The sequence below is a fragment of the Thalassophryne amazonica genome, chromosome 3, assembly GCF_902500255.1.
Source record: "Thalassophryne amazonica chromosome 3, fThaAma1.1, whole genome shotgun sequence".
Lineage (NCBI taxonomy): Eukaryota > Metazoa > Chordata > Actinopteri > Batrachoidiformes > Batrachoididae > Thalassophryne > Thalassophryne amazonica.
Genome location: NC_047105.1, coordinates 34,526,456 through 34,814,813, shown reverse-complemented (window position 1 = coordinate 34,814,813; position 288,358 = coordinate 34,526,456). Strand labels below are relative to the sequence as shown.

General features: G+C 42.6%; 4 protein-coding genes across 5 annotated transcripts; all 4 read right to left on the bottom strand.

The window, feature by feature from the left end:
• Positions 1–53,636: 53,636 nt before the first annotated feature.
• LOC117506526 (proto-oncogene tyrosine-protein kinase Src-like) lies at positions 53,637–102,024 on the bottom strand. 2 transcript variants are annotated; one of them, XM_034166023.1, is made up of 13 exons: positions 101,693–102,024; positions 76,476–76,757; positions 75,501–75,600; positions 73,405–73,422; positions 67,226–67,324; positions 64,904–65,007; positions 61,106–61,255; positions 60,859–61,014; positions 59,511–59,690; positions 59,135–59,211; positions 58,844–58,997; positions 57,534–57,665; positions 53,637–56,433 (listed from the first exon to the last, which is right to left on the bottom strand). In XM_034166023.1, the coding sequence occupies exons 2-13, from the start codon at positions 76,747–76,749 to the stop codon at positions 56,225–56,227; spliced, it is 1,653 nt and encodes a 550-aa protein (XP_034021914.1). In that variant the 5' UTR covers positions 76,750–76,757; positions 101,693–102,024; the 3' UTR covers positions 53,637–56,224. The 2 variants fall into 2 exon arrangements, with proteins under 2 accessions (XP_034021914.1, XP_034021915.1); XM_034166024.1 differs by lacking the exon at positions 73,405–73,422.
• A 2,703-nt stretch (positions 102,025–104,727) lies between these two features.
• manbal (mannosidase beta like) lies at positions 104,728–118,733 on the bottom strand. Its single transcript, XM_034166025.1, has 3 exons — positions 118,684–118,733; positions 116,082–116,261; positions 104,728–105,235 (listed from the first exon to the last, which is right to left on the bottom strand). Exons 2-3 carry the CDS (start codon positions 116,229–116,231, stop codon positions 105,125–105,127), a joined length of 261 nt encoding a protein of 86 aa, XP_034021916.1. The 5' UTR covers positions 116,232–116,261; positions 118,684–118,733; the 3' UTR covers positions 104,728–105,124.
• A 4,686-nt stretch (positions 118,734–123,419) lies between these two features.
• LOC117506525 (nuclear factor of activated T-cells, cytoplasmic 2-like) lies at positions 123,420–155,024 on the bottom strand. Its single transcript, XM_034166022.1, is given in 11 exon segments — positions 123,420–123,941; positions 129,341–129,430; positions 129,433–129,978; positions 130,650–130,782; positions 136,854–136,909; positions 137,548–137,688; positions 140,502–140,674; positions 143,687–143,889; positions 149,293–149,464; positions 150,340–151,321; positions 154,760–155,024. Coding segments are annotated over 11 exon segments (2,655 nt in total). The 5' UTR covers positions 154,872–155,024; the 3' UTR covers positions 123,420–123,894.
• Positions 155,025–161,394: 6,370 nt separating this feature from the next.
• On the bottom strand, positions 161,395–257,067 carry LOC117507739 (1,25-dihydroxyvitamin D(3) 24-hydroxylase, mitochondrial). Its single transcript, XM_034167552.1, has 13 exons — positions 256,477–257,067; positions 185,460–185,777; positions 185,144–185,330; positions 184,969–185,063; positions 184,796–184,889; positions 183,760–183,851; positions 183,268–183,379; positions 180,997–181,142; positions 180,512–180,678; positions 179,945–180,023; positions 169,410–169,607; positions 161,968–162,084; positions 161,395–161,831 (listed from the first exon to the last, which is right to left on the bottom strand). Exons 1-12 carry the CDS (start codon positions 257,065–257,067, stop codon positions 161,974–161,976), a joined length of 2,190 nt encoding a protein of 729 aa, XP_034023443.1. The 3' UTR covers positions 161,395–161,831; positions 161,968–161,973.
• Between the last annotated feature and the right edge of the window lie 31,291 nt (positions 257,068–288,358).

Below are 288,358 nucleotides of genomic sequence, written 5' to 3'. Positions count from 1 at the left end.
TCCAACACGAGAGATGTCAACTGAAACAAAGGAGAGGATTATCAAACTCTTAAAAGAGAGTAAATCATCATGCAATGTTGCAAAAGATGTTGGTTGTTCACAGTCAGCTGTGTCTAAACTCTGGACCAAATACAAACAACATGGGAAGGTTGTTAAAGGCAAACATACTGGTAGACCAAGGAAGACATCAAAGCATCAAGACAGAAAACTTAAAGCAATATGTCTGAAAAATAGAAAAATGTACAACAAAACAAATGAGGAACGAATGGGAGGAAACTGGAGTCAACGTCTGTGACCGAACTGTAAGAAACCGCCTAAAGGAAATGGGATTTACATACAGAACAGCTAAACGAAAGGCATCATTAACACCTAAACAGAAAAAAACAAGGTTACAATGGGCTAAGGAAAAGCAATTGTGGACTGTGGATGACTGGATGAAAGTCATATTCAGTGATGAATCTCGAATCTGCATTGGGCAAGGTGATGATGCTGGAACTTTTGTTTGGTGCCGTTCCAATGAGATTTATAAAGATGACTGCCTGAAGAGAACATGTAAATTTCCACAGTCATTGATGATATGGGGCTGCATGTCAGGTAAAGGCACTGGGGAGATGGCTGTCATTACATCATCAATAAATGCACAAGTTTATGTTGATATTTTGGACAATTGAAAGGATGTTTGGGGATGATGAAATCATTTTTCAAGATGATAATGCATCTTGCCATAGAGCAAAAACTGCAAAAACATTCCTTGCAAAAAGACACATAGTGACCCTATGTGTCTTTTTGCCAATGAGCAGATCTGATTTGATGCAGGTGTTAATTTGGGGGATGAAAATTTACAGGGTGATTCCATAATTTTTTCCTCAGAATTGAGTGATTCCATATTTTTTTCCTCCGCTTGGTCTAAAAAAGTAACCGTTACTGACTGCCACAATCTTTTTTTCTTGATTTCTTATAGTGTTTCTTAAAGCCAGAAAGTTGCCATTTGAAATGACTTTAGTTTTGTGTCATGTCTGTGATCTGCTTTTTTTCTACAAAATTAAACAACTGAATGAACATCCTCTGAGGCCGGTGATTCCATAATTTTTGCCAGGGGTTGTAGCATCGACAGAAGATGTTGGGTGACCAGCAAGATTAACCTTTCTGCAGTCCATCCAAATATCTTGCAGCATGGTGGCGCTGTGGGTAGCATGCTGGCCTCACAGCAACATGGTCCTGGATCCAATTCAACCAATGCCTATTTTGTCTGTGTGAGCAGACAACTGCAAATATCTCAAGCAATGACCATCCCCAGGTTAGTTCAACATCTTGAATTTAACTTGTAATTTGTGGGATATAAAAATAATTGCAAATGTGAAAATATATCTCTTTGTATATATACAGGGATGACAGCAGCCTTGATTAGACTATCAAGCAAAGCCAGTTTAAGAACTTGGGGGAGCTTCACAAGGAGTGAGGCTGGAGTCAGGGCATCAGGAGCCACAAAGCACAGACGTGTCCACAGTATGGGCTACAAGTATCGTATCGTGAGCGTCAAGTCACTCCTGCAGTGATAATATCAGAAGCGTCTTATCTGGACTAAGAAGAAAAAGAACTGGACTGTTGCCTAGTGGTTCAAAGTCCTCGTTTCAGATGACAGTAAATTTTGCATTTATTTGGACATCGAGGTCCAGAGTTTGCAGGAAGAGTGGAGAGGTACAGAATCCAAAATGCTTGAAGTCCAGTGTGAAGTTTCAACAATCTGTGGTGATTTGGGGTGCCACGTCATCTGCTGGTGGTGGTGCACTGGGTTTTCTCCAGTCCAAAGTCAACATAACCAGCTACCAGGAGATTTTTAGAGCACTTCATATTTCCATCTGTTTACAAGTGTTATGGTGGTACTGATTTCCATTTTCACCAGGACCTGGCACCTGCCCACAGTGCCAAAAACTACTAGGAACTGGTTTACTGTCCTTGATTTTGTTGCACTTGATTGGCCCCACTGACAATACCCCATAGGTTCTCTGTGGGTTACTGTCAGGAGGAAGATCAGAGACACCAGGTCCAACAGTACAGATGAGCTGAAGGCTGCTATTAAAACAGCCTGAGCTTCCACAACACCTCAGCAGTACAACAGGCTGATGGCCTCCATGCCACATCACATCACTGCAGTAACTCATGCAAAATGAGTTCCAACCAGTAGAGGTGGGCGGATCGATCCTAATATCGACAATATCGATACCAACGCTGGTATCGATATTGAATGATCCTCGTGTAAAAAGATCGATACTCAAGCTTTTTTCTCTCCCACATGCACTGACTGCTGCGCACGCAGATTCATAAAAGTCTACTCTCTGTCTGTAAGAGCAGTGCTGCACTGTATCACACAACACGGAGCAGTGTACCCCCCCCCCCCCGGTCTTTTGTTGTTGCGCCGTCATGCGGCTCAGCGGCGTCAGCCAACAGCCATGCAGGTAGGTTCAGCCTGGCCCACCCAGTCAGCGCTCTCCTCAAGTCAGCCCTCTACCTCAGGAGATTTTGTTTTAAGTTGTGTTGAGTGATATTTTTTTAAACAAAATGTTGATTGTAAGAATAAAATATTTTGTTGTCACGTACAATGTTTGGCGAAATTCTGTCCTAGGTCTTTTGGATCCTTTGGATCTATGAAGCATAAATATGAAAAAGTATCGGTATCGGCGAAACAGGGCCTGTATTTACTTGGTATCGGATCAATACCAAAATTCCCGGTATCGCCCACCTCTACCAACCAGGCTCTGAATGCATAACATACTCTTCAGAAGTTTGATGTTTCTGTATTGAAAATACTTTATCTTTTTTTATTGATCTGATGAAGTATTCTAACATTTTTGGATACTTTTTCTTTTTTTCTTTTTAGAGCTGTAGGCCATAATTATTTTTGAAAAATATAATTGAAACATTTTAGTTAGGCAGAGGTGATGGTCTAGTGGTTAAGCATTGGGCCTGAGACCAAAAGATCTTCAGTTCGAACCCTAGCCTGACTGAAAAATCATTAAGGGCCCTTGGGCAAGAGCCATAGTCCCCAAATTGCTCCCGGTGTGCAGTAAGCGTCTTGCATGGCAGCACCCCGACATCAGTGTGTGAATGTGAGGTACCATTGTAAAGCGCTTTGAGCTTCTGATTCAGAAGGAAAAAACTGCTATATAAAGGCAGTCCATTTATATGAGTCTAGAATACATATTTTTCACTTTTTGAAATACCCAACAAAAATGCTGACGTTTTCCCACAACATTCAAATTTTTTGGAGATGCACCTGTAGATGTTTTTTTTATATATATATACCTCTTCATGATGCATTTTTTGACATTCGTGACTAATACTCTGGTGCAACATATAGCTCAGAAAATACAGTACTAAAAACCCATTGTGAGCACGAATAATTGTGTCTAAATACTATAATAATAGTGGTTTAAATGCAGTGGACTAAATTTGTTATATATATTACACTATGGACAATACGGGCTTTTCTCTCTTCTTAGAGAAGAGGGGGAGAGTGAGGCAGGAGAAAGCTGGGTGTAAATCACATTAAGATCTCTTTGTTTCACACCCCAGTGAATTTGAAACCCAAACGTCCACAGCCGAACATCTGTTGTGTTTGGCCGTGGCGTCCTTCCCTCCTGCTCCCGCCATCTTTGGACAACCTCTCCAGCAAACTGCTCCACTCTCCCACCCACAAAAGGTTTCATCCTTTGCTTGTATTGAGATCCGTGACCTGGGAGGATGATGAAGAGGAAGAAGTGTGGGGGAGCTTGAAAGTGAAAATATATATGAGCTCGTCTGGTTTTCTGAAACAACAGCAACGGATCGCCACATATTTCTCCAAACACAACCGACTGTGTGGCTGAACTATGCAGTTATTGTGGACTGCTTCTTTGCTGATTAAGAGATGACCTCATCATCTTTTCACAATATGTTATCTTCCAGAACACTAAAGCATCTCAGAATTTTATTTTTCTGGAGTTTATCTGGGGTCAACTACATGTAAGTGCAATGACGGTATTTTTAAAACAGCAAAAAATATTCTCTTTGTGCTTACGGCTTATTTGCTAAAAGACTAATTGTGCACAAGCAATTGGTGGTGGTGGTGGTGGTGGGGGGCATGTAAATTCAATCACACCTGCTCCTGTTTTCCATTATGCATGTGATAATAAGCTTATTCCTGACAACAAGCACAAACAAGTTCAGCCCCAACCAGTCCCAGCAGAAGACTGCCCCTCCCTGAGCCTGGTTCTGCTGGAGGTTTCTTCCTGTTAAAAGGGAGTTTTTCCTTCCCACTGTTGCCAAGTGCTTGCTCACAGGGGGTCGTTTTGACCGTTGGGCATTTTCTGTAATTATTGTATGGCCTTGCCTTACAATATAAGGCGCCTTGGGGCAACTGTTTGTTGTGATTTGGCGCTATATAAATAAAATTGATTTTTTTTTATTTTTATTTTTTTTATTCACTCATTACACATGCCTGGGCTTTTCCAAAGAGTATTCTAAAAGATATTTATGTGCTTCAGGAACAAAAAGAAGACAAAGTTCTGGGCCACACAAAGAAAACATCAAAGACATCATTCTTCGTTTTAATATTAACTTCATTATCTCATAATGTGATGAAAGCCATTTAATTATCTCCATCAATCAGGTAATGATTCTTTTATGTGTTTGGTTTATTGAATCCTTGTCATAATACTTGGTAAAAAGGTTGAACCCGGCCTGGGAATCCATTAAAACTGGGGGCGGATCTTCTCTAAAGATGCAGATGTGCAGTTTAATAATAAGTGGAGGTCAGAGTCACGTACATGAAAAGATGAAGACACAAAGCAGCTTTTGAGTTTTGGCAAACAGTGCTTTTCCTCCCTGTTTTTGATTCCCTTTCGCTTGTCCTGTCAGAGACCTGCCAGTCCTGTCCGTCTTTGGCACCTTGCTAATCAGCCCCACAGTTGCTCTTTGTCTCCTCCCAGTCCTGTCAGGCATGCCGTCCAATAATAGCTCAGCCAGGTAGCTCAGCCATGTGGAATTTGACATTGTGTCTGGGGTCATTCACTGGACGATCTCAGGCACCTGATGGAAGACTGTGACTGGAAGGGACACAGCAAGTGTCAGGGAGGTTCCAAATTTCAGCTGCAGAAAGTTTAAAGAACAATACTGACATTATTTTCTTGTTAATATTATCGGTTATCTACGGAACCCGGGAGAGGTCACTTAAAGTGATAGTTTTTTCTGACCATGATAATTTGTGTGCACGTTTTCCTTTAATTGAGCCCACAAATGACTAAAATGTGCTCTCAAATTAATAAAACACGCGCACGTTTTAATGGCCGTGATAATTCGTGCGCACGTTTTCCTTTAATCGAGCCCTCGAATTAATAAAACGTGCGCACGTTTTCCTTTAATCGAGCCCTCGAATTAATAAAACATGCGCACGTTTTCTTTTAATTGAGACCTCAAATTAATAAAACGTGCGCACGTTTTCCTTTCGTTCAAAATGAAATTCATAATATGACCTAAATTGTCATCCTCACGACGGGGAGATGCTTCACCCTCAGCATCCTTTTTAATGTGCTTAAACTCCAGATGATGCCATGCTGGGCAGCTGGAGTTCTCTGTATGTCCTTGTGCGCCCAAACCATGATGATACACTCTGACCAGATCCATTTCTAAAGGGGAAATGTATCACACTGTCTGCTGGCCAACATTTATGTGTCACGACAATATTGAATGCACGTTTGTGCACACAGTGTAATAAAACGAGCGCACAATATAACAAAACATGCGCACAATATAACAAAACATGCGCACAGTATAACAAAACGTGCGCATGTTCTCTCCACATGCAAAACATTTTGCAATGACACTTCCAGTGCTCCGTAGTTATCACATCAAAAGATGAAAACAAGACTTTCTTTATCACCAGGTGCCGTGATTTAAAATAACAACTTGAATGCTTTCAGCTTTTGTTGAAGCGTTTTACTTTTTGGCGCAGCAACTGTTTCACTGCTTCCGGTTGATTGTGGCAAACTCTCACAGTCAAAAGAGGGGGCAAACAGCAGTTTTGAACCTGATTATTGGATTTTAAAAATGCACCATCTCTGTATGAACTCAGATGAAGTCACTCATTCATCTGTCAAAATGTCACACTGCATTTTTAGAGGGCAGATGCGTCTAAAAATGCAGTGTTACAATTCGCACCATTGTGGGCATTTCAGAAAAAAAAAATAGTGGTGATGTTTTTCTGGATCCCTCCTTTGATGGCCCAAAGAAAGTTTTTGATTGGGGTCAATCCGTTTCGAGTCTATACGCCCACATGAAAATTGTACAAGTTCTAGAATGTGACATGGCTTACTTGTCAGCCCTTATTTGGATCCAGATATTATTATTATTATTATTTTTTTTAACTTTTTTTTAAAGATGAGTCATCTTTGACATTTTGGCTTCTGTCTTTGATAATTTGTCTGATTCTGAAATTAAATCACCAATGATGACCAAACTGCATGAGATAATCCGGAGTGAATGATTTCATCTGGTAGACATAAATACATGTTTCCATTGGCCTCCAACTGTCCAACTTAATGTGATGTTCCATTAGAGAGAAACACAAGCATTTTACGGAAGAAGCAGAGAACTGATCTGTGTCTGTAAACTGTTAACTGCTCTTATTTAGTTTATTTACTTTAAATTGAAGCCGAAATATTCAAATAAAATAAGTACTAGCAGAGGTAGAATAAAGAATAAAATAATTAAAAGTGGATGTAAAATATTCCACTGGCTAAGTTTCCAGAACCTCAAGGAAATCCAAGTTCTTAGTTTTTCCATCAATGCAGTTTACATGTACCTTTCTTGGATTGCTTACTTGCGTGCAGCCAATGTATAACTGGCCATAGCCGAACGCAGACTCCAAGTTCAGCCCCAACCATAATCTTAAGGCTCTGTTTATTTATAGCCCAAATTGATCGTGTTGATGCACTGATTCCTGTGGTGTGCTTAAAATTTGTTCTACATTATGTAGATTCCAGAGTTATGAGTTTTTCCTTTGTTGGGGGTATACAATCTGTGAGTGCTGTAGTTTATCAATGCCTAAAAAGGCCACATTGATGCACAGATTCCAATGGTTTGCTCTAATTTTTTGTATGTGTTCCACCAATCAACAAAAATTTGTCTCTTTTATATAAATATATATGTGTGTGTGTGTGTGTGGAGAGAGAGAGAATACTAAGTTAGTTTATCGATTGTTCAAAATAAAAACAGTGAGTCTCATACATGCTTTGAGTTTTGTCCCTCAAAGAATGTTACAGCAATGGGGAAGAACATGAGGAATATTGTTGCAAGGCTGTTTATCTTGTTTAAACAACATCATAAGGAGAAAGAGGTTGGCAAAATAGTCAGAGAGATGAAAAAGTAGACAGGAGCACAAAGTGATGTGGCGTAAAGTGAAAAGAGATGTGGCCAAAGCTAAGGAAAAGGCATATAGTGAGCTTTACAAGAAGGTGAATAGTAAGGAAGGAGAAAAGGACTTGTACCGATTGGCTAGACAAAGAGACAGAGCTGGAAAGGATGCGCAGCAGGTTAGGTTGGTAAAGGATGCAGATGGTAATGTGCTGGCAAGCAAAGAGAGTGTGTTGAGAAAGTGGAGGGAATATTTTGAGGAGCTGATGAATGAAAAAAATGAGAAAGAAGGCTAGATGTGGGGAGAGTAAATCAGGAAGTGTAAGAGATTAGTAAGGATGAAGTGAGAGCAGCTATGAAGAGGATGAAGAGTGGAAAGGCTGTCAGTTCAGATGACATTGTGGCATGGAAATGTCTAGGAGAGATGGCAGGGGAGTTTCTAACCAGATGATTTTAATAAAATCTTGGAAAGTGAGAGGATGCCTGAGGAGTGGAGACGAAGTGTGCTGGTTCCTGTTTTTAAGAACAAGGGTGATGTGCAGAACTGCAGTAATTACAGAGGCATAAATTTGATCAGCCACAGCATGAATTTATGGGAAAGAGTACTAGAAGCTAGGCTTAGAAAATAGGTGAAGATCTGTGAGCAGCAATATGGTTTCATGCCGAGAAAGGTTTGCTTTGATAATACTGATTGAGAAGTATAGAGAAGACCAGAAGGAGTTACATTGTGTGTTTGTGAATTTAGAGAAAGCTTATGAGAGGATGCCAAGAGATGAGTTGTGGTATTGTTTGATGAAGTCTGGAGTGGCAGAGAAGTATGTAAAGGTAATGCAGGACATGTACAAGGACAGTATGACAGCAGTGAGATGTGCAGTAGGAATAACAGATTCATTCAAGATGGAGGTGAGATTACACAAAGAATCAACTTTGAATCCTTTCTTGTTTGCAATGGTGATGACAGGTTGAGAGATGACACACTTATTTTCCCTTTCGTATGGCTAGCATACTGGCATTGTATAGTTCTACGCCTTTTACTCTGTTAATTCTGTTATGATTCGGACGCGGTCGGAGCACCGACCCAGCATTTGAAGGACCAAGCATAAAATAAGCAGAGCACGGTTCAAAGGATAACAGAATTTAATAAACATAACAGTGAGTGATATTAAACAACTAAACAGTCCGCGGTCTGGTGAGGTGAAAACACGGCGCGCTCTCAGCAGCGCAAACGGTCCGGAGCCACAGCAGTTCGGACCCAGGGACCCCGCCGACACCCCCCAGGTGGCCGCGACAAACCGAGTCTGTGAAGAAAGAAAACATGAGGTGAGTCCAACTCCACACAGAGAGACACAACTCAAAGGTGCACGCAATCAGCAAACACTTCCTGGCTTAAATCTATACATCAGCTTCTTACCCTGCAGGCACGGAACAACACAGTTCAAATCTCCACTGCAGCAGAAGCTGATTAGACAATTAGCATAACGTGACAGCTCACTAACACAAGGTGTGAGGGACACTTAATCCACTGTCATTACTTCATAAAAGTCACCAAAACCAAATTACCTCAGGAAGTGTGCTGAAGAGCATGAGACCTCACCCAATCCTCCTTCACAGACTGTGGCGTCAAACCTGGAGCGGTCTCTGCGTCCGTGATGGTGAGATTGTTCTCCTGACGTCGATCTCACACGTCTGCTCACAAGGTCGAGTCTCTGGCAATCACACACTGTGCATTCAAGGTTTAAATGCAGCAATCTCTGATTAAGACAAAATACAACACAGCTGTGAGTCCTGATGACCTGCACGTGGGTGGAGAAAGGTGGCAGGAGTGATTTGTGACCGAAGAATATCTGCAAGAGTGAAGTGGAAAGTCTACAAGACAGTAGTGAGACCAGCTATGTTGTACAGCTTAGAGACAGTGGCACAAAAAGACAGGAGGCAGAGCTGGAGGTGGCAGAGCTAAAGATGTTGCAGTTCTCTTTAGTAGTGACGAGAATGGAGAAGATTAGGAATTAATACATCAGAGGAACAGCTCAGGTGGGACGGTTTAGAGACAAAGTCAGAGAGGCGAGACTGAGATGGTTTGGACATGTGCAGGAGGAACCCAGGGTATATAGGGAGAAGGATGCTGAGGATGGAGCCAGCAGGCAGGATGAGAAGAGGGAGGCCAAAGAGGAGGCTTATGGATGTGCTGAGGGAGGACATGCAGGTGGTTGGTGAGACAGAGGAAGTTACAGAAGACAGAGTGAGATGGAAACGATTGATCTGCTGTGGTGACCCCTAACGGGAACAGCCTACAGAAGAACAAGAAGATAAGTGATGTGTGGAAACCAACTTATGTTTCTAATTTTATCCAACATTCATCCCCCTTTGGTTACCCCAACAATAAAACTGTTAAGGCTCCCTGTAGGTTTTTCCTTTCTCTCTCTTTGCCTTCATGTTTTCGGCCTCAGTGAAACCATGGCCATCCCTCTGTGTTATCCATCATCCTTTATTGGTCCATTCATCACATAACTGAGACTCTGTTGGTTCATTCATCAAGCAGGCTGCAACTTTTCAGCTGCATACAGTCTATAGCACACAGGCTGAGGAATTATATCATATGGTGCGTGAAACTGTGCAGAGAACATATTTTCCTGAGGTAAGTCTTCTCAGTGTTCAAAATTTAAGTTTTCAAATTCAAATTTAAGTGTTCAAATTCAAGTGTTCAAAATTTAGATGTAGTCTGATAAAACAAAAATAAAAGTGAGAAACTCTCCTATATTCTTTGGAATTTTACATGACTTTTGTGGCTGATTATTTTTTTGTTCTTGCACTCCGATTACCTGGAAGGTTCCCAAAGGTCAATGAAAAGCCTTAAAGGCCTTTAAATGAAACAGCAATGTCATATTTGCATTATGAGACATGAAGAGAAAGAACGCACGTGTCATTGGAGTGCTGTACAAACATCACATCAGTGGGTGTTGTGAGAAAATAGGTGAGGTGAGACCAGCTATGTTGTACAGCTTAGAGACGGTGGCACTTAACAAAAAGACACAGAGCTGGAGGTGGCAGAGCTGAAGATTCTCTTTGGGAGGGACAAGGATGGACAGGATTAGGAATGAACAAATCAGAGGGACAGCTCAGGTGGGACGGTTTGGAGACAAAGTCAGAGAGGTGAGATTGAAATGGTTTGGGCATGTGCAGAGGAGGGACCCAGGATATATAGGGAGAAGGATGCTGAGGATGGAGCTACCGGGCAGGAGTAGAAGAGGGAGGCCAAAGAGGAGGTTTATGGATGTGCTGAGGGAGGACATGCAGGTGGTTGGTGAGACAGAGGAAGATACAGAGGACAGGATGAAATTCAAACAATTGATTTGCTGTGGCGACCCCTAAGAAGAAAATAAGATATATGATATTGTATTGTGACAAAACACCATCATTAAAATGTGTAGAAGAGTTTGGATGTCAAAGCCCCTTAAAAACAACAAAAATATGTTTTAATTTTCTACATCAAAATTTGAGATACTGTAAGTCACAATTTAAAAAATAAAGACACAATCAATTTCTAAAAAGGGTCAACATTTCTTTCTTAGCAATAATTATGAGGTAAAAGTTTAACATTTTCTACTTTCTAAGTCATAGGTGTGAATGAAAGTCTCATAACTATTATTTAGAATGCGATTTTTTTTTTTTATCTCTCCGGGAACCATCACCTTATCGTGGTTTAGAGGTTTGTGTGCTGCTATGAACCTGAAAGCTGTGTTGTCTGGAGCCTTTGTGCTCCTGGTAGGGTCTCCCATGGCAAATTGGTCTCAGGCAAGAGGCCAGACTAAGAATGGTTCACAAGACACCATGACAGAACGAGGCAGAGGAAATGTGACCCGGCCCGGAGGAAGCCCGGGGCCCTGTCTGGATCCAGGCCTGGAAGGAAGGCCCGTAAGCGAGCGCCTGTTGGCTGGGCTTGCCATGGAGCCCCATCGGGCACAGCCTGAAAGGCAACGTGGACCTTCCATCTCCACCTTGTGGGCTCACCACCCGCAGGGGGAACCGCAGGTGTCGGGTGTGCTGTCCCATGCGTGGAAGTGAAAGTCAAAGGCCTGGGCGGACCAGACCTGGGCGACAGGGACTAGCTCTGGGGGTGTGGAACATCACCTCGTTGTGGGGGAAGGAGTCGGAGCTTGTGCAGGAGGTGGAGCGATACCAATGTCATCTGGTGGGCCTTGCCTCCATGCACAGCCTCAGTTCTGGAACCATTCTCCTTGATAGGGGTTGGGCCTTATATGTCTCTGGAGTTGCCCAGGGTGTGAGGCACCAGGTGTGTGTGGGGATACTCATGAGTCCCCGGCTGAGCGCCGGTATGTTGGAATTTACTCCCTGTGCCTTCAGGTGGCCAGGGGGAAAACTCTGACTGTTGTTTGCATGTATGCACTGAACAGCAGTTACAAGTATTTGGCTTTCTTGGAATCCCTGAATGGAGTCCTGTATGGGGCTGCGGTAGGGGACTCCGTTGTTCTGCTGGGGGACTTCAACACACATGTGGACAATGACAGAGACACCTGGAGAGGTGTGCTTGGGAGGACCGGCCTCTCCGATCTAAACCTGAATGGTTGTTTGTTATTGGACTTCTGTGCTAGTCATGGATTGTCCATAACGAACACCATGTTTCAACATAAGGATGCTCATAAGTGTACATGGTACTGGAGCACCCAAGGCCGAAGATTGACGATTGATTTTTGTGATCGTATCATCTGATCTGAGGCCACATGTTGTGGACACTCTGATGAAGGGAGGGACAGAGCTGTCAACTGATCACCACTGATCGTGGTGAGTTGGATCAGAGGGTAGGGGAGGACTTTGGACAGACCTGGTGAGCCCAAACGGATAGTGCGAGTGAACTGGGAATTTCTGGAGGAGCCTACTGTCCAACAGATCTTCAACTCACACCTCTGGTGGATATTTTCTAGCATCCATGTGGATGTTGGGGGCATTGAACGAAAAGGGGCAATGTTCAAAGCTTCCATTGCTGAAGCTGCAGTGGGGATGTGTGGCCTGAAAGTTTTAGGTACCTCAAGGGCCTTGAGGTCCTTCTGGGATATGTTATCTCGGAGGACTCCAGAGACAGTTGCAAGGTACTGACAGCCCTGAAGGGCAGCAGCCTCTGCTGTAGGGGAGGAAAAGCAGCTGGTATGGGAGGAGTTCAGAGCAACCACGGAGAAGGACTTTTGTTAGCACCAAGGTGCTTCTGGCAGACCGTGAGGCACCTCAGAAGGGGAAAACGGGGAACCATCCAAGCTGTCTACAGTAAGGATGGGACTCTGGCAACCTTAACTGAGGATGTAATCCACCTCTGGAAGGAAAACTTTGAGGAACTCCTGCATCAGACCAGAGAAGCCTCTATAGTATGGGCAGAGCTGGAAGCTGATGAAGGATTTCCATCAATTTCCCTGGTGAAAGTCAATGAGGTAGTCAAACAACTCCGCAGTGGCAAGGCCAGATGAGATCAGGGTTGATGAGAACTGTCCAGAAATACTGAAGGCTCTGGGTGTGGAGTGACTGTCTTGGATGAGACATCTCTTCAACATTGTGTTGAGGTCAGGGAAAGTGCCTAAGGAGTGGCAAACTGGGGTGGTGGTCCACATATTTTAAAAAGGGCCTCTAAATCTGAGGCCATGGTTCTCAGCAGGAAACCAATGGATTGCCTTCTCCGGGTAGGGAATGCGGTCTTGCCCCAAGTGAAGGAGTTCAATTACCTCGGGGTCTTGCTCACAAGTGAGGGGACAATGGACCATGAGATTGGGCAGAGAATCGGCACAGCAGGGGCGGTATTGCATTCGCTCTGCCATACTGTTGTGACAAAAAGGGAGATGAGCCAAAAGGCGAAGCTCTTGATCTACTGGTTATTCTTCGTTCCTACTCTCATCTGTAGTCATGAGGGTTGAGTCATAATCGAAAGAACTAGATTGCTGGTACATGCCATTGAAATGGGCTTCCTCAGGAGGGTGGTTGGTGTCTCCCTTAGAAATAAGGTGAGAAGCTCGGTCATCCATGGGGAGCTCGGAGTAGAGTCACTGCTCCTTTGCATTGAAAGGAGCCAGCTGAGGTGGTTTGGGGATCTGGTATGGATGCCCCCTGGGCACCTCCCTAGGAAGATGTTTCAGGCACGTCCATCTGGGAGAAGACCATAGGGAAGACCCAGGACTAGGTGGAGAAATTATATCTCCACACTGGGCTGGGAACGCCACGGGATCCCCTAGTCAGAAATTGCAAATGTGGCCCGGGAAAGGGAAGCCTGGGGTCCCCTGCTAGAGCTTTTGCCTCTGTGACCCAATCCCAGATAAGCGGTTGAGGATGAGTGAGTGAGTGAGTGAGTGAATGTTTTTACTTTTGTCTCATAATTTCATAATTAAATTTAGAAAAAGGCAAACATTTTGACTTGGCATCTCATAATTATGTATAGTTGCAATTTTGAAATGTCAGTTTATTGTTTTAAATCTTATAATTGTGGCTTTGTCACATAGGTTTTTGTCTGTATTTCACTTTTAGCTCATGATACACTCAAAATTTTAATAACTCAAAATTTTGACTTTCTACTAATAACTATGATTAAGTAAGTCAAAATTCCACAAAATGACAAGATTAGAATGTCACGGCTTCCTAAGTCACACATATGAGATATTAATTGATGCCATAGGAGTTTGGTTTTGTGTCTCATAATTATGACTAGTGAGTCCCTTTGGCCGCTCGCTAGTTTGCACTCAGGGTCACCACAGCAGTTTCAAGGTGGGTCTGCATGTTGAATCGGCACAAGTTTTATGCCGGATGCCCTTCTTGATGCAACTCCACATTACGTAAAGAAATGCAGCAGCGGTGGGATTTGAACCAGGAACCTTACGCACTGAAACCAAGTGCACTAACCACTTGGCCACCACCCCTGCTCTCATAATTACAACTAAAAATATAAAAATTTAAGAAACTAATTTTGGTATTTTTTTAACTCACAATTATGAATTTACTGAGTCAAAATTTCTGAAAAATTAAAATTTTCTGGTCCTAAGTCATATTTATGACACTGATACTACATGAGCTTGACTGAACTTGACTTTGTATCTTGTTGTTATGATTAGAAATTTGAACTATTGAGTTTCTATGTCATAATTATAATTTAGTAAATGGAAATTTTGTCTTTCTGTGCCATAATTACAATTTACAAAGTCATAATCTGACTTTACATCTCACCTTCATGACTTAGAAAGTTGAGTTTCTGACTTTCCATGTTGCAATTATGCCTTACAAAGTTATACTTTTGACTTGGCATCTCATATTTATGATGTGGAACGTTGAAATTATGAATTTAAAAAAAATCTCATAATTCCAATTTTCTGTGTATTTTTTTAACTCTTCTGTATTTTGTTTTTGTGCTTCACCTCCATGGCAGAAATGGGTTTCCATAGATCAACATGAGGAAAAGCACTAAGTTGGGTGGAAGGAATGTGTAGGAGCACCACATGTCCATGTGTCTTTTGGGGTACGTGCACGGTGACAGGTGCAGCACTGCGGGTGCCTATGTGGCACTGAAGGAAGCCCTTGTTAACACTGGCACCAGACTCGACTGTGCCCCTTCGTCCTGCTGCAGGCCTCGTGCTCACACGCTGATATATGGCCTGCTGCTGAGGAAAAGACATGCCATCGCATTCATTCATTACGGAGTACTTGCACAGGCACATGCTCTGTGTTCTGTCCAAGTGTCAACAGCGAGCACTGACCCTGATATTTCACAATATTCAGCCGAATTATTACCCAACGAAAATACAGTAAAGCTAAGAAACTTCTCAGAGAGGTGAAATTGTATAAATATTAATATTTCATTTATGGAGCCGACAGCTGTGGAGACGTATGGAACAGAATTAAACACAGAATTACACACAGAATTAAAAAAAAAATCTCAAAAAGCTTGACAGCCGTATATTTGAAGGTTGACCTAACTGATTTTGAGAAGCTTTTATAAACAAAGCTCGGCAACTTTCAGGCGAGGACATCAAGCACCGACTTCAGCCGAAAGTAAATCATGAAAATTACTGAAATGAGGTTACGAGGAGGTTGTGCTCGTTCTTTCAGCTGACGGCGATGACGTGAGGAGAGGAAAGGCACATTTCTGCTGACAAAATGAAATGTGTATTTTCTAATATATACATGTGTCTTTTTCTCTGTCTGTCTCTCGGCGATGCTCTCTGGACGGCAGGAGGAAGACAGCGGTTGTGTAAATGATGTGGAGATAATTTGTCAGAGGCGCCGACAGCTTCCTCCTTCCAGACTCATGCTGGTAATAGATGTATATAAATGTTTATGCTTTAATTGATATCACGTGGAGATATTTGGGTTGTTTATAATCCATCTGTAAGTGAAACAAGGAGACAATCATCACAGGTTTGACCATGTTAAGATACCATGTAAATACTTTGTGTGTATACCAGAATGTGTGTGTTCTCCCAAAATGGGATATCTGTGGATTATCTGAGGGTACAGTTCAGACCACTGACTGAGTTGTCATTTAACTCCAGAGTTGGTGGTTTGATCCCCGACTGTTGAAGGCACCACCTTAGGACAAAACGCAACAAAGCGATTGTGACATTGCTCATCTCCAATTGGTGCAGTTGTCATCTTTACACTCATGTCTTTCGCAGTCCTCGGGACCCAAAGTGCGGCACATTTTCCATTTGTCCCTGATCAGAGCAGATGAGCTCAATCAGGTGTGTTCAGCCAGTCGACAGCTGGCGACAATAGAACAGACCTTATTTGGCCCATTATGTGGAGTGAGAGCAGAGATAAATCGAAAATACACATTACTTTGGGTCCAGAGGACCAGGATTGGGAAACTTTTCTCTAAATCATGATAAAACTTGCACTAATGTGGCCGTGTTTTTCTAAAACGTTTGTACATTCATATCATACATCACAAGAAAGTGTTAATACCTTCGGGCAGTCTCCCACTGCAGACTTTTAATTAAATGAAAACTCAATACAAAACGCGGGCCTGGGAATGGGTGCAATCTGTGGTGAAAGAAATGATGTAAAACATTTCCAGCAATCTGGAAAGGTTAATCGTGTTTTTTAAAAATTTATGACATCGGGTTAAATCCTCATCTACAAAACATGACTTGTCGGATTTAACTGCAGTGCAGACCGGAGGTGATCTTCTGTAAAAGTGGGTAAAACTGGACGAGCGAGCAGAAGCCTCCTTCTGATCCTCCTCAAGATGAAACCCTTGAAGAGCATGTCACTCTGTTCAATAAAAGACAGTTTAGAGATGTTAAGAGACATGGTTGCTTTTTGGAAAAAGTGTGGAAAAAATGCAGAAGTAGCATTTGCTCAAAAATTGTGCAATGGCAATCGTACATACTCTGGTGTATTTGTCAGCATTCACTTATTTTGTATGTAATCAGATATAAATTACTCAGCAATGTGAATTGTGCCAATTATTATTATTATTTTAAATCAAGCCCGATTTCCTCAATTTTGTAATTAGGAAGGAAATTAGGGCCAAAAATTGTCAATGGGAGATCGCTTTTAGACCACCAAAACTCTGGTCCAATGTCCAGGACTGTGTGCATCTTTATTTAAAGAACACAACACTCATGCGCACCTTACATAAGTGGGTTCAATGCACAGACACTGTTTGATGGGTTGTACATTCACAGATGTTTGTCTACATTCCTTGTTGGTAATAAGTAGTTGTTTGAGTAAAGCCTGGTTCACATGGCAGGATTTTAAAATTGTCTGTAGGTTTCCAAAACGTGAGAGACCACAGATGTAGAGATAAAAAAATCATAGATCTAACCATGTGGGTCATCCAGTGTGTTGTGTGCAGCCACACGGTGAAGTCAACACACCACACACGAACAAATTTCACACACGAACATTCCCATGGTCAGACAGGAAATCTCGCAAAATCTCTCAAGATTAAACGTGACTTCAGAGTAAACAAATGGAGATAATTTAGAGCAGTGGTCTCCAAACTATTCCAGAAAGGGCCGAGAGGGTGCAGGTTTTCTTTGCAACCACTGACTTCAGCAGGTGATTTCACTGATTAACATCGCTTTGAACAGGTGGGATGAGTTCATTAGTGAAATCACCTGCTGGAGTCAGTAGCTGCAAAGAAAACCTGCACCCTCTCGGCCCTTTCTGGAATAGTTTGGAGACCACTGCTTTAGAGGAAAAAAACGATACAAAAAGAAAAAGAAAAGGCGTTCTTTAAAGGAGTGGAGACAGTGCGACCACCGGACTTCTGGTAAGCCATAACAGCTGTCTTGATTTTAGATTTCGCTCCGTGCGTCCGTCACCTCGCTTTCTGATTGGCTGCACATCACATTCAGCAGGCTGCGTGCTCGTTTGTGGTCAGAGGACACAACACACACTGCGATATTGGGCCAAGACAATTCAAGATGTTGAATCAAATCAAATCAAATCAATTTTATTTATATAGCGCCAAATCACAACAAACAGTTGCCCCAAGGCACTTTATATTGTAAGGCAAAGCCATACAATAATTACGGAAAAACCCCAACGGTCAAAACGACCCCGAATATCCCCGATTTGCAATCGGAGCGCTCCTGGCATCCTTCCGAGCAGATCAGAGCTCTCTTAACACACCACACACGGGAGGAATATCTGATAAGATTATCTTTAGTGTCATCACAATTGTTGGGGCATCCTTAAGATTGTCGGAAGGGGAAGATCGGGTCCAATATCGGCCTAATTATCTAACCGGTGTGGTCATTCTTCTCTGACCTCTGCTATCAACAGGGCATTTTCACCCAGAATACCACTGCTCACTAAATGTTTCTTCTGTAGCCCCTTGTTGTACGTGAAATTTTCAGCCAATTAGCAGTTTTGAAAAAAAAAAAAAAAAAAAAAAAAAAAAAAAAATATATATATATATATATATATATATATATATATATATATATATATATATATATGTGTGTGTGTGTGTGTGTGTCCTGGTATATATTGCTCATGCTGATTGGTAGTTTGAACCAGATCCTCTTGAACATATTTGCAGATGTTCAATGCATGTGATTGGTCAATTAGACACAATTCCAAGTCACAAAACATTGGGATGATCTTAACATTTGACTTCTGATTTATTACACACAGTATGAGCCCAAGACATTTAATGTTTTAGGTGGTCAACTTCATTTCCTTTGTTGATACACATCTATTCCTGCATTTAAGGCATGCTGTCTATAAGTGTACCTAATAAAGTGGCTCATCAGTGTGCATGTGAATTAAACAGCCAAACTATTACATGTTGTTTCTCCTTAAAATAGAAACCACTGGACTTTTGATGAACTAGAGAAGTGGACACTTCACCTATGTTCTTGCAACACCCACTGATGTGATGTTTGTACACCACTCCGATGACATGTGCATTCTTTCTTTAGATGTCTAATAATGTAAATATGACATTGCTGTTTAATTTAAAGTTGTTTAAGGCTTGCCATTGACCTTTGGGATCCTTCTAGCTAATTGTAGTGGAAGAACTGAACATAATCAGCTACAAATTCATGCCGCAGCCTCAACTTTATCTAAAGTCTGGATCTTTTAGTGAAGCTTAGGGCTAGTGCCCGGTGATCACCTTAGTATTTCTTCTGTTTTTCTTGTTGCTAAATGCTGACAAATTATACTGTATTTGTTGTTTTTTCTGGGGCAGCACGGTGGCTTAGTGGTTAGCACTGTTGCCTCACAGCGAGAAGGTCGTGGGTTCCATTCCCGTGGCCTTTCTGTGTGGAGTTTGCATGTTCTCCCCGTGTTTGCGTGGGTTTCCTCCGGGTGCTCTGGTTTCCTCCCACATCCAAAGACATGCGGGTTAGGTGGATTGGAATCTTTAAATTGTCCGTAGGTGGGTGTGTTTGTGTTTGTTTGTCTGTTTTTAGCCCTGCGACAGACGGGCGTCCTGTCCTGAGTGTACCCCGCCTCGCATTCTATGGCTGCTGGGGCTCCAGCCCCCCGCGACCCTTAATTGGACTAAGGGGTAGAAGATGAATGAATGAATGAATGTTGTTTTTCTGATGCCTGATTTTATTTTCTCTCTCTGTTTGAGGTGTGGCTTCATCCAGAGATGGGAGTGGTGTCTAGTTCTGCAAGCCTCCCGCCCTGTGCACTGGCATGGACGCCCAAAATTTCCTGTATTTTTGTTTTGTAAATTCCACAAAATTCAATTCAATTCAATTCAATTTTATTTATATAGCGCCAAATCACAACAAACAGTTGCCCCAAGGCGCTTCATATTGTAAGGCAAGGCCATACAATAATTACGTAAAAACCCCAAAGGTCAAAACGAGCCCCTGTGAGCAAGCACTTGGCCACAGTGGGAAGGAAAAACTCCCTTTTAACAGGAAGAAACCTCCAGCAGAACCAGGCTCAGGGAGGGGCAGTCTTCTGCTGGGACTGGATGGGGCTGAGGGAGAGAACCAGGAAAAAGACATGCTGTGGAGGGGAGCAGAGATCAATCACTAATGATTAAATGCAGAGTGGTGCATACAGAGCAAAAAGAGAAAGAAACACTCAGTGCATTATGGGAACCCCCAGCAGTCTAAGTCTATAGCAGCATAACTAAGGGATGGTTCAGGGTCACCTGATCCAGCCCTAACTATAAGCTTTAGCAAAAAGGAAAGTTTTAAGCCTAATCTTAAAAGTAGAGAGGGTGTCTGTCTCCCTGATCTGAATTGGGGAGCTGGTTCCACAGGAGAGGAGCCTGAAAGCTGAAGGCTCTGCCTCCCATTCTACTCTTATAAACCCTAGGAACTACAAGTAAACCTGCAGTCTGAGAGCGAAGCGCTCTATTGGGGTGATATGGTACTATGAGGTCCCTAAGATAAGAAGGGACCTGATTATTCAAAACCTTATAAGTAAGAAGAAGAATTTTAAATTCTATTCTAGAATTAACAGGAAGCCAATGAAGAGAGGCCAATATGGGTGAGATATGCTCTCATCCATCTCATTCATTTGTAAAATTAATTTACAAATGAATGAATGATTGAAAAAATGAAACTAAATTGAAAAAAAAAAAATTTAATGAAATTGTGTCTGTAGCATGGCCCAAGCAGAGGGTCAACCCTTCGAGTCTGGTCTGCTTGAGGTTGTTGTGAAAGTGTAGGTACACGGACCCACAACAGGGAGCGTAATGAACGGACAATGGAGAAAGGTGAATAACAAGTTTACTGTTGTGAAACGAGCACAACGAATACAACAATTAACAATTTGGGGTCGAATCCGCTGGTGTCGTGTGGGCAGGCTCGAAGGTAGGAGACGTCCGTCTCAGTCGAACCGGAACCACCCAGATCTCCTCTGCCACCGAACCCTGGAAATACTGGAACCGCCAAGTCCCGAATTCCCAGGTGGCCACTGCCTCCGCTCGTCGGATCCGGTACTGCTGGCGGGAGAGAGCAACAACACACAGGTGTGGATGCGACAGCACCCAGTAACGGAGAGGGGAGAAGCCGCCTCCACCTCTTGATCAATATATAACAGGAAGGTGAGTACTTATCCAAGCAATTTAGCTATCAGTAGTCAGCAGTCCTGAAAAGGTTTAACAAGTTTTAGCTGGTTATTCAGAATATGAATGCAGAGAACGTTACCTCAGTCTTAAGGCGATATCTCGGCACTGAGGTGGAGACGCCGTCCTGATGATATACCCCCGTGCTGAGTGGAGTCAGCTGTGTCCAGTAATGGGTGACAGCTGTCACCCTGACTGCTCTCGTAAGGCGGCGGCGCCCTCTGGTGCCTGGAGCCCGCACTCCAGGCAGGGCGCCCTCTGGTGGTGGTGGGCCAGCAGTACCTCCTCTTCAGCGGCCCACACAACAGGACCCCCCCCTCAACGGGCGCCTCCTGGCGCACGACCGGGCTTGTCCGGATGGCGACGGTAGAAGTCGGCCAGGAGGACCGGGTCCAGGATGAAGCCCTTCTTCACCCAGGAGCGTTCTTCGGGGCCGTACCCCTCCCAGTCCACCAGGTACTGAAAACCCCGGCCCATTCGACGGACGTCGAGGAGCCGGCGCACGGTCCAAGCCGGTTCCCCGTCGATGATCCGGGCAGGAGGTGGTGCACGGGTGAAGAACCTTATCGGTCTTCCCGCTCTGGGAGAGCACCGCTCCTATCCCTGAGTCTGAGGCATCCACTTCAACCACCAACTGGCGGCTAGGATCGGGCTGCACCAGAACTGGTGCAGACGAAAAGCGCCGTTTCAACTCCTTGAACGCGGCTTCGCACCGATCCGACCAGGTGAAGGGGACTTTTGGTGAGGTCAGGGCTGTCAGGGGGCTAACTACCTGACTGTAGCCCTTAATGAACCTCCTGTAGAAATTAGCAAAGCCGAGGAACTGTTGCAGCTTCCTACGGCTTGTGGGTTGGGGCCAATCTCTCACCGCCGCAACCTTGGCCGGATCTGGGGCGACGGAGTTGGAGGAGATGATAAACCCCAGGAAGGACAAAGAAGTGTGGTGGAATTCACACTTCTCGCCCTTCACAAACAGGCGGTTCTCCAACAACCGCTGCAGAACCTGACGGACATGCCGGACATGAGTCTCAGGATCCGGGGAAAAGATGAGTATATCGTCCAGGTACACGAAGACGAACCGGTGCAGGAAGTCCCGCAAGACATCGTTTACCAGCGCTTGGAAAGTCGCGGGAGCATTAGTGAGACCGAACGGCATGACCAGGTACTCAAAATGGCCCAACGGGGTGTTAAATGCCGTCTTCCATTCGTCTCCCTTCCGGATCCGAACCAAATGATACGCATTCCTAAGATCAAGCTTGGTGAAGATTTTGGCTCCATGCAAGGGGGTGAATACCGAATCCAACAAGGGCAACGGGTATCGATTGCGAACCGTGATTTCGTTCAACCCCCTATAATCAATGCATGGACGAAGCCCGCCATCCTTTTTACCCACAAAAAAGAAACCAGCACCCATCGGAGAGGTGGAATTCCGGATCAACCCGGCAGCTAATGAGTCCCGGATGTAGGTCTCCATTGATTCACGCTCCGGCCGTGAGAGGTTGTACAGCCTACTGGACGGGAACTCACTGCCTGGAACCAAATCAATGGCACAATCATACGGACGGTGGGGAGGAAGCGTGAGAGCCAGATCCTTGCTGAACACGTCAGTGAGGTCATGGTACTCCGCCGGCACCGCCTTCAGATTGGGCGGGACTCGGACCTCCTCCTTAGCTTGGGAGCCGGGAGGAACCGAGGAACCTAGACACTCCCGATGGCAGGTTTCGCTCCACTGAACCACTACCCCGGACGGCTAATCGATCCGGGGATTGTGTTTTAGCATCCAGGGAAAACCCAAAACCACACGGGAGGTGGCCTGAGTCACAAAGAACTCGATCACCTCCCGGTGGTTACCTGACACCACCAGAGTTACTGGAGGTGTCTTATGCGTGATTGGCGGGAGTAGGGAGCCATCTAGCGCCCGAACCTGCACAGGCGAGGTAAGAGCCACCAGAGGGAGCCCTATCTCCCTCGCCCATCTGCTGTCTAGCAGATTCCCCTCAGAGCCCGTGTCCACCAGTGCTGGGGCCTTCAGGGTTGAATCCTCAAACAGGATCGTGACTGGGAGTCGTGTGGCAATGTGGGTGTGTCCCACGTGAATGTTTTGGCCCACCCCTGGCCCAGTCTCTAGGGGCGGGCGTTGGAGTTTAACCGCTCGGGGCAGTCGTTTGCGAGATGCTCACTCGAGCCACAAACAAAACAAGCTCCGTGGGCCCGCCTCCTTTGTGCTCCAGGTGCCCTAAATGTTGCCCTGCTCGTGTCCATAGCTTCGTCAGCAGGGGGAGCCATAGGCGCACGGAGCGCAGGAACAGAGGAGCGTGGGGAGGGCGGAGCTCGATCGGACCCGGAAGGGAGAGGGACGACGCGTGCCTGGCCACGCCCTTCGCCTCGTTCCCGACGGCGTTCTTCTAACCGGTTGTCGAGTCGTATGACTAGATCGATGAGCCCATCTAAGTCCCGCGGTTCATCCTTCGCCACCAGGTGCTCTTTTAGGACCAGTGACAGTCCGTTTACAAAGGCGGCGCGGAGGGCAGTGCTATTCCAGCCGGATCTCGCCGCCGCGATGCGGAAGGCGACTGCATAGGCAGCTGCGCTCCGACGCCCCTGTCTCATTGACAGTAGTGCGGTTGAAGCGGACTCTCCTCTGTTGGGATGGTCGAACACCGTTCTGAGCTCCCGTACAAACCCATCGTATGTATGAAGGAGCCGTGAATTCTGCTCCCAGAGCGCTGTAGCCCAAGCGCGTGCCTCCCCGCGAAGCAGATTTATTACATGAGCTACTTTGCTAGCATCAGTCGCGTACATCACGGGACGCTGTGCGAAGACGAGCGAACACTGCATCAGAAAATCCGCGCACGTCTCCACACAGCCTCCGTACGGTTCTGGAGGGCTTATGTATGCTTCTGGGGACGGAGGAAGGGACCGTTGAACAACCAGTGGAACGTCACTTTCACGCGCAGGGTCCTCGGGAGGGAGAGCCGCAGCGGCGCCCAGAGGGCGCGCCTCCACTTGTGCGGCGAGAGCCTCCACCCTGCGGTTTAGGAGTACGTGCTGCTCGGTCATTAAATCGATCCGAGAGGTGAAAGCGGTGAGGATCCGCTGCAACTCACCGATTACCCCTCCCGAAGCCGCCGATGCGCCTTGGTCTTCCATTGGCCGTTCAACAGCCGGTTGACGCCCCTCGGGGTCCATGACGCTGGCCGAGATATCCTGTTGTGAAAGTGTAGGTACACGGACCCACAACAGGGGGCGTAATGAACGGACAATGGAGAAAGGTGAATAACAAGTTTACTGTTGTGAAACGAGCACAACGAATACAACAATTAACAATTTGGGGTCGAATCCGCTGGTGTCGTGTGGGCAGGCTCGAAGGTAGGAGACGTCCGTCTCAGTCGAACCGGAACCACCCAGATCTCCTCTGCCACCGAACCCTGGAAATACTGGAACCGCCAAGTCCCGAATTCCCCAGGTGGCCACTGCCTCCGCTCGTCGGATCCGGTACTGCTGGCGGGAGAGAGCAACAACACACAGGTGTGGATGCGACAGCACCCAGTAACGGAGAGGGGAGAAGCCGTCCCTCCACCTCTTGATCAATATATAACAGGAAGGTGAGTACTTATCCAAGCAATTTAGCTATCAGTAGTCAGCAGTCCTGAAAAGGTTTAACAGTTTTAGCTGGTTATTCAGAATATGAATGCAGAGAACGTTACCATCAGTCTTAAGGCGATATCTCGGCACTGAGGTGGAGACGCCGTCCTGGTGATATACCCCCGTGCTGAGTGGAGTCAGCTGTGTCCAGTAATGGGTGACAGCTGTCCCCTGACTGCTCTCGTAAGGCGGCGGCGCCCTCTGGTGCCTGGAGCCCGCACTTCAGGCAGGGCGCCCTCTGGTGGTGGTGGGCCCAGCAGTACTCTCTCTTCAGCGGCCCACACAACAGAGGTTTCTTCCTCAAATCATCAGAGGGAGTTTTTCCTTACAAATGTCGCCGTGTTTGTTGCGCTAGGGGTTGTAAGGTTAGCACTTGTGTGAAACGCCTTGAGGCAATTTTGTTGTAATTTGGCGCTATATAAATGAAAATAATTTGAAATTGAAATGTAAAATTCTGAAAAGGAACCGTACAATATAATTCCTCAGCCTGTGTGCTTAGACTCTGTGTGCAGCTGAAAAGCTGCAGCCTGCTTGATGAATGAACCAACAGAGTCTCAGTTATGTGACGAATGGACCAATAAAGGATGATGGATATCACAGAGGGATGGCCATGGTTTCACTGAGACCGAAAACATGAAGGCAAAGAAATACAGGGAGCCATCACAGTTTTATTGTTGGGGTATCCAAAGGGGGGATAACTGTTGGATAAAATTAGAAACATAAGTTGGTTTCCACACATCACTTATCTTCTTTGTCTCCTGTAGGCTGCTCCCGATAGGGGTCGCCACAGCAGATCAATCGTTTCCATCTCACCCTGTCTTCTGTATCTTCCTCTGTCTCACCAACCACCTGCATATCCTCCCTCAGCACATCCATAAACCTTTGGCCTCCCTCTTCTCCTCCTGCCTGCTGGCTCCATCCTCAGCATCCTTCTCCCTATATACCCTGGGTTCCTCCTGCACATGTCCAAACCATCTCAATCTCATCTCTCTGACTTTGTCTCTAAACCGTCCTACCTGAGCTGTCCCTCTGATATATTAATTCCTAAATCCTGTCCATTCTTGTCACTACTAAAGTGAATTGCAACATCTCCAGCTCTGCCTCCTGTCTTTTTGTTAGTGCCACCGTCTTGTAAACTTTCCCCTTCACTCTTGCAGATATTCTTCAGCCAGAAATCACTCCTGCTACCTTTCTCCACCCACTCCACCCTGCCTGCATTCTCTTCTTCACCGCTCTGCCACACTCTCCATTACTTTTGACAGTCGCCCCAAGTATTTAAACTGATCTACTTTCATCACTTCTACTCCTTGTAATCGCACTATTCCACTGGGCTCCCTCTCATTCACACACATGTACTCGGTCTTGCGCCTACTTGTACTAACTTTCATTCCCCTGCTTTTCTGACCATATCTCCACCTGTCCAGGCTAGAATCAACCTGCCTGGAATCTAGTCTAGCCTGCAGATGACATTGTGATCTCAGTACAGATCACAATGTCATCTGCAAAAATCATAGTCCATGAAGACTCCTGTCTGATCAATCAATCAATCAATCAACTTTTTTCTTATATAGCGCCAAATCACAACAAACAGTTGCCCCAAGGCACTCCACATTGCAAGGCAAGGCCATACAATAATTATAAAAAACCCCAACGGTCAAAACGACCACCTATGAGCAAGCACTTGGCAACAGTGGGAAGGAAAAACTCCCCCTTAACAGGAAGAAACCTCCAGCAGAACCAGGCCCAGGGAGGGGCAGTCCTCTGCTGAGACTGGTTGGGGCTGAGGGAAAAAACCAGGAAAAAGACATGCCGTGAAGGGGGGCAGAGATCGATCACTAATGATTAAATGCAGAGTGATGCATACGGAGCAAAAAGAGAAAGAAACAGTGCATCATGGGAACCCCCCCCACAATCTACGTCTAAAGCAGCATAACCAAGGGATGGTCCAGGGTCACCCGATCCAGCCCTAACTATAAGCCTTAGCGAAAAGGAAAGTTTTAAGCCTAATCTTAAAAGTAGAGAGGGTATCTGTCTCCCTGATCTGAATTGGGAGCTGGCTCCACAGGAGAGGAGCCTGAAAGCTGAAGGCTCTGCCTCCCATTCTACTCTTACAAACCCTAGGAACTACAAGTAAGCCTGCAGTCTGAGAGCGAAGCGCTCTAATGGGGTAATATGGTACTATGAGGTCCCTAAGATAAGATGGGACCTGATTATTCAAAACCTTATAAGTAAGAAGAAGAATTTTAAATTCTATTCTAGAATTAACAGGAAGCCAATGAAGAGAGGCCAACACGGGTGAGATATGTTCTCTCCTGCTAGTCCCCGTCAGTACTCTAGCTGCAGCATTCTGAACCAACTGAAGGCTTTTTAGGGAACTTTTAGGACAACCTGATAATAATGAATTACAATAGTCCAGCCTAGAGGAAATAAATGCATGAATTAGTTTTTCAGCATCACTCTGAGACAAGACCTTTCTGATTTTCTGATTTTGCGTAAATGCAAAAAGGCAGTCCTACATATTTGTTTAATATGCGCTTTGAATGACATATCCTGATCAAAAATGACTCCAAGATTTCTCACAGTATTACTAGAGATCAGGGAAATGCCATCCAGAGTAACGATCTGGTTAGACACCATGCTTCTAAGATTTGTGGGGCCAATAACTTCAGTTTTATCTGAGTTTAAAAGCAGGAAATTAGAGGTCATCCATGTCTTTATGTCTGTAAGACAATCCTGCAGTTTAGCTAATTGGTGTGTATCCTCTGGCTTCATGGATAGATAAAGCTGGGTATCATCTGCGTAACAATGAAAATTTAAGCAATACCGTCTAATAATACTGCCTAAGGGAAGCATGTATAAAGTGAATAAAATTGGTCCTAGCACAGAACCTTGTGGAACTCCATAATTAACTTTAGTCCGTGAAGAAGATTCCCCATTTACATGAACAAACTGTAATCTATTAGACAAATATGATTCAAACCACCGCAGCGCAGTGCCTTTAATACCTATGACATGCTCTAATCTCTGTAATAAAATTTTATTGTCAACAGTATCAAAAGCAGCACTGAGGTCCAACAGAACAAGCACAGAGATAAGTCCACTGTCCGAAGCCATAAGAAGATCATTTGTAACCTTCACTAATGCTGTTTCTGTACTATGATGAATTCTAAAACCTGACTGAAACTCTTCAAATAGACCATTCCTCTGCAGGTGATCAGTTAGCTGTTTTACAACTACCCTCTCAAGAATCTTTGAGAGAAAAGGAAGGTTGGAAATTGGCCTATAATTAGCTAAGATAGCTGGGTCAAGTGATGGCTTTTTAAGTAATGGTTTAATTACTGCCACCTTAAAGGCCTGTGGTACATAACCAACTAACAAAGATATACTCAACAAAAATATAAATGCAACACTTTTGGTTTTGCTCCCATTTTGTATGAGATGAACTCAAAGATCTAAAACTTTTTCCACATACACAATATCACCATTTCCCTCAAATATTGTTCACAAACCAGTCTAAATCTGTGATAGTGAGCACTTCTCCTTTGCTGAGATGATCCATCCCACCTCACAGGTGTGCCATATCAAGATGCTGATTAGACACCATGATTAGTGCACAGGTGTGCCTTAGACTGTCCACAATAAAAGGCCACTCTGAAAGGTGCAGTTTTATCACACAGCACAATGCCACAGATGTCGCAAGATTTGAGGGAGCGTGCAGTTGGCATGCTGACAGCAGGAATGTCAACCAGAGCTGTTGCTCGTGTATTGAATGTTCATTTCTCTACCATAAGCCGTCTCCAAAGGCGTTTCAGAGAATTTGGCAGTACATCCAACCAGCCTCACAACCGCAGACCACGTGTAACCACACCAGCCCAGGACCTCCACATCCAGCATGTTCACCTCCAAGATCGTCTGAGACCAGCCACTCGGACAGCTGCTGAAACAATCGGTTTGCATAACCAAAGAATTTCTGCACAAACTGTCAGAAACCGTCTCAGGGAAGCTCATCTGCATGCTCATCGTCCTCATCGGGGTCTCGACCTGACTCCAGTTCGTCGTCGTAACCGACTTGAGTGGGCAAATGCTCACATTCGCTGGCGTTTGGCACGTTGGAGAGGTGTTCTCTTCACGGATGAATCCTGGTTCACACTGTTCAGGGCAGATGGCAGACAGCGTGTGTGGCGCCATGTGGGTGAGCGGTTTTCTGATGTCAATGTTGTGGATCGAGTGGCCCATGGTGTCGGTGGGGTTATGGTATGGGCAGGCGTCTGTTATGCACGAAGAACACAGGTGCATTTTATTGATGGCATTTTGAATGCACAGAGATACCGTGACGAGATCCTGAGGCCCATTGTTGTGCCATACATCCAAGAACATCACCTCATGTTGCAGCAGGATAATGCACGGCCCCATGTTGCAAGGATCTGTACACAATTCTTGGAAGCTGAAAATGTCCCAGTTCTTGCATGGCCGGCATACTCACCGGACATGTCACCCATTGAGCATGTTTGGGATGCTCTGGACCGGCGTATACGACAGCGTGTACCAGTTCTTGCCAATATCCAGCAACTTCGCACAGCCATTGAAGAGGAGTGGACCAACATTCCACAGGCCACAATTGACAACCTGATCAACTCTATGCGAAGGAGATGTGTTGCACTGCATGAGGCAAATGGTGGTCACACCAGATACTGACTGGTATCCCCCCCCCCCCAATAAAACAAAACTGCACCTTTCAGAGTGGCCTTTTATTGTGGGCAGTCTAAGGCACACCTGTGCACTAATCATGGTGTCTAATCAGCATCTTGATATGGCACACCTGTGAGGTGGATGGATTATCTCAGCAAAGGAGAAGTGCTCACTATCACAGATTTAGACTGGTTTGTGAACAATATTTGAGGGAAATGGTGATATTGTGTATGTGGAAAAAGTTTTAGATCTTTGAGTTCATCTCATACAAAATGGGAGCAAAACCAAAAGTGTTGCGTTTATATTTTTGTTGAGTGTAGATTGATCATATTTAAGATTGAAGCATTAAATAATGGTAGGACTTCCTTGAGCAGCCTGGCAGGAATGGGATCCAATAAACATGCCGATGGTTTGGACGAAGCAACCAATGAAAATAACTCAGACAGAACAACCGGAGAGAAAGAGTCTAACCAAATACCGGCATCACTGAAAGCAGCCAAAGATAACGATACATCTTTGGGATTGTTATGAGTAATTTTTTCTCTAATAGTCAAAATTTTGTTAGCAAAGAAAGTCATGAAGTCATTACTAGTTAAAGTTAATGGAATACTCAGCTCAATAGAGCTCTGACTCTTTGTCAGCTTAGCTACAGTGCTGAAAAGAAACCTGAGGTTATTCTTATTTTCTTCAATTAGTGATGAGTAGAAAGATGTCCTAGCTTTACGGAGGGCTTTTTTATAGAGCAACAAACTCTTTTTCCGGCTACGTGAAGATTTCTAAATTAGTGAGTACGCCATTTCCTCTCCAACTTACGGTGTTATCTGCTTTAAGCTACGAGTTTGTGAGTTATACCACGGAGTCAGACACTTCTGATTTAAAGCTCTCTTTTTCAGAGGAGCTACAGCATCCAAAGCTGTCTTCAAAGAGGATGCAAAACTATTGACGAGATACTCTATCTCCCTTACAGAGTTAGGTAGCTCCTCTGCTCTGGTTGGTATAGACATTAGAGAACATAACGAAGGAATCATATCCTTAAACCTAGTTACAGCGCTTTCTGAAAGACTTCTAGTGTAATGAAACTTATTCCCCACTGCAGGGTAGTCCATCAGGGTAAATGTAAATGTTATTAAAAAATGATCAGACAGAAGTGAGTTTTCAGGGAATACTGTTAAGTCTTCTATTTCCATACCATAAGTCAGAACAAGATCTAAGATATGATTAAAGTGGTGGGTGGACTCATTTACTTTTTGAGCAAAGCCGATAGAGTCTAATAATAGATTAAATGCAGTGTTGAGGCTGTCATTCTCAGCATCTGTGTGGATATTAAAATCGCCCACTATAATTATCTTATCTGAGCTAAGCACTAAGTCAGACAAAAGGTCTGAAAATTCACAGAGAAACTCACAGTAACGACCAGGTGGACGATAGATAATAACAAATAAAACTGGTTTTTGGGACTTCCAATTTGGATGGACAAGACTAAGAGACAAGCTTTCAAATGAATTAAAGCTCTGTCTAGGTTTTTGATTAATTAATAAGCTGGAATGGAAGATTGCTGCTAATCCTCCGCCACGGCCCGTGCTACGAGCATTCTGACAGTTAGTGTGACTCGGGGGTGTTGACTCATTTAAACTAACATATTCATCCTGCTGTAACCAGGTTTCTGTTAGGCAGAATAAATCAATAACGTTGATCAATTATTAGATCATTTACCAACAGGGACTTAGAAGAGAGAGACCTAATGTTATAATAGACCACATTTAACTGTTTTAGTCTGTGTGCAGTTGATAGGTGCTATATTATTTTTTCTTTTGAATTTTTATGCTTAAATAGATTTTGCTGGTTATTGGTGGTCTGGGGAGCAGGCACCGTCTCTACTGGGATGGGGCAACGAGGGGATGGCAGGGGGAAGAAGCTGCAGAGAGGTGTATAAGACCACAGCTCTGCCTCCTGGTCCCAACGCAGGACAGTCACAGTTTGGAGGATCCAAAAAATTTGCCATATTTCTAGAAATGAGAGCTGCTCCATCTAAAGTGGGATGGATGCCGTCTCTCCTAACAAGACAGGTTTCCCCAGAAGCTTTGGCCAATTATCAATGAAGCCCCCCTCATTTTTGGACCACCACTCAGACAGCCAGCATTCAAGGAGAACATGCGGCTAAACATGTCACTCCCGGTCCGATTGTGGAGGGGCCCAGAGAAAACAACAGAGTCCGACATTGTTTTTGCAAAGTTACACACCGATTATATGTTAATTTTAGTGACCTCCGATTGGCGTACCGAGTGTCATTACTGCTGACGTGAATTACAATCTTAACAATTTACCGCTTAGCCTTAGCCAGCATTTCAAATGTCCTTCGATGTCGCTGCTCTGGCCCCCGGAAGACATTGACAATGGTTGCTGGTGGTGCGCTAACTTCACATTTCTCAAACAGAGTCGCCAATACCAGAGTTTGATCCTCGGCGAGTGTATCGTCGAGTGGGGAAAAACGGTTAGAGATGTGAACGGGTTGACGGTGTACACGGGGCTTCTGTTTAGGGCTACGCTTCCTCCTCACAGTCACCCAGTCAGCCTGCTTCCCCGACTGCCCGGGATCTGCCAGGGGGGAACTAGCGGCGGCTAAGCTACCTTGGTCCGCACCGACTACAGGAGGCCTGGCTAGCTGTAGAATTTTCCACGGTGCGGAGCCGAGTCTCCAATTCGCCCAGCCTGGCCTCCAAAGCTACGAATAAGCTGCACTTATTACAAGTACCGTTACTGCTAAAGGAGGCCGAGGAATAACTAAACATTTCACACCCAGAGCAGAAAAGTGCGGGTGAGACAGGAGAAGCCGCCATGCTAAATCGGCTAAGAGCTAGTAGCTACGCAACCTAGCGGATTCCTAAAAACACACGAAGTGAATAATGTGTAAATAATTTAAAGGTGATTCAGCAGAAGGAGTGCCCCAATCAAGGCACCAAACAGGCCATGAAGCAGCACAGGCAACGCACAACAACAGCGAATGCACGACAACGGTGCTAAAATAAAATAAAAATCAACTAAACACGCTGTGGAGCAGCACAGATAACGCACGACAACAGTGCTAAAAGAGAAAAAAAATTAAAAAAAAAAAATTAAAAAAAATAAAAACGAAAGCGTTAGCAAGCTAGTCCAAAAGTGCTTCCCCTCTATCCAGTGCCTCACTCATTTGCTCACTGAATTTCATACAACAGTCTTCCATCTTCAGCTTCCACCATCTGATCCTTTGTTGAGCTCTCACTCTCTCCTTCTTCTTCACCTCTAAAGTCATCCTACAAACCACCATCCTATGCTGTCTAACTACACTCTTTCCTGCCACCACCGTACAGTCTCCAATTTCTTTTAGCTTGAATCTCCTATACAGAATGTAGTCCACCTGTGTGAACCTTCCTCCTCTCTTATATGTCACCCTGTGCTCCTTACTTTTCTTAAAGTAGGTATTCACCACAGCCATTTCCATCCTTTTTGCAAAGTCAACTATCATTGGCCCTTCCACATTCCAGTCCTTGATACCATATCTACCCATTACTTACTCATCACCAGCATGCCCATTGAAGTCCACTCCAATCACCACTCTTTCTTGCTTGGCCACACTCTCCACCAGCTCATCTAACTCACTCCAGAAATCTTCTTTCTCCTTTGTCTCACAACCTACCTGTGGGGCATATGCACTGATGATATTCATCATCACCAATTCAATTTCCAACTTCACACTCATTATCCTGTCGGACACTTGCTTAACCTCCAACACGTCTTAACTTTTAACACGTCTTCCTTTAAAATGACCCCAACACCATTTCTCCACCACCTATGCTCCTCCTCTTACTTCTCTTCTCTTGCACACACATTGGGCCTCATGTATCAACGTTGCATACGGCGATATTTGAGCGTATATGGGGTGTATGCCAAAACGGCTGCACTACTTGGCATTTATCAATGTGGTCGTTGGCGTACGCTGCGCTGAAAATATACACCAGGTCGAGAGGTGGCGTAAATTATACACCAAAATGAACCAGTGCTGGAATCCACATAAAAATGAAGATGATCAACATGATAAACAGTGCCATTATACAAATCAATGCATATGTTACATAAATAACACTTTCCTGATTATACTACATAATAATCAATACAAATCCTGCCTTTGCGGGATTGTTGGTCTCGAGCACGATCCGTGGCTACAGCGCTGACTGCAAAGAAAGCGCTGCTCGCCTTTTTCTCCAGACTTCGAGCCTGGAGCCAGAGCAGCGCTGAGCTTAACTTCATGTGGTGTGATCGTTTTAGACTATGAAATTGATAATAACAACTGTAGTTTCGTCATTCCCTTAATTCGCCCGTGCTGCAATCAGGTTTTGTCGTCTCCATTCGGTTGTCACAATAAAATAAATACAGAAATACATTTAAAAAATAAAGAAATCTGACAGATTAGGCGTGTCTTATTAATTGAGCAAGCAAATATCCATATGTCAAGAATTATTGACATGTGAAAAGAGAATACAGTGGTCCCTTGCTATAACACCGTTCACCTGTCGTGGCCTCGGAGTCTCGCGGAGTATTTAGTCCAATTTTGCATGCCTTTTTTTTTTTTTACAGTGTTCTGTGTTCTGCGTATCTGTTTATAAGAATATTGTTGCCCAGAAGAAAAAAGAGCGCCAACAACTACTCATAACTGTGTTTGTCACACGGAAACAAACACCTGCAGCCAGGTGTGAGTGGAAAAAGGAGCGGCGTCAGGACGCAGAGGCCCGAACTGTGAAATACTGATGAGTCACTATTAATAATTTCTTATGTGTCCGACCTCGTTCGTTGATCGTTAAAATTAATTCGTTATTTCTAAATGCCATCATAATTATTTATAGGAAAATGTTCTATTTTTATTTCTCAAACAAATGTTTGGGCCTGAAAACAGTTTGGTATTATTTTCCTACTAAGGTTTGAACTTTGAGAGTGTTTACACACGAGAGAAAAGTGAGAAAATGTTCATGCCTGACTGAGAAAGTGTATAAACTGTGTAGTGAGGGGTTTTACAGCTTTGAAATGTCTATAATAATTGTAAAAAAATAACGCTGACTACGTCGCGGTTTCGCGTATTACGGGCTATTTTTTAGAACGTAACTCCAGCGATTAATGAGGGACCACTGTAACACTTTATTGATTATATATTACAAAACAATTGATATGACAGCCGCTTTTGACGCTCTATTGGCACGCGTCGTGATTGGTGGAGTTCTTTTTCATTGCCGTCTTCCCGGCTTCCATGTCGTAAAATGAGGGTGTGTCTGAAGCGGAGTCTGAATATTTATGGGCGTGTTTATTATAATTATGATCATTTCCACCCGCCGCATTTATCAAGATCACGTCAGGCGTACGCCAGAAATGGGCAGGTGCGCACTGCTTGATACGTCACGGCGACTTTGGTGTATTTCAAGTTTATGCCGTAAATTTATGCCACAAGTGCGCAACATTGATACATGAGGCCCATTATGTCTACCTTTCTCTTCTCCATCATATCAGCCAGCTCTCTTCCTTTACCAGTCATGCTACCAACATTCAAAATTCCGACTCTCACTTCTACCCTTCCAGTTTTCCTCTTCTCCCATTTCTGTGGACATATTCTCCTCCTCTTATTCTTTTCCCAGCAGTAGCCTAATTTCTGCTGGCACCCTGTTGGGCAACAGCACCATTGGCAATTGTTTTTAACCCAGGCCTCGACCGATCCGGTGTGGAAATTCAGTTTGTACTCTGCATGATAATTTTGGCTTGTTTTACGCCATATGCCCTTGCAGACACAACCCTACTCACTTATCCAGCCTTGTGACTGGCACTCAAAGTGTACTGACTGCACACTCCATGAGGCTGAGATTTGACAAACTTTAAGGTTAACACCCTGCCTCCTTCTAACCTACTCATTTATCCGGGGTTGGGACCACCACTCAGGATGTACTGGCTGCACACCCCATTACCCCATCAATAACACAGCATCTCAAGGAAATTACCCTGAGAAGCATAGCTGTGCAAAATATTGCTCCCTTCAGCAAGAAAAAGTCACATTTGATCAAATTAAATATTTTTGGTATTGCAATGAGCACTCATTAAAACCATCACGACAGCTGGAACAAATGTGCTGATCAACACCCCACCGAATGGTTTTCCAGAACATTTGGGGTGACATAACGAGCTGCAAATGAAATTCTGAGTGTTCTGCCGGAAAACGTGGCCATTCTTCTGTTCTTCAGGAGCTGCCTGTTGCAGGAGAAGGGATGACGAAAGATCGGAAAGCACACTGTGACAAAGTAAAAGCAGGTAGAAGATTTATGGCTGGAGAGAAAAATGTATTAAGCAAGAGGGAAAAGGAAGACAGAATGAAGTACAAGAAGGAAGAAGAGAATGAAAGAAAAGTAAATGGAAAATAAAGGCAGGCAAGTTGATAGGATGATGCATTGCGTGCACTGTGGTAAGTGATTATGTGTGTTTGTACAAATCCGTCTTTGTCGCGACTCTATAAGCTGCTGCAAAGAATATGATGACAAAAGCCAACAGAGCAACCTGGCAACTCTAAAAACATGTTGCAAACAGTATTTTTTCTCTTTATTTAAGTATTTTTTCTTTTTATTTAACTAACACCCCTAAGTGTCTAACGGCGATCTCCCATTGTCGATTTTTGATGCCTATTTGTGTACATTTTTAGTGTTGAAAAAATAAAGATCAGAAAATGGGTGTAATCTGTGGTAAAAGTAGCATTGTAGAACATACTGAGCAATCAGGAAATTTTTAAATATGTATGTCAATTTTGTGACATTGGGTTAATTTGCAATCCACAAGATGTGGGCTGCAGATGGACCTACCGAGTAAAAACAATCATGTAACGGGAAGCTTATGCACTCAGGTGAATTTGCCAATATTAAGTTTGTATGTAAACTGATTTCCTCAATTTTAAGCTTGAGCAATGTGTGAATGCCCTATAGTAAGACACCCCCAGGTATTTCAGATGCTCTACCAGAAAATTAGTGGCATTTTACAATCAAAATCCAATGTTTTTAGCCTTGGTTTCTCACATTCTCTGACTGAGTCAGTCTTAATGTTGTGGCCAGCCTTTTATTTCTAGAACTGTGAACATTCCTGTTTTAATCCTTCAGTGAGCTGTCTGTTGTTAAAGGCTTCAGTGTTACGAGTGCAGTCAATCACCTCCTCTCTCCTATGTTCTCCTAGTTCCTGTTCTTGGCTCTGTGCATCCCACCTGGCCCCGGCTCCAGTAACATATACTCCAGGATTTCAGTTCTCTTACAACATTGGCTCGGGAACCTGCAGCTCCCTAATTTCCACCGCTACGAGCGGGTTGACGCTCCACTCTGCAGGCACCCCCAGGGCAGCATTGTTTGTTTATCCAGTTATTGTAAATAAATATCTTTTTGTTCACAACCAGTTCTGTTCCTTGCTCCCAGCATTTGAGTTCATCACTTATAACAGACCTCTATCTGAAACTATTAAAGTGCTTTGCATTTAAACCGCACCCACTGAGATGTTGCTTACTGCAGAGGGATCAACTGAGCAAATTCATGACTCACATATTACAAAATGTACTCATCTCTCTGATTATTCACTTTGCTTTGGTATACTTGTAAGATTTAAAAAAATAAAATTACAATTCATCAGTTCCTTGTCAAAGAATTTTGTCATATCTTGAGGCCTGTATTGAATCATAGTTTTGTTTTTAATTTGTACTGCAAAACCATGAACATCAACTAGTTTTGCATTTGGCTACATTTGTCACTACTGAGGGTATGGTGTGGTACCTGGACTCTACACAGGCTGCGCAGGTAGCCCAACACTTCCAGGATGGAACATCAATACGTGCCATTGACAGGAGGTTCGCTGTATCTCTCAGCACAGTCTCAGTGTGTAGTAGATTCCAGGAGACAGGCAGTTACTGTAGGAGAGCTGGACGGGGCTGTAGAAGGTCGTTAACCCGCCAGCAGGACCAGTATCTGCTCTTTTGTGCGAGGATGAACTGGATGAGCACTACCAGAACCCCACAAAATGACCCCCAGCTGGCAACTGGTGTGAATGTCTCTGACCAAACAATCAGAAACAGACTTCATGAGGGTGGCCTGAGTGTCCGACGTCCTGTAGAGGACCCTGTGCTCACTGGCCAGAACTATGGAGCTCAATTGGCATTTGCCATAGAACACCAGAATTGGCAGGTGGTGCTCACTGCTCTTCACAGATCAGAGCAGGTTCAACCTGAGTACATGTGACAGACATGAAGACATGAGGTCTGGAGATGCCATGGAGAACATTATGCTGTGTTTCAGTCCAGGTGTGGTCGGCCTGTCAAAGCTGAGTTTTAGACATAATTCTCCTGCCAAATCCAGTGATATCAGTAGTTGCTACAGAACACAAACATCTGCCACAAAGACATTTATGAACTGTGGCAAGTTGGCGGGTAACTTGTAAGGAAGTCATGCAGGTTGAGATCCTCAAACGGCTCTGATTGCTTCACGACAAAGAAAGTCTGATTAAAGTCATGCATCGGCACAAATGATCACCATCTCATATCAGATCTCATATTTCTTGTTGCCCCTCCTCATGGATGTGGATTTACTGAGAGCTAAATGGGTGGATTACTCTATCTGTCCCTGCATGTGTGCACACATATTGTTTTGTGTGTGTGTGCAGTTCTCTCTGGTCTGGTTTCAGTGGCAGTCAGCACGTGTGCATCACTGTGTTTACTGTTTCCACAGATGGAGCTCTGACACTGTCTGGATAACAGAGATAAATGAGTCGCTGTCCGGCTCAGCAGATGAGGAAAAACAACAGCAGTCCACAGATATGAGCAGGCTTACTGAAAGTATTCATCACAAACATACAACCCCAATTCCAATGAAGTTGGGACATTGTGTAAAATGTAAATAAAACAGAATACAATGTTTTGCAAATCCTCTTCAACCTATATTCAACTGAATACACCAGAAACACAATATATTTAATGTTCAAACTGATAAACTTTATTGTTTTTGTGCAAATATTTGCTCATTTTGAAATGGATACCTGCAACACATTTCAAAAAAGTTGGGACAGTGGTATGTTTACCACTGTGTTACATCACCTTTCCTTATAACAACACTCAATAAGCGTTTGGGAACTGCGGACACTAATTGTTGAAGCTTTGTAGATGGAATTCTTTCTCATTCTTGCTTGATGTACGACTTCAGTTGTTCAACCGTCCGGGGTCTCCGTTGTCATATGAAGTGTTCCTGAGCCCACGCGGTAAGATCCTTTACATAATGATTTCAGTTTTTAATGTAGTGCCGCCTGAGGGATCGAAGGTCACGGGCATTCAATGTTGGTTTTTGGCCTTGCCGCTTACGTGTAGAAAGTTCTCCAGATTCTCTGAATCTTCTGATTATATTATGGACTGTAGATGATGGAATCCCTAAATTCCTTGAAATTGAACGTTGAGAAACTGTTCTTAAATTGTTGGATGATTTTTTTATGCAGTTGTTCACAAAGTGGTGATCCTCACCACGTCTTTGCTTGTGAATAGCTGAGACTTTTGGGGATGCTCCTTTTTAGTGTCCATGTAGTCCCACAGCTCAACACCTCGAAGACAAAGGAGCTGGTCATTGACTTTGGGAAGTCCAAACCAAGACCCCAACCAGTTCTGATCGAGGGAGCTGAGGTCGAGGCTGTGGATTCCTACAAATACTTCGGGCTGTGTTTGGACAGCAAACTGGACTGCACAACCCACACCAATCACCTGTACAGGAAGGGACAGAGCAGGCTGTACTTTATGAGGAGGTTCCGGTCATTTAACATCTGCAGGACATCCAAGGAGGACACATCCAGGCTGGGCAAACTGATCAGACGGGCTGGCTCTGTGGTTGGCATAAAGACTGACTCTCTGGTGATGGTGACACAGAAGAGAACACTGGACAAACTGCTGGGCATTATGGACGATGCCAGTCACCGTCACTGTAACCAGAGGAGCCTCTTCAGCCACAGACTGCTCCTTCCCAAGGGCAGGACCAACAGACTGAAAAACTCCTTTGTCCCTCAGGCCATCAGACTGTACAACTCCTCACTCAGGGGGAGGAGGAGTAACAGGAAGACAGAGGACAGGAAAGAGAGGAACATTTGTAGCCAGTAAACCAGTAGTGATCAGCATGTCTGGTATTTATATTTGTGTATTTATATTTGCAAATTGTTTTTTTTTTACTTTCACTTTTGATACTGTACTTGTAGACTATTTGAATATTGCGTGAGGACACGCAATACTCAAATAGTCTACAGTAGTACAATAGTTTAACTACAATAGTCTAACTCAAATAGTCAAATAGTCTACGCAGCATCAACATCTCCTCTGGCTGCGGTGCTCTGATCACATCCTCCATCTTTTATTATGAAATAATGCTGAATTTTTTTGGAAATGATTGTTGCACAAAGGCTTCAGATATCTGTCGCTGAAATAGATGATGACTGGAGTGCAGTTTGAAGTAGAAGCGAGGTGATAATCGGTGAACCACAGCTGACGCACAGAAATGAAGTATGCGCAGTGAAGGAAGGGTAGACCGATTTTTAGTGGGGACTGTTCAGTTGGCGACACCGGGCCACATTAATCACCTCTGACAGGGGGATACTGAGGTGTTCCCAGTCCAGTGTGGAGATATAATCGCTCCACCTAGGCCTGGGTCTTCTCTGGATCTCCTCCCAGCTGGACATGCCTGGAACACCTCCCCCCAGCGGGCATCCTTACCAGATGCCTGAACCACCTCAGCTGGCACCTTTCAATGCGAAGGAGTAGTGGTTCTATCGAGATCCTCATGGATGACCGAACGTCTCACCCTATCTCTAAGGGAGACACCAACCACCCTCCTGAGAAAACCCATTTTGGCTGCTTGTATCTGCAGCCTAGTTCTTTCGGTCATGACCCAATGCTCACGACCACAGGTGAGAGTAGGAACGAAGACTGACCAGTAGATCGAGAGCTTCGCCTTTTGGCTCAGCTCCCTTTTTGTCACAACAGTACGGTGGAGCAAATGCAACACCACTCCTGTTCCGCTGATTCTCTGGCCATATTCTCTGGTGTGTATATGTGTGTGTGTGCGTGCGCACACACAGTTGTGTTCAAAATAATAGCAGCGTGTTTACAAAAGTGAGTAAAGCTCTACTCGTAAATCTTTAGAATTGCTTTTATTTCTATATATGCAAAAGCTTTGGGAACACTGCACATTCTATTTAAAATCAAAACATAAAGAAAAAAGTATTAAATTTGTTATTACTGTACAGAAAATGGGGGGGAAAGGAATCCTAGGCTGTTCAAAAAGAAAAAAAACACAAACAACTGCAGCCTCTGCATTTTTCTTTCTGTGAAAAAAAAGGGTCTCAAACAGGTGCAGTTATAAGGACGAAGGTTGTACATGCTGGTTGTTGTGCATTTCTAGCTCTTGCTCTAGTTCTTCATGTTTTGACTTGGAATAGAATGTGCAGTGCTTCCAATGCATTGCATTGAAATAAAACCTATTATAAGGATTTTTTGGACCTTTATTCACTTTTTTAACACATACTGCTATCATTTTGAACACAACTTTGTATATTATATATACAAACCAACTAAATGTAACAGATCATTCAGCAGTTGGTAAACTAACTGCTGAGTTTATAGTCCGGGATAATCTTTGTAAATGCTGCCCCCATGTGGCCAAAATATCACTTGAAGAAAATATTAAAAGTGCAGTAAAATCAAACAAGAAAATCTTGCGTTACGTTTGGATTCCTGCAAATAGTCTTGTTATTCACACTTTAATATGTATTTAATATGAATTCTGTTTGACCCTGTAAGTGCTGCTTCTAATAATTCTCAACACTGATTTATTGTTTCTGCATCAAATTCATGAACCAGTGCTGCTCTGATCGTGACCTACTTGTAAGAGTAATTGCTTTGGGCTTCATCCATTTTGTTGAGGGTCACCACAGCCCAGCAAATTATGATTTGGCACAAGGTTTTGCCAGATTCTCTTTCTGATGCAACTCCAGATTTACATGTAGAATAGAGGTGGGCGATACTGGGAATTTTGGTACTGATCCGATACCAAATAAATACAGGCCCAGTCTCGCCGATATCGATACCGATACCTTTTCATATTTAAGCTTCATAGATCCAAAGGATCCAAAAGACCAAGGATAGAATTTTGCCAAATATTGTACGTGACAACAAAATACTTTATTATCACAATCAACATTTTTGTTTAAAAAACATCACTCAACACAACTTAAAACAAAATCTCCTGAGGTAGAGGGCTGACTCAAGGAGAGTGCTGAGTGGGCAGGTAGGCTGAGCCTACCTGCATGGCTGTTGGCTGGCACCGCTGAGCCATGTGACGGCGCAACAACAAAACACCAGAGGGGGGAGGGCGCGCTGACACAGCGCAACTCTTACAGACAGAGTAGACTTTGATTAATCTGTGTGTGCAGCAGTCAGTGCACGCAGGAGAGAAAAAAGCTTGAGTATCGATCTTTTTACACGAGGATCGTTCAATATCAATACCAGCGTTGGTATCGATATTAGGATCGATCTGCCCACCTCTAATGTAGAACATGACACAGGTGGTGTTGAAGCAGGAACCCTGTGTTTTAGAAGCAAACACATTGTTTTTACCACCATGTTCCATCACGCCTGACTTGTAATTCTCACTAAATAAAATAAAATTTAAAAAATGCATTCTCTAGCATCCTTTTTACTTGTTGATTGCAGCAGATTATCAACAATTATAAGGCTAGAAACTATGTTGATAATTCATCACTGACTTAGCGGTGAATGAACATAGTCTACAAGTGTTGCTTCTGAAGTCAACAAACATTTAAAAGAAGATATACTGTAATTTCCTGAAGGGAAGCAAAATCGACTGCAGGAAATCCCTGATGTGCACTATCACACACAAGCAAGACTGGTGCATGTGTTTACACCACAATATGTATCAGAATTCCTTTCCAAAAAGTGCTGCAAGTCAACAAGCAAGAAACGAATCAGCTTCGATCTCATGGAATAGTGGAAAAAGGACTTTTCCATGTAGCAAATGCTCAAAGCATTTTACAATGATGCTTCACATTTACTTCCCCAGTTGAGGACTGTACCCATTTTTCCAGCTGGGTGGACTGAGACCAGTACAGGTTAATTGTCTTGTCCAAGGGCACAGAGGTAGCATTTGCAGGATTTGATCATGTCTATATACTGGCAGGTCAGGTCCATCCACTGAGTGAATGTCCAAAATAGTGTCAGGTATCATTAGTTGATTGGAACATTTTACATAAATTCTGCAAAAAAATAAATAATAATAATAATAATAAAAAATACATAAGTATAAACTCATCCAGTAACAGAACAATAGTTTGTGGCAAGCTGTAAGACCATACTTAATAATGGAAGTAACTTAAGTACTTGCTGATTTATAATCTGCTAGATGCAGGGGCGTCGGACTGGGGGGGGGGGGGGGGGGGGGGGTAAAGAGTGCTATGTACCCAGGGCCCAGAGCAATTGGGGGGGGGGGGGGGGGGGCACAAAAAACTGGCAAATACATTTTTGTGTTGCATGTTATTAATGTCCATACAATTCATGTTGTAAAAGAATATAATTAGAATGAATGTATAAATGTTGCAAAACATAATTCTGCTGTAACAATAATACTGAAAGATCTCTGAGGGCCCTTCAGCACCCCTGCACAGTTGTACAATGGTTTAGTCCAGGCGCACAGGCGACCCCCCCCCCACATATATCCCAAACGGATTTGACAGAAAGAGGTGTTTAGTAGACCTGTAACAACTAATTGATTTAATCGATTATTAAAACAGCTGTCAACTAATTTAGTTATCAATTAGTTGTTTGAACCTTGAACCAATCGAAGCAGTGATGTGTTTTATTTCGCTTAATCTTAATTTTTCCCCACTAAAACCCCAAAGAGCATATTTCTGTGAGTAACATTTACCTTTTAATGTTAATCTGACCTGTTATGGTCTTCTGAAACAGTTGATAGATGTATTTTATAACTTAAAAACGGGACTGATGCTAAGACGTTAGCATGTCTATGGCGTTTTCAATTTTAAAGTTAGCATTAAGCTGTTGCAGCTGTCAGCACATTTGTTTTCTATAGAGGGTTTTCATGTGACGTATCGGCCACGTCATTTTGTGTCCCGCGGCCATTCTGGATTACGACGCGGTGGCCGCTGTGTTACGTTACGTGCATTTGGCGAACAATTGCAGAAGCTTTAACGTTGGTGTGAAAAAGCCTCACAGCACCGTGGCGCTGAGAGAGATTCGCCACTACCAGAAATCCACTGCTCCCAGAATTTTATTTTTTTCGGCAATAAAATTAGAATACAGAAAAATACTGCCGAGGATAACACAAGAACGCTTCCAATATGGATGCTTATTTACATTGTGGTCCTCCAGCACCGAGCTGCTGATCCGCAAGCTGCCCTTCCAGCGACTGGTGAGAGAAATCGCTCAGGACTTCAAGACCGACCTCCGCTTTCAGAGCTCTGCTGTGATGCTCTGCAGGAGGCCGGCGAGGCTGACCTGGTGGGCAGCTTCCTAGTTCACAATATCGTAGTGACACTGTCAGCCAGTTCGTTACATCACCACTAAATTCACTATCTGGTATAAGATACGGATCCACTGAACCAACTGCTACACATCTATCACGATAAATAGCTTTATCTCGAGGATTTAAAGCATCGTTAATAACCGGACATTCTGTTGAGAAAGTGTCAGTACACGGACCCACAACAGGGGGCGCAAATGAACGGACAATGGAGAAAGTCAAATAACAAGGCTTTACTGTTGTGAACGTGCACAACGAATACAACCAATCATGGAAATGGACAACAGTCAATTCACAAAAGTGTCGTGTGGGCAGGCTCGAAGATAGGAGACGCCTCTCCAAGGTAAGACTGGAACCACACAGCTTCCTCCGCCACAGGACCCCGGGAATACTGGAGCCGCCAAGTCCCGAACTCCCAGGTGGCCACTGCCTCCGCGTGTCGGACCTGGTACTGCTGGCGAGGAACAAAGAACAGTTAGATGGGGGCGCGTTTGCACCCAAGACTCCGAACAGCAGGGAAGTTACCTCCACCTCTCGTTGGAACAGTAATCCACAATCTAAGCACTAATCCAAAAGGATACACTCCGTCAGCTTTGATACGTTACCTTTCAGGTAGAAACGATATCTCGGCAATGAGGTGGAGATGCTGTCCTGCTGATATACCCCACTGATGATTGCTGTCAGCTGTCTCAGGTGATGGGTGACAGCTATCACCTTGGCTGCTCCTGTGAGGCGGCGGTGCCCTCTGGTGCCTGGAGCCCGCACTCCAGGCAGGGCGCCCACTGGTGGTGGTGGGCCAGCAGTACCTCCTCTTCAGCGGCCCACACAACAGGACCCCCCCCTCAACGGGCGCCTCCTGGCGCCCGACCGGGTTTGTCCGGGTGGCGACGGTAAAAGTCAGCCAGGAGGGCCGGATCCAGGATGAAGCTCCTCTTCACCCAGGAGCGTTCTTCGGGACCGTACCCCTCCCAGTCCACCAGATATTGAAAGCCCCGGCCCATCCGTCGGACGTCCAACAGCCGGCGCACTGTCCAAGCCGGCTCGCCATCGATGATCCGGGCAGGAGGTGGTGCCGGACCGGGTGCACAGAGGGGCGAGGTGTGATGGGGCTTGATCTTTGACACATGAAATACCGGATGGCTCCGCAGTGAGGCTGGAAGCCGAAGCCTCACTGCGGCGGGATTGATGACCTTGAGAATCTTAAACGGACCTATGTATCTATCTTGCAGTTTTGGGGAGACCACTTGCAGTGGAATGTCCTTGGTGGACAACCACACTTCCTGCCCGGGGCGATACGTAGGGGCCGGGGTCCGCCGCCGGTCTGCATGGGTCTTCGTCCTCATCCGGGCCTTCAACAAAGCAGAACGGGCGGCACGTCACACCCGACGGCACTTCCGCAGGTGGGCCTGGACCGAGGGCACACCGACCTCTCCCTCAACCACCGGGAATAGTGGGGGCTGATACCCCAAACACACCTCAAAGGGGGAGAGGCCGGTGGCTGATGACACTTGACTGTTGTGGGCGTACTCGATCCAGGCCAGATGAGTACTCCAGGCCGCCGGGTGCGCGGCTGTCACACAACGTAGTGTTTGCTCCATTTCTTGATTAGCCCGCTCTGCTTGCCCGTTGGTCTGGGGGTGATACCCGGATGAGAGACTGACCGTGGCCCCCAGTTCCCGGCAGAAGCTCCTCCAGACGTGTGAGGAGAACTGGGGACCGCGATCGGAGACGATGTCTGATGGTATCCCATGCAGGCGGACGACGTGGTGGACCAGGAGGTCCGCTGTCTCCTGGGCCGTTGGGAGCTTCGGGAGGGCCACGAAGTGGGCCGCCTTGGAGAATCGGTCCACTATTGTGAGGATGACGGTGTTTCCCTGGGACGGCGGGAGGCCCGTGACAAAATCCAGGCCGATGTGGGACCAGGGGCGATGAGGCACGGGCAGCGGCTGTAGCAGTCCCGGAGCCTTGCGATGGTCGGCCTTGCCCCTGGCGCAGGTGGTACAGGCCTGGATATAGTCCCGGACGTTGGCCTCCAGGGACGCCCACCAGAAGCGCTGCCGGACAACTGCCACGGTTCTTCGCACCCCTGGATGACAGGAGAGCTTAGAGCCGTGACAGAAGTCCAGGACTGCAGCCCGTGCCTCTGGTGGGACGTAAAGTCTGTTCTTTGGTCCAGTCCCGGGGTCCGGGCTTCGTGCCAGGGCCTCCCGGACGGTTCTCTCTACGTCCCAGGTGAGGGTGGCCACGATAGTGGACTCCGGGATGATGGGTTCCGGTGGATCCGACAACTCCGTTTTGACCTCGTCTTCGTGTACCCGGGACAAGGCATCCGATTTCTGGTTCTTGGTCCCGGGCCGGTAGGTGATGCGGAAGTCAAAACGGCCGAAGAACAGTGACCAGCGGGCTTGCCTGGGATTCAGCCGCTTGGCGGTCCTGATATATTCCAGGTTCCGGTGGTCAGTGAAAACCGTGAATGGCACGGACGTTCCCTCCAACAGGTGTCTCCACTCTTCAAGAGCCTCTTTCACCGCAAGGAGCTCTCGATTGCCGACGTCATAGTTCCGTTCGGCTGGGGTCAACCTGCGGGAAAAATAGGCACACGGGTGAAGGACCTTATCGGTCTTCCCGCTCTGGGACAGCACGGCTCCTATCCCTGAGTCCGAGGCGTCCACTTCAACCACTAACTGGCGACTAGGATTGGGCTGCACCAGAACAGGTGCAGACGAGAAGCGCCGTTTCAACTCCTTGAATGCGGCATCGCACCGATCCGACCAGGTGAAGGGGACTTTTGGTGAGGTCAGGGCTGTCAGGGGGCTAACTACCTGACTGTAGCCCTTAATGAACCTCCTGTAGAAATTAGCAAAGCCTAGGAACTGTTGCAACTTCCTACGGCTTGTGGGTTGGGGCCAGTCTCTCACCGCCGCAACCTTGGCCGGATCAGGAGCGACGGAGTTGGAGGAGATGATGAACCCCAGGAAGGACAAAGAGGTGCGGTGGAACTCACACTTCTCGCCCTTCACAAACAGCCGGTTCTCCAACAACCGCTGCAGGACCTGACGTACATGCCGGACATGAGTCTCAGGATCCGGAGAAAAGATGAGTATATCGTCTAGATAGACGAAGACGAACCGGTGCAGGAAATCCCGCAAGACATCATTAACTAATGCTTGGAACGTCGCGGGGGCGTTTGTGAGGCCGAACGGCATGACCAGGTACTCAAAGTGACCTAAGGGGGTGTTAAATGCCGTTTTCCACTCGTCTCCCTTCCGGATCCGAACCAGATGATACGCATTTCTAAGATCGAGCTTGGTGAAGATTTGGGCTCCATGCAGGGGTGTGAACACCGAATCCAACAGGGGCAATGGGTATCGGTTGCGAACCGTGATCTCGTTCAGCCCCCTATAATCAATGCATGGACGAAGTCCGCCGTCTTTTTTGCCCACAAAAAAGAAACCTGCGCCCATCGGGGAGGTGGAATTCCGGATCAACCCGGCGGCTAATGAGTCCCGGATGTAGATCTCCATTGATTAACACTCAGGCCGGGAGAGGTTGTACAGCCTGCTGGACGGAAACTCACTGCCCGGAACCAAATCAATGGCACAATCATACGGACGGTGGGGGGGGGGAGTGTGAGCGCCAGATCCTTGCTGAACACGTCGACAAGGTCGTGGTACTCCACCGGCACCGTCCCCAGATTGGGCGGGACTCTGACCTCCTCCTTAGCTTGGGAGCCGGGAGGAACCGAGGAACCTAGACACACCCGATGGCAGGTCTCGCTCCACTGAACCACTACCCCGGACGGCCAATCAATCCGGGGATTGTGCTTCAACATCCAGGGAAATCCTAAAACCACACGGGAGGTGGCCTGAGTCACAAAAAACTCGATCACCTCCCGGTGATTTCCTGACACCACCAGAGTTACAGGTGGTGTCTTATGTGTGATTGGAGGGAGTAGGGAGCCATCTAGTGCTCGAACCTGCACAGGCGAGGTAAGCGCCACCAGAGGGAGCCCTATCTCCCTGGCCCATCTGCTGTCCAGCAGATTCCCCTCAGAGCCCGTGTCCACCAGTGCTGGGGCCTTCAGGGTTGAGTCCTCATACAGGATCGTAACTGGGAGTCGTGTGGCAATGTGGGTGTGTCCCACGTGAATGTCTCAGCCCACCCCTAGCCCAGTTTCTAGGGGCGGGCGTTGGAGTTTAACGGCTCGGGGCAGTCTCTCATATGGTGCTCTATTGCACCACAAACAAAACAAGCTCCGTGGGCCCGTCTCCTCTGTGCATCTGGTGCCCTAAATGTTGCCCTACTCGTGTCCATAGCTTCGTCAGCAGGGGGAGCTGTGGCCCCACGGAGCGCAGGGGCCGTGGAGCGTGGGGAAGGCGGAGCGCGGTCGGAACCGGAAGGGAGAGGGACGGCGCGTGCCCGGCCACGCCCTTCGTCTCGTTCCCGCCGACGTTCTTCTAACCGGTTGTCTAACCGTATGACAAGATCGATGAGCCCATCTAAATCCCGCGGTTCGTCCTTAGCCACCAGGTGCTCCTTAAGAACCAAAGACAGTCCGTTTACAAAGGCGGCGCGGAGGGCAGTGCTATTCCAGCCGGACCTCGCAGCCGCAATGCGGAAGTCGACTGCATAGGCAGCTGCGCTCCGACGCCCCTGTCTCATTGACAGCAGCACGGTTGAAGCGGTTTCGCCTCTATTAGGGTGATCGAACACGGTTCTGAGCTCCCTTACAAACCCATCGTATGTCAGAAGGAGCCGTGAATTCTGCTCCCAGAGCGCTGTAGCCCAAGCGCGTGCCTCACCGCGAAGCAGGTTTATTACATAAGCTACTTTACTAGCATCGGTCGCATACATGACGGGACGCTGTGCGAAGACGAGCGAGCACTGCATGAGAAAATCCGCGCACGTCTCCACACAGCCTCCGTACGGCTCTGGGGGGCTTATGTATGCTTCCGGGGAAGGTGGGAGAGGTCGTTGAACAACCAGTGGAACGTCTATGTTACGCACAGGATCTACGGGAGGGAGAGCCGCAGCGGCGCCCGGAGGGCGCGCTTCCACCTGCGCGGCGAGAGCCTCCACCCTGCGGTTCAGGAGGACGTTCTGCTCGGTCATCAAATCTAACCCAGTCGTGAAAGCGGTGAGGATCCGCTGCAACTCACCGATTACCCCTCCTGCGGACGCCTGTGCGTCCTGTTCTTCCATTGGCCGTTCAACAGCCGGTTGACGCCCCTCGGGATCCGTGACGTTGGCCGAGATATCCTGTTGGGAAAGTGTCAGTACACGGACCCACAACAGGGGGCGCAAATGAACGGACAATGGAGAAAGTCAAATAACAAGGCTTTACTGTTGTGAACGTGCACAACGAATACAACCAATCATGGAAATGGACAACAGTCAATTCACAAAAGTGTCGTGTGGGCAGGCTCGAAGATAGGAGACGCCTCTCCAAGGTACGACCGGAACCACACGGCTTCCTCCGCCACAGGACCCCGGGAATACTGGAGCCGCCAAGTCCCGAACTCCCAGGTGGCCACTGCCTCCGCGTGTCGGACCTGGTACTGCTGGCGAGGAACAAAGAACAGTTAGATGGGGGCGCGTTTGCACCCAAGACTCCGAACAGCAGGGAACTTACCTCCACCTCTCGTTGGAACAGTAATCCACAATCTAAGCACTAATCCAAAAGGATACACTCCGTCAGCTTTGATACGTTACCTTTAAGGTAGAAACGATATCTCGGCAATGAGGTGGAGATGCTGTCCTGCTGATATACCCCACTGATGATTGCTGTCAGCTGTCTCAGGTGATGGGTGACAGCTGTCACCTTGGCTGCTCCTGTGAGGCGGCGGCGCCCTCTGGTGCCTGGAGCCCGCACTCCAGGCAGGGCGCCCACTGGTGGTGGTGGGCCAGCAGTACCTCCTCTTCAGCGGCCCACACAACACATTCTCTCCATTTTTCTATCATGTGCCAGCCTCCTTGTAATCCAGAATGGAGACGGCACCTGTCCTGCAGCAAATCGGTCATTGAAAACCCTCTGCATAATTATTCATGGCTCAGCCTTTGTTGTCGTAAAAGAGTCAAATGTATTACAAATTGTAATATTTTATTTATTTGTATTTATATATCAATAATAATAATAGAAACAACAACAATAATAGTAATAACTAATAATGCCACAATAGTTTTAGAGAAACGGACAAAAATAATCTGATAAAACAAAACAGAAAAGATTAAACCAACTAACAATGAACACAAATAAATATAGAAATAACTGTTTCCTGTGAACACCTAGTGACTCTTAAACCTCCACTTCATCCCTGTTTTATTAAGTTTAATGAAAATTTGTTTCGGTCAAACCACATCTAAGCTGTGTTTTTACACAAGAAAAAATTAAATGCAGTAAACTGCACATTTGTGTCTTTTTTCATGAAAATATCTTATTAAATATAACATATTACACTTTCCTCAGACCTTTAAAATACTTTTGTGGACTCTTGCTGTAATATGTTGTCAGTGGTTGAGATAGTTGCTGTAGGCATCTAAACCTGATGGAAATCTCTTTGTGGTGTGTCGGTGATGTATGTATGTGCAAAATAAAACAAAACACCACTCCAGGTATGTTTTTGACGAGAATATATCTTTTCCGGATGCCCCCTGGACACCTTGCTGGAGAGGTATTCCGGGCACGTCCCATTGGGAGGAGGCCCCAGGGAAGACCCAGGACACGCTGGAAGGATTACATCTCTCGGCTGGCTTGGGAACGCCTTGGGGTTCCCCCGGAGGAGCTGGGGAAGGTGTGTGTGGATCGGGAGGTCTGGGCGGCTTTGCTTGAGCTGCTGCCCCCGCAACCCGACTCCGGATAAAGCGGAAGAAAATGGATGGATATTATTGGATCAATTGAAACCCTTTTTTCAGTTTTAATTATTTCAAATACCTAACCTACAATGTTAACTCTTTAGAGTTGATTCACAAGATTTAGCATTAAAATATGTACACTATCCTAACATAATCATTGCTGTTAAAATGTGAATCTTAGGACCCCGTTTCATAAAAATGTAGTTATAAAACAAAGACCGTAAGTTAAAAAAAAACTATTATAACTGCCTTTTATTAATAGAATTCAGTGAGCAATGTGTCTTGGAATTTCTTCCTCACTTCTCTTAAAAACTTTGGGATGCAGATTAGTCATCCCTCTAAATGTTGAGTCATACCCAAGCAGCTCACACCAGTATCCATCCTTATCAAAACACATTTGAAATATAATTTATTGCACATTTACAGATCAACATAAAATGACATACAATTTCAAATCTGTAACACTGGAACAAAAAACCCTTACAAAATGCTCACATTGTCTATTGTAATTGATGACTTCAGTTTGGAAATAAATGGCCATAAAGTAGCAGGAAATGCTGGACCCAAACTGCATAGATTCATAAAAAAAAAAAAAAAATTGAAGAGATTGAGACACTTCAACATTGCACTGGAAGTCCAGTTCAACCTCAATTTTCCAAGCTTCCACTTCACGTTGCCCATTGCAGGTGGTTCAGTGTGTGTCAGTTCAGCAGGGTAAATACCATCCTAAAAGAGGCAAAATACTTGTATTTCCATGTTCTCAGACATACTGTACTACTCAAGCACAACTTCAAAATTGCCTTTTATAGATAAAAATGACATGTTGGAGCAGGTGTGCATCGTTGTGAAACCCTCGAAATTATAGTTAGTCAATTTGGGGTAAGATAAACTATACAAAAATTACTAGATAGTCAGTCATTTAAGTTGCTATTTACATCTTTGATGACAATTTTCATAACATACGAGGTCTATTAGAAAAGTATCCGACCTTATTTTTTTCAAAAACCATATGGATTTGAATCACGTGTGATTACATCAGACATGCTTGAACGCTCGTGCGCATGCAAGAGTTTTTTCACGCCTGTCGGTTACGTCATTCGCCTGTGGGCAGTCTTTGAGTGAGGAGTCGCCCACCCTCTCGTTGTTTTTTCATTGTTTAGGAATGGCTCAGACTGCTGCTTTGTTTGATAAAAATGTTTTCAAAACTAAGGCACAACTGAGTGGACACCATTCAATAAATTCAGCTGGTTTTCGGTAAAAATTTTAACGGCTGATGAGAGATTTTGGTCCAGTAGTGTCGCCGTAACGATGGCCCACGGTGCCTGACGGCGATCTGCACTTCGAGGCGGCAGCGTCTCGCCGTTTCAAGTTGAAAACTTCCACATTTCAGGCTCTGTTGACCCAGTAAGTCATCAGAGAACAGAGAACTTTCAGAAGAAGTCGGCATGAGTTTATTCGGACATTCCATTGTTAACGGACATTTTGTAATGAAAGAATGTGCGGGCAGAGTCGCATGTCGGGCTGGACCCGACCACGGGGGTCGCGACAGGAAAAACACCTCCGTGTTGGAAACCTTAACGGACAAGTTGGAACATGCCCAAGCTGTTAAACAATTTCTCAGTTACTCACTTGTTGAAAGCCATCAAAAGCCGCCTGAATTTTACAAATGGTTTTCAACACGGAGGTGTTTTTCCTGTCGCGGCACACACAGATTCGCCGAGTCGTCACGGAAACAACTCGGCGAATTTGCGCGCACGTCTTTCATTAAAAAATGTCCTTAAACAGTGGAATGTCCGCATAAAGTCCTCATGCCGGCCTCTTCTGAATCTTCTCTGTTCTCTCACGACGTCCTGGGTGAATTAAGCCTTAAATTAGGATGTTTTCAGCTCGAAACAGTCTGACGACGGCGCCTGGAAGCGCTGCGCGACGTCCTGCTCCGTGGGAAGTCCTTACAGCGACAGAAACACCCCATAATCTCTCATCAGCCGTTAAACGTTTCACCGAAAACCAGCTGAATTTCTCGAATAGTGTCCACTCGGATATTCCTCACAGGTCCAGAAATAATGTTGATAAAGCAACGCGCGCCATCTGGAGCAGCGTGTGAAACAAAGGAATTCAGCCGAGAGGGCTGAACCACATCTTACTCAAGGCCTGCCCACAGGGAAATGACGTCACCGACACGCGTGAAAAAACTCACGCATGCGCACGAGGGTTCAAGCATGATTGGTGTAATTGCACGTCATTCAAATCCATATAGTTAAAAAAAAATAAAAGGGTCGGTTTATTATCTGATAGACCACGTATTACAACTCAAAGTGTAAAAGCATTTTATTTTGTTTGGAATTATACCTTTCTGATTAAAAAAAACACTAATCAAGATAATTGCAGGGTGTAAGTGGGCTCCACCTTGAGACATTGACAACCTGTTAGCTTATTACTGCACTGTTCATACTGTAACTAGTATTTGTTGTCAATTTATCCTGCATTTTCCATGTCAAGCTACAGCACTGTGTGTGTGTGTGTGTGTGTGTGTGTGTGTGGTCGGGGAGGGACTCAAAAGTGGTTTACGTTATATAAAACCAACTTAAGTGAGATACAGAATGATAGTGAAAATTGGCAGTAATAAGCAGACATAATTTCCCACCCACAAAAGGTCAATATCAGTTGACAGCACAAATATTAAACTCCTCTTGTAATCTTCCTTCCGTAAATCTTGATTAAACATATAGATGTACAGTACAGCATAAATACAAACCCAACCAATGATCAAAGATAAGAAGAACACAAAAGCATGCCAACTGGTTTTAAAACAAACAAGCCAAAATAACTGACATGTAAAAACAGTTTTTACAATGTAATTAAGGTTCCCCAATTAACATTTTCCAGTTTCATTAGGACTGCCTGATCGCACATTTTTCATGTAACAGCAGTGGTGCAGACAACCTAACAATTGTGTATTTTATAATGAAAGCATATATTTTGGTAATTCTCTATAGTCAGACAGTCCACAAATAATTGGTCATTGAGCCAATACATCACTCGTAGTTGTTAATGGCGAGGCTTTTCAGATCAATATTATCAGCAATAGATATGACACACAGATTGGTTAATTGCCAGACATAATTTGTGGAAAGCCATTTCGACAATGCATGCAAGTGATGGAAAAGTCAATGGCGGCCATTTTTCAAGATGGAGGCCATGACCAGTATGAAAACTGCAATTGCAATTACGTTCTATAGACTAGTATGATACAGATCATCTTGGTGTTAAATCAAACATTTTTTTTCATGATACAGAGTTTGATTGTGGAGCTTTAATAATGTAGGATTAACCCAAAGACTTGATATACATATAGTGTACAAACCCTCAGTGATGTCACCCATACATTTTCTGAAGAGTAGCTTAGCTCAGACTTGGTGGATCTCCCAGTCAACCCATAACTAGGTAAAGAGGTGGCACATGACGTGGGTAAGACTGACGTGCCCTGCACGGGACAGTTTAAGCCTGCACATGCCTCTGGAGGACACTGCTTGGGTTGGCAATCTCCCCCACTTCCACTACAAGATGACAGCCATGGTATGCTTTAAAAAATATAAAATAAATAAATAAAGCATTTTTGACACCCTAACCATCCATATCAGACCTCTCTCTCAAACACTGCAATTACAATTTTCATAGAAATTATGGCTGCCACCTTGACAATGGTGGCCATCGTGAATACTCACTTGCATTGTTCAAATGACTTCCCAAGAACATTCATTTATTTTCAATACCTCGTCGCGGGGGTGCTGGAGCCTGTCCCAGCAGTCACAGGGCGTAGGTGGGGTAACCCTGGACAGGACGCCAGTCTATCTCAGGGTCTTCCAGAGAACAATGTATAGTAAATAAATTCAACTAATTATGTTCTCAATATCATTATCGCTGATAACAAGATTGATCAGTAAACAGTTATCATTGGCAGCCCTTGGGGGGGGAGGGAGTCTGCCATGGTTGACATTGAAAATTCATGACAGCTCAATATCCAAAAAAACGCCTAATTGTTAAGGAATTTATAGCTTCTCAAATGAACAAAAGCATCATTTTACAAACGTCTCCGTCCCGTTGGCTAAATCATAAATAGTTGTGGGGTTGGTGCAGAGTTTTTAGGCAAAGTTACCCATTGATAAACAAAAATTCTCAATAAGCCCCATAACAACAAAATAATCAATATATTTACATGGACAGCAGTGAACAAATACAAGCTGTTGGCACAGAACACAGTATTCTTTCCCTGTGATAAAATGAATCTGACAAATATTCAGTAACCATGTCAGCTGCTTACCCCTTTTATGCAGGTTGAACCCTGTTCAAACTGCTCCTTGAAGCCACCAGAACAGCACTGATTATTTTCCAATGCAACCTTCTTGCTAAATGAAGGCAAATAATAAAAAGAAGAAGCATTAAACAATACCTGAATCTATTTTTTTTTAAATCATCAAGATTGGATACAGCCGGCCTAAATGTCCATTCACTGTGGGCAAATAAAGATAAATGGAAAACACAGGGGGTATTAAGTACACAGCTAGAGGGGCACTCTGAGTGCATGCCTTCACCAAGGACCAAAACCTTTGTCCCACAGTTTTATGCGGATCAGACTCAGTGACTTTAACAAACCTCCCTGGCAAAGAACAAACAACAAAAGGCCTCATAAATTGGTATTTCTATTAAGACTTCTGTTTTTAATTCAGATTACCTCATTTTCAGGGTTTGCAGAACCTGCCTGTGGAGTACTTTTGCCCTGGCACAACCACAATTATGGCTGTAACAATCATGAAAATTAATAATCACAGAACAACGTACCAAAAAACAAAACAATCAGGACCTTTTGCCTGACACTGAGCAAAGTCCAAATAAAAGGGGATGTAGAGGTTCTAGATCAGAGTTATTGGGAGATACTTTGAAGAAGCATCACTTGAGAAAACTGCAGAGACACCATGAAAAGTCCAAAAGAAAGATCAAAAAGGCTGAAGAGCAAGATAAAGACATACTTCCCAATGCCAGATTGGCAGCACTCTTCTTTGGACGAGTCGGAGAAGGTACCAGATGAGAATGAAGAGACGTGACAGAAGAGGGAAAGAGGGAGGCTCCTGAAACAAATGTCCTCCCGTGACCTTCTCTCTTCAACACGAGGACTATTCTCGTTCTTCTCTTACTCAGTACATTGGATCCTGATTGGTTCCAGCTGCACCTCTTGAAAACATTTACCTGTCAATTGACTGAACCTTTTAACCTAAAGTAAACAGTGAGTGCTTGCAGAAAGGAAGTTCTTCAAGTTCTTCTGTAGCAGATCCTTTGCGGAACAGAGAGGACCTTTGCATGGATCAGTTTGAATTCTACAGAAGAATCTAAAGTGCCTCCAAGATGAGTTTCACAGGATCAGGCTAAGCTTTCCGATGGCGCTCCTGAGGTCAGTAGTGCAGATCGTTCTGTGTTGAGGTTCTCCCCAAGGACGGTTTAGTATATGGTTCTACAGGTTCTCCCCAGGCTGATACTGGGGCTCTGTAGAGGTGAAATAGTCCTCTAGGAAGCCCTGCAGGTACTCAAACGTGGGCCTCTCTTCTGGATCCTTCCTCCAGCAAGCAAGCATGAGCTCGTGCAATGAGCTGGGACATTCTGCCGGACAGGGCATCCTATAGCCACGCTCAACCTGGTCAAGCACCTCACGGTTCACCATACCTACCAAAACAACACACTTAGAATTTATAAAGTTGTAAAAGTATCTCAGGGGGGAATAAATTTGCAAGCAGAAATTATTATGTTATGGACTCCAATGAGCAACTTATGCAACAAATTACCACTTAATTTCACCCCTTCACATGTGTAATTACAAATCAGAGACTGGTCAACAACAGGTCCCACACCCATGTCTTTACTGGAGGATGAAGATCCAAGTCTTCAGAATCCTAGTGCTTCCAGTGTTACTATATGCTTTCATACATCTATGTTAATGAGCGTCCCGTTTGTTAAATTTTATTCATTTCCAAGTGATCAAAACTGAAATTTAATTGCTAATGGATCGTTCATGATTCTTCAGGTCAGGTCTGGCAGTATGTGCTGATGCTGCATCCATCACATTATGGAAATGCCTTGGATCCTGCATGGCAACCACCGAGGCAGACAACTAATGGGTTTCCCAGATATTATCCAATTTTGGGTGAATTGCTAATTAAACTAGACATGATGGCCTGTCTTAAAGAGAATGGTAACATCATTCAAATTGTTCAACCCAAACCTCTAAATCTGGTATTGGTTAACTCTTCACTGTGTATAGAATCCTTGGGTGCTGCTGGTATGACTTTCTTATATAAAGTTAAAAAAAAGAGCATTTACTTAAGGAAACTCAAACGGACCTATTAGATGGATGATGAGGGATTGACAACTGAAACACTTCAACTATGCAATGTATTTTCCCCCCAAAGGATCGTCCATTTCAGACGTCTCAATACTGAGGACCAAAGTAACATCCATCACAAGCCCTCAGTCAACCATAGAATAAATTAACATTTGCTTCCTCAAATTTCCATCATAATGTTCCAAAGGCTTCTGCAGCCTCCACAAGAGGGAAGGCAGCAAATAATTTATATAACAACTAGTTAATGTTTTAACATGAATAAACTATCTGTTCACAAATGATCAACATTACAGTATAGATTCATTTTTGCTCGAAACCACCAGCTGTGATCCATAAAGACCATTTATTTTACAAAGCATGAACTGCTTCAATCTGTCAAACACAACACACTGTGTAGATCTCTGCTGGTTAGTGGAGCATTTACCTGGATAGGGGACTCTGCCTTTCGTTGCAAGTTCTGTGAGCAACACACCAAAAGACCAGACGTCTGATTTGATGGTGAAACGTCCATACAGTGCTGCCTCTGGTGCCGTCCATTTGATAGGAAACTTGGCTCCTACAGAATAACGAAAATGGTGTACAGTAGCAATACAACTTTTCTTGAGCTACACGTTGAAATTTTAACCACAATCTTTGCTCCTTTCGGAAATGTACTTTACACATTACAAATGTCTCATCTATAACACTGTGATGGAGGACAGCAGGAGTCGCTGTCAAGAGGCTTCACTCCCGCAACAGCTATAGGATACTCGGGCCACACACGACAGAACCCAGGTGTTGGTCAATTGGTCAGTGCGTCCACCTCTCATGCCGAAGATCGTGAATATGGTTTTAAAAAGGAATAGTTTGCATCATGTGTTATGCTTAGTTATCATGATACAGGGCAGCATATGTCACATGTCATACAATCCAATGGATGCCGACATTGTTTAACCTTTACTTTGCAAACCAAGCACGCAACACAGTCAGAACTATTCCATTTATTAATCCTATTAGCTCAACCAGTAATTTGCATCACTTTTTACCAAAATTGGAGCAACTTTCAACTTTTGACCCCTGTACAAAATGACACTGACCTTTGTCACAATTCTTACTGTTTTTATCCTGTAACTCCATAGAATTCAGTCACAGATAGTCTAAACTATAACTTTTTGGAATCTTTATGATCAGGCAAATAATGTGGAATATTTTTCAATATGATTGGAACATCTTTCAATTTTGACCTCTGTGTAATTCTTCAACTGACCCCTACCTGACCACCGATTGAAAAGTCAAGTGGCCAATCGTTTTTTTTCAAAAGAGGAGTGTCTCAGGAGTATTTCTGCTGAATTTGATGCTTTTATCACCATTTGCATGATTGTTTCAGTTATCTGCTGCACTATCATGTTTCTCCCTGCAGATGAGAGCTTGTTAGCTTAGTCTTCGGTCGGGGAAGCCCAGTGCTAAGGGATGGCCATTTATCCATTTAAACAGCTTTCATCAGGATTAATAAAGTCTTCTGATTCTGATCCAGAATCCGCTAACCATCCAGCATGTGTCGGACACATCTATGGGATATTACGGATGCAACAAAGCTGCTTTTTCCAACCGTGGTGGACTTGGATGCACCAGATCAAATTAATAACTTCTGTCTACACAAGCTGGTGAGAATGGAGAAATTCACCCACATTCTTACTGTCCAAGTCCAACGCGCTTACCATCACGGGGGGAGAGAAATGGAAGAATAATATTTACCCTGCCTGGCAGTGTACTCGTTGTCTTCAATAAGTCTTGCCAGACCGAAGTCAGCCACCTTACACACCAGGCTGTCTCCCACCAGGATGTTGGCAGCACGTAGGTCTCTGTGGACATAGTTCATCCTTTCCACATAGGCCATGCCGGCTGCAATCTGGATGAAGTGAGGAAACAAGGAGGGGAGAATGTTATAGTAAATTAAAACATTATGTGCAATCAACATCCCAAATCTGGAAAATCAGGAGTAGTTTTATCCACCTGCAGGACTCAAAATAATGAGGCTGAACTTACCTGAGCTGCCATGTCTACCAGCTGAGGCAGGCGTAGCATCTTCCCTGATTCGCCTTTAAGAAAGTCCAGTAAGCTACCTGCAAATGCAAAACCAAGAAACAAAAAGGAACTACAGCAAACTGCAAAATAACAAAGAAACAAAACAGTGGAGTCATTTTCCTTTATTGTCTTGCACCAATGTAATAAACAGTGTTGTCCTGAGTTAACAGCTGATTGGAGCCACCTTTAAATACGTAACCAGAAGCTGTAATCAGACTACGACACAAACGGCTCTGTGATCACCTGCTGTCGGTTAAACTCATTGATGAAAAATATCAGTGCACATTACAGCCGTGCTTTGGTTAACGTGTGTGTTATTGGCTGTGTTCTGTTTTACCTTGGCTCATATACTCGGTCACTATATAGATGGGTTCTTCAGACACCACAGCGTAAAGCTGAACCAGCTTCTCATGTCTTAGCTTCTTCATAACCTGGGCTTCTTGAAGAAAGGCCTCCGGAGACATGGTGCCAGGCTTTAAGGTTTTGATGGCAACTCGTGTTGTACCGTTCCATGTGCCTTTCAAAAGTACAATAAGGTCCTTTTTTTAAGTTTCAGAAAGTAGACCAAGTGGAGAAACAAAAGCATGGTTACAACATCAGGACCACATGTTCTCTGTTTTTGATGATACTGTTCCAACTATGAGGCAGACAAATGAGTGGCACTAAAACTGATTCACAATTGAATTGTGAGATTCAGCCTCTGACCCACTTTATACCGACTCATCCTACAGGGGTATGAATTTAATAAGAAACTAGAGCACTCTGGTAGTGCATTCCTCTACCGTGGCTGATGGTTCTCGCACTGCACACAGGTCTGTCTCTCAATCCACCATATACCTGTGTTCAACTCTTTCTTGGACTGTGTTATGTGTTATTCACACATAAATTAAATATAAAAAGTAAGACCCTTCGGCTGCTCCCTTCTTTTTCCACTCGGGGTCGCCACAGCAAACCCAAGGTGGATCTGCATGTTGAACACCGGATGCACTTCCTGACGCAACTCCACATGACATGGAGAAATGTGGCAGGGGTGGGATTCAAACCGGGAACCTTCCACACTGAAACCAAGTGCATTAACCATTTGGCCACCACCCCTGCTTGATAAATTAAACATAAACCTACCATCCCTGGTTCTCAAGACCAGGCACCTAAGTGGCTCTACTCTACGCTTTTCTACTCTCCTATTTTACTCTTCCCTTTTAGATATACCTTTGTATACTGGCATAGTTCCACCTTAGAACTGGAATATAATATACAAGATATACCTTACTGAATTTTCATAATACTGGTAATAAGAATATGATTCCGCCTGGACAGGACGCCAGGCTGATGCGGGTTACTTCCCCAGGCAAGGCTGGTACTCATGTACAGCTGGGTGGACTGGAATAATACAAATGAAGTGTCCTGTCCAAGGACACAGATGGGTTACTTGACTGGGAATCAAACTCAGGTCTACATACTGGCAGCCCAACTCCTTATCCCACTGATCTACCTGCTCTGTAGTGTTAAAGGAAGAACAAAGAATTCCTGAATCCACCCCGTTATCCAGATATATGCCAAATTTTCACCTTCACCAAAACTTGGCAGAGCTTTTTTTCTTTTTTGACAAGCGGGTCTCAGAAACATTCCCTCTTTGGTGGAGGTAAACAATGAATTAAAGTGTCAGGGGTGGCACTCATTCTTACCCATCCAGACTTCTCCAAAGCAGCCCTGTCCCAGTTTAAGGTCAAGGCGGAGTGACTCCCGTGGAATCTCCCAGGCATCCCTGGCCAGTCCCTGAGTCTGAGGTTTGGCCACTGGACACACATCTGTCAGAGTGTGGCACAGCCCATCAGAGTGCTCTGCAAACGAGAGGAAAGCAGAAGAGAAAACACAGCAGTCAGGTTAAGGATGTCCAAGAAAAGGACCGGAGCTACAGGTGTGAGCGCTCACTGCGGTAGTGGAAGACGAGCTGCTGTAGGCTGGTGAATTGAGTCCGGGAGGTGATGTAGAAACCGCCGCTGTCCAGCTTCCTGATCTTGTAATGTTTAACATTCAGGCCTTTGGTGTTGTCATAATCCAGCACTGACAGGCAATACGCCCCTGAGAACAACAATGAAACGCGTTAGGGGATATTGGCTGGACCCGTGGTGTTTCAAACAGCTGCAATCAGCAAGTTTCCATGAGCCACAATACAGACCTCACAAAGGAGTGCCTCAAAAACACCAAATGAAAAGCATTTTCATCTATTCACTTGACACGTTTTCAGGGAATTACAGTATATGGAGCATACTGCTATATATAGCAGGCATAATTATGTTTACATTAGGCATGTGGAGATTAATCGATACAAATCGGTATCTAGATACAAACATGAGTGATCTGAATGCATCAATTCATTCAGTGTGCATTGATTCATTTGACGGGTTGAATCGTGTTGCATCGCTCGCTGCCTGTTTGCATCGATTTTTTTCCAATGCATATTGAATGCACCACGGACAGAAGCCAGAAAGCTTAACGATTTTCTTATCAGTCTTTCAGTTCAGGACACCTGAGTGGCTTTTGTTTTGAGGGTGTTTTTCGGGAAATGATCATTTCTCTACGTTGATTGCAGACTGTGGTGGGTTTGCTTGAAGCAAGAAAGTTCACTGGTTCTCTGCTTTGCTTCCAGTGGCAGGTCCGCAATGTCTTCATTAACTCCTCTCAAAGCCATTTAAAGACGTCAATCTTGAGTCAGCTTTGTGTGGATTAAAGTCATGAACTGGGAGTATTGGCAAGAAACGAGAATCGTCCTCTGTTCCACACTGGAGTTTTATGCAATGTTCTCTGGTGTGAGAACCAGCCGGTGCATAAATTGAAGTTGTCCATCGGGTAAAGGAAATAATAATAATATCCTCTGTTCTGTGGGACTAAGTGCACAGTTCCAAAGAGCCGTGCAGATTTCTGTCAGAATTAATAACTTCAGAGCGAATCGCCGTTTAAAATCAAATGACACCTCTTTCTAAATGTTACAATACAAACAAACAACAACCGACCAAACCCATTTTTTTCCCCCCAAAATGAGACGTCCTCCGTTCTTTATGAAACACTGATCTTGACGTGCAGCACAGCCGCTGAAGAGCTCAGCTCAGAGTCTATGGAGTTACATTTGTGTCATTAATATCTGAAAGGAAATGCTTTTGGCAAAAACAAACAAGAGGAAAGCAGAAGAGAAAACACAGCGGTCAGGTTAAGGATGCCCGGGAAAAGGACCAGAGCTACAGGTGTGTCCAGAGATCAAGGATCCAGTGACCAATTTCATATTTATTTACTTTAAGACTCAATAAAATTTGTTGACATAGAAAATCTGTAAAGCCTACTTTTAGTACACAGAAAATTCAAGAGAGGTATTGATAAGGGAATCGATAAAGAATCGGACTGATAAGCGGAATCGATAATGGCATTGATAGATAAAATCTTATCAATACCCATCATTAACCGTATCGCACCAAATCGACAGTGAAGAACTGAATCGACATCAAATACACATCGAATCGGGAACGGGGTGAATCGTATCACATTGTATCGTCATGTACTGCTACATGTATCATATCGAATCGTTGTCAGTAATAAGGTTCACATGCCTAGTTTACATGGTGCATTTGACGACCAAAGAAGCATATCAAATAAAACTTCAACCACCGTTAGCAAATGAGCCCATATGTTAGCAGTTAGCATAAGCTGTCACACAACCCATAATTTGTGTTTGTGTGTTATTAGCATAAATTGCTCTTCACACAGCTGTATGTGCACATGCTAACCATCATTAGCATTTGCTTGAAATACAGCTAGCTATCAGTGGAGCGTGCGCTAACGTACCAATGTTCTGGTATATGCAGCGGAACCCTAATCATTTCTGGAAAGCTGTTTCACATCAGTGTCTCAAACAGCACATAGTACACCAGGATCACAAAAGACCACTAAGAAAATCGATTTTCTTTTCTAGTTTGAAAGACGTGAAATGGGTCACACTTGTGTATAGCGTGGAAACATTTGTGCGCAGTATGACATCAATTAAATTTTTGACATCATACAGAGTGAAATTAGCGAAACGACACTGATTCGCTCATCCGACACAGAACGCGCCCTGAGGCCGACACGCCTCCTGCCAGAACTCCTCCCACAGTCTTGGTCTTTCTCTTTTCCTGGCTGTCAAAGTGCATGAAGAATACAGACCTCCTGCCACAAGGAAATCCAGTTCTCTCGCAGACTGACCTAATTCTGGCAGAGTGACTCATCCCTTTCCATTCACAAGCCCCACTCCAGTCCCCCCTTTTCTCCCGCACTTCCTCCGCAACAGCCCACCGACATCACAGCGACTTAAGCCGATGGCGAAATGTCAGAGGGATGTGTGACTGCTACCAGCTCCATCAACACACAATTCTGACTCCAGGTCTGTCTGATAGCTGACAAAGAACATCTAAAGATCTTGAAAGTAAGATCATCTCTGCTACACACATTCAGCTCTCAGGGTACGGGGAAAAAAAAAGAAAAAGCTGCCATTTCCGTATTTGGCACATTTTAAATGTAGAAAAACCTTTTGTAAACTTGATAATCCTGCACTGCCAAGCACACAATGCCTCTTTTTAGATTGCACTCACGTAGGGCTGGAACTCAACTATTTATTCATGTGCACACAAACGTACTGATTAATCAATTGGCGAACAATTGTTCGAAAACAGTGGGGATGGTGGAATCTACAGAAAGCCTTTAAATTGCTTGTTTTGTCCAACAAACTAAAATATATTCAACTTACCATGTTTTTTAAGCAAGCTCTCACATTAACAAAAAGATGATAAAAATGGTTGATTAAAGAAGAAACTATTCATTGATCATTTAAAAGTTGCACAATCGCTGCTAATTTTTATAACATTTAAATTCCTAAATGTCAGTAAGCAATTTGTCTTTCAAAAATATGAAATGCCTTAAAAGATGAATATCTGCAGATCTACCACTGACTGAAGTATATGGAGTTAAATTTGTCTCATTAATACCTGCAAATGCACAGAGGGTGATCTACAAATAGTCCTTGATTTGCACACGTGTTTTGCGATCCACAAACACAAATTCCTGATTTGTGACTTGTGTGTTGGTTTTTACAAATAAATGTGTATTTGTAAATGTATCATTTTTTCTTTGTTAAAAAAAAAAAAAAAAAAAAAAAAAAGCAAAATTGAAAATTCTGTTTGTGAAGTGTGATTCAGCATTTGTGGATCACCGATCACACACATTCATCGTTATCCTCAGTTATGCAATAGTGAGACATTTTGAGCGCAAAACTGCTCAGAGGTTCACAAATATGTAGGTCGCTATTCCACACCCTCATCCAGTAGATGGCAGTGTCATTCTGTGCATTTTGATGGGGGGGGTGTGAGCAGGGGGAAACTCAGAAAATATCATTTCCCGTATGCCTTTTGGAGCGTGTGTCAGTTAATGCGCAAACCTTCAGAATTAGCACGTTACTTTAAAAGACATGCGAGATTTTCACTTTGGAAAAATTACAGAGTTGCTGTTGATGTCGATAAACTGTCCAGAATTAGTTTTGTTTATAAATGAAACCATGAGTGAAACTCCAGGAAAAAAAAAAGAAAAAAAAAAAGAAAAAAAAAAGAAAAAACAGTTTCACTCATGGTGAAAGTCCATAGAATGGAGCAACTACATAGAAGTGCACCAAGGAAAGCCAAATCGAAAGATTTTGATGACGAGTCTCACCTTTAGTGGTCTCGCTCTCTCTCACCAGGAAGGTTCCTCGTCTGTTCTGCAAGTTCAAAAGGAGTCGCTCGGAATCACGCCGAGTGATCTTCCCAAAATACCACCTGTCAAATTGGGCCACAGAGAAAGCAAATTGGTAAGAAAGCATTACTGAGCTGCATCTGACATTTGCAGCAGTCGCGCAGAAACAACCCAACACAAAGAAAAACAGTGCCAAGCTCAAACATGCTCGGTTTAAAGCGGTTGTATGGCCCGAGAATTGAGTTGTACTGGGATCACCTGAAGTTTTCAGTGTTGATTCACCGCAGACTACCAGAAGATGTGACAAACGCTAAACCACTCAAAAGTGTATGTACGAGTGTAAAACCACACAGAGGAAACCCACACCGACGCCATACAGGCTCCACACAGAAAGGCCCAGACAGGAAGTGATCACAGGATCTTGTTGCTGCAACAGTGCTACCCACTAATCCACCACGCCGCAGACACACACTACCTTGTTACAAAAATCCAAACAAACATGCTTTGCTAAATTTGGGTTTTATACCAAAAGATACAATTTCATCTCTGTGCCATCATCACTCAGATTTACCAAACACAAAGTTGAAACAGAGGAATTTAGAAAGGATTCAGCTCCAGTTCAATACCTTGTGTGGATAACTGATGACGTGAACTAATTGTGGACGATTACCTTTTTTTCTAGCCTAAAGGGGTCATATTGCACCCTTATATGGGGCAGTAGGCGTCTTACAATCAGATATGAAGTTTTTGAACGTGGCTACAGGTATGAAACATTTCTGCACAGGGCCGGTGCTAGTAATTTGGGTGCCCTAAGCACAAATGCTTTGTGGCGCCACCCCCCCCCCCCCCCTCCCGAAATGAACAATAATTCAGAATTTGTCAGTGTGGTTCTCTTTATTTCCAACATAACTTCTCAATACTCAATATTAAATTGAGTTATTTTAATAATAATTTATTAATGTTTTGAAAACAGCTGCAAATAATTTTACATTAACAATTGCACCAAACATGACAACAACACACACACACATCTTCAACCACTTAGTCCAATTATGGGTTGCCGGGGACTGGAGCCTATCAAATAAATATCAATCAATCAATCAATCAATTTTTTTATATAGCGCCAAATCACAACAAACAGTTGCCCCAAGGCGCTTTAATAAATAAATACCGCCACCATTATTTAAAAAAATGATTTGTGCAACCACAGTAGACTGAACATTGCACTGAACTTTGTAAACACAGAGCAAAGTATTTAACCTTGTAAACATACATGCAAGTGATAATGTACAAATTTCTTCAGTAAACAGTCTGCACCATGACGCTCTGTGCGGCTACGACAGAACCCATTGGCATCAACTATATATGCACAGTACTACTATTACTAACCAAGTAGTGCCATAAAGTGATTATTTATATCATGTATGTGTTTTTACTTTCTGTGGCAAGGACCTGAGATCTTGGGAAATTTCCACCCAAATAAAAAATGGAGACAAGTTCCACAAAAAAAAAAAAAAAAAAAAAACTCCCCCCCCCAAAACATTTTGTTTTTAAAAAATGAAAAGTCTCATGGAATGGTGGTATTGCAATACTTTTTTTTTGTCACAGCATAGTGCTATTGAGCCTCTTGTAGCCAAAAATACACCATATTTACACCACCACTTCCCAGGTACACGTAGACATCTAAAATGAGCCATTTCAGGATTCAGTTATAGCAGAACTACTTGTGGGACTTCGTTAAACATCCACAAACAACTCCAAGCTTAAAAACTCTGAATAATAAAAAAAAAAAACCAAACATTTTGCACAATATGACCCCTTTAAATAGTGTTCTAATCCATCCAAAGACATTTTAACATCAACTGAAAAATGTAGACTGATGGATGTAAATATAACGAGTGTGCTGTATTTAAAAATGCCACTTCATAAGACTGTATTATACTGTAGTAATAAGAGAATATAACAACAGGGTGCCAGATGATCCCAGCAAAAATCCAAACTAATAATCATCTCGACTTTCATCAAGATAAACACAAAGTGCAACATAACATTATTGTCAAAGTTTTTTTTGATTTTCCTACGCTGCCATCAGCCCGTGAGGCTTCACATTTACACCTCTTGGTTTTACATTAACTGTGTGAGTGCAGCACAGACTACAAATTAGGCAATTTTGTGCATGTTGTGCAAAAAAACTAAAGTCCAACATGCTCAGGCTGCAGTTGGGTTTTTAAACAGAGAACAAAGTTGGAATTCTGTGACAGGAAAACTGTAGGAAAGTGAAAGAAGGAGAGGGAAATGTACTCTTCTGCTTGGATGGAGTCGGACGGGGCCACGTAGTTGCTGGGGATGTAACCGCTCTCTCCTGTTGTCAGGGAGCGAGCCAACCACCAGTCCCCTTCTCTGAGAAAGAAAAACACAGAGACAGGTTCTCCATAAACAACACTGTGATCCGTTCTTTCACCGACAGCGTACATACGGGTCAAACATTAAAATGAGCAGCATATGGTTCTTTATGAGAGCACGTGACAAAGGAGGAAAGTTAAATATTAACACTGAGATACAACAGACTGCTTCAGGTTGTCTTTGCTTGACACATTTCAGTCCAACACCATTTCCCACTTGAGTTAAAACGGCCACAATGTCTGACTGAAAAGAAAAGCGTCTCTTACTAAATTAGCAAAGAAATATAAATACGAGCAAGGTCAACGCCATCATTTTTAAACTGGGCACAGACTCGAGGGAGCACCTCTGCAAATTTGCGTGCGAGACTTGAGCTAAAGGTTGTCACTCAAAAGGTGTCTCTGATGTCTTTACTAATCACCTCAGGTAGCCTTTGAGGACAGCAGTCCTGCAGAGTTTTGCTGCACTCTGACATTAAAGGTCTTTAAAGTGGATAAATATAAATTTTATAGCATTTTGTTTTTAAACGCTCAATGTATATTTGTCCTTCAAACATACCAAAAATATTAACGAGTAACTGTGACTTTACTGGCCAAGAAGACCTTGTGACAATAAGGCTTCGTCACATGCAAACAAAAGACCTACCTGAACAAGCTCAGACATGTCCCACTGCACCAACACTCCAAATTAAACTGATATATTAAAGAATAACTGAAACGTGCAGTGGCTTAGTGATACTACTGCTACAGAAAGAAGGGTCGTGGGATCGCTTCCCACCTGATCTTTTCTGCATGTTCTCCTAGTGTTCCGGGGGGGTGTGGGCAGCTTTCTAAACTCTAAATTGGCCATAGGTGTCCGTGCAACTGTGAATGGGTTTGTCTGCCTGTATATGGCCCTGCGATAGACTGGCGTCCTGTCCAGTGTGTAACTATCCCCCCCCCCTCCTGTCCAGTGTGTAACTATCCCCCCCCCCACCGCCGTATATGACTGATGGGACAAGTGGCAGCCCCCCCAACACAAGCCTCGACTGGAGTAAGCAGGTATAGAAACGGAATGAAACTTGTTTTAAAATATGCAAACATGACCCAATACAAGATGTTCGCTCTGAGAAGCTAAAATTTCATAGCTGAATGTGCAGTACTTTTTAAATACAGTTAGATTATGGTCATTCTGCAGATTGAATGAATTATGTCAACTAGCAGAGGTACCCATCTTCACCAGGTGAACAGCAGTTCCCAAGTTTAAGTGTTTTTTTTGGGGGGGGGGAGATGAGACATACGAGGTCTATCCATAAAGTATAGGTCCTTTTTATTTTTTTCAAAAACTATATGGATTTCATTCATATGTTTGTACGTCAGACATGCTTGAACCCTCGTGCGCATGCGTGAGTTTTTCCACGCCTGTTGGTGACGTCATTCGCCTGTGAGCACTCCTTGTGGGAGGTGTGGTCCAGCCCCCTCGTCGGAATTCCTTTGTCTGAGAAATTGCTGAGAGACTGGCGCTTTGTTTGAGCAAAATTTTTTCAAAACCTGTGAGACACATCGAAGTGGACACGGTTCGAAAAATTCAGCTGGTTTTCGGTGAAAATTTTAACGGCTGATGAGAGATTTTGAAGTGATTCTGTCGCTTTAAGGACTTCCCACGGAGCGGGACGTCGCGCAGCGCTCCGAGGGGCCGTCGTCAGCCTGTTTCAAGCTGAAAACCTCCACATTTAAGCCTCTGTTGACCCGGGACGTCGTGAGAGAACAGAGAAGTTTCAGAAGAAGTCAGTTTCAGCATATTATCCGGATATTCCACTGTTAAAGGAGATTTTTTTTAATGAAAAACGTGCGGGCGGATTCGCACGTCGGCTTGCAGCCGGCGCAGCGTGGCACAACAGGAAAAACACCTCCGTTGGAAGCCTTAAGGACAAGTTGGAACATGCCCAACTGTTAAACAATTTCTCAGATACTCACTCCACTGAAAGCCATCAAAAGCCGCCTGGATTTTACAAATGTTATCAACACGGAGGTGTTTTTCCTGTGGCGGAGCATCGCGGCGGCTGCAAGCCAACGTGCGAATCCGCCGTTCAAGCATGTCTGACGTACAAACTTATGAAAGAAATCCATTTAGTTTTTGAAAAAAATAAAAAGGACCTATACTTTATGAACAGACCTCATACATACGAATTCCCAAGAGATAAAAATTACATGGAGAAATGTGGCGGGGTGGGATTTGAACCCGGAACCTTCTGAACTGAAACCAAGCTCATTAACCACTTGGCCACCACCCCTGCGTATTATAGAAGACATACCTTACTGAATTTTCATATACACACACATACGTGGTCTGTCCATAAATTAACGGTCCTTTTTATTTTTTTTAAAAACTATATGGATTTCATTCATATGTTTTTACGTCAGACATGCTTGAACCCTCGTGCGCATGCGTGAGTTTTTCCACGCCTGTCGGTGACGTCATTCGCCTGTGAGCACGCCTTGTGGAAGGAGTGGTCCCGCCCCCTCGTCGGATTTTCATTGTCTGGAAATGGCGGAATGAAAAGGACTTTATTCCCCATCAGAATTTTTTCAGAAGCTGTTAGAGACTGGCACCTGGAAACCATTCGAAAAATTTATCTGGCTTTCAGTGAAAATTTTACGGGCTTCACAGAGAATAAGGACTTTAACTACAGGTTTAAGGACCCCTTTAAGGACGGTCGGTGCGCCGCGAGCTGCGACGATGCGGCACAAACCACCGGATCATTTCTAAGCTGATGACTCTGTGGATACGAGACCGTCATGTGCTCTTTCTCTGGTTATCACAAGAGCTGGACATCAGCCATTTTCCGGCAGATTTCACTTTTAACAAGAGATTTTGTCATGGAAAGCCGCGCGGAGGCTTCGCGCATCACGACCGATTCGCTGATGAAGCGAGACAAAGGAACACCTCCGTTTCGGAGTGTTAGAGGACAAGTCGGGACATGTCTATCTCGGCTTTCAGTGCTTACCAGTCGAGTGAGTATAAAAGAACATGTGGAGAGCTGGACATGTCCCAACTTGTCCTCTAACACTCCGAAACGGAGGTGTTCCTTTGTCTCGCTTCATCAGCGAATCGGTCGTGATGCGCGAAGCCTCCGCGCGGCTTTCCATGACAAAATCTCTTGTTAAAAGTGAAATCTGCCGGAAAATGGCTGATGTCCAGCTCTTGTGATAACCAGAGAAAGAGCACACGACGGTCTCGTATCCACAGAGCCATCAGCTTAGAAATGATCCGGGGGTTTGTGCCGCATCGTCGCAGCTCGGCGCACCGACCGTCCTTAAATGGTTCCTTAAACCTGTAGTTAAAGTCCTTATTCTCTGTGAAGCCCGTAAAATTTTCACTGAAAGCCAGATAAATTTTTCGAATGATTTCCAGGTGCCAGTCTCTAACAGCTTCTGAAAAAATTCTGATGGAAAAAAAGTCCTTTTCATTCCGCCATTTCCAGACAATGAAAATCCGACGAGGGGGCGGGACCACTCCTTCCACAAGGCGTGCTCAGAGGCGAATGACATCACCGACAGGCGTGGAAAAACTCACGCATGCGCACGAGGGTTCAAGCATGTCTGACGTAAAAACATATGAATGAAATCCATATAGTTTTTGAAAAAAATAAAAAGGTACGATACTTTATGGACAGACCTCGTATATATATATATATATATATATATATATATACATATATATATATACATATATACATATATATACACACACACACACACACATATACGAGGTCTGTTAGAAAAGTATCCGACCTTATTATTTTTTTCAAATTGGATTTGAGTCACGTGTGATTACAGACATGCTTGAACCCTCGTGGGCATGCGAGAGTTTTTTCACGCCTGATGGTTACATCATTCGCCTGTGGGCAGTCTTTGAGTGAGGAGTCGCCCACCCTCTCGTCGATTTTTTCATTGTTTAGGAATGGCTCAGACTGCTGCTTTGTTTGATAAAATTTTTTTAAAAACTGTAAGGCACAACTGAGTGGACACCATTTGATAAATTCAGCTGGTTTTCGGTAAAAATTTTAACGGCTGATGAGAGATTTTTGTCTGGTAGTGTCGCTTTAAGGACGGCCCACAGCGCCCGACGGCGATCTGCGCTTCGAGGCGGCAGCGTCTCGCCGTTTCAAGTTGAAAACTTCCACATTTCAGGCTCTGTTGACCCAGTAAGTCGTCAGAGAACAGAGAACTTTCAGAAGAAGTCGGCATGAGGAGTTTATTCGGACATTCCATTGTTAACGGACATTTTGTAATGAAAGAACGTGCGGGCAGAGTCGCATGTCGGCCGGACCCGACCGCGGGGGGTCGCGACAGGAAAAACACCTCCGTTGGAAACCTTAACTGGCAAGTTGGAACATGTCCAAGCTGTTAAACAATTTCTCAGTTACTCACTTGTTGAAAGCCATCAAAAGCTGCCTGAATTTTACAAATGGTTTTCAACACGGAGGTGTTTTTCCTGTCGCGGCGCACACAGATTCGCCGAGTCATCACGGAAACGACTCGGCGAATTTGCGCGCACGTCTTTCATTAAAAAATGTCAAACAGTGGAATGTCCGCATAAAGTCCTCATGCCGGCCTCTTCTGAATCTTCTCTGTTCTCTCACGACGTCCTGGGTGAATTAAGCCTTAAATTAGGATGTTTTCAGGTCGAAACAGGCTGACGACGGCGCCTGGAAGCGCTGCGCGACGTCCCGCTCAAGGCCTGCCCACAGGGAAATGACGTCACCGACGCGTGAAAAACTCACGCATGCGCACGAGGGTTCAAGCATGATTGGTGTAATCGCATGTCATTCAAATCCATATAGTAAAAAAAATTAATAAAAGTGTCGGTTTCTTATCTAATAGACCTCATATATATATATATATATATATATATATATATATATATATATTATATATATATATATATATATATATATATATATATATTATATATATATATATATATATATATATATATATATATATATATATATATGAGTGGTATGTGCCTCTAAAGCTGGTTTGTGATCCACCAATAAACACAAATAAAAATGTTTTATTTCATATTTTTAGGTGTTAATCTTATTTTCAGACTGTGTCTGATGATGTGACCAAAGTTAGCACACGTGTTTATAGTACAAATTCTGTTCTTCACCTGCTAATCTCAGAGAAATGCACTCTAATCTTGCAATGATAAATTTTATTTGTTTATTCCCTGCAATCAGTCGGGCAAACAGAATAATGGAGTCAGTAAGTAGATCTGTAAAACGTCAGTTAACTCCCTAAAAACTGCATCCTCAGTTCTGAAATCTTGGGTTCTGATAGTGACAAGTGAGGATCAGTTAACCTCCTGTTTTGGGCCATGTTATTATTTTTTTTAAACATAAGAATCTGCATCTAATTCTAATCTATTCTAAATTGGCACTGCTGGATGTGTGTAAAGTAAACCTTTTATTTGCATGTGATTTACGAAACCTTTTTGCTAAACAGTGTCCTGATGGCCACCAAGGCCACTGTTATTTGTGGGTTTATTTACTTCCAGGATTTGCATCTTTATCATCACTGCAAAATCTTTCCGACTATATTTGTCATCAAAAGATCTAACCTCCACTGAATAAGACAATCACTTGTAAAATGTCAGTGAGACGTAATTACTTATTTTGGAGACAGTGTGCCCTCAACAGCAGAGTGATATATTTTAAGAAAAATCTAAAAAAAAAAAAAAAAAAAGGTTGAAAAGAAAATCTAACTAGTTTTGAAATGACTACTTTAAAAAAAAAAAAAAATCACGTTTACAAATTTTTATCTACGATTGGAGAATAAACACATGAAAATGTCAAAATATTCTTAATTTAACTGTAAATTTTCCAACCCGCACTTGTTTCATCTCCCATTAAAAAAAAACAAAAAACATGAACGGAGGAACATTTTATTCCACTTGCTTTCATCCTGTGTCGCTGATATTTACTCAAACAGTTACACAATCACACAAACCCAGGCAGTGCAGGAGTGACCATGAACAAAAAAAAAAAAGAAAAAAGGCTGTGGAATGTTGTCTTTACAGTAAGAATTACTAACCTGAAGCTGTACTTTTTCCTAGGAGAAACCATGAAGCGTGAGAAGGAAAGAAAGAGGGAGAGATAACACACACACACACACACACACACACACACACACAGCAAACATCAAAACACAGCAGGAACACACAGCAAGGCCAAGCAGCACAGACAGAGGAGCTGGGAAAATAAAATATCGAGTGGACACTGCAGCTACAGCACACTTAAAAAAATGGTATTGTTAAAAAAAAAAGAAAAAAGAAAAAAAAAGTCTTTACCGTGTTTTCTAAAAGGGGGGGGGGGGGGGGACTAACAGGGTGAGACAACACAGAGGCTGCGAGCTTGGGATGTGGTGTTGCAGGGTGGAAGAGGAGATGAAATTAGTGGGCAAGACCTGGCATGAACAAGACGGGCCTCGTCTCATTCATGCCAGGCTGTAAACATCTTTAGTTTGAGCACGGAAAAGATTTGTCTGCACCGCACGCTCCACCAGGGATGGAAAAGCACAAACCGAGTGACTCTTTGCAGCAGTGACACATTTTCTTCAGGAAATGCCTCATCTCTTTTCCGTTGTGGCGTGATAGACGGAGTGGATTTTAAACTAACTGTGTACTTTTGGTGGTCAGGTCAGGGAGCGTGCACCGGTGTGGCGGCGGATACTGTCGCATCCACCAACTCATGCAACTGCTTCAGGTTTCACTTCAATAAAGTGTCAACTGTGTGCCATTTAAGACCAATAGCTTATTGTTAAAATGATCATCCTCATTCCACCCATGGAAATACAGACCTGGAATGGACGTGTGCGCCTCAATCTATTAGTGTCACTCAGGACAGGGCGGTGCCATTACTAAGGGTGGAAATGTGCAGATCATCAATAATAAACTGACCGCTTTTTTTTGTGCCTTGCATGGCAGCAACCTAACATCGGGGTGAATGTGAGGCATAATTATAAAGCGCTTTGAGCGTCTGATGCAGATGGAAAAGCGCTATATAAATGCAGTCCATTTACCATTTATTTATTTCACCCTTAGTAATGGCCGCTGTGCAGCATGCTGCTAGTCACGTGACGTCCAATCCAGGTCTCTATTTCCATGATTCCACCACACATCAATGGATCCAGCACTTTGAGAAGGCTAAAGGATTCTCCCGGCTCTGGACAAAGTTGCAGTTCCTTGACTGGATGCCTCCAAAAGCGAGCAGGTTCCCTCAGCCACACACTTTGTCCTGGAATTGGCTGTAGTCACATTTAATTCATAATTACCAGATATTGGAAACTGGTGGATGACCAATTATTGTTGTTAAAAACATGCAAAACAGTAGAAAGAAAGAAAAAAAACTTGTACTGTCCATCACTCCACCTCTTCACAGGTTTTCAGCGAGCAGTAAGTTTTGACGGGCTCAGATGAAGCCCAATCTGGAAGAAGAAAAATTGTAGCTCCCTGACTGGCCACTTGAGGCAGGTTACATACAAGCCCATGTTAAAATGTCCAACTTTAGACCAGAACTGAACATGTTTATAGCCTGGTACAAAAAAATGGTTCTGATCTCTATAGGTACTCTACCCCTTCATGACAACTGTGTGTGTGTGTGTGTGTGTGTGTGAGGGGTGGGGATAAATTATTAGTTTAAGATGTTTGAAACCATAAATTCCTGTAAAATTAGGGGAGTGGTCACTTTGAGTGACACCAGCTCAGCCAAGTGTACTGATTTCAAGTCACAGAGAGAATTGTAGGACTTAGAGGATGTTTAACATAAGACCGGCCACGTTTTAGTGAAAATGGGTGGATTAAAAAAAAAAAAAAAAGACTCTGCAGTGTAAGCCCTCTCAAATCACTTTTCTTAGTCCAACTAGTCTGGGAAAAGCAAAGTAAATATTAATGGACATCATCTGTTTAAAGAGAGCACATGTTTCAGCACTGCAGTGTTCTGCCTTATTTAATTCAGCAGATGGGGAGGCTCAGGACTCTGATTGGGCCAAAGTTACAGACTCTGAATCTCTGTATTCATTCAGATTGATGTCTGGAGTGACCACAGACACACTCACATGCCTACAAATATGCTCAGTTCAATTTTTCTGGAGCTGTGGTCTCTCAGAGGCGGAAACGTGTCATTTCTTACGTGTTGTTGACAATCTGCAGCCTATCGCCCTTCCTAAAGGTCAAATCAGACGCCGTCCGTGACTCATAGTCATACAGCGCCACAAATGTAGTGACACCTCCTGGAAGAAATGACACACATGTACACAATGGTCAGTTAGGGATCAATGGCAATAAAGACAAAGCTACTTCCCCTGAAGGCCTATTCACAAGTACTGCCATAGTCTACCTCAACTTCCTCAATTTCTATCACGCCTGATGACAGAAATGCGTTTCGCTGTCCATCCTTAATAATGAACATGTGAGCTATAGCTGTGAACCCCCCCAACCCAGCCAAATGATTCCTAATCCTGGTCCCTGAAGACCAGGATTGGGAGCCACTGCTCCAGCCAACTGATTGGTTCATTAGAAGTGTGGGAGGAAGACATTACGAGTGGCCCTTTTAGATAAATGAAGTCACCTGGCAGGTCTCCACATGCTCGTTTCACATAATACCTTCATAATGTGAGTTAAGGAGTGTCACGTTTTTGAGTCAAACTGCCAATTTATAATCAAGATCAAACTTCAGATCTCTGTAAGTGATTTTCTGTGAATTATTCTTGTCAAGATGCACTTATATTTTCATTTCAATTTGGAATCTCAAGAGGAGAACAGCTCAGTGAGCCAAATCAGAGATAAATGAAGGTCATCATCAAAGCCTTCAAAATCTGTTTCATTTAATCTCGAGTGTCTCTCCGCAGTGTATCAGCTTTATCCAAATTAAGACGTCGATACTTTTGTTCCCCTTCTACTGACTTCAATATGTGCATTCTCAGGCTAACGTGCATGCAAGGTCACTTTGGGTACTCTTCAATTGTTACATACAAAATACTTTCAACAAGCCTGAACTGAAATCAATATGGGAACTCAAACTTAACAACCAAGTTACCTGGTACTTTTGAAGTCCAACAGATTATTTCATACCAGTCCCTATTTAATCAAGCTTTTTAAAACTAACCTGACAGCGGTCCTCGTTGAGGTGAGGTGACATTGCCTGTGTGGTCCACCCCTCCAAAGAGGGTAAGCTCGGGAGTGTTTGTTGGCGCGTTTTGGTACTGCCCTTGATGGCCCCGCCTTCCCGTCCCGACAGCTGGGCTCCTGTTGGGAGTTTGAGTCTGCTGGACAGGCCCCAGATGATGGAAATGACCGCTGTCTGAGCCTGTGCCAATGGTACCATCCAGGCTCATGGAGCGCTGGCCCGGCTCCTTGGGCTTGCTTTTCCCTGCCCCCATATGCAGACCTGGGACGAGAGCCAAAAGTACATTAGCATGATTTATGCAACATCCCCAAGAATTAAAAATCCCATTTCTGCACTACCATGTATTCACCGGGTAGAGTTTCTATTCCTACATCCTAAATATTACAGTCGAGTGACTGCCTGCCTATACACAAGGCCATAGCAGAATTTAAATGAAATAATCAACATATGCTTGGGGTGTCAACTTTTATCTTTATTTCAAAACCCGTAAGTAACTGGACAAACAACAACAAAAAAATGTATATACAAATCACATTACAGCCAGTTTTCTTTAGATAATTCATGGGACGTTTAACATTTCCAAGTTAATGAATATGCACTGAATTTACATCAGTGGTTCCCAAGCTTATTTTCATACCCCCCAATCCCCTTATTTTACTGGTGTGTTTAACAAAGGCTGACAATTAAGATCAAGTGTTACTTCACCTTTTTATCTTTGTTTTATCCAAAGGGGGAAAATTATCTCAATTCAGGTGTTGTCACATTGCGATGGACTGAGTAAAGGTTTGTAGCATGGGAACGCGTACAGATTCTGGCCACCATAAGGTAGAAAATGAAGTACCTTGAAACATGATATATACCATTTTAAAGGGTACTGTTTGGAGTATTAACCTGTGATGTTTCAGAACTTAATACCTGCTCAGTGTGGAGACACGGCTGAATCAACATTCGGAGCACCTCACCGTGAAAAAAATAAGTATTTTTGAAGACTCTTGGACCATACTACCATAGTTTGACTAGTGTACTTCCTTAAAACTTATACTCTTTCAACATATCCGTATTTCTGGTCAAATACCAGATACACAAAAATGTGATGTACACAAAAACATGAAGTACAGCAACAGAAAGACTTGTTGGAACTGTTAGCTGACTGAAGTGTTCAAACCAAGATGTATTGTGAGTATCAAATGACAGTGCACTCTAACTCATGGCATAGTTCCAAGCTGGTTCTGTAACAACTGGATTGCTATAGAGTGTGACGAACACAAATTGTGACGTACCATGTCTGTGCATCATTAATGGACCTGGTACCAAATACATTCAAAGAAACAGCTCACTAAATAGTAACTACATCTTAAGTCGTGACATTACATGAACAGCTGCCCTGCATCATTGGTATGTCATCTCTGGGGTGCAAGTTTTGTGATGCAAGAAGCAATGCAACAAACCTAAATGGATTAGAAATGAATTCAAATAATGTGTCCGGTGGCTCTGAAGGACACATAATGTCAGATTTACACTGGCAACACAAAGAGCTGCAATCAGCAGAAAGATTTTTCCCGGTTTCAAGATATGTAAGCACTGGGGGAAGTCGGATTTGAGCAGGATTCACGGAGGTCTGAATGCAAATCTGGCTACAATCTAGCTAGCTTGGGGATCATGACATCATAGTTCCTCACTATGTTCAAGCACTGACAGCGTCCTCCCCGCTGTGCTGGCGTTCAATGCGGCTGCAATGCAAATGACATTCTTTCTCTGTGACACATTCTCTTCAAGAGAATCAACCACATGTGTCCTGATGTCTAGAAAAAAAAAAAAAAACCGCAGTCACGCTTTCTTTTTCTTCAGTGAAGCCTGATCTTGGCTAAATGAACAGCCACACTGCATGTTGCTGCATCACAAAGTTCTCCAAAGTTGAGTGAAAGTACAAAAAGGAGAGGAGTGAGGGAAGCCACCAACACAGCCATGACAACTCTGCAAGAGTTGTAAGATTCTGTGGCTGCGATTGGAGAAACTTCACATTTAGACTGCTGCATCACCAATCACAACTTTAGTTTTGTTTTTAGTTTATCGAGTTACTTATGGGTTCACAAAATGAAGAGACTGTGTGTATAAAAATATCCATATTTCCTAAAAGGTTCATGGTATTTGAACAATTCAAGCACATCTCACTTGTTGCATTTCAACTCGGTTGGTATTGGCGCTGCCCTCACATTTGATTTTTGGTGGACTAGAAATGTTTCAGCATTTCCATTTTCAGAATGACTGGAATTTAGGGGATACGTAAAGCTTTTGTGCTGCACAGTATAAACACAACTTTCCTTCCATTGTGAGGGTTAAATCATCTAATTTTAATCAAACCTCCAACTGAGCCATAAATTGTCCCCTTCACTGTCTTTTCCCAAAGTGCTTCAAGCCTCACGTTCATCTTGATCCTCCAAGTTTACATGCAACATCCTGTTCCACATTCAAGTCGAACCGTTTAGCAGAACAATACTCCCAAGAAAGCATTTCGAAACAGATGACAAAACAGAGTCAAAGTCATTCCTCTCCAATTATTCTATCGCTTCTGACAGAAGGGAACAAAAGCTTCAAACTGCCAAAGCATTTGGTTCATTCTCATGTGTGGATGGTTTCATCTTCTACAGGTAATTAACCTGCAGCATCTCTGATGCAACAAGTGTCTCGTGAGAACTAAGACAAACGCACTGAGAAATTCAAGTGTGCCCATGGAAAATTATCACAAAAAGTCCAGTGTGTTCCCTTTGGGGGACGGAAGAGTGACTCAATGTGAGACCGGCTGAAACAGAGACAGTCCCACACACATAAAACGACTTGGTTCCTACACATACTGTGTGTGTGTGTGTGTGTGTGTGAGCGCAGCTGTTCTTCACGCTCGCGCCTGTATCGAACACAAGTGCTCTGCCACAAGTGTGTCGCACATCCTTTTTCCAATCACACTGTTGAGCGTGTCATCTGACAGCCTCGCACACATGTGCTAGAGAAGCGGTTATTAGCAGCAAGGGAAGGAGGAACTGTCGCGGCTGTAAAAAGAACACGTAGGCGGTTCCTGTATGCACTTAAGTGTAATCAAGTGAATCCATACATATGCAAGAGTCTCACTGTGGAGGTGCGTGGGTGTGTTACAGTGCGCACAAGTCACTCCAAGCACATGCACAGTCAGGTTGGCTTTGATTTGTCTCCTGCTAGGATGTAATCCGGCACTCCAGGGATGGGGGGGGTTACCGTATCCCACGGTGCAACACTGAGTCACACACACAGATCCATAGGCCTGATGTGAAAGCCGAACAAAAGCCACGGAGCTCGACTTGGCGAGCTCGACTGGATAACTGTAATGGACTTCCAGACTGGCTGCTGCAGCCTCGGGATTCTACAAGCTCAGCAAAAATCCAATTTAGCCAACAGTATTAAAAAAAAAAAATAAAAAAAAAGAAGAAAAAGTGGGATGACAGTGGCAAGAGTGAGGACATCACGATGGAATAAGGGCTCTGTGTGAGGCCTCAAAATCATCCCACTTATAGCAAAAATAAATAAAACGCTACGGCAAGTTCAAATTCCATGTTGGGCATAACATCAGCTTCAACAATAATGACACAGAAAGTCCTTTTAAATGAATGTTAATACAATTATTGGTTCATCTGTGAATCTGAAGCGATGGCCTGGACTTAGAGTCGTAGAATGCAAAACGTTTAGCCATGATTTATTCTCTTTCCTCATTAAAGCAGGTATGCAGCAAAAATAAGGAAAAGCCACAAAATGTCAAATTTGGATCCGCGTTATTTTTTTCAGATATGAAAACTTATTTTTCCTAATAAACAGTGCATAAAAAACACTGACTGTTGGAAATGGTGTTGTGTTGTTTGTTCATCAGAAGTTGCTCTGACTGGACTGTTAATGCTGTCAAGCGTGGCTGAGATCCCATCACCCCTTGTTCTCATTAGCTATGACAGAGAGACAAAGTGACCAGTTGCCATTCATTTTCCAATCAGAGGGAGCATTTTACATTGATAAAAGTCAAGTGGTCGCTAATAATACCTCTGAAGTGATTTAAAAGACATTCAGGGGAGGTGATGGTCTAGTGGTTAAGTGTTGGGCTTGAGACCAGAGGATCCTCGTTTCAAATTCCAGCCTGACTCGAAAATCACTAAGGGCCCTTGGGCAAGGTTCTTAATCCCCTAGTTGCTTTCGGTGTGTAGTGAGCACCTTACATGGCAGCAGCCTGACATTGGGGTGAATGTGAGGCATTATTGTAAAGCGCTTTGAGGATCTGATGCAGATGGAAAAGCGCTATATAAATGCAGCCGATTTACATTTACAATTTAAGTGTATTTTATGCAATAAGCAGTGAGACCGCGCCGCCTGGCGGTCCACCACCAGAACCACCATCAGGGAAGCAGAAGAAAGGAGAGAGGCCCAGTGGGAGGAGAGGAGGTTCTGCCAACAGCAGAGACCCTAGCCAGCACCCACTACCATAAACACCCAACCGACAGATTACACCTACAGCAGACTGTGCTGGTCCCGCATCGGCCTGTACAGCCACACCAGGCGCTGCAGCTCACCACCTTGATGGACGACCTCTGGCCTAAAAACCATGATCTTACGGGATTGACGGAGCCAACTGAGCAGAGAGACACAGAAACTGCCGATCCACGTGACGGCTACATGACGTACGCTGCTTGGTTGTATTTATTTAGATTAAATTTCATGTTTAAACTGTGTAAGATTGAGCCTCAATTACATTTCTTTGTCACAAGGGTCGGACAATAAAATGTTCAACATCCTTGCTTTTTTTTTTTTTTTAATGTACATAATAACAGATCCATCGGTATCAAATTTTTACCTCCCGCCTTGACTCGCCTCCTGAAGATAATGAGACCAGCAGAGAATATTATTGGCCTTGAATTTTGTGTCTGAAATTACGTGTAGTTGGTAAAGACATCGTGGAAGGGGCAAACGAGACTCAATGAGTCTTTGCAGAGTTTGGCCTTAAAACTGTGAATGCAGCTCACATGCACAGTGTTGTGGGATAAAGTGTTCCAGTCCCTGACCACTCTTACGGAGAAGAAGTGGGGCAGAGAGCCCTTGGTCTCTGTCACTTGGAGTATCAAAGTCAAAATGTCTTTATTTGTCTCCCTAAGGATTGATTGATTGATAACAAATTAACGACACTACCAACACATAAGTGTCATATAAGTGTCAAACACTTGCCAAATATTCACCTGGAACATTAAACACAAGATGCACCACAATATCCATCATCATAGGCTAACAGCAGGTTCTCAGTAGTTTAAGAATGCGACTACTTTACAGGGATAATTCCTTACCCTTTACGACAAATGAAGCAGGTCCGTTAGCGTACAAAAGGTGTGTCTCCCCCTACACGGGCCTGACGGCTGAAAGTCTCCTCCAATAAACTAGGCAACTGGAATAAAATACCTAGCCCAAAGATATAAGAATGGGAATCAAACAGTTTCCAACTTAAAACCTAATAAAAAGATTAATCTCTAAGAAAACTTACAATGCGTGGTCATGAAACAGAGGGGTCTGCTACACAACAACATATCCGATACATACCACCCATACATCAAAAACAACAACATAGTAGACCAAAGTTAAAACATAAATACACAATTAATAAAAAAAACAAAACATTAACATCTTAGTGCAAATTCCGCAATACATAACCTTATACGATCTTCCCTGAGCTATCTGCTGATTTATGAGCTTCACTACTGACAATGGAATAAATGAATGTTTAGAACAATTATATTTACAAAGAGGAACCCTGTACCTCCTTCCAGAGTTAAGTGAAATATATTCAGAGTGCAGTACATGAGACGCATCTGATAAAATATTGTCTGCACATCTGAGAACTGCCTGTTCAAACAACTCTTGGGGAGTTACAGGTACCAACATACCCATGATTTTCCCAGCTATTTTAATCAGATTTAATATCTGAGTTTTTGATTTGACCGTTAAATTACAAAACGAGCTAGTAATACCATACCGTAACACAGACTCAATTGTTGCACTGTAGAAAATCAACATAATATTCCTACATACCCCAAGCAGTCGGAGTCGACGAAGAAAGTGCATGCGCTGGTGGATCCGGGCACAAACGCTTTACACTTGCGTGTGCCAGCTTAAGTTGTTGTTGATGTAAACCCCCAGATATTTATATGAATCCACCTGCTCAATTTTACGTCCATGTATGGTGACCACACTACGGTCCCCAAAAGACCTGAGGTCCACCAACATTTCCACTGTTTTATTAGTATTAATCTGCAGTTGATGGGCATCACACCAGTTCACAAACCTGTCAACTCCAGATTTGTGACAACTTAAATTGGTACTAGTGTTTAGCAGACTGAGTATTACAGTGTCATCTGAAAATTTAACAACATACTGGTTTGGCTAAAAGCTTCTGAATTCAATTGAATTTATTTATTTATCTATCAAGCACACAAGTGAGCAACAACAAAGGCAATAACAAAACATAAAAGAAACAACGTACAAAAACCCGTGTGGCCGAAAGGGTGAAGGCAGAAGCAAAGCTTATAAGCACCCTCCCCTTATACCATTAAAAATAAAGAATGTATATATATACACATACATATATACATACACACCTACACATATGGTCATAACTGTACAAGAAAAGAGAGAAAAGAAAAGGAAAAAAGTGCATAAACAACTTAACTTAATCACAAAATTTCAAAACACAACCAAACAAGCAGTGTTGCCACAGTTACTTTGCTAAAGTAATCCAATTACTGATTACTCCTTGAAAAAGTAACTTAGTTACTTTACTGATTACTCAATTGTAAAAGTAACTAAGTTAGATTACAAGTTACTTTTTTAGTTACTTTCCCCAGCTGCCAACAACCCTCTGCCACCTCAACATGACAATGATACCTGTTTTGCCAAAACTCACTTTATAGTCACCCTTTCTTGACTTCAATGAAAATAAATGCTTGTTTTATAAAAAGTAAAGTTATCTTTCTTGACCTCATATTTAACTGTTGACAGCACTGTAACAGTAAAACGTGCAATTTCTAACCTACATTGTTTATAAATGTAACTATTAAATTCTAACATTTTTCTAACATTTAAATTCTCTATAAACATTTTACTTGTTAAAATTATTATTATTTTAATTAGTATTAGTAGTTGTAGTAAAAAAAACGGCTTCAAAACTGGACCTTTAATCTAGGGGTGTTGTGTGGGGGGCACATCCCTGCTCCACGCCCCCATTCCATCTGGATTTGCCCCTGCTTTGGCATTTGAGCACAAAGAATGGATAACATTTATTTATGCAGAAAACATGACCAGATTTACAGGTAAGAAAGTTTTATTGTGTTTTCAGGTCATGTGGTCCTCAGAAAGAGAGTTTAGGTGCATTTGAGTGGAAAATAGTGTTAGTTGTTGACACGTCGCGGAGGAGCAGCTGTTTTTAACGAGATGATACGGAGCGGCTCAGCTCAGAATTCTAAATAAAGGAGAAAAATAAAGCATAAAAATGACTTTGTAAAGCTCAGTGCAGGTGTGCTGTTTTCACCGCGCTTTAAGAGGTTAGGACCGCGGTTTAAAGTGTGTAGTTCAGTCAAGCCCCGACCTCCTGCCCACGGACCAAGTTTAATGCTGCTTTCGACCCACAATGCAAAAATAATAGTAACGCACAGTGACTTGGAGAAGTAACTTTAATCTGATTACTCATTTGGAAAGATTAACGAGTTAGATTACTCGTTACTAAAAAAGTGGTTAGATTAGAGTAACGCGTTACCGGCATCATTGCAAACAAGTAAGAGTGAACAGTGACAAAATGTAAACCTAATCCTTCAACCTATAACGGGTAAATATATTCTTTTTGTAAAGCCTTTTAAAACCAACCACTGTACCAAGTATTTCAATATTATCAGGACAATTATTGCAAATATTAACACCCCTGACGGAAACACAATGACTTAACAGTAGTACGGATCTTCATTTTCTCAAATAATAATGTTCCTCTTAAACAGTATCTGGAGTCTCTCATTTTAAACAGATTCTGGACATGTAGAGGCAAAAGCTTATTTTTAACTTTATACATAATCTGTATTGTAATATAATCAACCAAGTCCCAGAATTTTAAAATTTGCAGACAAGCAAATAACGAATTTGTTGGCTCTCGATATGGTTTATTACTGATAATTCTTATAGCTTTCTTTTGCAACAGAAAAACTGGTTTAGTATTAGTTCTGTATGTATTTCCCCAAACCTCGACACAATATGTCATATATGGAACAAGTAATGCATGATATAAAGTGGTCAATGCATGTTGGGTGAGGAAGTCCTGGGCTTTGCGCAGAATTGCAATGGCATTTGACATTTTAGTTTTAACATAGTTAATGTGTTTTCCAGCTTAATCCATCATCAATATGAACACCAAGAAATTTTGTATCTGTTACAATTTCAATATCATGTAATAGTTTTTTGCTTAAATTCCTGGTCTTATTCCCAAATATCATACACTTAGTTTTACCAAAATGGAGCGTTAATTTATTTACATCAAACCATTTTTTAAATTTATGTAATTTGTTCTCCATCTTGTCCAGGAGCTGTCCCAAATGATCCCCACTACAAAACACAGTCGTATCGTCCGCAAATAAAATACAACTTACATACTTAGAAACCAAACATATATCATTAATATACAAAAGGAACAACAGTGGCCCAAGGACTGAACCCTGGGGCACCCCACAAGTAATCTTCAAAAACTCAGAATTTGTCCCACCAAAGTGGACACACTGATACCTACTGTCTAAGTAGCTCGCTATCCAGTAATGTGCCAATCCCCTGATACCATACTTCTGTAATTTGTCCAATAGCAAGGTATGATCTACAGTATCAACTGCTTTCTGTAAAAAAAAAAAAAAACCCTACAGTACATTTCTTATTTTCAATCGCGTTGGTAATTTGTTCAACGAAATCCATCACAGCCAACGAAGTAGTGCGATTCTTTCTAAAACCGTATTGCTGCTCGCTAAGGATATGATGTTTAGTTAAAAAAATTTTTTTTAACCTAATTTCAAATACCTTTTCCAGAATTTTGGAAAATTGTGGTAAGAGGGAGATTGGCCTATAATTGCAAAAGACATGCTTGTCACCAGATTTGAACAATGGGATAACTTTAGCTATTTTCATTTTGAAAGGAAATTTCCCAGTCATTAATGACAAATTACAGATATATGTTAAAGACTTAACAATGCAATCAATAATATTTTTAACCAAAAACATATCAAAACGGTCACTATCAGTTGATTTTTTTCCTTTAAGTTTGTGAACTATATCAATAATTTCTTTTTCATCCGTTACTCTAATAAACATTGAATCACGAACTGTTTCTATTGTTTTGCTGTAATTCAAGGAGCACGTTTTGGAAGGAACAATTGAATTTGCTAAGTTTTTACCCACGTTAACAAAATAACCATTAAAATGATCTGCAATAGCTTTGTTTTCTTTAACAATTGTGTCAGTATTAGCATAAAATAGGCAGGATATTCTTTGACATCTTTTTTCTTATTTATGATTTCATTTAACAACCTCCAAGTACCCTTTATATTCGTCTTATTTTTTTCCAATAAATCACTATAATACTGCTTTTTACATGATCGCATAATGTAAGTTAGTTTTTATATGACTTATATCTTATCTCAGCTTCAGTTGTTCTAGATTTTAAAAACTGCTTATACAAAAATTTTTTCTTTTTACATGCATTCAGAAGTCCCTTAGGGGCAATGTCTGTCATATAAATTAGAAATAATAGAAATGAATAATTTTTAAGATTGATCAACATCCTCAATGTAAATGTCACTCCAATTTTGCTGTCTTAAATACGCCCTAAGCTTTTCCATTGTTTCCTTTGTTATTATCCTTGTGAAATTTGTAATATTAATATGGTCAATTTTATCAACTAATTAATTGAAAACAACAAAAACAGGCAGATGATCACTGATATCACTAATGAGAAGTCCACCCATTATGTTTCCCGTAGTAATGTTTGTCAATATATTGTCAAGTGTTGATGAATTCCTAGTTATCCTAATTGGATGAGTAATTACTGGATACAATCCCATACTAAATACTGAATTAATAAATTAATCTATGTGTGACTGACAATGAGGGTTGAGGAAATCCATATTGAAGTCTCCACAGATAAACAAAAGCTTATTATTTTTATAGGTGTTATACATATCTGTCAATTTATCTACAAAAATATTTGTGTTTGATCCTGGAGCTCTGTAAATACAACTTAAGATTACGTTTTTTGATTTTTCACATTTAATTTCCACTGACACACATTCCATAACATTATCAAAAGAAAAAGACATTATTGACAATTTCACACTGATAACTAGAACTGACGTAAAGTGCCACGCCACCGCCCCTTTTATTCATCCTATTTATAAAAAAGATCATAACCATCGAGCCGGACCATGTCCATGTGCTCATCCCTCAACCATGTCTCTGTAACCGCAATGACAGAAAAGGGGTTATTGACACTTTTTAAGCAATCCTGAATTTTGGGCAAATTCATAGGAAGACTTCTACTATTAAAATGTATAATGGAGAAAGAACCGTTTATCATGGAACAGTCCTTAAGTTGTTCCTCGGTAAAGTAATTGCAGTGGTGAGTAGTATTTTTGAGAAAAAAAAACAATCCAGATCTATATTGTAATCAATGCTATGAGATTTGTGTTCAGAGTAATCAAACACTTAGATCAAGCTCCTGTGCAGAAGCAAGTTGAAAAGAATCAATTGACATCATAAAAGGATTGTAATCGACAAACCAAAAATGGGCTAAATATGATATGGCGATTTCATGTAAACCAGTATGTGATATGGATTTAGCCAAGAATTGTCTCAGAACAAGAAAGGAAACCAAAACAAAAACATACCAAAATCCCTTCAAATAAACAATATCGAAACAATAAGGAACATGTTCATCCAAAAGGAGCGATCATTTAAATTTATCCAAATCCACAAGCTCTCTTATCATTATGGCCTTCACTTCCTCCGGAGTTCCATTTAGATTGATCCACACTTTACAGTTCCTGGTCCATGTCGCTTGAATTTTTTTCTGCTTGCGAAGGACTCTGGCTTGTCTTGCAATCTCTGCAATTTTCTTTGTCAAATGTTCGTTCACATACACCTCGGTTCCTTTCACCTTTTGGTTTGCCTTAACAATTCATTCGTAACCTTTCTATTTACAAACCGGATGATGATCACCGGTTTCGCCTTTTTGTCTCTTCTTGCAACTGAATGGCAATCAGCAATATCAGTACTATTAATGTGGATATCGTTGGAAGAAAAACTAAACAACCTGTTGCTCCAGGGATTGAGTTTCTTCTCGCGTGTCATCTGCTTCATCGGCACCGCTGCCCACAGCAGTGGCCCAAGCGTATGTCCGATGCTTAATGTTCAGTCCTGAAACAATTACTTCCTCCATCCTCATTTGTTGCTCAAGGTCATCGACACGATTTTCCAATGATCTGATTTTATTCTTTCTCTTGCAAGATTTTTTTGAGATCACGCACCTCCTTCAATAAACCAAGCAGTTCGGTTTGCTTTTTAACCACTCCACTGAGTTCATCTGACATGAAATTCAGGGAGAGTTTGATCTCATCCAGATCTTCACTACTTAAGGCTTTTTTTTGGCATTTTGTACAGTTAGGAAAAAAAAAGGTTGTACCTTATGGGCAGTAACTACACTGACTGACCGCAGGGGGTTCGGCCCGCCTTCGAGGCCCGTCAGCTCCGCAGCTGTTGCTGCTGGAAAACCCTCCGTCGGCGCTCGTCAGCCCGCCTTCGAGGCCCGTCAGCTCCGCGCAGGGGAGCTGACGGGCGGAGGGGAGGGGGGACGCAGTCATTGGTATACAGTATAAATAAAAAGGGTGAACTAACACAGCCCTGAGGGACTCCAGTGCTGCTTAATGCAATATCAGAGCAGACAGAATTGACTTTCACCTGCTGTGACCTGTTTGTCAGAAAAGAGTGATACCACTTAATTAAGAAAGGGTTCACATTCAGCTGAGTCATTTTTTGAAGAAGGATATGCGGCTGGAATAATAACTGATCTCTTCCACATGCAGCTGTGGCCTCTGGTGTGGTCGATGTAAACATGGGTTTTGAGGTGCAGACTGGGCAGTTAGTGTCCTGGTTGATCTGCTCCAAGTGATGCACGATCTTGAACATTTGAAGGACAGACTCAAAGTTCACAAACTAAGTCTTTAAACACTGGGTGTAATAAGAGCTAAGGGGGGGGGGGGGATTTGAGGGTCTTCACTACATTATTGTTTTTTCCCCCCCATTCAACACCACCAGTATGAAAGAATGTGGGAGACCCAGGCGGTACACAGTGCTACCACAGTGCTGTGGCTGCAACAAGAACAGGCACCTGAGCAGCAGAAAGGTGAGGAGGAGGAAATGAAGAGATTAAGATGAAGTAACAAAACCGCTCAGTTTTCCCATGACACACACACAAAAAATTACATTCTAACAAAAACCTTGTTTTATATGATGCAGACCAATAAGTTAGTTACTGACACCGTGACAGAATGTTTTCACTTTTTGTAATTTAAAAAACAACTACTTAGGTAATAAACCCATGAGCCCAAAGACAGGACTGATTACCAGTATCTGACATTTGGCCTTCATCCAAATGACTGCACTCTGGCTGATCATGTTCAGGCAATTCTGGAATCCATACAAGTGTGTGTGTCTCACATTTACTGCCAATCTGTTTGAAAAATCAAAACCCATACACACACACACACACACACACACACACACACACACACACACACACACACACACACACACACACACACACACACACACACACACACACACACACACACACACACACACACACACACACAAACTTAGTCATTTTGTTTTATATTTTTATTAAGTGGCAGTTTTGAGGTCAACTTTCACTGACGTACCAAGTTTGGTAGAAATCAGCAGAAGGACCTGGGAGGAGCAGGTCAACAAACAAACAGGCAGACATGACCATGACCCCAATGATTTATGTTTGGCAAATTTGACCTCGCCCAGGCAATTTCAGAACCTACCGCCACATGTCTGCCATGTTTGGTGCAAATCTGAGGTTTTTCTTTTGGTGGTGGGTAGATCAATTTGGACCTTTCACCCCAATGGCCTTGATCCCAATGATGAAAATTTGATGTTTCCTGAGCATTTCCAGTGCTCCCCTAAATATGAGCACCACATTTGGTACGAATCGGAGTGGGGAAAAAGTTCAAATTTTGACCTTTCACCCCAATGACCTTGATCTTTGCCAAAGGGGCCATTCTGGGGTTGACTGTTATCCACCAATCAGGTTTGGTGGCAATGGACTAAAGGTCCAGGAAGGAGGAAGGGAAGAAAAACTCAGAGTCACCAAAAATTTTACCTTTGACCCTAGTGACCTTGACCTCTGCCAAAACAAACCCTTAAAAGGTAAATTCTGGGGTTAACCTACATGCACATAGCATGAATAAAAAGTGATAAATGCCTCTTGTAATCCACACATATCTGGTGATAAACATTTTTTTTCCAAACTACAGGCCTCACTCAATCTCACTCCTACCCCAATTTTTAAACATTCTGGAAAAATGATTCTTTAAGAGGTTAAAAGATTTTATATCCAAACATTACATACTGAATGAGCAGCAATATGGATTTAGAAAAAACAACTTCACTGGCGGTAATTGATTTTGTGGCGCATATCACAAATGAAAAATGATATACCGACACATGGCCCGTTCATTCTTCCCTCTGTCCCCTTTGCAGAAAAACAGCCCCAAAGCATGATGTTTCCACCCCCATGCTTCACAGAAGGTATGGTGTTCTTGGAATGCAACTCAGCATTCTCCTTCCCCCAAACACGACAAGTTGAGTTTTTCACCAAAAAGTTCTATTTTGGTTTCATCTGACCACGATATTCTCCCAATCCTCTTCTGGATCATCCACATGCTCTCTGGCAAACTTCAGACGGGCTTGGACACGTACTGGCTTAAGCAGGGGGACACACCTGGCACTTCAGGATTGAAGTGCCCTCTCTGCGTAGTGTGTAGCCTTTGTTACTTTGGTCCCAGCTCTCTGCAGGTCAATCATCAGGTCCCTCCGTGTAGTTCTGGGATTTTTATTCACTGTTCTCATGATAATTTTGACCCCACAGAATGACATCTTGCGTGGAGCCCCAGATCGAGGGAGATTATCAATGGTCTTGTATGCCTTCCATTTTCTTACAATTGCTCCCACAGTTGATTTATTCACACCAACCTGCTTGACTATTGTAGATTCACTCTTCCCAGCCTGGTGCACATCTACAATTTTCTTCCTGGTGTCCTTCGACAGTTCTTTGGTCTTGGCCATGGTTGAGTTTGGAGTCTAACTGTTTGAGGCTGTGGATAGGTGTCCTTTATACAGATAACAAGTTCAAACAGATGCCATTAATACAGGTAACAGGTGAGAACAGAAGAGCTTCTTAAAGAAGTTCCAGGTCTGTGAGAGCCAGAAATCTTGCTTGTTTGTGGGTGACCAAATACTTATTTTCCACCATAATTTACAAATAAATTCTTTAAAAATCCTACAATGTGATTTCCTGGATTTTTTTTCTCCTCGTTTTGTCTCTCACAGTTGAAGTGTACCTGTGATGAAAATTACAGACCTCTCTCATCTTTCTAAGTAGGAGAACTTGCACAATCAGGGGCTGACTAAATACTTTTTTACCCCACTGTATAATATTATATACATATGTATAATTTTTTTTATTTTTGGTTAAAGGGCTGGGTGTTGACAAGCTTTTGCTTCTGCCTACACCCTTTCAGGTGCATGGGTCCATTGTTGGATTATTTTCTCTCTTTCTTTCTTTGTAAGTTTTTAGTTGTTCTGGATCTGTATGCTGAATAAATGCTTTCATTCATTCATTAATGAAGATCTATGTTTCAAACAGTAATTTTAACTGATTACACTGATCATCAGTGGATGGACTCAATGATCTGTAATAATAATAAATCTGCATGATCAAAGCACTGTCTGTAAGGTAAATAAATTTGGGGGGGGGGGGGGGTGCAGATGTCTGAAAGGAATGTGGGCGAGTCTGGACACCTTTGGGCTACTTAAGGTGTCACCAGTTTTTCCCGTCCACATGGTGACGGGGGAAAAAAAACAAAAAAACAAAAAAAAAAAAAACACACACCGCCCTCCTCTATCAGACTGAAGATGCCTTGCTCGAATGGTGCAAAACCATTTTTTTTTTTCCCTTCAAGTCTTCCCATTAGCTGCTCCACACACACACACACACACACACACACCCTCAGGACAATAAATATAGCTCGTCAAGAGCAGAAATCACAGGAAATGTGCACATTATCACGTCTTTATCTGCTGCACAAGGATGGAAACATGAAGCCCCCCCCCCACACACACACGGTTCATGTAAATAAGCTCAGAGCTAAACAATAAAAGATAAAGTTTGTGTTTTACTACCGTGACCTGCAGAAGTAGGTGCTTTATTTTATTTTGGTTTGATTGATACGATGTGCGAGGTCACACCCCGCTAAACCATTCTTCCTGAACGAGCTGCAGAGGAACGAAGGGAAGGAGGAGGGAATAATGGCCCAAAGATGATAAAACTAACCTCAACTTTCTGTCCATCTCCAACAGACAGCAGCATGATTAACGTCACAAAAAAAAAGGGCAAAGGGCGAGGGAAGGACGACACCAGTGCTGTGGAACAGAAGTATGGGGCGGTTTTTGTGGTGGTGGGAGGGGTATGGGCACAAGCCAGATAAAATATATGCAGTTTTGACACACAAAATCCACATCTAAACTTAATGTGACCGTAGGACCTTTGTGGCCGGGACGGCGGTGGGACTGAACCCCAGATGGCTCGCACTAAAGACCGTTCCTCTACCAGGTCAGCTAAAGGGGAATTCCCCGTTAGCCAAGCTAGAGGAAACTAGGGCTGCAGCTATCAATTATTTTAGTAATCGAGTATTCTATTGATTATTCTGGCGATTAATCGAGTAATCGGATAAAAAGTACTTTTGCGTTTTTAAACATCAATAGTCCAGCAATGGCACAATGTCACTGCGCCAAAGTGTTGGCATTTTGCTGAAATGGCAATGGGATGTGGCTTTCTGTTTTTTTTTTTTTTTTTTTTTTTTTTTTTTTTTTTACAAAGGTTGATGTACTGGGTCCCTGTGTGATTTTTTTTTTTTTGAATCCCTCTTTCTCTGCAATTCAGCAGATGCATTTCAGCTGGAGGTTGAACATGCAGACCTCGCAGTCAGTTTTTTTTAATTATTATTTTGTTTAAGTTACTGTGTTTGTGGAGTGTTGTGTGTTGCCCAAAAAAAGCAAAAATTAAAAAGTGAAACACTCAGTGTGAGTCTGAGGTAAACAGAAGAAATCAAATCAAATCAATTTTATTTATATAGCGCCAAATCACAACAAACAGTTGCCCCAAGGCGCCTTATATTGTAAGGCAAGGCCATACAATAATTACAGAAAATGCCCAACGGTCAAAACGACCCCCTGTGAGCAAGCACTTGGCAACAGTGGGAAGGAAAAACTTCCTTTTAACAGGAAGAAACCTCCAGCAGAACCAGGCTCAGGAAGGGGCAGTCTTCTGCTGGGACTGGTTGGGGCTGAGGGAGAGAACCAGGAAAAAGAGCAGAGATCAATCACTAATGATTAAATGCAGAGTGGTGCATACAGAGCAAAAAGAGAAAGAAACACTCAGTGCATCATGGGAACCCCCCCAGCAGTCTAAGTCTATAGCAGCATAACTAAGGGATGGTTCAGGGTTACCTGATCCAGCCCTAACTATAAGCTTTAGCAAAAAGGAAAGTTTTAAGCCTAATCTTAAAAGTAGAGAGGGTGTCTGTCTCCCTGATCTGAATTGGGAGCTGGTTCCACAGGAGAGGAGCCTGAAATCTGAAGGCTCTGCCTCCCATTCTACTCTTACAAACCCTAGGAACTACAAGTAAGCCTGCAGTCTGAGAGCGAAGCGCTCTATTGGGGTGATATGGTACTATGAGGTCCCTAAGATAAGATGGGACCTGATTATTCAAAACTTTATAAGTAAGAAGAAGAATTTTAAATTCTATTCTAGAATTAACAGGAAGCCAATGAAGAGAGGCCAATATGGGTGAGATATGCTCTCTCCTTCCAGTCCCTGTCAGTACTCTAGCTGCAGCATTTTGAATTAACTGAAGGCTTTTCAGGGAACTTTTAGGACAACCTGATAATAATGAATAACAATAGTCCAGCCTAGAGGACTAAATGCATGAATTAGTTTTTCAGCATCACTCTGAGACAAGACCTTTCTAATTTTAGAGATATTGCGCAAATGCAAAAAAGCAGTCCTACATATTTGTTTAATATGCGCATTGAATGACATATCCTGATCAAAAATGACTCCAAGATTTCTCACAGTATTACTAGAGGTCAGGGTAATGCCATCCCGAGTAAGGATCTGGTTAGACACCATGTTTCTAAGATTTGTGGGGCCAAGTACAATAACTTCAGTTTTATCTGAGTTTAAAAGCAGGAAATTAGAGGTCATCCATGTCTTTATGTCTGTAAGACAATCCTGCAGTTTAGCTAATTGGTGTGTGTCCTCTGGCTTCATGGATAGATAAAGCTGGGTATCATCTGCGTAACAATGAAAATTTAAGCAATGCCGTCTAATAATACTGCCTAAGGGAAACATGGATAAAGTGAATAAAATTGGTCCTAGCACAGAACCTTGTGGAACTCCATAATTAACCTTAGTCTGTGAAGAAGATTCCCCATTTACATGAACAAATTGTAATCTATTAGATAAATATGATTCAAACCAACGCAGCGCAATGCCTTTAATACCTATGGCATGCTCTAATCTCTGTAATAAAATTTTATGGTCAACAGTATCAAAAGCAGCACTGAGGTCTAACAGAACAAGCACAGAGATGAGTCCACTGTCTGAGGCCATAAGAAGATCATTTGTAACCTTCACTAATGCTGTTTCTGTACTATGATGAATTCTAAAACCTGACTGAAACTCTTCAAATAGACCATTCCTCTGCAGATGATCAGTTAGCTGTTTTACAACTACCCTTTCAAGAATTTTTGAGAGAAAAGGAAGGTTGGAGATTGGCCTATAATTAGCTAAGATAGCTGGGTCAAGTGATGGCTTTTTAAGTAATGGTTTAATTACTGCCACCTTAAAAGCCTGTGGTACATAGCCAACTAGTAAAGATAGATTGATCATATTTAAGATCGAAGCATTAAATAATGGTAGGGCTTCCTTGAGCAGCCTGGTAGGAATGGGGTCTAATAGACATGCTGATGGTTTGGAAGAAGTAACTAATGAAAATAACTAAAAAGAAAGAGTGGACTTCTGCTGTTTGTCAATGTAGCCGGGGACAGAGCTCTGACTCGCCCGGTCTGAGAGCCCCTTACACTGGGCAGAGAGACAGCAGCCGGCCGCCGGGTCAATAGTCCCTCCCCACGTAGAGCAGACCGTGTGTTTTTTAAAAATAGACAAACACAATGCTTCGGTTTAAATGCACAGTAAGTCTATTTCAGATAATCAGCGTGGACCATCTTTCTCTTAAAAGGCTTTATTTTATTCTATGTGTCACGTTGGAAAGCGGTAGCTATCGTTGCTAATTTGATTAGCTGTTATGTTCCAGTCTTGTTTTTTTTTTTGCTGCGGACGTTGCAGCTCCACACACAGGCCTGGCATATGTACTACAATGTTAAATAAAGCTTTGAGGCACAGAATTTGCCTTGAACATTTTTTGTAATCGAATTATTCGAGTTACTCAACTAATCGTTTCAGCCCTAGAGGGAACGTCTTTTCAATCAGGACCCGGGACCTTCATCCCGCTACATAAAGATGCACTGGATTGACTGAGTGTCACAGTGTTGGCAGAGCTTACTCTGCCTGCCTCACGGCCACCCCATATTTGTATTCGGTGTTTTCACATATCCCATAATCCCTTGCGTGCCAGAGAGTCGCTGCAGTCAAAACAACATAGAGAATCCACATGATGACAATTGTAAATTAATATTATACTACAAAAATGTCATTTTTTATGCTTTTCATCACGTTAATAAGAGACTGCTGCATGATAGCCTGAAAACTTGCTAAAACAATTATAACAAAAAATCCGTGTCTGCTATGTTTAATCTGCGTGGAATTTAATAAGCGCAAACCGAATTTCAGACACATTATATATATTAGTCTGGAACAAAGAGGACAAACAGTGTTGTAAAGAACAATAATCAAGACGTTAAAGAGCAAACTTCACTTTCCCCCAGAATGACATGATCAGGAAGCGAGCGGAGTTCACAGCAGCTCCCATTGAAAATAACGGAGAGACAGCCTGTGATTCTCGCATGTTTGCATAAAACAAACGCAATAACAACGTCTAAAAACCCAGAGAATATATTCACAAGAGCTTTAGGCACAATCTAAAAATAGTTTTATGTTGCGATGTTAATTGTGTTGTCCGTGTGCAGCGGTTAAAGTTTAGCGTGATCAGAGCGTCTCAATGCAGTTCTCAATGTTACTGAGATCTCGCAGCGCAGCGACCTCTCTGAGGTTTTGCGGGATTTGAAACCTGAAAAGCCTCAATATAGAGGTGTAACATGGGCGAGGCCACCTATGATTTGGGTTGGATGAATGAAGTCCAAACATGCCCCCATTTTCGAGTAATCAACAAAGCGAAACTAAAAGTAAACTTAGTTCGTCTATTTATTAAATTATATTTTGCAGGACTGAGCGGTGGTTCTCATAACGGTTTCCTTTGGTGTGGGTATTAAAAATTATGACCCACTAATTTCCTCAGTAACAGTGGATTAACTGGACACAATGTCAAGCTACCAGTAGCTGCTAAAAATGCTAATGCCATTAGCATCACCAATTAAAATCACAATAATTTCAGTGTAATTACAAGTACACAGTTATCTTAGATTTTAAGACAGATATTTGTAATAAAATGCTAAAAAACAAACAAACAAACAACAACAACAAAAAGGACAGGCCCCTTCAAACTAGGGATGGGACCGATCTGTTCCGATACCTACGTAATCGTAAAAAATACCGATCCAACCTGCAACATTTTCTGGAGAGTTGGAATCGTTTGCTCTCTGCTGTTTGCTGCTGAGCAGGAGGAGGGGAGGGGGAGGTTTCTGAAACTGGGCTGTTGGAGTGAGCGCTCTTCCGCAGTGTTCTACCCGCGGTTAGCAGCAAATTTCTGCCCAACTCTCGGGCTCAAATTGTCTGATCATGGAGCACGGATTTTCCGAAAAATTAACTGAATTGTTGCTGAAAATGTGTGCTAAAAAGGTAACCGCTTCACTGTCCCGAGGCTGTAAAACGCTATGAAAAACTAGCTCAGCGTGCAGCGGCAGAGATGCTCAACAGAGATTTTGTTCACTGAAAGGGAAAAAGTCTCCATTAAAATCCTGCACGTGAGCGTCACTGATGACGTTTCACAGTTGAAAGGCTTTGTGTTTCCCAAACGTTCGAAGGTTGCGCAACACAACAACAGAGAGAGAGAGAAAAAGAGGGAGACAGGCAGAGAAAGAGAGAGAGAGAGCTGTCTTTTCTCTTTAAGTCTATAAAAATAACACTATAAAAGTCTATAAAAAATAAAAGTACTTAATTCTTTCACCAAAACATTAAATCGAGGCTTTCATCTTAGATATACCTTCTGGCAAATTGTGGCTGAACTTTCAGGTCTCCTTTTTAAGAAAATCCTCATATAAAATCAACAATAATGATAATAATAATAATATTAAAGCAAACAGAGCTCTGGTATCGCATCGGAAAAGTATTGGTATCGGCAGATATCCAAATTCAGGTATCGGGATCAGAAGTGAAAAATTGTGGATCGGTGCATCCCTAATTCAAACACTTAACAGCCTTCGCCATGAAGCTACCTGCCCCCGAAACTCTGGACAGAGGTCAGCAACAACACATGAGCTGTCACTCATTGTGGCCACACCCCTAATCATGAACAACTTTATGGATTAAAATGTCTTGAACTAAGAAGCTCTTAAAGAAGAAAAATCCCCCGGTACAATTAGTTGTCTTGGAGGGTTAAACTAGCTAAAGAGACCAAAACCATTTTTTTTTTTTTTTTTGTAGAAGGCTGTAAACATTTTAACATGGGCTGCTATGGGAAGCGGCTCCTTTTGGAACCATCCTTAAGCACCCAGTCAAAGAACTCCCACTTTTCATGTGCTGGATGTGCCTCATTTAGGACAGTCAATGTTTACCACTTGGATAAAATATGACCACATTTTGCTGGCAATTCTGTTACCGTAGAATTGCCCTACTGTCCGGTCATTGGGAAGATAGCTTGCAGGAAATAATATGGTCATACTTCCACCTGCATGTGGACAGATTCTAATTACATTATCACTCAAAACAACAACAACAACACATGGTGGGACACTCACACTCACTCAATATCTAATTGACTAACTGATTATTAAATTAATCTGCAAGTATTTTCCTAAATAATTAACTGTTTTGAGTCTTTTTTTTTTTTTTTAAATTGTCAAAATTCCCCTGATTTCTTGATTTTTTTTTTCTGGTTTATTTCTTTCTCTCTGTCAGCAAACTGAATATCATTGTGCTGTGAACATAAAATATTTGAGGACATCGTCTTGGGCTTTGAGGAGCACTGATCAATATTTTTCACCATTTTCTGACGGGACCAAACAACTAATGGGTTAATCCAGTAAATTATCAAGAGATTAACAGATACTGAAAATAACTGTTGGTTGCTGCCCTGTAACTGAGTGACATATGCTTGTGGCTCAGGTGGAGTTCAAACACCAGATTTCTCACACATAAAACCAATGCTCAACAAGGTTACTCAAAGGAGAATCTCCACCACGCTAATAGGAACAAATTTCAATTCAGTTTATTTCATATAATGCCAAATCACAACAAAGCTGCCTCAAGGTGCTTCACACAAGTAGGGTCTAACCTTACCGACCCCCAGAGCAAGCACAAAGAGGAGAGTAGTAAGGAAAACTCCCTATGATGATTTGAGGAAGAAACCTTAAGCAGACCAGATTCAAAAGGGGCGACACTCTGCTTGGGCCATGCTACTGACACACTTGACAATACAAATATACGAGGTCTCTTAGATAATAAACCGACCCTTTTATTTTTTTTTTTTAACTATATGGATTTTAATGACATGCGATTACACCAATCATGCTTGAACCCTCGTGCGCATGCGTGAGTTTTTTCACGCGTGTCGGTGACATCATTTCCCTGTGGGCAGGCCTTGAGTGAGATGTGGTCCCGCCCTCTCGGCTGAATTCCTTTGTTTCACACACTGCTCGAGACGGTGCGCGTTGCTTTATCAAAATTTTTTCTGGACCTGTGAGGAATATCCGAGTGGACACTATTCGAGAAATTAAGCTGGTTTTCTGTGAAAAGTTTAACGGCTGATGAGAGATTATGGGGTGTTTCTGTCGGTGTAAGGACTTCCCACGGAGCGGGACGTCCTGCAGCGCTTCCAGGCGCTGTCGTCGGCCTGTTTCGAGCTGAAAACATCCTAATTTAAGGCTTAATTCACCCAGGACATCGTGAGAGAACAGAGAACTTTCAGAAGAAGTCGGCATGAGGAGTTTATTCGGACATTCCATTGTTTAAGGACATTTTTAATGAAAGACGTACGCGCAAATTCGCCGAGTCGTTTCCGTGACGACTCGGCAAATCTGTGTGCGCCGCGACAGGAAAAACACCTCCGTGTTGAAAACCATTTGTAGAATTCAGGCGGCTTTTAATGGCTTTCAACAAGTGAGTAACTGAGAAATTGTTAACAGCTTGGGCATGTTCCAACTTGCCGTTAAGATTTCCAACGGAGGTGTTTTTCCTGCCGCGACCCCCCGCGGTCGGGTCCAGCCCGACATGCGACTCTGCCCGCACGTTCTTTCATTACAAAATGACCGTTAACAATGGAATGTCCGAATAAACTCCTCATGCCGACTTCTTCTGAAAGTTCTCTGTTCTCTGACGACTTACTGCGTCAACAGAGCCTGAAATGTGGAAGTTTTCAACTTGAAACGGCGAGACGCTGCCGCCTCGAAGCGCAGATCGCCGTCAGGCGCCGTGGACCGTCCTTAAAGCGACACTACCAGACCAAAATCTCTCATCAGCTGTTAAAATTTTTACCGAAAACCAGCTGAATTTATTGAATGGTGTCCACTCAGTTGTGCCTTACAGGTTTGAAAAAAATTTTATCAAACAAAGCAACAGTCTCTGAGCCATTCCTAAACAATGAAAAAAATCGACGAGCGGGTGGACGACTCCTCACTCAAAGACTGCCCACAGGCGAATGACGTAACCGACAGGCGTGAAAAAAACTCTCGCATGCCCACGAGGGTTCAAGCATGTCTGATGTAATCACACGTGATTCAAATCCATATGGTTTTTGAAAAAAATAATAAGGTCGGATACTTTTCTAATAGACCTCGTACAGGACGTTTTGGGCATCCATGCTGGTGTCCAGAACAGGAGGCTGATTGGGGAAGGGGGATTTCATCCCACCAACATATCTCCCTACCACATTTTGACCTCCTCTTAAGCATTAAGACCTGTCACCTGTAACTGGGACTACATGGTGAATTAACCTTTTGAATGCTTGAATAAGTGTCAGTCACACAAAGAAATCAAATAATAGTGAAAACGTGTTCATTGTGCCCAGAATGTTGGTATTTTGGTCGTTGAACTTTTCTAGCAACAAATGTAAAGCCCCGGTCACACGACACCGAAACCAAAAAGAAACAAGAAATCTGAACTTAAGTTGACTTCGCTTAACCGGCGTCCAGCTTCGATCGGTCAGACGCTCCGTGACGCGTCATAACAAGCTGTTATTTCTAATGACGCCAAACACACGAGCGAGAGGCTCACTAACCGGACGTCTTGGTTTCAAGACGCCGATGCAACTTGAAAATCCCCCATTCCAACCTGAATGACCATTCCACTGCACTTTTCCGGGTTTTTCCCCCCATAGTTCCAAGTACAATGGAATGCAGCACATCATCACATTTAATGCTGGAGATTGGGAGCAGGTGGGAGTGAACTTGCATATACTTGTCTGCCACCTGCTGAACTTGTCTCCCTGATGCCAAAAGATGTTATAACGACAGACAAAGCACTTGTCCTGTCAATATGAACAGCAGTCTCTCCGAAACACTCCCAGAACCTTTTTGAACCAATGCCACTCAGAATTAAAGGCACTTCTGACAATGAAAGAGTCCAGCAGTACAAACACGATCTAACACATAAAAGAAGACGGTGAGTGCAAAGTGCATTTTGACATTTTATTTTGTTTAGTGTATCTGCATGTTGTTCCTCAAGCACAGAGGGTGTTTACCAAAGGAGGCTTACTTATTAATAGCTCCTGGTAAAAATCCACTGTTTAGCTTTCTAGTGTGTCATCAGCAGAGCAAGACTCCCAGTGCTTTATGGGAAATTTGTTGGAACAGGTCCAAAACACAAAAAAGAAAGGGGGAGGAGGGCAGATTGGCCACATTATCAGAACTCTGTTGGGGGGAGTTGAACGCCAGTTGTCAGTAGCTTTTAAAGAACTCGGGGGTGCAGCTGCCTCCAGGAGCAGCAGCAGCTGTCAAATCGATAACGGGAGCGAATCAAAAGGAACACACATCCAAAGGCAGCGGAGATCGGTGCCAAACTGACCGAGGTTCGGCTCGGTCAGTCATCAAACGGGGATTTTTTTTTTTTTTTTAAAGACACCAGCCCGATTCATGCAAACGTGCGGCCTGATGGCGTAAAACAGGTGTTCCAGCCCCATTTTGAATTTCGGTGGCTTTATTTTACGCACACGGTACTAAATCTCTCTGACGCGTTTGAGAGCAAAATGACATTTGCGTGTGCAATTCTGTTGTTTTTTAGTCAGTGCAGCGTGTACAAAGCGTGATCCAGACGGAATGCACGGCCTTTTTCCAACAATGAAAGAGAAGTCTGCGACCGCACGCTGTGCGTAAAACACTCAACCTGAAACCACATTGTTTTTAAAATCACATTCCTATTTTTTTCTCCCCCCCCACATATAAACAGAACCACAAGCTCTTGATTTTCTCACCTTTGAAGCTTCTTGAGATGCAGCCCCCCCAAAACAGCGACAAACCGTGTTAAATCCGTGCGTCTGCCCTCTTTAGCGGGTGGAACGCTCCTTTTGCCCAAATCCCATTGAGCGATTTTTCTTAAAAAAAAAAAAATTATTAGAGAGTCATGACGGGCATCGGTCACGGGAGTAGAGAGCGCAGCTGCCCAACAAACAGCCAACTGAGCCGCCGCGCACGATCGACGGCACGTACATGGCACGGAGATGGAAAGGCGCAGGACAGCGCCACACTTCACCAAACACCAGAGCGCAAACGTGACGCGCTTTTTCCCCCACGCAGTGTACGTCTCCTTTTTTATGCTTCCGCGTAAGCACGTTAAAGTGTCCGCGCAGCGCCGCACGCAGAACGGATTCAAGCCAAAGGCGACACACACGCTGCAGCAGCGCCCCCTGCAGGTTTGCTACAATAACCACCACAATAAATCATGGTTGAGTCTTCAAATTCTGAAATAAACTGAGAAATCAGAATCTATTCACGTAGGGGTCCGGAGAAATCAAGACTAAAACTAATGACCTTCATCCAAAGTGGATGCAGCGGTGGTTTCTTGCCTACAATTATACGTAAATAGAATGAGTGAAGAAATTTTTGAGAAAAAAAAAAAAAAAATTCACGCTAAATCACAATAAATGCTGATCAAAACAGGAAATCGAGGAACAAATGTAAAACAACTGTGTTTTATGGTAAAGGCACCAAATCTTTCACATTGTTTGATATATAGGACTTCTCTTTTTTAAAATCCATTTTTTTCGTTTTTATTAATCAGTGTACTTGTGGTTGGAATATAATTAAAAATCAGTCAATCAGGAAAAGACTATTTTTGATGTCAATGTCTGAGCAAAATTAGGTGATTTTACCATTAAAAAATGACCCAGTTTGCTTAGAGGGAACTCGAAAGGCACCCAGAATGCATGACGGCCATTTATAAAAAAACAAAAAAACAACAAAAAAACAAACCTACATCAGATATATCCATTTTATTTAAATTTCTTTGCATATGAAAGTACACATGAATTTAATATAGCAGGCTTGTAATAACAAAAAATAAAATGTCATCGGGATTAAAATGAATTCCATTACAGTTAGAAAACAAGATGCCATCAGAGTACAAGTACGTTAGAAAAAACAGATTAATGTTTGAACTACATGGTTTTTCTACATGCAAACAGTCTATTCCATTGCTCAGTGACAATCATTGTAATACTGTCCCTGCACAACAGTACAGTGGAGTTAAAATGAAGTGTAAGGCTTTAACAGAAATACATTAACCATTCAAGAATTACAGCCATTTTTACACAGTCCCTCCATTTTTAAAGTAACTGGAAAAACCAATGAGTATTTATTATTAATAATAATAATAAAAAAACATTTTACAGCCAATTTCTTTTAGATAGTGCAGCGGATAACTGGAAAAAAAAAATGCTTCAAATGGTGATGCAAGCACCAAATTTGGCACACATACTCCTTAGACATTACTCTTAAAAATGCCGGGTACCCACTTGAACTTTCAATAGGCGGCCAAGAAGGGGTCAATTGAAGTATTACACAGGGGTCAAAATGTAAAAATGCTCCAATCATATTGAAAGGTATTCCATATTATTTGTCTGATCATAAAGATTCCAAAAAGGTATAGTTTGGACTATCTGTGAATGAATGGTCTGGAGTTATGAGGTAAAAACAGTAAGAACACTGACAAAGGTCAATTTCAGTTTGTACAGGGGTCAAAAGTTAAAGTTGCTCCAGTTTTGGTAAAAAGTGGTGCAAATTACTGGTTGAGCTAATAGGATTAATAAATGGAATAGTTTTGACTGTTGCGTGCTTGGTTTGCAAAGTAAAGGTTAAACAATATCAGCATCCATTGGATTCTATGACATGTGACATATGCTACCCTGTAACATGATAACTAAGCATGATACATGATGCAAACTATTCCTTTTTAAAACCGTATTCACCCAACTAATAATTTGCATCACTTTTTACCAAAATTGGAGCAACTTTAACTTTTGACCCCTGTACAAATTGAAATTGACCTTTGTCACTGTTCTTGCTGTTTTTACCCCATAACTCCTGAACATTCATTCACAGATAGTCCAAACTATACCTTTTTGGAATCTTTATGATCAGACAAATAATATGAAATACCTTTCAATATGATTGGAGCATTTTTAAATTTTGACCCCTGTGTAATACTTCAATTGACCCCTTCTTGGCCGCCTATTGAAAGTTCACGTGGGTACCCGGCATTTTTAAAAGAGTAATGTCTAAGGAGTATGTGTGCCAAATTGGTGCTTGCATCACCATTTGAAGGATCCCTCAGTAAATATTCACTTTTCTGCTGCACTATAGACCAGCCTTTCAGAGTGGTTCAGACCACTGGTGTCCCTGAGCGACCCCTAGAGAGTATATTGGAAAAATACCACATTTTAAGTGAATATATTTTAACTTAAAGTGGTTCTCAAACTGTTTAAAAAATGACTTAAAAGCATAATATATGTTAGAATACCATTTTAATATGCTGTTGGAGTGGTAAGCAAACCTAATGTTTTTGATATTTGGGGGGATAGGTGGTCTGAAATTTTTTTAAATTTTAATTGGTTAAGTTGTCCTTCGTCTGAAAAAGTTTGAGAAACACCGCTTTAGACAAGTCAGAGGACAGACATATGACATTTACATCGTTAAGAAATAAAAACAGTATGGTAATGTGTAATAAATCTGTCTGGAGTAGACTGTTCTCAAAACCCAGAGCGACCGTGTCAGAGACTAATGACTAATATACTCTGCTATGATTGGAGAAACTGCACATATTTCAAGTTTATAGTTTGTAGAACCACCAGCCACGGCTTCATGATGGAGTGGAACAAAAAAATTATTCATATAAGAAAACACCATACCGTGACACTCTTGTACGTTATACTGTTGAACTAAACTACATCATAAACACAAGTTTACTTGAAATGTCAGCGTTGTGTAAACGTTAGAAAAAGTGAAATACTGCAATCAGGTGGAGACTTGGTGTTGTGAAACTGGGTGCAATGACAATGAGGAAGTTGTGATTTATTTCTTCCATAAAAAGAACGGTAATGACAGGATATTATGTCATTATGACTCATGAAATACAGGAACTACAAGATAAAGTCCTACAGGTAATATTCATATATAATGACTTAGACATTAGAAATGAGACAAAATAATAAAAAGAATGGAAACCACAGGATGCACCCACCATAGCAAGCCATATGATGTTTCCTTTGTAGCAGTGAGCTAAATATGACAGAAATACACAGTTGCACATCATTTATAGCTGTCCCAATGACATTAGTGGTTTAAATACTCACAGAGCTAACTGACAATGAATAACTTGTACAAATGATTTGTCAATCTGAGCAAAAGTCTCATCGCTTCTTCTTGCTCTCCTTCTTTGGTTTCTGTCGAATCTGAGGTGCAGGTCCTTTGGATTTCTTTATATGTTCGACAGCTTTGCCCTCGGCAGGCTCCGCCTCCTCCTGTACAACAAACACAGGGGAGGCAACACGCAGTTGTTGAGGTGAAATGCTGTCCTGAACCAATCTGTGTTGTGTAAATCATGCATTGTATCCAGTCCCTTAATAAGAATTCTAATCCAATTACATTTGTTCCGCAAATCTGATTGCTTAATCATGTGAAATTTCCGATCATAAAATATCACGCTGACGGTGGCCAAATATTCGACCATTTCACATCTGATGTATTACTCTGCGCTGACCGCATTGCTACGCAGGTGTCAATAATAACGCTGTCAGCTGACAGTGAGAGAAACTGGCGGAGCGACGACCTTGCCAAAATGCGTGGATTTAAGATACCATATGAAAGTACTGATGTGGATTCTGATATAGAATTACTCAATGCAGTTGATCAGATGGAGAAATCTGTGGGTCTGCTCACAGAATTTCCAGCTTGGCATGAAGACGCTGTTGCTACGGTAAGCTTCGCAGACTGAATTACTTACAGAAAAATAAACCGTGCAAACGATGGAACTGGATTAGAATGGGAATAACCCCCTTGTGTTTGATGATTTGCGGACGTTAATGCTGGATTATGGTCCCAAATATCTGTTTTACCAGCTCCGCTAACACGTCACCAGTATAACCATAAAATCCAGCATTAACATCCGCGACTCAGACACAGCAGGGTTATTGTCTAAGTATATTGTCAGAACTTTGCCTGTCAGCATGGTTTCTGTGAGTACAATCAAGTGTTTCATTAAGCAAGGATGAAGAAGGTAGAATTAAAAAGTAACAGTTTCAACAACCAATGCCAAAGATATTTGTTGAGGAGCGTACAAGAGGGAGGTTTGAATTTCTCTGTCTGTCGATAACTTCTGGTGTCCTTTTCAGTCCAAAAATAAGAATGCCATTGCACTTGACACTGTGACTCTGCACTGAGATTACACAGTTGCTCCTTTAAAACAATTCACCTTGACATTAAATCTGTATTTCACACATATGAAATCTTTGCAATGAATCCATGTCTCATCTGCTGTGGTAACATGAGGCGTGGTCCGTGACACTACAACCAGTTAACGTTGCATTTTGTAAAGTAGCCTAACAATTGTGAAGGCTGACAGTAGCTGCTGAAACCCTGAGAATAATCTCTAACGTTCTGACAGGATGTAACGGAAACAGGCTGTGCTAAAGGATTAAATGGCGACATACTGTGGAGAATAAGCAGTGCATCTGAAGACGGTGCCTGAAAATAGACTGATGGGAGGGTGGGTTTAACTCCTCTCATCTATAAATACTCTCCTGACAGCCGGAAGCACAGAGATGGTGAACGAAGCTGGAGTGGGTTTGTCTTTGCAGACACACAATTGATAGACTGCACAAAATAAATAAATCATTAAAAGAATATACTTAATATATACACACACACACAAAGACAGACATAAATTTACACACACCTTGGCTCCTCTACTCCACATACTCAATTTCAATCAAATGTGTTGAGTCACATAGAATGCCTACTTTTTTCATATAAAACTATTTAAAAATTACAGGATAAATTTATTTCAGTTTTTATTGCAGATTTACAGTGGATCAACAGTTTGCATAGGTTATACGCAGCAAGCAAATCAAAAATATTAAGGAGTACAAGACTTCCAGATGCATGGTTGATACGCACAAGACACGAGGTTTAGAGCCACTTTCTGATCTTAGACTGTATAAATACTTTACAAAGCCTGCATGTTGTCCACCACAGATTTTCTATAGAGACCCAGTGTCACAGACTGAACGGTCCCCCCTAAAAATCGGTCCGCTCTGCCTTCACTGCGCATGCATCATTCACCGCGGTTTACCGATTATCAGCTCGTTTCTACTTAAAACTGCACTCCAGTCATCATCTATCTCAGCGACAGATATCTGAAGCTTTGGTACAACAATCATTTCCACATAAATTCAGCATTATTTTATCATAAAAGATGGAGGAAGTGATTAGAGCGCTGAGGCTACACGAGCTGCTAGCTGCTGCATTCAATGCACATCCGTCATTTCAAAGCGTAACCAATTATTGCCTTGTTTCTGCTTAAAACTGACTTTAGAATGATTTAAGAGGTTTTACTTTGTCATCTGATGGTTAATAATCCCATTAATCCATTTGATCGCTTTGGGTGAAGAGACTCCATCTCAGACGAGCTCCTGAACTTCAAAATGACATGCACAGTGAAGGCAGGGTGGACCAATATTTAGGGGGCTGTTCGGTCTGCGACACCGGATATGAAGCCCATGTCTAGACCATGGTCTTAGCGTCACCATGTGGACAGCAGCAGCACGAACTCATTAATGCATAAAGGACTGGAGCATGAGTGGCTCCGTGTGTGACGAAAGGAGCCTTAACACATCCTTCTCCTTGAGTTCGAACCAGCTAAGCTAACAGGCTAACCTTGATTGGGGTGTTTATTATTAAATTATATTTTTGAGGACAACACAGCAGTTCTAACAACTTGCTTTGGTGTGGATATTAAAAGTCATGAGCCCCTTATTTTCTCAGTAATCGTTCATTAATGGGTCTTAACGGATCAGGCTCCCGACAGCTGCTAAACATGCTATCACTATAAGCATACAACATTAAATTACATGAGCATTTCATTCAGTGTGAATATTGCAGCCATTTGGACGTTTCACCACACAACAAGTCATATTATTCCAGATGTTTGCAATAATATAGTCAACAAAAAAAAAACAAAACAAAAAAAACGGACACAGCCTCCACACCAACTGGCAGCCGCATTGAGCGACCTCTGAGCTAAAGACAGTGTGAGAGGCGGAAACAATCAGCTGAGCCATTGTCAAGCAACACAACCACACCTCTAAATTTACAAAACCTTATGACTAAACGTCTTAAACTACAAAGTTAGAAAAAACTTCACCCTCGTACAGATGTCATGGAGGAGGAAAACATCTATAGAGATCAAAATCATTTGTTGTACCAGGATGTAAACATGTTTATTTCTGCTCCAAAGTTGGGCATTTTAAAATGTACTCCTATGGGAAAGTGCTGTATTTGGAGCCAGGCTCAAAAGGCCAGCAGTCAAAAACTGCAACTTTTTCTTCTTCCAGTCGGACTTCATGTGAAGTCATCAAAGCTTAGCACTTGGTTGTGGAACTGGAGCACCAATGCAGCACCATGGCAGGGGTAGCCATCAGTTTGTTTGTTTTTTGTTGTTGTTGTTTGTTTGTTTTTTTTGGGGGTAGAAGGGTGAGTTTATACTGATTTGCATACTGAATGGGAAATATTCACCAAGAAGACTGCTTGTTTAAAGAGAATGCAAGATTCTAGAAATGTATTAAGTCAATTGAAAAAGCTACTGAGTGATTAACTGCAATAATTACAGGTGAATGGGGGAGCCGTTGGCTGTATTTCAGGGCCTGTCTGTAGAAACAATGCCTTCTTGCATTTAAGAGCAGGAAAAAACAAACAAAACAAATTCTAAATAATTAAACCCAGGCTGTTGGAGGCCAGTAATGGACCTTCCCATGCTAGGTTTCTTATAAGAAGCCCTTATCAAAAACACACACACACACACACACACACACACACACACACACACACACACACACACACACACACACACACACACACACACACACACACACACACACACACACATATATATGAATGAATATATACACTCAACAAAAATATAAATGCAACACTTTTGGTTTTGCTCCCATTTTGTATGAGATGAACTCAAAGATCTAAAACTTTTTCCACATACACAATATCACCATTTCCCCTCAAATATTGTTCACAAACCAGTCTAAATCTGTGTTAGTGAGCACTTCTCCTTTGCTGAGATAATCCATCCCACCTCACAGGTGTGCCATATCAAGATGCTGATTAGACACCATGATTAGTGCACAGGTGTGCCATAGACTGTCCACAATAAAAGGCCACTCTGAAAGGTGCAGTTTTATCACACAGCACAATGCCACAGATGTCGCAAGATTTGAGGGAGCGTGCAATTGGCATGCTGACAGCAGGAATGTCAACCAGAGCTGTTGCTCGTGTATTGAATGTTCATTTCTCTACATAAGCCAAAGGCGTTTCAGAGAATTTGGCAGTACATCCAACCAGCTCACAACCGCAGACCATGTGTAACCACACCAGCCCAGGACCTCCACATCCAGCATGTTCACCTCCAAGATCGTCTGAGACCAGCCACTTAGACAGCTGCTGAAACAATCGGTTTGCATAACCAAAGAATTTTTGCACAAACTGTCAGAAACCATCTCAGGGAAGCTCATCTGCATGCTCATCGTCCTCATCGGGGTCTCGACCTGACTCCAGTTCGTCGTCGTAACCGACTTGAGTGGGCAAATGCTCACATTCGCTGGCATTTGGCACGTTGGAGAGGTGTTCTCTTCACAGATGAATCCTGGTTCACACTGTCCAGGGCAGATGGCAGACAGCGTGTGTGGCGTCATGTGGGTGAGTGGTTTTCTGATGTCAATGTTGTGGATCGAGTGGCCCATGGTGGCGGTGGGGTTACGGTATGGGCAGGCGTCTGTTATGGATGAAGAACACAGGTGCATTTTATTGATGGCATTTTGAATGCACAGAGATACCGTGACGAGATCCTGAGGCCCATTGTTGTGCCATACATCCAAGAACATCACCTCATGTTGCAGCAGGATAATGCATGGCCCCATGTTGCAAGGATCTGTACACAATTCTTGGAAGCTGAAAATGTCCCAGTTCTTGCATGGCCGGCATACTCACCGGACATGTCACCCATTGAGCATGTTTGGGATGCTCTGGACCGGCGTATATGACAGTGTGTACCAGTTCCTGCCAATATCCAGCAACTTCATACAGCCATTGAAGAGGAGTGAACCAACATTCCACAGGCCACAACTGACAACCTGATCAACTCTATGCGAAGGAGATGTGTTGCACTGCGTGAGGCAAATGGTGGTCACACCAGATACTGACTGGTATCCCCCCCCCCCCCCCCCCAATAAAACAAAACTGCACCTTTCAGAGTGGCCTGTTATTGTGGGCAGTCTAAGGCACACCTGTGCACTAATCATGGTGTCTAATCAGCATCTTGGTATGGCACACCTGTGAGGTGGGATGGATTATCTCAGCAAAGGAGAAGTGCTCACTATCACAGATTTAGACTGATTTGTGAACAATATTTGAGGGAAATGGTGATATTGTGTATGTGGAAAAAGTTTTAGATCTTTGAGTTCATCTCATACAAAATGGGAGCAAAACCAAAAGTGTTGCGTTTATATTTTTGTTGAGTGTATATACAACCCCTGGCAATAATTATGGAATCACCGGCCTCGGAGGATGTTCAGACAGTTGTTTAATTTTGTAGAAAAAAAGCAGATCACAGACATGACACAAAACTAAAGTCATTTCAAATGGCAACTTTCTGGCTTTAAGAAACACTAGTCTGCATCTAAAAAGGAGTGATCACACCTTGGAGAGCTGTTGCACCACGTGGACTGAAATGAATCATGGCTTCAACACGAGAGATGTCAATTGAAACAAAGGAGAGGATTATCAAACTCTTAAAAGAGGGTAAATCATCACGCAATGTTGCAAAAGATGTTGGTTGTTCACAGTCAGCTGTGTCTAAACTCTGGACCAAATACAAACAACATGGGAAGGTTGTTAAAGGCAAACATACTGGTAGACCAAGGAAGACAAAGTGTCAAGACAGAAAACTTAAAGCAATATGTCTCAAAAATTGAAAATGCACAACAAAACAAATGAGGAACGAATGGGAGGAAACTGGAGTCAACGTCTGTGACCGAACTGTAAGAAACCGCCTAAAGGAAATGGGATTTACATACAGAAAAGCCAAACGAAAGCCATCATTAACACATAAACAGAAAAAAAACAAGGTTACAATGGGCTAAGGAAAAGCAATCATGGACTGTGGATGACTGGATGAAAGTCATATTCAGTGATGAATCTCGAATCTGCATTGGGCAAGGTGATGATGCTGGAACTTTTGTTTGGTGCCGTTCCAATGAGATTTATAAAGATGACTGCCTGAAGAGACCATGTAAATTTCCACAGTCATTGATGATATGGGGCTGCATGTCAGGTAAAGGCACTGGGGAGATGGCTGTCATTACATCATCAATAAATGTACAAGTTTACGTTGATATTTTGGACAGTTTTCTTATCCCATCAATTGAAAGGATGTTTGGGGATGATGAAAACATTTTTCAAGATGATAATGCATCTTGCCATAGAGCAAAAACTGTGAAAACATTCCTTGCAAAAAGACACATAAGGTCAATGTCATGGCCTGCAAATAGTCCGGATCTTAATCCAATTGAAAATCTTTGGTGGAAGTTGAAGAAAATGATCCATGACAAGGCTTCAACCTGCAAAGCTGAGTACTGTTTGTCACTCATTAAGTCCATGCCTCAGAGACTGCAAGCTGTTATAAAAGCCAGAGGTGGTGAAACAAAATACTAGTGATGTGTTGGAGCGTTCTTTTGTTTTTCATGATTCCATAATTTTTTCCTCAGAATTGAGTGATTCCATATTTTTTTCCCTCTGCTTGGTCTAAAAAATAACAGTTACTGACTGCCACAATTTTTTCTCCTGATTTCTTATAGTGTTTCTTAAAGCCAGAAAGTTGCCATCTGAAATGACTTTAGTTTTGTGTCATGTCTGTGATCTGCTTTTTTTCTACAAAATTAAACAACTGAATGAACATCCTCCGAGGCCAGTGATTCCATAATTTTTGCCAGGGGTTTTATATATATATATATATATATATATATATATATATATATATATATATATACACACACACACAATGAACAAAAATCAAAAATATAAATGCAACACTTTTGTTTTTGCTCCCATTTTTCATGAGCTGAACTCAAAGATCTAAAACATTTTCTCTATACACAAAATACCTATTTCTCTCAAATAAAGTAAGTTCCTTCAGCTGCTCCTTTGTTTGCACTCGGGGTCGCCACAGCAGATCCACCTTGGATCTGCATGTTGAATTGGCACAGGTTTTACGCCGGATGCCCTTCCTGACACAACTCCACATTACATGGAGAAATGTGGCAGGGGTTGGATTTGAACCCGGAACCTTCTGCGCTGAAACCAAGCGCATTAACCACTTGGCCACCACCCCTGCTTACCTATTTCTCTCAAATATTGTTCACAAATCTATCTAAATCTCATTTGCCAAGATAATCCATCCCACCTCACAGGTATGGCATATCAAGATGCTGATTACACAGCATGATTATTGTGCACGTGTGCCTTAGGCTGGCCACGAAAAAGACCACTCTGAAATGTTCAGTTTTATCACAGCAAAATGCCACAGATGTCGCAAGTTTTGAGGAAGCACGCAACTGGCATGCTGACTGCAGGAATGTGCACCAGAGCCATTGCCCGTGAATTGAATGTAATTGAATGTTCATTTCTCTACCATAAGCCATCTCCAAAGGCGTTTCTGAGAATTTGGGAGTACATCCAACGCAGACCACGTGTAACCACAACAGCCCACGACCTCCACATTCAGCATGTTCACTTCCAAGATCGTCTGAGACCAGCCACTCGGACAGCTGCTCCAACAATCGGTTTGCAGAACCAAAGAATTTCTGCACAGACTGTCAGAAACTGTCTCAGGGAAGCTCATCTGCATGCTCGTCGTACTCATCGGGAGCCTCGACCTGACTGCAGTTCGTCGTTGTAACTGACTCGAGTGGGCAAATACTCGCAATGGTTTCTGGCTGCTGAACAACTCTACGCGAATGAGATGTATTTCATCGCGTGAGGCAAATGGTGGTCACACCAGATACTGACTGGTTTTCTGACCCCCCCCCCCCCCCCCCCATAAAGAAAAACTGCACATTTTAGAGTGGGCTTTTATTGTGGCCAGCCTAAGACCACCTGTGCAATAATCATACTGTTTAATCAGCATTTTGATATGGCATGTTTGGCATGTTTCCATGCCAAATGTTCCATGCCACCTGCCCTATTTGCCAAATGCCAAATAGGGGAGGTGATGGTCTAGTGGTTAAGGTGTTGGGCTTGAGTCCAGAAGATCATGGGTTCAAATCCCCGCCTGACTGGAAAATCACTAAGGGCCCTTGGGCAAGGCCTTTAATCCCCTATTGCTCCCGGTGTGTAGTGAGCGCCTTGTATGGCACCCTGACATCGGGGTGAATGTGAGGCATAATTGTAAAGCTTTGAGCATCTGATGCAGATGGAAAAGCGCTATATAAATGCAGTGCATTTTACCATTTCCACTATGTCGATTGATTGATTGATTGCTTGATAAGAAATTAACGACACTACCAACACATAAGTGTCAAACAGTTACCAAGTATTTACCTGGTACAATAAACAAAATTCACCGCAATGGCATTCATTACAGGTTAAACAGCAGGCTATCAGTAGTGTAGGAATGTGACTATTCACCAGGATAAATCCCATCTCTTTACCACAAACAAAGCAGGTTTGTTCGCGGACAAAAGGTGCGTCCCTCCCTTACACGGACCTGACAGCCTAAAGTCTCCTCCGAAAGACTAGGCAATTGGAACAAAATAACTTGCCCAAAAGTATAAATGTTGTGAATGGGACCCGAACAGGTACCAACTTAAAATCTAATAAAAGATTAATCTCTCTAAGAAAAGTTATAATGTGTGAACCCGTGAAACATCTCTAAACAATGTCTTAAGATCAGGAACGTCATAAAAATTCACCCGAATGTGAGCAAAATCAACACAGTCAAGCAGGACATGTTTCACTGTAAGCACACAGTTACACGGTAAACAATAAGGCAGGGCGCCCGCTGCAAGTAAATATGTATGTGTCAAGTGTGAATGACCTATATGAGCGCGGGTCAACACAATGTCTTCCCGTCGCTTAGCTAGCGGTAGAAGATTAAGCGATTCAATGAGCGAGTGATGTTGATGAAGTTTATTATTGGGATAGAGGTCCCATAACATTTGCCATGTTTCTAAAATAATTGTTAATCTTCAGCTTTAGATTTGTGTATGGTAAGTTTATTTCTGTAGCATCCATAGCAAGAGCTTCTTTTGCCAACTTGTCAGCTTATTCATTCCCCTTAATGCCTGTATGACTAGGGATCCAGGCAAATATTACTTGCTTACCTAATGTACTGACGTTACACAAAGTTTCCAAAAGCTGAACAATAAACAGATGTTTAAAAGTTTTGCCCTGCAAAGCTGTCAAACTAGACAGAGAGTCTGTATAAATAAAAAACATCTGTGGGCAGTGTTCTCTATAACACCCAAAGCCATTTTCAGGGCAAACAACTCTGTATAAATAGACAACTGTCTGGTAATCTAATTTGCCGTTGAAGAGGGCCACTTGCACAAGCTGCACCTACTTTATTCTGGTCTTTCAACCCATCTGTATAGATCTCACAATAATGTCTGTATTTATACCTCATTTCTCCAAATTTGTTCAAAAAGATTAAATCATTGGTACAACTCTTTTTAAATGGCCTTAATGATAAATCAATTACTGGGTCAACGAGCATCCAAGGTGGAATATTAGGAATGTGGAAAGAAGCTATATTAGTAGTACTGAGTCTGCGCAATAGAGCTTCTTTATTACGTAAATCAAAAGGTTTAAAAGCTGACAGCTTACAAGTATAGAAATTAGAATATCATGGCATAAAGGTACCACCATACGTTGGATTGTGACAGTTATTTTTTAGTTTAATCGCGTAGTGAGATAACTTTTTGTATCTTAAATGTAATGGTAATTCATTTGCCTCCACATAAAGGGACTGCATAGGAGAGGTACGAAATGCTCCTCGACAAAGTCGGAGACCTTGATTCTGAATAGGTGTCAACTTTTTCCCGCATGTCGAAAAGTGGCCAAATGCCCTGAATGTGGCTGAACGCACGAGTGCTGCTGGATTATATTCTGCTGAACCACAATCATATGGCTTGTAAGTTCATTCTTGCTGTTCTTACTGCAATCTGGCAGCTGTCCAGGTACTCTTATTGTGGTCCATTTACATTTGTACTGTGTTTGGTGGCTCATACACGCAGCACGTACACAAATCAGTCTGGGCCGAGCGCAGTCTGAGTGTTAGGATGGCTGTCCTCTGCAATTCTTATTCCCTCCCAGATGTGGCACAAATTCTATTTTTTTTTTCAGATTCTGCCTGATCCACTTGGCTCATTCGTACTAAATGTAATGGGGGTATGAAGTTCGGTAATTAATTATTCAAAATGAATGTGTTATTTTGAGAGACATTTAAAAAGAAAAAGCACATAAGAAGCTTGATAACTTAGACTTCAGATCACTGAGGAAAGAGGCTAAAGTTTTTATACAGATCACAGCACATTGTGTCAGACTTCAATTAAGATGCTGTTGTCTGGGTTTCCACAACCATTTCATAACACTTTTGAGGATTGGGAAAGTATTAATCAAAGGAATTACTCCACTGATCTATTTCAGTATTGTGCCAATTAAAATCACACATATAAGTAAAAGTTTACATATATCTAGACTACACCAGAGATCTCAAACTCATTCCAGAAAAGGATGAGAGGGTGCAGGCTTTCTTTGCAACCATCCACTCCACCAGGTGATTTCACTGATTAACTGATTCCACCTGCTCAAAGTGATGTTAATCGGTGAAATCATCTGGTGGAATGGGTGGTTGCAAAGAAAGCCTGCCACCTCTGGGCCCTTTCTGGAATGAGTTTGAGACCTCTGATCTAGACCTTTAACCTTCATAAAAAAGGGGTAGTATGAATTTAAATGGGAAACTATCATGAAAAAAAATCCATCATTTGCTATTTGTCCTCCCCCTCTGTGGTTGCCCACACTTTGTACCTGTTCGTGGCCTTTGGATGTGGGAATAATGATAGCCAGGATGCAGATGAGCTGAAAGATGGCACCCAGGAAGAGCCCATATCGTAGTAAACTCTCTAGAAAGGTGGGCTCTGGGACCTCTGGGGGAGACAGGTCCAGTTCTGCAGACATGTTGCTGCTCTGTCTGGTCTATAAAGATACTTTCAAAATGAGGGGAAAAAAAAAAAAAAAAAATCAATAAATGAAAAAATAAATGACATTCATCCTGCATTTTGTGTTTTGGTGTGTTTCTTCTGTTTTTTTTTTTTTTTATTACTGAACTGTATTATGAATTAGGTCTGTGTTGTGATGTAATGGGTAATAAACTGACTAACAATAATAATAATAATAATAATAATAATAACGTTTGTTATTTGATAACAGATTAATTTAATTAAACGGGGGAAAATGTTTCTATTCTGTTTTATTGGACTTCAGACAATTAAATTTTTGTTTTCTGTTGACATAAAACAAATACCGTCAATTACCAAATTTCTAAACAACATTCTGGGGTGCTAAACAATCACACTCGCATACACACAGACACACACACACACACTTAGGTCTGTAAGTTTTTTTTTTGTAAATTTAACTGGAAAAATACCATTGAGATTAAGAACCTTTCTTCAAGGGAGACCTGGCCAAGTAGTCATTGGACAATGAAAATTTTTGGAATTTCGCCTCTGCACCACCACAACAATGAAATGAAACAATTTAAATGTGCTTGTGGTGCATACTGTTAGCTTTAATTCAGGAGGTTTAACGTTTAACGTATGAACCATAAAGGAATGACAGACATTTCTGTATAGTCCCTTCATTTTCAAAGGCTGTAAATAATTGGTCAAACTAACATAATTCTTAATGTAAGGATTCAGAATTGGAGTGTATGTGTGGTGATACTCAACTGGAAAGGGACAGCGAGGGACGGTGCACGTATGGTGTAAGAAAGATGGTTGCTGAAACTGGTCTGAGGGTTACACAATGTACCAATGCAAATGCTGAAATGGCCAAGTACTTTATTTCAAGTGTGGCTAGATGCCACACTTTGTCCTGCTTGATGCCACGATATAAAATAATCATTTCGTAGCCAATGACGCATTTGCTCTCAAAACTTGGCTGATGAAACCATTTTCTTATCGCTCCCAGAATCACAGAGAAATTATCTACAGCTGCAGGTTGTCTCATGCATGTCACACGGTGGAGAATGCATTTGTAATCTTGTCTCAAATCTTGTCTTATAATATATATTATAATGGATTGGTAAAACAGTTGCATTTTCATTCCTTCTTATGAGTTAGGCAATGTATCTGTAAAGTTATATTTAATATCAATGTCATAATCATTCAGATGCCCTGTGCGCAACGACATGCATTGACATGCAGCGTTTTTCTAATAGGTTGTGCAATTCGGTGTTTCGCAGTTGTGAAATCTCGCACCGTCTGGCAGTCCGTGACTCACGCGAGAGGTCGCGTCAGCAGAGTTCCAGTTTAGGGCACAGTGTAAACACACCTCGTGAAGCGTAAACAACCAGACAACATCAGGGCACAGGAGAAGTTTATCACAGGTGCTACACCTCCTCTAGACAACCCTCTCAACTTGAGAGAGTGTGTCATCATAATCGCTAGTGAACTCGCTGAATCGGCGCCATTCACATCCTCGCTTTGCCATATTTGACATTGGCTGTGAGACAGCAGAACTCTGCTGGCATTGCGGTGCATTCTGGGAAGTGTAGGCAGCCGCCAGGGGGATTGTGGGAAATTACAAAACACAGAATGTTCACGACTAGTTCACAGAATTAATGCATGCCATAAGTTTTGAACATTTCTAAATTTTTGTTGCACACTGGCATGCAGCCTTGTACAGTTCACGTACTGTTTACTACAGGTTTACTCAGTGGCACATCAGATTGTGTGCAAGTGCAGGGATCAAATTTGTGCAAAAGTCAAGGTGCATTAACTCCTTCAGAAGTGTCATGGGTGTCTTGGTGGCTCCCCTCACTAGTCTCCTTTTTGCATGAGACCACACTCATGGCTGAAATTAGGCATACAATTTTTTTCCCCTTCCAAAACAGAAAAGACACCACTGGATGGGTGGGAGCAAAGTGCCTGAGCCCCATTTAGAAAAAAAATGACTTTAAAATGATGCATTCTGGCAAATATAACAATGTAATTACTAACTTTTTCTTGCGGCGTACAAACAAAACTTAAGGTCCATGTTGTTGAAAATTTCACCGTTGTTACACGACACAAAAGTGGCCCTTCCGTTACTAAGCTCAGTCTGACTTGGCTAATTCACCTAAATGTATAAATTACTGATATAAATCAAGTAATGATTTACATTGTAATGTCCCGCATGAATCACTTGGACTACAAATGCTGTTATGTACAAAAACAAACGTTAGACCACGTTTTACAACCTAGTTGTTTTATCGTATTTGTTCGCCGTTTTATTGTATTTATTCGTACCCATGTTTGTTTGTTGTTAGCTGACATCGACACCAGTAACAGCCAACATTTATCACACGTCTGCTGCAGCTAGTTTGAACATAGCGTGTTTTTTGCATTATTTACGCCACAGAACTTACCGCAGTGAGTCTACGTCTTTGTTACGAGAGTCACCGATTAGTCAAACCAATTGTTGACACACGATAAAGCAAAAAAAAAAAAAAAAACAGAACAAAATAAGGTGCTAACATTTATGGGGAGTGGTTTATAAAAATCACATATAGGAAGTGACGTATCATATCAACCGGAAGTCAACCACGAGTTCCGGTCTCGTGGCTGAATTGTGTGTGAAAACATTGCCACCTACCGTTCGAGTCAAACCAACACACGCAAATCATGAATAAAAACATGAATAATTTATTGTCTGAATAATATCTGATCTGCCATTGAGAAGAGAATGACACAATATTATCACACAATAACTTTAGCAGCATCTGTGATTCTCGTTTTTGTTAGCCGACTCCCCACAGGTCATTCGACAGCTTTACGCTAAGCTTGAAACGGGGACGAAGGTGCGGAATTTGCCTTACAGGGTTTATTTTTGCAAAGGACAAGTTCTTGGGGTGGGGGGGGTTTGAATTGCTTTAATTTTTATATATCTCCATCTATTTAAAAAGAAAGAAACTCAAGTTAAAGAACAATGTCTCTGTTTCAATTAAAATAATAATAATAATAATTTCAAATGTGGTGGTCCACAGCACAAAAACTTAAAGTTAATATTGATGTCCAATTAATTATTAACCTAAGTATACGTTTCACATGGGGCAGGATTAGTGGTTAGCACTGTTGCCTCACAGCAAGAAGGTCATAGAATTGATTCCCACCTGTGGCCTTTCTGTGTGGTTTGGAAACTTTGTGCGGGTGTGAATGTGTTTGTTTGTCTATATGTGGCCCTGCTACCGACTGGCATCCTGCCCAGGGTGTACCCTGCCTAATGCCCTACAACTGCTGGGATAGGCTTCAGGCCCCCCACCCCGTGACGAGTTCCCAAGACAGTAAGGGAGATGTAACTCCTCCACCATGTCCTGAGTCTTTCCTGAGGCTTTCTCCCAGTTGGATGTTCCTGGAAGACCTCCTTCGGGAGATGACCGGGATCATCCTCACCAGATGCCTGAACCACCTCAGCTGGCTCTTTTTAATGTGACGAAACAGGGGCTCCATGTGTGTCCACTTTAATTAAATATTTTAATCGCAAAATTTCATCAATGTTCACCTTTTTTTAACGCAACATCTTTCAGGCGTTGCCTCTGATCATGTACAGATTGGCCCAACTGGTACCACCAGAACATTTGTCTTCCACTTCAGTCAAAAGTCCCCAAGTTCAAACTGATAATATTGACCTCACTGACAGCAAAAGTGTTCAGCAGATCAAACGAGGTCACTGGTATCAAAGTCACCAAGGTGTTAATTCAGAACAAGTTTGGACTAAAAAACCGTTATAACTCTATGGAACGTTAAACTAAAAAGAACATGTACCTACTTTTAGCGCTGTGTAACTATTCGTGATGTCGACCACTAGGTGGCAGTATGGATTTATATGTCAGAGTGACGAACCCGGTTCAAACACCACACCTGTCACATTTTTCCATGTAATGTGGAGTTGCGTCAGGAAGGGCAACCGGCGTAAAATCCATGCCAATAAAACATAGCAGATCCACCTTGTATTTACTGTGGCGACCCCGAGTCCAAGATGGTAATTACTCACTTATGTCTGTGGTTGGGAACAACAGAAAGGCTGCCATGCCTTGTCTCCATTCATTACTGCAGTAACCATGGTTACAAAACTGACTGACTGGTTGTCACCCATAGAAATGACATATATTGCAATACTCTGGGTATAAGACACAGACAGGTACAAGCACAGACAAAAACGATTGCTTTAAGGTTTTAAACTCAAAAGTATCATGAATGCCCCTGGAGAGTCTGTGCAGACGAGGGAGACTAAATGGACATATATACAATAATTCTCTCAGGAACAAATCTGTGTGTCGTGTAAAATTAACTGAAGATGGGCAGGAAGCTTTTTTCCTCATCAAAATTTTAACTCTGCTTGTTTGTCCATGTATAACTCAGCCACATGGAGTGTGCAGCCAGTACATTCCGAGAGCCGGTCCCAAGCCCTGATAAATTATACAGTATTTTTTGCCTTTCTAATGCCTGATTCTGTTTTTTTCTCTAAGATGCAGCTCCATCCAGAGATGGGAGTTTTATTCGTGTTGGCGATCCTCCTGCCCTGTGCGCCAATAGCATTTGTTGTATATTTGTCCATGAATTGCTCTGTAATTTATGTTTGTAGCATGGCCCAAGCAGAGGGTCACCCCTTAGAGTCTGGTCTGCTTGAGGTTTCTTCCTCAGAGAGAGTTTTTCCTTACCACTGTTGCTCTGGGGGTTGGTAAGGTTAGACCTTACCTGTGTGAAGCACTTTGAGGCAACTCTGTTGTGATTTGGTGCTATATAAATGAAAATAAATTGAAAAAAATTGAAAGGTGATCAGCCACAGCATGAAGTTATGGGAAAGAGTAGTAGAAGCTAGGCTTAGAAAACAGATGAAGATCTGTGAGCAGCAATATGGTTTCATGCTGAGAAAGAGCACTACAGATGCATTGTTTGCTCTGAGAATACTGTTGGAGAAGTACAGAAAAGGCCAGAAAGAGTTACATTGTGTGTTTGTGGACTTAGAAAAAGCTTATGGTAGGGTGCCAAGAGAAGAGCTGTGGTATTGTATCAGGAAGTCTGGAGTGGCAGAGAAGTATGTTAGGGTAGTGCAGGACATGTACAAGAATAGTGTGACAGCAGTGAGATGCGCAGTCGGAATGACAGACTCATTCAAGGTGTAGGTGGGATTACACCAAGGATCAGCTCTGAGTCCTTTTTTGTTTGCAGTGGTGATGGACAGGTTAATGGATAATATCAGACAGGAGTCCCCATGGACTATGATGTTTGCAGATGACATTGTGATCTGTAGTGAGAGTAGAGAGCAAGTTGAGTCTAGTCTGGAGAGGTGGAGATATGCTTTGGAGAGAAGGGGAATGAAAATCAGTAGAAGCAAGACTGAGTACATGTGTGTAAATGGGAGGGAGCCCAGTGGAATAGTGCAGTTACAAGAAGCAGAAGTGAAAGTAGATGAGTTTAAATATTTGGGGTCAACTGTTCAAAGTAATGGAGAGTGTGGTAAAGAGGTGAAGAGAGTGCAGGCAGGGTGGAGTGGATGGAGAAAGGTGGCAGGAGTAATTTGTGACCGAAGAATATCAGCAAGAGTGAAGGGGAAAGTTTACAAGACAGTAGTGAGACCAGCTATATTGTATGGCTTAGAGACAGTGGCACTAACAAAAAGACAGGAGACAGAGCTGGAGGTGGCAGAGCTGAAGATGTTGAGATTCTCTTTGGGAGTGACAACAATGGACAAGATTAGGAATGAACATATCAGAGGGACAGCTCAGGTGGAACGGTTTGGAGACAAAATCAGAGAGGCGAGATTGAGATGGTTTGGACGTGCAGAGGAGGGACCCAGGATACATAGGCAGAAGGATGCTGAGGATGGAGCCACCAGGCAGGAGGAGAAGAGGGAAGCCAAAGAGGAGGTATATGGATGTGCTGAGGGAGGACATGCAGGTGGTTGTTGTGACAGAGGAAGATACAGAGGACAGGGTGAGATGGAAACAACTGATCTGCTGTGGCGACCCCTAACGGGAACAGCTGAAAGACAAAGAAGAAGATGTTTGTCTATGTATGTTGTATTTTTTATTATATTGCTGGTTACTCAGGTCCTTTGAGCATTTTTTTTTTCAAACACAGTTTGCGAATAAATGTCAGTGATGAAATTTCCATAAAAGATTTTGTTTTGACAAAGGTCAAGGTCACTGCAGTCAGGTTCAAGGAATTTGAGTTCCAAGTTCCATTAAATTCTGACCAAACCTTGTGCACATACATGCATGTAGATAGACTTTAGAATTCATTATTTCATTCAGTCATTCATTTCCTGCCATTTTTCAGGGTCTATTAAATCTGGGTATTTTAAATGTCCACTGATGTTTTAGAGGGACATGTGCAATATGGGACATGTGCAGTATGGTACAAATACAATGTGGGATTAGCGCAATATGAGTTATGTCTGTTGAGGACAGTGTACTATGAGACATATGTCTGACTGGAATGGTGTAATTAAAGTATGTGTGTGGGTAAATTATGTGTGAGGGTTGGCATTGTTTTCGTGGATGCACAAGCAAATTTGTTTGTGCTGGTTTACTGTGCATTGACAATAAAGGTGATTCTAATTCTGATTCTGAAGAAGAAAAACTGCAACATAAATACACAATATAAATACCAGACATACTGGTTTACTGGCTACTACTGTTCCTCTCATTCCCGACCTCTGTCTTCCTGTTACTCCTCCTCCCCCTGAGTGAGGAGATGTACAATTACAGTACAGTACAGTTACAGCAACATTTTGATACCTTTAAAGGCAATAACCTAAAGAATGTTTTGGTCTGGTTTATCAAATCAGGGCCACAGCTGGCAAGAAAAGCTGGTTTTGTGTTCAGTTTGCAGAAACAGACCTTTTGAAGTAAATGAGTGCGATTACTATTTCTGTTAAAGCTCACAGAATCTGTGGGGCCAAATAGATAAGAAACAGAGCTTAACAATAATAATAGTTATCATTTCATAAAACTATGCATTTATTGATGTAAGAATTTCCAAATTTAGTCCATTTTGAGGTTTTGTATACATATTTTCATTTCCTGAAAAATATGGTCTTGCTTATTGTGTGATCCTCTCCATTTTCAAAGATTCCATGCATATTTCTGAGACTGGTAGCCATGTTTGCACAAGTAGTTTATTTATCCACTAGATGATGTTTTCAAATGCAAACACATTCATTTATATTAAAATCTTATAATATAAAACTTTTTTACATGATGCAATTTGCATATATAATGAAACAAGGACACAATTTAAGTACACTATATTCTAAATACTACAGCTGCTATTTGACATATAGATGGGATAGCAACAGTCATACAGGGTTTTGAGACTTTATTTCACGGCCCACTTCCTCTCCCACAATGGATCAACAAATAAAGTCTTGATCCTGTAAGCCTTTTGTCTGAAGTTTCTATTTTTTGGGTATAAGGTTTGCCACCCCTCTGTTTGAAATTTTTAATTTTGTTGTAAGTCTGTCTGGTGTAATCTTCTTTTGCAACAATCATCACTTGAAATCTTGAGCTTGAGATCCACAGATGGCTGTTGAAACTGTAACTGTAGCAGATATCAATGCTTCTGGGGTTCAAAGGTCACTCCCCACTGTGGCCCTTCAGGTCTCGTCGTATGATGTCATTCACTGAAAAACATTTCAAACAGGCATCAACAATGGTAGTGTGTATACAATAATTCATCAAGATAAAGCATGTTTGCCCATGACCTGATCCCAGATAGGCGGTTGAAGATGTATGTATGTTTGTATGTAAGCATGTTTGTATTGTCGCCATAATTTTTTTTTTTTTTAGAAAGCAGTTTTATCTTTAAGTCAACAAGTCTGAACTAGATGGACACCCATTAACATGCATACCTTTGCCAAGAGCCATTAAGTCTTTACACACTATGATTAAAAGAAAAAGAAAACCTCATACTTCATAAAGTATATGATTCCCATTTAAGACCAGATACGACATTTACTCAAAGCTGTATGAAAATGTCTGTAATATCAAATACTCCAATAACCAAAGTTACTTGGTGGAGGAAATGAGAAGGCCTATTTTTAGAAACCGCTAGGGTCAGAAATCTGGCTTTCACCCACTTCAGATCTTTATGATGTCACAAGGGAAGGATGCCAAAACAAAGGCATGTCTCACATTCTTAAAGAAATCCAAGAATGCAATTAAAGGAAACATTTTAGGTTCAGATTCCCATCCATACAAAAATTTTGCTCCCCTCTTCCTTGACCCAAGGAAAATCTTTCCACAGAATTTCATTGCAATCCTTAACACCTTTTGAGTGTTTGTGTAATGTACAGGTGTGGTCATATAATCCTCCGCCTCTCCTGTTAGGAAGCAGGACATTTTTCCAAAAAACTACAGTGTGTAGGATTTAGCGTCATCCAGTGGTGAGTTTGCAGATTGCATTACACTGTATCAGGATTTTGGTTCCCTTCACCATTGTCAAAAGGGATTCATGGCTCCCTTGCCTTCTCTTGTGATAAACAATCCGGTTGTTAATTGTGACGTAACGCATCATTGTGATTTTCAACTTCTGGCTCCAAACAAAAAAGGCGCGCTTGTCATTAACATTGAGAACCGCACTGAGACTTCTGATCAGGCTGCACTTAAACTGTTGCAACACGGACAACAGCTTTAACATCGCAACATAAAACTCTTTGTATATTGTGCCTAAACTCTCCTGCATATATTAACTGGGTTTTTAGACTTGTTACTGCGTTTGTTTATGTTAAATGTCAGACTCTCAGGTTGTTTCTCCGTTATTTCAATGGGAGCTGCTGCGAGCTGCGATCGCTTCCTGTTTCATGTCGTTCGGGAGAAAGTGAAGTTTGCACTTTAACGTCCTGTTTATTGTAATAAATAATTTTTTTATTAACAAACAGACATGTATATTTTACCTGTGCATAATAAAATATGTAAAGTAAAAGAAAAAAGTTATATTAAGTGTTCTGACCATAGAACCAGACAAATGCAGCTAATGGAGGTAGAGGCGGAGAAGGGAGGGACGGACGTTTGCGCACAATGTAAACACAAACTAAACTTAAACTGTAAATCCTTAAAAGGATCAACAGATTAACTTTAATTGTAAACTTGGAGGTCTTTGGACTCGGAAACAGATTTATCACGTGATGCGTTATGTCAGCACTTAACAACCGGATATGCATGATCCTCTATTTCACGAAAATAAAAGTCCTCAATCTTGTTAGCCTGCACTAGCAACCAGTAGACAGTTTATAGGGAAGCAACCAGTCATTCCTCTTCTATCTTAAGTCTTCCAGCCAGACTGCAAAATGCAAAGATGGAGTAAGTTTGTCCTTTTTTTGGCTTCTGTATCCATAGGGCTCTACAATATGGCTACTTCCATTAGGGGGCCCTCTCCCTTATAGATCGGAAGGGCTTATTCTCAGTGTTGCAGACCAGGGGTGGATCTAGGTTTCCTAGAAGGGGCGGGGTTGACTGGGGGGGGGGGGGGGAGGTGCCAGGACATGCCCACGGCAGAAGATTTTGAAATTAAGGGTGCATTTTCCTGCATTCTTGAGCAATTCAAGCATGCATTTTTGCACAACTGGAACAGTTTTATTAACAAGTTGAGATGGATGATACATACAAAAATAAATTCTATTTCTGACATCAAATGTCACAGTATTGTTTTAGATTCTGCATAATGGTCAGGTTCCACACTATCAACCAGGCAGGCAAGTAAAAAGTTAGAAATGGCACATCATTATTTGGAGATATTAATGAGTCTTCATTGTTCAAGATGATTTATCCTCCTGGTTCTCAATAACACAGAGGCACAGAAGAGGCACCTGGTAGCGAGCCTGAATGAAGCGTTTGACAACATCCTCAGTGTTAAGTTTCCGTTGCCTTTGTGTAGTGTACCTGCCATCATGGTCAATCCTGCCAACCTCTCCTCAGACATGGCTGCTTGCAGATGTGTTTTCCCCACATCTCTAGACGAGAAGACCCTTTCTGCTTTCATAGGACTCCACAGGAGATACACACACACACACCACACACACACACACACACACACACACGGTTCTCCTTTCAGCTTTTGGCTGGCAAGTTGTTAAACATAACCATTTAATTTCTGGTGCAGCTCGAAGGGGGGGTGGGGTGGGGGTTAACCACCCAACCACACCACACCTTAGATCTGACTGCCAGTGCAGATAATTTATATGCCACTGAACACGGAACCTGAACACCCCTAAATCCTACACACTGTGGCTTTAATGGTGGGAAGTAAAACATTACAATGACACCAAATGTCAACTAGGTATAACCCATATAATTTGCTCTCACTTGGGACTCCACGACGGGCGGTCGCATCTCCTCCACTCTCCCTTATCTCTGCTCTCTGCTCTAACCTTCAAGTCCCTACTTCACCAGACTGTGAATCCTCAAATCTATATTGAGATACTGGATCTATTGGACTACTATGGTTTAACCCTGGAATTGATCAGCTGGTCTCTGAACGCTATTGCACCATTTTTTCTACAAGAAGGTCAAGACCGGGGGATCCTACCCTGCCCAGATGGAACATATCCTGCGGGCTATTTTCTCGACTCCTGGAGTCTTGGCGTGTGGCACGGCTGGCGCCTTTCCGTGAGGACGTCAATTGATTTATCTATTTTTGGTCTTACGGTAGCAGGGCTGGTACTTTCTGGCTTATGTGCTGCCCTGATCTACCGTAAAAGTGGCAAGACGGCCGCATCAAGAACCACGGCCCCATCGATTGTCAGTCATGATTAACAGGTTGGCAAGGCAGTGCATTCTCAGACTGCGATGACTCTTGAACTCAGACCCAAATTGGATGACATTGAGAGCAGATGCGTGCATTGCAGTTGAAGTTGAAGATTTCGGAGGCCGGTGAATAGTCTTAATCATTAATTGGGATTATTCTTAATTCATAATTGGGATTTGGTTGTTCAAGTGGAACGTAAAAAGTGTTTTTCACTGCTCAAAACCACAACATGGCAGGCTTATATCAAGCCTGAAGGAACAAATTGCCCGACTGTTTTCATCCAGAGGAATGTCTTCTGCCTTGGTGATCATTTGGCTGTTTCTTATCTCAAACTCACAAAGACAATAAACTGTTTTCATAGGGACTGAAGCATGCTCCACTCCATGACCCCACCTCCCATCCTACCCCCCATCAACATCCCCGACTCCGGCTGCTGCTCACGTCACTCTTCCCCCCGCTGCGGGGGCGGTGCAGTTTTAGCTGCTGCTGGTCCCCGTTCCTCCCCCCAAGCTGACGGTGGCACATTCAGGGTTGCTGCGTGATCTTCACCACATTGCCTCAATTCAGATAACGGACTTCTTCCAATTTAGTGCACAGAAAACAATGTCAAATGTGTATGTGCTGTCTTTAATTCTGATGTGTGCCATTATTACGGTAAACAAGTAATTGTGGACTAATTGCTGTCTGAGGTAACTGTAGTGTAAACATGATTTCTCCACTGTGAGATCAATAAAGTATATCTCATAATTTATCAGAGGTGGGACAAAGTCATTGTCAAGTCAATCTCAAGTCATCAATCTGCATGTCCCAAGTCAAGTCTCAAGTCAGCGTGCAAACAATTGGTGGTCATTAAGACTTGAGACTTGACTTGGATTTGTTGATTCATGACTTGAGAGTGACTGATGGTGACTTCATCCCACCTCTGTAATTTATTCAACTGAACAAGGACCTCAAATCAATTGAAAGAAAGAATGAAAAAAATTCTCACATTGGCAACAAAAAGATAACTGCAAATTTTCAGTAAGAAGCGAAAAAGATGAAGATACAGAACTTGAGATGCTTTCCAACAGGTGTTTTGCACATTGTTGCTGATCTATTTCCTGTTTCTATTTTTCATCCGTGAGGTGTAAACAGACCCCCCCCCCCACAGCAAACAGGTTCAGGGTACATGCCTGTTTAGCTTTGTGCACCATTTTACTTCAAATGACTGTATGCTCATCAAAATGCTGCCATGCGTTTTAGATTCTGCATAATGGTCAGGTTCCACACTATCAACCAGGCAGGCAAGTGAAAGTTAGAAATGCACATCATTATTTGGAGCTATATTAATGAGTCTTCATTGTTCAAGATGAATTTATCCTCCGGTCTCAAATTAACACAGAGGCACAGAAGACGGCACCTGTAGCGAGCCTGAATGAAGCGTTTGACAACATCCTCCAGTGGTAAGTTCCGTTGCCTTTGTGTAGTGTACTGCCATCATGGTCAATCCTGCCAACCTCTCCTCAGACATGGCTGCTTGCAGATGTGTTTTCCCACATCTTAGGACAGAGAAAGACCTTTCTGCTTCATAGGACTCCACAGGAGATACACACACACACACACACACACACACACACACGGTTTCTCCTTTCAGCTTTTGGCTGGCAAGTTGTAACATAACCATTTAATTTTTGGTGCAGCTGAAGGGGGGGTGGGGTGGGGGTTAAACCACCCAACCACCACCACCTTAGATCTGACTGCCAGTGCAGATAATTTATATGCCACTGAACACTGAACTGAACACCCCTAAATCCTACACACTGTGGCTTTAATGGTGAAGTAAAACATTACAATGACACCAATGTCAACTAGGTATAACCATATAATTTGCTCTTCAGCTTGGGACTCCAGCGAGGGCGGTCATATGTTTGTTTGCATGTGCGTATGAGAGAGAGAGAGCAAGAGTGTGTAAGACTGAGACAGGAAGGTGGAAAGACTGGTTCAGCACAAAACCACAAGCCAGGATTTGCAAAGCATACGTTTGCATTGTGCTTTGTGCATTTGCAACTTGGACCACAACTACTCACCCTCTGTTCTTTTCAATACCAACTGAAAGTTGCAGTTTGTAGTTGTCATTAAATACATTATACGCTACTCGTCAGAAGTTTGACTGGTAGTGTATCTGTAACCCACAATACTTTATCCAGTTCAGACGGTTATGGTGTATTGCTGTCGGGTACCATATGCACAAATATTTGATGCCTTACCTGAAAAAAGCTTTTGTGTTAGTCTACTCACCATCTTCCAGGTAGGCATAGCTGAGATTTTCCTGTTTGACTGCAATCCTGTGGGGAGCTGGTATCACACGGTCCACTCGATTTGAGCCCTCTGTGTTGGAAGCTGGCAGTCAGATTCCAACCTGCATCCCACCTCCCCTTCAGCATCACCTTGGAAGTACCTGGACGGCGGAGACTTTCCTAGTGGAAGCACTGTGTGGGAGAAACTGTGATGCCTTGACACTAAACATGCCTCAAATGGATCAGCAATGGGCGGGTCTTCACTCAGTTTGGCCGCAGAGGTTCTGGGACTGACACACTGGTTGGCAGTGGAGGTGTTGGTAGGGTGGAAAGCAAGTGAAGGAGAAGTGAAGCAGGTGACACCACAGTTGGTGTAACGTTGGTTTCCAGTGTGATACAGCGCTGGGCTGCTGACTAGAGTATCAGCTCTGGACTGGTAAACTTCTGGGATTACTCTATGGGCTCTGGGGTCAAGGTTGGGTCGATGATATAATGCTGGAGAAACTTGCAATGCTTGAAAGCTGCTGTCTTGTGCCAGGCGATGGCACAGTGACTCCTTCATTGACATTCCCAAAGACTGATGGTCTAAACAACCGTAAGAATTTAGCTGATATTCATCCAGTGGTTCTGCTTTAATGGCTGGAAGAAGATGGAGAAAAATATAGGTCAAGCATGAGTAATGACTGAACAAGCACAACATGAGTGTACTAATGCATGTTCAAACCTTAAAGAAGGCCAAGTAAAGCATCTTATACTTGGACTTTTATACACTTTGTTCATTAAACATTGTATGCAATGCATATAATAATGCATTTTGTGCCAGATTTTGAAATGTGCACCAGTTTGATGTGAAATTTGATTTGATCATTTATTTAGTTCCCATGGGGGCAATTCAGGTGCAGTCAGCAATAAAAATTACATTACATTCATAAAACCACATCATACAAATTGGAGGAATGAGTGACTGACCAGGCATCGGACCACACCTCTTTGTGTTTTTCTCCATCACTTCATGCACTAATACACACCAACATGCAGAAACACGTGGTAGGTCTGAACATTCGAGGCTGCTGTTGTCATGGCTGACTGCCTTAATTCTCTGCATGCAAAGAACCTGCTCTTGCTGTACTTTCTCCACATTGCAGGTATTTCAATAACTGAATAAAATAATTCAATAATAAAATTCTAAAATAATTACTGTATATCAATAAATGCCTGATTATTTGTGAATCCATTTGATTTTTATTTGTGGCTTTGACAGTGTCGTAGCATTTCCTGATGACCTCACGGAGAAAAGTGTGAATATATACCTATCATGGGAGTGTAGATGAAGTGCTGTGGCTGACTGCGTTTCTTCTTCCCATTGATCACGTAGAAGTTGACTTTGGCTGGATGGCAGATGGTTGGGTCTCGATATGGAGGGACTTCCACAAATAGCATGTTCTAGATGGAATTACAACAACACAAAAATGATCACTTTATGCACAAATCAACATGTTGAAATAAAGAGGTGTAATACCCCCCACCGACCTAATTTTCAACTCAGCGCAAAGACGTAATATGGCTCGCCTTTTTTATACTCACATTCTTTAAGTCAGGAGTGTACTTGCACTTACTTATATGGTTGGCTATGGGTCTTGGTCAAAAAAGAAGGTGTAGTTAGTAGGTACACTGCTGGCATGCAGCACTGGAAAGCAACAGCACCATAGACCATCAAAATGTGGTCCACAGCATTGAGTTTTTCTGGTATTTACAGTAGTGCTATGTGACTAAAAAGATTAATCCAGGTTTTGAGTATACGAGGTCTGTCCATAAAGTATAGGTCCTTTTTATTTTTTTCAAAAACTATATGGATTTCATTCATATGTTTTTATGTCAGACATGCTTGAACCCTCGTGCGCATGCGTGAGTTTTTCCACGCCTGTCGGTGACGTCATTCGCCTGTGAGCACTCCTTGTGGGAGGAGTCGTCCAGCCCCTCGTCGGAATTCCTTTGTCTGAGAAGTTGCTGAGAGACTGGCGCTTTGTTTGATCCAAATTTTTTCTAAACCTGTGAGACACATCGAAGTGGACATGGTTCGAAAAATTAAGCTGGTTTTCAGTGAAAATTTTAACGGCTGATGAGAGATTTTGAGGTGACACTGTCGCTTTAAGGACTTCCCACAGTGCGAGACGTCGCGCTGCGCTCTCAGGCGGCGTCATCAGCCTGTTTCAAGCTTAAAACCTCCACATTTCAGGCTCTATTGATCCAGGACGTCGTGAGAGAACAGAGAAGTTTCAGAAGAAGTCGGTTTCAGCATTTTATCTGGATTTATCGGGACGCAGCCGGCGCGGTGCGGCGGCACAGGAAAAACACCTCCGTGTTGATAACCATTTGTAAAATCCAGGCGGCTTTTGATGGCTTTCAGTGGAGTGAGTATATGAGAAATTGTTTAACAGCTGGACATGTTCCAACTTGTCCTTAAGGCTTCCAGCAGAGGTGTTTTTCCTGTGGCGGAGCGTCGCGGCGGCTGCGAGCCGACGCTGCAATCCGCCCGCACGTCTTTCATTAAAAAAATCTCCTTTAACAGTGGAATATCCGGATAAAATGCTGAAACCGACTTCTTCTGAAACTTCTCTGTTCTCTCACGACGTCCTGGATCAACAGAGCCTGAAATGTGGAGGTTTTAAGCTTGAAACAGGCTGATGACGCCGCCTGAGAGCGCTGTGCGACGTCTCGCACTGTGGGAAGTCCTTAAAGCGACAGTGTCACCTCAAAATCTCTCATCAGCCGTTAAAATTTTCACTGAAAACCAGCTTAATTTTTCGAACCATGTCCACTTCGATGTGTCTCACAGGTTTAGAAAAAATTTTGATCAAACAAAGCGCCAGTCTCTCAGCAACTTCTCAGACAAAGGAATTCCGACGAGGGGGCTGGACGACTCCTCCCACAAGGAGTGCTCACAGGCGAATGACGTCACTGACAGGCGTGGAAAAACTCACGCATGCGCACGAGGGTTCAAGCATGTCTGACGTAAAAACATATGAATGAAATCCATATAGTTTTTGAAAAAAATTAAAAGGACCTATACTTTACGGACAGCCCTCGTATTTCTTATTGTAACATGGGAAACAAGGTACCAGTAGATTCAGTAGATTCTCACAAATCCAACAAGACAAAGCATTCATGATATGCACACTCTTAAGGCTATGAAATTGGGCTATTAGTAAAAAAAAAAAAAAAAAAAGTAGAAAAGGGGGTGTTCACAATAATAGTAGCTTCTGCTGTTGACGCTACAAACTCAAAACTATTATGTTCAAACTGCTTTTTTAGCAATCCTGTGAATCACTAAACTAGTATTTAGTTGTATAACCACAGTTTTTCATGATTTCATCACATCTGCGAGGCATTAATTTTGTTGGTTTAGAACCAAGATTTTGCTCATTTACTAGTGTGCTTGGGGTCATTGTCTTGTTGAAACACCCATTTCAAGGGCATGTCCTCTTCTGCATAAGGCAACATGACCTCTTCAAGTATTTTGATATATCCAAACTGATCCATGATACCTGGTATCAGTGGTGGGCACAGTTCTGATAATCCAATAACAGATAACACAATGTAACAAATTTTTATTTTTGTTTTGTTCCTGGGTACACAGTGTGTTTTCCTAACCTGTTATGCCTTAAATAAATAGAAAATAGCTGTTATTCCACAGAAACTTTGCTTCTGCGATCAGGACAATGATATTTTGAAATTTGTCTGTTTTCAAGAATATTCCTAATTCGCCTTCACTACTACTGAGTAGTCTTCTAGAATATTCTTTAACTGCTAGAACTGTCCAGAATTTTCTAGAAGTTTCCAGAATTATCTAGAAATTTCAAGAAACTTTTAGAACTTTCTAGAACGTAAAAAAAAATAAAATCAAAGTTTGTGCTGAATGTAGTAATTTTTCCATAGACTTTAGACATAAGCAGTTGAAATATAACACTTAGGAGCCAGGAACAAAAATTGTGTTACATAGTGTAATTATCGAAGATAATGTTTTCATTATCGGATTATCTTTTTAGATAACTTTAAAAACCATTATCGGACTAATTATCTTCCGATACATTTTTGTCGATAACTTTTAGACTGATAACATAGTAAACAAAGATGAACAGTGACAAACATTTTTAAAATTTAAATCAGTTGAACACCTACCTGTTAAAAGTTTCCTAACAGATGTGTAGCTCTACCCTGTGCAAACAGAAGAGAGCTGTTTTTGAAGAAACCACTCTATCCTCTTTAGGCAAAAGAAAAGTGGTCTAACCCCATACTGATACATGGGCAATATCACCCAAGTCATCCAGAGGCATACATTTTTAACTTATGGTTCAAATTTTAACCAAAATAATTTCAGACAAGTTATTTAAATTAACGTCATGTCTGAAGTTTTATAAAGAGAAAATATCAGATATATGTTTTAGTTTTAAAGTAATGTGCTAATTTTAAGGTTTTAGTGAGCACATGCTGTGCCCAGCAGTGCATTATGGGTCATAGGGTAATCTCAGTACGTTCACGACAGGACAAATGCATTTCAGACACTCTGTTCAGGCTCCACGGACAGCAGCATTAAACTCTAGTGCCTAAAACTCTCGTGAATATATTCTCTGGGTTTATAGACGTTGTTGTATTTGCGTTTGTTAAATTCCACGCATCTTAAATGTAGCAGACACGGATTATCTGGGATTTTGTTTTGGCAAGTGTTTCAGGCCTCTACTGCCATCTACTGGCCAGTATTGTTCATGGCAGTATTCGCCCTAAGTACTAAGCATCTGGGCACCAGTAGATGGCATTGTTCTATTTATTTGGGCCCCGGTTATATCAGATGGTTGTCAAATCAACATTTTGGCTTTGCAAATGGCTTTTTTCTTTTTCTTTTTTTTTTTTTACAAATTAAGTTTAAAAAAAAAACAACAACAACAAAAAACATTACAAGACAGCTCTGCGGTGTTTGCACAGGCACAGTGTGAGCGGTTGGACGCTTGTAGCCCCTCAGCAGCAGGATACAGAATAATATCAAACAGGTTTGATTTTCATTCGACCATACGATCGGCGATCAGGAGGTGGTCGTGAGATGTTGAACGCAGCTTGTTACTCCATGTACACTACACGATACTGGACGCGCAATTAACCTGAAACTCTGTTGTGTGGGCCGCTGAAGAGGAGGTACTGCTGGCCCACCACCACCAGATGGCGCCCTGCTTGAAGTGCGGGCTTCAAGCACGGGAGGGCGTCATAGCAACCGGGAGTGACAGCTGTCACCCGTCATCAGCACTAGCTGTCACTCATTCACATCATACCACCACCACCATAAAGGCCGGACTGCAACTCCACCTCCCCGCTGAGAAATCAGCTACCTTGGAGGTAACTTCTCAGCTGTAGTCAACTCTGACAAATAATCTGAGCTCTTTTTGCAGCCGTTTTCCTGTGGTGTTGCTTTATCTGGGAGTTGGCGTTTGGTGTGATCAGCGACGGCTTCGCTTCACACTCCAACCAGATAAGTGGTTAGACAGGAGCTGCACGAGTGTGTGATTGGAGGTGGAGGTGCTCCCTCCCAAAAGAACACAGACGGTGGAATTACTGAGTGTGCGAACTCACACTCATCAAAACTGTTTCTGTTCTCTGCCAGCAGTACCCGGTCTGACAGCTGGAGACGGTGGCCATCTGGGGCTCCAGGACTTGGCGGCTCCGGTGTTCTTCAGATCTGTTGGCGGTGAAGGCTGTGTGGGATCTGGCTCTGTTCTAGACGGACGTCTCCTATCCTCAAGCCTGCCCACACGTCACTCAACATTTAATTGTCTGTGGTACCAAAACTGTGTTTGTCTGTATCCCGTTGTGCACTTCACAACGTTAAATTGTTACTGTTTGGCTTATCCATTGTCCGTTCATTTAGCGCCCCCTGTTGTGGGTCCGTGTTCCTACACTTTCACAACAAACTCAGTCCAAAAAATTCTCACACGAATGAAAAATCATCTGAAAAAGGGCCAAATTTCACACAGTGTAAAGCCAACATTTATGTGTCAAGACAAAGTGCACGTTTTACAACATCATCAAATGTGAGCATGGCACTAATAACATTAGCGCACATTCTCTCCACATGCAAAACATTTTGCGATGACACTTCCAGGGCTCCATAAAAGTTCCTGTTTTTAAAAATAAAAAATGGAATATTTTACAAAAGCACATTTATCTGTAAATACCAACACACGATACACATCACATTAACGTGTTGGTTTACATAATGAATGACCAGAATCCTTTGCGATCTGTCTGTGTTTGTTACAAAACCTCAGAATTAGTGCATTATTCAACATTAAAAGATATAGGTTATATTTTAACTTTGTACAAATGACAGAATTGACATTAATGGAGTTATTCTATCGGTATTGTTATTTATAAATCAAAACCATAAGTCAGCATGACTTTATTTTCCAAGACCTCTGCCTGACTGGAGCGTTGTGACTGATAGAGAGCTGGTTTTGTGGCTGCTCTCAGGGTGTCTCTGTGCTGGAAGCTGTCTCTGTGTAACCTTGTGATAGACTGGCATTCTGTCCAGGGTGTACCCTGCCTCTTACCCTATGACTCCTGGGATAGGCTCCATTAGGAATGAATGCATGTCTGTGGAAGTGGGAGGGTGTGTGTGTGTGTGTGTGTGTGTGTGTGTGTGTGTGTGTGTATTAAACCCCCATCCCACTCTGTTTTGATATATTCTCACATCCATAAGTATTTGGACATTGCCTGATCCCGCTCTGCTTATTTGGTGAATGCTTGCTTGGCAACAAATGCTTTAAGTGTTTTTGATTAAAGCCAGCAAGCGCATCAAAGATAGAACTGAGTCCCATTAAACCCATCTTTGATCTTTTTCACTGAACTTTGATCTTGACTGATCAATACTCTTGTGTAGTTAACATTTGGAGCTGATGTTTGTTCAGTATTTTGACATTGCAGACAGGAAGGAAGCAAATAAACAAGGAAGGGAGGAATCAAGTAAGAGTGGAAGGAAGTGGTAGTGTGTTTGTGCATGGGAGTGGTGTGTGGGGAAGAGCTGAGTGTAGGGGCGTAATGGACGGTTAGAGTTTGGGGTTTTGTGTGCGCATGCGTGTGTGTTGGGGATTGCTGTGGTTCCTGTTAATTGTTATTGATTTGTTTTGCAGTGTAACTAATAAAGATTTTATTTGTATGTATTTTAAAGGTCTTTCCAAAATGTTCTGCACTGTAAGTATTCTGTTGGCAAATACATGAGAAATACAGCAAAAATAACATTTTCAGTTTAATACTGTGATAATTTTTCTCAAAATTCTAACTGATTAGATACTTTTGCTGTCATATAGTCAATATGAGAGTCCCAGTGTAGTTTAAGATTTATTACCACTCCTAGAACCTTATAGGTTTTCCTAAACTTACAGAAAATTTTAATTACATCAGCATGTCGTTATCCTCAGTAAATTTCAGTCAGAGATCATTCTGTTGCAGAAATAAGAGAGTTGACTTACAGCTTGAGTTTTGTCTCTGTCTACAGTCGCTTCCACCTCCCAGATCTGCTGCCCATCTGAAAGCAGATTTACAGTATGTAATAACACATATATAACATATTTATTCACAAACATCAACAAAATAGCTTTCTGCAGGTTTACAGTTTCATTCCTGCTTCATGATTCACCTGCTGTTTTCCGCCCACGTGTCTTTGTTTGTTTGTTGTTTTTAAAGAAGCACACCAAATGTCTGCTCGGGGTCTGAATCTTTATCAGTCAGTCTCACCACATCCTGTTGCACATAACCTCCGTGGCAAGCAAGGACGGTTTTACATGAGCTCGATCCTGCTCTCACTGTTCTCACTTTAACCTAACTTCTTGTGTGGGCAGAAGGAGCAACATCAAGGTGTGAAATTTCCACCCAGCATTAAATACAAAAAAAAAAAATTATCACAGAGATGTGCGTCACTGAAAGTTGTATCCTGAGCAACATGCAAATGATCTGAAATTACAACTCCGTATCTGAGTCGGTAGATACGCTCTTCAGTTTCATGTTGTCTGACCAGAACTCTAACGTTCTGGTCAGACAACAATGAAACTGAAGAGAACCACTGTGCCACATTTGTGCCAGATCTGTCAAGAGGTGTTACAAATGTACAAATATAGCCACAAATTGATCACTAAGTACAATAAGTTCCCACCCTCTCTTCCTCACCTTGTGTTTTCTCTGAGAAGATCACCTTGGAGTCAGAGGTGAAATTCTGTCCAGTCAGGACCATTTGTTGTCCTCCAAGTACTGAGGATCTGTCCAGGTCCTGCCTCTCAACTGCAGGAAGCTCCTGAGCTGAACGCTGAGCTGTGGAAACAGTAAAAAGATGACTACATTTTCTCTGGAAGCCCACACAAGAGCAATAAAATATATAAATTCAAAGCAATGAAGGTGTAAGTATAGGAGAATAAGAAATACTGTAAGTTCAGCACTGGACCTGAAGCTCAATGAAGCCAGTGTTCTATTGAGCTACGCTCTCTACTTTGTGGCTTTGCACATGTGCAGATCCATATTTCTGAGATCTGTTTCTATGCCATAAATCTATTCAAACGTAATGAAGTAACTTAATGGAATGACATAAGTATGCTCCCTTTGAAATCTTAAGTAAAAATATCATAATAGAGTATGTTCTAACAGTCCACATGGAGTGAGTGGAGGCATAAAATGAAGGGTGTGTTTACTGGGAGCATAATCTGATAGAGGATATTGGTCTATGAAAACACACTCCCTTTGAAATCATAAGTAACGAGAGCACCGCACTCGTAAAGCGCAAACCTCCACCAACACTAGTTTCCAATTCCACAAAATTTTACCTTGGAAAAATTTTCAAGGTAAAAGTCCTGTTAGAAGTGACTTTTCATAAGCTCGATGTGATGAAATGTCAGGACTATGTATTTAGTTCATGTACTTGAATCAAATTTTTTTTTGTGGTGTTGTCAGGTTTTTTTTTCCCCAACTTTTTCAGTTTCTGAATTCTTTTTCAGATAATTTTCACAGTATATTGGTTATCTCTGCTATGCACAATTTGTCATTGCTTTTTGGCACTTGGTTTCTGACTAATAACTGGAAGATGGGGTGGGTAAATCCATAACAGAAAAATGTGTGATTAAGGCACTTTTGATTGAGAGAGAATGTACAATGAACATCAAATGGGTTATTCAGTATTAAATTAAAATGTCCACAAAATTTACAAGCATGTCAGTCTGCACCTCACTTTCAAACATGAGAGTGATTGGGACATGTTTGATTAAGATATAATGTAAAATATACATTAAATGGGGTTTTCAATGTTAAATTTAAATGGCCACAAAATTTGTAATCTGGATCAGATCCAGATCAAACTTTGTCAATCAATAAAGGATACCATCCTACATAACACTCGCAAATATGAAAGAAATATGAACTTTTTTGACAGAGTTATGAATTTTTGAAAATTCATTCAATTTTAAAGATAGGGATTTTTTCCCATTTTCCAAGATTTTACCGACTTTGACCTTTGACCTATGACCTTGAAAATTTAATCAGTTCTTGCCAATCAGGATATGAATCTTCAGTAAAAAAGTTACAATAATATAGGAAAAATTGTGGGCTCCAGGCTGTTCACAACCTGGCAAACAAACAGGTGAACAAAAAAAAAACATGACCTCTTCCATCTTTGTTGGCGGAGGTAAAAATATAAAAGTATAAAAACATGCCCCCCATGCTCTGACAGTACACACACCTTTGTTTATAATTTAAATGAGTAAAACTCATGATACATTCTGAATTCAAACCTTATGGGTTATGGGTTACAAACTGGACATGGTACACATAATTAACATTTTTTGATAGGGTAGCATGAACTGACGGACTGTCATGACTATCGATTAGTGTTACAGTTTTATTTTTTTGACAAAGCAGCACAAACTGTCAGATCTCTGGCACTAAAGCTGTTGTCATATTAGTTACAAATGAGGGCAACAAGCAGTTGGTTTTGTCACTTGATGGACGTTCCGGGGTGGGCACACTCACATCTCTGTAAGCGGTCTTGTAAATCCATTCAGAGGCGTTATCTGGTTACAGGAACCTTGTTTTAAGATTTAGAAGTCATTATTTCTTGCTAACTTCTACAAAATATATGAAAAACATATTGGGTTTATACAGAAACACAGATGTTTCGGACCGTATTCCGCCATCTTGGATTAACCTCAACCCAGGCTTCAACCTTATGACCACTTCTATAGATGCCTTGTTTCAATACATAACTGACATAGAAAAAAAAAGGTGTGGCCATTGTAAAGTTTTGTTGAGCTTTAATATTTATTGGCTTTGGACTTTTAGACCACGGTGATGCTCTCTTAAAGATTTATGATGTCATATTTCTCTCTAATGCCACCAACTCCTTTATCACCTCTTTGGTTGTGATCCTGAGGATTTGGTTTTTGCAAAAGTTTATCAATTCCTGGATGTTAATTTGGACCTCCTTCCTCTACAATGTGCAGTCTGAAGGGTCCCAAACATCCTATAGATTTGTGTAATAGAGTGTACAACAGATTGTGGTAGCATGACTCTGTTCACGATGGAACCAGACTTGCAGAGATCCACAACTGTTTTCTTGCCTCGGCTGAAGTCTTTATTTTTGTTCTGTTTTTTATTTAAAGAAAGCACTGGTTGTTCAGTAAAGCCCTTAAATACATCTATCTTACAACTTTATACTGTAATTAAGCAGATATTCCAACTGTCTTAAAACAAATTTTGTTTGATAAAGTTTAATATAAACAGCCTGAAAAAAATGAGTTTTAAATATTTTAGTTACGGTGTATGCAAACTTGTGTCCACAACTGTATTGAAGGTGATAAAACTGCACTTTCTGTAGTACTGGATGTCATGGTACAGTCAGTGTATGTTAAAAAAAAAAAATACCCCAAATAAATATACCAAATTCTTGTCTTTCAACCCCCCCCAGTCCCCATCATTCCATTACAAATGTGTGTTCTAAAACTATTCTGCCACAGAAGAAGAAAAAATAAAATAAAATAAATTATTGAAAGCCCAATGCTGCCATGGCTTTCACATCATTACTGAGAGTAGGTAAACCTTTGACTACAACAGCAGCTAATCTTTAATTAAACATTCCTTACAGCATTCAATAGGGTCAGATGCCACTTGAAGAGACACAAGCTGTTCTCCCGGTTGCGGAACGTGGATGCGGAACACCAAACGTACTCGCGTGTTTTTTCGTCCAATGTCTGTCTCACCATTCCTCAGTTCAATGTCGGCGTTCCTCAGCTTTAGAATCCCTACACAGTCAATCCTGTGGAGTGTAAGAGGCATAAACAGAGTCCAGCAAGGTGAGGCTTCAGAAAATGTTTCAGATTCAACCCCTCTCAGAATAAAGCTTTGTAATGTTTACATTTGATGCTCTTACACACAGACTGTGAGTCTTTTTTTTGGAAAGGAAAATGTGCACATACAGGAAGCCTTGCATCTTGAGGGTCTGCCAGAAGTACTGAGTAGAGAGAGGTGGGTGATATCGGAAATTCTGGTATTGATCCGATACCAAGTAAATACAGGCCTAGTATCGCCGATATTGATACTGATACTGATACTTTTTCATATTTAAGCTTCATAGATCCAAAGGATCTAAAAGACCTAGGATAGAATTGTGCATGACAAGAAAATACTTTATTATCACAATCAACATTTTTGTTTAATAAAAATATCACTCAACATAACTTAAAATCTCCTGAGGTAGAGGGCTGACTCGAGGAGAGCGCTGAATGGGCGGCCCAGGCTGAGCCTACCTGCATGGCTGTTGGCTGGGACCGCTGAGCCACGTGACGGCGCAACAACAAAAGACCAGAGGGGGAAGGGTGCGCTGCTCTGTGTTGTGTGATACGAGGATTGATACCATGTTGGTATCAATATTATCGATATTAGGATCGATCCGCCCACCTCTAGTACTGAGAACTTGTTGGAAACAGTGTCATTACATAAGCAGTGTTGTCTAAAATTAGATAGCTACACAGGAGAGGCCAACCTGCAGCATGGCCCTTTATGACATCGTAAGGAATATATAAAAGTACCTTGTATTCTTTTCAAAATATTAATTTCAAAGCAGATATGGATCTGTGACATAATTTGAGGACCTGTAGGCTATTTTGTCATAACTATTTTTTTTTTATTTTAGGAGAAACAAACATACAAGCACACAAGTGACTGCATAACCTACACTCTCCTCTGTAATATTTCTGTTTACTACATCTCAGTGTCTGTATTTCTGTGCACATATGGTGGGCTGCCATTTTGCAAAGTTTCACTGAAATTCACTAGTTTATGGAAGGGAACTGATAAGATCAATATCAATGCCGTTACTGATTCTGCTTATAAGGCTGATCTTTTTCAGTTCCCTAACCATCCTGATCAATCCTCTGTGTGGAACATGTCAGGCCTACAGATGCTTTCAGCATCAACGCAGCTGTTTTCCTGGTTGCTACAGTAGATGCAGACTGTGACATTGATGTGACATCTGAAATTATGACACATGATGCAGAACAGTCAGAAAAACATGGCGGCATTGATAAAAGGAATTAATAGCATCTGAGGCATATGATTCCAGTAGATTGAAAAATTTGGAGCTGATTCTGTAGTGGAACTAGTTCTTGATTCCCTTACATATTTAAGAGGAATTGCACTTATGATGTCAACATTATGTTATGCAACAAATAAACACAAAAGCCTATCCCTCTGTGAAGACATCAGACCCAAATTATTTTCCTTCGTTCATATGGCGTGTTGCCATTATTTGAAGTTTCACTGAAATGTTACAGCCTTATTCCAAATTGTAGTAAATTCATTTTTTCCTTCAAAATTCTACTCACAACACCCAATAATGACAACATGAAAAAAGGTTACTTTGAAATTTTTGCAAATTAAAAAAAAAACCTAAGAAATCACATGTACATAAATACATAAGTACATACATTAGAACTCCTGTAGATGTTCAACCAGTCAATTGGACCCAGCCTCTTCTTTTGCACCGTGGTGTGCTGGGGGCAGCACATCCGAGAAGGACACATCCAGGCCAGACAAAATAATCAGGCTCTGTGGCTGGCATGAAGCAGGACTCTCGCTGAGGGGGCAGAGAAGTGAACACTGGACAAACTGCCGGACATTATGGACAATCCCAGTCACCCTCTGCACACCGTCATCAGCAACCAGAGGAGCCTGTTCAGCCACAGACTGTACAACTCCTCACTTGGGGGGAGGAGGAGTAACAGGAAGACACAGGATGGGAAGGAGAGGAGCAGTTGTAGCCTGGGCCACTCAAGGACCTTCACAGAGTTGTCCTGAAGCCACTCCTTTGATATCTTGGCTGTGTGCTTAGAGTCATTGTCCTACTGAAAGATGAACCATCACCCCAGTCTGTCATCACCATGCTTCACTGTACGGATGGTGTCTGGTTTCCTCCAAACATGACACCTGGAATTCACATGAAAGAGTTCAATCTTTGTCTCATGAGACTATAAAATTATTTTTTCTCATGGTCTGAGAGTCCTTCAGGTGCCTTTTGGTAAACTCCAGGTGGGTTGCCATGTGCCTTTTATGAAGGAGTGGCTTCCATCTGGCCACTCTACCATACAGGCCTGATTGGTGGATTGCTGCAGAGATAGTTGTCCTTCTGGAAGTTTCTCTTCTCTCCACAGAGGAATGCTGGAGCTCTGACAGACTGACCATTGGGTTCTTGGTCATCTCCCTGACTAAGGCGCTTCTCCCTTGATCACTCAGTTTAGACATGCAGTCAGCTCTAGGAAGAGTCCAGGTGGATCCAAACTTCTTCCATTTACAGATGATGGAGACCACTGTGCTCAATGGGACATTCAAAGCAGCAGAAATGTTTCTGTAGCCTTCCCCAGATTTGTGCCTCAAGACAATCCTGTCTCAGAGGGCTACAGACAATTCCTTTGGCTTCATGGTGTGTGCCTTTCCAAATCATGTCCAGTCAACTGAATTTACTCCATTTAAGATGTAGAAACATCTCAAGGATGATCATTGGAAACAGGATGCACCTGAGCTCAATTTTTAGCTTCATGGAAAAGGGTGTGAATACTTGTGTACATGTGATTTCTTAGTTTTATTTTTAATAAATTTGCAAAAATCTAAAAAAACTTTTTCACTTTTGTCATTATGGGGTACTGTGTATAGAATCTTGAAGGAAAAAAGAATGTCATCCATTTTAGAATAAGACTGTAGCATAACAAAATGTAGAAAAGTGAAGTGCTGTGAATACTTTCCGAATGCACTGTATATTTTACATTTTACTCACACCACTCTCATATGGTTCTTCGGGGTCGAGAAGGATCTCCAAACTTTGGTCCCATTAATCGTCCTCTCCCTGCTGGGTGTGTTAACAGTCCTTCCTGTAACACGGTGAACCTGGTAGAAGGCGTGAGGCTTCAGGAGCCTCTCGTCAGCCGTCCCTATAAAGACCTGCAGACCCAGTGGTGCTGTACCTTGATACCCACGGAGCTGAAGAGTGCCGCAAATGGAATTTATTAAGTATAATGCAACATGGTCTCTGCAGACATGAATTCATTTTTTTTTAACTGGCAGTAATGTGCAACAACATAAAGCCAACATTACCAAATTATAGTCATGATCCTTTCCTGGTGTTTGTCTTTTTATGTGGGTTTGGGTTCTCTCTGGGTGAATTACCCATGTGTGTCAACTGTTTGAGTGCCATGTACATAGACTGTATATATACTGGACAAACCCTACCCTCATGTCACCTATCTGAAGAGCAGTTTTGAAGTTCAAAGAGTGTGGCATGGGTGTCGCTATGTTGGCAGTGCTTACTCCGCCTACATTCAGGCTGAATCATAAAAAGCTGTAGCGGTGGAGGGTATGCATGTCTGTGTGTGACCTTGGCAGGATGAGTGCCCCCATCTCAAATACCAAAAAAAGCTAGCTTTGTTGAATGTTTTTATAAATGCACATTTTTGTGGAGTGGGTGGTGGTTGGTGTGCGCCCATTAAAATTATAAAAAGTATTGCCTCAGTCACCAGGGAGTAGCAGTGGAATAACCATCACAAAGCTACCAATTCTCTAGGTCAACGCCACATCACTTCGGCAAAGTAGCCAATCCGAACGCAAGAATTCGTACTTCCGCGACTGGTCGCTCAACGAAAACACGCTCGGGCTGTATGCAGTTCTATTGAAATCACGGGTTTTGTTTTGTCTCTAACTTGCTTCTATCAGCTATCATTGCCTGAAACAGTGAGATTTATACACCAAGCTGACCTGAATTAACCTTTGTACATTAAATTGACTTTACTGAGGAGTCTGACCCTTTGAAAAGTGACCCAAATTGTATGCATTTGTATTGAGCTCGGCGATATTTTCACCGACAAAACCTGCCCCCTGAGGTTAAATGCCTGGATGATCGACTCGAGAATATCTGCTAACAGTGTAGCAATGCTGAGATCAAATGAAATAACAAAATTTCACTTGGCGGAAATATGAAGCACAGCCTTTTTAAATGGTGTATTAGTACAGTTACCCTCATAGAAAGGCATATTATCCCAGATATGTGTAATAGAATGCTCAGGACAAACTGTGGTCAGTGCGCAACAGCTAGTAGCCACTGTTAGCAGGGCTCTGGATATGGGTCAGCTGGCACACACTACCTGTCACTCAGTGTACTCTGCCCCTAATTATTGTAAATTTATGGCTTAAAATATCTTAACACTGCCGAGCTACAAAAATAAAATAAAATAAAAAAATTCTATTCCCTCCTGGACAGCTTCACAGTTTTTGGCCATTGTGGTTACTGTCTACTTTTTGGTCATTGTGGTTACTGTCTGCAATTCTGGGTCAATACAACATGTAGAGCAGATTGTAGCAGGATGAAGGTCCTGGTTGCTGATTGAAAAGACGTTCCCGCTAGCTTGGCTAATGGGGATTTCCCGGTGGATCGAACCCGAACGGCTCGCACTAAAGACCACTCCTCTACCAGGTCAGCCAAAGGGGAATTCCCCATTAGCCAAGCTAGTGGAACATCTTTTCAATCAGACCGAGGACCTTCATCTGTTACATATCTCCCCACCATTTTTGACTTTGTCCCGAAGTCACAGGTGCATTTAAGCATGTTCTGTGACTACCCACATCCTGTTCGTGATGCCAGATTGTGACCGCAGGACCTTTGTGGCCGGGACGGCGGTGGGCATCGAACCTGGATGGCTCGCACTAAAGACCATTCCTTTACCAGGTTCAGCCAAAGGGGAATTCCCCATTAGCCAAGCTAGCAGAATGTCTTTTCAATCAGGACCCGGGCCTTCATCCCGCTACAAGATGAACCAATTATTTACCAAATCACTGTTTTCATTCCTGCTTTTGTCCATCTTGTACTCCTATGTGTTTCATAGTCCTATTGGTACTATCAAATACTGAGTTACAACTGACTACAAATGATGTCTATTTTGTGTTGAACAGTTCATGCTCTGGTACAGTATTACTTTCTAAAATTAGATGATGTAGCTTCACCTCTGTAAGCTAGCATGGTAAGTGCTACCATGAGAGTAGCTACACTACACATGGGAATACGGGAATGTTAACATTGACTGGCCACTTTTTAGAATGTAGTATCAGTGGACCCCTTCTGGATTCAAAACACATTTAATTTCCTTAAATCTTTGTGGAAAGGATTCACCAGACGGTGCAGGAAACATTCTTTTTATTCTTTTTTTGGTGCATTCTCTATAGACCCTAGAGCTGTTTGTGCAATAAAATCTCAAGAGATCAATCAATCAATCAATCAATTTTTTTTTATATAGTGCCAAATCACAACAAACAGTTGCCCCAAGGCGCCTTATATTGTAAGGCAAGGCCATACAATAATTATGTAAAACCCCAACGGTCAAAACGACCCCCTGTGAGTAAGCACTTGGCTACAGTGGAAGGAAAAACTCCCTTTTAACAGGAAGAACCTCCAGCAGAACCAGGCTCAGGGAGGGGCAGTCTTCTGCTGGACTGGTTGGGGCTGAGGGAGAGAACCAGGAAAAAGACATGCTGTGGAGGGGAGCAGAGATCGATCACTAATGATTAAATGCGAGTGGTGCATACAGAGCAAAAAGAGAAAGAAACAGTGCATCATGGGAACCCCCCAGCAGTCTACGTCTATAGCAGCATAACTAAGGGATGGTTCAGGGTCACCTGATCCAGCCCTAACTATAAGCTTTAGCAAAAAGGAAAGTTTTAAGCCTAATCTTAAAAGTAGAGAGGGTGTCTGTCTCCCTGATCTGAATTGGGAGCTGGTTCCACAGGAGAGGAGCCTGAAAGCTGAAGGCTATGCCTCCCATTCTAACTCTTACACACCCTAGGAACTACAAGTAAGCCTGCAGTCTGAGAGCGAAGCGCTCTATGGGGGTGATATGGTACTACGAGGTCCCTAAGATAAGATGGGGACCTGATTATTCAAAACCTTATAAGTAAGAAGAAGAATTTTAAATTCTATTCTAGAATTAACAGGAAGCCAATGAAGAGAGGTCCAATATGGGTGAGATATGCTCTCTCCTTCTAGTCCCCGTTAGTACTCTAGCTGCAGCATTTTGAATTAACTGAAGGCTTTTTAGGGAACTTTTAGGACAACCTGATAATAATGAATTACAATAGTCCAGCCTAGAGGAAATAAATGCAGAATAGTTTTTCAGCATCACTCTGAGACAAGACCTTTCTAATTTTAGAGATATTGCGTAAATGCAAAAAAGCAGTCCTACATATTTGTTTAATATGCGCTTTGAATGACATATCCTGATCAAAAATGACTCCAAGATTTCTCACAGTATTACTAGAGGTCAGGGTAATGCCATCCAGAGTAAGGATCTGGTTAGACACCATGTTTCTAAGATTTGTGGGGCCAAGTACAATAACTTCAGTTTTATCTGAGTTTAAAAGCAGGAAATTAGAGGTCATCCATGTCTTTATGTCTGTAAGACAATCCTGCAGTTTAGCTAATTGGTGTGTGTCCTCTGGCTTCATGGATAGATAAAGCTGGGTATCATCTGCGTAACAATGAAAATTTAAGCAATACCGTCTAATAATACTGCCTAAGGGAAGCATGTATAAAGTGAATAAAATTGGTCCTAGCACAGAACCTTGTGGAACTCCATAATTAACTTTAGTCTGTGAAGAAGATTCCCCATTTACATGAACAAATTGTAATCTATTAGACAAATATGATTCAAACCACCGCAGCGCAGTGCCTTTAATACCTATGGCATGCTCTAATCTCTGTAATAAAATTTTATGGTCAACAGTATCAAAAGCAGCACTGAGGTCTAACAGAACAAGCACAGAGATGAGTCCACTGTCCGAGGCCATAAGAAGATCATTTGTAACCTTCACTAATGCTGTTTCTGTACTATGATGAATTCTAAAACCTGACTGAAACTCTTCAAATAGACCATTCCTCTGCAGATGATCAGTTAGCTGTTTTACAACTACCCTTTCAAGAATTTTTGAGAGAAAAGGAAGGTTGGAGATTGGCCTATAATTAGCTAAGATAGCTGGGTCAAGTGATGGCTTTTTAAGTAATGGTTTAATTACTGCCACCTTAAAAGCCTGTGGTACATAGCCAACTAACAAAGATAGATTGATCATATTTAAGATCGAAGCATTAAATAATGGTAGGGCTTCCTTGAGCAGCCTGGTAGGAATGGGGTCTAATAAACATGTTGATGGTTTGGATGAAGTAACTAATGAAAATAACTCAAACAGAACAATTGGAGAGAAAGAGTCTAACCAAATACCGGCATCACTGAAAGCAGCCAAAGATAACGATACGTCTTTGGGATGGTTATGAGTAATTTTTTCTCTAATAGTTAAAATTTTGTTAGCAAGAAAGTCATGAAGTCATTACTAGTTAAGTTAATGGAATACTCAGCTCAATAGAGCTCTGACTCTTTGTCAGCCTGGCTACAGTACTGAAAAGAAACCTGGGGTTGTTCTATTTTCTTCAATTAGTGATGAGTAGAAAGATGTCCTAGCTTTACGGAGGACTTTTTTATAGAGCAACAGACTCTTTTTCCAGGCTAAGTGAAGATCTTCTAAATTAGTGAGATGCCATTTCCTCTCCAACTTATGGGTTATCTGCTTTAAGCTACGAGTTTGTGAGTTATACCATGGAGTCAGGCACTTCTGATTTAAAGCTCTCTTTTTCAGAGGAGCTACAGCATCCAAAGTTGTCTTCAACTTTGGATGCTGTAACTCCATACTTACTACTACTTTCGCAGTTTGTGAAATAACCAAACCAAGTAACCATGCTACCTTTCTTCACCGTCATCTTGGTTTGAACTTAGGCAGATGTTCTTCACCATATCTACATGCTTAAATGCATTGACCTTCTCCGCAATGGGTTATTGGATATTTGCTTCAATGCGTAGTTGAATGAAATGATCATGAGCGTACATGAAGAGAAAATAATGTATTTTTCCAGTATAGTATTACAGTAGACTAACACTGATAATCTATTTTGGAGCAGTTTATATTTCAGTCATGCAGAATTTTGTAAAATCAGATGATAAGCTAATATGGTAGCTATCGTTTTATGGTGAACACATTTTTTAACACTATATGTTTGATGCCATTTCCTCTTGCCATTGCTTGTGCAGGAAATGTTGACAAGTCAGTTAACAGTTTGTGGGAGTAATAAGACTTTTTATTCATTTGCATGTTGAATTTACAGAAAAACATTACCCAGAAAACATCAACCCACATTTACAATCTCTTTTTTTTTCTGCTGGAAAGTGGCACTGACACAGATATATGAAGCCACGGAGACCTTTCTTTGTTTCCTGCATGCTTTTTTCTGTGTCATTTCTTCCCCGTTTCTTTCCCCTCATCACATTCAGACAAACAAGCAAGCAAATAAAGCACCTGAACTTCCGGATTTCCTCCGTTGGATGTCTTGACAGCTCCTCGGCTGCCCTCAGTCTCATAGTGAGCTCTGTGGTGAGATCGAGGTTGCTGTTGGATAAGTAGTTCATACTCACTGGACCTACTGGGTAAAGGCCACTCTAAAGATGGAAGTGGGGCAACGGACAGACCACTGGGGGAAAGGAGGTTAGAATGTTAAGATGTCAGTCACATAGGTCACAAACAGGTGCATTATCTGTGTCGTGGGTGTTCATGAAATAGGGTTTATGCAATTATCTTTGCCATGGATGTCATGTGACCATTGTTTCTTTTGTTCTGGTTTTTTGGGGGGGCCTGTCAGAAGTATTATTTAAAGTATTTTGAGCCAGTCTCTGCACAGTCTGGTGGAATGTTCAGAGTCTGACATAGATGAAGAACCCTCCATTCAAGTTTAGTCAAGATCCAAATGGGGATTTTTTAATCATTTTGAAAAATAACTCGAACATGAAATGGGGTCTTTACTTTGACATTTCAATCAAATTTTCAAAGATGTTTTAGGCAGTTTATACAAAACATGATGCAATGTTTCAGTTTTATCAACAAGATCCACCCATTAAATTTTACATTGACTAAGGATCCAAGTGACAGAGTGGTCAGAGTGAACAGAAGAATCTGCTGTGCTGTCTCACTGGACCAACTACTTGTAGCTGTTGTATGTGGCTGATTCTCCCGACAGGATACTGGAAATTCCCAGTGTCAGGTTCTGAAGGATGATTCACCACAGCTGGACCACTGAGTTTCAAGTGAAAATGCAATGATGGTGTGAAAGAACCAGGGTGGGTAAATCTGCATGATCTGTAGTGTTGAGGGTGAATTATTTAGGCAGGTGGAGACACTGTTCTCCTTATGTTGCAAGCAATCTTTGTTTCCATTTAGGGGGCAGGCACAGAACTCCAGTATTGGTGGGCCTTGTTTTAAGTACATGCATCTTTCTAGTATATTATGTGTCTGCTTTAATTGTATGAAAAAAATTTTCTGTTGTTAAAAATGAAAGAATAATCAACACACCTTAATGTGCCATGGAGGGCTGGATGAGGAGGAGGAGGCCATACAGTTGGGACCATATAAAAGATCTCAGACATGGACTCAGCTCCAACCCTGCCTGTCCAGTCTTGCTTGGCATTCCAGTCATACCCATCTCCATACACACAGTCCGTTCCCTGAGCTTGACTATATCCACTGTGCACCATGGCACATGCCTTTTCTCTAGGTAGACTGGCATTGAGACTGCTCAGGATCTCCTCCAGTCCCATGGAGGATGTCTGAGGTTGATGATGAAACTCATCTTGTGCCTGGTAGTTGTGAACATAGTAGGTTCCCTGCTGTTCATGAGGTGAGGGTTTAGGGCTGGGACTCCGCGAACGCTGCTGAACAGGACTGATCCCTTGACATGAATGGACCTGGTCATAAGTACGCTTCCCCTTTGGTGAGGAAGACCTGGAGCGCTGATGGGGAAGCGGTGAAGTGGTGCGCTGGTGCTGTGGCAAGAGAAAGGTCTCCTCTGTGATGCTTGTACGTGGTGAGGCTCCAGGAGAGGAGTGGGCTGAAGAAGTGTGGATGGCTTGGAGGCCTGGACACAGGTCTAAGGCTGACAACCCGGTTCCACAAGCACCACCATTAGGGGAAACGCATGGTGAAGCTAAAGGGGAGTATGTCTCGGCCGGCCAGCCTGTGGAGGAGTTGCTGCTGGCAGGGCTCACACACTCCCTGTAGATTCCCAGAGCTTTGGAACCAGAGCTGGGCTCTAAGTTTTGAGAGCTGAGAGAATCACCTGAAGGTGTGATCTCAATCCTTGGGCTGGGAGCAGGAATGTTTCCTGGTCTTGATGTGAGACCTGGAGTTTCAAAGCCTTCCACAGAAAGAGTTTCTGTGGCAAGACTATTAGAAGAGAGGTTCTGAGCTGAGGATGTCTCATTTGAAGTGGAGACGTACGTAGATTGATTGTCGACCGCTAACAAAGGAGGTTGGTTGGTGTTCTGAAGGGGAGGAACTAAACAGATGATAGAATTAGTACATTTCTATAAAATGTATATGTGCACAATATATTTATCTCTGTCTGTGCATATTGAAAGGTTCCTGCCACAAACAAAGTTATGGCTTGAAACAGCACATTTTAGACCATTTTCACGCTTAATAATTCTTAAATGCCAACACTGTAAATAAAACCCTAAATTAGAAACAGCTGGAATCATATGGAAAATACAACATAAAAATGTTGTAATATTTACACTTCCTTTTACTTCTGTTTCATTGCAGACAGTATGAACAAAATATTTTGTTTTGTGTGGTTGACTTCATTTAATTTGTTAATACACCTTCATTCCTGCATTTCACACCTGCAACATATTCCAACAGAAGTTGTGACAAGGGTAAATTAGGGCTAATAATGGGGCAAAAAAATCAATAAAATATAATAAAATAAAATTAAGTAATGATGTTATTTCAAACAAGTGATGTGAACAGGTGGTTGTAATCATGATTTGGTCCAAAAACAGTATCCATAAAAGACTGAGTCTTTGAGGAGCAAAGAAGGGCAGATGATCTACAGGTTGTCAACTAATGCATGATACAATTATTAAATTTTTTAATGCAGCATTCATCAAAGAAAGATCAGAAAGGATTTTTGTTTATCCATCAACAGTGCATAATGTCATTAAATTATTCAAGGAATCTGGAGGAATTTCAGTGTGTAAAGGACAAGTGCACAAGCATCAGCTGAATATCCCTCAGACTGAACTGCATCAAGATGCGTCATTCATCAATAGCTGATATAACCGCATGAGCAAGGAATTACTTTGGGAAACCATTGTCATGCACTACAGTATGGAGTTACATTCACACATGCTACAACATACTTAAAACTTTACTGTACTCAGAGGCAACTAGGTTGGGCCATCCCACAGTGGAAATGTGTATTGTGGTAAGACAAATCAGTATTCCAGATCTTCTTCATTCACTTTGTCATCAGCAACAAATCTCAAAGGCAGGCTCTGGCACGGTATGGGGTTGTGTCAGTGCCACTGGAAAAGGTAACTTATACTTCTGTGATGGCAGCATTAATACAGAAAAATACATTGAGATTTTAGAGCAACACATGCTGCATTTTTCAATAAGACATTGCAAAACTATGTTCTGCACACATTACAAAAACATGGCTGTGGCGGGAGTGGGTATGGATACTGGAGTGTCCTGCTTCCAGTCCCAACCTGCCTTCCAGACAAAATATGTGGAGAATTTTGAAATGAAAAATGTAACAACAGTGACCCCGTACTGTTGCACACCTTATACAATATGTTTGCAGTAAGAATGGAACAAAATAACACTTGAAATTGTTTATTGTATTGCAATAACAAATGTCTTTTAAGTGTTGTGAGAAGGAATGGCAACATTACATAGTGGTAAATGCTTTAGTGTCCCAACTTTTGGGAAATGTAAGGATAACTGCATTATTTATTTTATTTGATATATATATATATATATATATATATATATATATATATATATATATATATATATATATATATATATATATATATATATATATATATATAGTAGTGTTCAGAATAATAGTAGTGCTATGTGACTAAAAAGATTAGTCACAAGGTTTTTAAAAGGTTTTGAGTACATTTCTTATTGTTGCATGGGAAACAAGGTACCAGTAGATTCAGTAGATTCTTACAAATCCAACAAGAACAAGCATTCATGATATGCACACTCTTAAGGCTATGAAATTGGGCTATTAGTAAAAAAAGTAGAAAAGGGGGTGTTCACAATAATAATAGCATCTGCTGTTAGGTTAGCTAGGCTTTTTCAAGAGAGGTTCTATCACAGCTCTATTATAAAAGATGGGCACATTGCCGGAAACAAGCATGCTATTGACAATATCTAAAACAGCATGCCCAGTGGTATTCCACACTTCTTTAAAAAGGCAAGTAGGAATACAATCTGTGGGACAAGTTGGTACCTACAGTAGTGTTCAGAATAATAGTAGTGCTATGTGACTAAAAAGATTAATCCAGGTTTTGAGTATATTTCTTACTGTTACATGGGAAACAAGGTACCAGTAGATTCAGTAGATTCTCACAAATCCAACAAGACCAAGCTGTTGATGCTACAAACTCAAAACTATTATGTTCAAACTGCTTTTTTTTTAGCAATCCTGTGAATCACTAAACTAGTATTTGGTTGTATAACCACAGTTTTTCATGATTTCTTTACATCTGCGAGGTATTAATTTTGTTGGTTTGGAAGCAAGATTTTGCTCCTTTACTAGTGTGCTTGGGGTCATTGTCTTATTGAAACACCCATTTCAAGGGCATGTCCTCTTGTGCATAAGGCAACATGACCTCTTCAAGTATTTTGACATATCCAAACTGATCCATGATACCTGGTATGCGATATATAGGCCCAACACCATAGTAGGAGAAATATGCCCATATCATGATGCTTGCACCACCATGCTTCAGTGTCTTCACTGTGAACTGTGGCTTGAATTCAGAGTTTGGGAGTCGTCTCACAAACTGTCTGCGGCCCTTGGACCCAAAAAGAACAATTTTACTCTCATCAGTCCACAAAATATTCCTCCATTTCTCTTTAGGCCAGTTGATGTGTTCTTTGGCAAATTGTAACCTCTTCTACACAGAGGGACTTTGCGGGGGATTCTTGCAAATAAATTAGCTTCACACAGGCGTCTTCTAACTGCCACAGCACTTACAGGTAACTCCAGACTGTCTTTGATCATCCTGGAGCTGATCAATGGGTGAGCCTTTGCCATTCTGGTTATTCTTCTATCCATTTTGATGGTTGTTTTCTGTTTTCTTCCACACGTCTCTGGTTTTTTTTGTCCATTTTAAAGCATTGGAGATCATTGTAGATGAACAGCCTATAATTTTTTTGCACCTGCGTATAAGTTTTCCCCTCTCCAATCAACTTTTTAATCAAACTACACTGTTCTTCTGAACAATGTCTTGAACATCCCATTTTCCTCAGGCTTTCAAAGAGAAAAGCATGTTCAACAGGTGCTGGCTTCATCCTTAAATAGGGGACACCTGATTCACACCTGTTTGTTCCACAAAAGGACGAACTCACTGACTGAATGCCACACTGCTATTATTGTGAACACCCCCTTTTCTACTTTTTTTTACTAATAGTACAATTTCATAGCCTTAAGAGTGTGCATATCATGAATGCTCGGTCTTGTTAGATTTGTGAGAATCTACTGAATCTACTGGTACCTTGTTTCCCATGTAACAATAAGAAATATACTCAAAACCTGGATTAATCTTTTTAGTCACACAGCACTACTATTATTCTGAACACTACTGTATATCACACTTCTTGATAAAAGGGGTTTACAACATTAGTGTCTGACAGCTACTGACTATCATAAAGTACACATTTGAATTTTGTGTTTAAAAAAAATGCTCACCTGTATCACATCCTGGAAAATCTTCTGCAGGAGGATTATACAAGAACAGATCAGCAAAGTCCAACTCTTCTTGATTTATGTCTTGACCAAAACTCAAACTTCCAGAAGTCATGTTGTGATAATATTTTTCAAAAACAGTGTGCAAACTTGATCATCCAAATTGTGTACATATGCAAAGTAATGATGGCAAAAACTCAGTTTGCTGTTTTGACTTTGGCAGCTGCTCGAACAAACTGAAAACCCAGCGAGGAGACACTTCCTGTCACCTCTGTCGATCACATGCAGGCAGGACCTGCCTCTCTGTGTGCAACTCAAACTCCCACCTAGAAACTCAGAGAAATCAACATTCCAAAATGCAGATTATTGCCCAATCATACTGGTTTTCTTTAGTACAAATTAAAGCGTAGTGACACATATATCTATTTAAAGAAGTGAAATATTCTCTGGGTTTTGGCTTGAATGTGTCACCATTATAGACCATGTGGTAGTAATTTGTTGTTGCAGAAAAACACACCAGGTGGCAGCAAAATCTGATGCAATCTGCTTGTGCAGCTTCATCTTTTATAATGGTTTTCAATATTTTATATTTTGCCGTAATAATGTTTGCAATGGTCACTGCATAAAAGTAAGGACGGGTTTTTGCAGAGGTAGGTTTTGGGAAAGAACAAAATGATGTATCTGCGTAGGAAACATTTTGTGTTGATAGTTTTCTGATCGCCACTGCAGGGGCAGAGGTTATGTGATTGCCATGTTTGTCTGTTTTCTGAATTTAGGAAATATATTTAATGGTAGAGGATAAATTTGACAAATGTGGTTCAACCTTCAGTCGCTGTCACACCATGTGATGAGAAGTGCATTTATGTGTTGCTCAGTGGTTTCCTGCAGCTCTTGTGACCTTGAGCTTCTGGGGATTTTGCTTCTGTGTAAGTTTGCAGACTATACTTAAATACATTCACATTTTACAAGCTTAGTCATATTTAACCATCCTTAGTAATCACACTTCTCCACTCTGGTGACACATGCAGTTCGTATACTTGCATCCAATAGAAAAGATCCAGGGATTGAGGACACTTATGCCCCATTTTCCTTATGCATCTGGAATTGTGTCATGAAGGACATTCGGTGTTAAACTTGTGCCAAATCAACATGCAGATCTACACATGGTTTGCTTTGGTGATGCTGGACAAAATGGGAGAAGCCAAATGAAGTTATTTGTTAGCAATCAGGCCTCTAAGTGCTCTACCCATCTTTGATTATTGTGTCTTCCATGAGAAAGCCTGTTTTCCACAAATTTGTTGCAGGCAGAATGACTGAGAGTGAAAAGGGCAGCTATCTTGAAACTCTAAATAAAAGTGAGCTGTCATTTGCTGCACCTGCAGTTGTATAGTGTAGTTATTAATGTGCTATTGTAATATATGAGTCGCAGCAGATTTTGTCTGTCTCCATTTTCAAACTGTCAGATTTCGTCTGTCTCCATTTTCAACCTGTCCTTTGCAGCTTCCACTGTCACACCAACCACCTGCATAAACCTCCTTTTTGACCTCATTCTTCTTCTCCTGCCTGGTTGCTCCATCCTCATCATCCTTCTTCCTATATACACTGGGTCCCTCCTCTAAACCATCTCAATCTTGCATGTCTGGCTTTGTCTCCAAAGCAGCCAACCTGTGCTGTCACGGCTGTAGCCTTGGTCACATAAGTGAACAAAAAAGTGAACTTTGAATAAGATTCAACTGCATCTAATATTGTATGTAAAATGACAAACTAAACAATATTCTATTTTGTTTCAAAAAGCAAAGGATGAATGAGACCAATGCTGTCTGCCTGTCTATCAAAAGTGAAAGCACACATCTCTTTCTGTAGGTACGTGGTTGGAAAAGCGGTTGTGTAAACCAGCTATAAGTTCAAACCTCACCAGCACTTGTTGTTCTTCTTTAACTTAAGGTCTTTGTTCCAATCCAATCCAATCCACCTATTCATATAGCACATTTTACCAACACAAAGTATCCAAAGTGCTGCACAGAAAACCAAATAACACTAATTAGAAGAAGAAAAAGAAAAAAGAAAATACAATTAAAATGCCACATACAGTAAAACAATTACAATCAATATGAAAAAAAAATCTGACATAAAATGCACTTTAACAAAATAGTGAGTCAGAGGACCACAAAATTCTTATGCCGGGTTAAACACCAGTGAGTAAAAATACATTTTAAAATGAAATTTAAAAACATCAATAGATGGAGCTGTTTTAATGTGTGAAGGAAGAGAATTCCACAATTTGGGGCCAACCACTGAAAAGGCCTGGAACTGGCTCTCAGACCTAAGCGAACATGTGGGAATGTAAGGGACAATGAGGTCTGCGATGTATGCAGGCACCAGTCCATGCAAAGCTTTATAAACAAACAGCAAAATTTTAAAATCAATTCTAAAATGAACAGGAAGCCAGTGCAATGCAATTAAAATGGGAGTGATGTGCTCTCTACGACGTGTGCCGGTTAAAAGATGAGCAGCAGAATTTTGGACTAACTGTAAGCGTGACAAGTTTGCTTGACTAATCCCAGTGTACAACGCGTTACAGTAGTCAAGATGTGTGGAGATAAAATCATGGGTCACTTGTTCAAAATCACTGAGAGTTAAAAACCAGTTTAAGGCGAGATAAAACCTGAAGTTGATAAAAACTAGACTTAACAACGGCATTTATTTGCCTGTCAAATCTAAAATCACCATTAAGTATGATGCCAAGGCTGGTGACAGTAGGCTTGATGAACTGTTGATAAGAGTCCAAGTCAGAATTAAAAATAAAAGCAGAGTTAGTCTTAAAAACAACAATTTCTGTCTTGGACTAATTTAGATTTAAAAAGTTGTCAACTGGCATCAGGCATTTATGGGGACATAAATTTGCGAGTCATCTGCATAAAAATGGTAAGACACACCGTGGTTTTTAAAAATTTTTCCGAGTGGCAGGAGATACAAAGAGAACAATATATGCCCAAGGATAGACCCCTGGGGTACTCCACAAGACAATGGGACTTGTGAGGAGAAAAAGTCCCCAACTTTATCAGAATAGGACCTTTCAAACAAGTAGGACCTAAACCAGGTGAGTTTTATCCCCCTGACACCAACACAATGTCCGAAACGAGAAAGTAAGATGTTGTGGTTGACTGTGTAAAACACAGCTGTAAGATCTAAAAGCAAAAGAACAGGTGCATTTCCAGAGTCAGTAAATAAAAGCAAATCATTAAAGATCTTTAAAAGTGCTGTCTCTGTTCTATGAAAAGGCTTATAGCCAGACTGAAAGCCGTCCATGACATTGTGTGGTAAAAAAGACTGAAATTGTACTAACACAATTTTTTCTAAACTTTTTGATAGAAAAGGAAGCTTAGATATAGGTCTGTAGTTTGCAGCATTTTGTGCATCCAAGCTAGGCTTTTTCAAGAGAGGTTCTATCACAGCTCTATTATAAAAGATGGGCACATTGCTGGAAACAAGCATGTTATTGACAATATCTAAAACAGCATGCCCAGTGGTATTCCATACTTCTTTAAAAAGGCAAGTAGGAATACAATCTGTGGGACAAGTTGATACCTACAGTAGTGTTCAGAATAATAGTAATGCTATGTTACTAAAAAGATTAATCCAGGTTTTGAGTATATTTCTTATTGTTACATGGGAAATAAGGTACCAGTAGATTCAATAGATTCTCACAAATCCAACAAGACCAAACTGTTGATGCTACAAACTCAAAACTATTATGTTCAAACTGCTTTTTTAGCAATCCTGTGAATCACTAAACTAATATTTAGTTGTATAACCACAGTTTTTCATGATTTCTTCACATCTGCGAGGCATTAATTTTGTTGGTTTTGAACCAAGATTTTGCTTGTTTACTAGTGTGCTTGGGGTCATTGTCTTGTTGAAACACCCATTTCAAGGGCATGTCCTCTTCAGCATAAGGCAACATGACCTCTTCAAGTATTTTGACATATCCAAACTGATCCATGATACCTGGTATGTGATATATAGGCCCAACACCATAGTAGGAGAAACATGCCCATATCATGATGCTTGCACCACCATGCTTCACTGGCTTCACTGTGAACTGTGGCTTGAATTCAGAGTTTGGGGGTCGTCTCACAAGCTGTCTGTGGCCCTTGGACCTAAAAAGAACAATTTTACTCTCATCGGTCCACAAAATATTCCTCCATTTCTCTTTAGGCCAGTTGATGTGTTCTTTGGCAAATTGTAACCTCTTCTGCACGTCTTTTATTTAACAGAGGGACTTTGCGGGGGATTCTTGCAAATAAATTAGCTTCACACAGGCATCTTCTGTCACAGCACTTACAGGTAACTCCAGACTGTCTTTGATCATCCTGGAGCTGATCAATGGGTGAGCCTTTGCCATTCTGGTTATTCTTCTATCCATTTTGATGGTTGTTTCCTGTTTTCTTCCACACGTCTCTGTTTTTTTGTCCATTTTAAAGCATTGGAGATCATTGTAGATGAACAGCCTATAATTTTTTGCACCTGCGTATAAGTTTTCCCCTATCCAATCAGCTTTTTAATCAAACTACGCTGTTCATCTGAACAATGTCTTGAACATCCCATTTTCCTCAGGCTTTCAAAGAGAAAAGCATGTTCAACAGGTGCCTTAAATAGGGGACACCTGATTCACACCTGTTTGTTCCACAAAACTGACGAACTCACTGACTGAATGCCACACTACTATTATTGTGAACACCCCCTTTTCTACTTTTTTTTTTTACTAATAGCCCAATTTCATAGCCTTAAGAGTGTGCAAATCATGAATGCTTGGTCTTGTTGGATTTGTGAGAATCTACTGAATCTACTGGTACCTTGTTTCCCATGTAACAATAAGAAATATACTCAAAACCTGGATTAATCTTTTTAGTCACATAGCACTGCTATTATTCTGAACACTACTGTACAACTGTCTAACAGTCTCAGAGAGGTCTGAAAGTGAGACAGTGTCAAACTGTCAGTGACAGTGCATCACAGCAAGAAGGCCTGGGTTTGGTTCCCACCTGGCCCTTTCTGTGTGGATGTGTTGTTCATGTTAGAGTGCCTTGATAGAGTGGCGATATGACAAGTCGAAAAAAAATTGGTCACGTGACCCATGGTGCCATCTTTGGTTCAAAATAGCTGTCTGTCTGCATGGAAATCTAGCTTTTTTTTTTTTTTTTTTTTTTATTCGCTGAAAATGCTGGGTTGTTGTGCATTTGGAGGCACAAATAGACACAACAAGAGCTTCAAGATGTACAGATTCTCTTCAGATCCAAACAGAAGAAACATTTGGGAAAATAAAGTCAGCTGTGTGGGATGGAAGCGACTTCATCATCAAAGTTTTGAGAGGTAAATTTATTGTTCAGTCCCATGTACAGTAAAACTCACCTAAACCGTCATCATATAAACTGGATATTCACAGTCACCGAACAAAAAAAGTCCCAAAGTTTTTGTATTGTTTCCATGTCATGAACACCGTATGTAACGGATTTTGTACAGTGGATTTTTCGCTCACAACAGATAAAATGTCCCGTCCGATCGCAATGTATTTCCATTAAACCCCTCGCATGTGGGACCGGAGTCATTTCTGTGATTAAAAGCCCGAACATTCATTTTTTTCAAATGGTGTTCAGACTGGGACCTGAAGCCTGACGTGCACCTGTTAATTCAGATGCAAACAGCTGTGATTTCACACGTTTCTGCTTTCAGTCCTTTGTCTCCCATCATATTATAACAGTTTTTATCGCGCACATGCTGATAAATGGATCAGAAAAGTCCACACATTTACAGCACGAAGTCGGTAAAAGTGGAAAATGTTCAGCTTTCCTTTGAATTGGAGGTGATGATTGTAGAAAGAAAAGCTTGTCATGTCCATGTCATGTCATTGCATGACACGGAGTTACAGCTGTGCAGCTGCATAAATCAGGCTTTAAATTAAATAAATCATCATAAATTGTAAATTTTTGTAAATTTGATAGCTTAACTATTTTTATATTTATTTTGATAGCGCCTGGACCTGGATGCATTGCTTATGTGGTTAAATTATTTTAAAAAATGTTGAAAACATAAAAGGTTCATTCAGTAGTTCAGTGCAGTTTGAACCAAAATGGCGCAATGTTCTGAGATGACACCACTCTGTCTAATCAAGACACTCTAGTTCACGTGGGTGCTCCAGGTGCTCCGACGTCCTCCCATATCCAAAGACATGCAGGTTAGATGCATTAGAAACTTGAAATTGACCTTTAGGTGTGTTTGTTTGTCAGACTGGTGTCCTGTCCAGGGTGTATTCTGCCTCATGCAATATGGCTTCTGGGATAGGCTCCAGCCCCACCATGACCCTTATTTCGAGCAAGCGCATCAAGAAGATGGATGGATGTTGCAGGTTCAACACCTAAAATATATGGAATATATGGAATTTGATGACATTTCAGGTTTGTTTGACTGCATACAGAACCTTTTAAATTATTTGAATAATAAAAATTTATTACAAATATAAATGCAGAATTTTTGTAAGAATATTAAGCTTTTGTTATGTTTCAGTAAAAAGTGTCCTTGTGGTCTTTTACCACTTAAATCAGTATCAATTTTAAAACTAAATCCAGACGAAGATAATATATGGTTGCAGTAACTGTATTTCTGATTTCACTGTATTTAAATGAATAAAATACAAATCTACTCAAAACAGTGTACATGTACATCATTATAACACTGTAAATGCAATTCATATGTACATAAAGAAAAACATGCATTATATAACAGCAAAATAAGCTATAAAATCTTACATTTTGTGTCCAAAGCAAAACATTTCATTAAGATTTTAAGACAGCTGCCTTGTTACACAACAACTGGCATTTTCATCACTCATTAACTGCATTAAGTATAAGTTTTAAATAGTGTTATGTACAATTGTGAGGTATTTTTTGAATGATTACATGTATAATAATTTGTCTATTTACAGAGCAGCATTACAGGGAGTCAACGGCCCGTCAAGGCCAAGGCAGCAGAGGTATCGTCTTTCTCTTACAAGATCGAGTAAAGGTGAACGTGAAACCTGAACAAGAAGAGAATAAAGAAACAATGAATGAGCGTAAAAGCTTTTGTCCTTGCAGTGGAAGAGAGGACATCAGCAAAGTGAAATCGGACAAATATTAAACAGCAAAGATGTAGTGAATTTAACATGAACACACCTTATCTCATCTGCTGATGAAGGCGACGGGTAGCTCTCTGTTGGGCACCAGCAGTCCAGAATGGATCATGTCAAGTGGCTTGTTGTCTGTTGCCACAATCTCAAAGTCTCTCACCAGCTGACAAAAAAAAGAACAAACACATTTTATCTAATGAGTAAGAGGGTTATGTGTGAGAAAAAAATACTTTTGGCTACCAATAATGACATTTTGTTTAATGTTTGAGATATCAGTTGCCAGAGATATATACGGTATTACATCTTTTTTTGTCTTTTATGGGTTTTTAGGTGTGTTCACATTATTGCAGCTTGGTACTCCACATACTGCTGTGGAATGTTTTTTTTTTTCTTTCATTGCTAAACAGGAGGAGTATCACTTGCACCGTGATTGAACGTCAGCTATGATATTTTGGCCATGTGACACATTTGTTTGAGGACCCAGCACAGCGTTCATGTTTCACCTGGCTGTTGCAGATAGAGGGTTATTTTCGAGAGGTGTGGATGAACCAATTGTTTGTCTGGGTGGTTGCCATCCAGAACCCAAGACTATTCCATACTGTGGTGGACACAGCGACGGTTAGGGGCATCTGTAGATGCTTCTCAACCTGACCTGACTTGATTGTTAAGCATTGCTAGCCTTAGCCATGTCATTAGCTGCACTTTCAAAAGAAAAAAAAAACAAAAAACTCTTGTCATGATGGGAAACTAAATTGTTGCACAACTGAGTGAATTATGATGCATCTGAGCATTAACACCTTCTTCATTGTGATTACAGTCACAGCCATACTGCAAACTCATCGGTTCAGCATAAAAGGTCAGTATGTTACATGATCATATTTCCTCAAAGTTGTGAAAAATGCATCTCATTTATTTGTGCAAGATTGCTGCAACACATCACATACACAATAAGGGAGGGGGCACACACATCATGTTTTACAGTGATAATGTAACCAACACATTAACCATGCAGGTTTGACTGACATATTATATAATGCCCGAATAGATCCTTGTCCTTTGATTGGTGGTTTGTATGTCAGGTGATATTGATCATTAATCCAATTTGCCATTGTGCTCCATTTAGCACGCAATTTTGGTTCCATTTTGTGTGCAAATTTGGTTCTGTATGATTTGTACTATTGCACACTGTGACCATTGTATACACTGCAACCACCGTGCGTGCACACGAGTGGTGACAGCACTTAGCAAATTATTGATGCTGCTCATTCTTCTTACACAAAAGAAAAAACAAATCCAGTATGCTATCTATTTAAGCATAAAAATTCAAAAAGAAAAAATAATAATATAGCACCTTCAACTGCACCACAGACTAAAACAGTTAAATGTGGTCTATTAAACATTAGGTCTCTCTCTTCTAAGTCCCTGTTAGTAAATGATATAATAATTGATAAACATATTGATTTATTCTGCCTAACAGAAACCTGGTTACAGCAGGATGAATATGTTAGTTTAAATGAGTCAACACCCCCGAGTCACACTAACTGCCAGAATGCTCGTAGCACGGGCCGAGGGGGAGGATTAGCAGCAATCTTCCATTCCAGCTTATTAATTAATCAAAAACCCAGACAGAGCTTTAATTCATTTGAAAGCTTGACTCTTAGTCTTGTCCATCCAAATTGGAAGTCCCAAAAACCAGTTTTATTTGTTATTATCTATCGTCCACCTGGTCGTTACTGTGAGTTTCTCTGTGAATTTTCAGACCTTTTGTCTGACTTAGCGCTTAGCTCAGATAAGATAATTATAGTGGGCGATTTTAACATCCACACAAATGCTGAGAATGACAGCCTCAACACTGCATTTAATCTATTATTAGACTCAACTGGCTTTGCTCAAAATGTAAATGAGTCCACCCACCACTTTAATCATATCTTAGATCTTGTTCTGACTTATGGTATGGAAATTGAAGACTTAACAGTATTCCCTGAAAACTCCCTTCTGTCTGATCATTTCTTAATAACATTTACATTTACTCTGATGGACTACCCAGCAGTGGGGAATAAGTTTCATTACACTAGAAGTCTTTCAGAAAGCACTGTAACTAGGTTTAAGGATATGATTCCTTCTTTATGTTCTCTAATGCCATATACCAACACAGTGCAGAGTAGCTACCTAAACTCTGTGAGTGAGATAGAGTATCTCGTAAATAGTTTTACATCCTCATTGAAGACAACTTTGGATGCTGTAGCTCCTCTGAAAAAGAGAGCCTTAAATCAGAAGTGCCTGACTCCGTGGTATAACTCACAAACTTGCAGCTTAAAGCAGATATTGCGTCTCACTACTTTAGAAGATCTTCACTTAGCCTGGAAAAAGAGTCTGTTGCTCTATAAAAAAGCCCTCCGTAAAGCTAGGACATCTTACTACTCATCACTAATTGAAGAAAATAAGAACAACCCCAGGTTTCTTTTCAGCACTGTAGCCAGGCTGACAAAGAGTCAGAGCTCTATTGAGCCGAGTATTCCTTTAACTTTAACTAGTAATGACTTCATGACTTTCTTTGCTAATAAAATTTTAACTATTAGAGAAAAAAATTACTCATAACCATCTTCTATCTCACTATCTTTGGCTGCTTTCAGTGATGCCGGGATTTGGTTAGACTCTTTCTCTCCGATTGTTCTGTCTGAGTTATTTTCATTAGTTACTTCATCCAAACCATCAACATGTCTATTAGACCCCATTCCTACCAGGCTGCTCAAGGAAGCCCTACCATTAATTAATGCTTCGATCTTAAATATGATCAATCTATCTTTATTAGTTGGCTATGTACCACAGGCTTTTAAGGTGGCAGTAATTAAACCATTACTTAAAAAGCCATCACTTGACCCAGCTATCTTAGCTAATTATAGGCCAATCTCCAACCTTCCTTTTCTCTCAAATTCTTGAAAGGGTAGTTGTAAAACAGCTAACTGATCATCTGCAGAGGAATGGTCTATTTGAAGAGTTTCAGTCAGGTTTTAGAATCCATCATAGTACAGAAACAGCATTAGTGAAGGTTACAAATGATCTTCTTTCTTACGGTATTGCTTAAATTTTCATTGTTACGCAGATGATACCCAGCTTTATCTATCCATGAAGCCAGAGGACACACACCAATTAGCTAAACTGCAGGATTGTCTTACAGACATAAAGACATGGATGACCTCTAATTTCCTGCTTTTAAACTCAGATAAAACTGAAGTTATTGTACTTGGACCCACAAATCTTAGAAACATGGTGTCTAACCAGATCCTTACTCTGGATGGCATTACCCTGACCTCTGGTAATACTGTGAGAAATCTTGGAGTCACTTTTGATCAGGATATGTCATTCAATGCGCATATTAAACAAATATGTAGGACTGCTTTTTTGCATTTGCGCAATATCTCTAAAATTAGAAAGGTCTTGTCTCAGAGTGATGCTGAAAAACTAATTCATGCATGTATTTCCTCTAGGCTGGACTATTGTAATTCATTATTATCAGGTTGTCCTAAAAGTTCCCTGAAAAGCCTTCAGTTAATTCAAAATGCTGCAGCTAGAGTACTGACAGGGACTAGAAGGAGAGAGCATATCTCACCCATATTGGCCTCTCTTCATTGGCTTCCTGTTAATTCTAGAATAGAATTTAAAATTCTTCTTCTTACTTATAAGGTTTTGAATAATCAGGTCCCATCTTATCTTAGGGACCTCATAGTACCATATCACCCCAATAGAGCGCTTCGCTCTCAGACTGCAGGCTTACTTGTAGTTCCTAGGGTTTGTAAGAGTAGAATGGGAGGCAGAGCCTTCAGCTTTCAGGCTCCTCTCCTGTGGAACCAGTTCCCAATTCAGATCAGGGAGACAGACACCCTCTCTACTTTTAAGATTAGGCTTAAAACTTTCCTTTTTGCTAAAGCTTATAGTTACGGCTGGATTGGGTGACCCTGAACCATCCCTTAGTTATGCTGCTATAGACGTAGACTGCTGGGGGGTTCCCATGATGCACTGAGTGTTTCTTTCTCTTTTTGCTCTGTATGCACCACTCTGCATTTAATCATTAGTGATTGATCTCTGCTCCCTTCCACAGCATGTCTTTTTCCTGGTTCTCTCCCTCAGCCCCAACCAGTCCCAGCAGAAGACTGCCCCTCCCTGAGCCTGGTTCTGCTGGAGGTTTCTTCCTGTTAAAAGGGAGTTTTTCCTTCCCACTGTCGCCAAGTGCTTGCTCACAGGGGGTCGTTTTGACCGTTGGGGTTTTTCCGTAATTATTGTATGGCTTTGCCTTACAATATAAAGCGCCTTGGGGCAACTGTTTGTTGTGATTTGGCACTATATAAATAAAATTGATTTGATTTGATTTGATTTGACATGCCTCTTCAACATCATGTGGCGATTGGGGACAGTGCCTCTGGATTGGCAGACCGGGGTGGTGGTCTCTCTGTTTAAGAAGGGGGACCGGAGGGTGTGTTCCAACTATAGGGAGATCACACTCCTCAGCCTCCCCGGTAAGGTCTATTCCAGAGTACTGGAAAGGAGTATTCGACCGATGGTCGAACCTCAGATTCAGGAGGAGCAGTGTGGTTTTCGTCCTGGTCGCGTCACACTGGACCAGCTCTACACGCTCCATCGGATGCTTGAGGGTTCATGGGAGTTCGCCAAACCAGTCCACATGTGTTTTGTGGATCTGGAGAAGGCGTTCAACCGTGTCCCTCTGGGCACCCTGTGGGGAGTGCTCCGGGAGTACGGGGTCCTTTGCTAAGGGCTATCCAGTCCCTGTACGACCGCAGCAGGAGCTTGGTTCGCATTGCCGGTAGTAAGTCAAACCTGTTTCCAGTGCACGTTGGCCTCCGCCAGGGCTGCCCTTTGTCACCGGTTCTGTTCATTATTTTTATGGACAGAATTTCTAGGTGCAGCCAGGGTGTAGAGGGGGTCTGGTTTGTGAACCACAGAATCTCGTCTCTGCTGTTTGCGGATGATGTGGTTCTGTTGGCTTTGTCAAATCAGGACCTTCAGCGTGCATTGGGCGGTTTGCAGCTGAGTGTGAAGCGTCCGGGATGAAAATCAGCACCTCCAAATCCGAGGCCATGGTTCTCGACCGGAAAAAGGTGCTTTGCCCTCTTCAGGTCGGTGGAGTGTCCTTGCCTCAAGTGGAGGAGTTTAAGTATCTTGGGGTCTTGTTCATGAGTGAGGGACGGATGGAGCGTTAGATCAATAGACGGATTGGTGCAGCATCTGCAGTGATGCGGTCGCTGTATCGGACCATTGTGGTGAAGAGAGAGTTGAGTACGGGGGCAAAGCTCTCGATTTACTGATCGATCTACGTTCCGATCCTCACCTATGGTCATGAGATTTGGCTCATGACCGAAAGATCGAGATCGCGAGTACAAGCGGCCGAGATGAGTTTCCTCCGCAGGGTGGCTGGGCGCTCCCTTAGAGATAGGGTGAGGAGCTCGGTCACTCGGGAGGAGCTTGGAATTGAGCCGCTGCTCCTCCACGTTGAAAGGAGTCAGTTGAGGTGGCTTGGGCATCTTTTCCGGATGCCCCCTGGACGCCTCACTGGACAGGTGTTCCGGGCACGTCCCATTGGGAGGAGGCCCCGGGGAAGACCCAGGACACGCTGGAGGGACTACATCTCTCGGCTGGCTTGGGAACGCCTTGGGGTTCCCCCGGAGGAGCTGGGGGAGGTGTGTGTGGATTGGAGGTCTGGGCGGCTTTGCTTGAGCTGCTGCCCCTGCGACCCGACTCTGGATAAAGCGGAAGAAAATGGATGGATGGATGGATGGAGTGTTTGGAACCTCTTGACGTCAAATGGCCAGTGACACGCACCAAAGTAATTGGTCCCTTTTCTGTTTCTAAATTAATAAAATATAAAATTTTTAGGCATTCTATAAAACAAATAATGAATGTTTCATGAGGTTCACTTCATTTAATGGAACATTCCATCTTTCACCTCATGAAATACGAGGGCTGTCAATAAAGTAACGGTCCTTTTTATTTTTTTCAAAAACTATATGGATTTCATTCATATGTTTTTACGTCAGACATGCTTGAACCCTCGTGCGCATGCGTGAGTTTTTCCACGCCTGTCGGTGACGTCATTCGCCTGTGAGCACTCCTTGTGGGAGGAGTCGTCCAGCCCCTCGTCGGAATTCCTTTGTCTGAGAAGTTGCTGAGAGACTGGCGCGTTGTTTGATCAAAATTTTTTCTAAACCTGTGAGACACATCGAAGTGGACACGGTTCGAAAAATTAAGCTGGTTTTCAGTGAAAATTTTAACAGCTGATGAGAGATTTTGAGGTGATTCTGTCGCTTTAAGGACTTTTCACGGTGTGAGACGTCGCGCAGCGCTCTCAGGCAGCGTCATCAGCCTGTTCAAGCTGAAAACCTCCACATTTCAGGCTCTATTGATCCAGGACGTCGTGAGAGAACAGAGAAGTTTCAGAAGAAGTCGGTTTCAGCATTTTATCCGGATATTCCACTGTTAAAGGAGATTTTTTTAATGAAAGACGTGCGGACGGATCCGCGCGTCGGGACGCAGCCGACGCGGTGCGGCGGCACAGGAAAAACACCTCCGTGTTGATAACCATTTGTAAAATCCAGGCGGCTTTTGATGGCTTTCAGTGGAGTGAGTATATGAGAAATTGTTTAACAGGCAGGACATGTTCCAACTTGTCCTTAAGGCTTTCAACACAGGTGTTTTTCCTGTGGCGGAGCGTCGCGGCGGCTGCGTCCCGATGCGCGGACCCGTCCGCACGTCTTTCATTAAAAAAATCTCCTTTAACAGTGGAATATCCGGATAAAATGCTGAAACCGACTTCTTCTGAAACTTCTCTGTTCTCTCACGACGTCCTGGATCAATAGAGCCTGAAATGTGGAGGTTTTCAGCTTGAACAGGCTGACGACGCCGCCTGAGAGCGCTGTGCGACGTCTCGCACCGTGAAAAGTCCTTAAAGCGACAGAATCACCTCAAAATCTCTCATCAGCCGTTAAAATTTTCACTGAAAACCAGCTTAATTTTTCGAACCGTGTCCACTTCGATGTGTCTCACAGGTTTAGCAAAAATTTTGATCAAACAACGCGCCAGTCTCTCAGCAACTTCTCAGACAAAGGAATTCCGACGAGGGGCTGGACGACTCCTCCCACAAGGAGTGCTCACAGGCGAATGACGTCACCGACAGGCGTGGAAAAACTCACGCATGCGCACGAGGGTTCAAGCATGTCTGACGTAAAAACATATGAATGAAATCCATATAGTTTTTGAAAAAAATAAAAAGGACCGTAACTTTATTGACAGCCCTCGTATTCGTACCATTGCACTCAAACATTCATTATTTGTATGTCACTCATTCATTCATTTTCTATATTTCATTAATTTTTCATAAGGAAGGTGGTGGTGGGGGATACACCTTGGACAGGCCGGCAGTCTATCTAGCGTATTATTTTCACATATGGCATAAAGCTTAATTACATCTGAACGTACCCAGCACATTGCCAGCTGCAGCTGCAATTCTGCCAGCCTCCGGCCGATGCACATCCTTTTTCCAATACCAAAAGGAATGTGGGCAAATGGGTTAATGGTGCTATTCTCCCGCAGCCAGCGTTCAGGTTTGAACTGCTTCTCATCATCAAAGTACTCCTCACTGGTACTCACTGCATGGCTGTTAATCATTAAAACGGTCTATAAAGAGGAGGAAAATAACATATCATTAGCTTCTTTCCTTCTTTCTGATACATACCATATTCTTTAACACATGAACTCAAAGAAATTAAGTTGTTTTGCCCATCATTATAAGTTTGGTAAGGCTAGCTAAGTTAGCAGCTAGCATGATCAGAAACCAAGTAAGTTCACATTTATTTAACAGCAGTGGTGGGCACAGATAACCAAAAAATTAACTTCAATAACAGATAATCAGATAATTGAAAAGTTATCTTTGATAAAGATAAAACGATAAGCCACCCAAAAATGTATCGGAAGTCACAGACAACAGATAAATTCCAGTATTGTCTCTGGTACACTTACAACTACTAACAAGATGATTTTGAGTTTTAACACCACAATCGCTTCTGGTAGCATCAAAAGCGACAATAGACCCAAACAATGAGCCTGCAGTTCTGTCTTTGAACATCTTGCCCCCCGCTGGAAGCTCCTGTTTACTACATAGCTTCCAGCACAGAAGCAAGTTGAGAGGAGCCACGAAGCTCAACTCTCTACTCAATCACAGTGCTCCCGTCAGGCAGAGGTCTTGGAAAATAAAGCAATGCTGAGTTATGGTTTTGTGTATAAATAAAATTAATACTGATAGAATAACTCCATTAATGTCAATTCTGTCATTTGTACAAAGCTAAAATATAACATATATATTTTAATGCTGAATAATGCACTAATTCTGAAGTTTTGTAACAAACAGACAAATCGCAAAGGATTCTGGGTAAAAGTGCCTCCGCTAACACTGATTTGGTTGAGTCATTCATTATGTAAACCAACACGTTAATGTGACGAGTCATGTGTTGGTGTTTACAGATAAATGTGCTTTTGTAAAATATTCCATTTTTTTATTTGTAAAAACAGGTAAGTAAGTCCCTTCGGCTGCTCTCTTGTTTGCATTCGGGGTTGCCACAGCAAATCCAAGGTGGATCTGCATGTTGAATTGGCACAGGTTTTATGCCGGATGCCCTTCCTGACGTAACTCCACATTACATGGAGAAATGTGGCAGGGGTGGGATTTGAACCCAGAACCTTCTGCACTGAAACCAAGCGCATTAACCACTTGGCCACCACCCCTGCAGGCATTTTCAAAAAAAAAAAAAAAAAAAGCCAAGTTGTAATTAGTTGTAAGTCTGATATAACAAATAAAAATATAAAAAATAAATAGAACACTGCCATGATCTACTGGTGCCAGACGTTCAGTACTTAAGCTGGGTTCACACTGTGTGAGTTTTGGTCCTTTTTCAGCTGATTTTTCATTCATGCGAGAATTTTTTGCACTGAGTTTCTGGTTAATTGCACGTCCTGCATCGTTTAGTATACATGGAGTAACAAGCTGTGTTTAACATCTCATGACCACCTCCTGATCGCCGATTGTATGGTCAGATGAAAATCAAACCTGTTTGATATTCTGATCGGCCGTCGTGAGCGTGTCCTGCTGCTGAAGCACTACAAGCATCCAACCTCTATCACTGTGCCTGTGCAAACACCGCAGACCTGTCTTGTAATGTTTTTTTTTAACTTTGATGTCTCCCATCAAGAGTTTTTGTAAAAAATAAGAAATGTAAATTAAATTACAAAAAAAAGCTTCTGTTTATGTTTTGCTTCTGGAAACACAAGTCCGACGTGTGGTTTTTGAATGTACAATGTGTGTGAGAACATAAATCGGCCGCTCTGAACTTTTACACCGTGCGGTTCTGTGGTACAGTTTGAGCTGGAACCAAGTACAGTGATTGAAAATATATGCCCAGCTTCAGTTTCAATACTACCATGAACACTACTGGACAGTAGATGGCAGTAGAGACCGTAAAAACGTGCCAAAACAAAATTCCAGATAATCCGTATCTGCTACATTTAAGATGCGTGGAATTTAATAAACACAAACACAATAACAATGTCTATAAACCCAGAGAATATATTCACGAGAGTTTTAGGCACTAGAGTTTAATACTGTTGTCCGTAGAGCCTGATCAGAGTGTCTGAAATGCATTACTCATGTCGTGAACATACTGAGATTACCCTATCAATACCCATAATGCACCTGGACATAGCATGTCCACACTAAAACCTTAAAAATTAGCACATTACTTTAAAACTAAAACATATATCTGATATTTTCACTTTATAAAACTTCAGACATGACTGTTGTGTGGGCCGCTGAAGAGGAGGTACTGCTGGCCCACCACCACCAGATGGCGCCCTGCTTGAAGTGCGGGGTTCAAGCACGAGAGGGCGTCATAGCAACCGGGAGTGACAGCTGTCACTCGTCATCAGCACCAGCTGTCACTCATCCACATCACCACCACCATAAAGGCCAGACTGCAACTCCACCTCCCCGCCGAGAAATCAGCTACCTTGGAGCAGTGCCAGGTCTGACAGCTGGAGACGGTGGCCACCTGGGGACTCAGGACTTGGCGGCTCCGGTGTTCTTCAGATCTGTTGGCGGTGAGGGCCATGTGGGATCCGGCTCAGTTCTGGATGGGCGTCTCCTATCCTCAAGCCTGCCCACACGTCACCCAATGTGTAATTGACTGTAGTTCCAAACTTGTTGTTGTCTGTATTCCGTTGTGCACAATTTACAACATTAAATTGTTACTGTTTTGGCTTATCCATTGCCCGTTCATTTACGCCCCCTGTTGTGGGTCCATGTTCCTACACTTTCACAACAGGATTTCTCGGCCAGCGTCATGGACCCCGAGGGGCGTCAACCATCGCTTGAACAGCCAATGGAAGAGCGAGGTGCACAGGCGCCAGCAGGAGGCGTGTTAGGTGAGCTGCAGCACATCTTAACCTCTTTCACTGCTCGGTTGGACTTAGTTACCGAACAGAGCATTGTTCTCAATCGAAGGATGGAGGCTCTCACCGCCCAGGTGGAAGCGCATGCCCAGGGCGCTGCTGCAGCACCTCCTCCTGCTGACCGAATGCCAGAAACAGACATTCCACTGGTCGTTCAACGAACCCCCCCACCTTCCCCTGAAGCATACATAAGCCCTCCGGAGCCATACGGAGGCTGTGTGGAGACGTGCGCGGACTTCTTGATGCAGTGCTCGCTCGTCTTTTCACAGCGTCCCGTCATGTACGCGTCAGATGCTAGCCGGGTGGCTTACGTTACAAATTTGCTTCGAGGAGAGGCACGCGCCTGGGCTACGGCGCTCTGGGAGCAGAATTCACTGCTCCTAACGACATACGCTGGGTTTGTGAGGGAGTTCCGACAGGTGTTCGACCACCCTCATAGAGGCGAGACCGCTTCAAGCGTGCTGCTGTCGATAAGACAGGGGTGTCGGAGCGCAGCGAAGTATGCAGTCGACTTCCGCATCGCGGCAGCGCGAGCCGGCTGGAATGCTGTTGCGCTCCGCGCCACCTTTGTAAACGGACTGTCTCTGGTCCTTAAGGAGCACCTGGTGGCGAAGGACGAGCCGCGGGATTTAGACGGGCTTATCGACCTGGTTATACGGTTAGACAACCGATTAACAGAACACCGGCGGGAGCGAGACGAAGGGCGTGGTCAGGCACAAGCCGTCCCTCTTCCTCCCGCGTCCGAAAGGGAGCCGACTTCCCCACGCTCCACAGCCAGGGCACTCCATGTGACGACAGCTCCCCCTGCTGACGTTGCTATGGAAACGAGCAGGGCCAAAAGGCGATCAGATCAGAGACAAAGGAGGCTGATCCGTGGGGAGTGTTTTCTCTGCAGCTCAACCGAGCACACACAGAAAAAATGCTCCAAATGGTCAATACAGTAGCACTCGTCCTTAGAGACTGGGCTAAGGGTGGGTCACAATACCCACACGGAGAGACCCCGAAAATCTGCACGCATCCCAGTCACGATCCTGAGTGGGGATCTAACCCTTCACGCCCCAGCACTGGTGGACACGGGGTCGGAGGGGAATCTGCTGGATAGCAGATGGGCAAAGGAGGTTGGGCTCCCTCTAGTGGCCTTACTGTCACCATTGTCGGTGCGGGCACTAGATGGCACCCTTCTTCCACTAATCACACACCAGACACAGCCAGTGACATTGGTTGCGTCTGGAAATCACAGGGAGGAGATTGTGTTTTATGTAACACCTTCTACCTCCCGAGTGATTTTGGGTTTTCCATGGGTGTTAAAACACAATCCGCTGATTGATTGGCCGTCTGGGATTGTGGTTCAGTGGAGCGAAACCTGCCATCGGGAGTGTTTAGGATCCTCGGTTCCACCCGGTGTGACAGTTAAGGAGGAGGTTTTAGTCCCCCCCAATCTGGCGGCGGTGCCATCCGAGTACCATGACCTTGCTGACGTCTTCAGCAAGGATCTGGCACTCACGCTGCCCCCGCACCGTCCGTATGATTGTGCCATTGATTTGATACCGGGCGCTGAGTACCCGTCCAGCAGGCTGTACAACCTCTCACGTCCAGAACGCGAATCAATGGAGACCTACATCCGGGACTCGTTAGCTGCCGGGTTGATCCGGAACTCCACCTCCCCGATGGGTGCTGGTTTCTTTTTTGTGGGCAAGAAGGACGGCAGACTCCGTCCATGCATTGATTACAGAGGGCTGAACGAGATCACGGTTCGCAACCGATACCCGTTACCTCTGTTGGATTCAGTGTTCACACCCTTGCATGGAGCCCAAATTTTCACAAAATTGGATCTTAGGAATGCTTATCACCTGGTTCAGATCCGGGAGGGAGATGAGTGGAAGACGGCATTTAACACCCCGTTAGGTCACTTTGAGTACCTGGTCATGCCGTTCGGCCTCACCAATGCGCCCGCGACGTTCCAAGCGTTGGTTAATGACGTCTTGCGGAACTTCCTGCGTCGGTTTGTCTTTGTATATCTAGACGATATACTTATCTTTTCTCGGGATCCTGAGACCCATGTCAAGCATGTACGTCAGGTCCTGCAGCGATTGTTGGAGAACCGGCTGTTTGTGAAGGGCAAGAAGTGCGAGTTCCACCGCACTTCTTTGTCCTTCCTGGGGTTCATAATCTCCTCAAACTCCGTCGCCCCTGATCCGGCCAAGGTTGTGGCGGTGAGAGATTCGCCCCAACCAACAAACCGTAGGAAACTGCAACAGTTCCTCGGGTTTTGCAAATTTTTACCGGAGGTTCATCAAGGGCTACAGTCAGGTAGTTAGCCCCCTGACAGCCCTGACCTCCACAAAAGTCCCCTTCACCTGGTCGGATCGGTGCGAAGCCGCGTTTAGGGAGTTGAAACGCCGGTTCTCGACTGCACCAGTTCTGGTGCAGCCCGATCTCAGTCGCCAGTTTATAGTTGAAGTGGATGCCTCTGACTCAGGGATAGGAGCCGTGCTATCCCAGAGCGGGGAGTCCGACAAGGTTCTCCATCCTTGTGCCTACTTTTCCCGCAGGTTGACCCCGGCTGAAAGGAACTATGACGTCGGCAATCGGGAACTTCTTGCGGTGAAGGAGGCTCTTGAGGAGTGGAGACACCTGTTGGAGGGACCATCGGTACCATTTACGGTTTTCACGGACCATCCGAACCTGGAGTGCATTCGGACCGCCAGGCGGCTGAACCCCAGGCAAGCCCGCTGGTCACTGTTCTTCGGGCGTTTTGACTTTCGGATCACCTACCGCCCCAGGACGAAGAACCAACGATCTGACGCCCTGTCCCGGGTGCACGAAGAGGAGGTCAAGACCGAGCTGTCAGACCCGGCGGAAACCATCATCCCCGAGTCCACTGTCGTGGCCACCCTCACCAGGGACGTGGAGAAGACCGTCCGGGAGGCCCTGACACGGAGCCCGGACCCGGGGACAGGTCCGAGGGACAAATTGTACGTCCCACCAGAGGCCAGGGCTGCAGTCCTAGACTTCTGTCACGGTTCCAAGCTCTCCTGTCATCCAGGGGTGCGAAGGACCATGGCAGTGGTCCGGCAGCGCTTCTGGTGGGCGTCTATGGAAGCCGACGTCTGGGAGTATGTCCAGGCCTGCACCACCTGTGCCAGGAGCAAAGCCGACCACCACAAGGCCCAAGGCCTCCTCCAGTCTCTGCCCGTGCCTCATCGCCCCTGGCCTCACATCAGCCTGGACTTTGTCATGGGCCTCCCGCCGTCCCAGGGCATGACTACCATCCTCACGATAGTGGACCGGTTCTCCAAGGTGGCCCACTTCGTGGCCCTCCCGAAGCTCCCGACGGCCCAGGAGACTGCAGACCTCCTGGTCCACCACGTCGTGCGTCTGCATGGGATTCCATCAGATATTGTCTCAGACCGTGGTCCTCAGTTCTCCTCTCAGGTCTGGAGGAGTTTCTGCAGGGAACTGGGGGCCACCGTGAGTCTCTCGTCCGGGTACCATCCTCAGACGAACGGACAGGCAGAGCGGGCGAACCAGGAATTGGAGCAGGCCCTCCGCTGCGTGACCTCCGCGCACCTGACGGCCTGGAGTAACCATCTGGCCTGGATCGAGTACGCTCATAATAGCCAAGTATCGTCTGCTACCGGCCTCTCCCCGTTTGAGGTGTGTTTGGGGTACCAGTCCCCATTGTTCCCGCTAGTGGAGGGAGAGGTCGGGGTGCCCTCAGTCCAGGCCCATCTGAGAAGGTGCCGTCGGGTGTGGCGTACCGCCCACTCTGCCCTGCTCAAAGCCCGGACGAGGGCCAAGAACCATGCAGACCGCCGGTGTGCCCCGGCCCCTACGTATCAGCCTGGGCAGGAGGTTTGGCTTTCCTCAAAAGACATTCCCCTGCAAGTGGAATCCCAGAAGTTAAAGGACAGATACATTGGACCTTTCACCATACTCAAAATCCTCAGTCCAGCCGCAGTGAAGCTGAAGCTGTCAGCTTCACTGCGGATCCACCTGGTTTTCCATGTGTCACGCATCAAACCTCACCACGTTTCACCCCTCTGTACCCCTGGACCGGCGCCGCCTCCTGCCCGGATCATCGACGGGGAGCCGGCTTGGACCGTGCGCCGGATCCTGGATGTCCGTCGGAAGGGCCGGGGGTTCCAGTATTTGGTGGACTGGGAGGGGTATGGACCCGAAGAACGCTCCTGGGTGAAGAGGAGCTTCATCCTGGACCCGGCCCTCCTGGCCGACTTCTACCGGCGGCACCCAGACAAGCCTGGTCGGGCACCAGGAGGCGCCCGTTGAGGGGGGATCCTGTTGTGTGGGCCGCTGAAGAGGAGGTACTGCTGGCCCACCACCACCAGATGGCACACTGCTTGAAATGCGGGCTTCAAGCACGAGAGGGCGTCATAGCAACCGGGAGTGACAGCTGTCACTCGTCATCAGCACCAGCTGTCACTCATCCACATCACCACCACCATAAAGGCCGGACTGCAACTCCACCTCCCTGCCGAGAAATCAGCTACCTTGGAGCAGTGCCAGGTCTGACAGCTGGAGACGGTGGCCACCTGGGGACTCAGGACTTGGCGGCTCCGGTGTTCTTCAGATCTGTTGGCGGTGAGGGCCGTGTGGGATCCGGCTCGGTTCTGGACGGGCGTCTCCTATCCTCAAGCCTGCCCACACGTCACCCAATGTGTAATTGACTGTAGTTCCAAACTTGTTGTTGTCTGTATTCCGTTGTGCACAATTTACAACATTAAATTGTTACTGTTTTGGCTTATCCATTGCCCGTTCATTTACGCCCCCTGTTGTGGGTCCGTGTTCCTACACTTTCACAACACATGACGTTAATTTGAATAACTTGTCCAAAATTAGTTTGGTTAAAATTTGAACCATAAGTTAAAAATGTATGCCTCTGGATGACTTGGGTGATACTGCCCACGTATCAGTATGGGGTTAAAAGAAATGAGGTTTTTTTTAGTGACCAGTTCTTCTTTGCCTGCAGAAGATAGAGCGGTTTCTTCTAGAGGCAGCTCTTCTCTGCTTTGCAGACGGTAGAACTACACATCTGCTCCGAAACAATTAACAGGTAGGTGCTCAACTGATTTTAAATTTTGCAAATGTTTGTAGTTGTTCAGCTTTATTTACCACGTTATCGGGCTAAAAATTATCGGACACAAATTTACTGCAAGATAATTAGTCCGATAATGGTTTTTAAAGTTATCTAAAAAGATAATCCGATAATGAAAACATTATCTTAGATAATTATCAGTTATCGGATTTTCGGAACTGTGTCCACCACTGTTTAACAGAATGTATTTTATTATTATCATTATTATTATTATTATCCAGTCTTGTCTTACAACCCACCATACGAGGTCTGTGAGAAAAGTATCGGACCTTTTTATTTTTTCAAAAACTATATGGATTTGAATCATGTGTGATTACATCAAACAAGCTTGAACCCTCGTGGGCATGCGAGAGTTTTTTCACACCTGACGGTTACGTCATTCGCCTGTGGGCAGGCTTTGAGTGAGGAGTGGTCCAGCCCTCTCGTCGGAATTCCTTTGTCTAACAACTTGCTGAGAGACTGGCGCTTTGCTTTATCAAAATTTTTTCAGAACCTGTGAGGCAGATCGAAGTGGATACCATTTGAGAAATTCAGCTGGTTTTTGGTGAAAATTTTAACAGCTGATGAGAGATTATGGGGTGTTACTGTCGCTTTAAGGACTTCCCACGGAGTGGGACGTCGCGCAGTGCTCCGAGGCGCCGTCGTCAGCCTGTTTCGAGCTGAAAACCTCCAAATTTAAGCCTCTGTTGACCCAGGACGTCGTGAGAGAACAGAGAAGAGCTCGGGATCAGCAGTTTATCCGGACATTCCACTGTTTAAAGGAAATTTTGTAATGAAAGACGTGCGGACGGACTGGCGCGTCGGCAGGCAGCCGGTGCGGCACGCCGCCAGAGGAAAAACACCTCCGTTGGAAGCCTTAAAGGAGACCTGCATTGAAAAAAATGCAGTCAGATTTTTTGAACAAAAAATGACTTACATTTACACATGAGATCCTTCAATGGAGAAATCTTCATTTGAAAATGACAGATTTACAGCTAACATTTAGCCCTCCGCAAATTGTCCCTCTCATCATGGACGCTGCCGAGACGTCACGGACAAGACCCTCTCCCAGCATGCATTGCGCCAATTGTAATTTGTGGATTTACGTCAGTTTGCATCTGCACCTTTTTCTTGTCTTATACGGAAGGATCTACTTTTTTTAAAACTTCATATTGTCTTGCGGCACGTTTGGTGAGTACACATTTCTTTTATTTGTGCTTGAAAATTATTTTGGGGGACTTTTTCACATGACCGTTTGATCGATTTGATTGGACTGAAGGCGGGAGCGCGTCGTCTTGTCCCTGACGTCATGGAAATGATACAGCTGTACAAACTGTTTTCACAGAGGGCTAAATTTTTTGCTGCAAATTTGTCATTTTTAAACGAAGATTTCTCCGCTGAATTACAAATTTGGGCTTACAGATTTGCTTTACTGCATTCACAAGGGTCTTATAAATACATATCAGCTATTTCTTTCTGAAATCTGACCACATTTATTTCAATGCAGGTCTACTTTAAGGACAAGTTGGAACATGGCCAGCTGTTAAACAATTTCTCAGATACTCACTCTACTGAAAGCCATCAAAAGCCGCCTGGTTTTTACAAATAGTTATCAACACGGAGGTGTTTTTTCTGTGGCGGTGCGCCGCGCCGGCTGCCTGCCGACGTGCGAATCCGTCTGCATGTCTTTGATTACAAAATCTCCTTTAAACAGTGGATTGTCCGGATAAACTGCTGATCCCGAGCTCTTCTGAAACTTCTCTGTTCTCTCATGACGTCCTGGGTCAACAGAGGCTTAAATTTGGAGGTTTTCAGCTCGAAACGGGCTGACAACAGTGCCTTGGAGCGCTGTGCGACGTCCCGCTCCGTGGGAAGTCCTTAAAGCGACAGTAACACCCCATAATCTGCCTCACAGGTTCTGAAAAAATTTTGATAAAGCAAAGCGCCAGTCTCTCAGCAAGTTGTTAGACAAAGGAATTCCGACGAGAGGGCTGGACCACTCCTCACTCAAAACCTGCCCACAGGCGAATGACGTAACCGACAGGCGTGAAAAAACTCTCGCATGCGCACGAGGGTTCAAGGTTGGCTGATGTAATCGCACGTGATTCAAATCCATAGTTTTTAAAAAATAAAAAGGTACGTTATTTTTCTCGCAGACCTCGTAAACTGTATTTATCTGTTTTTTTTGTTTTTTTGTACAGTCACATTAGCAGAATAGCATTTTATGCATTTGGATGATGTGGTGTTGCTAAGCTAATATGATAGCATCTCTGTACTCTTTATTTTTTGTGGCAAACTTGAGCAAATCCAAACAAGTTTGATGTGTATCTTGAATGAGTTGTTTTAGAGTTTGTTTAACATGTAAATCAAAATATGTAGCCTGCTCATGTCAGCTACAAAGCAGAACTAAGACACATACTCCTTTAGGAATGGTGTAATCTCCCAACACCGTGTCTTTGTCCAGGGTCCTGCTTGTGAATGGAACTGACGGTGACAACCTACAAGAAATTTGAAAAAAAAAATTAAATGTTTTTGTTAATATTTTGTCACTAAATTCACAGTGAAGCATGACACACTTAAGCTATTTATTAGGTGCTTGAAATACTGTCATGTTTGTCACAGTAGGGGCAGTCAGAGTGTTACATACATCCCATGGTCCCATGTCAGCTATGGAAATAAATGCACCTCAATAGCGTTTTGATTTTTGCTCAAAATGAAAATTATATATGTAGCGACTCAAGCTAAAGTAAATCTATGTGGCAAATTATAATTAGAAGCGGGAAAATTGGATAAAATACCTAAAACATATCAGATACACAAGCTGAATGCACGCTACAGACAGATGTGTATGTAGTTCCAGTTTTAGAAAACTGATTGGTTCAGCTTTGTAACATTTTGGCATACAGTATAATCTGTCAGCATGGTCAATAACGCACAACGTGTCATTCCCTGTGTAAGACTGAATATTGACCCTGTCGAGCTCTACCTCATTGACTCCTTCAGGCAGGCCTTTAGGTACGGCATACTCTTGATGTGATGTCCGCAGGGGTCCTGGTCAGGTGGCACCACCTCTCTAATCTCCTCCAGGAGCTTCCTCTGGGCGCCAGGATTACGTGACATGTTGAAAATAAACCACAGCATGCTGTTGGCAGTCTAGAGCATAGAGGGAAAGTAGAGCGAGATGTTACTTAGTGAGGCAGCATTCTGGATGAGGGTCCTGAGAGGAGCTAAGGAACGGCTGGAGTTCCTCTAAGCCTCCTCGCTTACATTCATACTACTAAATTAGATGCTTTTGATTGAAGCAATGTAATTGGATTACCAGATTTTCTAAAAGTGTTTTTTTTTTCTTTATGGAAACTAGTTGAAACATTAAAAAGTTAACTGGGTGTTACACAATAATCTGGTATTTCCTAAAAGCCAATAAAATTTAAGCAAAAATCAGGAATGGGTATATAAAATATAACTGCTCACCGTCTCTACACCTCCTATCTGCAGCTCGGTGATGGCAGCGTAAAGCTGCTTCTTGGAAAGGCAGCTGTGGTGCAGTATGTCACCAATTAAATCATCTGGTGCTCTGACGTCATTCTGCTTCAACTTCTTGTCGATGTAGACTTTGGCTGAGGGATCACAGAGTATTCCTACTTTAAGATGCAGTAGTGATTTCCATTCAACATGCTAAAATTAGGGCTCACACTTTGAAAAGCTCATGACATCAGTTCCATTGGTAACACTCGAATTACTTTTGCCCAAATTAGCAGTGATGTAAATATTACTTAAGTTAATTAATTTGAGTGTTACCAGTTGAAACACTTTATTGGGTTGGGGCAAAAAGTCTCTTTTGTCAGTACATAGGAACTTTGGATCACAATAATAATGTCCTAATTCCAATCCAAGCCAATCCACCTTTATTTGTATAGCACATTTTAAAAAACAACAAGGTTACCAAAGTGTTGTGCAACAGATATAATATAAAAATAAAATAAAGTTAAAATACAGTAGATTAAAAACATATGAAAACAAAAAGAAGATTACAGATAAGATAAAACACTAGAAGACAAAACACAATAAAAACAGAGACAACTCTCATGCAGTATTAAAAGCCATGGAATAAAAATAAGTTTAAAAACAAGATTTAAAAGTATCCAGGGTGGGGACCATTTTGATGAGTGGGGAGCTCATTCCATAACTTAGGAGCCACCACTGAAAAAGCACGGTCCCCCCGGTCTTTTGCTTTTTGGCACAACAAGACAGAGCTGATCAGCGGCTCTCAATGTTCTCATGGGGGCGTAGATATGTATAAGATCAGCAATATACTGAGGTGCCAGACAATTTAATGACTTAAAAACAAACAATAAAATCTTAAAATTTATTCTAAAAGGGACAGGGAGCCAGTGGAGAGAGGTGAGAATGGGGGCGATGTGATCATGCTTATGAGTACCTGTTAAAAGATGAGCAGCCGCGTTTTGGACTAACTATAAGCGCGCAAAGGAGGCCTGGTTAATGCCAGTAAAAAGTGCATTACAGTAGTTCAAACGGGTTGAGATAAAAGCATGAATCAAACACTCAAAATCATTAAAAGATACGACAGATTTAATTTTAGATAAAAGCCTCAGATGATAAAAACTGATTTTAACTCCTGAGTTTATCTGTTCATCAAGTTTAAAATCACTGTCCATTTTAACACCAAGGTTGTGACAATGGGTTTTACATATGGGTGCAGGGAGCCCAGTTCTATAGAAGAGACACCACAGGCTTGACTGGGTCCAAACATCATGACCTTGGTTTTTTCTTCATTTAAAAAAAAAAACAAAAAATTAAAAGCCATCTATGCCTTGATGTCCTTTAGACACTCTAGTAATTGTCAACTAACATGCGCTGACACTTATTACCAAATCACCAAGACACACATTTCTACAAATAGTGTTTTTGTACTCAAGATTGGTCTTATCTGGGTAACAATCTTGAGACCATTCAAAGATCTGAGTTTTGTTTGTGACCCACACTTTCACTTAGTGTTGTCTCTGACCCAGACATTTTTTTTGGGGGGGGGGTACACCCTGGAAAAGCTGCCAGTCTACTGCAGTTGTTGTTGGTTCAAAAAGAACTAAAAATGTATCATATTGTTCAATTAGGTATTTTAGATTTTAGTGATGTTGATTTAATATTGCCACTCATCTAATTAGATTATTATTATTTTCTTCTTTGGCTTCTTCTTCGTAATAATAATAGTAGTAGTTTCTCCATTTACCCTATCTCACTTTAAAACTTGACTTGTAAAGCATTATGAACTGTACTGGTTGTACAAAAGGTGCTAAAAATAGGGTTTTTGCTTGCATGCTCACTTGATTGATTGACTGATTGATTGAGAGGAGGAGGCATTTTAAGTGCTGAGTTTGATGTAACCATTTAACAAAATGTGCAGTTCATATCATCTCTTTCTTCCCACTATCCCTCCCTCCTCCTGCTACTACAAATATTTGACAGCTACCACCTCCCCTCCCCTCCTCTCCCCTTGGGTCATGCAGTTTACTACAACTCTGCCGCCTTTTACTCAGAGTGCCGGGTTCAAACCACACTCCTGCCCTCACTATGTTTTTCTGTAGATTTGGATTGTGAGTTTTGTGCCACAGAGGGTTGCTGATGAGAAGAAATTGGTCTGGGGTCCGTTTTTGAGATGTGAGTAGGGTTGCCCTAATTGAGATCAGGATGCATTCATGTGATTGCATGATCCTGTGTTTGTACCTGTGCTGAAAACTTGGTCCCACGCTGCAGTGTGGTCCTGCCATGTTTTGGTGTTGAGTCTCTTGTGGAGCTCCACCGGTGTGACCATCAACTCGCCAAGGGTGTTCATTATCTGCAGTGGCGGGGGCACCAGGGAGAAAAGAAAGGAACAGTCAGATGTAGCAAATCTGTGCAGTGATACTCCCCTCACTGTTGCACTGGCTGGCCTTTTTGAGGACTTTGTGACCCTCGCCACCCCTTTATCTGACGCCTGTAGATTATATTGGTTTGGCCCAGTAACTCCCAGTAAGCATGTAGTGAGAGTGTCAATCACAATGGACTGCTGAATCACAGCTGGGGTTTAGCTGACCCTTGCTGAGGTGAACCTGATGACCTGTGGGGAAAGTCAGCCTTCAGGCTGTCTGACAGGTCATCACAAGACTTCCCCAGTCCTGTAGTACACGTGGTACACATGCACACTGCTCCCCTTAGCACATTAACAGCCTTACTCACTGTTTTTACAGCTGTGATGAAGTTTATCGCTTCCTTGTTGACTTCCTCTTGCAGCAGTCCAAACCTCTTGTCATACAGGACCAAGCAAATGGCTGTAGATGCAAAAGAAAAGGTGCAAAAAATGTTCTTCAGCAAAAAAAAAAAAAAAAAAAAAACCATGCAAATGGTAGAGGAATTCACAAGGATTTTTATAAGAAATATTAAGCTGTACAAGTGAATTCATCTAAAATAGAAACAAACTATTACAATAGCTAACAAGGCAATAAAAAGGTACAAAAAAAATATTTTTTTTTCAGCAGAGCATTTACAATTTGAAGAGGAATTTACAACTTGGGTTTTGATATAAAATGTAAAACCATACAAACAGTTTAATCTTAAACAGAAATAAACTTTTACAGTGACAACAGTGGCTACAAGACATAAAAGGTCCACAATTGTTTTTAGAAAAAAAAATAATAATAAAAAAAATTGCAATTTCAAGAGGAATTTACACTCTAAGAAATGAAACGCTATAGTTACTTAATTCTAGTTATGTAAAAAAAACGTCAAAACCCAGTTGTTTGCATGAAAATTTTTTTTTAACAAATTAATATAATTATTGGCATATTATTTTTTCCCATTGTTAATAAAAAGAAAAAAGTTTTGTGGGACCAGTCTATATAGTTATTTATTTATTTATTGTGTGAGGAACTAAAAATTTGGTAAAAAAAAAAAAAAGTTAAATAGAAATAATCATCAACAATTTCTACAAGACCAAAAAAAGGTGCTAAAACTGTTTTTCAATAGAAAATTTGTAATTTGAAGAGAATTCTTCAATATGAAGTGTTAAACTAAACAACTCATTTACTCAAACAGAACTTAAGCCGTAGCTATCAATGGCTATAAAGACCCAAAAGGTGTAAAATAAAAATTGTTTTAAGCAGCATGTTTGCAGTTTAAACGGGGTTTTGTTATGTTATACAACGTAATTAATATTTAATCAATATAAACTGTAAAAAAAAAAAAGACCAATAATTTCCAATAAAACTTTACTTACTCTCAAACGACCATTTGTTCAGCTCGAAGTACAAGTCTTCAATTTTCCCTTGGATGTTTATTCTCCCAATTCTCCCAACGAAATCTGCCAACACCTGTTTTTACAAGTCAGCATGAATAAAGCCAACCGCGTGACAAGATATAAATAAGATGATTAAAATGTGAGAATTTCACCTCATTTATTTTGCCATCAAGCTTGAGCACCTCTGTGGGCTTCATGAGTTTGTGCTGAAAGGCGCTGCGCACCCGCCTGCCAGTCCTTCCCCTCCCTGCGGAGCCAACGTTCGTGCGCTCTCTTCAACTGGCGCTTTACGCTTGTACACGCATCATTTAATAAGTGGTTACTTACAGAAGAGAGCCCGTAGCCTCATCTTCATGTCTATGTAGGCTTTCCAGGGTTTGATCTCCAGCCTCTGGGGGTAACTTCCCCTCCTTCCGTAGAGCGCTTCCAAAAGGGAAGGTGCGCCAATGTTGACCGACTCGAAGGAGCCAAGCTTCATCCGGAAGATTTTACCAAATTTGTTATGGTAATCACCTGAATTGAAGTGTGGGGAGAATAAAGGTTAAAAAAAAAAAATCATTCAGGCAATAATAAAAAATCGAACATTTTTAATAGTAACCATTTGCATTTCTTTTCCACAAATGATTTCAATGATCTGATTGTACAGAGCCTCGTGTTGTCTCGTCAGACCTCCTTTCCAGAGGAGTTGAACCAACTGCCGACGAGGGGCCAGTTGGTGGGTCCCGGGAGGCGTCCAGGCCCGTGCGCGTGTGCGCGCTCTGGGCGCCGCGTGAGGACAAGGAGCAGCCTCCGCAGCATCCTTCTCTCCAGGACGCACAACTGAGGATGTGGGCTTCAAGTGCTCTGCAGCCCCACAGACGACTTCTTCAGCAGCTCTACAATCTGAGGACCTTTCGGATCTGCGCCCCTCATTGTCAAATTTGCACAAAAGAATCAGAGTGAACAGCAGCTCTTGTAGTGGCTTATATATATATATATATATATATAATATTATATATATATTTTTTTTTTTTTTTTTTTTTTTTTTTTTTTTCCTGTAACTGATGGTTTCTTGTTTCCTTTGAAGTGACACTTTGCCTCAGTATATATTATACACCCTGAGTGCCTGTTCGGGGCGCACCGAACCAATCAGAGATCGTGCTGTATAGGTGTGGCCGCCGAGCCCATTCATCCACGCTGGGTGGAACCGTGTGATCCACGTAGACCCAGGAAGTGCTCCCCCCCCCCCCCGCGCGCTCTGAATAAACACGCGGTCCACGCTGGAGGTGAGGACGGTTCGCTTGAACCTCGTTTCACGCGACCCCCTCCATATGGCAAGCACAGACACTTTGGCACCAAACAAATCTACTGCCCCACTTCTGCACCGCAATGGGCAAATATTTGACAGGTTGTAGGTTCCGAGTGTGCTGGAACACTTTTATTTGTTTTATTATTATTATTAATGATTGCACTTTTAGAAGTTTGCCTCATTCTATCATAAACAGATAATTGTTGCAAAATTCTAAAGAAGAAATTGTAATTTTATTTGGATAAATGGGTGGCAAAATAAAGAAATTGAAGCCACTGAAGAGTTTTCCATGAAATGCCACAACCCAGTCTCAAGGCAGTTCGTGATAACATTACTCACTCATTCACACTCATCTTCAAGTGCTTAAGGGTCACGGTGGGGCTGGAGCCTATCCCAGCAGTCACAGAGCGCGAGGTGGGGTACACCCATGCAGGACAGGACGCCAGTCTGTCACAGGGTCACATAAAGACAAACAAACACATTCACACCTGCACACACACCTACGGACAATTTAAAGTTTTGAATCCACCTAACCTGCATGTCTTTGGATGTGGGAGGAAGCCGGAGCACCCGGAGAGAACCTACGCAAACACAGGGAGAACATGCAAACTCCACACGGAAAGGCCTCTAGGTGGGAATTGAACCCATGACCTTCTCGCTGTGAGGCAGCAGTGCGAACCACTAGTTCACCATGGTGATAGCATTATGAAAAGTAAATTACTATGGTTCGTGATACGGTCACGAACATGGGGTGCTTTTCATGACGGGGCCACAAATGTCATTTCGTGACAGGAGCGATGAAATGGGGGGGGGGCGTCTGGGGGGGTAATAGGGTTAGGAGAAGGGGTGGATTATAGTAAAATAAAAGAAACCGTGTCAAGAAAATGCGGCGCTTCTACGAGGTACTGATGAGGGCACGAATAAAGCACGAGACTTGGCTGAAATGGATGGTCGCCATTTCGTGATGGCATCAGGAAATGTACATTAACTATGGTTAGATACCAGCACAAAAATGCACCACTTTTCATGACGTATCACAAAATGCGGGGAGTCTGGGAGGGGGGTTATGGTTAGGGTTTGTGGAAGGGACAGGGTTAGAAATAGTAAAATAAAAAAAACCTGCATGCACGAAAATGTGACATTTTGTGACGGGAGCACAAAAAAAAAAAAAAAAAAAAGCGTGACAAAAATATAAACTTCTACACAGTATAAACACGTCTGACTTGGGAAAAAACACTTAAGCCCATTTGAAACAACCTTCTTGTCATACTTTTTGATTTGCGATGATTACTTAACTTGTCAAAATGCAGATCAGAAAATGATCTTATGGAATTGCCATCTAATAATGCCTATTAAAAACAAAACATAGAACAATACAGGCACCACCCTTCACGGGTAGTGATGGGAAGGTAACTTTTGAAATTTAATAAGTTACTGAGCTACTGTTACAAATGTAAAAAGTAATGTAGCTATTTTAATTGCTTCATCAGATTAATATTACGTTTGGTTGTTTATGGATTACTTTTCTAACAAATGTTTTAGACTGAAAAATAACGCTGAAAAAGTCTTTAAAATCTAAACCTCACAACAAATGATCACTTTCATTAAAAACTCTTCAATATAACTTGAATTAATTTTGCATGGTCTCCTGCAGAGAATGTCTGCTCCTCCTAATGCCCCCCACCCCCTCTTTTCTGTCCCCGGAAGAACAATATTCAAAACAACCTCATTGTCACTGGTTTGTGTGGAATAAAAGTTGCCAGATTAGTTGCTAGTACATAGGGTTTTTAGTTGCTTGGGAAGCTCAAAAAGTCACTAAATCTAGCGACAAAGTTGCTAAATTCACAAATGATTAAGTTACTTCACAGTGAAATTACATGATATTCATCATTAATGTACATATTTTTTGGGGGGTGGGGGTTCGGTCTACTGCTTAAGAGTTGGGCTTGAGACCAGAGGATCCTTGGTTCAAACCCCAGCCAGACCAGAAAATCACTAAGAGCCCTTGGACAAGGTCCTTAATCCCTAAGTTGCTCCCGGTGTGTAGTTTTTGCCCTGCATGGCAGCACCCTGGCATTGGTGTGTGAGTGTGTATAGGTAAATGTGAGGCATCATTGTAAAGCATTTTGAGCTTCTGACTCAGGTGGGAAAACACTATATAAATGAGTCCATTTCAAATACACATACATTCTTTAAAAAATTGATTATTTTAGAAGTTCATGAGCTGAATAATATCTTGTAAAGGCTTTAATCTTTCACAGTCTGTTGGTTTCCCCACCACAAATGATGATGAAAGATTCCTTGTTAAACTGAAGCTTAAAACAAGATAAAACAGGTCTTTTTTTTTCCTTAGCTGATTTGTTACCTGAGGCAAAAATATGGCCATCGGGTACTGCAAAGACCTTGCCTCTGTCCGTCCGTCCATCCATCCATCGTCTGTCTCTGCTAATTCCCGTCCCAGCGACTTCAATATCACAGGAAACATCCTGGCACACAGACCTTGGACAAGTTCAAAGATGGCGAACCTTGACCTATTTTAAGAGGTCAAACGGTCACATTCTGTTTCCTATGTTTTATGCTCATACAGCTGAGGGTATTTTAGCATTGAGTTATATTTTTATTGTTCAAAGGGTCAATGAGTTTATGTTTAGAACAACTGCATAGAATCTGATCTTAAATCTGTTCTAAGTTTCCATACTGAAGTATTACTCTTTAAAAGGACTAATCTTATACTGACCGACTGTTTTACAGCTGTGGAGTATTTTTTTTCTTCAATGCCTATGTTCAGTTTACTTTGTGTTCCCAGAACAATGACGCCACATAAAAGTATGAAAACAAGGAGGGAAAGTACACTTTTGTGCTGTTGTTTTTTTTTTCTTCTCTTCTTCTGTATTGTGGTAATCCCCTTTAGAATTCCTTTATTGTGGGAGAGAAATTATAGCTGTGCTGTGTGGCGGGCCAAAGGGGTTAGTGCACTTGTTTCTGTATCAGATGGTTCCTGCTCCAAGACCCACCATTCTCCATGTAATTTGGAGCTGTGTCAGGGAGGGTATTGGTTGTAAAATTTGTGGCCAAATCACAATCCCCAAGGGGCATGCCCATGCTTCCCCTGGCTGTGGCAGAGATATCAGGATGGACTGGTTGTCTGTCCATCCTCGATTGGTCAACTCAAGGTGGTTCCATGGTGGCAATGTGGCAAAATTTATCATCAGACTTAACTTGACTGGTGTATTATGTTTGTGTAACATTTTCAGGACCATCATTACAAAGTGATTCACAACACCATAACAATAAATGAATTAATAAATAATTAACATACAAAAATCATAATTAGTTTTTGTATGTTTATCCACTTAAAAGAAATCCACTTAAAAGTGGATTTCTTAAAAGACAAAATTCAACACTGCACATAATTTCACTAATATTTAAATAAATCATAAAGTGTTCAGAGTACTGCAACACCACATCCGTAGCAAATGTAGAGACAATGTTACATGAGCTATAAATAGTCATGTTCACAACTATAACATTCCTGAACAAATTTCCATAAAATTGGACATTTTCTATGTAATGGCATGGGGATGAAAATTACCCCTGCCCTCTGCTGTTTGTTGTTGAGTGATCCTAATCAAAAGTCTAATAACTACTTCCCATCCATAGATCCAATATATTTATCAAGGTTGATCAAATGAGATCGGGCATTCTAAGATGCCATAGTTAACATACAAACAACATAGTTACATGTGTAGATATACAACCCCCAATTCCAATGAAGTTGTGACCTTGTGTACAATGTAAATAAAACAATATTACAATGATTTGCAAATCCTCTTCAACCTATATTCAATGAATACACCACAAAGACAAGATATTTAATGTACAAATGATAAACATTTTTTTTGTGTAAAATTTGCTCATTTTAAAATGGATGCCTGCAACACATTTCAAAAAAGCTGGGACAGTGGTATGTTTACCACTGTGTTACATCACCTTTCCTCTAACAACACTCAATAAGTGTTTTGGACTGAGGACACTGAGATTGCGTATAAAAGGAGCATCCCCAAAAGTCTCAGCTGTTCACAAGCAAAGATGGGGCAATGATCATCACTTTGTGAAAAACTGCATGGAAAAAATAGTCCAACAGTTTAAGAACAATGTTTCTCAACGTTCAATTGCAAGGAATTTAGGGAATCCATCATCTACAGTCCATAATATAATCAGAAAATTCAGATAATCTGGAGAACTTTCTACATGTAAGCGGCATGACTGAAAACCAGCATTGAATGCCCGTGATCTTTGATCCCTCAGGTGGCACTGCATTAAAAACTGACATCACTGTGTAAAGGATCTTACCGCGTGGGCTTAGGAACACTTCAGAAAACCATTGTCAGTTAACACAGTTCATTGCTATGTCTACAAGTGCAAGTTAAAACTCTACCATGGAAAGCGAAAGCCATACATCAACAACATTCAGAAACGCCACCACCTTCTGTGGACCCGAGCTCATTTGAAATGGACAGACGCAAAGTGGAAAAGTGTGTTGTTGTCTGATGAGTCCACATTTCAAATTGTTTTTGGAAATCATGGACGTCATGTCCTCTGGACAAAAGAGGAAAAAGTCCATCCAGATTGTTACCAGCACGAAGTTCAAAAGCCAGCATCTGTGATGGTATGGGGGTGTGTTAGTGCCCATGGCATAAGCAACTTACACATCTGTGATGGCACCATCAATGCTGAAAGGTACATCCAGGATTTGGAGCAACACATGCTGCCATCCAAGCAACGTCTTTTTCAGGGACGTCCCTGCTTATTTCAGCAAGACAATGCCAAGCCACATTCTGCATGTGTTACAACAGCATGGCTTCGTAGTAAAAGAGTGCAGGTACTAGACTGACCTGCCTGCAATCCAGACCTGTCGCCCATTGAAAATGTGTGGCGCATTATCAAGCACAAAATACGACAACGGAGACCCTGGACTGTTGAACAACTGAAGTTGTACATCAAGCAAGAATGGGAAAGAATTCCACCTACAAGTTCCCAAACACTTATTGAGTGTTGTTAGAAGGAAAGATGATGTAACACAGTGGTAAACATACCACTGTCCAGCTTTGTTGAAACATGTTGCAGGCATCCGTTTCAAAATGAGCAAATATTTGCACAAAACGATAAAGTTTATCAGTTTGAATATTAAATATATTGTCTTTGCGGTATATTCAATTGAATTGAGGTTGAAGAAGATTTGCAAATCATCGTATTCTGTTTTTAATTTACATTTTACACAACGTCCCAATTTCATTGGAATTGGGGTTGTAGAGAGAAAGACAAGAAACCAGAATGTACCTGTGGCAGCACTGGAATGGTAAATGGACTGCATTTATACAGCGCTTGTCCATCTGCATCATATGCTCAAAGCTCTTTACAAATAATGCCTCACATTCACCCTGATGTGAGGGTGCTGCCATACGAGGTACTAAGTGTATTGTTCTATGTTTTGTGTTTATTAGCATTGATAATTAAATTACAGAAAAATCCAAACAAATAATATAGTCGCAGGGTGCCAGACTGCCTGTGAGATGCCAGGCCTGTAGTCAGCATTTGGAATGGATGATGTTGCAGGAACAGGCCCACTGACAGCATGAGGAAGCCTGGATGACCCCTGCCTGTGGTGCAAACACCTGTGTGGACTTCTCTTCAAATGAATCTTATTTTGTAAAGTTGTGTTGTTTGATTTTCTGTTTCCTGTTTCTTCAGCTTTGTAAAATGTTGCAAAAACATTATAAATGCTAGTTTGTCCCAAGCAAAGGGTCACTCCATTGAGTCTGGTCTGCTTGACATTTCTTCCTCAAATCATCAGTGGGAGTTTTTCCTTACCACTGTCACCTATGTGGTTGCTGTAGGGGTTGGTAGGTTTAGAGCTTACTTGTGTTTAGCACCTTGAGGCAGCTTTGTTGTGATTTGGCGCAATATAAATGAAATAAATTGAAATGAAGTAAACTGAAATAAATAATCATAATAACTAGGACTGCAAGCAGTCATATACGGGCCCTCGTTCCGCGCGACCGCCTACCCAGGCCAGTGGGTGCCCTTGTGACCACATGTGGGCATGTGCATGCAGGGGTAACTACTCATCACACAGTTACAATTTTAAACAAATCACACAATGCATCAAGGAGTTATGACATGTTGATTGTTCATCCACTAGGGGGCGCTCAGTGTACAAACAGAGGGGCTGGGTGTGTTCAGGGGCCAACCGTCATCATACAATCAATCAATCAATCAATCAATTTTATTTTTATATAGCGCCAAATCACAACAAACAGTTGCCCCAAGGCGCTTTATATTGTAAGGCAAGGCCATACAATAATTATGTAAAACCCCAACGGTCAAAACGACCCCCTGTGAGCAAGCACTTGGCTACAGTGGGAAGGAAAAACTCCCTTTTAACAGGAAGAAACCTCCAGCAGAACCAGGCTCAGGGAGGGGCAGTCTTCTGCTGGGACTGGTTGGGGCTGAGGGAGAGAACCAGGAAAAAGACATGCTGTGGAGGGGAGCAGAGATCAATCACTAATGATTAAATGCAGAGTGGTGCATACAGAGCAAAAAGAGAAAGAAACAGTGCATCATGGGAAACCCCCCAGCAGTCTACGTCTATAGCAGCATAACTAAGGGATGGTTCAGGGTCACCTGATCCAGCCCTAACTATAAGCTTTAGCAAAAAGGAAAGTTTTAAGCCTAATCTTAAAAGTAGAGAGGGTGTCTGTCTCCCTGATCTGAATTGGGAGCTGGTTCCACAGGAGAGGAGCCTGAAAGCTGAAGGCTCTGCCTCCCATTCTACTCTTACCCTAGGAACTACAAGTAAGCCTGCAGTCTGAGAGCGAAGCGCTCTATTGGGGTGATATGGTACTACGAGGTCCCTAAGATAAGATGGGACCTGATTATTCAAAACCTTATAAGTAAGAAGAAGAATTTTAAATTCTATTCTAGAATTAACAGGAAGTCAATGAAGAGAGGCCAATATGGGTGAGATATGCTCTCTCCTTCTAGTCCCCGTTAGTACTCTAGCTGCAGCATTTTGAATTAACTGAAGGCTTTTTAGGGAACTTTTAGGACAACCTGATAATAATGAATTACAATAGTCCAGCCTAGAGGAAATAAATGCATGAATTAGTTTTTCAGCATCACTCTGAGACAAGACCTTTCTAATTTTAGAGATATTGCGTAAATGCAAAAAAGCAGTCCTACATATTTGTTTAATATGCGCTTTGAATGACATATCCTGATCAAAATGACTCCAAGATTTCTCACAGTATTACTAGAGGTCAGGGTAATGCCATCCAGAGTAAGGATCTGGTTAGACACCATGTTTCTAAGATTTGTGGGGCCAAGTACAATAACTTCAGTTTTATCTGAGTTTAAAAGCAGGAAATTAGAGGTCATCCATGTCTTTATGTCTGTAAGACAATCCTGCAGTTTAGCTAATTGGTGTGTGTCCTCTGGCTTCATGGATAGATAAAGCTGGGTATCATCTGCATAACAATGAAAATTTAAGCAATACCGTCTAATAATACTGCCTAAGGGAAGCATGTATAAAGTGAATAAAATTGGTCCTAGCACAGAACCTTGTGGAACTCCATAATTAACTTTAGTCTGTGAAGAAGATTCCCCATTTACATGAACAAATTGTAATCTATTAGACAAATATGATTCAAACCACCGCAGCGCAGTGCCTTTAATACCTATGGCATACTCTAATCTCTGTAATAAAATTTTATGGTCAACAGTATCAAAAGCAGCACTGAGGTCTAACAGAACAAGCACAGAGATGAGTCCACTGTCCGAGGCCATAAGAAGATCATTTGTAACCTTCACTAATGCTGTTTCTGTACTATGATGAATTCTAAAACCTGACTGAAACTCTTCAAATAGACCATTCCTCTGCAGATGATCAGTTAGCTGTTTTACAACTACCCTTTCAAGAATTTTTGAGAGAAAAGGAAGGTTGGAGATTGCTTTTTAAGTAATGGTTTAATTACTGCCACCTTAAAAAGCCTGTGGTACATAGCCAACCAACAAAGATAGATTGATCATATTTAAGATCGAAGCATTAAATAATGGTAGGGCTTCCTTGAGCAGCCTGGTAGGAATGGGGTCTAATAAACATGTTGATGGTTTGGATGAAGTAACTAATGAAAATAACTCAGACAGAACAATCGGAGAGAAAGAGTCTAACCAAATACCGGCATCACTGAAAGCAGCCAAAGATAACGATACGTCTTTGGGATGGTTATGAGTAATTTTTTCTCTAATAGTTAAAATTTTGTTAGCAAAGAAAGTCATGAAGTCATTACTAGTTAAAGTTAATGGAATACTCAGCTCAACAGAGCTCTGACTCTTTGTCAGCCTGGCTACAGTGCTGAAAAGAAACCTGGGGTTGTTCTTATTTTCTTCAATTAGTGATGAGTAGAAAGATGTCCTAGCTTTATGGAGGGCTTTTTTTATAGAGCAACAGACTCTTTTTCCAGGCTAAGTGAAGATCTTCTAAATTAGTGAGACGCCATTTCCTCTCCAACTTACGGGTTATCTGCTTTAAGCTACGAGTTTGTGAGTTATACCACGGAGTCAGGCACTTCTGATTTAAAGCTCTCTTTTTCAGAGGAGCTACAGCATCCAAAGTTGTCTTCAATGAGGATGTAAAACTATTGACGAGATACTCTATCTCACTTACAGAGTTTAGGTAGCTACTCTGCACTGTGTTGGTATATGGCATTAGAGAACATAAAGAAGGAATCATATCCTTAAACCTAGTTACAGCGCTTTCTGAAAGACTTCTAGTGTAATGAAACTTAATCCCCACTGCTGGGTAGTCCATCAGAGTAAATGTAAATGTTATTAAGAAATGATCAGACAGAAGGGAGTTTTCAGGGAATACTGTTAAGTCTTCTATTTCCATACCATAAGTCAGAACAAGATCTAAGATATGATTAAAGTGGTGGGTGGACTCATTTACATTTTGAGCAAAGCCAATAGAGTCTAATAATAGATTAAATGCAGTGTTGAGGCTGTCATTCTCAGCATCTGTGTGGATGTTAAAATCGCCCACTATAATTATCTTATCTGAGCTAAGCACTAAGTCAGACAAAAGGTCTGAAAATTCACAGAGAAACTCACAGTAACGACCAGGTGGACGATAGATAATAACAAATAAAACTGGTTTTTGGGACTTCCAATTTGGATGGACAAGACTAAGAGTCAAGCTTTCAAATGAATTAAAGCTCTGTCTGGGTTTTTGATTAATTAATAAGCTGGAGTGGAAGATTGCTGCTAATCCTCCGCCCCGGCCCGTGGTACGAGCATTCTGACAGTTAGTGTGACTCGGGGGTGTTGACTCATTTAAACTAACATATTCATCCTGTTGTAACCAGGTTTCTGTAAGGCAGAATAAATCAATATGTTGATCAGTTATTATATCATTTACCAACAGGGACTTAGAAGAGAGAGACCTAATGTTTAATAGACCACATTTAACTGTTTTAGTCTGTGGTGCAGTTGAAGGTGCTATATTATTTTTTCTTTTTGAATTTTTATGCTTAAATAGATTTTTGCTGGTTATTGGTGGTCTGGGAGCAGACACCGTCTCTACGGGGATGGGGTAATGAGGGGATGGCAGGGGGAGAGACGCTGCAGAGAGGTGTGTAAGACTACAACTCTGCTTCCTGGTCCCAACCCTGGATAGTCACGGTTTGGAGGATTTAAGAAAATTGGCCAGATTTCTAGAAATGAGAGCTGCTCCATCCAAAGTGGGATGGATGCCGTCTCTCCTAACAAGACCAGGTTTTCCCCAGAAGCTTTGCCAATTATCTATGAAGCCCACCTCATTTTTTGGACACCACTCAGACAGCCAGCAATTCAAGGAGAACATGCGGCTAAACATGTCACTCCCGGTCCGATTGGGGAGGGGCCCAGAGAAAACTACAGAGTCCGACATTGTTTTCATCATACATGTGAAGTTTCAAGTCAATCAGGCAAAGCATGAAGGAGTTATCATGACTTGATGTTCTATGGCAAAGGGTCAAAATGGAGGCACCATAGCGGCCACACCCTTCAACATAGAGAAAAGCTTTCGATAACTTTTGTTCAGTATCATCTTTGGATGCTGTCAAAGAAATTTGAAGTGCATTGGACAAAATCTCTGGGAGGAGTTCGTTCAAATACAACATGTGGAAATCATTTCAAAATGAGAAGAAAATTCAAAATGGCTGACTTCCTGTTTGGAGTAGACTCATGGTGCAAGAGACTTTTTTGTACATCTATGAAAGTCCCACATGTGTACCAATTTTCATCTCCCTACTCCAAAAAAACCCCTATGTGGAGGGTTTTTGAAAGTTTCAAGGGGGTGCTATTGAGGCATTTTGCCCCGCCCATGGGCGACGCCCCTATGAATTGTAAGAGGTTGTCATGCTCGACCTGTGTGTCAATTTTCATGATGATGTGACAAAATTAAAGCCGTCAAAATGAAGAACGTAATTTCATGGCAAATGGGCAATATTCGGCACGCCGCCACACGGACGCCGTTACGTGTAACTTCACAACGTTCATCGCCTATGCTCACCAATTTGTTCTGCATGTTTTAGAAGTGGAATGAAGTTGATTGGGTTAAGTATGTGACATCAGGACCTCTTAAAGTAAAAATAGGACATTTACCGCCACCACCGGGGGGCGCTATGGCGCAGGTGGGAACTTAAGATATGGAGACGTTCAGAGCGGATCCCCCATCATGTCCAGCAAGTTTGAAGGATCTACGATGACGTATGTGAGCGTCACAGCCGTTCGAAGTGAAATGGCGTGCTCCGAAAAGCTCGCCAAAGTTTGACGACTCCTAGCAGCCACGCCTTTTGACTTAATTAGAATCTGTTGATAACTTTTGATCACCATTGTGTTGTGATGATTTTGACCAAATTTGAAGACGATCGGATAAAATCCCTAGGACGAGTTCGTTCAAATGTAAGTAGTGGAAATGGCCAAAAATGGCAAAAATTTGCTCAAAATCGAAACTTAAAATCAAATGGCCGACTTCCTGTCGATATTTCACCATGACAGTAAGGGACCTTTTCGTGCGTCCTGGCATGGTAAATATGTGTACCGAATTTCGTGAGGCTACAACGAAAAAAGCCCAACGAGGAGGGGTTTTTGAAAAGTTCTAGGGGGCGCTATTTCGCGATTTTTCTGCGACCATGTGCGACGCCCCCAAAATATCGAATTTCGGATTTGGCCGGACGACTTTGGAAAGTTTGGTGAGTTTTTGAGCATGGGCAGAGGCCGAAATTTCGATTTCAAGAGTGATAATAATAATAATAATAATAATAATAATAATAATAATAAACAGCGCAATTACAATAGGGTCCTCGTAGGACGTTGCCTACTCGGGCCCTAATAATAATAATAATAATAATAATAATGATAAGGCTGTTGGTTGACTAATTAAATGCCATAAATGTGTGGGTGTTTTTTTTTCAATATTTTAAAGACAGACAAAAAAACAAACAAAACAAAAAAAACCATATTCCTTTAAATAGAAAGGAGGTGCATGGTTCCACCTCTCCATTTTGTAATGTTTCTTTGTCTGCCTGACTGTGTGCACATCAGTCAGACCATAAATCACACTGGTGTGTTTGCATAACAGAAAAAGCCAGATTTGGAGTTCTGTGACATATGTCACAGATGTTTAAAATGAAGTGTTAGGGGAGGTGATGCTTTAGTGGATAAACGCTGGGCTTGAGACCAGAGGATCCACGGTTCAAGCTCCAGCCTGACTGGAAAATCACTAAGGCCCCTTGGGCAAGGTCCTTAATCCCGGAGTTGATCCCAGTGTGTAGTGACATCGGTATATGAGTGTGTTTCTGTGAATGGGTGAATGTGAGGCATAATTGTAAAGCACTTTGAGTGTCTAATGCAGATGGAAAAGCGCTATATAAATGCAGTCCATTTACCATTTAAGTGTTTCAGCCTTCAGTTTATAGCACGATAGTGTCTAAGTGCACATTGTGAGGATGTTTGACACAAAACTCAAATAATATGCAGGTGTAAAAGGTCAATCAATTTTTTTTTTTTTTTTTTTGCATAGTGTAAACACTTTAAAGTCATAAAACAATCACCAAAAGGATGCAGCATGCTTCATGAATATTACTGACACGTATGTGTTTGACAGTATTTTTAGAGCACTTAAACATAATTTGCATAATAAAATAACATGCTAAGTATTTAAATTGGTAGCTGGAATTGAGGAGTAGTGCTGATGCAAATCATTGGAAAGAAAATGTATGTCCTACTTGTTATCACTTAAAGAGCAAAAGCAGCAGGTGGTTGAACAAGTTTGAGGACTTCAACCTTGCTGCGTCCTGTTGTGAACGATACTGAACACAATGTCATGCTGGCAGTGTCACTGACAGCTGGCAGCCGTGCACGGTGCAAAGAGAAAACATGTTTTCTTGTTGTTTGAAGACAAACAGAGCTACGCAATGTCTCTCTTTGACCTTGTGAAGTACAAGCAATTAAATGGTTTCATCATGATGCATGTTCCATTTCTTCATCCTCCCTACAAAGTTTAATCATTATCAGCTGCTCTGTGTTTTGTAATTTCATATCAGCTGAAGTTTGAGCGCTGCTTTTGGCATGCTCACTCTGGAAGCACCTTATGGATGACTTCTAGAGATTCTTCTTTCTATGAATCAACTGGGTTTGATCACCAACTTGCCAATTATATTCCAATTTCTGAGACTTGCCCTTGGATATCTTTTGAGCCATCAGTTGTTGCAACTACTGGACTCTATATGTGTATTCGGTGCAACATTTCTGTCTTTGCACGTGTAACACTTCTCTGTTGTGCTTTGTTTTATTTATTTTGTTGTTGTTAGTATGGCCAAAGCAGATGGACACCCCACTGACTGATCTGCTTGAGGTTTCTACAATCAGAAAAGCCCTGATTGGGGGGGGTGTTAAACGTCACTCGTGGGGCAACATGACGTGATTTGGCATGTGGTGGCCAGGTGGTCATTGCACAAAGGTTTCTGGTTGAAGATCACCTGTGTCTGTGCTCATTGTGATGTGGAGTTGCATCATGAATCTGATGTAAAACCTGTGGCAAATCCATATTATAACTGCTGTGGTAACCTTGTGTGCAAAGGGAGAAGTCACTTTTGGAACAGATTGTTCAAAGATTAAAGTCAAAGTCAACCAATATATTAGTTAAAAAATGTTTACCATAATGTCGATGCTACCAAAGTGGCTACAGATTTGATGTAATGCCTAAATTGATCAGTAAAATATCTGTGATTCATTGGTGGAACTGACTTTATGGTGAAGTCACAAAGAAGTAATAATGTGGTCTCTTATATAGCAAACACACACACACACACACACACACACACACACACACACACACACACACACACACACACACACACACACACACACACACACACACACAAAAGCACCTTATCCAACTAAACATGTTCACTAGCATTTTTTAAACATCATTTATTTTTCATTTACAATGTTTTCTTCTTTAATTTCTAAGGAAATTGCACATCTCACTGTACACTCCTCCAAAAAACAAACAACAACAAAACTGAGGCATTCTCCCAAAATATATATCATGTGTGCAGGACTGTGCAAAAGTGCCTACATATTTAAAAATGACGAAAAGCAGCAAAAAAAATCTTATATTTATTAACACTGTATTGTATGGCCCCTTTTCATTTATAAATCATTCAGTGCTTTTTGAGGTGATAAGACAGTATCATTTATTTTAAGCAATTTGGTGCAGTTTGGAAGAAAACTGAATTGGATTTCATCAGTTTTTTAATAATATTTTTATTACTGAGTGATCAGATTCTTAGCCCTGGTATCAGCATTTATGCAGCTTAATTTTTATTCTCCCACAGGTTTAAAAATGTTTAGTTGTCCTGAAGTTTAAAAAAAAATGCCCTGCATGTTTGTTTCCACTTTGGTAAGTAGCAGTAAGTATCCAAAGATGCCGTAGTATGAAGCATATGAGAGTCCATGATTGCCGCTGGACGGGATGCCAGTCCATCACATACATGCCTAGCAGAGTCTCGTAACCTTCACAGCTGGGTGGACTGAGACTATGCAAATGAAGTGTCTTGTCCAGGGACACAGGTAGGGTCAAGCACAGACCTGGAATCAAACCCTAGTCTATATATAGGTGGTCCAACTCTTATCCACAGAGCCACCTGTTAGACATATCTCTGAAGCACATGAAGGAATTTCAATGAAATTTGGTGGAGAGGCAGACCTTGGGTCAAGGAAGAGCTGATTATAATTTGATAAGGATCAGATCAAAGGCAGAGCTTGCCTTTAAACAGTGATCAAAGGCAAGTTACTTGCAACTCTAATTCAGAAAAAAAGGGACGATATGGAAAATGCCAATAAAAAAAATCCCATCTGTATTTACTTTGATTTGTATTTCATTGCAGATGGTGTAAAGTCAAGATATTTCAAGTTTTGTGTGGTCAACTTCACTTATTTTATTAATATACAAACATTCCTGCAAGTAATAGAAACTGAGTGCTGTGAGGTAGCTATAAAAGTAAAGTGCAGCTGTAACACAATGAAATAAGTGATTGGTGTGGGTAACTGCGTACAAGAACAACTATAACTGTGTGAGTTGGAGTAACTCTCACTTAATAACTGTAACTGGTCAACCTGGGAGTAACTAGCTATTTTGTGCTTGATTAAGGGGTGGGTCATCAACAATCTGTAATTTTTGATATTTGATTCTGTGATTTTGATTCTTTTGATTGTGACTCTCAGGATCTACAGTGGTGCTCGAAAGTCTGAGGCCCCTGAGCAGTTATAAATCTGAAATTTGTAATAACATCAAATTTGAATAATAATAATAATAATAATAATAATAATAATAATACAAAAAAAAAACTAAGTTTTTTTATTCATATTTCTAAAGTTATGGCTTTTAAGCTCACCCTGAAAGGATAAAAATGAGTGGTCAGGAACAAAGATCAGGATCAATGATCGGGATCAAAGGTCATCAGGATCTAAGAATACAAGAGGATACATTATATACATAGAGTCACTGTTTTGTTTTCTATTTCACCTTTTTTTCCCCACATTTTTAAAAAATAAAAAAGACATTTCAGACGACCACTAATAAACATTTGAAACTCGCCAGTTGCATAAATGTTTGCTGGCTTGCAACTAAAACAAAGAATAACCTTCTCACATAAACGGAAAATGTGTCTTAAAACACATACTAGATTTTTTTTTTCTCTCCAGGCATTAATTTAATTTTATCTCCTTCATGGAGCTTATTTTCTCATCCACATCTGTTGGTTGCTGACTGGCTGAATTGTTACAAAGAGATAAAGTAGTTTATTTACAATCTGAATGGTTGGAATGTGAACTGTCTTTTATCAAAGGTTTGCATTCTATTATGTGCCTCTTTATTTAATGTGTATTTAACTTCCTTTAAACAAAACCATTATGTTTTTATTCATTTGCAACCTTTATGATTACTAAAAGTAGTCAAGAATTTAATTCTACACAGCACTAATTTCTGCATATTAAAGGTTAAGGTTTGAATATGAAAGCAGGATTTTCTTGTGTATTTTTGGATGATCTGTTTAAATTCAATTTGAAATCCTAATTATTATTCCACTTGTTATTTTGATTTTTACATTAATTAGTATGGGTTTTTTTGGTTGTGGCAGGGGAAGTTGACTGAAGTCTTTGTAGCGGGGACATCGGCGGGCAGAAAGATAAGCGGTGAACTGTGATGGGGCCGGCTGACCCTCTCAGGCAGCAGTGGAGTCATCAGCACGCAGATCAGGCAAACCTGATGACTCAAACGTCCAAATTTACTGGCAGGTCAAAGAGGTCGGTGATTGGGTTTGAAGTGGAAACCACACACGCACACACGAGTGAGCAGGCACATGCAAAGCACACAGATCATCACACACATGCTCATGTACTCAGCAACAGACCACCGTGCTTCTGGAAAACTACTGGGCACAGAACAGATTAGTGAGCATCAAATGGGGAAAAACAACTTCACGCAATCACAATCCAGCAGAGATTAAGAAGGTGAAGTGCCTCTTTCCCCCAAAGGTTCACCCTGACACTTAAGATGAAAATATTTACGGCAGACAGGGAACAAAGTAATGTGAGAAGCAGTGCCAACCTCCCACCGTTGTTTTGTTCCAAGTCACAAAGTCGCGCCGACTCACGTTCTGATTAAATGTTATTACATTTTTATGTGGTGATTCATCTTTTGCTTTGCTGGTTTTGACTGCATTCTTATTCAGCATGGCCCGGGCTGCACACTAAATTCTGGGCTCGTGACGTAACAAAGTCTTAAAATGTTACTGATAAACAAGTGTTTTATTTCATGTGTCTCACGATGGCCTTTAGATTATTGGCTCTTCCTATTGATGGGTTGATGGGGAAGGGTTGTGAACCTGATGAACTCCTTCAGTAATGCAGAACTGATGCGTTCACATAGAAGAAAAAGAACCACAAACAATCTCTGCGGTTGCAGTGTTAAATAGACGGTCGGTGTTTGCATTTAATCAAGAGAAGTAACAGAATTTATGTGATTCACACAGTTTTATATTAGAGCAGGAAGCTGTATAGTTCTACGTTGTTGTTTAAAAAAGTTGACTTTGCATGATGTTACAGCTACAGTTTTCTCTAATGTAATTCAAGCAATTTCTGTTGATTTAAAAAAAGAAGATGATTTACAGTCATTTGTGGGAACATGTGAACGTGAACACGTGAACATGTGAACATGTGAACATTACACTGCGGCTGCCTTTTGGCTGCATTTATGTCTATGGTGGATCTGGAGTTCACGGAGTTCAACAGAATCTAGATCAGAATGTAGTTCAGAATCCCAAACAGGTTCTCGATCAGAATCTGGATCCAAATCTGGATCAAAATTTAAAACAAACTCTTGATCACAATCAGAATATGGAATTTATATCACGGCAGTTCATGATGGCATCATGTAAAGTGATCTATTCTGGTAGATCGTGATACCACGATCTGATTTTGTGATGGTATCATCCATCTAATAGATCACAAACTGCTATGAGACTTGGGGTCAGACTGCCCAATCACAAAAATCTTGTTGTGGAAGTGTAGGAACACGGACCCACAACAGGGGCGCAATGAACGGACAATGGAGGAAGATAAATAACAAGTTTTACTATTGTGAAACAAGCACAATAATTACAACAATCACAATTTGGGGCCGAATCCTGCTGGTGTCGTGTGGGCAGGCTCGAAGGTAGGAGACGCCCGTCTCAGTAGAACCGGAACCACCCAGATCTCCTCTGCCACCGAACCCTGGAGATGCTGGAACCGCCAAGTCCCGAATTCCCAGGTGGCCACTGCCTCCGCTCGTCGGATCCGGTACTGCTGGCAGGAGAGAGCACACACACAGGTGGGATGCGAGCACCCGATAATGGAGAGGGGAGAAGCCGCCTCCACCTCTTGTCAATGTACAACAGGAAGGTGAGTACTTATCCAAGCAATAAGCTCCTAGTAGTCAACACTCCTGAAAAGGCTTTACAAATGATTAGTCAGTTTACACTAAATGTGCATGCGGAGATTACTACCTCAGTCGTAGACGATATCTCGGCACTGAGGTGGAGACGCCGTCCTCCTGATATACCGTGGTGCTGAGTTGAAACAGCTGTGTCCCATAATGGGTGACAGCTGTCACCTTGGCTGCTCTCACCAGGTGGCGACGCCCTCTGGTGGTGGTGGGCCAGCAGTACCTCCTCTTCAGCGGCCCACACATAACAGGACCCCCCCCTCAACGGGCGCCTCCTGGCGCACGACCGGGCTTCCCCGGATGGCGACGGTAAAAGTCGGCCAGGAGGGCCGGGTCCAGGATGAAGCTCCGCTTCACCCAGGAGCGTTCCTCGGGGCCGTACCCCTCCCAGTCCACCAGGTACTGAAGACCCCGGCCCATTCGACGGACATCGAGGAGCCGACGCACGGTCCATGCCGGTTCCCCGTCGATGATCCGGGCAGGAGGTGGTGCCGGACCCGGGGTGCAGAGGGGTGAGGTGTGATGGGGCTTTATCCGGGAGACGTGGAATACTGGGTGAATCCGCAGCGAGGCCGGCAACCGAAGCCTCACTGCGGCGGGATTGATGATCTTGAGGATCGTGAAGGGGCCGATGTATCGGTCCTGGAGCTTGGGGGAGTCCACTTGAAGGGGAATGTCCTTGGTGGATAACCACACCTCCTGCCCAGGACGATATGCGGGAGCCGGGGCCCGCCGCCGGTCTGCATGTGTCTTCGCCCTCGTCCGGGCCTTCAACAAGGCAGAGCGGGCGGTACGCCACACCCGACGGCACTTCCGTAGGTGGGCCTGGACCGAGGGCACACCGACCTCTCCCTCGACCACCGGAAACAAGGGGGGCTGATACCCCAAGCACACCTCAAACGGGGAGAGGCCGGTGGCAGATGACACTTGGCTGTTGTGAGCGTACTCGATCCAGGCCAGGTGGGTACTCCAGGCCGTCGGGTGCGCGGCTGTCACACAGCGTAGAGTCTGCTCCAAGTCCTGGTTCGCCCGCTCTGCTTGCCCGTTGGTCTGGGGATGATACCCAGACGAGAGGCTGACCGTGGCCCCCAGTTCCCGGCAGAAGCTCCTCCAGACATGTGAGGTGAACTGGGGACCGCGATCGGAGACGATGTCTGATGGTATACCATGCAGACGGACGACGTGGTGGACCAGGAGGTCCGCTGTCTCCTGGGCCGTCGGAAGCTTCGGGAGGGCCACGAAGTGGGCCGCCTTGGAGAACCGGTCCACTATCGTGAAGACGACGGTGTTTCCCTGGGACGGCGGGAGACCCGTGACGAAGTCCAGGCCGATGTGGGACCAGGGGCGATGAGGCACGGGCAGTGGCTGTAGCTGCCCTGAGGTCTTCTGGTGATTGGCCTTGCCCCTGGCGCAGGTGGTACAAGCCTGGACGTAGTCCCGGACGTCGGTCTCCAGGGATGCCCACCAGAAGCGTTGCCGGACGACTGCCACGGTCCTTCGCACCCCTGGGTGACAGGAGAGCTTAGAACCGTGACAGAAGTCTAGGACTGCGGCCCTGGCCTCTGGTGGGACGTATAGTTTGTTCTTTGGTCCGTTTCCGGGGTCCGGGACACGGGTCAGGGCCTCCCGGACGGTCTTCTCCACGTCCCAGGTGAGGGCGGCCACGATAGCGGACTCCGGGATGATGGGATCCGGGGGATCCGACGGTTCCGTTCTGACCTCCTCTTCGTGCACCCGGGACAATGCATCCGATCGCTGGTTCTTGGTCCCAGGGCGGTAGGTAATCCGGAAGTCAAAACGGCCAAAGAACAATGACCAGCGGGCTTGCCTGGGGTTCAGACGCTTAGCGGTCCTGATGTACTCCAGGTTCCGATGGTCAGTGAAAACCGTGAATGGCACGGCTGTTCCCTCCAACAGATGTCTCCACTCTTCGAGGGCCTCTTTCACAGCAAGGAGTTCCCGATTGCCGACGTCATAGTTCCGTTCAGCGGGGGTCAACCTGCGGGAAAAATAGGCACACGGGTGAAGGACCTTATCGGTCTTCCCGCTCTGGGAGAGCACCGCTCCTATCCCTGAGTCCGAGGCATCCACTTCAACCACTAACTGGCGGCTAGGATCGGGCTGCACCAGAACTGGTGCAGACGAGAAGCGCCGTTTCAACTCCTTGAACGCGGCCTCGCACCGGTCCGACCAGGTGAAGGGAACTTTTGGAGAGGTCAGGGCTGTCAGGGGGCTAACTACCTGACTGTAGCCCTTAATGAACCTCCTGTAGAAATTCGCAAAGCCGAGGAACTGTTGCAGCTTCCTACGGCTAGTGGGTTGGGGCCAATCTCTCACCGCCGCAACCTTGGCCGGATCCGGGGCGACGGAGTTGGAGGAGATGATAAACCCCAGGAAGGACAAAGAAGTGCGGTGGAACTCACACTTCTCGCCCTTCACAAACAGACGGTTCTCCAACAACCGCTGCAGGACCTGACGGACATGCCGGACATGAGTCTCAGGATCCGGGGAAAAGATGAGTATATCGTCTAGATATACGAAGACAAACCGGTGCAGGAAGTCCCGCAAGACATCGTTTACCAACGCTTGGAAGGTCGCGGGAGCATTAGTGAGACCGAACGGCATGACCAGGTACTCAAAATGACCTAAGGGGGTGTTGAATGCCGTCTTCCATTCGTCTCCCTTCCGAATCCGAACCAAATGATACGCATTCCTAAGATCCAGCTTGGTGAACATCTTGGCTCCATGCAGGGGGGTGAACACCGAATCTAACAAGGGCAACGGGTATCGATTGCGAACCGTGATCTCGTTCAACCCCCTATAATCAATGCATGGACGAAGCCCGCCATCCTTTTTACCCACAAAAAAGAAACCTGCGCCCATCGGTGAGGTGGAATTCCGGATCAACCCGGCAGCTAATGAGTCCCGGATGTAGGTCTCCATGGATTCGCGTTCCAGCCGTGAGAGGTTGTACAGCCTACTGGATGGAAACTCACTGCCTGGAACCAAATCAATGGCACAATCATACGGGCGGTGGGGAGGTAGCGTGAGGGCCAGATCCTTGCTGAACACGTCAGCGAGGTCATGGTACTCCGCTGGCACCGCCTTCAGATTGGGCGGGACTCGGACCTCCTCCTTAGCTTGGGAGCCAGGAGGAACCGAGGAACCGAGACACTCCCGATGGCAGGTTTCGCTCCACTGTACCACTACCCCGGACGGCCAATCAATCCGGGGATTGTGCTTCAGCATCCATGGAAACCCTAAAACCACACGGGAGGTGGCCTGAGTCACGAAGAACTCGATCACCTCCCGGTGGTTACCTGACACCACCAGAGTTACTGGAGGTGTCTTGTGCGTGATTGGTGGGAGTAGGGAGCCATCTAGTGCCCGAACCTGCACAGGCGAGGTAAGAGCCACCAGAGGGAGCCCTATCTCCCTGGCCCATCTGCTGTCAAGCAGATTCCCCTCAGAGCCCGTGTCCACCAGGTGCTCTTTTAGGACCAGAGACAATCCATTTACAAAGGCAGCGCGGAGGGCAGTGCTATTCCAGCCGGATCTCGCTGCCGCGATGCGGAAGGCGACTGCATAGGCAGCTGCGCTCCGACGTCCCTGTCGTATGGACAGTAATGCGGTTGAAGCGGACTCTCCTCTGTTGGGATGATCGAACACCGTTCTGAGCTCCCGTACAAACCCGTCGTATGACTGAAGGAGCCGTGAGTTCTGCTCCCAGAGCGCTGTAGCCCAAGCGCGTGCCTCCCCGCGAAGCAGATTTATCACATAAGCTACCCTGCTAGCATCAGCTGCGTACATCACGGGACGCTGAGCGAAGACGAGCGAACATTGCATAAGGAAGTCCGCGCACGTCTCCACACAGCCGTCGTACGGTTCTGGAGGGCTTATGTATGCTTCTGGGGACGGAGGAAGGGACCGTTGAACGACCAGAGGAATGTTACTTTCGCGCGCAGGGTCCTCAGGAGGGAGAGCCGCAGCGGCGCCCGAAGGGCGCGCTTCCACTTGTGCGGCGAGAGCCTCCACCCTGCGGTTCAGGAGTACGTGCTGCTCGGTCATCAAGTCGATCCGAGAGGTGAAAGCGGTGAGGATCCGCTGCAACTCACCGAGTACCCCTCCCGAAGCCTCCGCCGCGCCTTGGTCTTCCATTGGCCGTTCAACAGCCGGTTGACGCCCCTCGGAGTCCATGACGCTGGCCGAGATATCCTGTTGTGGAAGTGTAGGAACACGGACCCACAACAGGGGCGCAATGAACGGACAATGGAGGAAGATAAATAACAAGTTTTACTATTGTGAAACAAGCACAATAATTACAACAATCACAATTTGGGGCCGAATCCTGCTGGTGTCGTGTGGGCAGGCTCGAAGGTAGGAGACGCCCGTCTCAGTAGAACCGGAACCACCCAGATCTCCTCTGCCACCGAACCCTGGAGATGCTGGAACCGCCAAGTCCCGAATTCCCAGGTGGCCACTGCCTCCGCTCGTCGGATCCGGTACTGCTGGCAGGAGAGAGCACACACACAGGTGGGATGCGAGCACCCGATAATGGAGAGGGGAGAAGCCGCCTCCACCTCTTGTCAATGTACAACAGGAAGGTGAGTACTTATCCAAGCAATAAGCTCCTAGTAGTCAACACTCCTGAAAAGGCTTTACAAATGATTAGTCAGTTTACACTAAATGTGCATGCGGAGATTACTACCTCAGTCGTAGACGATATCTCGGCACTGAGGTGGAGACGCCGTCCTCCTGATATACCGTGGTGCTGAGTTGAAACAGCTGTGTCCCATAATGGGTGACAGCTGTCACCTTGGCTGCTCTCACCAGGTGGCGACGCCCTCTGGTGGTGGTGGGCCAGCAGTACCTCCTCTTCAGCGGCCCACACATAACAAATCTACTGCATTTGGTGATGGTATCACAATCAAACACCGTGTTTATGTATAGAACAGAATGGGATCATGATCTTGTTTCAGATTCTGATCTGAATCAGGATCTAACTCCGAATTACATGGATGGAAGAGAAGAAGAGAGATGTTCTCTGGAATAGGGGAATGGTTGATCAGTAGCATTGTTTCACAAGTGTGAAACAGAATTGTTTATTGTACAGTTACTCTAAAACATTGGATATTGTTGACTGCAGTAATTTCAAACTCATTCATTACCAAGACATGGGTTTGATGAGAAATGAGCAATTGTTCTGTTTAGTATGGCTAATGAAGTTCAATCAAGTGACTTGTTTTTGGGAAAACTCATATCCATCATCCATTTTCTATACACGCTTACTCGAAGTAAGGGTCATGAGGGGCCTGGAGCCTATCTCAGGAGTCACAGGGTACACCCTGGACAAGATGCCAGTCTACTGCAGGAAAACTCATGTTAAGACTTAAATTAACATGAATTATTAAATGTAACTGAATGAGTACATTTCCTGTTGACGAATTTCATATTCATTTGTCTGAGGTTTTTGCTGTCTGTGGAAGACCCAGTCTCATACTTGTAGTATTTTAAACAATGTCTTAATAAAATCAAAGAGCCACAAGTGTTCACATATATATATATATATATATATATATATATATATATATATATATATATATATATATATATATATATATATATATATATATATATATATATATATATATATATATATATATATATTCCTGGGCTTTTTCAGAGTTGAGGAATTTACACTCTAAATGCAGTGAATGAGAATATGTATAAATAATGAGTTCATCTCCTCCAGCGTGTTAACATGATTAACTCAAAAACAATTAATGTTATCATCTTGTAATTCAGGAATGTAGGTTTTCCCCACATATGTATTCACAGCTCTTCACTTTTTTTTTTTACATTTTATGTCTTATGCCTTATTCCACAAAGATGAAATTTATTTTTTCCTCAAAATTCTACACACAATACCCCATAATGACAATGTGAAAAACTTTTTTTTTTGCAAATTTATGAAAAATAATGTTTATTTTGTTATGAATAAATTTGCAAACATTTCAGTAAAAAAGTTTTCATGTCATTATGGGGTGTTGTGAGTAGAATTTTGAGGGGAAAAAATTATTGACTCCATTTTGAAATAGGGGTGTAACAAAATGTGGAAAACTGAAGTGCTGTAAATACTTTCCGGATGCACCTGTAATAGCCCATAGACACATCTGCCACCTGCTGGGTGTTTTGCAGATGCTAGATTGATGATGGATTAGTTGCAGGTGTGCTCGCCAGTCAGTGAGACAGACAGCCTGTTTCTGCATGGAAATATAGCAAGTTAGAGCAGTGAAACAATTATATTGTAAATCTTTTGCAGCACTTATGTTCTTAAAAAAATAACAGTCATAACTCCACACAAGACAGCAGAAATTATTTTGGTTACAAATGTAATAAAGCAACCATCTTACAAATGTAAGATGGTTGCAATAATGCAGTTTCTAATTTTGCATTTCTGACTCCATTGACCCAATAGGTTAACGGGTTTGCTCATCTGTGGAATGTAACTGAATGTAAGAGTGCAGCACATGCAGGTACTATAGGTCAGTGATTACAGATGTACGCTCGCGAGTGATATTGACTACAGGCTAACTTTTCAGTTGTTAACTGAGTACAATGCTGCTTAACACTCCACTATAATTTGTCAAGATAAAGATCATTATTACATCCCATCTATCCCATCAAGATTGTAGATGTACCACCTTTGCTGTTACCATCGGCCCCATTCAGCTTGTTGATACATCTTCAGCGCACTCTGGTACACTTTGACATCTATGGTGCGCTAAGGCTCATTGGTAAATTTGTCAAAGTTTTGACCCCCAGATAGAGTGAACCCCATGGCCTCATCAACCCATCACCCTGGCTGTTATCTTATCATTATAAACACAAACTCAGGGAGGATGTCATCATGTACCTGTGTGCTGTCAGCATGGCTGCTTTTAGGCAATTCACTGGAGGCAGAGCATGGCAGAACCTAGATAGGTTTGAATAACAACATTCATATCAGGTTTCGCAACTGTGTTACAATCCTGCAGCTCAACATGCTTCATGTGAGCGTTATAGTAGTAAATGACCAAAGGTTGTTCTTCACCTGTTTTTTGCCGACTGTCATTTTCTAAGTCAAGATCTCATTGATAGTTTTTAAAATGTTCATGTTGCTTCCAAATATTTATATATCGCTAAAAGTGTGTTGAGCAGGTAGCCAAGTGTGATAAGGTGTTGGGGTACCTATATGTAGACTTTAGTTCGATTCATGTCTCTGTCCTTGGACAAGACATTCCAGCTGCATTGTCTCAGGCCACCAAGCTGTAAATGGTTACTGGCCTTGGTCGGAAAAGTAACCTGCATTGGGCTGGAGTACTGTCAAAGCGAAGTAGTAGATCCTCATCCACTTCACTCTACAAAATCCTGGGATAAGCACCGATACTAGTGGGCTTCAGGGCCTATATAGCATATTTACTCCATTAACTCATTGAGTGCCAGCCATTTTCAAAGTTCAGTACATCCCAGTGCCACGATTTCTTCAGCATTTGAGTGTTTTTTCAAGACCCAGAGAAAATTGAGTTCTATGTCCATGTCAACAACAAACATACCACAAGAAAAGAAAAGAGAAGAAAAGAAATTGGCTCAATGACGCGTCTTTGGCGCGGGGCGTTACTATCGGAAAAGAAGCATTTTAGAGTCAGTGGCATCAAGTGAGTTAAATGCCCCAGGGTGCAGCAATTTTCACTAAGGGGGGCATTTATTGATGATTGTTTGCAAGCACATGCATGCATGCTGTACACAGTATGGCCTTACGGTACATACAGATGTGTACTGCATGCAAGAGAAGCAGTGCAAACCTGAAACTAATGTTTTTCTGCATGCAGTAGCTGCTACACAATTAAATAAAATGCCTCCTTGCAAACGTTGCTACTCAGCACCACTCAAGCTAAAAGTCGTAAAAGAAGCGGAAGAGAAGGAGAACCAACATGCTGCTTTTGCTGATTTCTCTAGTTGATAGGAAACATGTCTGGGAGTGGTGTAGGAACAAGGATAAGCGTGCAAACCTGGCCAAAACAGCAAAATGGCTGCCTGGTGGGGGGAGGAATGTGAGTTAACAGGACATTGAAGAGGACCTGATAATATGGCTCCAGGAAAGGAGAACGGCAGGTGTCCTCGTGACAGCAAAGCATTTGAAATACGATGTTGCTTATGTGGCTTAAGCAACATGGAAACCCAAATGTCAGAGCCTCCAATGACTAGTATTTGAATTTTGTGGAATGACAACATATCAAGCCAATGATCCACTCATGTTACTCAGCACCTGAAAGAGCTAACGGGTAACAAGATGAACAAATATCTGAAGTATGAAATATATCCTCATCGATTCAGATATGGAGGAAAGTGAGGAGAGAAGGACTATGACAGCCCTGGACACTAGCCACAAATTGTGAACTTTAACTGATATTATACAGCACGCCGCACTGATTAACATGGATCAGTTATGTTTTGTCATGGCAATGAGGTAGGACTATTTCATTGTCATTTTACTCTGTGTTGCAAAAAGGAATGAGCAAAACTGTACAAAGATAGGTGTGCTAAGCTTGTGGCATCATATTCAAGAAGACTTGAGACTGTAACTGCTGCCAAAGGTGCATCAACAAAGTATTGAGCAAAGGGTGTGAATACTTACAGTATGTCCATGTGATTTATTAGATTTTTTTATTTTTAATAAATCCATCCATCCATCCATCCATTTTCTTCCGCTTTATCCGGAGTCGGGTCGCGGGGGCAGCAGCTCAAGCAAAGCCGCCCAGACCTCCCGATCCACACACACCTCCTCCAGCTCCTCCAGGGGGAACCCCAAGGTGTTCCCAAGCCAGCCGAGAGATGTAGTCCCTCCAGCGTGTCCCGGGTCTTCCCCGGGGCCTCCTCCCAGTGGGACATGCCCGGAACACCTCTCCAGCGAGGCATCCAGGGGGCATCCGGAAAAGATGCCCGAGCCACCTCAACTGACTCCTTTCGACGTGGAGGAGCAGCGGCTCGACTCCGAGCTCCTCCCGAGTGACCGAGCTCCTCACCCTATCTCTAAGGGAGCGCCCAGCCACCCTGCGGAGGAAACTCATCTCAGCCGCTTGTACTCGCAATCTCGTTCTTTCGGTCATGAGCCAAATCTCATGACCATAGGTGAGGATCGGAACGTAGATCGATCGGTAAATCGAGAGCTTTGCCCCCCTACTCAGCTCTCTCTTCACCACGACGGTCCGATACAGCGACCGCATCACTGCAGATGCTGCACCGATCCGTCTATCGATCTCACGCTCCATCCGTCCCTCACTCGTGAACAAGACCCTGAGATACTTAAACTCCTCCACTTGAGGCAAGGACACTCCACCGACCTGAAGACGGCAAAGCACCTTTTCCAGTCGAGAACCATGGCCTCGGATTTGGAGGTGCTGATTTTCATCCCGGACGCTTCACACTCGGCTGCAAACCGCCCCAGTGCACGCTGAAGGTCCTGATTTGACGAAGCCAACAGAACCACATCGTCCGCAAACAGCAGAGACGAGATTCTGTGGTTCACAAACCAGACCCCCTCTACACCCTGGCTGCGCCTAGAAATTCTGTCCATAAAAATAATGAACAGAATCAGTGACAAAGGGCAGCCCTGGCGGAGGCCAACGTGCACTGGAAACAGGTTTGACTTACTACCGGCAATGCAAACCAAGCTCCTGCTGCGGCTGTACAGGGACCGGATAGCCCTTAGCAAAGGACCCCGGACCCCGTACTCCCGGAGCACTCCCCATAGGGTGAGCCGAGGGACACAGTCGAATGCCTTCTCCAGATCCACAAAACACATGTGGACTGGTTGGGCAAACTCCCATGAACCCTCGAGCACCCGATGGAGCGTGTAGAGCTGGTCCAGTGTGCCGCGACCAGGACGAAAACCACTCTGGAATAGACCTTACCGGGGAGGCTGAGGAGTGTGATCCCCCTATAGTTGGAACACACCCTCCGGTCCCCCTTCTTAAACAGAGGGACCACCGCCCCAGTCTGCCAATCCAGAGGCACTGTCCCCGATCACCACGCGATGTTGCAGAGGCGTGTCAGCCAAAACAGTCCCACAACATCCAGAGACTTAAGGTACTCAGGACGGATTTCATCCACCCCAGGAGCCTTGCCACTGAGGAGCTTTCTAACCACCTCGGTGACTTCGGCCTGGGTAATGGATGAGTCCGCCTCCGAGTCCCCAGTCTCTGCTTCCTCTTCAGAAGACGTGACGATGGGATTGAGACTCCTGGAGAGGGGCTGGACGTTATTTTTAATAAATTTACAAAAAAAGTTTTTCATGTTGTCATTATGGGGTGTTGTGAGTAGAATTTCGAGGGAAAAAAATGAATTTACCCAATTTTGGAATAAGGCTGTAACATAACAAAATGTGGAAAAAGTGAAGCACTGTGAATACTTTCTGGATGCTCTGTATTTATATGTAGTAACCACTTTGGCCAGCTGTCTGTATATAGTGTCTAATAAAAGATGAAAGGGTGTCAAGATTACAAAGGTAACACCATTTTGTTGGAGGACACTGTTGTTTACTACATCCTAGGTTGTAACACAATTACTTGACAGCTGCTACAACAATAAGGAGAGCACCCGGTCATGGAGAAGTACTCACACAGACACTTCCAGGAAAGGTTGTGCTATCATTCATGCATGCTGACACCTGGCAAGTGTTATTTCTTGTCCAAGAAGAAAGAAGAAGGGACACTGTGAACCAAACGAAGAACACGTGAGTGAAGAACATTGCTTACAGCACAGTCACAGTATTGGGTTTCACTGTGAAAAGAAGTACTCTGCTCGGTGACGTTGTGAGCACACACAGGGGAACACAGAACTGGGCCTAAGGATTCAAAACAAGCATGTCGAGACAGGGCGGCAGCTCAGCTAAATCAGCCGTGAACATCAAGAGGCTTAAGAAACAGTTCGAGCATGAGAAAGGTGTTTACATGTGAGACCCAAATACAATGTCTCTTACCAAAGGAGATAAAGCTCCACTGCTCAGTGTTTTGCAGCTTTTCATGTAGCTGCACTTTATTGAACATAATCATTCAAAATAAATAAAAACTACCCAGTTTAACCTGAGCAAGTGTTTTACAAAGACAGCTGTGTCAAAGATACAGTATACAAATAATGAATGTTTATGAGCTTCAATTAAATTTTTCAATTTATTTTTATTTATATAGTGCCAAATCACAACAGAGTTGCCTCATGGTGCTTCACACAAGTAAGATCTAACCTTACTAACCCCCAGAGCAACAGCGGTAAGGAAAAACTCCCTCTGAGGAAGAAACCTCAAGCAGACCAGACTCAAAGGGCTGACCCTCTGCTTGGTCCATGTTACAGACATAAATTACAGAACAAATCACAGAAACAATACACAAAATGAATATACAGGAAATGTTTCTGTGAAGGCTCTCAGTTGTCCAGGTGGTTTCCATAGTAGAGAAGCTTGAATCTTTGACTGGACTGAGTTGTTTGATGCAAGGATGTTTCGCTTCTAATCGCAGAAGCTTCCTCAGCTAAATTTCTTGCTCTGGTAGTCTGACTACCCAGTCCAGTCGAAGATTCAAGCTTCTCTACTATACAGGAAATGCTGTTGGTGCACAGGACAGGAGGGTCTCCAGCACAAATACAACCTCCATCTCTGGATGGAGCTGCACCTTAAACAGAGAGAGAGAGAGAGAGAGAGAGAGAGAGAGAGAGAGAGAGAGAGAGAGAGAGAGAGAGAGAGAGAGAGAGAGAGAGAAAAAAAAAACAGAATCAGGCACCAGAAAGACAAGAAAAACAGCATAATTTGCCAGAATTAAACAACAAGAAAAACAGGAAATACTAAGGTGATCCCTGGCCACTAGCCCAAAGCTTCACTAAAAGACCCACAATTTAGGTAAAGTTGAGGCCGCGGCACGCTCTGTTTACTAATAAAATGAATTAAAAGAGTAAAAAGCGTAAAACAAAACTATACCAGTATGCTAGACATGTGAAATGGGAAATAAGTGTGTCTTAAGTACATACAATAATACATAATTATTGTATGGCCTTGCCTTACAATATAAAGCGCCTTGGGGCAACTGTTTGTTGTGATTTGGCGCTATATAAAAAATTGATTGATTGATTGATTGATTGACTTGAAAGTCTCCACAGAATCTGACTGTTTCATTGATGCAGGGAGATCATTCCACAGAACAGGGACACGATAAGTGAAAGTTCTATGACCCGCAGACTTCATATTCACCCTAGGGACACAAAGTAGTCCTGCACCCTGAGAACACAAAGCCCGGGTCAGTACGTAAGGTTTAATTAGGTCAGCTAGGTAGGGAGGTGCCAGTCCGTGAACAGCTTTATAGACTAGTAGCAGAACCTTAAAATCTCACTGGGACAGGAAGCCAGTGAAGGGATGCCAAAATGGGTGTAATGTGATTGAACTTTCTGCTTTGTGTCAAAAGTCTGGCTGCAGCATTTTGAACCAATTGGAGAGCCCTAATGCTGGACTGCAGTAAACCAGAAAATAGAACATTGCAGTAGTCCAATGTAGAAGAGATAAACACATGGATCAGGGGCTCAGCATCAGCCATAGACAGGATGGGACAAATCTTCGCTATATTTCGCAGGTGGAAGAAAGCAGTCCTCATAAAATTTCTAATGTGGAGGTCAAAGGACAATGTAGGATCAAAAATTACCCCAAGGTTCCTCACTTTGTCAGTGTGATGTATGACACACAAGCCTAGACTAAGCGTAAACTGGTCAAATTGATGACAATGTCTCACTGGACCAAGAACCATCATTTCAGTCTTATCAGAATTTAAAAGTAGGACGTTTCTAGACATCCAACTTCTCACTGATGCAAGGCAATCTTCTGAGGATTTTATGATTTTATGTGAACGAGATTACCAGCAGTTATCGGCATGTATAACTGAGCATCATCAGCATAGCAGTGAAAGCTAATCCCAAAATGTCGCAATATGTGCCCAAGTGGTGCTGTATAAAAGGAGAAAAGCAGGGGTCCTAAGACGGACCTCTGCGGAACCCCAAATTTCATGTCACTAAGGTTAGGTAGTGTTACTGTACAAAACACAGTGAGAATGACTGGTCAAGTATGACGTCAACCATGCAAGGGCAGTCCCAGTAATCCCAAACTGATTTTCCAGTCTATCAAGTAGAATATGATGATCCACGGTATCAAATGCAGCACTGAGATCTAACAGCACCAGAACCATAGTGGTGGCCGAATCCATTGTAAGCAAGATCATTCACCACTTTAGTGAGCGCCGTCTCTGTGGAATGATATTTTCTAAAGAAGACTGCAGTGGTTCAAAGAGATTATTCTCAGTAAAATAATCTATGAGCTGCCGTGACACCACTTTTTCCAGAATTTTAGAGCAAAATGATAGATTTGATATCGGCCGATAGTTTTTCAATACACTAGGATCAAGATTAGGTTTCTTAAGTAAGTAGGTTTCTTAAGTAATGGTTTAATCACTGCAGATTTGAAACATTTAGGAACAGATCCAGAAGTTAAAGAAAGATGGAACGTACCATTTAATGAGGCAAAAGAGAGTTGAATGGTATGTTCCAGCTTTCACAGAATTAAATATTCGTTCCTTTGAAAGAATGGAAAAACATTATTTGTTTTATGTAAAGGCGAAAATAGACCCTTGTCATTTGATATTTTATTAATTTATAAACAACAGAAAAGGGACTTATATTTTGGTGTTCATCACTGGTGCCTAACAGTCCAACACGAACTTTAAATAGGAGTCCAAAATTGTTCACAGTAGTCCATGATGCCGTCCACTGACTTTGTGTACAGACTGCTGTCTGCTTTCCTCAATGCACCGAAAAATCACGTCACAAATTTGTCCATCTTTTCATCCTAACTTCATCCTCGTCATCCTAACAGCTCTTCATGCCTCCAGATGGCTTACAGCGTGGCGGATATTTTGTGTGTGTGTGTGTGTTAGAAGAATTAGCAGCATCATTTAATTCCTTCATATTGTCGTTCACCAGCAAAACTAACTAGACCATGTTTAGCTAAATGGCGCCCCCGGTAGTGTGAGCATGCGTGGTGGTCGGGGCGTGCAACAGCACATTTCATATAGCACCAAAATTGCGAGCTAAAAAGAACTATTGCACGGTCATGACCGTGCAATAGACCATGTGTGGACTTAGCATGTTGTCCCCGTGTCTGAGCAGGTTTACAGGAGGGTCTGCTCCGTTCTCTGGCCTTGACCAAGGCAGTGTCTCTACTTCTGCAGTTGGTCCTCTGGTGTTGGACTGTGGCTGCCCTGGTGGTTGGATTGTGTATACAATGATAATTAGGAGGGGTTAAATGCAGAGGACAAATTTCATTGTATATAACAATAAACAAAGGCCTTTTTATGCTTTGTCAAGATCTTAAAGCTCTACACCTCTTGGACTGAAATATACAACATATGTGCAATCTGGCCATGTTCAACTTCACTTTGTTAACTCTCCTGGCATATAATCTGAATGAAAAGTAATGCACAGCATGAAAAGTGGTTGTATTTAGTATAGTAAGTATTCATGGAAGTGTGGAAGTGGATCCCAGCATGAATAATTCACATCTAGTTTAGGCGATGAGCTAATCCAGATCATTCATCAAAGATGGAGGTGACACAACCCCCAAAGGACTGCTCACAATAATTTTGGATTACGGCCTTCGGTCTGTGTTGCCTCATGCGTATGTTGCCCTGTGACTGCTTCTCAGGCCTGTCACTAACTGTGAAAGAGAGCGGTCATTCTCTTTACTGAGTAGAAAAACAAAAGTCTCAGTGCACTTCTTTTCTCATGGTTATTGAGGGTGAACTAATTAAGTCATTGCACTCATTGGACTTTCATGATATTGTCGAAGGGTTTGCACAGTACAGTGCAAAGAAAAAGTGTATTTCCAAAGGTAATACCATTTTTTATTTTCTAGGCTGACACACAGTAATCTGTTTGTGCTATTAATGCTAGTAGGCCTAATGAACAATGGCAACTTGTTTTCTAATCTAGTTATTGCATGCTATAAGTTGTTATGAAGGCAATGCATTTTTTACATATAGCATACTGTTGGCTTTAGTGCTTACACGGGAGAATATGACTTTCTGATTCCATGTTATATTTTCCTTCTCCTTGTGTTCCCTTGGATCGTTTTAGTCTATATTTCTCTACCATATCTCACGGCATGTTGGAATTCAGGAAATATACATTAATCTATTGGTTTGTGATACTGTCACAAAAGTGAAAAATTTTCGTAATGGGAGCACAAATTTATTTAAATACATTCCGCGAGGGGTGCACGAAATGAAATGTGATACGGGGGAGGGGGTCTGGGGGGGCTTATGGTTAAGGTTAGAGGAGGGGTAAAGTTAGTAATAGTAAGATTAAAAAAAAAAACAGTCACGAAAATGTGACTCATTTCGTGACGGGAGCATGAAAAACTTGTGAGACTGGGTTGATATTTCTATAGGCTGTCGCCTAATATGGTATTGGTGTAACTGTTGTCCTGTAATCTGTGTTTGCATGTTTATATTTAAATAATAGTTTTTGGCATTTTAATACACCTGTTGCTGAAACTGATGTTTTATAAGCCGAGGCTTATAATAATTTAATGGTGCTAGAATTCATTATACGTATGTGCTTTGAATGATAAAGCAATAAAATATGAATTGATGTGCAACCTCTGTACCATCTGCTGGTGATTTGTGCATGTCAGGAGCGCAGGGGAGCGTACCCGTGTGCTGCGGGTCCTGGCATGCCAAAGAAGGGGGGGAGCTCTTCCTGTCTGGATCAAGGAGCCAATGGAATCGTAATCCCCCAAAACACAGAAAGCCACAGAAATACTCCTTTTGGAAATCTGTCAATTGGGAAGTTTAATATAAAACATTCTTTTAATCAGCAGGACTCAATCCACAGAAAAGTGGACTCATTGATATTTATTTTCTTCCCTGTGTGGTTTTGGAACACGTCTGCCAGTCAGGCCGGACTTATGGTCCAGACCCACAAAGACAAACGTAACACCCTCGGTTCACCTACAAGACCAATATGTTGGGGTGCACCATGGATAAACTACATCTGTGTGTGTTGCATAGAGTGTCATCAGTAGCGTGCATGTGTTGCCCCAGAATCACATGTTTTTGTAGTAGACACATTCTCCATCCTCTTTGACAAAAAGCAGCACGGTTCAGCACCACAGCCAGCTCCAGCGGGAGCGATAGGAAAAAAGAAAGCCAGTCTTATAAATTCATGCCACATACGCACAGTCGTCCCACAACAGTGGCGGTGGCATCAGTGCCTCTCACAAAAGAAACAAAGATTAAATGATGCGCCTTGCAATGCCGTACATTATTAACATTCATTATTCATTTTATGTGCATAACAAGACTTTTATGAACATTTCAAAACACTTCCATCACTTTCATAGCGGTGCACGGTGTCGAGGTATACACATGACTCTGCACCATTCCTGGGTGTTCACCTCTTGTTTTTCCATGTCTGGCCCATTTATCAAGCATCTCCATCCTTGTTTAAGAAGTCTGATGTGGTTCTAACAAGCTCAACACTCACCGCGGTTGTTACATCTGTATGTTTTTGGTGCCAGGGTGCAGGATGTACCAGAGCTGTGTGTTGATACGACAGAGGAAATGAAGCCCCTAGGTCATTCGACTTGATCAAAAGGGTTTTAAAATTCTCTTAAACATACTTGGGCAGGCATGCCTCTGTGGTTTGGGAAAGCATGACTGTGTATTAAGCTGTGCTCTTTCATTACATGTGCATGCGTGCAGTAAGGAGGGCACGGACACTCTGTTACGTGCTCTGCTGCCGAGGTGAGATATGGACTGGATCAGAGCCAGCTTGTTGGGTTCAGAGGGGTCCTTGTGTACCTGACGATGAACCCATGCAACCTCAGTGTGTGTGTGTGTGTGTGTGTGTGTGTGTATTGGGGGGTGGTGTGAAGGGGATAGTGGTACGTAAATCAGTCAATGAGCTACAAAACATGCACCGGTCAACCTCGTTTGTGCCAACAAGGTGGAAAGTGATGCTCCTGCAATGCCCCCCTCCGCAAAAAACCTCAAAACCACCAACCCGCATACATGCTTAAACACACACGCACTTCGTTTTTGCATGTAGGTGGCTGAGATAAGGAGGAACACAACGCTGCTTACCAGCAATCCTAATCCTCTATTCCTGCGGGAAAACCATGTGCAGTGTCATATTTCCCGTAGATTTTGTTCAAAGGTGCATGATGGGTCCTGTCTGCATGCTGCATGTGTGGCAGGAAGGGCCAGCATAGTATTGCACAATATTTTATAACTATAGAATTGCATTTGTACCATATAAACCACATAAACTGTATTTGTTTCACATGAATGTAACATGTGTAGAATCAGGAATAGGTACACTCTCCTCCACAGGAGTCAGACATGACAGTTGCGACAAACAGACGTAGTTGTAGAAATAGTTACTGGATGACATACGGCACAACAACCGATGGAAACATTCAAGTGTTTCGTTGTTGTTTTAATTGTGATGAAGTCTTGCTTGTTCAACAGCCAAAATAATTTTCTCCTGTAACATCAGTCTGCTTTTGCAACAGCGTTGGTGAGTAACTACTTACTGTACATGGAACTAATTCACATAAATAAATTGCGAAATAAATGTAGTTGTAATCCTGACAGATACTGAGAAAAAAAAAAGTACCATATTGTCGAGAGGAAAGTAGCACCTTTTTTGTATTTTCAACTCTTTAATTTGGAATTTTTGTGCAGTGTCATCAAGTAGTCTTTATTATTGACATTTAATCTTTTATTATCAGAGTTTTTTATTATTATTAATATATATATATGCTGCAAATATAAACGAGCTAAGCTCTTCAGCATCTCACCATGTCATTTAGGTCTTTCAGACTTTTTTTGAGCAAATGCTTCAGGGGAGCATTAGCATGGCTAAAACCTAAAACCCTGCCTTTTTTAAGATTTTTTCTTTTTTGGATTTCAGCTTCTAGGGGCTACAGCCCTCTTAACCCCCTGCCTTTTTTAAAATCTTCTTCTTTGTCTTTCGGCTGTTCCCGTTAGGGGTCGCCACAGCAGATCAATTGTTTCCATCTCACCCTGTCCTCTGTATCTTCCTCTGTCACACCAACCACCTGCATGTCCTCCCTCAGCACATCCATAAACCTCCTCTTTGGCCCCCTCTTCTCCTCGTACCTGGTGGCTCCATCCTCAGCATCTTTCTCTCTATATACCCTGGGTCCCTCCTCTGCACATGTCCAAACCATCTCAAGCTCGCATCTCTGACTTTGTCTCCAAACCGTCCCACCTGAGCTGTCCCTCTGATATGTTCATTCCTAATCTTGTCCATTCTTGTCACTCCCAAAGAGAATCTCAACATCTTCAGCTCTGCCACCTCCACCTCTGCCTCCTGTCTTTTTGTTAGTGCCACGTTCTCTAAACCATACAACATAGCTGGTCTCACTACTGTTTTGTAAACTTTCCCCTTCACTCTTGCCGATATTCTTCGGTCACAAATCACTCCTGCCACCTTTCTCCACCCACTCCACCCTGCCTGCACTCTCTTCTTCACCTCTCTACCACACTCTCCATTGCTTTGAACAGTTGACCCCAAATATTTAAACTCATCTACTTTCACCACTTCTACTCCTTGTAACTGCACTATTCCACTGGGCTCCCTCTCGTTCACACACATGTACTCAGTCTTGCTTCTACTGACTTTCATTCCCCTTCTCTCCAAAGCATATCTCCACTTCTCCAGACTAGACTCAACTTGCTCTCTACTCTCACTACAGATCACAATGTCATCTGCAAACATCATAGTCCATGGGGACCCCTGTCTGATCTCACCTGTCAACCTGTCCATCACCACTGCAAACAAGAAAGGACTCAGAGCTGATCCTTGGTGTAATCCCACCTCCACCTTGAATGAGTCTGTCATTCCGACTGCGCATCTCACCGCTGTCACACTATTCTTGTACATGTACATGCTATTCTTGTCCTGCACTACCCTACTACCACACTCCTCACTTGTCAGCACATTACCATGTTCATCTTTTACCACCCTAACCTGCTGCACATCCTTTCCAGCTCTGTCCCTTTGTCTGGCCAATCAGTACAAGTCCTTTTCTCCTTCCTTACTATTCAACTTCTTTTACAGCTCGCAATATGCCTTTTCCTTTGCTTTTGCCACTTCTCTTCTCGCCTCATGCCGCATCTCCTTGTACTCCTGTCTACTTTCTTCATCTCTCCGACTATCCCAAAACTTTTTCGCCAACCTCTTTCTCCTTATGCTTTCCTGGACCTCTTCATTCCACCACCAAGTCTCCTTGTCTTCCTTCCACTGTCCAGATGTCATACCCAATACTGCCCTAGCTGTCTACCTCACCACATCTGCAGTACTTTTCCAGTTGTCCAAAATTGCTTCCCCTCCAACTAGTGCCTCTCTCACCTGCTCGCTAAATTTCACACAACAGTCTTCCTCCTTCAGCTTCCACCATCTGATCCTTTGTTGAGCTCTCTCTCTTCTTCTTCTTTACCTCTAAAGTCATCCTACAAACAACCATCCTATGCTGTCTAGTGACACTCTCTCCTGCTACCACCTTACAGTCTGTGATTTCTTTTAGCTTGCATCTCCTATAAAGAATGTAGTCCACCTGTGTGCACCTTCCTCCACTCTTATATGTTACCCTGTGCTCCTCCCTTTTCTTAAAGTAGGTATTCACCACAGCGATTTCCATCCTTTTTGCAAAATCAACTACCATCTGTCCTTCCCCATTCCTATCCTTGATACCATATCTACCCATTACTTCCTCATCACCTGCAGAGGTGGGATGAAGTCACTGTCAAGTCATTCTCAAGTCATGAATCGGCAAGTCTCAACTCCCAAGTCACAAGTCTCAAGTCAAGTCTCAAGTCTGCTTGCAAACAACTGGTGGTCATTATGACTTGGGACTTGACTCGGGACGTGACGTGAGACTTGTGACTTGCCGATTCATGACTTGAGAGAGACTTGCTGGTGACTTTGTCCCACCTCTGCTAATAAGTCAACAGAGCATGAATCAGCTGCTGTCTGTTAGCTTTATTAATCTAAAATCCCCAGAAAAACATGTGTATATAAGGCAACCCAAATTAAAGGAGAAATACTGCTTTTAACAATCTGGACCTCATTTCTGGCATAAAAAACAGTCATTTACTCACCAATATAAGTTTGGTGTCATTAGGAGTCCATGGTTCAGACGGAGTGTTCAGGTTCAAATATGGCTCCAAGATTTTTCTTCTTCTACTAAAGTGGATTAGAACGTTTTGTGGTACACAGTGACACCTACTGTACAGGAGCAACCTAGCAGTCTGTGACAGCAGTATGTGTCACAGATTTAAAATGGCTCTTTTCAACCAGAACTGTGGTGCCATGACATATCAATCATCTGGGGTGGTGGTACCTGGGGTGTCCAATCAGATTTTAAGGTGGTCCAGTGACACCCAGCTCCACCCATGCCAGGAAGTGTTCAACATTTGACATTTCCTGTTTAACTGTGCGCTCAAAATTGGACACTTCCTGTTTCAGTGTGAACTTGCCACTGCCTACGTGATCTTGTCTGTCAATACAGGAAGTGTCGATCCTTTGTGTTTGACATTTCCTGTTTCACTGTGGACTCAAAATCTGGCGCTTCCTGTTTGGGGCTCCCTGTACCATGAGTGAGCTTCGCATCGCTGCGCGATGCTTTGCTCGTATTAAGAACAAATGTGTGAATTTTTTTTTTTTTTTTTTTGGTCACAGGACCTAATTACATTAAACTAATGAAACTAAATTAACTCGGGCAGTCACCCCTTTCAGTCTGGTCTGTTTGAGGTTTCTTCTTCAAATCATCAGAGGGAGTTTTTCTTTACCACTGTTGCCTGTGTGCTTGCTCTGGTGGTTGGTAAGTTTAGAGCTTACTTGTGTGAAGTGCCATGAGGCAGCTTTGTTGTGATTTGGTGCTATATAAATGAAATAAATTGAAAATTGTTGTTGCTGGGGTAACAGTAAACAGGGGTACACTGGGAGAGGCAGGGGAGGAGCAGACATTCTTTGCAGGTAACCTTGCAATGGCAATCCTGACAGTCATCATTGTTGTGAGGTCTTCACTGCCAGATTTAAATTTGTATTTCTGAGGGTTTTTTTTTACTTGATAGTCAATTTAAAATGTGTTAAGCAAAAGCATTAAGTTGCATTACTCTGATAAATTAATTAAAATAGTTACATTACCATTATATTTTTAACAGAGGAACTAGTAATCTGTAACTTGTTACATTTCAGAAGTTATCTTCCCAACAGTGTTGTGCAAAAACCAGAGCCATTGCGTAAGACAGCAGCTCTGATTACAACTAGGTCGCAATGATGGCGTAGGTGCTCTCAGCCAATCAGTGTCTGAGGTTCCACTTAAGAACACTTAGTAGTTAGTGGATCCAGACCCGTTTTAGACGGTGGAGTTAGAAAAGAGGGGCAGAACATTCAAGACGAAATACACAGCTCGTCTCAGCGGCCCAGCCTCTCTTTTCTATTCTCGTGTTTTGATGAAGCACAGCTCCTGGTTTCTGTTTCATGGCCACCCACAACACAGTCGTCATGTACCTCTGAAGTTGTGTGAGGAAGGGCATCCGGAATAAAACATCTGCCAAATGTAAATCCATACCAGATCCGCGCTGGTGACCTCAAGTCAAACAGGAACAGTCAGCAGGATTTCTTATCTAAACCAAGACTCTATGACTAAATACCACATGTTTTAATTCTGAAGTGACCAAGCTATTTTAGCGACTAATATGACCGAGCAGGGTTATTTATGACCTCATTGACTTTATACTGGAATACTTCTATATAAATGATTGTTATAAGGTTCTTCATATTTATTTCACTCTCTAATATATTTTTCTATCATATTGGACATCGAGAATCAATCTCAATGCTTGTGCAGCTGTAAATCTTGGTATTCTAGGTCTGTTGGCCATGCTTAAATGGTAAATGGACTGCATTTATATAGTGTTTTTCCATCTGCATCAGACGCTCAAAGTGCTTTACAACTAATGCCTCACATTCACCCCAATGTGAGTCAAGGTACTCACTACACACCGGGATCAACTAGGGGATTAAAAACCTTGCCCGAGGGCTCTTAGTGATTCTCTGGTCAGGCTGGGATTTGAACCGAGGATCCTCTGGTCTCCAACCCAAAGCTTTCACCACTTGACTGTCACCTCCCCTCACTGTAGTACAGCATGGTACAGGGAGTCCCATGCTTCCCAGCTAAACAGTAAAACACAATGATTAGAGTTGACAAATCACAATACAATCTGAAGCAATAATATCAAAAATCTCATAGGTCACAAGTGACCTCGCACAAGTTTGGATTGTACTTGCCACACGGATCGGCTGATCCTTACAAAATTCCATGAACAAATGCAGAACAAATAGAATGACAAATGAATGGTTGAAAAACTGTTTTCCGATTAAAATTAGTCGTTTGATGGTTAAAACCAAAATAACTGATACACTTAAAAAAAAAAAAAATCCTTCATGGGGTTAATTTGTGTAACTTAAAAAGCATTTTCTGTTGTGTGGGCCGCTGAAGAGGAGGTACTGCTGGCCCACCACCACCAGATGGCGCCCTGCTTGGAGTGCGGGCTTCAAGCACGAGAGGGCGCCAGAGCCACTGGGGGTGACAGCTGTCACTCATCATCAGCTACCATAAGAGGTAATATTCTCTGCTGTGTCTGAACCCTGACTTATTGTCTGAACTTATTTGCAGCTGTTTTCCTGTGGTTTGCCTTATCTGAGGGATTGGCGTTAGGTGTGACCAGCGACGGCTTCGCTTCACACTCCAACCAGATAAGTGGTTAGACAGGAGCTGCACGAGTGTGTGATTGGAGGTGGAGGTGCTCCCTCCCAAAAGAACACAGACTGTGGGATTACTGAGTGTGCGAACTCACACTCATCAACTCTGTTTCTGTTCTCTGCCAGCAGTACCAGGTCTGACAGCTGGAGACGGTGGCCACCTGGGGATCCAGGACTTGGCGGCTCCGGTGTTCTTCAGATCCGTTGGCGGTGAGGGCCGTGTGGGATCCGGCTCGGTTCTGGACGGACGTCTCCTATCCTCAAGCCTGCCCACACGTCACTCAACATATAATTGTTTGTAGTACCAAGAAGTGTATTTGTCTGTATTCCGTTGTGCACTTCACAACATTAAATTGTTACTGTTTGGCTTATCCATTGCCCGTTCATTTAATGCGCCCTGTTGTGGGTCCGTGTTCCTACACTTTCACAACATTTTCAGCATTAAAATTTTTTTGCATGTTCACATTCAAGACGTACAAAAAAACAGTTTGACAGGTTGGAATTGGTTTTGAAAGAGACAGCTTGATTAGAAACCTGTAATTCCAACATGTATTTTATTCTGATTTAAATTAAATAAGTTTAAAAAACAAAAACAACAACAACAAAAAACAACAAAAAACCCACAAAATTAACATCACAATTTTCATGGGCATTTCAGAGTAGAATGGATTTAAAATCAAAAAGTTAGAATAACTTAAATGGAATTCAGTGGCTACCTGATAACAATAAAACCTTTTAATAAAGTTGGTTCTATTTAATTAACCATGTAGAAGACAAAGCAAATCAAGCTTTCTAAACCACTTAACTAGAGGCTTTGCTAAACTGGAGTTAGTCTGACTATAATCCTCTCATGGTGCGTACTCAGCAGTGGCTGAGATGAGCATCGCTTTATTTCATAATTATTTTATATATTTAAACTGTGATTTTAAGCATCTCTGAAAGTTGACTAAATTATTTTTGCATTACAGCTTGAAAATCATATTTTCCTGTGTTTCCTGGCTAAATTCAAATGGGTTTCTCACCATGCTCTTATACGTCCTTGTTTAGATGTGTGCATGTACTGTGTACATGTACAGTATGTACGATGTGTGTATAAAGGGTCATACAGTATGTAGCCTTCGTCCAGGTTGGGTGATTTTAAGGGGCCAACAGGGTCACAGGGGCACTAACCTTCTCACACGTGTTATTACACGAGGCCATCCAACTGATCATTAACCCCTCGGTGCGTAATCACACAAATCTGTGTTTGTCCATCTCTCCATTTGCCACTTTCCATCTCTCCCCCTGTTTGCAAATTTGTTTTTCTTACTGTATTTCTTTTAACTTTATTGATTTCCCACTGAAGTACGTTCTCAAGGTCTGTCACTTTGGAACTCTGATCTGTCCGTTCGAGTCGTAAACTTGTTGTGCACCTTACAAACTGGGAGCTGAAAAACACAAAAACATGTTGTTCAGGGGAAGGTGGTGTCTGACGTCTTCATGACCTACAGGTTTTTCTGCAATCAGAGATTTTCAGAACTGCCCCTGTTCAAAATGTTCTTGTGAAACTTTTGAGGCATATCTCTTAATAATACTGTAAAAATTGGCTTTGTCACAGTGAATCACTTGCACATCTTAATTTATTATGTTCAGCATTAACTTAGTCCTGTGTAGAAGCTGACTGACTGCTGTCATGTTAAAGGGTTCATAATGTTCCCCTTTTCAACAAGCTAATGTATGTCACATTGTGTCTCAATATCAGGCATTAAAGGGTGTGTATTGCACCAAATCTCCTTTTAATCAACAGTTTTCCAATATGCTCTTTCACTAATAGTTGATATTTCAAATCTGGGAGCTTCAATGCCATTGGGGACTTCTGTGACATAAGTCACAAAAGTCTAAAAAAACAAATGTTTTGAGAAAAAATGTGGTTAACTGGAGAATGACTTTATACACAGTCACAGAATGGACTTCTTGCAAGTAGGTACAGCCACCCGTGGAGATCTAGCCACTTCCAGGTCTTTGTACTTCAGACAGTTCCAAGCTCCCTTGGCAGCAATGGAAGCTGGTTATCCATGCTGAGTGAAAGGATGTTCCAGGTGCCCATCCACAAGAGCTGCCTCGTGTTTCAACCCAGGTTCATGGAGAAGGCCATGGGGATGCCCATGTTACACCCGGCTGCAGCAGATAGGTGGTTATTTTAGAGATGTGGGAAGCTGCCTTGGTGGTTACGATCTAGGACCTGGGGCAGTTCCGCGGTGTCATGCATGTGCCAAAGCAGGTGCATGCCCTCAAACTTGACTTGTTTAGAAGCACTGCATGTGCAAAATTTAATATCAGATGAGTTCAGACTGATGGTAAGTAGCAGAATTTTGCTGCCTTGCAATGGACTTCTGCTACTGTAACAATAAATAAAAATATATGGGCAATTGCTGGGATGAAAATACAGACTTTTGTGACATTTTGGACAAACTCTCAGTCACTAAAGAAGCTGAATAATGTCTCTGTCCCTTTCTGTAGCAGCACACTCTGAACAGTGTATCCAAGGGTGTAACTCAGAAGGGGAACATCTTAGTGTTTATGTTCCATGCTGTTTGGGAACTTGGGCAAAGTGGAAATTCTTTTATTTTAACTCCTGAATATGATCATTTCTAGAAGTGCTTCCAGCATCAGAATAGGGTTCAAAATGTTTCTCAGCTGCCCAACAAATTTGCATGTTTTATCTTAAACTGCTTGGGGCTTAGAGTATGGATCAGGGGTAGGGTTTACATTTTGATGAATACATAAAATATTTGGGAATGTGAGCAGTACTTCTGCTACCAGACCACAGGAGTCTTTTCCAGGAGTCTTACTCAGTAGCACTCTTCCAATATGGACCAGATTCCATTCAGGAATAGCTCAGATTTGTAAAATGCACCAAACATTTACACTAATACAGACTAAAGTGTAGAATATTTACTTCAGTATTCTTAAAGTTGTGTGTAATCTTATCTGAGACAGAAAGTAGCACGCAGTGTGCAAACATTTTATTCAAATTTAATGTGTGCACAATATAAAAACAATGTAATCTAATATTTATTTTAAAAAATGACCACATTTCACCTTGCAAAAGTTTGCTTTTATTTCTGAAAATTTTGGACAAGCAGGTTGTTCTGCTGGATGATGACCAACTGCTACAGAAGTGTTGAGGAAGAAGGTACTTGGTGTGACATCTGGAGAGAGGCCATTTGATGAGATCAGACGAGCGTCTCAGAAGAGGGATGCACACTGGGCAGGAGAAGAAGAGGGAGGCCAAAAAAGAGGTTTAAGGATGTGTTGAGGGAGGACATGCAGGTGGTTGGTGTGACAGGGGAAGATGCCGCTGACAGGGTAAATGGACTACATTTATATAGCGTTTTTCTATCTGCATCAAACGGTCAAAGAGCTTCACACTAATGCCTCACATTCACTCCAGTGTCATGGTGCTGCCATACAAGGTGCCCACTACACACCGGGAGCAACTAGGGGAATAAGGACCTTGCCCAAGGGCCCTCAGTGAATTTCCGGTCAGGCTGGGATTTGAACCCAGGATCTTTTGGTCTCAAGCCCAACGCTTAACCACGAGACCATCATCAGGGGAGGTGATGGTCTAGTGGAGGGTGAGATGGGTATTGATTATCTACTGTGGTGAGCCAGCGAGAAGAGCTACAAATAAAAGAAGTAGAAGTATTAAAAAGGCAACACATATCTCCCAAAGTTTAAAATGTATTTATGTATTTTCCTGGATCTGCCTCCAACTCAAAATCTGAACTCAATCAGCAATGGGCCAGAATTTTTCCCAGAATTTTCTGAACGTGTAAGAAGCTGGGTTGGAGTAACAACTCCATTTTGGAGTTGGTTGGGTTGGCAGTGGGGATGGTGTGGCTGTTCAGCACCCCCTTTGGGCAGTGGGGGTCCTTTCTGTTTGGTTGGAGTTGGTGCGTGCCCGGTCCTGGCACATGAACTGAGCCTTCTCACTGGCTCTGGTGTGGGGACTTCAACCCTGGGGAAGAGGGGGTAGCAATGCCCGGGCATGCTTCCAGCTTGTGTCCTAGTGGTTGTTACCAGGGAGGTGCTGGCCCATTCTCTTTGTCGGGTTTGGGTCATGTCTGGCATTTGGGCTTGGGGGTCTGTGTCCTATGTTGCATTCTTGTGGTGGGGCTTTGCTCCTGTTTGCAGGCTTGTTGGGTGCACCCTCTCCTCGAGGGGCAGTTCAGTGGTCATCTATCACCACCTGCTCCCATTATGGTGCATGTCCTTTTCCACAAGGTCAAGATATTTTGTGCTTACCATGATTTCAGGTCCCTTGGATGCTATGGGGGCTACTACCTCTGGTTTGGGGACAGGTGGCATTGATACACACACACACACACACACACACACACACACACACACACACACACACACACACACACACACACACACACACACACACACACACACACACACACACACACACACACACACACACACATTCACATTATGGCACATCTCATTAGATCCATTCCACCATGAACATAGAATTATAGCTTAGGCAAAAATAAATAAATAAATAAAATTCAATTAAACTAATTAAAAGACATCCACTTTCTCCAACATGTCGAAAATTAAGTTGTTAGAACTTTACCTTATTTTGCAGTTGAAAGAAGCATTAGCATTTCCTGGCCCAACTCCTTTTTTTGCAAATGAGTCTTGAATGCTTAATTTAAAAACTGATTCGTTCTACATGTGGCCCAAGACCCAAAACCCCAAATTACCCCCCAACACCACCTGCACGAAAATGTTTCAATTCTAGAAGCTCTGAAATGCAATCTGGGACTATTCCAGACAATAAACTGCAGTGAGTGCAGCATCCATTTAGTGAAGGAAAACAAACAAACAAACAACAACAAAAAAACAACTTTCCTTAGTCAAATTCATTCCAGTAGTATTCTGCTCTTACTAGGATGCAGCAGTTTTCTAGTTTGGCAGATAGTTCTGGAGGAAATCACTGAAGAAATTAACACATTGAAAATATGGTTTGACCGAAACAAACTGTCATTAAATAAGACAGGGACGAAGTGGAGGTGTAATAGTCACTAGGTGTTCACAGGAAACACTTATTTATGTATGTATGTATGTATTTATGTATGTTCATTGTTAGTTGCTTTTATATTTTCTGTTGTGTTTCTATTCAGGTTCTTTTTGCCTCTTTCTCTAAAATTGTATATAATAATCATTAGATTATTAATATATAAACAAAATAAATTTAAGAAATATTACAATCTGAAAACAAATGCACCCAAACGTGATGACGGCTGCAATTGCTTAATGCTAAGTTTTAACACTGAAAATGCCATAGACATGCTAACACGTTAGCGTCGCTCCTGTTTTTAAGTTATAAAATACATCTATCAACTGTTTCAGAAGACCATAACAGGTCAGTTTAACATAGAAAAGGTAAATAATACTCACAGAAGTATGCTCTTTAGGGTTTTAGCGGGGGAAAATTAAGCGAAAGAAAGAATAAATGAAGCAATAGGTCAAAGCATTGCTTCAATCTGCGAACCACTGCTTCGATTGGTTCACGGTTCAAAGCAAAGCCACGCTGCAGAAAAGTTGATTACAGGCGCACATGACGTGAAATTCAACATTAAACTGAAGCCAAGAGTAACGAGACTGTTTGTTTTAAAAAATGTAAAATGTATTTATGTATTATGTATTTATGTATTAAAAAATGTAAGGAATAGAAAGTACAGATACTTGTGTGAAAAAGTAATGAGTAGAAGTCAGAAGTGGGCAGAAAAATAAGTAATGGAGTAAAGTATAGATACCTAAAAAGTGTACTTAAGTACAGTAACGAAGTATTTGTACTTCGTTACTTGACACCTCTGCTATAGCGTAAGCGTGTACCCTCCCCAAATGTTAACTATGACATATTGATTTATTCTGCCTTACAGAAACCTGGTTACAGCAGGATGAATATGTTAGTTTAAATGAGTCAACACCCCCGAGTCACACTAACTGCCAGAATGCTCGTAGCACGGGCCGAGGCGGAGGATTAGCAGCAATCTTCCATTCCAGCTTATTAATTAATCAAAAACCCAGACAGAGCTTTAATTCATTTGAAAGCTTGACTCTTAGTCTTGTCCATCCAAATTGGAAGTCCCAAAAAACAGTTTTATTTGTTATTATCTATCGTCCACCTGGTCGTTACTGTGAGTTTCTCTGTGAATTTTCAGACCTTTTGTCTGACTTAGTGCTTAGCTCAGATAAGATAATTATAGTGGGCGATTTTAACATCCACACAGATGCTGAGAATGACAGCCTCAACACTGCATTTAATCTATTATTAGACTCAATTGGCTTTGCTCAAAAAGTAAATGAGTCCACCCACCACTTTAATCATATCTTAGATCTTGTTCTGACTTATGGTATGGAAATTGAAGACTTAACAGTATTCCCTGAAAACTCCCTTCTGTCTGATCATTTCTTAATAACATTTACATTTACTCTGATGGACTACCCAGCAGTGGGGAATAAATTTCATTACACTAGAAGTCTTTCAGAAAGCGCTGTAACTAGGTTTAAGGATATGATTCCTTCTTTATGTTCTCTAATGCCATATACCAACACAGAGCAGAGTAGCTACCTAAACTCTGTAAGGGAGATAGAGTATCTCGTCAATAGTTTTGCATCCTCTTTGAAGACAGCTTTGGATGCTGTAGCTCCTCTGAAAAAGAGAGCTTTAAATCAGAAGTGTCTGACTCCGTGGTATAACTCACAAACTCGCAGCTTAAAGCAGATAACCCGTACGTTGGAGAGGAAATGGCATCTCACTAATTTAGAAGATCTTCACTTAGCCTGGAAAAAGAGTCTGTTGCTCTATAAAAAGCCCTCCGTAAAGCTAGGACATCTTACTACTCATCACTAATTGAAGAAAATAAGAACAACCCCAGGTTTCTTTTCAGCACTGTAGCCAGGCTGACAAAGAGTCAGAGCTCTATTGAGCTGAGTATTCCATTAACTTTAACTAGTAATGACTTCATGACTTTCTTTGCTAACAAAATTTTAACTATTAGAGAAAAAATTACTCATAACCATCCCAAAGACATATCGTTATCTTTGGCTGCTTTCAGTGATGCCGGTATTTGGTTAGACTCTTTCTCTCAGATTGTTCTGTCTGAGATATTTTCATTAGTTACATCATCCAAACCATCAACATGTCTATTAGACCCCATTCCTACCAGGCTGCTCAAGGAAGCCCTACGATTATTTAATGCTTCGATCTTAAATATGATCAATCTATCTTTATTAGTTGGCTATGTACCACAGGCTTTTAAGGTGGCAGTAATTAAACCATTACTTAAAAAGCCATCACTTGACCCAGCTATCTTCGCTAATTATAGGCCAATCTCCAACCTTCCTTTTCTCTCATAAATTCTTGAAAGGGTAGTTGTAAAACAGCTAACTGATCATCTGCAGAGGAATGGTCTATTTGAAGAGTTTCAGTCAGGTTTTAGAATTCATCATAGCACAGAAACAGCATTAGTGAAGGTTACAAATGATCTTCTTATGGCCTCAGATAGTGGTCTCATCTCTGTGCTTGTTCTGTTAGACCTCAGTGCTGCTTTTGATACTGTTGACCATAACATTTTATTACAGAGATTAGAGCATGCCATAGGTATTAAAGGCACTGCGATGCGGTGGTTTGAATCATATTTATCTAATAGATTACAATTTGTTCATGTAAATGGGGAATCTTCTTCACAGACTAAGGTTAATTATGGAGTTCCACAAGGTTCTGTGCTAGGACCAATTTTATTCACTTTATACATGCTTCCCTTAGGCAGTATTATTAGACAGCATTGCTTAAATTTTCATTGTTACGCAGATGATACCCAGCTTTATCTATCCATGAAGCCAGAGGACACACACCAATTAGCTAAACTGCAGGATTGTCTTACAGATATAAAGACATGGATGACCTCTAATTTCCTGCTTTTAAACTCAGATAAAACTGAAGTTATTGTACTTGGCCCCACAAATCTTAGAAACATGGTGTCTAACCAGATCCTTACACTGGATGGCATTACCCTGACCTCTAGTAATACTGTGAGAAATCTTGGAGTCATTTTTGATCAGGATATGTCATTCAAAGCGCATATTAAACAAATATGTAGGACTGCTTTTTTGCATTTACGCAATATCTCTAAAATCAGAAAGGTCTTGTCTCAGAGTGATGCTGAAAAACTAATTCATGCATTTATTTCCTCTAGGCTGGACTATTGTAATTCATTATTATCAGGTTGTCCTAAAAGTTCCCTGAAAAGCCTTCAGTTAATTCAAAATGCTGCAGCTAGAGTACTGACAGGGACTAGAAGGAGAGAGCATATCTCACCCATACTGGCCTCTCTTCATTGGCTTCCTGTTAATTCTAGAATATAATTTAAAATTCTTCTTCTTACTTATAAGGTTTTGAATAATCAGGTCCCATCTTATCTTAGGGACCTCATAGTACCATATCACCCCAATAGAGCGCTTCGCTCTCAGACTGCAGGCTTACTTGTAGTTCCTAGGGTTTGTAAGAGTAGAATGGGAGGCAGAGCCTTCAGCTTTCATGCTCCTCTCCTGTGGAACCAGCTCCCAATTCAGATCAGGGAGACAGACACCCTCTCTACTTTTAAGATTAGGCTTAAAACTTTCCTTTTTGCTAAAGCTTATAGTTAGGGCTGGATCAGGTGACCCTGAACCATCCCTTAGTTATGCTGCTATAGACTTAGACTGCTGGGGGGTTCCCATGATGCACTGAGTGTTTCTTTCTCTTTTTGCTCTGTATGCACCACTCTGCATTTAATCATTAGTGATTGATCTCTGCTCCCCTCCACAGCATGTCTTTTTCCTGGTTCTCTCCCTCAGCCCCAACCAGTCCCAGCAGAAGACTGCCCCTCCCTGAGCCTGGTTCTGCTGGAGGTTTCTTCCTGTTAAAAGGGAGTTCTTCCTTCCCACTGTCGCCAAGTGCTTGCTCACAGAGGGTCGTTTTGACCGTTGGGGTTTTTACATAATTATTGTATGGCCTTGCCTTACAATATAAAGTGCCTTGGGGCAACTGTTTGTTGTGATTTGGGGCTATATAAATAAAATTGATTGATTGATTGATTGACCCCCCAGACCCCCCTTAAACCCCACATTTTATGCCCCGTCACAAAATGAATTTGTGCCCCTGCTATGAAAAATGGCCCATTTTCCTACCCCCGTCACAAACCCATAGATTAATGTACTTTTGGTAACCCAGTCCCACAAACTGCTGTGAGACTGGGTTGGCCCAATAATGCCACAAGGTCATCATTGAGTGTAAGTAAAGTTGCTACTTCTTACCTGGCTAAGACCTTGCTCAAGCTTTTGTTTGGGCTCAGTTGGGTTTTCTTCAGTTTTGTCTTTTACTCAAACAAAATGAACATATTGAGTCCACTGAATTCCCTGATCAGTCACAGGATATGTCACATGACAAACATGACAGCGTCACCTCACGCTTTCAAAGGCTGCACAATGAGGATACTTTGTTGTTGTTTTTTAAGTCAATAATCTATCAATTTGCCCCTTTTCCCTGATGTACAGAGGCTTATCATGCTTTTGGCTCAGTGGGTCCCAGGGTCAAAAAACATTTTGATCATGTGGTCCATTTACGGTAAAAACAACAAAATTGCCAAACTTAAGTAGATAGAAGGTTTGTGCACGACACGAGCGGCATGTTTGTTTGATTGACCTGTTTCATCTCAGCAGCCTGCAGAGGAAGCATGCGGCCTGCTGGGAGCACAGAGGACACTACAATCTGTTTACCATTAAAGGCTTGATCTATCAACATGACCTGATCAAATAAACTGCTACACATTTTGGCAGCTGTGTGTGAGTGAGCGGGTGCATTAGTGTGTGATTGTGACACAACTTGTGTAAGAGAACGTTCACCCTCTTTCTTTTGAGCAGTTAAAGGCTTTCTGCCAGGGCAGCCTGTACGTTAGCGCAAAATGTCAGCCGGTTTGCTTTGATGAACAAGAAGAAACAACTTGAAGCAGTGCATGTGTGTGTGCATGTGTGTGCATGAATTAACAACATTTATGCATTTGTTACTTAAAATTTGCTTTAAAATGCATATTGACTCCTAATTCTCGCAACCCACTAAAAAAATCAGGCCACCAACTCTGAACAGTTGGTGCACTCATAAGTTGCATGCATAAACAGAACTCCAAATTTGACCCGCAAGCATTAATGAAACATTGGTAACAAAACAATAATAGGATTGTCCTCAATAAGTTCACCAACTTTCAATTTTTTTAAGCATAACTACTATTATAAGCAACAGGTTTGTGGTTGTGTACCAAAGCAGCCTGTACTCAAAGTTCTTGAAATGGAGCAAAACCTCCATCTAGTGGACATTTACCATTAATGCAGGTACAATAAAATTTTGGCAAGAGCTTTCACATATAGTGTTGAAATGACACACACACACACACACAATGATGAATGCAGAACATTTCTATATACGCCATCCCTCATCAGCTGGCTGTCGGAGGAAAATAAAGAGACCTGGAAAGATCTTATGGAGGCATGAGGTCACTGGACAGAGGTTTTTGCTGATACAGATATCTTTGTAGGAGAATTACAGTCTAAATCTTTACTGTCCTGGTGCTTCCTGTCTTACTGAATAGTTGTCAGACTTTGACGCCAACCAGTGACCTAAGGTGATGACTGGATGACTTTGGTAAATGGTCTCTTTGGAGGATCCATGAGTTCTGCTAGAATGACTTTTTGTCAAATGAACGGTTACGTCAGGAAACTCAGGTGGGAAGTATCACTTCCATTATGAGTGAATGTCAGCTACAACATTTTAAACAAGTGGCGCATTTCTCAGGCCATGACGCGTCCTTCAGTGTTGATAACTCAACAACTGCAAAAAGCAAAAGGAGATACCTACATATCACCTGACTGCAGCAGATTGATGGATACTTTTGAGAAGTAGTAGTGGACTGATTGACTGTCTGGGTCTGTGCCACCCGTGGTGTAGTGGATGCAGCAATGTGCGGCACTAGTGTATGTTCCCAGACCTAACCTGACCCAGCCCTGTCCACAAAACCTTTAGGATTTTTTTTTCCTCCCAGATCACACAACGTGTGCATGTAAGATATTGGTTTTGTGGCTTTAACAGCAAAACATTGATTTGGTTCACTTTAAAGAGCTAACAGAGTCACTATTATCACCATGTTAACTTTGTCAAAAAGTGTTGAACTCAAAGCCTTTGGTGGACAGAACACACAAAAACACTGCCAAGTGTTGTGGCACAGGAAGGAGTCACCTTACGTACCTTTGCCTTTTCAGTCACACTCTTTACGTTGGAAAGGTGCCACGTGTTATTCACCTTAGGTGTGTGTAGAAATGAACTCAAAAAAGTGGTATTTGTTGGATTTGCAGTTACTGGGATATGAAGAAAGGTGACCGGTAGTAAACTGTCTCGATGAAACAAGAATTCCAGTTTTTTTTTTTTATGGAGCCACAAACTGTTCAAAATGAAATATATAAAGAAGTCATTATTAAATAAAACACTCATATGAATAAATACACACTATTAAAAAATATCACCATGAATTTGGGTCATGAATTAAAATTTTAAAATTCAGTCATTATTATGAAATAGTCTGCATTATAATTTAAAACCTACTCTTTGTTATGAAATATAGTTTGATCTTGCTTATGTTTTACAATAAAATGGATTACTGGTCTTATGTTTTATTTCCAGCATTATTTTGTGCAAATTCTCATTTTTCCAAAGTTGATTTTTATTTCATTAGGCCGTTTTTCCTCTTTGGCTATTTATTTCATATTCTAATCCAATTAATTTTTTTTTCCACAAATCTGATTGGTTAAGCGTGTGAGATTTCAGACCATAAAATATCAGGGTAACGGTGGCAATATTAGACTGTTTTCACATTTGGATGTATTACTCCGCGCCTTGACTGGTGTACGGGATGTCATTCCTGTCAAATGTCATTCTTGTCCTCTGCGCAACTGCGCACACATGCGCAATATTGTCGGGATGCGGAACTGTTGATTTATGCGACAAGACGCACAGTTCAACAGAACACCGGCTGCGTGCGCTGCTAGCTGTTAGTGCTGTTAGCTGAGAGCGAGAGAAAGTCACGTACCGCCACCACAATGTGTGAATTTAAGCTACCATAGGAAAGTATTGATGTGGATTCTGATACAGAATTACCGTTTCACATTTGATGGTCCTTGCCTCAAATGGAGGAGTTTAACTATCTTGGGGTCTTGTTCACGAGCGAGGGACGGATGGGGAGTGAGACTGACAAATGGATTGGTGCAGCGTCTGCAGTGATGCGGTCGCTGTATCGGACCATCGTGGTGAAGAGAGAGCTGAGTAGGGGGGAAAAGCTCTCAATTTACCGATCGATCTACGTTCCGACCCTCACCTATGGTCATGAGATTTGGCTCAAGCGGCCGAGATGAGTTTCCTCCGCAGGGTGGGTGGGCGCTCCCTTAGAGATAGGGTGAGGAGCTCGGTCACTCGGGAGGAGCTCGGAGTCGAGCCGCTGCTCCTCCACGTTGAAAGGAGTCAATTGAGGTGGCTCGGGCATCTTTTCTGGATGACCCCTGGACGCCTTGCTGGAGAGGTGTTCCGGGCACGTCCCATTGGGAGGAAGCCCCGGGGAAGACTCAGGACACGCTGGAGGGACTATGTCCCTCGGCTGGCTTGGGTACGCCTTGGGGTTCCCCTGGAGGAGCTGGGGGAGGTGTGTGTAGATCGGGAGGTCTGGGCGGCTTTGCTTGAGCTGCTGCCCCCGCTACCCGACTCTGGATAAAGTGGAAGAAAATGAAATGGATGGATGATGGATGGATGAATTTGATGGATTTTCATGTTTGATGGATTACTCTGCACCCTGACTGCTGTTGGAGTGACGCTGCCTCGGCTCGACAGTAAGCCTCGCAGACCGAATTACCTACAGAAAAATAAACCATGCAAACGATGGAATTGAATTAGAATGGGAATAACGCCCTTGTGTCTGATGAATTGCGGACGTTCATGCTGTTATACGGTCGCAAATACCTGTTTTACGGCCCCACTAACACGTCGCTGCAAAACTCCTTTTTACTGGCTCTGCTTACGCGTCGCAGGTAAAGCTCAATTTTCAACCATATAACCAGCATGAATGTCCGCAAATCATCAGACACAACAGGGTTATTCCCTAAATGGAACATTTCAGCAGCATGGCTTCATCTCTCAATCAAGTCCAACAGGTCGGAGCCAGTTATGTGATTGGATGCTTGTTTTTCAGCCACAAGCAACAGCACAGAGTAACATCGATTTAGGCTTGGAGGAGGCACTATGTACCTCAAAATAATTAAGGTCAATTCACTTCATGAATATAGCACCAGATCACAACATAGGTCACCTTGAAGCACTTCACAGGGGTAAGGCCTATGCTTTCCAATCCACCAGAGCAAGTACATAGGAACAAGAGTAAAAATATAAACTATAGCTATAAATATAACAAACATCAAGAACTTCTACTTTTGTACTTTTCTACTTTGTCCCAGAGTTCACACTAAACATGTATATTCATAGACCGTATACACACACACACACATACTATAGTTTTGCCAGAATTCATGAAATGTGGTTTTATAAAAAGCCATTTTTGAGTAGAAGTATATCAGTATTGTTTTTAACTTGATCAAATGCTCCATGGAAAAATAGGATACTAAACCAACATTTTTAGCGCCTAAATGGACAAGAAATGTACACAGTAGATAAATGACAACTTTTAAGTTAAGCGTTCAACATTTCTATGTATTTTCCTGAACAGCATCATAACAAGAATCATATTACTCATAAAATGTTGAGTACACACAACAAACTTCTTAATTCGTCACTTCTACATGTTCTCTGCCATTTCATTAAGAAGTTATAACTGATGTTTGTAATTTATTGATTTAACAGTGGCTGGAGAATACTGCTGAGCAACAAACAGTGCACGTATTCTGATGTCCAGGTTATTTTTTTTTAAATCATGAGCAGCACATAAAGACCAAAATTAGAACAAAATGGCATGGCTGTGTGTTTGTGTGTGTGTGTGCAGGGGCATGTTCTTCGGCTCTGTTGTATTTCTACCATATGTGGGTGTTTCTTTTGTTTGGTAAAATACTGTGCAGGTTATGCTTTTTGTTTAGGGGTGTGTGTGTGTGTGTGTGTGTGTGTGTGTGTGTGTGTGTGTGTGTGTGTGTGTGTGTGTGTATGTATATATATATATATATATATATATATATATATATATATATATATATATATATATATATATATATATATATATATATATATATATGTATATATATATATATATATATATATATATATATATATATATATATATATATATATATATATATATATATATATATATGTATATATATATATATATATATATATATATATATATATGTATATATATATATATATATAAGGTTGCCGCCCTCTGGCGTTCGGTTTGTGTTATTACATGTGTCTTCCTTGTGTTTTCTCTCACTCCCTCCCGTCTTGATGCGTTTTTTGGGGTGTTTTTTTTGGATTGTGGTCTCATTACAAAAGACTCTTGATGCATTTTTGTTTTTTCGTTTTTGGACAACATCACTGGCTGAAAAACTATGAAAATTTGCCGATTTAGGGATAGATTTCTATAGAAATCTATCACGTACTTATAAGTACGTTTTTCAATTCAATTCAACTTTATTACAGACTCAAAGCTCAACAAATGACAAAAACAACGACAATAATAACAACAACAACAACAACAACAATAATAATAATAATAATAATAATGATAAAAACATGATTAAGAATGACTTTTTAACCCTATAAAGCCCACCCTGTGAAATAATTGTCAGAAAATTCTAATTTTTTGAAATAAGAGTCTTTATGGGACCTTTTAACAAACCCACCAAAACAACAACAACAACAACAACAAACCTTTTTGCATACAAGGTCTGTCCAAAAAGTAACGGACCTTTTTATTTTTTTCAAAAACTATATTGATTTGAATCACGTGTGATTACATCAGCCAAGCTTGAACCTTCATGCGCATGCGTGAGTTTTTCCACGCCTGTCGGTTGCGTCATTCGCCTGTGGGCAGGCTTTGAGTGAACAGTAGTCAGTGGTCGTCGGTGGTAGTCACATGATGTCCCGGATCAACACAGCGTTCAGTTTAGAAATGATCTGGTCGATCCAGCCTGTCGAATGGCCGCTCGGCGCGCCGCGCACCCTCCACCGCTGTGGGACGTCTTTAAAAAGGTTTTAACAGTCCATAATCCGCGAGACGCCGACAGAATCTTCACCGATATCCAACTGAATCTTTCGAATGGTTTCCAACTGCCTGTCTCTAACAGTTTCTGAAAAAAATTTCATGGAGCAAAGTCTCTCAGCAAGTTCTCAGACAAAAGAAATCCGACGGGAGGGGTGGACCAGTGCTCACTCAAAGCCTGCCCACAGGCGAATGATGCAACCGACAGGCGTGGAAAAACTCACGCATGCGCACGAAGGTTCAAGCTTGGCTGATGTAATCACACGTGATTCAAATCCATATAGTTTTTTAAAAAAATAAAAAGGTACGATACCTTTTGAACAGACCTCGTATATGAGTTTTTATTTGTATCATATTTGCTACATTGGGCGTTCTAGCATAAAAGCATCCATTTTAAATCCAGAGCAAACATAACATTTCAAACCTATAAAATGCTGCATTTTCTTAGGGAAATTACAGTTCACTCTGAACACAGTTAAATAACCTGTTGTAGTGTGGTTGCCACATTTCCAGCATGTTCTCTGTACCAGAAACTCCATCAACAACAGCTGGCAAAGAAACTTTAACTTTCATGGCTTTCACTTCTTTCCAAAATTCATATGTACAATTACACTGTAATTTAGTGGCCACTGAATCAGCTTTCATTGCTTGCTCATTCTTAATGATAAAACGAAGAGCATACTTATATTGGGCATTTGTGACCCTTTTGCGCTCAAAAATTGGCCCATTTCTTGGTCTCCCAGCAATAATCCACTCATGGGATGCCTCTCGTGCCCTTATATAAAATTCAGAGACATGGGCATGCCAACCGGGTTTAACTTTCTTTTTTACTTGAATCAATCAATGATTTAATTATGTCTTCATACATAGCACAGATAGCAGAAACATGTTCAGTATTCTGGCAACTACTATCGCTACACCCAACTGCTTCTCTTGGCACAGAGATGTTTTCAAGTGATCTCTCTGTATTTGCACCATAGGCTTCAATTTCCCTCTGTGCAAGAGAACTCCAGTCAATGCATAAATTTGTTTCACTAATACATTTTTCCATCTGAGGTAATGCCCAAACCTGTATATCCATCCCAAACGGTATATGGTCAGTTGTTGAAAACTCATAAAAGATTTTCATGTCCCTCAATGAGGCATGAGCATATGCTGTAGAAACACAGTGATCCAGCCAGGAGGTCGTATGCCGCGACTCACTTATATGCGAGGTCTATTAGAAAAGTATCCAACCTTATTATTTTTTTCAAAAACCATATGGATTTGAATCACGTGTGATTACATCAGACATGCTTGAACCCTCGTGGGCATGCGAGAGTTTTTTCACGCCTGTCGGTTACGTCAATTTTTTCATTGTTTAGGAATGGCTCAGAGACTGCTGCTTTGTTTGATCAAAATTTTTTCAAAACTGTAAGGCACAACTGAGTGGACACCATTCGATAAATTCAGCTGGTTTTCGGTAAAAATTTTAACGGCTGATGAGAGATTTTGGTCTGGTAGGCGCTTCGAGGCGGCAGCATCTCGCTGTTTCAAGTTGAAAACTTCCACATTTCAGGCTCTGTTGATCCAGGAAGTCGTCAGAGAACAGAGAACTTTCAGAAGAAGTCGGCATGAGGAGTTTATTCGGACATTCCATTGTTAACGGACATTTTGTAATGAAAGAACGTGCGGGCAGAGTCGCATGTCGGGCCGGACCCGACCGCGGGGGGTCGCGACAGGAAAAACACCTCCGTTGGAAACCTTAACGGGCAAGTTGGAACATGCTCAAGCTGTTAAACAATTTCTCAGTTACTCACTTTGAAAGCCATCAAAAGCCGCCTGATTTTTACAAATGGTTTTCAACACGGAGGTGTTTTTCCTGTTGCGGCACACGCCGAGTCGTTTCCGGAATGTCCGCATAAAGTCCTCATGCCGGCCTCTTTTGAATCTTCTCTGTTCTCTCTGTTGTGTGGGCCGCCAGAAGAGGAGGTACTGTGTTAAAGATTTTGTATATATGTTATCACTGTTAAACGTTTGTACATTTGTCTTCTTTCTCATGAGAACGGTGTTGTGCTGTTTTGCACTTCACCCTGAGAATGTATGTGTTATTCAACCTTGTTTAGCTTTGTCTTCTTTCTCATGAGAACGGTGTTGTGCTGTTTTGCACTTCACCCTGAGAACGTACGTGTTATTCAACCTTGTTTTAGCTTTGTCTTCTTTCTCATGAGAACGGAGATGTGCTGTTTTGCACCTGTCTTAATGCAATCCTGAGAATTCAATTTTGTTTTAGCACTCTGGGGTCAATCTGAGCTGGGAATGAAGGACTGGATGTACTTATTGTTATAACATAACTTTGTTTTCGCAGCCTCTAACGACTGGGAGCAAGAGAACGTTTTGACTATTGTGATGTGGTGTTTAGTGTGAAGGAGTGTGGAAGACAGGACACTTCAGGCAGATGCAGAACAGCTGATACCTGCAACAGACGAACGAGATGTGCTGACCTGAAGTGTTCTTCCTTACAGCTGCACTTGACGTATGCGTTTATGTTATGGGAAGAAACTTGTCTTGCGTCATTACCCCCACCCTTAGGACAAGTTTCTTGTTTATGTGATGAGGGCGTCTCTTAATAAAAAGAGCGGAAAAGCAGGCCAGACTTTAGTGTAGCCTTGGTGTACAGCCTGGCCGCACTCCGCGCGTAATATTTGATTTTCTGTCTCACTGGTGTTTCTTGACTCTGTTTGTCTTGTTAAAGGTTTTAAAAATGTTTGGAGGAGAAAATACCCAACATTGACTGGGGGCTCGTCCGGGAGCTCAACAACACCGGAGGTGTCCGGCGGAGGTCGTCAAGTCCAGACGTAAATCCTTGGCCAAGGTCTGATCGATCGATTGATCGTGTCTGCAATTGTCGACCACCGTTGGCATCGTCTGGTTGACGAGATTTTCCCGAAGACGACAGACAGGAAGTCGAGTCAGTGAGTAAAATTTCTTTGTAAACAGTACTGAGTGAGTGGTGATCAGATCACATAAAACAGTTAAATTCCGCAAGCGATGATACAGAATCGCCTGTTAATGCAAAGCAGTTAAACTCTGTAAGGAGGGTGCGGACTCCTCTGTTTTAATACGCGTACCGGTAGGGGATAAAAGTGATCACATAAAACAGTTAAACTCCGTAAGCGATGATACAGAATCGCCTGTTAATGCAAAGCAGTTAAACTCTGTAAGGAGGGCGGACTCCTCTACGGTTGCGAGGGACGCAAGTAGTTAAATTCCGGAAGGAGGATACGGACTCCTCTGTTTTAATACGTAAAGGAAATCCCGGGTAGAAATACGTGCACTGTAAAAAGTAGTTAAATTTGGCAGGGACGGCGGAGTCCCCTAAGGCAGGACATTAGTTAAATTTCACGGGAGGGCGAGCTCCCCTGACATAAGAATACGCGTACGATTATTAGGAGTGTTTCTATGTGTAAATAGTGTTTTGCGCAAGTGTAAATAACTGTGTGAAAGTGTAATACTTTGGACAACGTTAGTGACAACCGTGCGTGTGGAAGCAGAGGCAAGTGATTCCGCTTCCTACGGGGAGGTGAAAGGAATCAACCACACGACGGCAAATTAATTGTCACGTCCAAAGAAAGTGTGAAAACTTCAGATTTAGAACACCCTAGGTGTGCCCCCGTCTGAAGTCCAAATTATAACAAGGGATAATAAAAATGGGGGGTAAGACGTCTAAAATAAGGAAAATTTATCAACTGACGACTGGAAAGTTATGGAGGCAAAAAATCCAAAAGCAACAAAGAAATTGGAGACCTGGATAAATAAACATGACTTTGACGGACGACTGAACCTGATCAGTATACAGAAGCTAAAGAAGGAGTTAGAACGGGAACATAAAGGTGATGAGAAAAAGATGCAGAAAGTAGGGGCAGATTTAGTGGCATTTTGGGAGGAAGAAGCAGAGAACAGACAGAAAGGAGCAGAGAAGCGACGATTAGAGAAAGCAAGGAAAAAGAAGCTGTAGGTAAGGCAGAAGAAGATGTGATAATTCAGCACAGAGAGCCAGAACAGCCTCAACAATCACCGCCGGCTGGATCGTCGGTGACAAAGAGACCTTTATCTCCTCTACCAGAGGATGACGATGTACCGCCACCACAGTATGATTTGGCGGTAAAACCTAAGGTAAAAAGAGAAAAACCAGAAAAACCACAAACACGCAGTCAAGCGAAAGTGCCTACAGCCCCTCCCATGGTGGAACATAGTGATCAGGGAGGTGCCTATCCTATGATAGAAGTACCAAATCCTCGTGCAGGAACAGCAGGACAGCTACCAACCATGCTCGTTTATCGGACATGGAATGCTGATGATATCAAAGCAGCAGTCGACATGATACCATCGCCACATGTCGATATTGAGGGATTTATGCAGGATATAGAAAACATTAGAACATCTTACCACCTTAATGGACCTGAAGTCCAACAGGTGTGGATGAAAGCATGTGGCCCTAAATGGAGTCAGGTACGCGGAGACTGGAATCCTGCAGATCAACAAGGCGTGCCACTGACACATGATGATCTAGTCTTGAAAACAAGAGTGGAAGCTATGATTACACGTGCAAAAGGAGTGTTAGGACCAAAGATAAATTATACTGAAATTACCAGGACAACTCAGAAAGAAGGAGAGCCATGGACAGAGTTTAGGTGCAGATTTGAGAATGTGTTTAGGGTCCATAGTGGCATATTGCCAGAAACACCTGTGTATGAACAACAATTGAAAAACGCTCTGATCCAACATTCCAATAAGGATATAAAAGCTTGGATACAGAAACATTGGATTGGATTGCCTACAGGCACATTGGAAGACACACATACACACTGCTGTCATGCAGAAGAAGTCTTAAAGCAGAAAAAGACAAGAAACAGCGACAAAGGAGTGTATGTAGCACATGGAGATGACGAAATATATTACCAGCAGGGTAACTTAAGACAGCAGAAGCAGTGCAAACGCCCCAAAAAGCCATGGCAAAATAGACAAGGTGGACAGCCACAACGTCAAGGACCATGGCAACCACAACAGCAGCCCAGACAGGGAGGGCCACCACGTGGTCCCCTGATTTGTTGGAACTGTGGAAGAGAGGGACATATGTATAGAAATTGTCCGAATCCACCTACTGAGGGAGCAGCAGGAGGAATTCCACAACGGAATAATCCTCCTCAGCCACAGTATCCACAATGACTAGAATCCATAATCCATGATTCCACATCATATAGGCAGTCTGATTGCGATATGGATCTGTGTGCCTTGCTGGGAAATCCGGTACCAAAACCAGAAGTGGCTTTGTTGGTAAATGGACGACCAGTGACATTCCTTTGTGATACAGGAGCATGTAGAACCACATGTAATGACAACATACCTGTCCATCAATTAAGCAACGAACTCTTTAGGGTTCGCTCTGCAAATGGACAAACATCAGACGTCCCTATCACCAAACCCATAACGTTGACAGATCCATTTGGCCTGACGTGTACTATGTCAGTGTTAAGCATGCCACAATGTCCAGTTAACCTCCTAGGACGAGACGGATTGACTGCATTGGGCTTGTCCATAATTGTGGAACAAGGGAAATTAGTTGTTGAACGCACAGGAGGCGTTAACATGGTAAGAGAAGAAAGCGCTGACCCCACATTCCACTATTACTATACATTTGACATCTCAGAAGAAGATGCTGCAGGATGGGGTAAAGATGTCGTCTTGCAAGCGACAGCCCTACTAAAAATCCTGAACAACAGATGTCACCACCTGACCTGCATGTCACAATGTGGCATAAAGATCCTCCAGGTCCGGATGGTGACTATGAAACTAAATTGAAAAATGTTTCACCTGTGAAACTGACAATGACCGATTTGATTCATGATGGCAACTCAATAGCCGTCATAACAGTAACAGGCGCCACTGAAGATGTATCAAAATTGAAATTCACAGGTATGCCATTACATATGTCACTTTGTAAGCCATATTTGACAGAATGGCAAGAATTGGGACTGACAGTCATAACAGCTTTGTCAGCCTCTGATTGGAGTAGAGTTGGCCCACGAACGGAGTTCAGTCCATCAACCAAGTTGTATAAAGTGCTAGTTAATGTCTCATTGGTGCTGACAGCTGGAACACACATTGATGCGTCCACTTCACAATCCTGAGTGTTTCAGTTGAGTCCTGAAGAGGATGCTCTTCTCTCTTCAGTACCGTCAGGATTGTGGACAACAGGTCCTTCAGACGTAGGACTGATTAAAAATGCACAACCTGTAGTTATAAGGCCAAAAACAGAATACAGACCATGTGTAAGACAGTATCCATTGAAACCTGATGCAATTGAAGGAATCAGGCCAGTAATAGAGGATTTATTAACAGCAGGAGTAATAGTGCCATGTCCAGATTCACCATGTAACACACCCATATTTCCTGTGAAAAAGGCTCCGCCCTCAGTGGGGTGGAGAATGATTCAAGATCTGCAGGCAGTAAATGCTGCTGTGATTAAAAGAGCACCATGTGTCCCAGATCCACACACCTTGTTAAATTCGCTGAGACCAAATTCTAATAGTTTCTCAGTAATTGACATAAGTAATGCATTTTTCTCTGTGCCAGTACACCCAGATAGTCAATTCTGGTTGCTTTTACCTTTAAAGGACAACGATATACATTCACCAGATTACCGCAGGGTTACGCAGAGAGTCCAACTATTTATTCTCAAGTCATGTCAGCATGTTTAGCCAATTTCGTTCCACCGGCAGATAGCCAACTATTAGTGTATGTTGATGACATTTTGATTGCCTCTGACACACGAGAAAACTGCATAACTGACACAGTAGCATTATTATGTTTCTTATTTGACAATGGCCACAGAGTGAGTAGAAACAAAGTTCAGTTGTGTAGGGATAAAGTAAAATATTTAGGACATGAGTTATCAGCCACAGGGCGCACGATCCTGTCTGACAGGAAGGAAGCAATTTTGCACGCTCCAAAACCACAAACCAAAAAGCAGATGATGTCATTTCTTGGATTGACAAATTACTGCAGGGCATGGATTCCTTGCTATGCAGAGTTGACTAGTCCACTTTCTGATTTGATGTACAAAGATGATATTTCAATGTCAACCGTGCTGGAATGGAACAAAGATGCTGAGGAAGCCTTTGTAAAAGTAAAACAAACATTAGTGTCATCCACAGTTTTGGCACTACCAGATTATAGTAAACCATTTACTCAAACAGTTGATTGTAAGAATAAGTTCATGACTAGTGTTTTGGTTCAAGTGTATGGCTCAAAATTGAGGCCAGTTGCCTACTACTCATCTAAATTGGATGCAGTAGCAAGTGCTTTACCACCATGCGTACAGGCTGTTGTTGCGGCCTCTATGGCTGTTCAAAGTAGCAGTAATGTTGTTCTATTCCATCAGTTGACACTGAAAGTTCCACATGCAGTCTCTGCACTTTTGTTGCAGACAAACATGAGCCTTTTGTCCCCAGCAAGACATCTTTCGTGCATGTCCTTGCTATTATCACAGCCACACCTTACGATAGAGCGCTGTACAACATTGAATCCCTCCACATTGATACCTTTACCTGAGGATGGTGAGCCGCACAATTGTCTTGATGTAGCAACAGTTTGTACAAAAGCACGCCCAGACCTCCGGGACACACCCATCCCAAACAGTACAATCGTGTATGTGGATGGTTCTTCCACCAAAAATGCTTATGGACAAACACAATCTGGATATGCTGTCGTCACAAATTCAGAAGTATTAGATTCTGCTTCATTGCCATCGTCATTTCAGCACAAGCAGCTGAATTAGTTGCTTTAACTGCAGCTTGCTATCTGTTTCAAGGTACGGCCGTATCAATTTATACAGACAGCCAGTACGCTTTCAGCACAGTGCATGTGTTTGCAAAACTGTGGGAGGAGCGTGGAATGGTGACATCATCTGGAAAGCCAGTGACTCATGCCACTCTCCTAACTGCCCTACTGCAAGCTGTGAAGTTGCCTCAACAAATTGCTATATGCAAATGTGCGGCTCACACTAAAGGCTCTGACAGTGTTTCAAAAGGAAATGATTTTGCTGACAGAGTAGCAAAAGAGGCAGCAGCAGCTTCTTCTATTTTTGTTATACAGGAAACAACTCCAGATTTGTATATAGGTCGTACACTGCTTGCTGATATGCAACAGCAGGCAACAGACAGAGAAAAACAAATGTGGATAGCTAAAGGCGCTACGTATGCAAATGACTTGTACGTATGACCACAAAAGAAACCCATATTGCCAAAAAATATGTTTAAATGGGCAGCTATTATGAGCCATGGCGTGACGCATGTCTCATCAGGGGGTATGATATCGCAATTGCAATCTATTTTTTGTCTTTATGGGTTCGATGCATATGCAAAACAGCATTGTAGAGCATGCATGATATGTGCAAAACACAACTCACAAGGCAATTTGAGACCCCAAAGAGGTAAATTTCCAACACCACAATATCCCTTTCAAGTGATTCATATGGATTATATACAGCTGAGTAAACATGAAGGGAAGGAATTTTGTTTAGTCATAATTGATGCCTTCTCAAAATGGGTAGAATTGTTCCCTACAAAACATGCAGATTCACTTACAGTGGCTAAAGCATTATGCAAAGACATCATCCCACGATTTGGAATACCAGAAACAGTCTATTCAGATAACGGAGCGCATTTTGTTAATGCAATAGTGCAATACGTAGGAGAAGCACTACAGGTTAATCTCAAAAATCATTGTGCTTATCATCCACAAAGCGCCGGATTAGTGGAAAGGATGAATGGAACAGTAAAAAACAGACTTAGAAAGACAATGGAGGAAACAGGCAGACCATGGACACATTGTGTAGATTTGGTAAAAATGTATATAAACATATCTAGTACCATGGGGTTGACACCGTATGAAACATTGTTTGGCAGAAAATATCGATTGCCATATTATGGACAAATTTGGGATGTACCTGAGGAAGCCAATTTGGCGGATTACATGAGAAAAATGTTAGAAGGACAACGAGGGAGAGTTCCAAACACTGATGATCCCATTTCTCCACAGGAGGACCCTAAAGTGGTACCTGGAGACTGGGTGTTGATAAGAAGCATCAAGAGAAAACACTGGCATTCACCTAAATGGGAAGGGCCCTATCAAGTACTACTCACAACACCCACAGCTTTGAAAATTGGGGAAAGAAGTACATGGATTCATTTAACTCACTGTAAGAAAGTCATTCCTGCAGACACAGACAAACAGTAAGAACAGTAGGACAAGACTAGTAATAGTGTGTGAGCTTGGTGTTAAGATCCAGGTTAGACACGAAAGCTAGCAGAAGACATTAAGAAGCCACTGTTCTGAACATAGGTGTGCTGTAGTGTGCAGAAATGGCGAAAGAAAAAGATAAAAAGAAAGGGGGGTTTCTGGACCCCACGGACAGTCCTTGTTATGCTACTTTTCTTTTTTGAATTGGTATTATTATTAAAAGCCATGAGCACGGGACATGATAATAAGGATCACATCCACAGATTGCAGAGACCAAAAAGAAGTAACAAAGACCCCAGTCCGATAATCAATGCCACAGTACATAGCTGTGATGGGAATAATGCATACCGATTTGGTGTACAGGCCTGCATTCCTAGAAATACTTCTGTGATCATCTCTGTACCATATAGTGCTCTTATCCATGGAATGCCGGATGGTGACAGAGGGACTAATTACGGAAATAGTTTCTCATGGTATATGACCAACGATCAACAAGATAGGAGATGGGAAACGTTGGTAGCCGATGAATGGAGTAGATGGACACCAAGATGGGCACAAACCGAGTGGGCTAAGTACCAGAGTCAAAGTCTCAAAATGTATCAAACAGATGATAAGCTGTCTATAGTGGTGAATACCACAGAAAAAGGAACCATATTCCCACCTGATATAGAGGGAGACTGTTGGTTGTTCCTCCTTTGGGTATACAAACAAGGAAAAGATCCGTATTTCCATTTCTTCCTCTGTGAAACAGATAGAGTACAGCAACCAATATTGACCGACTTAAGTACGTCAAAGGGGGTGTCCATACAAGCAAAGGGGGTGCCCATACAAGCAAAGGGGGTGTCTGTACAGGCACAAAAGACGTGAAGGCAGATGACTGGTTCCTAGTAACTACAGGAATTAGTGGACAAAATAACAATTGGCTTTTAATGGCAGAACAAGCAGGACTAGCAGCAAAGAAGGACTGTGTTGTGTGTATGGGACCCAGACCTATATTACAGGTAATACCGGCAGCATTACCCAAAGACTGTCTACTGACTGCTATGACACAGACATACATTGCGGCAAACAACAAATGTTCTAAGTGGGACAAGATCTATCCAGTGACCAAATTGACTAAGATTAAACCTTTATTCTCAAGCAAAGTTGGGCATGCTAACCATACATGTGTACACTTGACAGGGACAAGTAAGACTTTGGGTAGCTTAAACCACACCGCCTGGTGTAAGAATGTGGTCCATAGTACTCCCACATTCAAACCTGTCGGGAGGAGTGACGTATGGTGGTGGTGTGGGGATAACAGAATCTTTGACAGACTGCCACGAAATGTGTCAGGTTATTGTGCATTAATATCATTATTGTTACCAGTTGAAGCCATACCCAGGACCCCTGAAGACGTTACGACATATGCAGCCTCTCTTATTCCTGAAGATTGGCAGAAAGACGTAGCCAGACATAGAGTGAAAAGAGATTGGAAAGGAGTGGGAAATCCAACATATATTGACGCAATAGGAGTCCCCAGGGGAGTGCCTGACGAGTATAAACTGGTTAATCAAATAGCAGCTGGATTCGAATCTTCCATCTGTTGGTGGTGCTCCATTAATAAAAACGTGGACAGAATAAACTACATCCACTACAATGTACAGAAATTAGGAAATTGGACTGAGGAAGGATTTAAGGCTGTCCATTCACAGTTAGAAGCCACGTCCCTTATGGCCTTCCAGAATCGCATTGCTCTGGATATGTTGTTGGCAGAGAAAGGAGGTGTTTGTGCCATGTTCGGAGAACAATGCTGCACATTCATTCCCAACAACACAGCTGCAGACGGCAGTCTCACTCAAGCCATTGACGGGCTGAGAACGTTGAACAGGAAGATGAAAGAGCACAGTGGAGTAAACACCGAAGGCTGGGATTGGTGGCTGGAAGGGATGGGAAAATGGAGGTCTTTGATTTCTTCACTATTAGTGTCTATAGCAGTATTTGCTGCAATTCTAACATTGTGTGGATGTTGTTGTATTCCATGTCTCCGAGGCCTTGTAAATAGAATGATAACCACAGCAATAAGTCCAGGACCAGGAGGGGGTCCAGCATCATATCCACTTCTGGGGACAGATGACGACAAGGAGGACGATGGCTCTCCTGACCTGTACCCAGACCAATGGAAGTATGATGACCCAGACACCGATGATGGTGACAATGATGACATCACCTCTGGGGTGTAAGCCTATAGAGAAAACATACCATGATGAACCTCTTAGTGAAAATCTCAAAAAGAAGTGCTAAGCTGAGTGATGCCTACTGTATGTTTAACAGGCGATAAACAGGAGGGGAATGTTAAAGATTTTGTATATATGTTATCACTGTTAAACGTTTGTACATTTGTCTTCTTTCTCATGAGAACGGTGTTGTGCTGTTTTGCACTTCACCCTGAGAATGTATGTGTTATTCAACCTTGTTTAGCTTTGTCTTCTTTCTCATGAGAACGGTGTTGTGCTGTTTTGCACTTCACCCTGAGAACGTACGTGTTATTCAACCTTGTTTTAGCTTTGTCTTCTTTCTCATGAGAACGGAGATGTGCTGTTTTGCACCTGTCTTAATGCAATCCTGAGAATTCAATTTTGTTTTAGCACTCTGGGGTCAATCTGAGCTGGGAATGAAGGACTGGATGTACTTATTGTTATAACATAACTTTGTTTTCGCAGCCTCTAACGACTGGGAGCAAGAGAACGTTTTGACTATTGTGATGTGGTGTTTAGTGTGAAGGAGTGTGGAAGACAGGACACTTCAGGCAGATGCAGAACAGCTGATACCTGCAACAGACGAACGAGATGTGCTGACCTGAAGTGTTCTTCCTTACAGCTGCACTTGACGTATGCGTTTATGTTATGGGAAGAAACTTGTCTTGCGTCATTACCCCCACCCTTAGGACAAGTTTCTTGTTTATGTGATGAGGGCGTCTCTTAATAAAAGAGCGGAAAAGCAGGCCAGACTTTAGTGTAGCCTTGGTGTACAGCCTGGCCGCACTCCGCGCGTAATATTTGATTTTCTGTCTCACTGGTGTTTCTTGACTCTGTTTGTCTTGTTAAAGGTTTTAAAAATGTTTGGAGGAGAAAATACCCAACATACTGCTGGCCCACCACCAGAGGGCGCCCTGCCTGAAGTGCGGGCTTCAGGCACGAGAGGGCGCTGCCGCCTACAGGAACAGCCGAGGTGACAGCTGTCACCCATCAACCATGACAGCTGTCACCGATCATCTGCATCACACCTGGAATAAAACCAGGAAGACACCTCCACCACATCGCCGAGATATCGACTTCAGTGAGACGTAATATCCTCAGCCATTTGTGGTTATCTAATAATCTGTCTATTGTGAGTGTTTGCAGGAGTACCGGTCCCTAGTTTTGTGGAAGCTGAGTGAGTGCAGGACGGCACTCTTTTCCTCTGAGGGATCACTGCTTACACATCAGAATATTGAGTGAGAGGTGGAGGTGGAATTCCCACCATTATTGTTACAGGGTGTACACACACCCACAGTTGACTGTCTTTGTTTTCCGCCAGCAGTACCAGATCCGACACGCTGAGACGGTGGCCACCTGGGGACTTCGGGACTTGGCGGCTCCAGTATCCCTCGGGTTCGGTGGCGGTGGAAATCGTGTGGTTCCGGTTCGTCTCCAGACGGGCGTCTCCTATCGTCGAGCCTGCCCACACGACACCTTTATTGATTGACTTGTATCCATTCTGTAATCTGCTGTGTTTGGTTGTGGCATTCACAACAGTAAAGTGTTCTAATTTAACTCCTTCTATTGTCCGTTCATTTACACCCCTGTTGTGGGTCCGTGTCACTACACTTTCCCAACACTCTCACGATGTCCTGGGTGAATTAAGCCTTAAATTAGGATGTTTTCAGGTCGAAACAGGCCGACGACGGCGCCTGGAAGCGCTGCGCGACGTCCCGCTCCATGGGAAGTCCTTACACCGACAGAAACACCCCATAATCTCTCATCAGCCGTTAAACTGTTCACCGAAAACCAGCTTAATTTCTTGAATAGTGTCCACTCAGATATTCCTCACAGGTCCAGAAAAATTTTTGATAAAGCAACGCGCGTCGTCTCGAGCAGCGTGTGACACAAAGGAATTCAGCCGAGAGGGCGGGACCACATCTCACTCAAGGCCTGTCCACAGGGAAATGACGTCACCGACACGCGTGAAAAAACTCATGCATGCGCACGAGAGTTCAAGCATGATTGCTGTAATCGCACGTCATTCAAATCCATGTAGTTTTTTTAAAAAATAAAAAGGTAGGATACCTTTCTGATAGACCTCGTATGTAAAACTATCCACAGGCAATAGCATTTTGGATGAAAGAATTATAAGCCATTGTCATTACAAAACTGATTCAAATGGTTAGCAAAAAGAGACTTACTATCAGTAATGTCTGAATTCAAATCCCCAATAATAAACACATTAGAAAACCCCCTATCCTGATAAAAGAGTTAATAAAAGCAAGTCTATTCCATATTCCTTTTCATTAAGATGACACTCATATGGGGTGTACACATTCAGTATAACACATTCCTTGTCATCATGTGTTAAACATACACCAGTCCACTTCAGTTCTGACAACATTAACACAATATTCAAGTCTCTTATTCCAGAGAATCATGACTCCTCCAGGAATGCGCCCTCATAATATCCCTTCACGAATATCCACGGTGGACTCCCCTGCTCCATGGAAGTCATCGTGTAAGGTGTTTAACTCCTCCAAATTCTGCTTTGTTAGAAATGTGTCTTGTAGACAGAGCACATCACACTGTTCCAACAAGTGATCTACAACTAACCGGCAGGCTTTATCTTGCACACTCTGCCCCATGCGGAGTTCCCAACAGTTGTATGACAGGACTTTTAGACTCATAGCATATTAGTCGGCCTCAGCCCCATTGGCTAATGGAGCCTCACTCCACACATTCAGAGCAGTGCCACAACTATTTGAGCCAGACACCCTAGTCCTGCTACGTGGCTCATAAAAGCATCCCACATAAGCAATCTCAGGCCAAATCACTGGATTAAACATCTCTGCAACATCCTTACATTCAGCAATTACTTTAAACAAGGAAAATCTATTGTTGGAAGTGTCTATTTTCTGGCACATAACTTCAAGGCCCAGCTGTTCCTTAAGATAATCAAATAATGTTTTTGCATCCAGGTCAGGGTCGAATTTAGAAGCAAAAACACTCACCAGTTTGGTAGTCACTGTTTTAATGTAGTGACCAGCAGCTCCTGTTCCGACAATTGCCAGATTTTTACCTGGCTTCCTTGCTCTGGGTGTTGGAGGAAAGTGGGTTCCTGGTTTGCCAGCAGGCAGTGGCCTTCCTCTTTTAACGATGGTAGTCCACTTTGGAGATCCAACCAGATTAGGTACATCCCTGGCAGCACTCGCCTCATCCCTGCCACTGCTGGTTGAAGCGTGTGCAGTGTTGCCACCACTCCCCCCGTGACGGGTAGTAACTCCTTCAGTAGCTGTGGGAACCGACATGGACTCGGTGTTGGCCGCCATGATCAGCCCGCTTCCTCCACACCGGTCGCCAAGCACAGGTCCATTTGTGCTCCGAGCACCAACCCGCACCTCTATGGTGGCACACCTGTGGTTACCCACCCACCGGTCCAAACCACACAGATGGTCACTTTTCCGTGCTTCATCCGCAGTGCCCTCCAGGCTACTCACGCGGCAAGTCACATCCATGGTAATGAGGCAGAAACCCAAAAACACTTCCCCATGGAGTTGAAGCACACCCCGCATGGCACTAATGTCGACATATAGCTGTTCCATTTTCCTGAGCAGGCCACACACATCTATATTTGCGAATATCACAGGGGGCAAATCCTTCAAGTAGTGTGATACAAATCGTGGGACATCCTCCCCGCATTCATTAAGAACTTTCAAACAACTTTTTAATGTCCTTCTGCACAATTTATGCATTACATTGCGCTGCATAGTTTGGCACAGCTCAAACAATACCTTCTTGGAGGCCTTGATCGAATCAGAGTTGAATGTATTTACTGCCAGTAGTACAATTTCATCCTGGCTTAGAGTTCTCAATTTCACTGCAAGAAAGTTTAAGAGCTCATCCTCCACAATAGTTTTTCCATCCACAGTGTTGTAGATTAAAGGTTTTTAACCTGGAGCGACACAAAGTAGGAGCTACTGCTGCCACACCTGCCATCTTGGAATAATCTGTGTGTTGCATTACCACAGATGAAAAGATTTCCAATGAAAAGTTTTAAATTTGAACTTGGTATCTATTTTTTTCCGAGATTCAGAAGAGTTAATGCCATCCAAAAAGAGTGGATGCCAACTTCTACTCAAAAATGTTGCAAGAAAAAAAAAAAATGATGGTAATAGTAGGTCATAGTCTCTACTGGAAAAAGCCTGTGTGATGTCACCCATAGGATTTCTATAGAAACCAGAACAGCCAATATGAAGGCCATGTCTGGGCATCGCTATGTTGGCAGGAGTGGCAGTGCTTATTCTGCCTGCGTCATGATGAACTCATTAATGCATAAAGCTGTGGAGCATGGGTGGCTCATTATGTGACGAAAGAAGCCAGAACAAGCCCCTCTCTTCGAGTCCAAACAGCTAAGCCATCAGCCTAACCTCAATTTGTGTGTTTACTAAATCATTTTTCAAAACTGCCCAGTGGTTCTCCTAACAAATTGCTTCGGTGTGGACATTAAAAATTATGAGCCACTTATTTTCTCAGTAATCATGCATTAAGTGGGCTTAAAGGCTCAGGTTCCTGATACCTGCTAAAAGTGCTAACACAGTTAGAGTACACGTTAAATATCATGACAACTTGGACTCCTATGGGAATGTGCTTCCTTTTGGAGCCAATCTCAAGCAGCCAGTCAAGCAACTGCAGGTTTTTTTTCCTTCCCATAGGACTTCATCTGAGGCACTGAAGCTTCCTGCTAGAGATGGGATGAGTAGTCCTAATACTTTACTACAACTAGCTAACATCTGACTAGTCGACTAATTTAAAAATCGTCGACTCGTTGAAATCCATTTCATTTAACCTTTAAAAGAACAAACCTGCTGGAGCAATAGCAATGTGCTAGTCTAATAACTTTTTAATGCTTGTCAAGTTTTTCACTTTTATAGACATCACATCGACCTCACATCAGGGTGAATGTGAGGCATTATTTGTAAAGCGCTTTGAGCGTCTGATGCAGATGGAAAAAGCACTATATAAATGCAGTCCATTTTATAGACAACTATAGTGGAGTTTTTCCGAATAAGAGTGAATTTACAGAAAAGCATCTTTTCCTTTCCTGTAATTTTCCAATGTCTCTTTCAAGCCTTTAACTTTTTCTAAGTTTACAAAGACTTAATCTTAATCTGATCCCACAAGTTTGAGGACACCAGAGTACCATTTTTAACAAACACCTAAGCCTTCATCATTGGATCAAGCGAGTCAAGACAAACTTGCAGAAGCATCAGTCTGTCCTGCCAGCAAACCAAGTTGAAACTGCATCTGGTATCACCGGGGAAAACCCCAGAACCAGGCGAGATCAGGCCAAACGCGGCTCATCAGTGACAAAAGTGATCGGATTGTTCAACCTCTTCCAAGAACCAGCTAAGTGACCCGTCAAAGGTTCAACAGGGCTTTGTTAAGTGGTACAAGGTGGCTTTATACAGTTTTGTTTGATCATTTTCTTAATAATTGGCCTCAAAATTCTAACCTAAATTAAAATCAGATTGTTCACTTAGTAATTAAATTTTTTTTTTGACTGCTTTCGTTCAAGGTCTCATGAGTAACAAAATGTGTCCATAATAAAACTATTTAATCATTGACCATATCCTCAAAATGTCAGTAACCTGTAAACATTTTTTTGTATATTTGTAAATAAAATGTAAATATCCCTGCCGTGGTTGTAATGTGTTCAGGTGGAAACAGTGTTGATCAATCGTATCGTAGAAGTTATGACTTCTAGGTTTGAGACTGATTTAATGATTACTGATTGTATATATATATATGTATATATATATATATATAGACACACACACAGACACTTGTGCTCAAAGGTTTACATACCCTGGCAGAATTTAAATACCACTGCTCCTAATACCTTGTATTGCTCCCTTTGACATCAATGACAGCTTGGAGTATTATGTGGTAGTTGTGGACGAGGCAAAACAAGAAAGCAAAGTACTGACATGAATGAAGCCATGTGCTCATATCAAGAACACATCAGCTGACTCCACGTGCCCAGTGTGCGACACACCGAAGGACACCACGGCATGTGCACTATAACTCATGTGGTGGATGTGATGCTTGGTTCGCTGGCCGTTGACATGATCAGAAGGATATTTTCACATGGAGCAACCTGGCTGTTGGTGTCCAGTCCGCACTGAGGCACTGGTGACCATGTTGCAAAGGTGATATGTGTTTTTATTTATTACCATGTGAGGAGAGCACACAATCCATGCGCATCGCAGTGGCGTGTTGAGAGGTGATGTTCTGCATGGCATGATATGTGTTCACCAGCTGTGCATGGCAGTGACGCAGCGGTCAGGTGCAGCTTTGACTGCATGCCCATCGCTCTGCAAGCTGAGATGTGGTTGGGGTGATCCAAATGTAATCTAGTTTGTTTTTATTTTTCCTCATGTCATCGTTTGCAGACACATGTGCACCACTGTGCCTTGCACATGGGTGATTGGAGCACATGTGACAATATGTGTTCCCCAGTTTTGCATTGGGCTGATGTGGTGGCTGCCATGCGGAATGCAGCACTGGCTGTGGGCGGTGGTCAGCTCACTCCCTGCTTGATTTCGAATAACATCCAACCCATGACATGATTACATGTGTTGGTCAGTAACTGCACACTTGCGGGGCATTTAGAAAATGCAGGGCAATTCGTGCAGCAAGCTCGAAAGTGGTCTGCCTGATCTCTGCTTTCATGCTGGCTGCACAAATGGCTCAGAATTTTCTAAGTGCCCCGCGAGAGGTGTTGGATGTTCGTGGGGGGCACCTGGACTCCGGCCAAGAGTTGGTCGAATGGGCACTCATATGTCATTCGGCCGCTGGTGTGAAGGCTGCCTTGATCGTGCCATTCAACCAGGGTTCAACATAGATGATGATTTCATGCAGCCCCTTGGCCACGGGAAGATATGTCCAACCTGTGTTCGACATGCCATGCGAATGTTGCAAGTATGATCAGAGGCAGTGCCATCTGATCATCATCTTGCCCGCTGTTCAAACGGGTTTCCAGTGCAAGCAACATGCAAAAGTAGAGTGCATGTGCTGTGGCCGCATGGTTGTGGCGAATGCTGTACGAGGCGTTTGACGTGGCTCTGAAGTTTCATGAGTGGCATTCATGCGCCATTTGGCCTGAATCATGTTATGTGTGAAGGGGCACAGCGTTCTTGCATTTCAGGCCGATAGCACTTTTCCATTTCTAGAATTGTAATTCTGGTCAACATTATTGTCCAAAACGGTTCATGTGCCTTTCTTTGCCAGCAGACATGGGGGAAGCCACATTTCCGATGAAGGGCCACAGCAGCTGCGTGGCTGAAGGTGGTCACCAGCACCACTTTGGAGAAGCTCCGTTCCCTACAGAAGTCAATCATAGTCAAGGTCATTTTGAAGCTCAGGCCTGCCCTATGGCACGATGGTAAGACAGTCCTTCGGTACAGTATATTTCCCACTTTGTCTGGCCACAACACCTACTATAGCTATTATTGTTGTCCTGCCAACAATGTCAGCCTCAGCCACACAGAAACAGTCATCTGGTCTGCTCATGTAGTACCCAGGGATGTCCTGCATATCTGTCTGGAGTGTCTTTCTGACAAAGCCAGTGTGTGGCTTATAGCAGCTGTAATAGATTAGTCCCACCCAACCTCATAGTAATACAACTGACGGACGGTATGAGCGGATCAAGAGCTGCATGACCAAAGGAACCTTAAAAAAAAAGTATTGGTGGTTTGACCCAAAAGGTTGTAAATTTCTGTGTTGCTTAATTCATGTCAAACAGGACACTGTGTTAACCTGAACTCGTAACTGCTAGCAAACATATTGAAAATTTAAATAAACATCGCAGTCTGTAAATGTGAAAGAAGTCTAAATCAATATTTTTTTTAATTTAGTAAATTAAAGTCCAACTTAAGTTAGGTTTAAATTAGTTTACAAGTAGTAAACTTACAATCAGCTGAGAAAGTCCAGTGTTTTAAACTTTTGTAGGTTGTGACTTGAAAGCACTGTTAATCAGTCTTGTTTAATACAGTTTAAGAAATAATTTGAGAGGAATTATCATAGGTTTAAACTGATTTACACCTTTTTGATTGTGTTTGGCCACTGGTTTAAATATATCTGACTTCAAAATAAAAGTATTATATTGAGATTATATGTTTTGCAGTGGTATCACAATTAACAGAAATGTTAAATGTCAAAAACACTTCATCACAAATATAAAATAGAAAATTAGCATGTTTGAAAAGCTGTGTAGCAGCAGCAAATGGCATTTTTTTCTTGATAAATTGCAAAAAAAATTAAACATGTCTTACAATTAGTACTATTGCATACCTAAGGGCTCCTTCAGACATGACATGAAAAATGCAGAAACCGAACCAAACACAAAATGGGGAACCATGAAACATTCACATGTTGTTGTGAGAGACGCACAGGCGTGCACAACACACTGGCGACGATTTTGTGCACGAGCATGCACAAACACAGTGTGAGGAGCTGGAACATATTGCACTACATCGCGCCTCTGCTGTTGAGGAAAAAAATAAAAATAAAAAACACACCATTAAAAAAACAGTATTTTATTGAATCCCTTTTAACAAGCAGACAATACAAGTATGAACTGTCTGTTCCTCTGTATATGACCCATGGTCACAGATGTACAGTCATGAAATGACATGAATGAAGCAGTGCACTCTTATTATGTCCAGCTGGGTATATAAATAATTAATACAATCACCAGACACTGATAGATGAGATATTGGTGTATAATTAGTGAAAATCACTGGGTTGATATAAAAAATAAATAAAAGGGGACCCAATACAGAACCCTGCAGTTAAATAACCCTGGTTAAATAAAAAAATAAAAGCCACTCACGGGATTGGAACCTGCGATTTATAAAAGCTCTGATTAACAGATGGACACTTTACCACAGCGCGACAATCGCTGTCTTATAACAGGAGCATGAAATGCTTAGAATCAACAAGGAGATAAACGTATGTTTTCAAAAAAGAGAAATTAGATGATGTATGGACATGTGTGTCGGGCTAGCCCACAGCCTACTGAGGTGCACTGTGTACAGCTGCTGCAGCCCAGTGCAAAGGCGAAAGATTTTTTATGTATTTCCACGTGAGGACAGCAGGCAGAGACACATGCCTCACGGAGGAAAGCTGTACGTTCATGTCCTTCAAAACATGGTACGTGTTCCCCAGCTGGGACGTCCAGGAGCAGAGATCTAACAGCAGCTGCTGTTGGCAGTCATGCCCCCCTGTCCGTTCAGTCACCAGACCAACGTGTTGCTCTATGTTTCTGTGTTATGCGGTCATTCATTTTAGTAATTTGTTATGTAATTGTGTATGTAGGTATTATAATTATTTTTATACCTGACCTGGCGGTGGTCTCTGTGTATTTAATGTGACACGTCGTGGGCACTGACCCTTCATTTCCAGCTGTCAGTGGGCTGCAATCAAGTTTCGCAAATAAGCCAGATTCACGTTGGCAGTGCCCACGTCAGGACAACAAAGTCACACTTCTGTGTCACAGGTCAAGTCACACAAACAATCTGCCATTGCTGGTCCTGCCAATTTTAAGACACTGTTGTTGTTGCAACATGACAGCTTAAAGAACCAAAATAAGATACACCGTGGACAAAAACGGCATGTAAACACTTCAAAAGTCAGTAGGTGTACTACGTAGGTTTCACTTATGCAAGGAAAATCTATTAACAACATGCTAGAATGTTATCATAAATGAAACATTTCTCTTATTTTAATATATCTAAAAGAAACAGACAAGAGATTAAAAAGATGTTTAATTTTCAAAACTTTGAGAGCCACATTTGTGACATTATGTCACTGAAATAAGAAGCATGTTTCACTTTCAGAACAGAGAGGTCTGAAATTTCTAGAATCTTGGTCTGTTTTCGATAGTTACTTTGAACTATACGATGAAGGATGTGTCATTTTCTAAACATAGAACAGTAGATTTTTACATGTTTTAGTTTGTTTCTTTTTCAGTATTTTCCAGTGTGAAGTTATGCTGTGTTTGGGAACGGCTGTCCCCATAAGAGGTCAAATCCCGCGATGTCACCCAAGGGTTCAAAAGAGACTGCACTGCCCTATTTGTGCCGTGCAGGGATGTGGCAATGGGGAATACAAGCTTAACAAATGAAAACAAATGTGTGATGCATGTGATGTTCATCCAGGGACAACAAAGGGATGTGGAAGCTGCATTTGCCCTCCCACTTTTGTGTTATACCCCTTTCCAGCAGACAGGAAGGACCCAAACGCTTGAAGACACTGGATTTGACTCCTTAATAAGAACGGTGTAGAGACTGGAAAGAACTGGGTGCCAAGAAAATTCCCCACGGTGTGTTCTGCTCACTTTCCAGATGGCTGCCCAACAGCGACACAGCCACACCCCACCCAGAATCTTGGTTATGTCACCCAAGGGAGGAGAGTCAAATTGCATAAGCCACCAAAAGAACGACACATTACAAATTAAGAAGAAGGAACCAGGACAACCCACACCAATCCAGGTTGAAGGCACTCTTGATTCAGTGCCAGTAAAAGATCACAAGGTCCTTGAGAATGCCAGTGAGCACAACTGCCATGATCGCTGTGTTCATGATACACAGTAAAATCACCAGTGTTAATTTAACACTGGTGATTTTACTGTGTAGGGGCTGTGAAGGATGCAACAAATTAGCCAAACAGCTCAAGTGTGCAGTACAAGAAATTGAGACACTTACAGGTTAACTAGAAATCCAGCCCAAGAGCAAGAATGTTCATAATACTATTGTGAAAAACAATTTCATCAGAACTGATCAGAAAATACAGGGTTGAAAGAAAACAGTACTGGGCCGGAGTGAAAAAAGTGACGAGCACCAAGATTTTCAGGTGATGTAAAAAATCATCCGATAACCGTGGGCCACAAAGAAAACTGAATGGGAAGAGTGAATTTGTGCTTGTGTTAATAAAGCTTAGAGTGGGAATTTCAAATGTATTCCTGAGTGACCTGTTTAACATTAGAGTGAGTTCCTGCTCCAAGATATCCAACACATGGATACACTTCCTTACCAAAGAGCCAAAATCACTGGTTTGATGGCCAGCCAAAGACTTTATACAGAAATTGCTTCCACCAAGTCTGGCATCAAAATATTCTTCATTACACTGCACACTGGACTGTTCATTGGGAGTGGTTAAGCTGTTGGGCTTGAAACCAGAGGATTCTTTGTTCAAATCCCAACGTGACTGGAAAATCACTAAGGTCCCTTGGGCAAGGTCCTTAATCACCTAGTTGCTCCCGGTGTGCAGTGAGCGCCTTGTGTGGCAGCAACCTGACATCAGGGTGAATGTGAGGCATTATTGTAAAGTGCTTTGAGCGTCTGACACAGATGGAACAGTGTTGTATAAATGCAGTCCATTTACCATTTATTTACTATTGAAAGACCATGCCATTTAGAACTGCAGGCTATGACATGGTCAGACTATAAAAAGCACACTCACTCACTCTCTCACTCATCTTCAACCACTTTTCCGGGTTCGGGTCATGGGGGCAACAGCTCCAGTAGGGGACCCCAGACTTCCCATTCCCGTGCCACACTGACCACCTCTAACTGGTGGGTCCTGAGGCATTCCCAGGCCAGTGTGGAGATATAATCTCTCCACCTGGGTCTTCCCCCAGGTCTCCTCCCAGATGGACGTGCCTGGAACATCTCCCTTGGAAGGCGCCCAAAAGGCATCCTTACCAGATGGCTGAACCACCTCAGCTGGCTCCTTACAACGCAAAGGAGCAGCGACTCTACTCCGAGCTCCCCACGGATGAACTTCTCACCCTATCTCTAAGGGAGACACCAGCCACCCTCCTGAGGAAGTCCATTTCGGCCGCTTGTACCCGCGATCTAGTTCTTTCAGTAACACTCATGACCATAGGTGAGAGTAGGAACAAAGATTAACCAGTAGATCAAGAGCTTCAGCTTTTGGGTCAGCTCCCTTTTTGTCACAACAGTACAGTAGAGCAAATGCAATACTGCCCCTGCTGTGCCGATTCTCCGGCCAATCTCATGTTCCATCGTCCCCTCACTCATGAACAAGACCCCAAGGTACTTGAACTCCTTCACTTGGGGCAAGGCCATATTCCCTACCCAGAGTAGGCAATCCATCAGTTTCCTGCTGAGAACCATGGCCTCAGATTTAAATGTGCTGATCCTCATCCCAGCCACTTCACACTCAGCTGCGAACCACTCCAATGAGTGTTGGAGGTCACCGGCCGTTGGCGCCAACAGGACCACATCATCTGCAAAAAGTAGTGATGAGACCCTGAGCCCACCAAACTGGAAACACTTCTCCCCCAACTATGCCTCGATATCCTGTCCATGAATATTACAAACAGAATTGGTGACAAGGCGCAGCCCTGGCAGAGGCCAACCTCCACCAGAAACAAGTCCGACTTACTGCCGAGCACCCGAACACAGCTCTCGCTTTGCTAGTACAGAGATTGGATGGCCCTGAGAAGGGACCCCCTCACTCCATACTCCCGCAGCACCTCCCACAGTATCTCCCGGGGTACCCGATCATATGGCTTCTCCAAGTCCACAAAACACATGTAGACTGGGTGGGCATACTCCCAGGCACCCTCCAGGATCCTTGTGAGAGTAAAGAGCTGGTCGGTTGTTCCACAACCAGGACGGAACCCGCATTGTTTCTCTTCAATCAGAGGTTCAAATATCGGCCGAACCCTCCTTTCCAGCACCCTGGAGTAGACTTTACCGGTGAGGTAAAGTCTGAGTTGTGTGATGCCCCTCTAGTTGACACACACTCTCTGGTCCCCCTTTTTAAATATGGGAACCACCACCCCAGTTTGCCACTCCTTAGGCACTGTCCCAGACCTCAACGCATTGTTGAAGAGATGTCTCATCCAAGACAATCCTTCCACACCCAGAGTCTTCAGCATTTCTGGACAGATCTCATCAACCCCCGGGGCCTTGCCACTGCGGAGTTGTTTGACTACCTCAGTGGCTTCCACCAGGAAAATTGATGAAAATCCTCCATCAGCTTCCAGCTCTGCCCCTACTATAGAGGGCGCTCTGGAGGAGTTCCTCAAAGGCTTGTGGAGGTCTACAATTTTGTCTCTGGTGTCTTTGACAGCTCTTTGGGCTTAGCCATGTTAGTAGCTGGAGTCTTACTGATTGTGTGGGGTGGACAGGTGTCTTTATGCAGCTAAAGACCTCAAATAGGTGCTTCTAATTTGGAATAATAAGTGGAGTGGAGGTGGACTTTTTAGAGGCGGACTAACAGGTCTTTGAGGGCCAGAATTTTTGCTGATTGGCAGGTGTTGAAATACTTACTTGCAGCAGTAACATGCAAATAAATTATTTAAAAAAATCATACATTGTGATTTCCGGATTTTTTTTTTTGGGGGGGGGGGGGGGGGGGGGGGGGGGATTATGTCTTTCATAGTGGACATGCACCTAAGATGAAAATTTCAGACCACTCCATGATTTCTAAGTGGGAGAACTTGCAAAATTGCATGGTGTTCAAATACTTATTTTCCTCACTGTATGAGCATCCTTATGTTCGAACATGGTGTTTGTTATGGACAGTCCGTGACTCGCACAGACGTTCAATAACAAATGACCATTCGGGTTTAGATCAGGGAAGCCGTTCCTCCCAATCACAACTCTCCAGGTGTCTCTGTCATTGCCCACGTGTGCGTTGAAGTCCCACAGCAGAACAATGGAGTCCCCCACTGGAGCCCCATACAGGAATCCATTCAGGGACTCCAAGAAGGCCAAATACTGTTCGGTGCATACGCACAAACAACAGTCAGAGTCCCCCCACCACCCGAAGATACAGGGTGGTGACCCTCTCGCCTACTGGAGTAAACTCCAACGTGGTGGCACTCAGCCGGGGACTCGTGAGTATCCCCAGACCCGCCCAGCGCCTCACCCCCTGGGCAACTCCAGAGAAGAATAAGGTCCAACCCCTATCAAGGAGAGTGGTTCCGGAGTCGAGGCTATGCGTGGGGGCGATAAAAATTACAGACCTCTCCATTCTTTGTAGGTGGGAAAACCTGCAAAACTGACAGGGGGTCAAATACTTATTTTCCCCACTGTGTGTGTATATATATATATATATATATATATATATATATATATATATATATATATATATATATATATATACATAATATGCAAAATCACGAGGTGTCAATTTATTTTGACCACCTGATTTTGAGTCAATTGATCACATGATCTAGAAGCTATTGAGCTAAAATGCTAATATTGACATATAAAAATGCATTAAAAACTATTTAGAGATTTAAAATGCAAAAACAAGGGGTGTATATCATGCAGCCAGTGGAGTACTACAATCCCAATTGATCACGTGTCAATTGATCACATGACCTGGAAGGTATTGAGCTAAAATGCTAATATTTATGTTGGATTAATAGGTGTTATAGGACACCAGATGGTATGTTGCCCGCCTAACTTGTCTCACAAGTTGCCAGATTTCAGATCTGGCAACTTGTTTCTGACGGATTATTTGTTGTTGTGATGCTATTCTGAACTTCACACGGTTGTATACATTTCTTTTATTTCTGTTTAGCACTCTTCTGGTTATTAACTGTATCTACTCTGAATGTTATTTAACTATAGTCCTGTTGTAATTGCTAGCAGTTAGCATTCGCTAGCAGTTAGCATTCACTAGCGTTTAGCTTTCGCTAGCATTTAGCTTTTGCTAGCTAGGTCGGCTCCTCCCTTCCCACCCGTCGTTATTTTTATAGCTGGTTCTTTTTAGCTGGTTAATACTTCTGTTAGTTTTTCAGTCGAACTGCTGTGAACTTTAAGTAGTTATTTTACTCCTGTGTAAATCTTAGGAGCAGCTAGCATTTTCGCTAGCGGTTAGCTTGCGTTAGCGACTTTGGACCCTCATTTTCATTTTTTCATTTCATTTTTTTATATATTTCTGTTAGTTAACTGTTAGTGTAACTGTTGTGAACTTTCGCTTAGTACTTTACTCTTGTGTTAATCTTAGGAGTGGTATATATATATTTGCTGTTCCTACATTTCTAATACTTCTGCTACTCTTTCAGTGTAACTGCTGTGAGCTTTAATTCATTTATTTGTGTCTGTGTGAGCCTTATGAGTGGTTAGCTTATCCATTATTGGTTAGCTTGTGCTTGCTTTGCTATACTCTTGAATTTCCTACACAAAGTACACTACTTTAGCTACTTTACACCCTCCATAAATCCTACGTGATGTTGGAAGATAGGGTGGCTCTTTTAGAGAGCCGTGTCCGTAAGTTAGGGCAGCTTCTTAGCACAGTGGCGTTAGATGTTACGGGCACTCCAGATGAGGTTAGTACTGGGCCAGCTAGCGAGCCCATTAGCATCAGCCTAGAAACGCCGGCTGTGGAGGACGGTTTTCAGACTGTGGCGAGGCGGAGGAAGCCCCGTAGGGCTTGGTGCCCGGTTGTGGCTCCCCGATCACACTCGCCACTGCGAACTGTGAATGGGTTCTCCCCTTGGATTTACCTGATATGAATTCTCCGAGCCCACAAGTGACTTCCACTCCTATCTCCAGGCCGAAACACCGGACTTTAGTGATAGGGGATTCTATCACCCGCAAAGTCAGGTTCCAAACGCCGGCTGACGTTAAATGTATTCCTGGGTCCAGAGCTCCCGACATTGCATCCCATCTTAGGGTGCTGATGCTGCAGAAGGGAAGACAGACAAAGGAACATGACATGAGATATAGTCACATAGTTATTCACGTCGGCACCAATGATATCAGGATGAAGCATTCAGAGGTCACAAAAATGGACATAGAGAGGACTTGTGACCTTGCCAGAAAGATGTGTTGGCATTGATTAATAGTCTCTGGTCCCCTCCCCTCCCTGGGTACTGATGAGGCGTTTAGCAGGTTGACATCATTAAATAGGTGGCTGGTGCAGTTTTGTCAACAGCAAGGCTTTAGCTTTATTGATAACTGGCCTTCGTTCTGGGGCAGCCGTGGCCTGCTGATGCCGGACGGCCTCCACCCTACTGGGGAAGGTGCCGCCATCTTGTCTGCGAACACAGATAGAGCTCTATAGGGAGGGTAACATTAGGAATCTACAGCAGGCCACGGAACAGGTGATTAGAGACCCTGCAAGGCTTATGACAAATGTGGGTGTGGAATCCATTAGCTTAGCGGGGAAATTAGTGCAGAAAATCCACTATGGTGATAGTGCAGTTTATCTGCCAGGGAGGAAAATTCAACAAGTTGAGACTGTGGCCTGCTCTCGTAGATATGTCCATAAAAATCATAGAGGGATATGCTTTGCAAACATAATACCCATTACTATATTGGATCATGTTGAAATTGAGGATGGCCCAGTGGTTGTTCTAGTAATAGCAAAGATTTCGTGTCTGGTACCTACAATGCACGTGGAATGTCTCAAACCTAAACCTACTTCTAGGCATCTTATACTGTATATGCTACTCTGGAATACCCCTAAACCCAAACAGTTCAACTGTCAACCCCACTGAGGTCCTTAGACTGGGCCTCATTAACATAAGATCACTGTCCTCAAAATCATCGTTGATTAATGATTTAATTATTGATCTTCACTTAGATATGATTGGGTTATGTGAAACCTGGCTTAAACTTACAGCTGTCCTCCCCTTAAATGAAGCCTGCCCACCAGTCACGTCCCTCGTGATGCGAAGCAAGGCGGGGGTGTTACTCTTATTTATAAATCTAGTTTTAGCTTATTAGCTGTTGGGGGTCACAAATATAACTCGTTTGAGCATCTGATTCTCTGCTCTACTCAGGATATTACGCATTGCCAAGGTCAGAAGAATAAAAATCAGCCATAATTGGAGCCTGTTCTGCATGGATTTGAACAGTATGTTAAAAAACAAACAAGGAAAAACAATGTGCTGGATAAGTGTTTTGTAAATATTAAGAATGCCTATATTTCAAAATGCAGACCTCCAATACTGAACTCAGATCACAATGCTGTCCACATAATACCAACCTACAAAACTAAATTTAAGAGAAGTACACCAGTGAAGAAAGAGATAAGGATTTGGACAAATGAAAATAAGTAACAGCTTAGGGCTTGCTTTGATTGGACAAATTGGGACACCTTCTATGAGGGTTCATTAGACAACAGGAGCACAGTTATTAATGACTATATTAATTTCTGTGTGCAGTTAGTGGTTCCAACTAAAGAAATTAAACTGTACCCAAATAATAAATCATATGTGTCAAAGGACATCAAAGGAATTATAAATGTGAGGAACTTGGCTTTCAAAAGGAAAGACAAAGGAACACTCAAACAGACTGAAAAAGAGATAAGAATCAAATTAAGAGAAGCAAAGTCCAGGCACCGGCAAGATTTAGAGAAAACTTTTAAAAGCAAAAACTCGAAACAGGTATGGGACAATATGAAGACAATGACAGGAATGACCTCTTCTAATAAAGCTATCATTGTCGAAAATGAGTACAAATTTGCTAATGATCTAAACACATTCTATTCTAGATTTGAATCACCTGATACCTCTCAGAAATGTGACAGAATCCTTGCAAATAACCACCCTGGCTTGGACAGGATTGAAATCACTGTAGATGAGGTGAGGAAAACATTTAAAACAACAAACATTAAAAAAGCTGAAGGGCCTGACAAGAGTAGCCCCTAAAAGTTAAAAAACTTTGCAACAGAACTCGCTCTGGCCTGGCAACCAGTCTTTCAGTTGTCAATTGATACATTCACAGTTCCCATAGCATGGAAAACTGCTCATGTCAAACTAATACCTAAAATCCAAAATGCCAAAAAAAGCAAGGATTTTAGGCCCATCGCGCTAACGTCTGTGATTATGAAGGCTCTCGAGAGAATCTTGATAAAACATTTAAAAAGTTCAGTCAGCGGCAAACTGGACCCGTTCCAGTTTGCTTATAAAACTGGTTGTGGTACTGAGGATGCTGTTGCTGCCCTCATCCACATTATTACAAAGCACCTTGATAAGTCAAATAATTATGCAAGACCTCTCTTCTTAGATTTTTCATCAGCCTTAATACTATTAAACCAGACATCTTGATCTTCAAACTGTCACAGCACAGAGTTAATCCATATCTGATTCACTGGTACGCATCCTTCCTCACAAAAAGAGTCCAACTGGTTAAACTGAACAACACTTTCTCCTCTGCCATCACGACCTCTGTCGGTGCCCCCCAGGGTTGTGTTAGTTCAGCCCTGCTTTTCACCTTATACACTGACGACTGTCGTGCAACATCCAGTAATCAGTATGTCATCAAATATTCAGACGATACTGTATTGCTGACACTGCTGTCAAACACAGACAGTCCTGAGTTGCACCAACAGGGGGTCGACAAGGTTGTGATGTGGAGCAAAAACAACACTCTGGAAATAAACACCAAAAAAACAGAGGAGGTGGTTTTCTGTACAAAAACTGTAACAGTAGCACCCACCATCATAAACAACGAGAGTGTAAAACAGGCGGAGTCATTTAAATATCTGGGTGTGATGATTGACTGTTTATTGTCATGGAAACATCACATAGACTTTGTTTGTAAAAAGACCAAACAATCTATTTCCTTCGTCGCCTGCGGTCTTTTGGGGCCTCTCATCAGGTGCTGTTGCTATTTTTCACTTCCATCATTCTCAGTGTTCTGCAGTATTGTAACGCTGTGTGGTTCATCTGTCTGTCTGTCACTGCTAAATCTGGGCTTAGACAACTGCTTAAAATCTGCTCTAAGACAGTGGGACAGTCTCTGGATGGTCAGTATGAAGCCGCATATCACAACAACATGATGCGGTTAGCAAAGAACATCGCCTCTGACCCCAGCCATGTCCTAAAGTCTGAGTATGTGCTCTTACCATCAGGGCGACACTACTGTGTGCCGCGCTATCACAAAGTCAGGCTTAAGAACTCATTTATACATCAGTCCATCTTGAAACTAAATGAGGAGCTTAGTTCATAGAGTCTGAGTATGAAGGCAAATGGATGATTGTTTATTGTTGTTTTCTTTGTATGATGTAATTGTTTTAATGTATGATGTCTATTGTCCTTGTGTTATACGGAGCTCCTGAACATGCAAAACAAATTTCAGATCCATGATCTGACAATAAAGTTCATATCTATCTATCTATCTATCTATCTATCTATCTATCTATCTATCTATCTATCTATCTATCTATCTATCTATCTATCTATCTATCTATCTATCTATCTATCTATCTATCTATCTATTAATTAATTACTTTGTCACTGTATATAGGCCTCCTGGCCCATATTCTGAATTCTTAGATGAATTTGGTGTGTTCATCTCTAACTTGTCAACTAGTGCAGATAACATTCTGATCATTGGTGACTTTAATGTTCATATAAATAAGCCTTCTGATCCCCTCTGCAAATCATTTATGGAAATTGTGGATGCATTAGGATTTTGGCAGTGCATTCGGGATTCGATGCACATTAATGGAAATACCCTGGATCTGGTTCTCGCACGTGGTATTGCTGTCATGAATATTGACATCATGCCTCTTACATCAGTGATCTCTGATCACTCACTTATTAAGTTTACAGTTTCGCTGCCATGTTTAGTGGAACAACAACCTTATTTATCACTGCAGCGATGCATCAACTCCTCAACTAAGACTGAACTAGAAGCTAGACTGCCTGATGTCTTAGCCTCACTTTTGACAAATACCCAGTCAGTAGACAGACTTGTGGATAGTTTGAACTCAGTGCTCAAAACGACATGACATGATTGCACCACCTGTGTTGAAACCGCGTTCCCCCAAATCGCAATCACCTTGGTTCAGTGATTACCTGCGTGACCTCAAGCATAAAGCAAGAGGTCTAGAATGGAAATGGTGTCATTCAAAATTAGAAGTATTCCACCTTGCGTGGCATGATGCTATCTTAGACTATAAGCATGCATTATTGGCTACAAAGCGGACCTATTACTCTGATTTGATCAACAAAAACAAGCATAACTCAAAGTTCTTGTTCGACACGGTGGCACCACTTATTCATGGACAACCACCTGTAGCTCGCTCTCCTTTTACAGCACAAGATTTCCTAGATTACTTTGAGAAGAAAATAGATGACATTAGGTTGAACATATCCCAACATGCCTTAACCCAGCACTACACCCTGCTGTTGAGGTGGGCAACACTACTGAGGTATTACCTAGATTTATAGAATTTGATAGTATCTCTCTAGACATGCTGACATAACTCGTAATGTCAACAAAAAGCACAACCTATTTATTTGATCCTATACCAAAAAAACTGTTTAAGGACCTGTGGCCCACTCTTGGGCCGATTGTGGTGGAAATGATTAATCTTTCTTTAACTTTTGGATCTGTTCCTAAATGTTTCAAATATGCAGTGATTAAACCATTACTTAAGAAACTGTTGTGGCTGGCTTGCCTGGCTGGCTTTTGTTTGTCTTCTGTTTCTGTCTTTTGGTTTTCCTTCCAGGTGGTGCGCGTTTAGGACTGAGTGACTGTGTGGCTGATTTATCAGGACCTCACCCTGATCACCTGAGGCTGATCAGGTGCGGCTCGTCAGGACTCACAGCTGTGGTGCATCTACACGGATTGGAACATGGTGGCATTTAAGTCTGGAGTACACAGTGTGTATTTGCCAGAGACTCGACCTTGTGACCAGACGGGTGAGATCGTCGTCTTGAGAGCCATCTCATCATCAGTGGATGCAGAGAACGTCCAGGTTTGATGCATGGTCTGTGAAAGAGGAGAGGGTGAGGTCTCACGCTCGTCAGCACACTTCCTGAGGTACGTTAGGTTTTGTGACTAACATTTGTACAGTCAGTAAATGTGGTGTCCCTCACACCTTATTATATTGAGCTGTTATGTTAGTCGTTTAATCAGCTTCCACTGCAGTGAGTTTGTGAACTGGCTGTTCCATGCCTGCAGGGAGGGAAGCTGATTAGTAATTAAGCCAGGAAGTGTTTGCTGTTTGTACACCTTTGAGCGGTCTCTCTGTGTGTTGAGTGTGAACTCACATGATGATTTCTTCTTTCACAGACTCGGTTTGTCGCGGCCACCTGGGGGGTGTCGGCGGGGTCCTTGGGTCCGAATTGTTTCTGGCTCTGGACCGTCTTAACACGTCACTGTTATGTTTATTAAACTCTGTTATCCTTTGTACCATGCTCTGCTTATTTTATACTGGGTCCTTCAAACGCTGGTCGGTTCTCCGGGCTGTGTCCGACACATAACAGAAACCTAACCTTGACCCTAGTGTATTGAAAAACTATCGGCCGATATCAAATCTATCATTTTGCTCTAAAATTCTGGAAAAAGTGGTGTCACGACAGCTCATAGATTATCTTACTGAGAATAATCTCTTTGAGCCACTGCAGTCTGCTTTTAGAAAATATCATTCCACAGAGACGGCTCTCACTAAAGTGGTGAATGATCTTCTACTTACAATGGACTCGGACACCACTACGGTTCTGCTGCTGTTAGATCTCAGTGCTGCATTTGATACAGTGGATCATCATATTCTAGTTGATAGGCTGGAAAATCATTTTGGAATTACTGTGTTTTGCACAATAACACTACCTCTAACCTTATTGACATGAAATTTTGGACTCCTCAGGGGTCTGTCTTAGGCCCCCTGCTTTTCTCCCTTTATATAGCACCCCTTGGGCACATATTGCGGCGTTTTGGGATTACCTTTCACTGCTATGCAGATGATACTTAGTTATATATGCCGATAACTGCTGGTAATCTCGTTCACATAAAATCCTTAGAAGATTACCTTGCAGCAGTGAGAAGGTGGATGTCTAGAAACGTCCTACTTTTAAACTCTGAAAAGACTGAAATGATGGTTCTTGGTCCAGTGAGATATCAGCATCAATTTGATCAGTTAACGCTTAGTCTAGGCTCGTGTGTCATACATCACACTGACAAAGTGAGGAACCTTGGGGTAATTTTTGATCCTTCGTTGTCCTTTGGCCTCCATATTAGAAATATTACTAGGACTGCTTTCTTCCACCTGCGAAATATAGCGATGATTCGTCCCATCCTGTCTATAGCTGATGCTGAGACCCTGATCCATGCGTTCATCTCTTCTAGATTGGACTACTGCAATGTTCTATTTTCTGGTTTATCGCAGTGTAGCATTAGGGCTCTCCAATTGGTTCAAAATGCTGCAGCCAGACTTTTGACACGAAGCAGAAATTTAGACCACATTACACCCATTTTGGCATCTCTTCACTGGCTTCCTGTCCCAGTGAGATCAGATTTTAAGGTTCTGCTACTAACCTATAAAATTATTCATGGACTGGCACCTCCCTACCTAGCTGACCTAATTAAACCTTACGTACTGGCCCAGGCTTTACGTTCTCAGGGTGCAGGACTACTTTGTGTCCCTAGGGTGAATAAGAAGTCTGTGGGTCACAGAGCTTTCTCTTATCATGCCCCTGTTCTGTGGACTGGTCTCCCTGCATCAATAAAACAATCAGATTCTGTGGAGACTTTCAAGTCCAGACTTAAGACGCACTTATTTTCCCTTTCATATGGCTAGCATACTGGTACAGTTTTGTTTTACGGTTTTTACTCTTTTAATTCATGTTATTAGTAATTGGAGCGGGCCGCGGCCTCAACTTCACCTAAATTCTGGGTCTTTTAGTGAAGCTTAGGGCTAGCAGCCGGCGATCACCTTAGTATTTCTTCTGTTTTTGTTGTTGATTAATGCTGGCAAATTATACACTATTTTTTGTCTTTCTGATGCCTGATTCTGTTTTTTCTCTGTTTAAGGTGCAGCTCCATCCAGAGATGGGAGTCATATTCGTGTTGGCGACCCTCCTGTCCTGTGCACCAACAGCAATTCTTGTATATTTGTCCATGAATTGTTCTGTGAATTATTTCTGTAATTTATGTTTGTAGCATGGCCCAAGCAGAGGGTCACCCCTTTGAGTCTGGTCTGCTTGAGGTTTCTTCCTCAGAGGGAGTTTTTCCTTACCACTGTTGCTCTGGGGCTTGGTAAGGTTAGACCTTACCTGTGTGAAGCGCCTTGAGGCAACTTTATTGTGATCTGGCGCTATATAAAGGAAAATAAATTGAATTGAAAGTCATACTTTATGAGACATACTGGTGAACCTCTCGTCATTATTTATGAGTTAGACCCACTTAACTCCACATGGTGTCAGATGACGTTTGTTATTCACGTTGGGTAGACATGAGATGTGTGTTCTTTTTTTTATGACTTGAACTTTATTTGTTTTAACAGAATAAACCATACAAATTATGCCATGTCGCACCTTAGGCCAGTTATATATGCGAACACTTAAGACATGGACAAAATAAGACAAAACACACACACACACAAAAAGGATGCCAACCATATACATTTACCAGGTTACAGCAGACATAACCAATAAAAATCAACCTCCTGAGCCGGAAACGTCATTGGCATGTATAGGAAAAATATGGGGCCCATTTGTCATTGTATTCATCTACTCTATTCAACAGTCTGTACAATAACCTTTCAAATGCTGCCAATTGACCAAGTGAAGTGTGCCACTATGGATAAGAGGGTGTCGATGGAGCCTTCCACTCTCTTACTAAAAGGTTTCTCCCCAGCATGATGACTGTTTGTACCCACTGTGCAAGTGAAGAGGGCAAATAACTCAAAACAGAAGGATCTCCTAGTACATAAAGCCTATTAGTAAACGGAATGCCCTGACCAACAACTTTCTCCACAACAGTGTGAATCGAAGACCAGTATAACTGAACTTTAGGACATTTCCAGAACATATGCAAAAGTGAGCCACTATCGTGCTGGCACTTCCAACAGGTGCCCGAGTCCTCTAATCCCACTTTATGCAACCTAGAAGGTGTCCAGTATATGCGGTTTAGGATTTTAAATTGAACCAGTCTAGATTCCGTAATTCCGTGATATGTTTTTCATATTCTTAAGAACTCTACACCACTCCTCTTCAGTAAAACAGAGATTTAAATCAATTTCCAAGGCTCTTTTAAGGGACGACATATTAAGATCTGAAGATAACAGCAACATTTTATAATAGACCGAGGCCTCGTGTCCACATCCAAAAACCTTTTTAATGTCCTCCAAAGTGTCACAGCATGAAGGGGGCTTTGTGGGTGAGCCATATGTGTTTACCACCAGATGTCGCAATTGCATATATTTCCTAAAGTCCTGCCGGGGTAAATTAAAATCCTGTGAGAGATTTTCAAAAGATTTCAACCCATTATTGTCATATACGAGGGCTGTCCATAAAGTATAGGTCCTTTTTATTTTTTTCAAAAACTATATGGATTTAGTTGAAGCCTTGGAGCGCCTTGGGGCAACTGTTTGTTGTGATTTGGCGCTATATAAAAAAATTGATTGATTGATTGATTGATTGATTTCATTCATATGTTTTTACGTCAGACATGCATGAACCCTCGTGCGCATGCGTGAGTTTTTCCACGCCTGTCGGTGACGTCATTCACCTGTGAGCACTCCTTGTGGGAGGAGTCGTCCAGCCCCTCGTTGGAATTCCTTTGTCTGAGAAGTTGCTGAGAGACTGGCGTTTTGTTTGATCAAAATTTTTTCTAAACCTGTGAGACACATCGAAGTGGCCATGGTTCGAAAAATTAAGCTGGTTTTCAGTGAAAATTTTAACGGCTGATGAGAGATTTTGAGGTGACACTGTCGCTTTAAGGACTTCCCACGGTGCGAGACGTCGCGCTGCGCTCTCAGGCGGCGTCATCAGCCTGTTTCAAGCTGAAAACCTCCACATTTCAGGCTCTATTGATCCAGGACATCGTGAGAGAACAGAGAAGTTTCAGAAGAAGTCGGTTTCAGCATTTTGTCCGGATATTCCACTGTTAAAGGAGATTTTTTTAATGAAAGACGTGCGGACGGGTTGGGACGCAGCCGGTGCGGAGCGGCGGCACAGGAAAAACACCTCCGTGTTGATAACCATTTGTAAAATCCAGGCGGCTTTTGATGGGTTTCAGTGGAGTGAGTATATGAGAAATTGTTTAACAGCTGGACATGTTCCAACTTGTCCTTAAGGCTTCCAACAGAGGTGTTTTTCCTGTGGCGGAGCGTCGCGGCGGCTGCGAGCCGACGCGCGGACCCGTCCGCACGTCTTTCATTAAAAAAATCTCCTTTAACAGTGGAATATCCTCTTTAGCAAATTTATTCAAATTTGCTAAAGAGGGGTCCCTTTTAAAACTAGATTCGGTGACTTCAATCTGTTGTTCAAGATCCTGGAGCTCTCTCTCCTGGAGGCTCGCTCTCTTTTTGAAAGAAGCATGTTGAATAATGTGCCCTCTTAAAAAGGCCTTTAATGCCTCCCATGCCACTGCAGCTGAAGGGGCAGTGGGCACATTGGTTTCTATATACAGGTTAAGACCTAAGAGACTCTTTGAAAGCTTCATGTAATAGAAGGCTGGAGTTTAGTCTCCACCTAGGGGTCCTAACAATAACGTTATAAGCAAACGTGTAGATAGACGGGGCTATGGTCTGAGAGAATTATGTTGCCAATAGTACTAGATGCCACAGCCGACATCAGTGATTGGGAAAAAAGTCTGTTCTCGAGAAGGAGTGGTGGGGTGAAGAGAAAAAGGTATAATCCCTCCCAGAAGGATTTTGCAACTGCCAAACATCTATAAGAGCACACGCCTCAGACATCCCCTTGAGGGCAGTGGGGGCCCTAGAAATGCATACCATTCTAGAATTACGGTCTAGCAGTGGATCCATAACTTCATTAAAGTCGCCCCCCAAAATAACTGGATAATCCCCCATATCAGTTATTTTTTTCTCAAGTTGTCCAAAAAAAGTTGGATCATCAATATTCAGAGCATATACACTGGCTAAAATTATAGTATTCCCTTGAATCTCACACAGCATTAGCAACATCCCCCCGGTGTCATCTTTACACTGTTTAAGACATTTAAACTGTAAATGTTTACTAATCAATGCTGCCACCCCTCTGCTTTTACCACTGCCACTGGCTGCACCCACAAAGTCTAACCAGCCCACACATAACCTCTGAGATTCCACAGGTGAAAGATGTGTTTCTTGGACAAAGATGATATCACACTTTTTAGATTTTATGAAGGACAATACCCTCCTTTTCTTAACCACAATGTTAAGGCCCTTGACGTTCCAGCTCATAAAACTCAAGTTATTATTACTAAGATGTAATGCACAAGATACATGTAAAACAGAATGCACAGTAACCTACATAACCAGTTAGTGTTTTTGGCATCAAAAAAGAACAGAACAGTAATATGAACACACTTGACAAACTTGTCAAAACAAAACCCTAATAGCATCCAAAAAAGGACACAAATCCCTCCCCCACCAAGGTCCGTGATCATACCCTTGACTCGAGCCGCCTTTTAAGCCCGCTGCTCCCCAAACTCTGGGCCAGGTGAGTAAAGTTATTGAGGAAAAAAAAAAACCCTGAGCCCAGCATGAGATAAACTAGCAACAAAGAGTCTAATAAGAGATGTTACCAAATCAGCAGAGTATGTCATTTCGGATTCAGCCATACCACCGCCAGGTGCCACGTCTGCGTAGTAAACTCAAAGTGTCCCGTGGGAAGGTGAAAAAAAACACAAAATAAAAGGCTTGTGCCTGACTGTCGCGGAAGCTCTGTTAAAGTCAATATCTTTTCGGTATCCAAATATGATGTTGATATAAATCAAATCGCACAGACAGTGTCCAGAAGGATAAATAAAAGAGTACATGTTGCAGAAAACTGCTTACTCCAAAGACCGAATAAAAGTCAGAGCTTTTTTGTGGTCTTCAAAGCGGTGGGGTCCTTGAGGGGTTTTCACAACAAGTACCGCAGGGTAGACCAGGGACAAGCGCAGATGTTTGTTGTGAAGTTTTTGCATTCATTAAACTTTACACGCTTGTCACTCACAAACTTGGAATAATCCACGAAAACCATGACGCGGTGCTCCTCCCAGGAAACGTCGCCCAGTTACGTGCGGCCTCAGCAATGCGCTTTCGGTCTTGAAATCTCAGAAATCTGACTATGAATGGTCTCGTTCGTGGGGGCTGGTCACTGTAGTGCCTCTTCGGCAAAGCTCCAATTCTGTGCGCACTCTCAATCTCCAGTCCCTTTGGAAAATCCAGGTTTAAAATCTTCGGTATGATTCCTTCCAAAAAAAAAGCACAGCATCATTATCCTCACAGCCCTCGGGGAATCCCACAAAGCGCAAATTATTCGCCCTCTAATTTCAATGTCATCTAGCTTCTGCTTAAGTGCTGCAACTTCACCAGCAGTATCCGCAGGGTTAGCCTTTAGCCTCTCATGCTCATCTTACAGAAAACACAGTCGGTTCTCCACCTCACCAATACGAGCGGCTATATCAGCTATCTTACTTTCTGTAGCGCTTGTGCTAATCCGTATTTCCTCCAGTTTCTTATCGTGGCCATCAGACTTCTCCACAATAAGGGCTGAGAGCTGGGCCAATTCCTGAGCCACCTCACCGGGAATGTGTCTCGCTGCCGCCGCCTCAGCCTCCTCAGTATCATCACGTAATGGCGAGGCCCTGTGGTTAGCTTGATTAGCACCAGCTGCTTCATAGGCCTTGCTCGTTCCAGCCCCAGAGGCAGGTTTAGTAGAGTTTCTGGCCACGTTCGGCATGATAGCAACGTGAAATCTTATCCAAAAACATTTTGTGCAGGTTTCAGGACTCTTTGTTGCAATTTAGGTAAAAATACACACAGGGGAAGGCGCAGTTCACTCTCAAGCAGATATACTCGCCAAGCGCGTCACGTGACTATGAGATGTGTTTTCATTGTGATAACTGGTGAGAACTCAGAAGTATTAGCTAGTTTGACAGTTTGAGTTTAGCTAGCCAGCTAACTAGCCAGCTAGGTAACGAAGCTAACATGCAGGAAAAGTAGCTAGTGAGCTAACATGCTTCAAAAACGTTTGCCAGGGAAAAGGTGCAGACACGGAGCGGTTCCGAGTTCCCCCACCACCCAAGTTTGACTTCACAAAGCCAGAGGGAGTGACCCAAGTGGTTTTGGAGGTTTGAGAGGTTCAGTGTTCAAAATAGACACAGGGGCAGATGTAACCGTGCTAGCTGAAGAGGTATTTCTGAAGGAGCAGTTTCCAGAGCTACAGAGGGCAAAGAAAGTGCTTCAGGGTCCAGGTCAGACACCCATCACAGTGACAGGAAAGTTCACAGATAGGAATAGACAGCAAAAGCACCACACAGGAAGTGTATGTAGTATCAGGGTTGAAGATTAAACTGCTAGGATGCCCAGCTATCCAGGCACTAGGTCTAGTCGCTAGAGTAGACACAGTGTCACTGGACTCAGTCAAGAGAGCAGTTTCCCACACTATTGAAAGGTCTAGGCAAAATGGAGGGAGAATACAAGATCGAGCTTAAAGCAGACATCAAGCCAGTCTCCATATCAACCCCAAGGCAAATCCCATTGCCTCTCATGTCCAAAGTTAAACAGGAACTCACATGCATGGAAGAGATGGGGGTGATCTCAAGGGTTGAACAACCCACAGACTGGTGCACAGGAATGGTCATGGTGCCAAAGCCAGGCAGGGAAGAGGTGTGCATCTGTGTGTACCTGACAAAATTGAATGAGTCAGTCAAGAGAGAGAGAGATATGCTCCTGTCACTCAAGCACACACTTGGGCAGCTAGAGGGCGCCAAAGTCTTCTCAAAAATTGATGCAAATTCTGGATTTTGGCCGATTCCCCTCGCCAAGGAGTCTGCCCTCCTCACAACATTCCTTACTCCCCTTCGGGAGGTTTTGTTTCAACTGCCTGTGCTTTGGCATATCCTCTGCATCTGAACACTACCAGAAAAGAATGTCCCAGATACTGGAGGGTCTTGACGGCATCCTGTGCCAGTTGGATGATGTGCTTGTGTATGGAGACACACAGACCCAGCATGACACACGACTGCTCGCAGTGCTGGGGAGGTTGCAGGAGGCACGCGTTATGCTGAGAGGTGAGAAATGTGAATTCCCAAAAGGCCATGTAAAATTTCTCGGACAGATCATAGATGCAGCCGGTGTGAGAGCAGATCCCAACAAAGTGAGGGTGGTGAGGGACACAGAGGAGCCTAAGGATGCGAGCAGAGTGAGACAATTCCTTGGAATGATGAATCATCTGGGAAAGTACTTACCTTTTCTGGCAGAGAAGACACAGCCACTCTGGGATATGTTGAAGAAGCAGAACATGTTTCGATGGGGGCATGAGCAACAAAGAGCATTCAACAGCATCAAAGAGGAGCTGAGTACGCCATCAGGGCTACAACACAAAAGCGGAGACGGTCATCTCAGCTGATGCATCATCCTATGGACTGGGAGCCATGCTACTCCAGAGACAGGAAGATAGTCACCTTAAGCTAGTTGTGTATGCCTCCAGAGCACTCACCAATGCAAAAAAATAATACCCACAGATTGAGAAAGAGGCCTTAGCAATCACATGGGTGTGCAAACATTTCTCAGACTTCCTAGTGGGCATCAAGTTCCATGTTGAAATGGACCACAAGCCACTGGTTCCATTACTAGGCTCCAAAAGCCTGAATGAGATCCCACCATGCATTCAGAGACTCAGAATGAGACTGATGGCGTTCTGCTACTCCATCGCACATATGGCCAGCAAGAAGTTGGCCACGGCAGATGTGCTGTCAAGGGCCCCGTTGAAAGACAGAGGTCAGCCGGACCAGGAAGAGGAAATTAACCTGTATGTGAACATGATCATGTCAACCCTGCCAGCTTCAGAAAAGCAGCTGCAGGAAATAAGGGAACAACAAGAAAAAGATGACATATTGAGGCAAGTGAAAAGATATTGTATTGAGGGCTGGTCTGAGAGATCTACAATAGACAGAGCCTACCTCCCCTACCTCCCATGCACACAGGTTAAGGAAGAACTTTTAGTGGAGAATGGCTTACTACTAAAAGGATGTAGGCTAGTTATTCCCAAGTTGCTACATACAGACGATACGATATGATACGATACGATACACTTTATTATCCCTTCTGGGAAATCTGTCTTGGACTCCAAGAGCTGCACAAATAAAACTACCATGACATAATTACATAACTCATGCATATTGCACATAACTTGATACACACACACACACACACACACACACACACACACACACACACACACACACACACACACACACACACACACACACACCAATATTGCACATACCCCTTTTGCACAGTTGGCTCGTACATATTGCACATATACCTAGTACACACATCCAAACTGCACATACCCCTATTACACAGAGGTCTCACATAAATGATTCATGCATATTGCACATATCCCTAAAACACATACCCCTATTGCACAGCCATCTCCCACATATGGTTAAAAGGAAAATACTGACAATGAATAAATAACACTAAAATAACAATGCCACCATGTCATACGCACAATCGTACTACCTATCCCAGGAACCATTATTTAAGGCTCTAATTGACGTGGGCATGAATGAGTTTTTAAAGTGATTCAATCTGCACTGAGGGACTCTGTATCGCCTACCAGATGGTAGGACTTCATACTCAGGATAGAGGATGCGGGAAGGATCTGCCAAAGCTCGCTGTGCTTGTTTGAGAACAGACATCCTACGAAAATTTCATGCAGGACACCAAGGTGTAGCAAAGTGTCGTGAAAGAGCCAGACAATCTGTCTGGTGGCCGGGACTGTGTACACAGCTTCAGAAAGTAGTCAAGGACTGTGATACTTGTGCCAAAGAAAGAAACAACCCCAAAGAGCCACTGTTACCTACAGAATTCCCAGACAGATCATTGGCAAAGGTGGGCGCTGACTTGTTTCAGTGGAATGAGAGCCAGTATCTGTTGGTGGTAGACTACTTTTCTTGTTTCACGTCGGCAGTAATGACACTCGGTTACGCCAATCGGAGGTCACTAAAATTAACATTGAATCGGTGTGTAACTTTGCAAAAACAATGTCGGACTCTGTTGTTTTCTCTGGGCCCCTCCCCAATCAGACCGGGAGTGACATGTTTAGCCGCATGTTCTCCTTGAATTGCTGGCTGTCTGAGTGGTGTCCAAAAAATGAGGTGGGCTTCATTGATAATTGGCAAAGCTTCTGGGGAAAACCTGGTCTTGTTAGGAGAGACGGCATCCATCCCACTTTAGAGGGAGCAGCTCTCATTTCTAGAAATCTGGCCAATTTTTTGGGATCCTCCAAACTGTGACTGTCTAGCGTTGGGACCAGGAGGCAGAGCTGTGGTCTTATACACCTCTCTGCAGCTTCTCTCCCCTGCCATCCCCCTATTACCCCATCCCCGTAGAGACGGTGCCTGCTCCCAGACCACCAATAACTAGCAAAAATCTATTTAAGCATAAAATTCAAAAAAGAAAAAATAATATAGCACCTTCAATTGCACCACAGACTAAAACAGTTAAATGTGGTCTATTAAACATTAGGTCTCTTTCTTCTAAGTCCCTGTTGGTAAATGATATAATAATTGATCAACGTATTGATTTATTCTGCCTAACAGAAACTTGGTTACAGCAGGATGAATATGTTAGTTTAAATGAGTCAACACCCCCGAGTCACACTAACTGTCAGAATGCTCGTAGCACGGGCCGGGGCGGAGGATTAGCAGCAATCTTCCATTCCAGCTTATTAATTAATCAAAAACCTAGACAGAGCTTTAATTCATTTGAAAGCTTGTCTCTTAGTCTTGTCCATCCAAATTGGAAGTCCCAAAAACCAGTTTTATTTGTTATTATCTATCGTCCACCTGGTCGTTACTGTGAGTTTCTCTGTGAATTTTCAGACCTTTTTGTCTGACTTAGTGCTTAGCTCAGATAAGATAATTATAGTGGGCGATTTTAACATCCACACAGATGCTGAGAATGACAGCCTCAACACTGCATTTAATCTATTATTAGACTCTATCGGCTTTGCTCAAAAAGTAAATGAGTCCACCCACCACTTTAATCATATTTTAGATCTTGTTCTGACTTATGGTATGGAAATAGAAGACTTAACAGTATTCCCTGAAAACTCCCTTTTGTCTGATCATTTTTAATAACATTTACATTTACCCTGATGGACTACCCTGCAGTGGGGAATAAGTTTCATTACACTAGAAGTCTTTCAGAAAGCGCTGTAACTAGGTTTAAGGATATGATTCCTTCTTTATGTTCTCTAATGTCATATACCAACACAGAGCAGAGTAGCTACCTAAACTCTGTAAGGGAGTTAGAGTATCTTGTCAATAGTTTTACATCCTCATTGAAGACAACTTTGGATGCTGTAGCTCCTCTGAAAAAGAGAGCTTTAAATCAGAAGTGTCTGACTCCGTGGTATAACTCACAAACTCGTAGCTTAAAGCAGATAACCCGTAAGTTGGAGAGGAAATGGCGTCTCACTAATTTAGAAGATCTTCACTTAGCCTGGAAAAAGAGTTTGTTGCTCTATAAGAAAGCCCTTCGTGAAGCTAGGACATCTTTCTACTCATCACTAATTGAAGAAAATAAGAACAACCCCAGGTTTCTTTTCAGCACTGTAGCCAGGCTGACAAAGAGTCAGAGCTCTATTGAGCTGAGTATTCCATTAACTTTAACTAGTAATGACTTCATGACTTTCTTTGCTAACAAAATTTTGACTATTAGAGAAAAAATTACTCATAACCATCCCAAAGATGTATCGTTATCTTTGGCTGCTTTCAGTGATGCCGGTATTTGGTTAGACTCTTTCTCTCCGATTGTTCTGTCTGAGTTATTTTCATTAGTTACTTCATCCAAACCATCAACATGCTTATTAGACCCCATTCCTGCCAGGCTGCTCAAGGAAGTCCTACCATTATTTAATGCTTCAATCTTAAATATGATCAATCTATCTTTGTTAGTTGGTTATGTACCACAGGCCTTTAAGGTGGCAGTAATTAAACCATTACTTAAAAAGCCATCACTTGACCCAGCTATCTTAGCTAATTATAGGCCAATCTCCAACCTTCCTTTCTCTCAAAGATTCTTGAGAGGGTAGTTGTAAAACAGCTAACTGATCACCTGCAGAGGAATGGTCTATTTGAAGAGTTTCAGTCAGGTTTTAGAATTCATCATAGTACAGAAACAGCATTAGTGAAGGTTACAAATGATCTTCTTATGGCTTCGGACAGTGGACTTATCTCTGTGCTTGTTCTGTTGGACCTCAGTGCTGCTTTTGATACTGTTGACCATAACATTTTATTACAGAGATTAGAGCATGTCATAGGTATTAAAGGCATTGCGCTGCGGTGGTTTGAATCATATTTGTCTAATAGATTACAGTTTGTTCATGTAAATGGGGAATCTTCTTCACAGACTAAAGTTAATTATGGAGTTCCACAAGGTTCTGTGCTAGGACCAATTTTATTCACTTTATACATGCTTCCCTTGGGCAGTATTATTAGACGGTATTGCTTAAATTTTCATTGTTACGCAGATGATACCCAGCTTTATCTATCCATGAAGCCAGAGGATACGCACCAATTAGCTAAACTGCAGGATTGTCTTACAGACATAAAGACATGGATGACCTCTAATTTCCTGCTTTTAAACTCAGATAAAACTGAAGTTATTGTACTTGGCCCCACAAATCTTAGAAGCATGGTGTCTAACCAGATCGTTACTCTGGATGGCATTTCCCTGATCTCTAGTAATACTGTGAGAAATCTTGGAGTTATTTTTGATCAGGATATGTCATTCAAAGCGCATATTAAACAAATATGTAGGACTGCCTTTTTGCATTTACGCAATATCTCTAAAATCAGAAAGGTCTTGTCTCAGAGTGATGCTGAAAAACTAATTCATGCATTTGTTTCCTCTAGGCTGGACTATCTAATTCATTATTATCAGGTTGTCCTAAAGTTCCCTAAAAAGCCTTCAGTTGGTTCAGAATGCTGCAGCTAGAGTACTGACGGGGACTAGCAGGAGAGAGCATATCTCACCCGTGTTGGCCTCCCTTCATTGGCTTCCTGTTAATGCTAGAATAGAATTTAAAATTCTTCTTCTTACTTATAAGGTTTTGAATAATCAGGTCCCATCTTATCTTAGGGACCTCGTAGTACCATATTACCCCATTAGAGCGCTTCGCTCTCAGACTGCGGGCTTACTTGTAGTTCCTAGGGTTTGTAAGAGTAGAATGGGAGGCAGAGCCTTCAGCTTTTAGGCTCCTCTCCTGTGGAACCAGCTCCCAATTCAGATCAGGGAGACAGATACCCTCTCTACTTTTAAGATTAGGCTTAAAACTTTCCTTTTCGCTAAGGCTTATAGTTAGGGCTGGATCGGGTGACCCTGGACCATCCCTTGGTTATGTTGCTTTAGACGTAGACTGTGTTTCATAATTATTGTATGGCCTTGCCTTGCAATGTGGAGCGCCTTGGGGCAACTGTTTGTTGTGATTTGGCGCTATACAAGAAAAAAGTTGATTGATTGATTGTTTCATTGAGGTAGCTAAACTCACTTCAACAACCTCAGCAGCGGTACTGGAACAGTTCAAGTCCATCTTTGCCAGGCATGGCATACCATCTGAGGTCATGACGGATAATGGGACCACAGTTCTTGTCTGAATATTTCACCCTGCTTGCAGTACAATGGGGCTTCACACACACAACGTCTAGCCCCAGATATACTCAGAGCAATGGAGAAGGGAGTGTGCTGTGCAGACAGTTAAAAGCCTCCTCCAGAAGGAAGAAGACCCATATCTGGCATTTATGGCTTACAGAGCCACTCCACTCACCAATGGGTGCAGTCCAGCAGAGCTGCTGATGGGCTGGCAGCTCAGAACCCCAGTCCCAGTCACTTTATCATCCCTCAAGCCAGGATGGACGGACATAACGAAACGTAAAGAGGAGG

Bases quoted from the DNA above. Each gene is read 5' to 3' on its own strand.
- manbal (XM_034166025.1), bottom strand. From the start codon at position 116,231: ATGTCTGCAGAACTGGACCTGTCTCCCCCAGAGGTCCCAGAGCCCACC. The intron at 105,236-116,081 runs GTACAAAGTGTG...TTTGTTGTACAG, and splicing joins CATCCAAAGGCCACGAACAG to GAGGAGGCGGAGCCTGCCGA.
- LOC117506526 (XM_034166023.1), bottom strand. From the start codon at position 76,749: ATGGGGGCAGGGAAAAGCAAGCCCAAGGAGCCGGGCCAGCGCTCCATG. The intron at 75,601-76,475 runs GTTAGTTTTAAA...CATTTCTTCCAG, and splicing joins TCAACGAGGACCGCTGTCAG to GAGGTGTCACTACATTTGTG. The intron at 61,015-61,105 runs GTGAGCGCTCAC...TCTCGTTTGCAG, and splicing joins GCTCGTCTTCCACTACCGCA to AGCACTCTGATGGGCTGTGC.
- LOC117507739 (XM_034167552.1), bottom strand. From the start codon at position 257,067: ATGGAACAGCTATATGTCGACATTAGTGCCATGCGGGGTGTGCTTCAA. The intron at 185,064-185,143 runs GTAAGTAACCAC...TTGGCTCCGCAG, and splicing joins GAGGCTACGGGCTCTCTTCT to GGAGGGGAAGGACTGGCAGG. The intron at 184,890-184,968 runs GTGAAATTCTCA...TTGTAAAAACAG, and splicing joins TTGATGGCAAAATAAATGAG to GTGTTGGCAGATTTCGTTGG.